This window comes from Squalius cephalus (genome assembly GCF_949319135.1).
Source record: "Squalius cephalus genome assembly, chromosome: 25".
NCBI classification, from domain to species: domain Eukaryota; kingdom Metazoa; phylum Chordata; class Actinopteri; order Cypriniformes; family Leuciscidae; genus Squalius; species Squalius cephalus.
The window spans coordinates 14,833,523-15,121,880 of record NC_137146.1 but is presented as its reverse complement, the minus strand read 5'-3'; the positions used below and the strand labels follow the sequence as shown (position 1 = coordinate 15,121,880).

General features: G+C 37.7%; 6 protein-coding genes across 11 annotated transcripts; 4 read left to right on the top strand and 2 right to left on the bottom strand.

The window, feature by feature from the left end:
* The first annotated feature begins 21,991 nt into the window (after positions 1 to 21,991).
* On the top strand, positions 21,992 to 27,158 carry pi15a (peptidase inhibitor 15a). Its single transcript, XM_079863970.1, has 6 exons — positions 21,992 to 22,114; positions 22,578 to 22,893; positions 23,589 to 23,707; positions 23,843 to 23,975; positions 24,497 to 24,612; positions 25,160 to 27,158. The coding sequence occupies exons 2-6, from the start codon at positions 22,630 to 22,632 to the stop codon at positions 25,293 to 25,295; spliced, it is 768 nt and encodes a 255-aa protein (XP_079720096.1). The 5' UTR covers positions 21,992 to 22,114; positions 22,578 to 22,629; the 3' UTR covers positions 25,296 to 27,158.
* A 29,301-nt stretch (positions 27,159 to 56,459) lies between these two features.
* crispld1a (cysteine-rich secretory protein LCCL domain containing 1a) lies at positions 56,460 to 76,858 on the top strand. Its single transcript, XM_079863969.1, has 15 exons — positions 56,460 to 56,780; positions 57,848 to 58,162; positions 67,349 to 67,467; positions 67,790 to 67,922; positions 70,671 to 70,786; positions 70,889 to 70,989; positions 71,290 to 71,436; positions 71,976 to 72,036; positions 72,192 to 72,258; positions 72,339 to 72,469; positions 72,544 to 72,587; positions 73,225 to 73,297; positions 74,044 to 74,119; positions 74,536 to 74,669; positions 75,089 to 76,858. The coding sequence occupies exons 2-15, from the start codon at positions 57,902 to 57,904 to the stop codon at positions 75,138 to 75,140; spliced, it is 1,515 nt and encodes a 504-aa protein (XP_079720095.1). The 5' UTR covers positions 56,460 to 56,780; positions 57,848 to 57,901; the 3' UTR covers positions 75,141 to 76,858.
* Positions 76,859 to 92,517: 15,659 nt separating this feature from the next.
* Positions 92,518 to 184,384, top strand: dok6 (docking protein 6). Of its 2 annotated transcripts, XM_079862616.1 has the most exons (8): positions 92,518 to 92,824; positions 125,353 to 125,460; positions 137,343 to 137,457; positions 143,949 to 144,068; positions 149,819 to 150,008; positions 150,290 to 150,428; positions 162,014 to 162,122; positions 180,565 to 184,384. In XM_079862616.1, the coding sequence occupies exons 1-8, from the start codon at positions 92,759 to 92,761 to the stop codon at positions 180,717 to 180,719; spliced, it is 1,002 nt and encodes a 333-aa protein (XP_079718742.1). In that variant the 5' UTR covers positions 92,518 to 92,758; the 3' UTR covers positions 180,720 to 184,384. The 2 variants fall into 2 exon arrangements, with proteins under 2 accessions (XP_079718742.1, XP_079718743.1); XM_079862617.1 differs by lacking the exon at positions 125,353 to 125,460 and having other exon boundaries at positions 92,527 to 92,824.
* A 117-nt stretch (positions 184,385 to 184,501) lies between these two features.
* Positions 184,502 to 195,385, bottom strand: cd226 (CD226 molecule). Of its 2 annotated transcripts, none has more exons than XM_079862614.1 (6): positions 195,200 to 195,385; positions 193,587 to 193,913; positions 191,978 to 192,334; positions 188,234 to 188,330; positions 187,651 to 187,705; positions 184,502 to 185,749 (listed from the first exon to the last, which is right to left on the bottom strand). In XM_079862614.1, exons 1-6 carry the CDS (start codon positions 195,264 to 195,266, stop codon positions 185,618 to 185,620), a joined length of 1,035 nt encoding a protein of 344 aa, XP_079718740.1. In that variant the 5' UTR covers positions 195,267 to 195,385; the 3' UTR covers positions 184,502 to 185,617. The 2 variants fall into 2 exon arrangements, with proteins under 2 accessions (XP_079718740.1, XP_079718741.1); XM_079862615.1 differs by having other exon boundaries at positions 184,643 to 185,013; positions 195,200 to 195,333.
* Positions 195,386 to 195,467: 82 nt separating this feature from the next.
* Positions 195,468 to 251,665, bottom strand: rttn (rotatin). 4 transcript variants are annotated; one of them, XM_079862612.1, is made up of 49 exons: positions 251,529 to 251,665; positions 250,869 to 251,056; positions 250,426 to 250,621; positions 250,122 to 250,199; positions 248,676 to 248,766; positions 248,467 to 248,581; positions 247,523 to 247,670; positions 245,894 to 246,059; positions 244,318 to 244,502; positions 244,081 to 244,196; positions 242,732 to 242,902; positions 242,259 to 242,471; positions 239,725 to 239,837; positions 239,482 to 239,608; positions 238,010 to 238,135; positions 237,626 to 237,742; positions 237,042 to 237,181; positions 235,380 to 235,551; positions 235,105 to 235,204; positions 234,589 to 234,677; positions 231,575 to 231,692; positions 229,888 to 229,984; positions 228,923 to 228,988; positions 228,562 to 228,753; positions 227,055 to 227,294; positions 225,791 to 225,935; positions 222,846 to 223,018; positions 220,776 to 220,995; positions 220,062 to 220,190; positions 219,543 to 219,653; positions 217,782 to 217,940; positions 215,718 to 215,795; positions 215,371 to 215,548; positions 214,990 to 215,087; positions 214,099 to 214,195; positions 213,786 to 213,981; positions 212,516 to 212,603; positions 209,846 to 209,996; positions 209,613 to 209,750; positions 208,804 to 209,012; positions 207,743 to 207,848; positions 207,159 to 207,256; positions 206,177 to 206,257; positions 204,087 to 204,213; positions 199,099 to 199,307; positions 198,658 to 198,934; positions 196,614 to 196,717; positions 196,080 to 196,149; positions 195,468 to 195,929 (listed from the first exon to the last, which is right to left on the bottom strand). In XM_079862612.1, the coding sequence occupies exons 1-49, from the start codon at positions 251,557 to 251,559 to the stop codon at positions 195,847 to 195,849; spliced, it is 6,720 nt and encodes a 2,239-aa protein (XP_079718738.1). In that variant the 5' UTR covers positions 251,560 to 251,665; the 3' UTR covers positions 195,468 to 195,846. The 4 variants fall into 4 exon arrangements, with proteins under 4 accessions (XP_079718738.1, XP_079718739.1, XP_079718736.1 ...); XM_079862613.1 differs by having other exon boundaries at positions 206,177 to 206,254; XM_079862610.1 differs by having other exon boundaries at positions 250,851 to 251,056; positions 251,529 to 251,607.
* A 6,813-nt stretch (positions 251,666 to 258,478) lies between these two features.
* Positions 258,479 to 265,681, top strand: socs6a (suppressor of cytokine signaling 6a). The gene is made up of 2 exons (XM_079862606.1): positions 258,479 to 258,876; positions 261,156 to 265,681. Exon 2 carries the CDS (start codon positions 261,273 to 261,275, stop codon positions 262,845 to 262,847), a length of 1,575 nt encoding a protein of 524 aa, XP_079718732.1. The 5' UTR covers positions 258,479 to 258,876; positions 261,156 to 261,272; the 3' UTR covers positions 262,848 to 265,681.
* The last annotated feature ends 22,677 nt before the right edge of the window (positions 265,682 to 288,358 follow it).

The following is a 288,358-nucleotide window of genomic DNA, read 5'->3' as shown; positions in this document are numbered from 1 at the left end:
TATTGACTACTCAAGGGGGTGTCATGATCATCCTCCAACCAGTTGCAGGCCAGATCCATTTACCCGTGGACCGTCCTTAGGCAGCACTATAACTTCAAAGGTATGTTTAAACCCGCTCTAATATATGATAAAGGAATTGTCATGGAAGTGCACTGATTTGGCTAGAAGCAAATTCACGGATCACAATTAATGTTTTACTGTATTTAGTTTTTTTTGTGCATTGAAGTTTTCCAGACAACAGAGAAGTGTGTAGGCTGGAAGGACAGAACAACATTGAATAATAAGCCCTGGATGACCATTTAGCTTGGCATTCACTTAGGATAGCTCGTAAATCAAACAACATCGGTCCATTTATCATTAAGATGACCTACTTGCATTTGCGAGAAAAACTCCCTAAACATCAACAGTGGGAGTGTGACCTAATTTATTACAATCAAACATTTTAACTGGGTTTTTGGAAATGTGTAAATGTCTTCAGAGAACTATTGACATTGCATCAATGGTAGTGTGATTTTCTCCAAGCTACATGTGCTGAGAGTATGTGTATTTGTGTAACTGCATGAATGAAACCAAAATTTTATGCTTCAGCCATTTTAGAGCTTAAGTCTTTGTGGCAGCTTGCGTCACTGTGCCACCAGCTCCCCTAAAATAACAGATCTGTTGCATTTTGAGATCAATGTCAATCATTACCTTTGTATTTTGGTAAATGTTTCCCTCATGAAATGATCTTAGGTATTAGTGCTTACAAAGATAAACTCATGTCCATAGACTTTGCATTCTATCACTGCTGTATATTATCTACTTCTACTATGAAAAGTAATATTAGACATTCAGAATCAGCTGTATTAGGTATCATTACAGTATGAATAAATGTAAAATGCAATATAACATATTTTGGATAAATAGTTCACAATGTCTGAATGTCATGTAACAAAAATATATTTCAAGGAGAGACCGGAAGCAATATGAGAGAAAACAGAGAAAGGACAGTGAACCAGGACTTCCAACTCATGTTGTTCAAAGTCAGTGTGCTGCCAATAATGATGCAACTTCAAGAAGTTAGCACACTATTCAAGCAAAACATTTGACATTTGAAAGGTTTGTACTGATAAAATAATAGAGAGTTTGAAATGAACACAATTAGTCTTATTTGGACACTTTCAAGTTGTCAAAGGTGAGTGGGCCATGTTCATAGTTAACTTGATATAATACACCTTTGGTTCTAAAAATCAGCAGGACATATTTAACCCTTAATTATTTTTTATATCCTGGCTGATAATTTTTTTTTATAGGTTTAAGGGTGAAACAGTGAGTGAGTGGGCCAACTAAATCAACTAAAATATTGATGGTCCAGTTGTCTCAGCTGACTTATTCTATTGAGTGCTTTTTGTCTTGCCTGGTATTTATGTATGTATATTGGTTTTATTTGTGTGTCTCTTTTATTCCTTGTAAAGCACTTTGGTCAACCTCGGTTGCGTCTTAAATGTGCTCTATAAATGATTGATTGATTGATTGATTGATTGATTGATTGATTGATTGATTGATTGATTGATTTACTTGGTATAAATATCATCTTTAACTGAAAGTAACATGGCAGCATCCTGTGTAAAAGCTGCAGAAATGTTGATATATTTTACTCTATACTGTTCAAATGTGTGAGGTCAGCAAGATATAAAAAAAAGAACTTTCTATTCATCAAAGAAAACTTAAAAAACTTAAACTTAAAAAATATATTATGCTTTCAGCAAAAGTATTAAGCAGCACAACTGTTCTTGTAATGTGTATATTCTGCTATGTTTTGTTTTGGTTATGTTTTCACTCTTTTTGCTCTGTTCTTGTTCCAAGTTAGTTTCCCTGTTTGTTGATTCATTTCCATAGTTCCTAACCTGTTCAGTTTCTCTTTGATTACTTTCCCTGTGTAGCTAAGCCCTGTGTTTCATTATGTCCATTTGTCTGTTCTCGCCTGTGTTTTGAGTGATTTTGGATTATTAATTAAAGCCTTTTTGAATAAATCTCCTTCGTCGTGCTATTTGACCAGCGTGACAATTATCAACATTGCTGATAATAATAAGAAATATTTATTGAGCACCAAAATCAGCACATTAGAATCATTTCTGAAAGATTATGTGACACTAAAGACTGAGTAATGGGCCAATTTAAAAAAAGAAAGTATATTATTAAAATAGAAAACAAAATAGTTATTTTAATTTGCAATTATATTTCACATGTTTTTACTGTATTTTTGATCGTGATCAAATAAATACAAGCATTAGAGACTTTAAAAAAAAAGAAAAAAATCTTACAGGCCCTAAATTTGTAAACGGTATACATGTAATTTACAGGGAAGATCAAATGTAGTATTTAAAAATATATATATTATTATTAAATGTTTATGTTTCTGTCGATTTAAGAATTTACCTGACACACATTAAGACTGCTAAAATCTACTGCTATGTTATGTCAGTGCAGGATTAGCTACCCTTTTGGGGCCACAGCTGGTTTTCTCATCATCTGCTACAGGGGCTCCCCGTGGGGTGAGAACAAGCCTCATAGGTACATCTTGGAGAAAACAACTTTTAATCAATGACTTTACCACAGCCACAGGAAGATTCCCAAACTGGTACATAAATAGCCTAAAAAATTATATTTTACACATATACATTTATAACAATAATCATAATGTCTATCGAATAATCTTCTTCATTTACCCCACAGCTGTTGGTCACTCATGCCAACCTGATGAAAGTGGTCTTAGAATGAATGGAATGTTGTTTCGGGAAGTTAATAGAACAGTCTTTCAGCGTTTTACGTCACTACCACCCACCGTTTTCCTCAACATATGTAACATATGGACGGTAATATGAGTGTTTCCTTGTCTGCCTCTTGATGACAAGGGTCAATTCATTGACACTCACTTCTTAAAAATCACATGACTAGACTCTCATCAATGGCGTAGCCTTGCAATAACAACACCGGACAAAAAAAAAAAAAAAAAGTATGGTTGTTGAGTTAACGTCTAGTACGTGCTAATATATTGAATTTGACCGGGCAAGGCAAAAGTTTGATTTGGCAAGGTGGAAAATTAATGATTTGGAAGAATGCAAAATACGTTACATTAGCTGTTGTACAGTGGACATATTTGACTTCTTTTCAAATTGGCTTGAATCAGAGACTATATTGGTATTTTGTCACGGCTAAAGACTGACCTTTCTATACAGGCCTATTGCAGATGTGCCCTAACATTCTTTTTCTGCTCCTGTCAGTAGAAGTAGACTGGATGGATGTGCGCTCTATGCACGATAAAAACGCGAGCCAAATTTTTGGAAATATTCAGTATTAAGAAATACTTAACGATAAATCCTCCCATACTACTCAATTTCAGTTGTTAATTGTGGGAAAAGAAGAGTAAGCTTTATTGGATAATCTGTTTTACATATGATATCCCTTGCTTTTGGAAGTAAAGCAGTCCTGCTGAGCAGATCATCAAACAAGCACAAGTCTCCATCACCAGGTGCCAGAAAAAATAAAGACTTGTCAGGCAATATAGCCTGTTAAATGCCACTAGGGCTGTAGAAGCACATTCTTATGCATTTATCTCGGAGCTAAAGCAGTACTGCATTACTTTAGGTTTTCAAAATCCAGATTTATGGTACATTGCCAGTATAGAGTTTGAATATTCTTGACTAAATCCGTGCTGCTCGTGATAATAAAAATCGAAAGATCGAAAGATTAAGCTTAAATGATTCAAATAAGTATTTTAAATTATTTATTTATATAAGGGGAACGATTTAAAAACCATCAAGGGTAGATACCTGGTTTCAGAATAGCATTGAAGAAGCTAAAATTTAAAATAGTTTTGATTGGTTATAAATTGTTTTGGCCATGTTTTCCAAAACTCCATTTGTGTTATGTCATAGTTTGTTGTTACTTCTCAGTTAGTAGATATTTTACTATTCTAAAAGATGATATTAAGTAGTGAGCTTTTTTTGAGCTTTTGTTTTTAAATATTCAGTTTTCTGTTTGAAATGTAAGTTTTAGTCATTTTATGTGCTGTAATTTTCTATTTAGTTCGAATGTATTCTTATTTCAGTTTTATTTTTTAGAAATTGTAAATGTAATACTTCAGCTTGAACTTATTTTATTTCAGTTAGTTGCCAATGCAACATTAGCTCACACTGTAACAAGTGTTTTCCTTCAATGTATCTTTGTTTTGTTTAGTATATTAAAGTTAATAGAGCTGCAAATTAGATCCCCTGTGTCGAGTGTTTAATTTGTAAATGAATAATTGCCGAATTCAAAACAGCAATTGAAAGGCGCTGTGACCGACACTGACCATACAACTTCGATTTTCCCGGAACATACAATGACGTCACTAATCATTGGTATATCTGATATATTTTTGATGGCATAAGAGCATCATTCAAGTTTCTGCACAGCCCTATCTCCAGCCTACTGTATTATTCTGTCACATATGTAGCTACGCTGAGTCCAAATATCATTCAGTTGATCGGTGATATTCTCTCTCACTGACGGCGTCGCTGCCTCTTCATTACATGATTTCTGACTGATCTAACTCCTGCTGCTCATGTCTCTCACTTTCCTGATTAGTATAAGCAGAATTGTCCAGGAGTGCAGTTCTTCAGAAACACCATCAGCTTTATTATGTATATGAAAAAAAAACACACTCGCTCTGTCTCACTTTATCTCACACGCGCATCACCATGTAATGCACTTGTTGATGCTGGATTGTTTGAAAACAAATACCAGAACAAAAAAGTCCAAAATCTATCATTTTCTAGAATAGGATCTGCCAGGATCCAGCTCAAATTAACACTGTCTGTGCCTCACCTCGGCTTATTCCTCATCTTGACTGTGACTGAACACCATTCCGAGGAAAGGATTTAATCATGGATCTAGCAGCAGTTCCACTTCACCTATCACATGGGTTAATGAGCTGATGAGTTGAATCAGGTGTGTTTGATTAGGGAGACAAAGAAAACGTGCAGTGTTGGGGGTACTCCAGGACAGATTTGAGAACCACTGACCTAGAGGATACCGTACCCCGCCTTTCGGGAGTGGGGAGTTATGTAACGTTCAGTTTGGTTTCTGTTTAGTTTTCATGAACTTCTAGTTTTTAACGCTTTGTTTCCAGTGTTTCCTTTTTTTCCTCATGGTTTCTAGAACGGCTACTTTGGTTGTCATAGCGACTCATTATTTGATTGATTTGATCCACTTGATCCTTGTTTTGTTTATTGATTTTGCTTGGTATATATTGCCCTCAGTTCTGTCTTTGTCTGGCATTGTTTGATTTAGCTCACATTGTTACGAGCGTTTGCCTTCATTGCATCTTTTGTTTTGTTTAGTATATAAAAGGTAACAGTGCTGCAAATTAGATCCTTTTTGCCTCACCTCGTCCTCTTCCTCATCCTGACTGTGACAATAGTAGGGTCACCACTTGCATGCCAAATTGCTGTCAACAGGTCTGTATGGCTGGACTGTGTGTTTTCACTGTATTGTCTTTTTTGTGATAGGAAGTGAAGAAGAGGGGTTTTCCCCACTGAGAGAAATTAATGTGTTGTCCTCCTCCAGGCAAAAAAAAAAAAAAAAAAAAAAAAAAAGAAAAGAAAAGAAAAAAGTAGCACCTAACAGCAGTCTTTTTAACATGGCAAGATATCAGAAAAAAGCAAAAACACCATTGTGAATTCAAATGATTTAAGCAGTTATTTTTAAAAGGAAATTCTTCAAAAACTATGAAACGGATTACAGTTTTCCACCCTACATGCCAATGTCATGTGCCATTTTCAACAAGACATGCTTTATAGAGAGTGATCATTGGTATATCTGATATATTGCACTTTCAACTAAATGCCCCACTAAAATTGCCTTTTTATGTTAAATGACAAATATGTGTGGATCACAACCTGGGAAAAATAGATCCGCAAAACAATGGCAAAGAAAAATATCAAAGGTACCATTACTACATGAAGTAGTATGACAAGCATGCAGTGTGTGTCTTTTATGCAACTTAGTGGCTGCAAACCTCTTTTTTATGCAAACAAGGTGCACTAAGTCATTTTTTCCCCACTTTTCCACTGAAAAAATAAAACGACTAGTACTTTCGAAAAATATGTTTACAATGACATACTCCCCCATAAATGATATAACTGGCTTAAAAAAGTCAATCTATTCTGCATAAGAGATCCCGTCAAGGTGGCTGCCATGTTGAGATCATTAGACCACACAAACACACTTTCACTTGTTGAATCAATTCATTGTTTCATTCAAATCATCAATCATTGAAATTGTGTTTCTAAAATTGAAAATTGCATTGGTAGGGTTTTTAGCACAATGCCTCCATGCCAGTAGGCGTAACTAAAAAAGTTCAAGCCAAGATCACTGCGGTATCAGTTGTTAATGTTAAGAGCCAGTAAAACAGAACTAAAGAAACTCTAAAATTCCCTACACTACTCCACTAATATAGTCAACTTTATAAATGAATGAAAGCGAGTGAGCAAATTCAGGCACTGAGTGCATCGGAAGTGCTGTAGATCTTCTAGTGAGACTAGGGAATTCATTCAGAGGTGCATCGTGGGATTGAATGAGCATGCTCGATAATGTCCACAATGGCATCATATAGTACACTATATATAAGAGGTGATTTTGGACACATTATTATTATCCCAAATAACTATAAATGGCATATGCAATAGTCAGGTCATCTCTAAATAATCAGTTTAAAGTCGGCATGAAATGGAAGTTGCAATAGTTTTTTCTTCCCTACTGTGACGTATATCTGGGTGAAACAGCTTCTCGAACAAGAAAAAATGTAGGATGGGACTTGATTTTGTCCATTTGGAATTGATTGAATCGTTTAGGTTTGCATTTTTTAGTGACAGGTTGTGTCACCCTAGAGCCAGTAAACACGTCATCAGAGAAGAGAAGAGAAGAATTTAAAAAAAAAAGAGATGTGCATGGATAAATCATTTATAATAGGTTGTTTGCATATGACATCACGTTACTGCGTTGCCATGGCGCGAAATGCAGATGGAGGGCAGGAAGTGATTTGCTACATTTAGGAAGCACTATAACAAACTCAAAATGCCTATGTTTTGCGTATTTATGGTTGCTCAAATTGATCAAACCGAGAAACCTGTAGGAATGTTTATCGTGTACCAAAAGTTGTTGTTCATAAGGGGGAAAAAATGCAAGAAATTGACCGAAAAACGCCAGAAAAAATGGCTTGCAAACCTACGTCTGCGGTCGGGAATCGGTAAATGCCCGTGTGTGCAGTGATCACTTCATCAAAGGTCAGTTAATACAACTTATGTGGCTATGTTTGTGTAACGTAACTCACACACACACACACACACACACACACACACACACACACACACACACACACACACACACACACACACACACACACACACACACAGTTACCAGTTTCCGAACTTTGTAAAGTCAAAGTAATTGTTTCTTCTTTTCTTTGAGTTTGTAAGTCACCCCTGTAACTGAAGACAAACGCGTAACATTAGCAAAGCTACCTACAAAGTGTTTTGAGGGTGCTGCCTTCAGCGCTTTAGTGGTGTTTCGGCGGACCTTTGAGAGTGGTTAACCTAATAACGTAAAGTAAACAGCCGTAAAAGTAACGTCGAGAAGCGCCGCAACGTTGAATGGTTGTTAGGGTTAACGTTACGGATTAATCCACAGGACAAAATAGAATGACAGCCTCGATGACAGGCAAATCTTTCAATTCAGTTGAAAAATCACTCCTCTTCATAACGCAAGAATATGTTTAGATTTTTTGTCTTTATCTTTCTCTTGTAATAGCATCTAAAGTAGTACAGTACAGACTTTCCTCCATCTCGTCCATTCCGCTCTTCACTTCCTGCCCTCCATTTGAATTTCGCGCGTCATCACAATCACGTGACTGCAAACCACCTATAAATACTGCAATAATCTATTAAAAAAACATGAATGGTAAATTTTGATTTTATGATGACTTAAGATTATCTATAAATTAAGGCTCTGTATGATAAATCAACCAAATCCTTTTTGATCGGCCACTATAAATTCCACAGCTGCTGATGCAATAATTGTTCATGACATTTGATGTTTTCTTCCATGGGGAAATCTTTATGTTCGTCCATTTCTAAGTTTGTTTATATAATGTTTAAGGTTTCAAGACATGGCTTTGTCCGTCTTTTTTTTTTTTTTTTTTAATGTCACCCCTAAATGTGAAAGATCATTCAACAAATCATAGGCCAGAAAGTGTTTAGTCACAGCAGAGGTTTCCCAAACTATGACAGAGTTCTCTTATCTTTGTTAACAGATAAATTGTTTTGCTTTACTACTATTTTTACCATGTTTGGAGCTTTGGAGACTGCTTTTCCTGGCTCCAAGTCCAAGTTACTACAGTTACTGAGGTTTGTTTAACGATGGGAACAAGTTCAGAGAGATCTCTCCTCAGACAGTTCTGTCTGTGTTAATGTCATTGATGGAAATGGTTTCTCCAGTGCATATAAAGTGATATTAAGAAGGTTTTCTCTCAGGTGCCCTTGCTACTAAAGTCTTTAATGTGTAGTAATCACATTTAATCACATGTAATCATAATCCACACTTCTATTAGTGTGGATTATGTTTCTCAGAATAATTACAACATCCTCATTACAACATGCGGGCCTATGACAAAACAAGACATTAACTGTGAGTTTCTTTGTGTATTCCTTTTCTTGTGGTTCCATCTGGATTTACTCTGGTACAGTGTGATGTTCAGGGTCATAGGTCAGCTAAAGGTTCGTCATTCTAACACACAAAGGGTTAAAAGGTGACCTAATAGAGACAACCAAAGAGTTAAACTTTTGAAATGTAAAACATTGGTAGAGTACAGGTATATGTCTATACTGAAAAATATTTCAATATTAAAATATTTTTAGGTAGAGTCATATTGCAAACTTTCAGATATGTGACCCTGGACCACAAAACCAGTCACATGGGTAAATTTTCTGAAATTGAGATTTATACATCATCTGAAAGCTGAATAAATAAGCTTTCAATTGGTGTGTGATATGACAATATTTGGTCGAGATACAATTATTTGAAAATCTGGAATCTGAGGGTGCAAAAAAATCTAAACATTGAGAAAATCGCCTTTAAAGTTGTCAATTTATGTTCGCGCTTTTGCTGCATCCACTCATAAAAATATATTTACAGTAGGAAATTTACAAAATATCTTCATGGAACATGATTTTTACTTAATATTCAAAAAAAAATTGCCATAAAAGAAAAATCAATAATTTTGACCTATACAATGTATTGTTGGCTATTGACACAAATTTACCCTTGCGACATGTGACTGGTTTTGTGATCCAGGGTCACATATGACCCTGACAACCAAACACTTCACATACATAGAGACCTATTCATTGTAAGACATCTAGTCAGAGAAGATACCACTGGCTCCACTGTGTATGAGAAAACAACTATAACAGAACATGCATATTTTTCACTGCTTTTTCACTGTATTCAGAAAGCATATAAGACTAGAAATATTACTGCATTGGCTATTTAGCAACATTTCAACAAGTGCAAGCAACTTTTAGTGCATTGCTGGTTCACTTGAAGGCCATGGAAAGAACAATAAGGAAGACATTCTGCATATCCTGCTTTGTGCTCCTCTTGGACACAGTGTAACTTCAGATGTAAGGCTAAAGACTGAGAGTGAGGCAATGTGTAAAGATACCAAAACAAAGCATACATTTATTTATGTGCTTACAGAAGCTCTGTTCTAGCTTCCTTATAAAGTCACCATGTAATCTTTTGATGGAATATTACAGTATTTATTATATATGATTTATCCATGTGTAACATCCTACTCGACCCGCTCTGAGCAGAATTTGAACCGGGGTCACATCTCTTACTGGCCTACGTCCATTACACACACACCCCTAAACCTTGAGCTAACAAGGACAGTAAAGGACATAACAGCTAGCATCAGCCGCTAGCATGCCTCTTGAGGCCAGGGGAGTGAGGTTTACATGCACAGCTCTTACTGGCCAAGTTACACAAGCATATCATTTTTTTTTAATTCATGTGCCCTCATAATTTTTGATCAAAATAACTTCCCCTCCCTTTTGCAGCAACATCTCTTCTCTGGTGATGCGTTTACTGGCGTGAGGGCGGGGCAACCTGTCACTCACATGACATCACAGCAATGGCAAATCACAATGATCCAACCATTCAACCAATTCCCAATGGACAAAACCAAGTCCCGTCTTACATTTTTTTCTTGTTTGAGAAGCTGTTTCACTCAGATATATCACAATAGGGAAGAAAAAAACTATTGCAACTTCCGTTCCAACTTTAAGGCTGTATTCTAACTGTCATGGGACCTCAAAAGTGACTGATTTAGAATGATTTGCAATTGATTTTAATGTGATTTGATGTTTCAATAAGCATAAAAATACAAAGCACTCACACAAATATTGGTAAAATAGTGATTTTTTTTAAACAAATGTTGTGTTGAATGACCTAAACAAGGATGCTAGTGCGTCTGTCGGGATGAGGGGAGTGAGTTTTGCCTGCACAGCTCTTACTGGCTGGCCTCCGTTACATATGGAAACAGCTGAAAAAATCAAATATATGACCCTGGACCACAAAACCAGTCACAAGGGTAAATGTTTTGAAATTGAGATTTATACATCACCTGAAAGCTGTATGGTTTGTTAGGATAGGACAATATTTGGCCGAGATACAACTATTTGAAAATCTGGAATCTGAGGGTGCAAAAAAATCGAAACATTGAGAAAATCGCCTTTAAAGTTTATGTTCACGATTTTGCTGCATCCACTCACAAAAAAATATTTGTTTACATATTTATACGGTAGGAAATTTACAAAATATCTTCATGGAACATGATCTTTACTTAATATCCTAATGATTTTTGGCATAAAAGAAAAATCGATCATTTTGACCCATGCAGTGTATTGTTGGCTATTGCCACAAATTTACCTGTGCGACATGTGACTGGTTTTGAGGTCCAGACTCCAGGGTCACATATGAGATTTGCACCAGTGAAAACACAGTGCTACTGTTTGTGGAAAACCACGTGAAGTGAAGAGGTGAAAAGATGAGCCCAGCAAGTCACTAAAAGCATGCTGGCATGATTTTCAGTGCAGTGACGCATTATTGATTTTCAGTCGAATGTAATGAAAAATGAATCTTCTGGTTAAGTGCTTTGGCGAGACCCAAACACCATGCAGATGTGGTAAAACATGATGTCATGGCTTTACTCTTCGGGATGTTGGAAGTCAAAACTTATCTGGGCCTGTAACCGCTAGACACACCTTGCATAAATTCATAAAAAGAGCTAAAAGTCATTTACATTTTCCAGCCACTTTATTTCCAGGAAACAAGCTTATGTCTGTTGCACACACACAAAAAAAGGCTTGCTATTGGAATGAAAGCCAAAGGAAAAATGGTGGGTGAAACTGACCAGCGGTAGAGCTGCAGTCAAAACAAAGACTGAGGTGATGCAGATTTGTGTGTCTGGTTGAGTTCAAACACTAAAACGTTGGATCCCTAGAGTACAACGTCAACCAGTTATATGTTAGGCTGTCCACTGACGTATTTTGCACCTGGAGTGGCTACATTTGTTTGGTCTGCTAAACGCAATGATGCTGAAATAGCAGAGTAGAAAATAAAATAATAAATGAATCGAGAAACATCAAAGTATATGATATTTGTGATAAAGCAGTGTTTTCAAAGCATGCACGACTGTTTAAATTCAGCTTTAAGATAAAGAGAGATGTGATTTACTAAAGCAGAGATGGCACAAACAAACGTACAATCTTGCCTTCTCGTAGGATGAGTTTACTTGTGCAAGTTTCTTTTCATCAACATGTGAGGTCAACGTTTGGTATACAGGGATGGGAATAATCCCTACTCCAGTCTAAAACAACATTCTCATGGTCATCTTTGGAAGAGCTTGCTAGGTTTTTTGCCAAGTTTTCATTGTCTCATTAAACAAGACAGTATCACGGCTTACTGTATGATTTGTTTGAAATTAGAGAAAGACCTCAAAGCGAACCACCCTATGCGATATTTGATAAAAGCTGATACGCCCTCGCGGAAAGCTTTTTCTAAATCAAGACCCGCTGAGCATGTACATGCAGCAGGCCAGAGGGTCGAGCGCGGTTATAATATCAAGAGAAACTGGGAGTGTGATACTCTTTGTTTTTGGAGACAATGAAGTCATGCGGCACGGTTTCACTTAAATTGATGGGTGACAGATTTAAAGACACTGAAATCGTTAAATTGTAATGGATTCTTTGTTGAATAAGCCAAACAAAAGCACAGAAATTATGATGGATTTTCAATCACCATCAACACTGCCAACATGCCTTAAAAAGTCTCTGAATAGAAAAAGCCAAAATGGTCAATTATGGGGACACGGTGTAATACTGGAAATCTTTCATTACCAGCCATTTCTTTTTGAAGGATTGAGTACAATTTATCTAAACCCTGTGGTGTACAGTTTCTTTGGCTCTGTCTTGTTGCTTTGGAAGTTAGAGAGACATAACATTTTGTATCTTTTTCATCATAGCATACAGAACCGGGACTCACTCGGATGTCACCCCTTAATCGGAAACTATATAAAACATGCCCATCTCCACCTTACGATTAACTCACTCATGTATTATCATGTACACTAAAAAAATCTACATCATCAATATTTTACATTGACATTGACTGACATTCACTAATGCATTCCTGTATTTTTTATTTACAAGATGTGTTACTCGTGCTGTAATGTTGCGCCTGGTCTACTGGCAAACAGTCTGAAAAGATCACCTCAATGATAAAGGCCCGTTTACACCAAGAACAATAACTCTATAACAATAACTGTATTAGCGTCCACACCAATGGATGACAACCGTCTGTTTATTTTAAGCGCACGCTGCAGTTTAAATGCTCAAGCTCTTTAACATCGAGTGGATTCTGAATTTCTTTTTCTGAAAGTGATTTCAGTAATATCATTACTTTATGGGCAATTCCACGCAAAACGGTCACATCCATAACGCCATCTAAATACCATGGCATTGTGTTGGTGTTATGGATGTGACAGTTTTGCACGGAATTGCCCTTGTGTCTTTATTGTTATAGTGTGTGTGGACTTCCCTATTCTCAATTAGAATGATTATTAAAACTTTATAGTTATAGTTTTCACTCTCAGTGTGACCAGGCCTTAAGTCTTCCCATACAAAAAAGACGTTTATTCAACTGTCCTGCTATTAGTAAGCTTCTTTTAAACTAAAATAAGAAAGTACACTCTCAGTCTACTTTTTATGTACTTTTCAGAAATATATTTTATGTACTTCTTAGAAATATACTTAAAATTATTTAAGGATACCTGACTTATAGGTCTACTGACAGAAAAATTCTAAGTAGGCTATATTTGGCCTATAATTGTACTCAATCTTTTGATCGAGATATACTTTAAAGTATAAATTGAGTATTCTAAGTATACTTGGCTTGTAGTTGTGTTTACTCTTTTGATTGAGCAGTCAATAAAATACTTTTTCACATAGTTTTACATACTGTCTTATAAACTTGCATTGTTTGAAAATATGTTCCTAATTCTAAGTATGAGAATTTGTGTGTATCCACTGGTAGTGTACATAAGAATTTACTTCAAATCTACTTAACTCTCTCCCCGCCATTGTCAGAATTTTCTGGAAATCCATGTTTTCACTGTTGGTAGGGGGTGCTATTGCGCATCTTCTAAAAGAGTACAGAATCTCCGGATCAAAAGACAGGCGAAGAAGCATGAAACAAGCGTTAGAAGCATTGCTTATCCACGTGTAAAATAACACAATCATCAAACATTATACAGCATATAAATCAAAACTGCATGACATTACTGAATGAAATGTCGACCCAGGGCGAGGTACAGGACTGTGAAGCTTTGAGGGTGTTGATGGACTCAATCTACTCTAACACTAAAAACACGATTTTCTCAGCTTTTTGTTCAAAATGTTCCTTTTTTTATTAAACTTACCTACTTTCATGGATGAGAAATATACTTGAACTTACTTAATAAAATGAACTTGAAGTATACTTATTTTTTGGAAGGGTTTCCTCATCCACTTGCCCTGTTGTCAGAAGCAGCACAATGGCGTTGAGTGTATCAGAAATAGGTTGAAATATCTGTCTATGGCGCTATGCAATGTGTCCAGTGTAGACTTCAGTTCTTTTTTTTGTCACTATGTACCATTCCACTCATCCTGACAATGACAGCTTAAACGAGTAGGTCATCATGAACAAGGTGGTCAGGGTTTTAGTTGAGTCAGGAAAGGGATCTTGGTGCGAGCCAACAGCTTTTGTCGCAACCATGTTTACAGTCCACTGCAGCGATAAAGTGACACTGAATTATTATCATTATTTGGTGGATTGTAATTAAAAGTTCTGTCAATGTGCTATATGGTAAATTAAAACAAAATGTAACTAGTGGGATTTAATAGATTTCAAACTGAATTGTTTGCGCCAAATTTCAAAACCCTAAACTTTTATGAAGGTACATTCTTAGACAGACACCATGTCATCAGATACAAGCCAAACCAGGAACTTTAAAACAACCCGCAAATATTCCTCTACAGTTTGTTGACTTGACAGTTTTTGCAGAAGTTACATGATGAAAAAAACAGTGGGGGAATAAATCTCCAAAAACATTTTGATTATAGGAAAAGGATTTATGATAGTTAACATTTAAAAAACACAGGCCAACTGAATGAAGAACCTGCGTATACAGTATCTGCTCTACCAATCACCATATCTTGTGATTTTCAGCTGGACTGCTTATGGCACATACAGTAACAGACATGCACAAGTTTATCCTGCTGCACGTGTCCATGTAGCTCATCTGGTAGCACTTGGCACTATAGCAACATTATATGGGTTTGAGTTCCGGAAAATTCACATACTAAAGCATGTAACTTAAATGCATTGTTCAACATAGGCTCATTGGCAAAAACGTGCCACTATGTTTGCAAAACTCAAAAAACTTACCTACCTATAAATTTATTTTACTGCAGATTCCAGCTGAAATGACTGAAATTCCAGATAAAACTCCAACAACTTATTTTTGCTTTTTCACAAAAACGTGCTTGTTAGTCCACTTGGTACAGCGTTGCACTTGCGATTTGAAGCACTTGGCTACGAGTCCTGTGAAACACAAGAGCTCAAAGACTCGTAGAAGCAAGACAAAATGGGATGGTAGCTTCAGCCAATGTATGTTTAGTTTATATTTGCTTTTGTTAACACTATCGGTTCGGTTTAGTGTTGGAGGTATGTTATTTTCAAACGTGATAGATCGCCACTCACTGGTCACTTCATTTCCGAATTGCCGTGGCACGTACATCAACCAATAAAACAAAACATTGCCAGATTCACGTTCTTCTGTTTCTGATAAAACTGAACACACTTTTAGCGCCACTCACTGAATATTTTACTTTTAAAAAGTATCACGAATCGTACAATAAGCAACACAATATCTTTTTGCAGAAATTTCGCCACAGGCGCGTTTTTCCAAACAAAAGACGTTTGCAATATGCTAAATATGCAAATACAAACTACTACGACAGAAATGTTGCTGTTTTTTCCCCACTGCTATAGTATATAGAGTAGGGTACACAGCAATAAAAGGGTGTTACATGACAGATGAAAGTGTAATAAAAAGATAATGAATTCATATTTATAGAACATTTTATCAGATGCAGTTCCCATACAGGAAAATTGGAATCTCTTTTGCAGAAAGTTTCTCTTCTTTTGTTTCACTTTGAAAAAAATCTCTCCATTTGAATCATCTCAGAGTTAAACAATACTGGGCAACTTGAATTAGAAAGTAAGTGCTGTAATCTTGACACAGACAGAAGTTTATAAAACACAATATTCCTTTCTTCATCCCCTAAATCACCCTGGACATACAACATTTTCTGCAGTCATCTCTAATATTTTTAGCCACGTGAAAAGAAACATGTACAAATAACAAAGAACGAAAGCCACACATCATTGGGGAGTGCATCTGACATACAACATTAAGTTAGAATTGCGCATATGCAGTGTGATTTGGATACATGCTCTTGAATTAGCCATGACAGGTAGAAAACCTTGGCTAGGGAACAAGGCTGAAACCGCCAGCTGCCAAAGCTGAAAGTCATCTTTCATCTGCTGTCTAGACAGCCTCAGGCCCTCTTTAGCCGCAGCCAATCGGCTTGCTCATTTTCACAACCAAGGGAGATCTGCGAGACCACGCTGACCCACACTGCACACTTTTATTCCCACCAAGGCCAGACAAGAGATGTGCTCCAAAGCGACTATAAACATGTAAAATGTCAGATCGTTCTGTCTTTTCTCCGACATTTATCTTCACACACCAACCAGAGTACAATGGCATTTCAAATCAATGGATGGTTTTTAGTTCATCTGAAAACCTAAACTGAATCTTTATGGTTTTCTTTCTTCTGTGGAATGTACAATTGATTTTTATTGTATAGACAAAAACAGCTGAAACACTCTTCAAAATATCTTTTTTTGTGACAAACATTACATTAAACAAACATTAAAAATGTAGTCTTTTTGGCAGCTAACTGAAATAGGTTTAAGTTGAAGCAGTTAATTTAATTTAAAGTTAATAAAAACTAAAACTTAAAAAAATAAATTATAATATTTAAACAAAAAACAAAACTAATAAAAATGACAAAACATATAACTCAACTGCAATGTTTTTAACTAAAATTAAAATGACAACAATAGAAGCTAATTCAAAATATAGGAACTATAATAGGCTATTACTAAAATAACTGAACTATACTCTTGGAACCGTAGTTTTTGTACATGTCTGTGATTTTGTACATGTATTTGTGCTTGATGTTGTATTAATGGACAAATTCGTTCTCAGAAGAAAAAAAAACCCTCTAAGTTTAGGCCTTGGGAGCATTTCATGTTTACTCGTCCCTGCGGCGTTTACATCAGAACCTCTTGTGAAATGTCTGAGGATGGCCACGAAGCCAACTGCCCCCGCGCTTATAAGGTCCTGGCATCAAAGATGGCCATAAATGTCTTATATATATATGAGTGAATATTTTGGCTGTGCAGGAATGTAGTATGTTAAAAATAGATATAGTAGCAGGGAGATGCATGATCATGTTCCCACACCTCAGCTTTATTTGCTGTGGACTGTTCACCCTCCTAACGTGCAGGTGTTGTTTCTTATATCTGTACAAGATGTTTAATACGTAGCTCCATGTAGTGTCTAGATTAAAGTTATTATGGGGATTCCTCTAACTGCACCAAGGTTGCAGTTAGACCTGGCTTTGTATAACACTGTTTACACTTGATCTCGGTTTAAGAGCTCACTTTTGTATGTGCACTTGTCAAACCTGACAATGAGATTCTTTGAAACCCCAGAAAGGCCCATGTGAAAGCATGTATCTAGACAACATTGTGGGAAAACATCTTTTCTGGACCACCCCCTTTTCCTCATCTGATCAGAGCGTTTGAGACTAGTTGCTTTGAATTTATGGAATTATAGTTTAAACTGAACACTATCATAAAAAAAAAACATCTTATCCTTTGAATGGCACTTTAATATTCTTCTTAAAGCCCCTTATAGTCAATCATTTTATCCCTAAAAAACTCATATTTGATCACCAAAATGACATAATTAAGCATTTTTTCTTGAAAAAAAAAAATTCTTCATGCCTTAAAATAGCTTGAATGTAACTCTACACCCTTGCCTCATTTAGTATAGCGGGTCTATGAATATGCAAATTAGCCCCGTCTCCACTCGTTGACGTGATTGGTTACAAGGTGGTTTGTGATGTCAGGAACACCAGCGATTTCAAACCGCTTTTTTGAGACTGTCTTTGGTTCACAGCAGTTTTAAGGAGAAAATTCTCAGCAATGTTGTTGACTTATGTCTATGTCACCACATAGACATATAAACAATATTAAAACCTTGATTTTCACCACAAGGGGACTTTAACAAAATTACAGGACAGTGTAAGAGAAGACATGTAACATCTAGACAAAAGTTGAGCATGGCCAGAAAACAATGTGAAACATATGGGCATTTCACAACACACGCCTATGACGTGGATAAGCCACTATGTATTGACACTCCACCTTATGTTTACATCTAAATTGATCTCAATAAGAACTGGATGTTCAAGTTTTTGAGAACAAAACTAATGATTTCCATACTGGAAAAAAATCACTGAGATAAGTCTGGTCCTTTCGATGACTACAAACAAAAACAAATGATCAGTGACTGTTCGAATCAAATCACCGCTTCAGCGTAGCTCTCAAATTCGAGCCCTGAGGGCAGATGCAGGTTTTGCTAGTCTCGAGGCAGTGGTGTTTTAGTTTCATTCACACACCGATGACTGCTAAGTGATTTTCCTAGACATGCTGTTCCCTGCCAGAGAAGAAACTAAAGCCTTGGGGTGGAGTTCACAGCTGTGAGTCTGTGTCTAAACACATGGGCCGAAAGCACACTGATGAACTCCATGATGTGTAGCCTCTTTTGCGTCTAACCCTGTTGGCATCAGTAGGGCTTCCACGAGGCCGCGGAGAGGGATCGCGAGGGGAAACTTGGAATGAGGCAATAAGAAAATAAATGTTTCGTCTGAAAAAAAGTGGCCTTCTTCAAAACAGTTCTCTACTCTCAGTCTATCCCTCACAAATGAGAAGTGATTGTTTGTTTGACTGTGTGATCATTAACCGTGGTCTAATTACCTGGGGCAGTGGTGACTGTTGATGTTGTAGATTAGCTTTTGGATTCGAGTGATCTAAAAGACCTGAAATAACATGGGGAGAACACATTTCTTGATGGCTGAGTGAAGTTCCCTTGTCAAAGAAGAATCCTCGGTCAAATAGTGAGACCACAGACATCTTTTCTGTTAAATGTGATGGCAGAAGCATGTGTGGTGTGCATTAATGAACATCTGTCCAGGAGTGTGCATCAGTAAAACCAGAGCAGGTGCAGTGAGGTCATAGTAAAGGCTGTTTATTAGTGTGTTCATACTGAATTTGGATTAGCCTGTTGATGGATGTTGATGTTTTGATGTAGGGGGAGAGTGAATTTGCTTTGACTGTGCGTTACCTGACTTGTGGCTTAATGACACAATTGACAAAGTTGCCTTAAAGCTGTGGTATATGTGGAATCATACCTGCCCCCTCAATGCCTCATGTATACCTGCATGTATGTATATGTACGTGTGTGTATATATATTTTCTTTCAGAGCGGTGTACCAGTCTTGACATATGGAGTAGATCTAACATTGTTTTCCCACAGAGAGCACAGACTGTCTCATAAAAACCAGCAGCTTTCACAACGTACTGTAGTTGTATATTGGTTTAATTTCTCACAATTGTAGCTTGTGAAGGCTATCACTTCCAAGAAAGTTTGGAAACCACTGGCGTTTGTGGAGAGGAGGGGGCTGCTTCTGCGTCACGTTGCTTTAATTTGTCCTCAGGCTGCCAAAGAAAATGATTAAACTGCTGAGGGGGTTTTGCTCTTGGCTCGCCAATTGCTGTGGCACACTATATTGGCTTGACGCTGAACAAGTGCAATCTGTACAATTTAATGAATTATTATAAATAAGACAAAGAAAATAAAGTTGAGAGCAATAGCCCTAAAGTATAAAAAACACTGGACTTCCTCCAGCCATTCTTGAATGTCCTAATTACTTGACCATTTAAGACAGTGTAAGACTATTGTTGTATTGTAAATACATACTTTATGGTGCAACCTAATACCAGTTTACAGTCTATAAAAACAAACTCAGCTTTAATATATATGCATGCTTTTGCATGGCGTATTGCATTTTGCAAAAGAAGAATAACAAGAATATATGTAATATGCAGTGCATATGGATGCTAAGCATAATAAGGTAGAAGAGACCCAGGGACTGTAACATGACTTGAGTTGTATTACACGACAGTCCTCAAATCTGATTGGTCGAGCAGCACTCCAAAAGTGAGACTTTCAGTATTTGTATCACCCCACTTGTCTGTGTTTATTCCAGAAGGACATAGTTTGTGAACTGGTGGTTTGTGAACACTTTTAGACATACACTCGTGAATCCCCACCGCCATTTTGAAGTGTGTTCAACTTCGTCAAGTGGACGTGGGAAGTTTATTTGGAGAGACGCTCGATCCCTCGATTTTGACCGAGTGAGCGAGTCAACTCAACATGTACACTTCGGGCAGAACCATAGACCCCAACACACCATGACTGTGACGTCACAGCAGATCACACTTAATTTACTCCCACCCCACACAACTCTAGTGTGGAATTTTGGAGTTATTTTGACATTTAACCGCATTAAATACTTGTAGTAACCTTAAGCTGACTGTTTTTTTACACAGTAATCCATTCCAATGTGCTACTTTTCCTTTGATTTTCTATGTAAACACATGCTAGTCGGACGTGTATGACCGTTGCGCTCACGCACATGAGTGCCGCGTTTTTCAGAAGCCGTGTCAAGTTAAAAGAATTTCAACTTTTACATGCAGTGCCGATCATCAATGTCAGTTCCAAAACAGTGAACAAATCAGAAGACCCCAGAGGCGGGGCAATCATGCAAGCTTTTGTTCACAGTAGCAAGTTAGCATGGCAACTGTTGTGTCAGAAGATGGGGTGAACCCAGTTAGATCTCTGTCTTGTCATTCGCTGAGCAACAACAGTTTTTACCAAGGTCCAGTAAGATAATTTTTTTTACCGTCAAAAATATTAGCTATCTATTCTGCTGTTTGGCTATTTCCGTTATTGCATCACGTCCAGTGTTGCCAGATGTACGATAATTATCGTATTTGTACGATAATTTTGACCTCTGTACGATGTACGATCAATAATGGAAAAAATCCTATAATGTACGATAATTTCAGAACTGTGTGACACTTCAAATTATGGTTGTTGTAATAGGACTTCTCATTGATCTAGCCGTGGATTCTACGTCTACCGGGGGAAGAACGTGTAGAGAGAGGGAGCGAGAGACCTTGCGTGTGTGTGCTAGTGTGCCTCACGAAGTGTCGTTGACTCGTGTACGATAATTTTCTTCCAAATACGATAATTTTGAGCTTCTGGTACGATACTTGGACATTTCCAATCTGGCAACACTGATCACGTCTCAAAAGCGCGTCTCGAGTCCCACTTTTTTAAAAACCATTCCTTAGCACTGCGTTTTGGACGCAAAGATGCGTTCAGTGTGAACAGCCCCTTAGGGTGTTCCATTAAACACATTGCAAGGGTTCTGCCAGTAGTGGCCATTCATGCAACGTAGGCAAGGCAGCCCTGTGGTACAAATCAGTCACTGCATAATTCACTCAAGTGATTTGTTAAAAAAAGCTGAATGATGCAATAACAAATTAAGTGATAAATAAATTCAAATAAATTCCTGATCGCCTTTTGCGATCATTTTTCCTTATTAGTTGTAGGGTGGTAAGTTGTAACAACAGCAGCTCTCTTTGTTCTTGATAAATAATTTACAATTTAGGGATACATTGTAGATTTCTAAATGACTGTAATTTGAAGTAAATGAATATGGGGCTGTCCAGCACTAACAGTTTTAGATTTTTAAACTAAATTAATTACAACACTCCCTGGTTTAATCCTCATATATTTGTAAATTTGGAGCCTTTTTATTGGCCATTGCAATGGACTAAGCTGCATTTTGGGGTCACGGGAATATTCACTTGCTTATCTTGTGTTTTCTTTTCTACTCACGCCAGCTGTGCAAACTAAAAGCAGATGTTTTGATTAAGCTTGCTTGAATCTGCCAGGAAATGGATAAAAGAAACGCAGTATTACGTCTCAGATGATGTCACGCTTCAGGTGACTGATGGGGCGGAACCCCGCGCACCTTCAAAGCCGGAATACTTCCTGAACCGGTACCTCAGCCGTATAAAAAGCCGCAGCGCTTCTGAGCAGGGAGAGGGAGAGAGAAAGAGCTCACGGACTTCACAAAGACTTAAAACAAAGCTACTACTGGACAGAATCAGTCAAATAGGCGACGTGTTTATATCCACAGGCTGCTCTAGAATCTCTGAGAAGGTAGGGACATTTGTGTTTACAAGATATCTTTTATTTAATTAGATTGTGTGTTAAATTGTTGTGTAACGTGTAGACAAATGTCCGCATGCTCAATGTTGAACGAATAGCTCATTTGAAAGCATTTTATTTATATTAGTGCAAATTTAGTGTCAAAAACTTTTTGTAAAATTAAAACAAATTAATATGAAATTGATATAATCAGCTAGCCTATATAACCCGCTTTTTTTATGATACTAGTACTAATATTGACACTGGTACTAATATTTACTTCACTTTTACAACCAATATTAATTAAATTCTGAATTCTGAAAACTAAAAAATTTGAATAGAAATTATTCTGTTAAGTTAGAAGAAAAGATGTTATATTGATGAGCATGGTTTTTTTCAGTATTGTCTCTATGGTACCGTGAAGGTTAATTGACATAATAGGTTTTAATGAATGGGAATCATTTATGTTTCACAGGCAGATTCTGCAATAGGAATAGCAACCTCTCACCACATCTCAGCCATCAATCATGAATGAAATTCGTTTAGCTATCGACATTCTGCTCTTGTGTATATCCTGTGGAGCAAGTGCACTGGCAGCCTTCAATCCCACTGCATCTTCATCTCTGCCAGCAACCAATTTCACTGATATTAAATATCTCACCGAGGCCGCAAACCTTCCCAAAACCAGACGGAAACGTTATATTTCCCAGAACGATATGGTCACTATTCTTGATTACCATAATAAAGTCAGAGGGAAAGTTTTCCCCCCAGCTTCAAACATGGAATATATGGTAAGTCACTTATAATAATTACCAATTTTAAAAATGAGTAGCCTGTGATACAATCAGGAACTATTTGAAAAAAAAAGTTTGAACTTTTGGTCTGCACCCTCACGGCAGTTCATCGGGTTCAGTTGTTTTATTTATTTAATTGTATAATTACCTGGCATTTTGCCTGGAAAGCACATTGCTGCTGTTGTAGCTGGCCACGTGAACGTTGCACATGTTACTGCACTCATCACAGGATACAGGAATGACAAACTTCTCTGTGTCCTTTTGGCACCAGCAGCTGTTGAGCAGATTTAATTGGCTCAGACCACCAGAGTAGATCCTCTCCAGCATTATCAATGTGTTAAGATACAGCCAAGCACTGAAATACTTTCAAAAGTGCACAGTCATGGGAAATGCTGTATTAGATATGTTTCAATGGATCTAAATGTTTTGTTTGAACTCATTCTCTGATTTTACCATGATTAAAGGGGTAAAGATTATGTAATGGTCAACTGTGTTAAATAGTTTAGCCACATTTTCCAGCATAAATCTGTGGTTAATGACTTAAATCACTCAGGAATCAGTCAAATGTGTTAATATTTAGGTCAATTTTGCTTTTAATTTTCATTTTATGGACAGAATTTGTACATCATGCTCTCTTTAAAAAACATTAAATAATGCAATGAATAAAAGTGAAAGTGTATTTCGTGTCTCAGGTCTGGGATGACACTCTTGCAAAAACGGCTGAGCAGTGGGCGTCTACATGCATTTGGGAGCACGGTCCTCGCAATCTTCTTAGATTTCTGGGTCAGAACCTTTCAGTTCGAACAGGAAGGTATGCATCTCCATCCTCAGTCCCAGTTTGTGATCAGTGATGTTTACTGTACCAATGGACTTAGGCTTGAAAGACCAAGCTAAGCATTTCATCACAACATAATGAGATTTAGTGGTGTGTTTGGATTGTTTACAGGTACAGATCCATTCTGCAGCTGGTGAAGCCCTGGCATGATGAAGTGAAGGACTATTCTTTTCCCTATCCTCGAGACTGCAATCCCAGATGTCCTCTTAAGTGCTTTGGGCCAATGTGCACTCATTATACACAAGTGAGTTGATTTAAGATGGTCTTTGTGTAATGAATTTCTTCAGGTATACTACCGTTCACAGTTTGGGGTCAGTAAAATGTATTTATTCTGAAAGAAATTAATACTTTTATTAAGCAAGGATGCATCAAATTGATCAAAAGTGACAGTAAAGACATTTGAAATGTAACAAAATATTTCTATTTCAAATAAATATCACGACTTCCTCAAGAATATTAAGCAGCACAACTGTTTTAAACATTGATAATAACAGAAAGTGCTTCTTGAGCACCAAATCAGCAGAATAAAATGATTTCTGAAGGATCATGTGACACTGAAGACTGGAGTAATGGCTGCTGAAAATTCAAAATATTTTTAAATGTATTTAAAAAAAGAATACGGTTATTTCATTATAATTCTGTTTTTACTGTATTTTTGATCAAATAAATGCAGCCTTAAGAGACTTCTTTTAAAAACATCTTACTGACCACAAACTTTTGAACATCCATTTGACCATTGCTCACTTGTTGCTTACGTTTTGCCAGATGGTGTGGGCAACCTCGAATAAAGTAGGATGCGCCATCCACACTTGCCATAATATGAATGTTTGGGGTTCAGTATGGAAGAGGGCAACATACTTGGTGTGCAACTATTCTCCAAAGTAAGTATATGTTTTCTGTTCTGTAGCTTAACTGCAGACTCCAGAACACTTTTCACTAACATAATTAGGCTAAGCTAGCAATTTGGCACTCCTCTGTTAAAAACATTTTTTGACATGGACATCCACGGGGCTTTCTGGTTCAAAGACTTAGACGACCTCTCACATTCCTCCCGCATGTGGAATTTTAGCAGAATTCTGCCTCTAATTCCAGAATCAAAGCGCCCATGATCTTGTGTGGCTGGCAACTTGTGACTGACATGTGACCTCGTTCTTTCAGTCTAATTGGGCAGCGCACTTGAAAAAATTCTTAAGCTAATGCAGAGCAAGTTATTTTTAAACTCTTGTAAAGACCCGACTTACTATCTGAGAACTAGTCAAAGTAGATCCGGATTGATTTAAAGCATGTCTTCTCGTGGAATCAAAATAGAAACGCAGTTAAAATGGGAATATGAAATCTAGTTGTTGTATGCTTCATGTCAAAGCTAATTTCAAACAGTTTAGTTTAATATATCTCACTGGTCAATGTTGATGCTATTGTTGTTTACAGGGGGAACTGGATTGGTGAGGCCCCGTATAAAGTAGGTGTTCCTTGTTCCACGTGCCCTCCGAGCTATGGAGGATCATGCAGTAACAACATGTGCTTTCCTGCTGTGAACTCAAATTACCTGCACTGGTTCAAATGAACACAGACAGACAGAATGCACATGCCCCATTACAGAGACACTGTCCCTCATGGGAATTTGCACAACATTCCTGCATCACCCTGTTTTTTTAATATTATGGGCCATATAGGACTATGGGTTGCAAGGCAGCAAGTTTTTAAAGACATGTACATAACTTATTTTTCAGTGTTTATACCATTATATTGTTTTGTGTATGTATCCATTTATAGGAAACTTATTTATAGTTTATTTCCTGAGAGGGACTCTACTGTGATCTGTCAAGTCAGGATTGGTGCTTACAGTACTCAACCGTAACTGTATTCAGAGATCACGAGGTGCAGTTGCCAAAATTCCCATCAGGCCTTGTTAGCAAGTCTAACATTGTGCGTTGTCTGTAGTCCCAGACTGTTCCTAAAGGGATAATGCACCCAAAAATGAACATTCTGTCATACTTTACTCACCCTCATGTCGTTTTAAACTCTGTGGAAGACAAAAGAAGACATTTTAGAAGAATGTTTCAGCTGTTTTTGTCTATTATGGAAGTCTTGGACCCAATTGACTTTTCTTGTATGGACAGAAACTGCTAAAACGTTCTTCTAAATATCATCCCACAGATGATATTCTGTTATGATTTACTCATCCTCATGTTGTTCCAAACCTGTATGACTGACTTACTTCTAAAAGAAAGGAGAAGAATGTGGGTAATGCTGAAGTTGTTTGGTTTCTGACATTCTTCAAAGTATCTTCTATGTTCAACCAAAGAAACAATGTTTGTAACAACATGGGGATGAGTAAATAATGACAGAATTGTCATTTTAGGGTGAACTATCCCTTTAAGTCATATGATGTCATGTCTATTAACCCTGGTGGTTGACTTTTGGTGCTTCAGAAGAAATGTTAAGCTAGTTTTTCTTGAACTGGGCTCAGACAATAGAACTTCACTGGTTTGAATATACTCACTGGCATCCTTAGTAATGCTTTGCTTTGGGTCTTCCCTCTTGGAAGGTTTCCACATGCTTAAAGCTTACAAGCGTGTGCTTGGGGCTTAGAAATCGTGGATTAGGCATCATTTGGAAAAACCTCTGCATTTTGCAATCCCAGAAAGAGCATTTAGTGAGATGGCTAATCATGCTGTACCCACATGAAATGTTGAGGCGGATTAACATGGAAACATGTTTGTGTAAGTGCACCTTATAATGTTTTTTAAATGTATTTGTATTGAAGACTGTCATTATTTGTGATTTTTACCAATTGTACATACATGTATTATGAATTCAGCAGTACAGTCTCTACAATGCATGCATAATAGTGGCACGTTATTGCATTGTGTTGCACTGTGTTGATTTCACTTTGTTTTTTTAACTGCATCACACAAGCACTTGGGGAAATCTATCAGGCACTGCTCTACATATGGAGGGGGGATATAAAGGGCTATTTATCCCTTCCCCTCCATAGATTCATAATGTTCAACATGACATTGTTTATAGAAATGGTATTTTCTGCTAAATTTAGTTCTGTAAAATATAATTTTTAATGATGTCATAGACTGCATATTTTCATTGTGTTAATGTGTCTTTGTAAACCTCTGAAACGTAGTTATGGTGCTGGATTAAATGACCATAATGTACATTTGTGTATTTGCACCTATTGTGGCAGTAACAATTTATTTATCATCTGAAATAAGCTGTACATAACCTTTTTTATACAAATCTCTTTTTTAATATAAATTTTGTTATTTAAACCTGTCATTTTGTGCCTCATTGCAAAGCAAAACCGTTCAAAGGTTTGGGGTCCGTACGATTTTAAGAAATTAAAAAAAAAATGTTTTTAGCATGGACACATTAAATTGATTAAACGTTGCATTAAAATTAAACTGCAAATGTTTCTTGAGCAGCAAATCAGTAATGTCGCTGAAAATTCAGCTTTGCCATCACTGGAATAAATAAAATTAAAAATATATGCAAACAGTGTTTTAAAATTGTATAATATTTCACAATATTACTGATTTATTGTGTTTTTGAGACATAAGAGACTTTTTTCAAAAATATTAAAATATCAAATAACACCCTACAACAGATTTTATGGTGAGAGTTTTGGATCAAGATTAGATGTTGAAAGAGACATCACCAGTGCTGGATGAGGGTTGAAATGATTTTGGACATTGCCCACAAGCAAAAACAAATACATTCACACCAGAAAAATCTATTATTATTTGAAGTATGTGTTTCATAGAAGTAGGCTATAAACAAAACAAGAGCTGATAGTGATTATGGGATCTTTTGAAGAACTCTTTCTCATCCGTTTCTTTTGGTGCTCCGTTTACAATTTCACAAAGCACTGTAAGTGTAAGACCTCTTCCTTGATATGAAAACTGGTTACAAGTGTATCTTAATAAGAAAACTTTGACTTTGGCTTAGCTGATACCCGTCTTCTACACAAACAATATTTATATGATCTTAGTAAGAGGGGCCCTCAGTTCTGTAAAGGAGCGAATGAAACCGATGAACTCAGTGAAAGCTACAGGCTCCACCTCATGCACTCATTTGGGAACGGGTGGGGCGAGCAGGCAGACAGACTCTCACCGCTACCAAATTCAGCAGATTTGGAAGAAGTATGCAGATATCACAGGGAAATATGATGCCATAAATGTTTTGATCTATTGGACAGACACAGCTGTTCCTGTACAGACTTCCAGCTGTAAGAAGAGGCAGAATCCTGCCAATGCCGTACAAAGAATAACAGGCCATCGTACTTAAAAAAAGAAAAAAAAAGAACGCATGGTATGCAGTAGCTGTGAAAAAAATATGCCAAAACATTAAAAAGGTAGTGTTTCACAGGAAGGATGAAGTGGGTGTACAGTAATTCTGAATGGACAGGCTATGTCAGCTTAAAAAAATTGACTCTATTTGCTACCTTTCTTACTGGTTTTATTGCACACGATTCATCTGTCCATATTATTCAAAATAAAAATGTGCTAATCTTCATAATCTTTAATCAAAATGTAATAACTTTCACTTCCTCTCAAACAACTTTCCTTTCCCACTAACGTCAATCTGACGACATGGACAGGGAAATTATCCAAATGTGTCATCCGCTTCTCTCCAACTATACCTGTCTGCAGTGACGGCAACTAGTCTGGCAAAACAGAAATGGTGGCAAAGTCCATTTTCACCCCAAAACCCTGATCCCCTTCCATACCTACACGCTGGTTGTTGCTCTTAGTATTTATTTAAAATATACAACAATGCTATTTGTTTTCAACTAATAGGTCCCTTACATGCAATCTGCATGCAGTCACATCATTACTGCATGGCACAAGCTGATTGGCCTCTGGTGATCCTGCAGCCAATAAGATTGCTTGCTCAACATTTAAAAAAAAGTCTAGTTCAGTGTTTGCTTCAGGCTTGTCCTTTCTATGAAATGCACCCTCTTAAGATAAGTGAATGGTCTTTTATTGTTCCAAATCAACAATGTTCCACTCTTGCTCAGGTGGTTGTTGGGGGTTATTTTCTCCATCTCTCTCAGCTTGCAACATTATCATTTGCTTAAGTCAATATAGTGCGTGTTCTGATTTGGTAAGTTAGAGCCATATTGACATCCAGGTACACATTGCTAAAATCAGGAGTAGGCTAAATAATTCTGGGGTTCTCTAGCCCAGATACAGACAGATCAAGTCACTAGATCTTAAGCCATTTGGCTTATGGTTCTCATGGCTCTTTGGAGCAGCAGCATACTGTATATTTTGGCGATATATCTGCTTGTGTTGAAGGGCTGTAGTGTCCTATTGTCTTATCTCTGTGTGAGGATTTATGAATGTCTAATGCAGCAGCGTGTTTTACATGCATGTGCATTGTCATTCTTCTTTGTTCCTGCTGTATGACACAATGAGAGCATTTTGTGTTTTTGCGTCAATTATGGCAAAAAAAAAACAAAAAAAGAAATTAACAAAATGCTAGCGTTCACTCTGAAAACAGCAAATGAAAAGCAAAAAATTAGGAATAATATTTAAACTTAACATCTGATGTTAAAGTTTGTTTTTAGGACATGCCACCATCTTGTAAGCGACTTCAAATGATGATGATCAATTTCACTGAAGTCAGAGTTGATCGATCTGCCCCAAGTCGGAAGTACGACTCCACATGTTTTTTTCCAAGTAGGAGGTAGGAAAAATCAGAATTTTGAGTTGTTTGGAATGCAGCATAAGACCTGACACACATGACGGATCTGACATGCATCCTATTTTCTCCCTATTCTTTACGGTGATTTACAGCTTTAACAGATTTAAGCCTGCTTTCACTAGAATACTCGCAAAACCGGGTATTTTGACAATTCTGTGTTTTGTGCATTCACACAGGTGTGAATATAAAACCTGTGCGAGTTACAAGATTCATTGTGTACTTGTTTGTATCTAACATAAATTCATAATACATTTCTACAAGAACATTGTCCATTGTAGAGCAACCTAAATTTGGGTCACAAAATTCTGATCTCAAAATGTATGCAAAACTGTCAAATTTAACTGAACTAAACAAACTACTTTTTTGAGTGTTTATATAATAGGGTCTAATAGGACAATCAGTCTGGAGATAGGATGGATTGAATGGATGGGTCTAACTGAAAATCCATTTTCACTTGGAAATACTTCACGGAAGTTAAATATATTGTGAACGGTTTGACATTGACTTAATTTAATTTATTCCATTATTTTTAACTATATAACTCGTTATTAATCAAAGGTTCTGTTGAATAAATTTCTAATCTGATTTTATACTTGCCTCATTACATACAGTACAGCTCTGTTTTGCTCTCAGGTCAAAATGACAAACAGTATGCAGTGTAATGTCCAGCTCAAGTGGTAATGTTCCATGTCTTTAAACAATGATTCATGGACCCGAGACTGTAGCTGCAATAAAAATACCCCACCTGTGTGAATTACAAGATTTACTGCGCACTTGTTTGTATCCAACTAAATTTATTTGACATTATTCATTTTAGAGCAACTCGAATTTGGGTCACAAAATTCCGATGTCAGTTATTTTTCATATCAATGCAAACCTGTGAATTTTTAAATACATTTTTTAAAAACATTTTTATGAAATACAGAAACATTATGGCTTTAACTCGGAAGATGTGAAGAGCAGGTGATTCATCAAGAGTATGTGAGCTTTCAGCAATTTCTTGCAAACATGCCCTCAAACTCTTTCAGCTAAACATCAGGTAAATGTGGCTCATGCTGACGGCAGACCAGAAGAAAGATCCAGTGTGTCTGGCTTGAGACTATGGATGACAGACCAACAACCTGCTGATGAAAACTTGGCTCCCGCTCGTTTTCTTTCATGTCTTCCGGGAGCCATCGCAGATAGCATTTTTGAATCCTTTTAATGCTTTTTCTCCTTCCCTCTCTGTCTTCGCAATTCCCTCTGAGGAACCTACAACAAATCTGTTCATTCGACCGCCGCCCCGCCTCTCCCTCTCTCTGCACCTCCTTCCTCTCATCTGAGGTGGCTAAGTTCAGACTGGCCTCCACTGTCCTTGGCCTTTCCTCTTAAACACTGTCCCCACTTTCCATGATTCTCACGAAAAAAAACAGCTGTTAATCATAATGGAGCTTTAAGCTTTCATAATGCTTGCCAAATACTGCTTGGAAGAAAGCTTGTACATTCATTTATGGATGCTATCAAAACTCACCTTTTAATTCTTGGGGGGGAAAAAACGTGGTGAAATAGAGGGTGACCGAGTCTGTGGAGTAACATCCTGCATCTGGTGCTCTCCACAGCTAGATCTGGTCTGCTGCAAAAGCAACAGAATGGACTGTAAACATCCCATGTGCAATGCCAAACCATCTCTCCAAATGCAGATGCTGCAAAGAGCTAAAGGTGTTAAAGGGACAGTTCACCAAAATATGAACATTTCTCACTCATTTCTGATTCTAAACCTGTATGATTTTACTTCTTCTTTTGAACACAAAAGATATTTTGAAAAATGACTTTTATTTTAATGACAAAAACAGTTGAAACATTCTTCTAAATATCATCTTTTAACTTACATTATTCTACATATCACATACCTATCATCAATGTTATCGTTTAAATGGTCTTTGTTACAATGATTCACTTTCAAACTAACAACAATCGATACTGTATTTAAAGTATCAAATCACTGTCTTCTGTTTGCAAATAAATATCAACTTGCCTTTTATCTTGTTGTCTCTCTCTCTGTCTGTGACATCACCACTTTGTTTAGGAAGCAGATCAAGAGATCAATAACCCCTGTAAGCTATGCATTAGCATCTCAGTGGAACTTTGTCATCTTTGCTTATGGGTGCTCAGTTCAGCAGAAATTTGGCTAAATGCGTTCAAGTTATGTCGTAAAGATCATATTTGTGAGTAACGTTCACATGAATGGCATCACAAAGTCGTAATTGAGTTGGAAACTAGATTTTCTTTGAGCCCTAACTTTCCAAGTTTGGGGTGTGTCGGTGAGAAAACATGAATGGATGCAGCATCTTGATAATAAATTTGTTGAAATTAATGAAACTATTATTTTCCCCACAATAAAACTGAGTTGCATGCACACTGTAAAATACAATAGTACAGTTTCAATAGAATATATATAACGATTCAGTTTACAACACCTTAATAAACTGATTAAAAACACATTTGATTTGCATTCTTTATTAATTTTGTAGTAGAGTAAAAGTTAAAAAGGGTTTGCGTCATCCTTAGTCCTTGCAGGAGTTGGCGCCGTCTCTTCAATGGTGTTGGGTCATCTGAAGTCTTCATAAGAGGCTGCATCCAAACTAGAGCTGACATACTCTCTACTGACCTCAGGATGGGCATCCCGAGATAAAACAGAAAAGCAAATGGAAAATAATTAGCGTAGATGCTGTTCATAACATTAAGCAAGGATAATTATATGCATTTGATCTGATATAACTGGAGTGTAAGGTTATGAGCGCAGCCGGGGGAAGACAATCCAGCGCTCTGGGCAAAATAGGAATATGCTGCCACCTATGTTCAAAATTTTAAGAGAAAAAAATGCCAGTTTATCACATATTGACCCCTACTTTTGACTTAAAGGTCCCCTATTATGCAAAATTCACTTTTGCATGCTGTTTGGACATAAATGGTTGTTGGCAGTGTGTGTACACAACCAGCCAATAGTGATAAAAATCCACTCACCCCTTTTTTATTAATCCCCATAAATCATCAGAAGTGTCTCCCAACGACCTGTTTTTAGAATGCTGTTTTAGTGACGTCACTAAGCACAGGCCCCGCCCACGAGTGTTGACAGACACTGCCGTTTCAACATAGACCCGCCCTGATCGAGTCCACAGCTGCTGCACCGACGAGAATGTCTCCCAAGCGTTGCAGGTGTTGTGTGGCTGGATGTATTAATCTACATAGCTCTCTCTGTTTACTCCCGAAATCTGAGGCAGCCAAGACGAGGTGGAATTATTTTGTTTTTAAAGAAAATGCTCTCTCAACTCAACCGAAATTCGTTTATGTACTTGCGCACTTCTTATAACTTACTGAGTTTACTAAGCTCTTACAGTGATTTTCTGAAGTAAAACTGACGCTTCATCTTTTGTGTGATGTACAATAAACTTTATTAAACTCATCAGTATACGTTTGATCATCATTCGGACCTGGTCCGAAACAGCAGACTTGTAGGCTATTAATAATGGATACATACAAGCAGATGACAAATACGTTATAACCGTAATTAAACTACTAAACTATACCTGTTCCATCTCTATACAGCACTCTGACTCTGTAGGCATTATTGTCCGACTCGAAATGAACGCCGTTACTGAGAGTTTCTGATATTATCATCATTCCGTGAGATGAAATTGTCCTGAGAGACTGTGCGTGAGCTCATGAAGCTCCGCCCCCTGTGCCGTGCAGCAGCAGCTCATTTGCATTTAAAGGGCACACACTAAAACAGCGCGTTTTTCTGAGCCCCAAAAAATGACAATTTAAACATGCTGTATAAAATGATCTGTTGGGTATTTTGAGCTAAAACTTCACATACACACTCTGGGGACATCAGAGACTTATTTTACATCTTGTGAAAAGGGGCATAATACGGGACCTTTAAGACAGGTGTAGTGAATTAATACAGTTGACTCCATTTAAAAGATGACCTTTTTGCTTTTGCTGCTGCAAACTCTTCTTGGAGTAATCCAATTTGCAACAGATTTGGCGCTCAATTGAAATTTCGGCCAATCCATTCAAACGATCTTGTGACAACTATGTTTACATGCATACTTTTTGTTTCAATCGTACTGAATTCATTCCGATAGATAAATCCGAACATAGTGTTTACATGTGCGTGTTTATGTAGGCTACAAGATTCAAATCGGAATAGATTTTTTCACACTGCACGAATATATGGTTTCCCGCTGTTTGCGCATGACTATTCTCCTACATTGGTTCTTTATTTGTTTTAAACAGCAGACTTAATATCCGCCTCTGTTCATAATATGAACTGTTGTGCCGTGCTGCTTATATTTATTACGCAGTAAAGATGCCCCTCCCCGCCCTCAAAACCGTCGTCCAGAATCCAAAACAAGGACCGGTGGGATGTTGTCCTGCTCCACTTCACAGACGCTGAGTGAAAGGAGAAATTTAGAATGACGCACATTTATATGACATGCAGGACTTTATGTCCATGCAAAGGTCATGCAGGACTTTATTCAACAGAAAGAACAGCTTGTTCAGCATGTCTTATGTCATTGCACATGCACAGTCCTTTCAGTTTCGGTTTCCAATCCGATCAAGCCCGCAGTGAAGCTTGTTTATTGAGGATGCAGGACAACCAGCTAGTAATGCATTGCAGTAATCTGGTCTAGAGGTCAGGAATGCATGAACTAACTTTTCTGCATCAGAAACAGATAGCATGTTCCATAGCTAAGCAATGTTTCTGAGGTAAAAGAAGGCTGTTTTTGTAACATATAAAATATGATTTTAGAAAGACAAGTTGCTGTCTAATATAACACACAGGTCTTTAACTGTAGAGGATGAAGTAACAGTAGATCCTTCTAAATGCAAATTGTATTCTAAGAGATTCTGTGTAAAGGTTTTTGATATCCCACTGGCCAAGGTGTGCAATGTGCACACATAGTTCAGTGCCATAACTTCACTTCATCTTTTTTTCCTAAATGTACAGATGGTTATGGGTTTTCTGGATGCAGACTACAACAGACTGTGCTATGGGCACAGAACTGGTCAGTCCCAGCCAGAGTGCTGCACCGGAGCTGAGAACTAATATAATAAAAAGGCCAAGTCACCAAAGATTTCTTATTTTAAAATAATTATATCTGGGCATTTGTTTAGCTTTGTCAGTTGAAAATGTGTTTGACTTTGTTTCATGAAACGTAACCATATTACGGATTTCATTTAGCTTATTTATTCATTTATTTATTTTATAATTGTTCGTCGTTTTTTGGCAATCTAGGGTGTGGCCTATGTCCCACCCACCACAACCTTATAGGACACACCCTAGTCCTAACTCCAAGTGTTTACTTGAGGTGAACTGCCAGCTTCGCCTATATATCCATCTGGCCAAGGTATGCAAATCGCAGAGTGTGCTCTTTGTCCATTGTGTTTGACTGTGTTTCATTACAAACATAACTATATTTCCTATTTTATGTACATTTTCTTTCAAAAAAAAAAAGTTGTTCGTCATTTTTTGGCAACCTAGGGTGTGGCCTGTCTCCCACCCACCAACACCTTACAGGACACACCCTAGTCCTAATCCTCAAAGTGTTTAGTTGGGCTGAACTGCCAGCTTCACCTATATATCCAACTGGCCAGTATGGCAAAGCATAGAGTGCGCTCTTGTTTGACTGTGTTTCATTACAAACATAACTATATTTCGGATTTTATTTACCTTTTTTTATAAAAATTTTGTTTGTTGGTTTTTGGCAATCTAGGGTGTGGCCTGTGTCCCACCCACCACAACCTTACAGGACACACCCTAGTCCTAACTGCAAGTGTTTACTTGGGTTGAACTGCCGAAGTGTCCAATTTGCCAAGGTCTGCAATGCACAGTGTGCGCTCTTTGTCCATTGCTAATTGTCCTACACATAGTTCAGCACCACAACTTCCCTATTTCCCTGACCTGAAATGGCAGCTTTTCCCTAATTGTGAAGACGGATACAGATTTCCTGGATGCAGACTACAACAGACTGTGCCATGGGCACATAACTGGTCAGTCCCACCCAGAGTGCTGCTGTAACGGTCACCAGCTGGAGTGCCCTTGAGAGCCACCAGAGGGCACTCCACAACAGACTATTATCACTCCCTCACAAACTACATTTCCCATAACTCACTGCCCGGACTCATCATCATGATTGCATTCATGATTGCATGATTGCATGATTGCATTCACCTGTGTCTCATTATCCAGTTAGTCTCAGCCTATTTATACCATGTTCACTCATTCACTCACTGTGAAGTTTTGTTTGTGTCACACTGCATCTCTGAGCATTTTCTCTGGTTTACGGTCTCTTGGTTTTAGGATTTCTTGCCTGTTCCGTGGATTACTCTCTTGGCTCTGACCCCTGCCTGTTTTGTTTTGTTTTGTTTTGTTTTGTTTTGTTTTGTTTTGTTTTGTTTTTTGTTTTGTTTTGTTTTGTTTTGTTTTTTGTTTTGTTTTGACTGCCTACCTACCTGTGTTTTGACCCATTGCCTGTACTTTGGATTACGCCTTTGGATTGCCCATAATAAAAGCTGCATTTGGATCTCACCTTAGAGTCTCGGAGCAGTTCATGACAGAAAACTTCGCCAAACATAGATCCAGCAGCCTAGTAAGACCCAGACCTACCATGGACCCAGTAATCCGTCTCTTCCGCCTCAGCCAAGGTAACCGCCCAATAGAGGAATATGTTGAAGAGTTTTGTGAGCTCTGCCATGGGGTGGACTTAAATGATGTGGACATGTTCCGATATGGGCTTGAGGACATGTTAGAGTACCTCATGCCTGACAATACCCCTCAATGGACTTTAAGTCAATATATTGACCTCGCCCTTCGGATAAGCGGTTCGTCCTTTACTGTGGGCTTTGTGGATGAGGGGTCCCACAATCTCACAGCATCCCCTCAGCCTGAGCTTCTTCACGTCAGTCCTGCCGAGCCTGCAAGCCCTCAGCAGAGATGGCCACCGCCACGCCTGAACCTGAGCCCTCAGCAGAGATGGCCGCCGCCACGCTGTCCCTGAGCCGGTTCCTGAGCCGGTTCCTGTTCCTAAGCCGGTTTCTGTTCCTGCCCATAACCCCATAAGAAGTTTTGGGGGGGGGGGGGGGGGCAGGAGGTCCCTTGATAGGACCATGGAGGCCGCGCTGCCATGGTCTCCTGAACTGTCTGGTCCGCCCTGTAGCCCTGAACCGCCAGGTCCGCCTGTTCCCCCTGAACCGCCAGGTCCGCCCTGGCCTCCTGAAGGGTCGTCTCCTCCCTGACCGTCTGCACAGCCTGCTCCTCCCTGGCCTCCTGAAGGGCCGTCTCCTCCCTGGCCTCCTGAAGGGCCGTCTCCTCCCTGGCCTCCTGAAGGGCCGTCTCCTCCCTGGCCTCCTGAAGGGCCGTCTCCTCCCTGGCCTCCTGAAGGGCCGTCTCCTCCCTGGCCGCCTGAAGGGTCGTCTCCTCCCTGACCGTCTGCACAGCCTGCTCCGCCCTGGCCGCCTGCACTGCCTGCTCCGCCCTGGCCTCCCGTCTTGCCGCAATCTCCAGGTCCTCTTCCGCTCCATGGGCCTGGCCCTCCATCCCTCCATCCCGGGGGGTGGGGGGTAACGGTAGCTGGAGTGCCCTTGAGAGCCACCAGAGGGCACTCCACAACAGACTATTATCACTCCCTCACAAACTACATTTCCCATAACTCACTGCCCAGACTAATCACTGACTGCATTCACCTGTGTCTCATTACCCAGTTAGTCTCAGCCTATTTATACCATGTTCACTCATTCACTCACTGTGAAGTTTTGTTTGTGTCACACTGCATCTCTGAGCATTTTCCCTGGTTTCCTGTCACTTGGTTTTTGGATTTCTTGCCTGTTCCGTGGATTACTCTCTTGCCTCTGACCCCTGCCTGTTTTGTTTTGTTTGGACTGCCTACCTGTGTTTTGACCCATTGCCTGTACTTTGGATTACGCCTTTGGATTGCCCATAATAAAAGCTGCATTTGGATCTCACCTTCGAGTCTCGGAGCAGTTCATGACAGCTGCACCAGAGCTAGGAACCATTATGACAAAAAGGCCAATTAACCATAGATTTTGTATTTTAAAATAATTATATCTGGGTATAAGTTGTGCTTTGTCATTTGAAAATGTGTTTGACCTTATTTCATTACAAACTTAACTATATTTCGGATTTTATTTGACCTATATATATATATATATATTAAATTGTTTGTCGTTTTTTGGCAATCTAGGGTGTGGCCTGTGTCCCACCCACCACCTTACAGGACACACCCTAGTCATAACTCCAAGTGTTTACTTGGGGTGAACTGCCAGCTTTAATGAAGTTTCCAACTTGCCAAGGTCTGCAATGCACAGTGTGCGCTCTTTGTCCATTGCTAATTGTCCCGCACATAGTTCAGCACCACAACTTCCCTATTTCCCTGACCTGAAATGGCAGCTTTTCCCTAATTGTGAAGACGGATACAGATTTCCTGGATGCAGACTACAACAGACTGTGCCATGGGCACATAACTGGTCAGTCCCACCCAGAGTGCTGCACCAGAGCTAGGAACCATTACGACAAAAAGGTCAATTCACCATAGATTTTGTATTTTTAAATAATTATATCTGGGTATTAGTTGTGCTTTGTCATTTGAAAATGTGTTTGACTTTGTTTCATTACAAACTTAACTATATTTCTGATTTTATTTGACTTTTTTTATTTTGTTTGTCGTTTTTTGGCAATCTAGGGTGTGGCCTGTGTCCCACCCACCACCTTACAGTACACAACCTAGTCCTAACTCTAAGTGTTTACTTGGGGTGAACTGCCAGCTTTAACGAAGTTTCCAAATTGCCAAGGTATGCAATGGGCACATAACTGGTCAGTCCCACCCAGAGTGCTGCACCAGAGCTAGGAACCATTACGACAAAAAGGCCAATTAACCATAGATTTTGTATTTTAAAATAATTATATCTGGGTATTAGTGGCGCTTTGTCATTTGAAAATGTGTTTGACTTTGTTTCATTATAAACGTAACTATATTTTGGATTTTATTTGACCTATTTTTTTTATTTTTTTATTTTTTATAATTGTTTGCGCTCTTTGTCCATTGCTAATTGTCCTGCATATAGTTAGTTAGTTAGTTAGTTTGTATAGCACATTTAAAAACAACATGAGTTGGCCAAAGTGCTTTCCATTAAACAATATTCCAACAGCATAAATAGCCAAAATACAAAAAAACATTAAACAAGACACCAAACCAAATACAATTTAAAAGCAAGACAACAGTAACAAGATATATTCAACTACTAGCTCAACCATAAACCTGGGCAAGCAAATGCACCCTCAACCGTGATTTAAAAACACTCAATTTAGTACAACATGTAACATCTAATATCCGAAGGCAGGTTATTCCAGAGGCGGGGTGCAGCAACTGAAAAGGCACGATCCCCTTTGGACTTCAGACGAGATTTAGGGATCTTTAAAAATGATGTTTGAGATGACCTCAATAGCCTTGTCGTCTGATAGACCTGAAGAAGATCTGAAATACATTCAGGAGCTTAAAAACAAACAGTAAAACCTTAAACTGGACCCTGCAATTAACTGGGAGCCACTGCAGTGAAGCTAGTGGTGAGGAAACACTAACTTGCTTCTTGGTCCCAGTCAATATAGTTCAGCACCACAACTTCCCTACTTCCCTGACCTGAAATGGCAGCTTTTCCCTAATTGTGAAGAAGGATACAGGTTTCCTGGATGCAGACTACAACAGACTGTGCCATGGGCACATAGCTGCTCAGTCCCACCCAGAGTGCTGTACCAGAGCTAGGAACCATTACGACAAAAAGGTCAATTTACCATAGATTTTATATTTTAAATAATTATATTTGGGTATTAGTTGTGCTTTGTCATTTGAAAATGTGTTTGACTTTGTTTCATTACAAACTTAACTATATTTCGGATTTTATTTGACCTTTTTTTTTATATATATATAGTTGTTTGTCGTTTTTTGGCAATCTAAGGTGTGGCCTTGTGTCCCACCCACCACCTTACAGTACACACCCTAGTCCTAACTCCAAGTGTTTACTTGGGGTGAAATGCCAGCTTTAACGAAGTTTCCAAATTGCCAAGGTATGTAATGTTCAGTGTGCGTTCTTTGTCCATTGCTAATTGTCCCGCACATAGTTCAGCACCACAACTCCGCCGGCTGGATGTACATCATCCCTTACTTATTATCAGGCACGTGCACATACTGTATAGACCCCAAGTGTTGTTCAAGCACCTGCCCTTTTGGTCTCTGACTGGATAAGTGCTTTTGCCCCATGAAGGTGGGCCTCTTACCCCACAAATAGGATTATGCCAGCACTTGCCACCTCATACATTTATAAGATTTTTAAACAAAACACTTTTCTGATTTATTTTCACACAAAATCTTTTGCTCCATTAAAGGATTAGTTCACTTTCACAAAAATTGCTGATAATTTACTTACCCCGATGTCATCCAAGATATCCATGTCTTTCTTTCTTCAGTCGAAAATAAATTAAGGTTTTTGAGGAAAACATTCCAGGATTTTTCTACACAGAATGGACTTCAATGGCACCCAACTATTCCAATGTTCAATGCAGCTTCAAAGTCTTTACATGATCCTAGTCGAGAAATAAGGGTCTTATCTAGAGTAACGATCGGTCATTTTCTAAAAAAAACAATAAAAAAAAACTATATATATATATATATATATAAAATATATATATATATATATATATATATACTTTTTAACCACAAATGCCCGTCTTGTACCATCTCTGAGATGCACCACGTATTACATCATCACGTTGGAAAGGTCAATAAAAAAAATAAAAAAATAATAAATTAAAACAAAGATGTCGGACGATTTTGAAGTTGGAGGAGAAAATGAGATGGAATTTTTCGCCCTTCCCTACCTTTTTGAACCGGAGTACACAGACAAATAACGTGATGCGTGACCTTTCCAACGTGATGACGCAATGCGTGGCACATCTCAGAGATGGTACATGACGAGCATTTGTGGTGAAATATACACTGCTCAAAAAAATAAAGGGAACACTTTTTAATCAGAGAATAGCATCAAGTCAGTTAAACTCCTGGGATATTGATCTGGTCAGTTAAGTAACAGAGGGGGTTGGTAATCAGTTTCAGCTGCTTTAGTGTTAATGACATTAACAGCAGGTGCACTAGATGGGCAACAGTGAGACAACCCCCAAAACAGGAATGGTTTTACAGGTGGAGGCCACTGACATTTTTTCCCTACTCATCTTTTCGGACTGTTTTTCACCAGTTTTGCATTTGGCTAGGGTCAGTGTCACTACTGGTAGCATGAGGCGATACCTGGACCCTACAGAGGTTGCGCAGGCAGACCAGCTCCTTCAGGATGGCTCATCAATACGTGCCATTGCCAGAAGGTTTGCTGTGTCTCCCAGCACAGTCTCAAGAGCATGGAGGAGATTCCAGGAAGACAGACAGCTACGCTTGGAGAGCTGGACAGGGCCGTAGAAGGTCCTTAACCCATCAGCAGGACCGGTATCTGCTCCTTTGTGCGAGGAGGAACATGATGAGCACTGCCAGAGCCCTACAAAATGACCTCCAGCAGGCCACTGGTGTGAATGTCTCTGACCAAACAATCAGAAACAGACTTCATGAGGGTGGCCTGAGGGCCCAACGTCCTCTAGTGGGCCCTGTGCTCACTGCCCAGCACCAGGGAGCTCGATTGGCATTTCCTATAGAACACCAGAATTGGCAGGTCCGCCACTGGTGCCCTGTGGTTTTCACAAATGAGAGCAGGTTCACCCTGAGCACGTGACAGACAGGAAAGGGTCTGGAGAAGCCGTGGAGAATGTTATGCTGCCTGTAACATCGTTCAGCATGACCGGTTTGGTGGTGGATCAGTGATGGTCTGGGAGGCATATCCATGGAGGGACGCACAGACCTCTGCAGGCTAGACAATGGCACCCTGACTGCCATTAGGTATCGGGATGAAATCCTTGGATCCATTGTCAGACCCTATGCTGGTGCAGTGGGTCCTGGGTTCCTCCTGGTGCACAACAATGCCCGCCCTCATGTGGCGAGAGCATGCAGGCAGGTCCTGGAGGATGAAGGAATGATACCATTGAAGGGCCACCACGCTCACCTGACCTACATCCAATAGAACACCTCTGGGACATTGTGTTTCGGTCCATCTGACATCACCTGGTTGCACCTCAGACTGTCCAGGAGCTCAGTGATGCGCTGGTCCAGATCTGGGAGGAAATACCCCAGGACACCATCCGTCGTCTCATTAGGAGCATGCCCCGACGTTGTCAGGCATGCATACAAGCACGTGGGGGCCATACAAACTACTGAGTACCATGATGAGTTGCTGCAATGAAATTTCAGCAAAATTGACAAGCCTGCTGCATCATTTTTTCACTTAGATTTCCGGGGTGTCTTTGAATTCAATCCTCTGTAGGTTGATCATTTTCATTTCCATCAAACGATGTGGCATCCTTTCGTTCATAACACATTACCCAGTCCATATTAGTATAGATATCCAGCATGATATTTTTCCCCATTGAGATCTGATGTGTTTTCAAAGTGTTCCTTTAATTTTTTTGAGCAGTGTATATATATATATATATATATATATATATTTAGAAAATGACCGATCGTTTCGCTAGATAAGACCCTTATTTCTCAACTGGGATCGGGTAGAGACTTGGAAGCTGCATTGAGAAGGACATTTGAACCTTCAAACCGTTGGTTTGCCATTGAAGTCCATTATATGGAGAAAAATCCTGGAATGTTTTCCTCAAAAACCTTAATTTCTTTCCGACTGAAGAAAGAAAGACCTGGATATCTTGGATGACATGGGTAATTTTGAGTAAATTATCAGCAAAAATTTTTTTGAAAGTGAACTAATCCTTTAATGTTCAATAAACAACATATTTTTGTTCTACAATCATACACTATGGGAGTGATAAAAAGCACACTTAGTCCCGTTTTACCCAATTATGTATAGAAAAGTATAATTTCATATTTTCAACACTTAAAATGTTACATTTAAAACACTAATTTCATAACATTATTCTAGCTGCAACTGTAATCTAAATAAGAGAAGTATAATAATAGTAATAATAAATAGTAATTTATTTCTGAATTTATTTAAATAAATAAATATTAAAGTAATTTAACCCTTAAACAGGCAAGAGTAGAAAATGATAAGCAACAAATAATTTCATGTCATTTTTTATATCATCTGGACTTAAGTAAATCATATCCAAAAGAATTTTTGAAAAATGTATGTATTTTGGATTTTATGAGTTGTGACTCCCAGATCACATTGCCTGTTTAGGGTATAAAAAAAGGACCAAATCTATAACTGTAACTGCCATTGCATGTTTAAAACAATTATATCCTATACTTCAACTCATATAATGTTGTTATATATCATTGGAAAGCTTACAAACTCAAGATTCAGCCTGTGAAAACCATTTTGAAATCGGACCTTGCGTTACCATAAAAATGGTAAAAAAAATTTTGGTAAAATGGTAAAAAAATGTTGGATTTAGGTCAGGCTGACTAATTGATCACAGATAACTTGAAGCAAATCATGTGACCAGCATACTCAAGACAGACAGGCTGTATCAGTTTAATCTGTAAATTTTATAATTTGTAAAAAAAAAAAAAAAAACTCAGAATACAAAGATTGTTACAAAAATGAATACAAAGTTAATCCCTTTTTTATACCCAAAAGTGGCAATGTGACTCGGGTGTAACATATATTTCAAAACGTGCTAAATAACAACATGAACAACATTTTTATACATTTTCTTTTTCAGCACCTTAAGACAATGTTCATAATTAATGTTAGCAGTGTTAGTATTATTTTTTCAAAAGAAAAGTAAGTTTAATATATATTTACTTATCTCAAAATCTGAATGTCCTGCACCACTGGCAGCCATGTTGGATTTAGGTCAGGCTGACTAATTAATCACAACATTTTTTAAACAAATCATGTGACCAGCATACTCAAGACAGACCAGGCTGTGATAAATGATAAAAGGATTTGATGAAAAAATCATTCTTACGCCCCAAAAAAGACGACAAAAGCTATGTCTATGTTACACCCAGATCACATTGCCAGTTTTAAGGGCCCTACACGCCGGGACGAATATCGGCGCGCGTTATTCGCCAGCGTTTTTCAACGCGTTTTTTTGTGTTCACACCCAAGCGATTTTCACTGACGATGAGCCGAGTGAACCTGCAAATTCATTCCCTGACATTAGATGGCGCTTAATGTAAAACAGAAACCACTCCATAACAGTTCTCTTTTATCAAGATTTTTGTAGTCGCTGTCGCGTTTGTCATATAGTTCTTTATGTTCCGACACCAACGAGACCAGCAGCTCTACAATCATCTTGCCTTGCATCTTCCTCGTCTTATTTTTTCCCGGCAGTGTAGACGCTGCTTGGTGTATATCTTCTTCGCCGTTACGTATGTGTGCTCGGCAAGACCGTTTTGTGTTTGAGCGCCCCTAAGTTGTGTTTTACTGTAACTTCAGAAGCTCCAGACACGTGAGCAAAAGCGCCAATCTCATTGGTCGGATAGTTTTTGATGCGGCGCGTCAAACCAAAAAAACGAACCCGAGGCGTTTTTTAAAAAATTACGCTTTTACGCGTGTCGTTTTTCGCCGCCGGTGTGCACACTCACATTGGCGCCCTTTGTTTAGTCACGAGGCGTTAAACGTCGGTAAATATCGTCCTGGTGTGAACAGGCCTTTAGGGTTAAAGGTGTTCTACAATATGTAACTACTACAGTATGTAAAAACGTAATTTTCATGTATTTTTTACATTACGTTACCGGTAATTAAGTAGGCTAATTATAAGAGGGGTGGCATTTTTTTCACCTGAGCATGTACCTGTGTCCAACAAAATGTCTGTGCACGGCCTTACTTATTATAGGTGTATCACAGTAATTCAGATTAAGACAAAAACATGATTTGGAAGATGGATTCATGATGTACTCGCTCATTATATAAATTTTGCAAATTCTGAACAAAAACGTTACATAGTGTACCTTTAAGAAACCTTTAACTAGCCTAGGCCTATAACTTATAATAAATAGTTATTTGTCACATCTTACTCGTTGGTGACTTCTTGGCATCTGTTGTAGACTCATGCCTGCTTGTCTTGTTGCTGTTGGTGAGACTCTTCTGGAATCTGTCTCATGGCTCATCATTTCACATTTTCCTGTTGCCTGAAGTCCTCATTGTGCCAGTCTGTGTGGCCAAGAAATCAAAATTTGTACAAAAAATATGTGCATAAAACGCAAGTTTTGAACACTTGTGAATGTGATCCATTTACACTGTATCAAGAGACCATCTCGACAGTGAAGAGAGAGACATTCTTATGAATTCCACTTCTGACAACAGAAACCATTAGCTGTGTGTGTGTGTGTGTGTGTGTGTGTGTGTGTGCGCGCGCACTGCACACCCCACCCCTCTCTTCAATGGGGCATGTTGACACAAGACACATAAAGTGATGCCTTGGTGGACAGTATACAAATGACTGTGAGGAAAATATGCTAATAAGGGAAATATGCTGCTAATACAGGACAGTCCGTCAGCGGTCGTGGGCGGAGCTTGAGCAATATTACATATTGCTCAGAAAATCCAAACGCTTGATTATTGAGTGTTTAGACTTTTTGAAGATTTAAAAAAAAAGTGAATGGATTTTTTTCATTGTGTGGTGGTGGTTGTGTCCACACACTGCAAAGACACATATGCAAACACCATATAGGCTATAAGTGAACTGTGCATCTGATGACCCCTTTGGAGAGTTTTTTTACTGCATCAAAAATAATTTAGCACGAATTTGGCTATATTTCTCAACATCAGCTCTCACTGTCTTTGATCACAGGCAAGATATTTCGTCCAGGAATCGTAAAATCTAAAATATTTGTGGTTCTTACCCATAGACTGTAAAAAATACAGTTCTTATACGGTTCTAGTAAAAATACGGTTTTTACCACAAACCGCAGTCATCAAATCCTGCTCTTCCACCTTCCACTCCGTGTGTTTGTTTGTGTGTGTGCGTGTGTGCGTGTTGCCTAGTAACGAACGTGCTTGCAGCTGGAACAGTAATTTACCTAGAAACAACTAATTCTAATTTCTGATTGGCTGGTAGGTGGCATTTAATTCTGTATAGTGCTGGTAAGTCCCGCCCATCCGTAAAAAAACACTGGACCTCTAGATTGAAAAATCGTCAATGCAAGTGAATGTGAGAAAATAATTATTTTCTGGTCCCGTTTGAATTTTGCCATGAATGTGAACAAATGTTGTCTGTGAATTTTTTATATAATTTTTCGTGTGAAGAATGCTACAATTTAGCTGGTAGAAGTTTGATACGGTTAGACTTTGTGTGAGAGCACTTTGTGGACTACAACTCTTCGCTGCTTTCGACGCGTTTCTGAAGAAAGAACAGCCAATTTGGTTTGAATGGTGACATTTGGAAATGTGTTATGGGGTGACGTCACATAGGCGACATGTAGTCTTTCTCGTTATGTCTTTTCCACAACTGCTAGCCAAAGAATCATACAATATACTGTCAAACTCGTAACATGAAAAATTATATAAAAAAATCACAGACAACATATGTTCACATTCATGGCACAATTCAAACGGGACCAGAAAATAATTATTTTCTCACATTCACTTGCATTGACGATTTTTCAATCTAGAGGTCCAGTGGGGTTTTACGGATGGGCGGGACTTACCAGCTCTATAACTGGAGACAGCAGCTGAACTTCCCTCAATTTGCCTGCACCTCGTCCATTAATTGTATAGCGGGACAAGTTTACTCCTCAGCATGAGAAATACGAGGCGTGTGAGCGTGTGAACTGGTTGAAATGCGTGTGTCTCAAGGTGAATGCGTGAGACTTGAGAGCCCTGGAAAAGCATGAGTAAGATCATAAGATGCGAAATATATCCAGAGACAAATGGAGTGGGCAGACATGATTTTTTTGACCACTTCATTAAGTTTGTTTTTGTAGAAAGCCTTTCTTTAAAGTTAATTTCGTTTTGTATTAATTGTATCTTAATCAATGTTTCATCCACCAATTGCCTGGATCTAATAAATAAGTAAATATAGCAGGCACTATAATCAGGACACGGAGGCGCCGGCGCGTGAACTGGAGCTTGTCTCATAAGCTACTTGCCTCACAGACCTGAGAAATATATCTCTATAGAAAGCTTGAAATGTGTACTTTTAAACAAAACAATTCAAAACTAAAGAAAACAGACTGCTCTCTGCTTATGTAATCCGTAGAAATGTGCATTTCTCTCTGGCGCGTTCACTACTGCGAAGATCGCGAGTCAGCATCGTCAACTTCATCTGCCGACACTGACACAGAAAACACTTGTTTATTAATAAACAATTGAAATGTCTCCATACTATATTTGACATATTCATAATCATTACTTTTGCCGGTTCTTTGTGACAGCTTTTAGGTGCGCACCTAACGCGCGTTATTGGCAGTGCCACATATGTTACATGAACAGGTCACCACCGTTCTTTGGTGTTCAGTTTATACAGGTTATTCAAATATTATTTAATCAAAGTATATATTTTTTCTTCTCAAAATCTCTCTTTTTTTCTCTCTCCTCCAACCAAAAGAATCTAGGTTTGTATCGAATCGTGGGTCAAAAATTGTGGTACGAACCGAATCGTGGGTTTGGTGTATCGTTACAGTGTGTGTGTGTGTGTGTGTGTGTGTGTGTGTGTGTGTGTGTGTGTACACATTTAGCTTATGGATGGTGTTTTGTGTTGTAAGTGTTTGTTGCACATTTTGATGCCAGGGGTATGGGGCTCCCACTTAAAGTATTGTGGCTCAAGGCCAGCCATTTTCACAGTCATGATGGACGATAGCGTTTCATCCAGAGTCAAACTGCTCCTAGTTTTGCCCATTTTCATGTAAAGTTTGTAACATACTTTGGTTAAAATTGCTCAATGGTTGTGTAAAACACCCTTTTTACCTCCTCAAAAACAGCTCTGTTCACAGCGAGCGAACTGCACACATAGATATCCATATAAGGCTAGATGTCTTACGGCGGAGTCTCGAACGGCATCACCGGCGGCCATCTTGTCACAGGCAGGCTTTCTGGTGGGCTCTGTGGTACCTGATGTAAGGTGAGTGATCTGCACGAACACAAATACTCTTATCTCGCTGAAATCTTGACGGATTTACAAACGGTTTGGTTTCTTACAAACATTCTTAACTTGGCTATAATTCTGGATGCTTGAACATGTTGAAATATATAATATTATAATTATTCATAAGTATGCAGTGTCATAACTACATCTCTGACATTTATAACAAACCAACCCGTTTGAAAAAAATCGGTAGAAAATTGAAACGGAAACAACTAATACTACCTGCCATTTGCCTGCACCTCATCCATTAAAGGCACACTATGCAGTTTCCGTTTTTCTCAAACAGCGACCCCTAGAGTCTCCATAGTCTATTTAACATTACTGTCGTAAATACCACTCACGCAGAGCCGTCTCTGCACTCTTCCGACTGCGCTTCGTTTTCTTCGTCAACTCTGCCATGATTCACGTCTGAAATGCGTGCTAGTGTCTTCCATAGAGGCTGCTTCATATGTTGTTGATGTATGTGACGTCGTGCCGTAAAGCAAGTTGTGATTCTCGTGAGATTTGTTGGGGCGCCACCTCTCAAACTTGCATTGCTGGTTTTGCCAGCGCCGTCATCGAAACGATTTCGAAGCTGTTATATTAAGGTACAAATTTTGCATAGTGTGCCTTTAATAGAGAGTTTTCACTACACGTCATCAATCCGGAAGTCGGCCATTTTGGAGGCACTGAACGTAAACAGAGAATGTCTAATAGGAAGAGAATTGGCACTTTCTGGTTACTTCCGGTTTCTGGACTGGCTGCAGTAACACATCTCTGTCCATGCGGGGGCGCTCGCAGGCGAGTGCAGAATGAATGGGAGTCTATGGGGTTTCACCCCCAGAATCCACTTTTCTCAGGATGTCATTTTTTGTCAAGTAATTTGAAAGTTGCATTTCAAAAGGGGGGAGGGAGGGGGGGGGGGCTAAGATAATACACTCAGCTGAAAATTGCATTTTTAAGTTCACTTATCTGTTCTAAAAATCCATTCAAAAAATGTGATGACGTCACATATTTTCATACTGCCAGAGGTGCCATTTATACCCATGTACTTTTTACAATACATATATAACGATATGAAAATAAAAGTGCCCGCAGGAAAATATAAATACAGTACACAAAAATGAACTTCAACAGAAAGTCCTCCTTAAAATAATGTTTCTGATTCTGCTTTAGCTTCAGGTGCCATCAAACGGGGTCTCTGGTCGTAATCAGTCGCAAGTCCGTCACTGACCAATCAGCATTCATTCGACTTTTGAACTATAATCTATATTGAACTTGCGGAATCAACAATAAAATCTACGTTGATTCAACGACAAGCAGGAGAAAGAGATACATTTAGCCATCTAGCACCATAGACTCCCATTCAGTCTGCGCTCGCCCGCGATCACCTCCAGTGGAATTCTAATGGAACTGCAACCAAGATCGATACAATGGGGCTAATAGGAAGTGCCAAGGCTCTCCGTAGACGGGCTCTGACGTAAACAATGCCACTGAACTGAACGGACTTGCAAATTTGGCTGATTATTGCTGCTGAAAAATGGTCGTGTTTTGGTCTGTACTAATCGGTCGCACCGAGAAAAAACATTTCGAGTTCTATAGACTGCCGAAAGTTAAAGAGAAGAGTGCAAAAAACTGATGAAAGATGGCATTTGTGGTTGAGAGAGGGACAGCATCAGCCACATGTGTAAATGAGCTCGATGGTGTTTTAAGCCCCCAATGGCTCCTTAGAGGCAGCTAACCCTACCCTCAACCTTAAACCTACCCATCCCCTCGCTGCCTGGAAGGCGCCGTTGGGGGCATAAAACACCAAAGACCTGTAAATGAAGCGTTGACTATGGCTAAAATGTTGACGTAAAGTAGTTCACTATGGCTACATTCACACTGTCAGTCCAAATCCGATTATCTTTGTATCCGATTGGAATATGATCTAAAATGATGTCTACACTGTGCATCGCAACTGTTCAGATCCGATTTGTGTGTCCACGCAGCTCTTTGACAATACGGCAATGATGTTGCGTTGATGGAGGGGTTTGCATTTGCAATAGAAATGTTGTCTTATTTAAATTTTACAACATGGAAATGTGTAGCCACCGTGCTGGACTACTGCGTCTTGAGCCTGCTGCAGAACTGTAGGAGGCTGCTATGCACAACTCTTTTTCCGCGCCGGTTTCAAAATACGTTTCAAAAATAATAATTTTCTGCTCGTCCGGCACTTTGCAACAACACAGGCTTGTTTCGGAAGCGACTTTCAGCATGTTCCCTATAACAACGTCTGATGTTTACATTTTACGTGGCGTGAGAAAGTCACATAAACCACGTGAAATCCGATCAGAGTGTTCAGACTGAAAGTCTGCGTGAACCGGAAGTTGCAAACGACTTTTCTCCAGTGTTGTGACGTATTTCAGTGTCGGTAGTATATGTAAATGAACAACGTTAATTAATTTTCCGTGTATACCTGGACTGAGTAATTCACGTTTATTTGTCAGCAAAAGTCCGGCAGTTGACGTAAAATGTGTCATCTGAACGACTTTTGACAACTCCAGGGATTATACTTCCACATTTTTGTATCCCCACCCACGGGTAGTCGGATCGACAGAGGGTTATTAACAGAACAGTGATTGTAAGGGTTTGTTTATCACTGAAAATTGTATTGTACAATGTCTACTATTTAAACAGCATTATGGTAAAAAATGAAACACTATGCAACAGATTTCTTACCTGAACCAAAGTTTATAGATAGGCTACAAAGACACTGCACTCCTATTACTTATGAATGGGAGAAACTGCAGTGCGCAATATGGCAGAATAACTTATATTAGCCTTCTGAATAAAAGAGCCAATTGGTAAAGTCATTATGTTACTGCAGCTGCTGTCTAGCCTGAAAAATAAGCTTTTTAATGCTATTTGAGCATAAGAAACAACATTTATGGGTCAGTTAGTGTCAGGTTTTGCTATTTCTGATTTAAAACATGTTATTTAATTCTGAGTTCAGCAAGCAGTTTTTGAGATTTCAGGATTCCCCCATTCAAATAGATAGGACTTGGTCTTGGATGTCCGGAATAGCTGCCCGGAGGCGTTGCAAATATGGCCACCGAGTGAACAGACCATAGACATCATGCATGGCACAGACTTTCCCTGAAAGGGACTTTGCCTGGAAGCAACAGCATTTTGCTGCGGGTGGCTGAGCAGAACTGACAGAACGGCAATTTTTTTCCCCTCCGTTTGGCCTTTAATAGTACAGTGGCCTAGTACTGGTCAACAATTTGGACACATTACTATTTTTTTTTATTTTTTTTTTAAAGAAGTCTCTTATGTGCATCAAGCCTGCATTTATTTGATCAAAAATACAGAAAAATATTATTACAATTTAAAATAATGGTTTTATATTTTAATATACTTTAAAAATCTAATTTATTTCTGTGATGTAAAGCTGGATTTTCAACAGCCATAACTCCAGTCTTCAGTGACATATGATTTTTCAGAAATCATTCTAATATGCTGATTTATTATCAATGTTAGAAACAGGTTTTTTTTTTTAACCTGTGATACTTTTTTCAGGATTCATTGATGAATAAAAAGTTAAAAATAATTTTTTTTCCTATAGGAGCATGCATGACAGCAGATCTCTGTTTGGGAATTGTACATTGCATTGTCTTATTTACTGTTTGAACATTATTGTAGAGGCATTGGCAGAACCTTCCTGGCACCACTCATCAGGGATGTGAACATAAGGGCCATTCCACTCTTTTCCCTCTGCGGATTCAGCATAAGATATCAGACTCACCAAATTAGGTAGGCCTATTTTCCTTTTTTTTTTTTTTTGCATAGTGAATGCTTTTTTTGCTGCATAGTGCATACCCGACTAATTAATCATTAAATGCATTGAGTGTTTTCAATATACAGTATTTTAGTATTTGCTCGTTGTAATCCGCTGCATTAAAATGTGTTGCACAAGGTTTTTACGTCAAAAAGATTTGCAGGATTATTAGCAGAGTGGAGCTGCGTCAGGACAAAAATTTGATAAGATTGCCATCTTCTGGTGATTCATAACACAGCCAATAAAAAGCTAATTTGAAAAAGCTTTACACTCTCCAACCATGCAAGAACGGGTTAAGTTATAGTTGAAACCTTGTGCAGCACTTCTTTGATATACTTATGACTGTAGTGTAGATTATGGTACTAAGTGTAACAATGGTAATTAAATATGCACATTCAATTTTGAAAAATTATAGTCGTGGCCAAAAGTATTGGCAGGGACCTAAATTTTGTGTTTCACAATGTTTGATCGGATTCCTAAACGACAGCCTCTGAATGTCTATTATACCTTTGATAAGTACTTTGATCACAGTGGAATATTCAGATCTGCGTTGGTGTCGCCGCTGACCCAGAGAGAGCAGTTGTCATGAAACAGCTTCACAAACATTAATTTCAACCACACAGTATCATTATAGTACATAGTATCATCATTAGTCTTACAATCATTCAAATTATAACAGAAGTACTGGGATACAAGTTTATAGTTCGGATATAAACACTGATGTCTGGTAGCAATCAAATAATGATTCTTTCTTATATGATTCGTTCAGGTGCAATATTTTCTTGGCCATTTCGATGCGAAGCCATGGCTGCGTGCCTTTCTGAGGTAACCATTGCTAACACTGGAGCAATGATTGGAAGCAATCAGTCTGCTCTTATAATCCAATCAGAATAATGGAGTGATTTCTCCTGACTAGGACTTGTTCACACTTTTCCATGTGTTGATATGGTTAGTGAAATGATGTTAGCAGGTCATTTTGGATCAGGGCCACAAAAAAATTTGTTTTGTGTTTTTGTAAAAATCATTTTTTGTCAAATCAAGCTTTATGCAATTATTGAAATATGTAATAATGGTACTACTATCAAATCAGTGAATACATTATTGTGATACACTTGAGCCTGATAGGAGTAAGAAGTTTGCTCAAGACCTGATGATCGTGTTTTGCAGCATAATTTGAAAAAGGATCCTAACGTAAGCAAGAAAATTTGACTTTTTGTACAAAGGAATTCACTTAATCAGTCACAAATATGCTTATTTAATTAGTGACCTTGTGCATAATATTAAATACTTAAGTGTTGTGTCATATTTGAATAATTAAAACATTTTTTTTTTTCAAATTACAACGTTACACCAGTACACTATGGGTACGTGCTGTTACAATGATAAAGTATGTATCATATCATTTTGAAATAGTAAGTACATTTTGTGAACAATATGTAAATGGTTATAAATGTATCAAAGCCAGAAAAAAATAGCATTATTATGGTGATACACTGATAGAAATAACAACACCATTTGAACCATAGACTGTAGATTAGAACTCCACCAAGAAAACGGTAGAGGGAGACATTGAGCTGTTTTTTGGTCTTGTATTTATGGGTTCATCCAGTTTATTGGGAAGTAAAAATAGACAGGACACTAACTTATATACGTATGTGTCTCATCAGCCTTAAAGTACATGTACACTCAGGAAGTAAGGGGGGATTTGGCTGTTTAACAGGGAGCCAAGTGCGAAAAAAGTGCAAACAGACTTCAGCTTGGAAGAACCAATAATCACCATGCTGTTCTGTCATGTTCATTTTCAATTAATAACATATCTGAATATAATGTTAAAAACATAATTTTGAAGCTATATGCAACGAAAAGTTCAGTTATTAATAAATTACAAAATGCTATAAGTGTATATAACGTATTTAAATATATTCCCCCACTTCAAACTGTATGTCTAAACGAGTCGTTTCATGTACCATGTCCAATAAACATATTTAGAATTTTATATCTGATTGAATTTTTATGTTTTGGCAGCCCATGTATTATAGTTAAACTCAGAGCTGTCACTCTATACTGAATGAATTAATGTAGTGTTTTGTGGCGGGCTCCTGCTGGCACTCAAAGCACGTTGGCATTTCTATTTCAGTTGTGGACAGTCCTGGTCTCTTCACACAGCAATCTATCCTGATGGCTGCGGTCACAGCCCCACGCCACTGACCTACACAACCAGCTGCAAACTCTGGCTCATTGCTTGTTTCAGATGTGGTAGGTCATGCTGTAGAGGCTCATTATAACATGTAAGTGCAAAGTAAAGCTGAACTCCAAAAATCACAGCTTCTGGTTTGGACAGGACAGTGAGGCTAAATATAAATTTTGAGAGTCAGCAATAAAAATGGATTGAGTTCAAATGTATACACATGAGGGATACCATAGAGCAGTGATTTGCATTAAGATAAATACAAGGTGAGCTGCAAATATAGCAAATAGGGAAAATTCATATTCTGGCAAGTTCATTTACCAAATATCTAAATATAAATGGCAGTGTTGGTTAGGTCAAAAATAATGAAGGTCATTTAATGATTTTGTATGGAAACTTTGTATGTAGCAGTTAATTATATTTCTTGTTTATTTTTAAGATCCAGTGGGGTCCAACAGTTTAAATTAAATGCAAGTAAAATCCAAGGGAAAAGCTCAATTAAAGTTTGTTCAAGATGATCGTGCTATTCAGCATAATTTCATAATCCCACTGGAAGCAAGAAAATTTACCTTTTTTTTTGTGCAAAAGAGTTAGCATGCTCAGTGTCACAAATTTGCTTGTTTGATTAGTGACATTTAATAATACAAAAAGGGACATGCCCGAAATCCTAAACACGGTAACTTTACAATAAGGTTCATTAGTTAGCATTAATTTATTCACTAACATGAACTAACAATGAGCAATTTTTTATATCTGTTATTTCTTGATAACAGACCGCTGCTAAGTATAACACACCGTTGCCATGGAAAACAGAGCGTTGCTATGGACGCAGGATTCTAACCGTAGAGACGGAACAAACTATTTTCTTTAGCGGAAGCAATACAATCGTTTTTAAATCAATAAACTCCTTTTTAAATCAATATTTTGTGTCAAATTATTGATTTATTTGATAGGTAGCAATGTAATAAGCGGGATAATGTAGAGCGAGGTGGTTGTTATAGCGAATACAACCCCGACAGGCTGATCAGGACCCCGACGTGAAGCGGAGTATGAATATATGAAATGAAATAATCCATTTCATATATATGTAAAACTGTAAAAACACTGTAAAAAGTGAACAGTTGGATCAACTTAAAAAAATTGTGGAAAAACGTGATAATTTAAGTTGAGTAAACTTAATTTTTTTAGGTGTTACCAATTGAAGTAATTTTTTTAAGTTGATCCAACTATTCACTTTTTACATTACTTAACAAATACAACCTTTGATTTTAATAATGTATCAGTAAATGTTTAAATTAATATTAACTAGATTAATTAATGCTAGAAGTATTGTTCATGCTTAGTTCATGGGTAGTTAACTAATGTACTAATTATCCTTATTGTAAAGTGTTACCCATTGTGTTCAATTGTCTTAACCACAAATTAGGTCAGGAAATTAGCAAAATTAAGCAAATGCACAACATAAAAAGTCATTGCTGTCTCAGAAAAACATCAAAGACAGAATTAAGTTTTTGGCAGGATATGGCAAGTTGTGTGTGAAATGATGAATCATAATGAAACACGAGTTGCATGGTGATGCTCCAGAGCGCTGTCTTCGAAAATCTGGCGAGAAATATAACAAGTGCATCTCTACCACAGTGGAGCATTGAGGAAGAGGAGTCATCGTGTCTCGGGAGCCTTTTTAGCTGCTCGTATTGGTGAGCTACTTTACTGTGAAAAGTCATTTAATGCTTTGGTGTACAAGAGAATATTGCAGAATGGCTTGCTTCCCACAAATGGAACGTTTTTATCTAAAGAGAAATGATCAGATGCCCAAATTGCAAAGACAACCACGAATTGGCTTGAGAACAAGTCCATCATATTTGGTCTCACATTAAACTTAAACTAACTGGGAAACATTTTTTAACTACTCATGAACTGTTTGAAGTAAAAGGCTATTCCATATGAGTTATTTTATCTACAGTATTTGTGCAATTCTTGCTAATTTCCTGAGTGATTTGTGATTTAGATGGTTAAGACCATGAAAACACCACTAAATATTTACATCTGTACACTTTTAAAGCATGCTGATAATGTCAAGATGCTCTGTTCAAATCAAAATGGGGAAGAAATGTGATCTGTGACTGATACTGAATGATTTATAGTGCCACTCATGGTTTGAGTATAAACTGCTGATCTTCTGGGATTTTCATGCACATCAGACTCTATAGATAGAGGACAGTGCAGACACAAAATAACAAGTGGTATTTTTGTGGGGGGATGCTGTATTAATGAGAGAGATGAGAGTAGAATGACCAGGCTGGTGCAATCCGACAGAAAGGCGGCAGTGTGTGAAATAGCCACATGTTACAACAGTGCTGTGCTGAAGAACATCTCTGAACACACAATGAACATTGAAGTACATTAGACGGCAGCAGAAAACCATTTCTTTCCAGGTTCCTAAAGGTAGGCTACCATTCCAGGCGGTGGGCACCTGCTGAAAACTATACTACATGATCCCTGGAATGATCTTCCACAAACAATGAGTTTGAACCCAAATGGCATCTAGACTTCAAGTAATTTTGGGATGTTTCGTAACAGATCTGATACAAATGATGCAATCATGTCAACATGGTCAGGAATTTTTCTAGCCCTTGTTAACTTCATGCCACTGAAAGTTATGCCATTCATGCCACCTTATCCATGCCACTTCATGCCACCTTATCCACTTAAGTCAGTGGATAAGGTGCATATTGATGATTCATTTTGCATTAGCCTCTCCCACACAAACGCGCACAATAATACAGTTTGAAAATATAGCCTATTCACTTGAATCCATGTTTAACGGGTGGGTCGACTGAAACGGGAGGCGTGGTTTGCAAAGAAATATGATTCTGTCAAAGAAGTTGAGTTTGGATTTAAAGAGATGTTGCAGTCTGTCCCACATATGGGAACCGAGTTTCCTCGGCACATTTATGATCGTTAAATTGTATTTATGAGCATGCTTACAGATGCTTTGGGATCTATGGATGAGCATTCGCAAAGCACTACTGTCACAAGACAAGTTCTCAGTAGTAGCCTGCTGAAACTTACCGCAAGTCTGCAGAAAAGCTGAGTGGTCGTTAATTCGGTGGATACAGTAGCTCAGGTAATCAGCATTAAAATGTTGTTTTCTCGAAAACACTTGGTTCAAAGTAATGATTGCTTTATTATTGTTCTCTGAAAGTGTCAAATCCTATCAAAGACTATAAATACATAATACCTACTTAATTTATTTTATCCAGCAGCAAAATATTTTATTCTTTTATATTTTGCAAAGCCTTAATAATGTTTTGTGTTTGTCATCGTATGTGGTGGCCTAGTCTACATCTTATAACGCGCGTTTTTTCATTATCTTGCTATTTTAGGCGCGTTGTGTTTTATACTAAAAAATAGTTTTAAACCTTTTTTTAAGTTCCGTTGCTTTCCGTTTGACACTTTTTCATAGAGGTAAGTTAGGCTATATTCGTGAACAGTTCTTTTTAGTCGAATCTTTTTAATGACTCAGATGAACCGGTTCAAAGATCCGATCCGAATCATTCGTTCGTTCACGATCGATCGAATCAACAACTCGCCGAAAACAAGTTGCTTTTAAGCCGAATATCAGAAATGTTATAAGTAAAACGTTGTGGAAATATGTTTACAACTTTTACTGAACATATGAAACATCTAAAAACTTTTGCAGCCAAGAGATGTAAATACATTTTTGTATTGTTTAACATGCAAGTAAAATATTTAGGTTTGAGTTAAACTTTTATAAGCTGAATCGTGGCTGCAACAAACTGAACATGGATACATACAAATACAACAGCCTTCAAATAAAACATAACTGAAAGAAACTTAAAAACAGCAATATTCCGTTTTAATGGAACAGCAAAATGTCAGGGACAATGTGACATCGTAATTAGCCTATAGTTATGTGAAATGAGTTTTGAATTGATTCAGTTCTTTGAAATTAAGTTTGTTTATTAGACTTTCCTTTAATAGTTTTTAAACTTAAGAAAGTGTGCTCTTTGTACACTCCGTAAAACATTATTCGGCAGAATGATGTTGAATATGTAGCCTAAACAAAGAGCTCGGTTGAATTTTCAGAAGCCCTTGCCCATCTCTTTCTCTATCTTGTACCTGTTTTATTTCTCAGCTTTATTGCCTGAAAGATCTTCCTCTTCTCAACAGTTACCTGAAGACCCTCAGACGTCATCATCACGTCATCATCAGAACTCATCCACCATGGGTCACTTAACTTCTGCTTTACTGAGGGGGATTTCTCTCCTGCTGGTGACCCAGAGTGTGTTTGCTATGGTGTTGTTTAATGCCACAGATCTTGGCATTCTCTTGGATAAGTACCTGGAAGATGATGATGGAGACAGGATGGTGGAGAGACAGCGAGGCAAGAGGGCCATCACTGCCAGTGACATGCAGGCTATCCTGGACCTTCACAATAAACTTCGGGGGCAGGTCTACCCACCAGCTTCAAATATGGAATACATGGTAAAACGTCTCTTCTCTGCTACAAATGATCAAAAATGGTGAATAACATGTATTAGGAAGAATTATCCACTCAAATTTTTCTTTAGTTTAGTGGTAAGTGTACACATAGAACTTTGCAATCTATTTTGCATTAATTTGTTTTGCAGTCAGCTGTTACCTTTGAGGTTTTGGTATTGCACAGTAACCTATAATTTCAAATTCACAGGTTCTTCATGACCTAGTCAATTTGCAAAAATGATTTTCTGCAGCCTATTCAACATATCACAAAATGGTTTGAGAATTTATTATCTTGTGATATAGAGCAACATGAAATTCCCTTTTTATTATATGTGACGAGCAAGCAGTAGATTTTAATAAGCAGTCATAATGACTTGCATTTAAGATTAAGATGCACAGTGTAGCCTGTATAATATTGTAATTGGAAAACAGTCTCCATATGCCTGCTTTTTTTAGAAAAGCCTTGAAAAAGCTGCTTAACCCTGTTAAGCCTGACATATGAAATAATAGTCTGAAAAATCTACTTTTTTAATGAAACAGTTTTGTGAACAAAATATAAAAGAAAAGCTTTTAAAAAGTCTGCATATATGTTTAATGTTTTGTATCGTAATTGATATATCATGATTTTATCTCCTAAACTAATATACAGTGTATATGATATAGTAAGAATATGGAGCTCACACTCAAGGAGGGCCAAACAGAGTAAAAACATGCCATTTTTAATTATATATGGCCAAGAAGCAGAGGTGTAAAGAGTTACCTGTAAACCATACTTGAGTAAAAGTTCAGATACCTTACTGTGAAAATGTATGACTCCATGTTACAAGTCACCAATTCCAATACCACTTGTGTAGTCTTACCCCCGGTTTCACAGACATCGCTTAAACCTAGTCCCTGTCTAAAATGCACGTTTGAGCTGTTTTAACTGAAAGAAACTTGCACTGACATATTTAAAAATATATCAGTGCCATTGTTTTGTCTAAAGATTCACACCAGTAATGTTTTTTTTCTCTAAGGCATATTTATAAAAGCTACTTAAATGTCCTAAATGAACTATGGTCTAATCCTGGCTTAATCTAAGCCATGTCTGTGAAACCAGGCCTTAGAGTATCTGATTTTAACAGTATGAGTATTTTACTTGTAGTGAATGTAGGCTCTAATATCCACTAGTGCTCAACACCTAAGAGACACACCAGTGAAAATAAGAAACTTATTTGTAAAGAGAGAAATCATAAACTGTGGGCAAGCCCCACAGTACATTCTGGACCTTTTGAAGCCCTATTCCGCTGGCCGGACTCTTCGGTCCTCTGGCCAGAACCTGCTTGTAGTCCCTAAGACTCGTTATAAGACACGAGGGGACCTGTCCTTTGAGTCTGTTGCTCCCAGATTGTGGAATGCTTTACCCCTATCCATACGCATGTCAGACTCTATTACCTCTTTTAAAATCAATCTGAAAACATGTTTATTTCGGCAAGCTTTTGGTTGATGGGTTTTCATTAGTCTCACAAAATTTTTACATATGTAAATGTTTTATATTTGTTTGTTTTACTTATGTTCTTGTACAGCACTTTGTGATTTTATCTGTGAAAAGCGCTTTATAAATAAATTTTACTTACTTACTTACTTACTTACTAAACTGAACACCTCAAAATTGCAATAAATCAAGGTCAAAACAACAGCCTCTTAAACATCTACATCACTTAACACTGAATTAATCTCAAGTGCTCAACAAGGCCATAAGTAAACCAATATCTTTCAAAAATGTCTCTTCAGTATAACAGATAAATAATATAATGTTAAGTAATTAGTCAAAGTGTACTTGCACTGGACCAGCTGGTTTTGTCCTCATCACCGACTGCAGTCATGACCTCATCTCATAAATCAAACACCTGCGATTCACAACAACCTGCAAATGCATTCTAATTCATGTAAAGTAGCCTGGTAATACCAAACTCTGCTACTTCGCTTTGCCTTGTAGACAGAGTCTGGCATGGCATAATTGAAAAGCGTTTTCTTTCTCGCGGGGGGCGCTTGTCTGAAGTTTAAAATCATTGGTTACCCGTAAGCCAATTACATAACGTTTGGTTATGGCGTGTGTTATGCGCATGCTCAGCTGCATCTAACTTCCACTGTAAACACATGTATGATGCGAAAACAAAACCATCGAGCGAAATACCGGAGTGAACATGGCTGTGAACGACTTTTGCAGATTATGTGAAGTAAATCTACGCATCCACGGTACAATCAGCGTCTACGTCACAGCTCTCAGCCCGCCCTCTGTTCGTTGATTGGCCGGCTGTTTTCAGGCCGGAAAACGGAAAGCTATTACGCTGTCTCAGACTGAGTACAGAAGCGAAATGAAATTGAGCGGAAGTAAGAAGTCTGACGTAGTCAGGCTAGTGAGAAAGGGCAAAGTTAGGTATCATGGAAAATGTAACAAGTAATTTCATTACTCAATACTTATTACAAATATATTGGAGTAAAGAGTACATATACTTATTCAAAAATGTAGTCAAGTAGAGAGTAAAAATTGCTAATATCTTTGATACTCAGTAAAACTACAAAGTAGCCAAAACGATACTTAAGTACAGTAACTAATTACATTTACTCAAATACTTCATACATCACTGCCAAAAAGTAATATGAAATTCTGATAGCTTGTAATGTAAATCAATGAGCTTTTGGAAACAGCAAACTACTTAAAACTATGCATAAAATGCATATAAATATATAAGTTGTCACTCTATATCTTCCAATAATATATTTTAGTAATATGTAGGGCTGTCAAACGATTAATCGCGATTAATCGCATCCAAAATAAAAGTTTGTGTTTACATAATATATGTGTGTGTATGGAGTATAATTATTTTCTATATATAAATACACACACATGCATATATATTTAAGAAAAAATTGTTATTTATATATAAAATATTTATATATAATATAAATTATATATAATATAAATATATATACACAGTATATACATGCAAATATTTCTTAAATATATACATGCATGTGTGTGTATTTATATATAGAAAATAATTATACACCGTACACACACATATATTATGTAAAAACAAACTTTTATTTTGGATGCGATTAATCACGATTAATCGTTTGACAGCCCTAGTAATATGATATTCAAATGCTATTTTTTATGATCAAAGCACTAAAGTTTTAATTGTAGGGTGCATAATGCAAATCAATACAATGATGATTGAGAGATGTACCTGTTAAATCATAATTGATTCTTTGTGTTTAGGTTCTGTCTTCCCTATGCCTGTCATTTTAACCAGTTTTTTTTTACAAAAAACAATTTACAGACAATTGGTGTCATTGCAGAATAGAAATAAGGTAACAAAATAAGAACATTGAAACATTAGTACAGCTTCACTGAGCTTATTGCTTTGTCTAAACTAGTAACTTATAAGTTTTTGATGTCTTTGCTCAAGCACTTCCTTTTTCAGTGAGCTGTATTAGACTAGAGGACCCCATACTTGCAGACACTCTGTAAAAGCACATATATTTTGTTCTGTCTGAAGGATCATTGTCAAGTTCGAAGATAAATTATTATTCCCATTGTTCTTCCAGTCTGTCTGTGAAACTGACAAATAACCCTTCATCAGAATGTTGACTCATATAAACCAGCTGCATGACTGGATATAAACCAGCAGAATGTCAGTATCTTAAGTGTTGTAAAACAAATGCAGTTAAATATTGTTTCAGAAGTGTTTCCTCATGCTTCTTCAGGCTGGCTTAGCACAAAACAACTCCCTTGAGGTATTAAAGAAAGAGTCGTAGTTCATTCAAAAACTAACATTTTGGCATCATTTACACCCTCATGTTGTTGGCATCTTCTTCAAAATATCTCCTTTTGTGTTCCCCAGTAGAAAGAAAAAAACGTGTTTGGAACAACATGACAGCATATTTTGTTTGGAGAAACTATCCATTTAAGGTGTGTCTAAATTTGCTCTGTTTTACGCTACTGGTCAGAAGATTAGAATTTTTTCATACTCATACTCACCAAGGCTGCATTCATTTGATAAAAAAATACAGTAATAATGTGAAATATTACAATTTAAATGAACTCTGGTTTCCATTGTAATATGTTTAAAAATGTAATTTATTCCTGTGATGGCAAAGCTGAATTTTCAGCATCATTACTCCAGTCTTCAGTGTCACCTGATCCTTCAGAAATCATTCTAATATGATGAGTTGGTGCCCAAGAAACATTTATTGTTATTATCAATGTTGAAAACACTTGTGCTGCTTAATATTTTTCCTCTCCAGGATTCTTTGATGAATAAAAAGTTCAAAAGAACAGCAGCTATTTTAAATAGTTATTTTGCAACATTTATTAATTTCATAAATGTCTTTACTGTTTTTTTTTTTAAATCAATTTCAATGTGCTTTTGCTGGATAAAAGTTAAAAAAAAAAAAACTTACCAACCCCAACCTTCTGAATGGCAGTGTATCATGATTTCCACAAAAATAAAATAAAATAAAATATTAAGATGCAAAAACTGTTTATTCAACGTTGATAATAATAAGAAATGATCTTAGAATGATTCCTGAAGGATCATATGACAATAAAGACTGGAGTAATGATGCTGAAAATGCAGCTTTGCTATTACAGGAATAAAGTAAATTTTTAATTATTGCCAGTTATAAAACAGTTATTTTAAATTGTAATAATATTTGACACTATTGCTGTTTTACAATTTGGGCCCTATCTTGCACCCAGCGCAATTGACTTTGTACACCGACGCATGTATCATTCCTATTTTGCACCCGCGCAAAGCGCGTTTTTCCCTCCACAGAAGCACGTCGCTAAACTAGGGAATGAACTTGCGCTCCCTGGGCGGTTCAGCGCAAAAAAGGAGGCGTGTTCCAGCGCAAACGTTCCTTCATGCTATTTTGCAGGTTTAGAAAACAATTGCGCCACTAACCAGGAAAAAATAGTTTAAAGTCAGTGGCGCGTTGCGCATGTTATTCATATGCTATTTTAAGGGCGCATGCTTGGCCATAATCAATGTAGCGTGTGCACAACGCGCATACACTTTGATTCTCTCATCAACACAGAAGCAGCAGTTCTCATTTTTGCAAATCATACATTATTACGATAGATAGATAGATAGATAGATAGATAGATAGATAGATAGATAGATAGATAGATAGATAGATAGATAGACAATTTATTATAAAAGCATACATCTAGCTTACACATTTACCCAAATTATCATACGCCTTTTTAACCGAAGTTAATTTGGGTGGGTTTCTCCATCCTCAACGTCCCTGACGAGAGCGTTGCTCTCCTCGGCTGTGAACCGCTCCTGGCGCGCGCCTGGCAAATCCGCCGTTATAATAGGAATCCGCTTTAGAACAAGCGCGCCTGCTCTTAAAGGGAATGTGAGATGACGCTCTGATTGGTTTATTTCACGTTACGCCCAAACCACACCTATGAATAATGAAGCTACTTCAGACCAACCCATTTTTTGATTTGCGCCTGGCGCAAGAGTCATTTATCCCGCCGGGAAAATAGCAACAGCGCCAAGACCCGCCCACAAAGTTACTTGCGCTTTGCGCTTTGACACTTGCGTTTCAGATCGTTAAAATAGGGCCCTTTGATCATATATATATATTAGGGCTGTGAAAAGATTAATCGCGATTAATCGCATCCAAAATTAAAGTTTGTCTTTACATAATAAATGTGTGTGTACTGTGTATCATTATTTTGTATATATAAATACACACACATGCATGTATTTATTTAAGAAATATTTGCATGTATATACTGTATATATTTAAATATAATTTATATTATATATAAATATAAATATTTGTATATATAAATAACACATTTTTCTTAAATATATACATGCAAGTATGTGTATTTATATATACAAAATAATGATACACAGTACACACACATTTATTATGTAAAGACAAACTTTAATTTTGGATGCGATTAATCGCGATTAATCTTTTCACAGCCCTAATATATATATATATATATATATATATATATATATATATATATATATATATATATATATATATATATATATATATAAATATATAATTTTTTTATTTATTTTATTTCTTTTATAAATGCAGCCTTGGTGAGATCAAGAGACTACTTTCAAAAAGATTTAAAAAAAATTATGATTTCAAACTTTTGACCAGTAGTGTAGAAGAACCAAACCAAAATTAGGATAGAATTTGAAGCTGGATTTCCTTGCATGCTAAAGAAAACAGGACCATGAGACTAACCCAGCTTAGACCTTTACTTCAGAAAATGAATCAATAAATAAATAGGTGCATGCAGCATGAGCAGTAAGAGAGCATTTATATTGCAGCTTTTCAGAAAGACGGGCAGCGGTTTGAGAGATTGTTAACAGGGTGTCGGGAGTGGAGTTTGGGCAGCTCAGCAGAGTGAGAGTATTAGGAAAGGTGTGATGGATATGGAGACATGGAATGTGATGATCCGCGGCTCCAGCCCTCCACAGCCTCTTACAATAACTGATTCTGAATTCTAGGCAAAACAGCAGAATTCTAGACTGCAGCAGGGAAATCCAGCAATCAGCAGACCCTCATTTCAACAGGAACCCACTCTTATTCCCACACGCTGTACAGCGGCTACATTTACTCTACGTTTCTCATTTAATACTTTCACTGAGGCTCTTTTGCCACTCAACAGAAAAAAACTGAGCTCCTGAGGGACATTGGGAATTTTTCATTTTCTTGGAATGTGACCAGATGATAAAAAAACGTGCAGCTGATGAGGTGTCAAATGATGTAAACAATGGTGTGTGAAAGAGTGTGAGTGTCTGCACTGACGGGATGTGTTATCCTTTATTGGTCCTGTCTAAGTGTGGTCGGATTCTTTGGGGCCTCCCATACCGAGAACGCTGTGTAAACAGAATCAGAGTAATATCAATTAACTACATGTACTTACTATAGGGTTAAGGATTTGGTTTAGGGTTAGTTACTTGTAATAATGCATAATTTACTGTTATTACTATAGTAACTACATGTAACGTAACTATGTCACCTTAAAATCAAAGTGTTACTGGTAGGTCTACTTACAATGAAAGTGAATGAAGCCAATCCGTAAATGTTAAGATATGCATTGTTTCAATAGTACAGACACAAGACATATACAAAATGTTTGTTAATTTTATTTTAATGTGAAAACATTGCTTAAGTGCCAAAAATGTATCTTATTACTTAAAGATGCAGTCTGTAGTTTTTCCTCTGTCGCCATCTCTGTTCGAAATCTGCAATTGCAGTTATTCGCGGAATTATCAACTTTACGTGGGTTGTGCCTCGGCACGGCACAGCGCGGATGAATCCAATGTTTTGAGGAGAATGTGCGGCTGTCAGTCACTGCGCCAGATTCTACTTTCTGGAAGTATGACCAACATAAGAACTTTGACCGGAAAATGTCATCTGAACAAGTAACATCCACTTTTGTTCTGACCAACTAAGGGGAAAAAAGCATTGCAGTAAATCACGCTGATTAAATCTCGCAGAAGCAGTCCAGGAGAAAAAAAGTTGACTCTGTCTCTGTCTTTGAATCCGAGTTCACACCACCTTTCAAAAGTCTTTTACAATGGGTGAATCTCTAGTTGTCACTGGTGATTGTCGTTTGAACCTTTCTGAATCCGCCATCAAATTGATAAGTTTAATTATATCAAGTGCTGTGAGAAAATTCTATAAATCTCCACCTCCTTCATCCTCACATGCAATATAGCCTACTAGCCGGGACACATTCTTTATGTGTACAGACGTGACGTAATGACGCAAAGACATGCTCGAATTTCCCACGGAAATCCACCAGTACCACTGGAATTAAAAACATTATTACAAGCTTACCGTTTTGAATCGAGCTAAGGCAAGCAGATAGTTTTGAACACTGGCTGGTTATGTACTTGCTCAAAAATTTATTTTGGATCATTTTTAACCCAAAAAAGTCACGAACTGCAGCTTTAAGGTTTTTAAGGTAACGCTTTATTTTGATACTTCACTTTAGACATTCTTCTAACTATAAGTAACTGTGCAACTACATGTCAACTACCAGTCATTAGATTATTAGTAGACTGTCTGCTTAATATCTGCTAACACTTTATTTAGATTTTTCCCCAACAGACATTCTACTGACTATAAGTAACTTTACAAGTACTGCATTTTTTGTATAAAAGGTGCTAGGTGTTTTTACAACTTTGTTATCGTGACAATGTAATGCCTAAAACTTAAATGAAAAGAACAACTTTACAGCTTCTTGTATTAAATGCCGAATATACCTTTAACTCTACAGTATAAAGGCCCACTTTGATGGGTGGCTTAGCAAACCAAGCTGACATCCTGTTGGCAGGTGCTCACTTCAAGGATTAATGTCTCAGGCAATTGTTTCAGCTATTTTGGGGACCTTTTTGGGCCAGATTTACCACTGGACTGTGCTTTGGGACTTCCTAGGGAAAAAGTGTAACATGAATGGGCAGTGACGGGGCAGATAACTCCCCGGTCACCCCCGCCTCAATACTGGCTCAGATTTCTCTCCAACCTTGAGTTTTTTATGCTTTCCATTCAAGGTGAAAGTGCCGTTTTGCTTTTCCATGTGGGTCAGATAGACATAAAAATGCTTTGATTGGTGAGTGATCTTGAACGGTGTAGCGTGTAACCAAATCTAGGAACAGAGCAGGAAATACAGAAGACAAAGGCATATGGAGAACATTACTGTAGTCTCAAACTTTTTTTGGTCATGCCCCCCATTTAAATCCCCTGCAGTACCTGTGTGCCTTAACCCCCAGTCAGGCGCGCCCCACACTTTGAGAGCCACGTCTGTATCCAAAAAATGATTGTGCCTTTTGAATCAGTGCACAAGAAAAATAAACCGAGAAGTGGACCAGAGAGAAACCTGGTTCTTAGTACAGCCTGCAAGCACTCATTGTATTGAAGGCCAGCTAAAGTCAACTGAATCTATACAAATTATCATACTGAATGTCATACTGACTAAAACAGCCATTGACTTTAGTAGTATTATACCATTTTTTTATGTTAACAACCTTATAACCAGGTCATAATTACAACTACGCATGCAAAATATTAGGGATTTGTTTCTGTAATGCTCTGCTTGCCACCAATTTTGTCTGAATCTCAGCCCTGTCTCTGCATTTCTTTTAGGTGTGGGACACAGAACTGGAGCGGAGCGCTGAGGAATGGGCCGAGACCTGCCTGTGGGAACATGGCCCAGCTGGTCTGCTGCCTCAGATTGGTCAGAATCTGGGAGTGCACTGGGGAAGGTCTGATTGTGCTTTGTTGCTTTATAGCCATGTGAGCTTAATAGTCAACACATTGTGATATCTAAACTACTCTATTAAAAACCCTTTAAAAACATACAAAAAAAAAAAAATTCTCTTGAATGGTAGTGTACACGTCAGTCTGACAATCTTCCTGTCTACGTGGACCGTTCTTTGCTAGAGTACATTGTGGACAACCAACCCATATGATGTTTTGTCTAAGACCTGGCTATGCATGACTATGTTTTGGTGGTTTTATTCTGCATTAGACAAAGTATGAATTTTAAGTTATTATTAATTATGCTTTTTTTAATGTTCACCCCAGGTATCGTCCACCTACTTCTCATGTACAAGCCTGGTATGATGAGGTCAAAGACTACTCGTTCCCATACCCCCAGGAATGTAACCCTCACTGTCCTTTTAGGTGCAGTGGTCCAGTCTGTACCCACTACACTCAGGTAGATATAATGACTAGAACATACCTCATAAGCATATCATGTGGGCAATTAGGTGCAGACCCATTGATGGATTTGACAGATCTGAAAACAATTCTGAAATTTTTGAGAAGGCAGTGAAGGAATTTTAATACCAATGTAATATGTGCTCTCATTCTGGTTGTCAACACTTCAGCTGCAGCCTTTTTAAATAGTTTGGAGTTTAACCAGAGCTTTTGGAGAACACCAGACAGGAGGGCATTAAAGGGTTAGTTCACCCAAAAATGAAAATTCTGTCAGTAATTACTCACCCTCATGTTGTTCCAACCCCGTAAGACCTTCATTCATCTTCGGAACACAAATTAAGATATTTTTGATTAAATCTTGAGAGCTGGCTCACTCCTCCATAGGCTTCTAAGACATTATAACTTGCTGGCCCAGAAAATGCATTAAAGACATCGTTAATATAGTCCAAGTGACTACAGTGGCTCAATCTTAAGTTTATAAAGCGAGGAGAATACTTTTTGTGCGCAAAAAAAACAAAAATAACGACTTTATTCCACTATTCATTTCCTTCTCTCTGGGCCTCGAGTTTTTTCACGTAGTGTAATTGCGTAGCGCTTCTGTGTTATATGTCACACGCATCACACACATGACCAGCGTTGGCCAATAGTGAGCCTATGTGTGACGTACAACACAGATGCGCTACGCAGTTATACTACGTGAAAAAACTCGAGGCCCAGAGAGAAGGAAATGAATAGTGGAATAAAGTCGTTATTTTTGGGTTTTTTTGCGCACAAAAAGTATTCTCCTCGCTTTATAAACTTAAGATTGAGCCACTGTAGTCACTTGGACTATATTAACGATGTCTTTAATGCATTTTCTGGGGCAGCAAGTTATAATGTCTTAGAAGCCTATGGAGGAGTGAGCCAGCTCTCAGATTTAATCAAAAATATCTTAATTTGTGTTACGAAGATGAACGAAGGTCTTACGGGGTTGAAACAACATGAGGGTGAGTAATTACTGACAGAATTTTCATTTTTGGGCGAACTAACCCTTTAAAGCGTTTCTGTCTGCAACCAGTGAACATGAGTGCCAATATCTGTGTGCCTCTTTGACAGTGATTCTTAGATGTTATAAGGCAGTTGTAGTAACTGTGAATTTTGAAGTGATATTAAAACTAGAGAAATTTTAAGATAGAACCTTGAAGAACATCACAAGTTTAGCTGAGCCGCTGTCACAGTTATCTGGACTCATTCATCTTTAGTTTCACTTTCAATACCCTTTTGTTCATTGAAACCTTTTTGAACTCTCCTTCATCCTCATCATCTTCATCGAGTGACAGAACATACAACCCAAATGGAATATGCTGCAAGATCTGGCTCGTGAAAGCCATTTTTTTTTTTTACCTTCACTGGACAATTCTGCCGTCTCCAGCCCCTTTGATGACGAGACCCTGAAGTCACTGTTCTGGATCAGGGCAAATTACCATCACCCCGTAGACCTCCCAGACACCTCTGGGCTGAACTGGAGGGACGCTATCATTGACTTCAGTGCGGAGGTATCGTCTCCCACCCTATCCCACCCCATTTCGGATTTTTCATTGCTGTTCCTAGACAGCACTATGGACTGTATGAACTTTCTTCCTGTTTCCTCTGAACCTTCATCGCTGTTTCTAGACAGCAGAGACACCTGCATGGAAAATGTATTGTTACCTTCAACCCTGTCTAGCCATCATCTGCCTCCGTCACTGCCCTGCTCAGCCAGTCCTCCAGCCCCGCCTCTGCTGGAGGTTGTCAGCCCTTCGCCATCTCCTGCAATGCCAAGATTGTCTCGCTCCGTCGACCTGTCGGCTCAACCTTGGCCCCTCCCACCCGAGGATCCACCAGACACCCTCGGCCTTACGGCCTCACCGTGTTCCTTCGTCCCACCAGCTCCTCCTTGGTCAGTCGTCACTCCTCCTCCACCACGGACTTGCGGACCTTCCGCTAAGCTCCGTTCCTCCTGAGGCTGACGTCAGCCTCCACGCCACATTGGCTCCTCCCTCCCTCATCTCCACCATGGGCTGTCGTCGCTGGGCTCTGGGTCTATGCCGTCGGATGCCCTTTAATATCACCTCCGGGAGTCTCGTCGTCCGAATAGCACCATCCCCTCATCATCACCTGTCTCCTTCACTGTGTCATCGCCTCGCCACCTCCTAAGTCCCCTCCTTGTTTTCATTTAAAGACCCTTTTGTTCATTGAAACCTTTTTGAACTCTCCTTCATCCTCATCATCTTCATTGTGTGACAACCGCGGCCAAGTGGCAACAAAACAAAAAAACAGTTAAAGCCTACCAAAACTACCAAACGATTAAAGTGTAATTTGAAGTAAAAATTCACCCAAAATTAAAAATCTGTAATTAACACTTTTTCAATAATCTTCACTCAACTCTTTTCCATACAATAACAATTAATAGCAACCATGATCCTAGTCTGTTAAACTCCAAATAGAAGAATGGACAGTAGTACAGAGTAGACAACCTAAATTCAATAATTTTCTCACACAAAGCTATCTTATGGTTTCAAAAGACTTATAGCAGGAAAAATAGCAAATCATATGGATATAAAAGCTACAGATTGCTTGAGGTTATTGTATAGACAAGAGTAACCCTTGCAAATAGATTCAAATTCATTGTGCTGAAGATAATGCCTAAGGTCATTAAATTATACCAACCAGATTACTTATAGTCTGATATAATTGATTGACTGTTTTGCTTCCTTACTTATTCCAGCTTGTTTGGGCAACTAGTAGTCGAATTGGCTGTGCGATCAATGTGTGCTACAACATGAATGTGTGGGGCCAGATTTGGGCAAAAGCCGTTTATCTTGTGTGCAACTACTCACCAAAGTGAGTTACTTATTCGTTATTCTTCATATATTATTATCTGTCATTTGTATTTTGATAGCTTGTCAATGTTGTCTCTCCTTCTCTGTGTTTTGTTCTGTGTAGAGGTAACTGGTGGGGATATGCCCCATATAAACATGGCACCCCTTGCTCTGCCTGCCCATCTAGCTATGGAGGAGTTTGCAGAGAAAACCTCTGTTATAAAGGTTTGGAGCTTATATTACTGTAGCTTCCAACTTTGCCCATACACACACTACTGTTCAAACGTTTATAGGATCAGTAAAATGTGTTAACATTTAAATTGTTACAAAAAATTGTTACTTTTCAAATAAAGGCTGTACTTTGGAAATTTCTATTAATCATTGGCCCTACATTTTGAATGGTAGTGTATATACATTGTTTAATCAATCATTTATTGATTGCTTGATGATTAGGATCAGTTTTTCAAATGTACCATAACTTGATCAAGGCAAAATGGAAGACTCATTTCTTTGTTTCATTTTCAGGTGATGGAACAAATAGACAAAGCCCACGTGAGGAAACAGACGAAAGAAATTCTATAGAACCTGAGACCCCTCATAGCCCTGGACCCCATTTACGGGCCCCAAGTCCTACCAGACGCCCAAATGCAGTTGTGAGCAAAGAGCAGATGTGTAAGCTGTAGTTCACTGATTATACTTTTTAGAGCCATGGGGGAACCACTTTCAGAAATAAAAGTTGTGCTTGAAAAACAATTTCTGTTTCATCTATAAAAAAAAATAATTCTGAAAGTGTCTGCACCTAAAAATTGCTGGCTCTTAAATGTATTTCTGTTTAACTCAGATTGTTTTGATGTTCACCAGGCATGGATCTGTCAATGAATTTTTTTCTTTTTTTTTTCAAACGTATATTTAATATTGCAAGTGCAGCAGGGAGTTTTTTTTGTTCTCATAATGGTGATCACCCTGCTGAGTATGTTTGCTTTGGGGACGATGAATACTTGTGGGTTTTAAATTGCTTCCTTTGCTGAAAGGGGGTTTGGACTGAAAGCTGAGATCTCCTGCTGTTGGCCACCATGAACTCCTGCTGGAATTCCACAGCTTGCTTTTACAGAACTGCAGGAACAGAGCTGTGCATTTCTGCAGTGCTGCTAAACTATACAGCATGTCTAAACACAAATGAACCACCTGTGTTTCTTTTCTCCTTTGTGCAGCACAGATTGTGACATGTGACACAAAGCTAAGAGACCAGTGTAAAGGCACCACATGTAATAGGTGAGATCAAATATTTAGTTTAAATATATATATATAACCTTAGAACGTCATTTAGGCCATTTTATTGGCACTAATAATAATAGTTCCTGACTACACGATCTATGTGCCATAATTCTAAACATCTGTATGCAATTTTATCTTTAATTTCTGCAAAGGTACGAGTGTCCTGCTGGTTGTTTAGATAGCATGGCAAAAGTGATTGGAACAGTGTATTATGACATGGTAAGTGTGGCATAAAGATTTTTTTTTTCTCAGTTTATCATGTCTTGTGTAGTTCATGCTGACAACATCTTCGCCCTCAGCAATCCAGTATTTGCCGGGCAGGCATTCATTACGGTGTCATTGACAATGATGGAGGCTGGATGGATGTCACAAGACAGGGCAGGAAAGACTTCTTCATCAAATCATACAAAAATGGACTTCAGTCCTTTGGGTAAGCAATCTGTTCGAGATTGAATTTCATGCACATTAGAAACAACTCCATCTAACATAATGAAAATGTTACAGGAAGTACCAGAGTGCCAATGCCTTCACAGTATCCAAAGTGCCAAGTAAGTTTTAAATTAGTTTTTCAGTTTAAAAAATAAAATAAAAATAATATATATATAATTTTGATTGGTCAGCTGCAGCATTCAGAAGTTAATTATTTCATATAATGGCTTCGGTCTTAAAATGTTTTTTTAAAATGTTTTTTCAGCATTATTACTTCACTGTCACATGATCCTTCAGAAATCATTTTAATATGCTGATTTGGTGCTCAAGAAAAGAAATATTATTATTGTCAATGTTTTAAACAGTTGTGCTGTTTAATATGTTTGTGGATATATACTTTTTTTCTCAGGATTCTTTGATGAACAACAAAGTTCAAAAGAACAGCATTTATTTGAAATAGAAATCTTTGGTTATTTTATAAATGTCTTTACTGTCACTTTCGATCAATGCATCCATGTCTAAATAAAAGTATTAACTTATTTTAAAAACAGCCTAAACTTTTAAACAGTAGTGTAAATATTTGCTAAGTAGCTGAGTAAGAAGCTCAACAATGACCAGCCAGTCAGTTATTATCGCAAAATAAACCCTGACATAAGTGATCAGGACCACAATGTGAAACGGGGGGTCTTGTATCACCCTGGAAGGGTTATATAATGTACCTTTACTAATAATTTCACAATCTTTCCTTTGTTGCAGTAAAAGTTATCACATGTGAGACTACAGTTTCTGTGCTGTGCCCTTACCACAAGCCTGCAAGACACTGTCCTAGGTAAAAATCTGTAATGAACCAAACCTCCAGCTGAAATGTTATTTTATCTTAAAGGAACACGCTGACTTTTTGGGACTTTAGCTTATTCACCATATCCTCCAGAATTAGATACGTCCATGCATACCCTTTTCATCTCCGTGCGTGCCGTAACTCTGTCTGACGCACCCACCGCTAGCCTAGCTTAGCACAAAGACTGGAGGTAAATGGCTCCAGCTAGCATACTGCTCCCAATAAGTGACAAAATAATGCCAATATTTTCCTATTTACATGTTGTGATTTGTATAGTCACAGCGTGTACAAATACCAAGGTCACATGAGACACTGCCATCTTCTAACCGTATACATACTGGGAACTATATTCTCAGAAGGCGAAGCACTATACTTCTGTGGAGTGTTTTACTCCAACTCTGAGCGAACTCTCTGCTCCTCCCCACGGGGCTTCTCAGGTGCTGTGAGCAAATCACTCCGCCCAAGTAGCAGTGCTTCGCCTAGTATGCTAGCTGGAGCCGTTTACCTCCAGTCTTTGTGCTAAGCTAGGCTAGCGGTGGGTGCGTCAGACAGAGTTACGGCACGCACGGAGATGAAAAGGGTATGGACTTATCTAACTCTGGGGGATACGGTGAATAAGCTAAAGTCCCAAAAAGTCGGCATGTTCCTTTAACAGTTTTGAAATAAAACTTGCCAATAGCATTTGAAACTTCATTTGAAAAAGTAAAACTTTCCAACCTGTGTTGTCTTCCCACAAGGATTTACTGTCCTCGCAACTGCCAGCAAGAAAATCCCCACCTTTCTCGAGTCATTGGCACCGGAATTTATTCAGATGTAAGCTTTTTTTATTTTTCAAAATCAAATTTAAAGGGATAGTTCACCCAAAAATGAAAATTCTGTCATGATTTACTCACCCTCAAGTTGATCCAAATCTGTATGAATTTATTTCTTCTGCTAAACACAAAAGAAGATATTTTGAAGAATATGGGTAACCAAACAGGCCCAGGGCCCCATTGACTTCCATAGTATGGAAAAAAAATATTATGGAAGTCAATGGGGCCTATCAACTGCTTGGTTACCGACATTCTTCAAAATATCTCCTTTTGTGTTCAGCAGAAGAAAGAAATTCATGCAGATTTGGAACAACATGAGGGTGAGTTAATGATGACCGAATTCTCGTTTTTGGGTGAATTATCCCTTTAAAGCACAAAGATTGCTGTCCCACTAAAGACTATGCATTTGTTTTTCAGAAATCTAGTATATGCAGGTCTGCAATTCATGCCGGCGTATTAAGCAACGGGTCAGGTGGTTACATTGACGTGATGCCCACAGACAACAGGAAGCTGTACATTTCCTCATACCAGAATGGCATAGTCTCAGAAAGGTAAGTTTTATCCCCAAACTGGCCCATGTGCACTTGGTGTAAGGCAGAGTATGGGGCAGCCTGTCTCTCCTTAAGCTTTTAAAATCACAGGCCTTTTTTGAGAAAGCTGATTAGGGTAGAGCTGTACCAGTGGTTCCACTCCAAGCGTGATAGAGTAAACTTTGTAAGTCACTTTGAAGGTATGCTTGCTAATGGTAGACAAAATCATGGATGAATGGGCATGTTATAATTATGTTACTTCACAATGACGTGTAATGACAAAATGAACATATCCATCCCATCAAATCAACACAAAGGATTTTTATCATAAACATCTTCTTACACTAAATAAGCTTTTCAACCAAAAGTGGTCATTATGAACACAATAATATTTAAGGGTTGGGAAGCATTGCTTATTTAACCTCTGTGTTCTCTCACAGCCTGCAGAACCCCGCGGGAGGCAAAGCATTCAGAGTATTCGCAGTTGTTTGAGCGTGTGCTGAAATCGCGGCCACTCATCAACTCGTTCTGTTGATTAGGCTGTAATAGTGGCCATTGTGAGACCTTTTCTGCTCTAACTAGCCTATACTGTATTTCCTTTCACACAAATGAACTAAGAATTTGCTGTATAGGCTGAGACCCTCTCCAATGCATCAAGCCGATTAGCCATTGTATTGCCTAAAAAGCATGTAATTAGAGGATCGTCAGGGAATATGGTGTCTGTATTGCAGAGAAAAAGCACTTAAGTTGAGTTTTAATCTTTCATTGTTTTCATAAAGAACATTTCAGAGACTATTATAGCATATCTACGATACATTTTAGATAGAAACATGTTAAGTTGTCTCTCATTTATACATTTATGTTAATTTTTCCACTGTATTTATATATGGACTGAAAGGACTGCTGATAATGTTTTAGGGTTTTTGATGATTATTTTGATGATAATAAAGAATGTGGATATAATCCTGCAGGGCAGGAGTTTACATCTAAAAACATCCAACAAAACGTTATATGAAACGTCCAGATTATTAAACACTGTAAATAGCTTGTTTTGAATAGCTTGTCTTAATAGTATTCATTGTAATGAGGTGCTGTATTCATATGTGCTATGTACTGTATTATCATTTAATTTTTTTTTATAGGTGACTAAAATCTAGCGTTTATATGATGTCCAAATTAATTTGAGGTGCTTTTTTGTTTGTAATTTTTTTTTGGAACATTTACATTTTCTCAAAGTCGACATGAAACTAAGTTGCGATAGTGGATTCTCGAACAAGAAAAAAATGTAGGGCAGGACTTGAGTTTGTCAATCGGGAATTAATTGGATCGTTGTGGTTTGTCATTGCTGTAATGTGAGTGACAGGTTGTGCCATCCTCACGCCAGTAAATTGGATTTTCATGGTGACTTTAATGCAGTGGTTCTCAACTGGTGGGTCACACCCCAAAAATTAGTTGCAGTTCTGTTCCAATGGGAAAAAAATCTAACCATATAATTGGGTGAACGTGATTTAACCAAGTACAACATGTTGCTGGATCAACATCTTTGTTGATCCTGGAACAACATTCCAATCAACCAATCAAATTTGAGGAACAAGTTTACAGTTTGTGTATAGTTTAGGCTTACAACCAGGGTTAGGTACTTCTACATCAGTGAACCTATCATTTCCCTCTGATATTAGGGACAACTTATGGGTAGGGTTAGGTTTAGGGGTAGGGATAGGGTTAGGACTATGTTCTACCAGAAAGACTCGGGAGGCAAAATAACCTGAGATGAGAAGAAATAAGATGAGAAGCTAAAAAGTGACGTAACAATTGAGTCTTCCCCGGCAGAACTTACGCTCAAGCTTTCATTTCTAGGATCAACACTTTTTTTTAAATCCAGGAACATACCTTACTTGGCAAAATCACGTGCATAGTTAGGGTAATTGTGCAAAAATGAATAAGCGTATCAACTTTTAAAACAGAAGAAAAAGTGTATATTGTTCTTAACGTCAAAAAACAGTTGTTAATTACTGTCTTAAAGTGGGGATACATTAGTGAAATTTAATGGTCAAAATGTCCTTTGTCTGATTGGCACTTTACATTGTCCTCCCCTTACAATGTCTGTTATAATGGCCTTGTATAATGTATGCATACGGTTGTACAAATTATTTGTTTTCTACCTCACGTTGTTTAAGAAACATTTTACAATAAACTTAATCAGTCTCTTTTATGCCTTTTTAACTGAAAACATAGTGTTTTCAGCACACATTGTGAATTGTTGTTGTTGTTGGTAAAACACTGGACTAGCACAATGCATGGAATAGAGAAATGATTGAGGCCATCTGTCTGTAATGAAAACCAGATGGAATAATTTTCAGTGTTTACTGCTCTCTCACCCTCAAAGTAACAGCTGAAACAAATCCCTTATGGATTATAGAATCATTTTATTGAGGAACACACTTCCACATTACTTTCATTCATTCAGGTTGATAGATGCTGTAGATCTAATTTGGTAGAAGAATTAAATGTCTTCTCTTTACCAAATTTGGGTAAATAACTACTAAACTGGGTGCTGCTTTTGAATATTAAACACCTGCAGACACCTCAAGTTTTCTTTTAAATAACTTGTTCAAGTCCACTTTGTCATTGCTACCTGACTATTTTCAGACGTGCCACAGTCGCAGCCTGCTGAGCCGTAGAAAGCCGGTATTTATGGCTAATGTCCAAAACATCATTCTCCATCCAGGTCATGTTCCACCTGAATGCCTGCAGTCCAGAAACACAACTCAAGTGTAATTACCAGCCACCACACTGACATCATAACAAAACAGAGTAATGCAGGGTGACTGCCACACTAACATATGTTTATAATATAAAGTGCCACTAACATATAATGACATGATTTCAACACCTTGATAAATAACTTTGGCTGTTTATTGGAGTTAGGTGCCTTTGGATGGAAATCACTCAAAAAAGCAATAACATAGGACATGGAAATATTAGTGTTACCACTGCTTTCTTACATCATAATCGGCAAAATGTACAAAAAAAAATAAAAAACAGATACCCACTTTATTAATGGAAAATAAAATACAGAAATACGTAAAGTTTATGCTCAATTGCTCTTTTTCAGCTAAGTGAGAACAGACAAAGAACAACTCTGTGAGCATGTCAGAATTATTATGGCCATTGGACCAAATGGAGCTATCGTTGAATGACAAGGTTTTATTCTAATCTATTAATGAATATTCATTTAAATGTAAAATTTGCTTGTAAAGTTAAATGTGTGAACAATACCATATTTATTTACAATCAAATGTTGCTCGGAAGGATTGTGAACAAACAAATGACTACTCTGCTTATTTGGTGCTATTTCTTTAAATAGGTCTTTATGCAGTTGTATTTGTGGGTTTTATTCCATGTCTATAGCTTTAAAGTCTCTATATATAATGTAGGAAAATGGGCCAAAAATATTGATGACTCATCCTGTACTTTTTGTCCAATCAAAATGTCTCTAGAATAAGAATGCCCCGCCCCCACATACCATTTACGACTCTAGAGGTCGCTGTTTGAGAAAAACGGAAACTGCATAGTGTGCCTTTAAATATTTTGTATATTTATGCATATTTTGCTATACACAATCAATATCTTTGAATCAACAGTTTAATATTTATCTGCCGTTTTTAATTTGATTTTGTCATTCAGTGTTTCATGTGATAGTAGTTCTTTCCCTCATTGAACTGTTAAGTACACAGTCTTCTTTGTCTTTTTGTCTGATTTTTAAATACTTTTTTGCTTCAAATCAAAGTTTGTAATGTTTTCATTCACCTCGTAACTGGTTGGTTTGGTTCATGGATTATAAAGCCAATCTCTGCTTTTGAAATCTTTTTAGTGTTTTTAAACTACACTGTAAAAACATACACTGTATTTTCATGATTTGTTACCACAACTTTTTATCTTTGGTCAAATCAACTTATCAGATAACATACAGTGCTATGCATAAGTTTAGACACCCATGCTAAAGTTGACTAAAAAGAGGAATAAAAAATCATTTTTTGGAAATTGAACTTAATGCCTTAATTAAAAAAAATTAGGAAAAATCCAACCTTTAAGGACACCAATTTTCTTTGTGAATGAATAATGTATCGTAAATAAATAAATGTTCTTCCTTAAAATACAGGGTGCATAAGTTTGGACACCCCTATGTTAAATTCCCATAGAGGCAGGCAGATTTTTATTTTTAAAGGCCAGTTACTTCATGGATCCAGGATACTATGCATCCTGATAAAGTTCCCTCAGCCTTTGGAATTAAAATAGCCCCACATCATCACATAGCCTTCACCATACCTAGAGATTGGCATGGTTTTATTTCAGTTAGCCTAATAGCTGGTTTGATTTGCATTGAGAGATGATCTTATGGAAAGTACTCCATGCCAATCTCTAGGTATGGTGAAGGCTATGTGATGATGTGGGGCTATTTTAATTCCAAGGGATGCATAGTATCCTGGATCCATAAAGTAACTGGCCTTTAAAAATAAAAATCTGCCTGCCTCTATGGGAATTTAACATAGGGGTGTCCAGACTTATGCACCCTGTATTTTAAGGAAGAACATTTATTTATTTACAATACATTATTCATTCACAAAGAAAATTGGTGTCCTTAAAGGTTGGATTTTTCCTAATTTTTTTAATTAAGGCATTACGTTCAATTTCCAAAAGATGATTTTTTATTCCTCTTTTTAGTCAACTTTAGCATGGGTGTCTAAACTTATGCATAGCACTGTAATATTTTGAGTTTCTATTTATTAAATCAATCTCCATTGTATTAAAGGTGAACTAAGTAACTTTTTTACCTTAACTAAACAGCTTCGGAGTCATTGGAATGGTTATATTACTTATTTCGGGTTGAATGTGGTCGTTTCGCACCGCCCTGGTGCCCGTGAGCGGAAAATACGCACTTGCAACTTTGAGCCGGCGGGTCGCCGGCCACCGCGTCAGGAAGTCTCGCGTGATATCAGGTCTCGCGATGTAAACAATTGCTTTACGGCCAAAAGAAATCTGCTAAAATGCTGTCATTATTGCGCTCCCTCACGCTGTTTGAACCCGAATGAAGAAGACGTTTTAAAGAATGTCCCATCTGCTTTGATGTCGTTGATCTACTAGCCTCTGGTGTCTGAGAATCACCAACGAGTTTTTACAACAGTGTTGTCAAATATCTATTCCGAAGCTGTGGGGGGAGCTCTAGAGAGAAACCTGCGAGCAAAAAGCGAGAATACAGCGAAGAAATCCCGAAGTTACTGAGCCCCGCTTTAACTCAAATTTTTTATTTCAATGAGCTCAGTTTTAATGCAACCAGGTAACTTACTTTTTTTAAGTTAAACCAACAATATATATTTTCACAGTAAAAATTTGTTCTTTACTTATTTACACCAAAGAAAAGGTCTTCTTTAGCTGGTAGATATATTTTTTTGTCTCACACCAAACTCAAACTTCTCCTATAAGCCCAAACAGAAGGTTGTGCAGTTAATTTGACTAAATAGAGCATAAAGGACTGCCTTTGGACAGCAAGGTATGCAGAGGTTCATGCAGGACAAATGAGGCTGGGAGTTGCCGCAACTTTCCATCGACACGTGCAGCGGTTGGCAGCAGCAGATTGAAGACTGAAGATGTTTGTGCGTATGATGAAAGACAAACCTTAAGACTTATGTTTTCTGAGAGTCATTTGAAATAACAGTCACCATTAATAACTTTCTAAGCTGCAGTTTGATGAACTGAACTGAAAGCAGCATATATTCACTGCCTGGCAAGGGAATGTTAGCCTTTTCTCTTTCAGTCTTTTGGAACATCTTCAACAATCTTACTCATTCGTTTTTCTATTTACATGTGGCATTTTCCAAAACCTTTGAAAACGATTCAGTCTGGCAACCACAAGGTTGTTGATGATGAATTGAAATATTATGGTGACCAGAGGTAATGTCTGCCTTTCTACGCCCACCTTTTCCTTGGCATCAGAATTGAATTTACAGATGAAGGAAAGCACTAAAAATATGACACACAAATTGAATACATTTTGAGTGGAAGGAGCTTTTTAGACTTCTCTTGACCTGCCAAGCGAGTCTTAAAATTAGCTATTTCAGTTCTTTAGACAAAACCCCTATATAAATATGAGAAGTGATTTTAAATACTACCTGGGCTACAGAAACACAAGCTTCTGCTTGTTTCTGCATGTTTTGGATTAATATGAATGTGAAATGCACTTGAATGAGTGATATGATTTATTACTTCAGTCACATTAACAGGTCTCACTCAGTCAGCAGTCAGCATCCCATTTGTTCATATGAAAACGACAAGTCTGTTCCCTATATGCAATTTACACAAAATTTCACATTTCAATATTTGTGGTTCTTAAAGTAACCAGTCAGAAAAACAGAAAATACTTCAAATTGCACAAAAGAGAGCAATCTGAACATTAGACAGCACTGAACATTCATTACAGCAGATGAGATGTCAGATGGATCTGGAGCATGTGCTCCAGTACAGGCAGTATTGAATAAATAAAGCTGTCTTGTTTCCACACTAATGCAGTCATTTTGTGCTGAGTGGAACTTTTCCTTTAAACATGCATTCTGTGCCATGGTTAGTTTTTGGACGACATTTTACTCAAATATACTATCACTGGTTGAAATAACAAGATTGCTATTGTTATCTTCATGCACACAAGAATTTTTGCTTGAAATTTGCACAAAAAAACGTAATTGCATGCCATTCATTGTATTACTACATGCCAAAACTCCATCAACAAAAGCCCAAGAAAAACATTTGCTCATTAGACCAATGTAACGTTCTCTTTTGAGATGTCAGGAAAAGCATAACAACATTTTTCTTCAGGTGTGTACCATATGTAGAAGGTTTTTAAAGCAAGCTCACAAGTATCAAGAACATCCAATATGCAAGATATTCCCCAGAGACTACTGGAAAACTGCTGGTACTCGTGCATTAAAAATCAAATTCAAGGAAATATTTATTTATGATTATTATTATTATTATGATTATTATTATGAACAGATTTTTATTATGGTGGAATATGCATGGTGTACTTTTCTAATATGTACGGATTATTATTATGATCCTGTAAGTCCCACTGTTTTAGTTTACTGAAACAACACCACATTTGTGAAATGAGGAAATACCTTTAAATACAGGAACCACCACAGACGTTATAGCGCTGTCTGTTTTGGCATTCCTGTGAGAAGGAATCTAGGTCAAATAGGATGATGAAGAATACTGTTATTTTTTTCTAATCAAATTTAGAAAGAATTAAGCTGAGAATGAGTGAATCCAAAATATTAATTTCTGAAGGAAATATGGGATTGTGCCAGGCAAGACAAGATACACTATATAGGCTACAATATATGTATGGTAAATATCCATGATGAAAATCTCCCATTCCCCCACATCCCAAAGGTGATCTATTGGATTGAGATTTGGTGTCTCTGGAGTCCATTTGAGTGTGAACTCATAGCCATGTTCAAGAATCCAGTTTGAAATGATTTGAGCTTTGTGACATGGCATGTTGCTTTGCTGGAAGTAGCCATCAGAAGATGGACGACCTGTGGTTATAAAGTGATGGACATGATCAGCAACATTACTCAGGTAGGCTGTGGTGTTTAAACGATGCTCACTTGGTACTAAAGGGCTCAAAGTGTGCCAAGAAAATATCCTCTACACCATTACACTACCAGCACCAACCTGAACCGTTGATACAAGGCAGGATGGATCCATGCTTTCATGCTGTTTACGCCAAATTCTGACTCTACCATCTGAATGTTGCAGCAGAAATCGAGACTCATCAGACCAGGGAGCGTTTTTCCAATATTCTTCACCAATATATTGTTCAATTTTGTTGAGCCTGTGTGAATTGTAGCCTCAGTTTCTTGATCTTAGCTGACAGGAGCGGCACCCGGTGTGTCTTCTGCTGCTGTTGCTCATCTCTGCTTCAAGATTCAACATGTTGTGAGTTCAGAGATGTTCTTCTGCAGACCTTGGTTGTAATGAGTGGTTATGTGTGTTCCTGTTGCCTTTCTATCAGCTCGAACCAGTCTGGTCATTCTCCTCTGGCCTCTGGCATCAACAAGGCATTTTTTGCCAACAGAACTGCCGCTCACTGGATATTTTCTCTTTTCTCTGTAAACCTTATAGATTCCTTATAGATGCATTGAAATCCCAGTAGATCAGCAGTTTCTGAAATACTCAGTCCAGCCGTCTGGCACCAACAATGCCATTTTCAAAATAACTTAAAACACATTTCTTCCCCGTTCTAATGCTTAATTTGAACTTCAGCAGATCATCTTGACCATGTCTACATACATACATAGTGTATACTGTATATATATATACAGTATATAGACAGACATGGTCAAGACGATCTGATCTATATATATATATATAGGCTACAGTTGTAATCGAAATTATTCAACCTCCATTTGCAAATCAGGTTTATTGGCAAAATTACAGACTTTCAGCTGTTTGCAATGAACAAAGCACACAAAAATAATTAAAATAGCTCAACACAACAAATGTTTCAAGTGGTTTCCCCAAATTCAACTGAAAATGCCACTTTTAATGACTTCTGCACTCTCAAAATTATTCAACCCCTTCATGGAAAGCATCTTTAGTAGTACTTTGTATACCCTTTTGCTGTTCTGACCTGCTGCAAACGAGATGTACAACCAGAGACCAGCTTCTGGCAGCATTTCTGAGGAATTTTAGCCCATTCCTCATGAGCAATGGGGGTTGAATAACTTCGATTACAACTATATATATATATTGCTCAGTTTATATGGTTCACATCCGTTACAGCAACATACAGGACGCAGTTAAGGTTACAAACTGTGGTGAGCACTGGGTCATCCACGTCACCACTGACCTTTCTCTGTTTATAAAATGGATTTCATTTCGCTTCTTTTTCCATGTTCACACATGAGCCGTTGTCAGTACCCACAGTGAGGTAAAAGAGTCGCTTTGTCTTAATGAAATGGCAGTGGCGGCCACACATGTTTCTGCCAAAACCAGCCAAGATTCAGAGCTCCACAAACTTCACCTGCTTTATATTAAACCTGTCAGATTAAATGAGTGAGCCGATAAACTTCTGTGAATACAGTGTGAGCCAAAATACACGCCTCTACCCCCTCACTGGCCCTATAGTGACAGCTCGTGTAATGAAATCTGGTCTGAAGTTATCAACAGTTGCTTCTTAATCAATTAATTTCCTGTCCAGTTTAATAACTTATACAGCAATAAGCAATACCGGATAATCAGTATTTAACCGAGTCTTACAATCACTTGTTGCATGCAGTAATAATAAATAGTAAATATAATTTGACGTGTTCAAAAATGTTCAAAACATTAAAGGAAGAATTCATGTTCATAAATTAAAATCATGTCATCATCTTACCATCGTGTCCTTTTAAATCCATAATTCCACAATTTTTCAATTGCTCTTTTTCATGAGATTACAGTGAATAAGGACTGAAACTGAAAATCTTGCAACTGTGACTAAAATCAGTATGTATTACAAGAACGAGTAGTTTGACAGTAGTGGCCAAAAGTGATGTCCGGCCTAAGAAAATTGACATTCAATGATCAAAATCTTCACCCTTTACTGAAATATTATAAAAACTGGTTAAAGTTGTGTTGTGCTTGAAGTCAATTGTTTTATCTGTGATAACACAATAAAACATGTCAAATTGTGCAGACATAATTTCTGTCTTACAAAAAAATGATGAACATGCAAAAAAAAAAACAAAAAAAAAACAAAAACAAAAAAAAAACACTGAACCAATGTGTGTAGTCAATGTACTATGCTTTTTCCTGTGAGATTTTTTGTTTTTCTGTGCAGTTTGTTTTGCACAGTTCCCCTCCTGACATAATTTATTGCCCACTACAACTGTACATGTTATTATAATAGTTCTAATTTAGTCACTTTCAACACATCATTATAAACTCTGAGTCTTGTTTAAAGGGGTGGTATAATGCCCTTTTCACAAGATGTAAAATAAGTCTTTGATGTCCACAGAGTGTGTATGTGAAGTTTTAGCTCAAAATACCCCACATATATTTTTATATAGCATGTTAAAATTGTCACTTGAGGGTGAGCAAAAACGCATCGTTTTTGTGTCTGTCCCTTTAAATGCAAATGAGCTGCTGCTTCCGTCACAGAAGGCGGAGCTACAACAGCTCGTGTCCTTTTCCCTCACACAGACATGCACTGAAAATTTCAAAACTTTTAGCCTTTTATGTTCAAACCGGAGCCAGACAATGATGGAGAGACTCAAGAAGAAGTGACAACATGTAGAAAGCAACAGGACATTTTTGAATGGTTAGTTGAAGAATTTATGCTGCTGATATGGAGTTAACTATCTTCTAGTCATTGATGAGCATATTCTGTCATGATAAATCGCGTTCCCGGGGGCGGGGTTTATGTAAATGTTACCTTACCATTAGTGATGTCACGGGAGGAATGTCGGGTAGTCCCAACCAGCCATAGTCCTTAAAAAGCAATTTCTTTAAAAGCAAATATATTCCTTTGCTTTGAACTTTGAGCGTTGGAACTTTGCAGATGTTGTTTATGCTCAAACAGCAATATTACACACTAACTAAAGTTAGAAATGTGAAATCATAATCAACCACCCCTTTAAAAAAAAAGGTACAAACTGAAGTCCAGACATATTCTGGTATAAACAAAATTAAGCCAAATTCATCCACTTTGGTGCACCATCCAGCCTATAAGAGAATAATTGATCAACTATATAAAAGAATTGACGTCATAAGTTCCCTGTCCTTGGCCGAAACACAGTGCGCCCTGATTGTTTGTTGAATACAAGATGAGTAGAGGATGCAGACAATTGATGAATTCTTGATTCTTGTCTGAGGCCCGTGAGGACCAAACTCTCCACAGGCTCAGCAGAACAAAACAGCCCAACATCATCCTTAACAAAGGACAGCAGAGAAACAAGATCTAGCAGTTATCCACATAACACCACCTGCAAAACGTTTGCCTGTGATGACGTCAGACACCCAAACTGAGAACAGCAGAACTTGTGTGTGATAGAGAATGATGCCGGTAAGCGGTTTTCTATAATTAGCACAGGCATTGCAGCATTAATACCCTGATGGTTTATTCTTGCATGACTTATTTTGATGACCAATTTTGAAGCCTTACTGTTTTAATTCATAATTGATTCCAGTCTTCAAACAATTCATTAGCCAGAGCATTGTTAATTGCATATAAATATTTATGACTCCAAAAAAAGCAAACAAATTGTGTCTCTGGAGAGGGTTGTTTTATTGAAATGACATTGCACTCTCTGAACACACTCTGTACTCAGTTACACTGCTCCAGTGTTACCTTTATAGAGTTTGGATTTTTATTTCAAGGTCAAACATTAATGTGCAAAGGAAACTGATGTAATCATTATTATGCTGGATTTCATCTACTAACTGTGCATGCATACAAACTGTAATTCTAGATAAAATCTGCATACACACATACTGTAATTCTACATAAAATCTGCAAACAATTCATGCAGAAATCCTGATTCATCAAAAGGTTGACATGTTGTTTTATTTTAGTGTGCATATACGCACTTGTGGAAAATGTTTGCGTGCAAAATGTCCTGTGCACATAATAAATATGCAAACTGCACGAATTATTAGTGGATGAGGCTCATTGTCACATGAACATAACTTCAGTAGTTTTTTTTTATTTCCTCTCTGATTGATGTTAGCTCTTATATTGAGATTTATTCACACAAACCCATATCATCTGAAATACTATTATTCAAAGTTTGTTTGTGTCATTTTATTAGTTATTATTTTTGTAAAAAAAATTATATAGACATTTCAATAAGTCGTTTTTCAATTTTAGTTTTAGCTATCAGTCATTTTAATGTAATTTAAGTTTAAATGACTTTTCAGGAATTTTAAGGCATGTAGTGTAACTAAAATAAAATAAGTTTATATTTTATTTCAGTTAAGGTTTATTTAATTTCAAAAAAAAAAAAAAAAAAAAAAAAAAAAAAAAAAAAAATATATATATATATATATATATATATATATATATATATATATATAGTCAGGTGATCCAAGGGAAGGACTGAAATGTTGGCAGGAGCTCAGCTCAATGACCATGTGACAAGTACTAGCATGCATGTACTAAGGCATGTACTAACTGGACCCTTAGGTTTCTTACTACATGCATCAAATGTAACATTGCCATCTAATGGACAATAGCTGCTGTGACAGCTGACAGTGCAGGTGTTTGTCATCTCAGTCATGTTTCTAGAGCACAGGAGATATTTTTATGATTTATGATATTTTGATTTAAGAATTTCTCACCAGCTAATCTTAATAGCCAAAAGCAGCAGGTATTTATTTACTGCCAAAGTTCATATTAAAGAATAATCTTTAAAGTCGATATGAAACGGAAGTGATCTGTTGTGATCTGAGTGTGATCTTCTCGAACAAGAAAAGATTTAGCGCAGGACTTGATTTTGCCCATCGGGAATTGATTGGATTGTTGTGGTTTGCTATTACTGTGATGTCATGTGAGTGACAGGTTGTCCCGCCCTCACGCCAGTGAACACATCATCAGAGAAGAGAAGAGATGTCGCTGCAAGAGGAAGAAGTTATTTTGATTAAAGATTACGAGGGCACGTTAATTAAGAAAAAATAATGATGCGAACAGATAAAATAATTAAAAACAAGAATTGCCATGGTGATTTCAAAGGGATAGCTCACCCAAAAAGGAAAATTCTGTCATCCTTTACTCACCCTCATGTTGTTCCAAACCTGTATGCATTTCTTTCTTCTGCTGAACACAAAAGAAGATATTTTGAAGAATGCAGACAGTTGACTGCAGCCATTGACTTCCATAGTATTTTTGTTTTCCATATGGAAGTCAATGGTGACCAGCAACTCCGGTTACTCCGGTTTTCTCCACAGTCCAAAGACATGCAGGTTAGGTGAATTGGACAGTCAAAAAAAAAATTGCCTGTGTGTGTGAGAGAGCCCTGTGACGGACTAGCCATCTGTCCAGGGAACTTTTCTGCCTCTGGCCTAAGAAAATGAAATAGGCTCTAGTCCTATGACTTGGAAAGGTCATATAAGGAATAGAAAGAGAGCGAACCATTCAATGGCCTTCATACACAGCAAGAAATCGTTTAATAACAAAGAAAAAAATACTAGATGCTGAATGAAAATAGTCGTCTGTTTAGAATGTGCTTTCAGCTGAGTTATCAAGCATGATCAAACATGCAGCGAGATTGTGACATTTCACATGCACAGCGTGTATTTGTGTGAATGAGTGTGACAGTTAGAAGTGTGACAAGGCACACATTTTTTGACAGTAAATCTCAATATAGCACAGCCAGCCTGTGATTAATAGTTTGGAGTTCACACTTCACACACTGCACAATGGGAATGTGTGAAGTTTATTCCAGTGGAAGGCTTTGTTCCATCTTCGAGTGAACACTTTGTCACCTTCAGTGACAGCTCTCAGACTCCTTATGCCCGGTACGCGTTGTACGATTTTGGGCTGTCCCAGACGAAAGATGACCAATCGATTTCTGTGGCTCCTAAACGGTGGTCCTCTGTCAGTGTCAGAAATGTGGCATGATCATTTTGGTGTGTTTGCTGCTACGACTTACGTCTACTAGCCTGGTTAACGTCAGACCTCTTCTCATTGAGACGTGGTCTGGGAACCACATGTTCATTTTCTCGTATTTGAGGCGTGGTTTACGAATGCCCAGAGCTGTTTATTGGGCGCTACGAATGTCTATCAAATGCGCCTGCACGTAGCTCATAGCCAATCGTTTCAATTATACCAGATGACGTATGTAGAGAAATTCGACAGAAATTCGACGAGGAAGAAGACGAAATAAACTTGCGTTCTTAGAACACTATCTAAGGCTGCATCGAAAGGTAACTTCACGTCTTATGCCATGTTGGATCCATAAACAAACTGCTTCGGTGTGTCGCATAGACGTCGTCATTGTCTTGCTGCTCCCTCCCCGTTCTGTGATTGGTTCCCTTTTTGAGGGGAAAATCTGGTCCATGGTGTCCAAGCTGCCTAGCAGCGTGAATAAAATTGTGCTGCGCGCAAGGCAGCATAGGGAAACCCAGGCTATACGTCTACTGACTAGCCAATAAAAATGCAACACAAAATGGCGTATTGATCAACGCGACATGGCGCTAAAACTTAAAACCATCTCAAGTCGTGGCCGCGTCCATATTCTCCACTTTCGCTTCCTCCTCTTTTTTCAAAACCACAACTGCCAAAGTGCGATTCATCTTGCTCTGTTTGTTTACCACTAGCGCATGCTGATGATGTTTTATTCTTCTATACTAACTTGCTTCATAGCCTACGATTTAAAAGGTGTCATCATCGTACAGTCTATACATGTCGTACCCAAGTTTATTAGATGTCGTACAGTGTGATTTGTAATGATCTTATAGGATTGCTGAAACCACAGTCTGTAGCAGGCATTATACATCAAGGGTTACATTGTGTAGAGCTTTCATTTATAAGTGAGTTATCTATGTCATCAGCAAATAGATGACTTCAAAGGCAGCTGGGCTGCTAAAGTATGTTACCTCAAAAGTGAAGGTCAAGGAAGCCCTCAAACCCTTTCCTCACTGTTATGAATAAATCATAACTATGATACCAGACTCCTCTGGGTGGACAGTGGAGATTTCTTTTTTTTATGCATTACAGTAAGTGAAAGGCTTGCAAATAAAGTTGCTGTGAAAGGTACTTCATCTAAGGGTTGCGTGTCTGTTTAAAAAAAAAGAAAGATGAAATGTTGGTTGTGATCTGAATGCAAAATGATCTGCTTTCTTACCACATGAAGTTTTGTTGAGGTCAATGTATTGTTGCTTTATTCTACCAATGTAACTCACTAGAGGTTCACCTGTTCAACTGTTGCTGATCTACTGGGATTTTCATGCACAACCATTTCTAAGATTTACAAAGAATATCCAGTGAGCGGCAGTTCTGTGGGCGAAAATGCCTTGTTGATGCCAGAGGCCAGAGGAGAATGACCAGACTGGTTCGAGCTGATAGAAAGGCAACAGTACCACACATAACCACTCATTACAACCAAGGTCTGCAGAAGAACATCTCTGAACTCACAACACGTTGAATCTTGAAGCAGAGATGAGCAACAGCAGCAGAAGACACACCGGGTGCCGCTCCTGTCAGCTAAGATCAGGAAACTGAGGCTACAATTCACACAGGCTCAACAAAATTGGAGAAAAGAAGATTTAAAAAACGTTCCCTGGTCTGATGACTGTCGAATTCTGCTGCAACATTCAGATGGTAGAGTCAGAATTTGGCATAAACAGCATGGATCCATCCTGCCTTGTATCAACGGTTCAGGTTGGTGCTGGGAGTGTAATGGTGTAGGATATTTTCTTGGCACACTTTGAGCCCTTTAGTACCAAATGAGCATCACACCACAGCCTACCTGAGTAATGTTGCTGATCATGTCTATCCCTTTAATAACCACAGTGCGTCCATCTTCTGATGGCTACTTCCAGCAAAGCAACATGCCATGTCACAAAGCTCAAATCATCTCGAAATGGTTTCATGACAACGAGTTAACTATACTCAAATGGCCTCCACAGTCATCATGGATTTGCAGCCAACAAATCTGCAGCAAATGCGTGATGCTATCATATCAATATGGACCAAAATCTCTGAGGAATGTTTCCAGCACCTTGTTGGATCTATTCCATTAAGAATTAAGGCAGTTCTGAATTTGACTGCCTCAAAAAAAAAAGTAGAAAGTAGCCTGCTAACATACTTTCCATACATGTTGGATCCATGACAGTGCACACATATTAATCATCATTCTCAATAACATTTTCATTTTTTTTAAGGTAATATATTATGCCACCTCAAAAAATGACTTCAATTCAGGAAGGTTAAGCATGTTCTTCGAGAGGTGTTTCCAAGTCATTGTATATGCATGAAATGTTTAATGTTTTATGAATGCTTAATGATTTCATTAAAAAATTATGTTTTATAATTCAATAATGGTTCAAAAAATGAGGGTCATGTCATTGTACAACTTTTATTTCACTCATTGTCTCGTAAAAACTTCGGTGCCATTGAGTATAGATTTGCAACATATTCTCTTGCTATGTTTATGTCTTTCATTTTAATGAAATGATTGAATTAATTTAATGTAATTTTCATGGTCAAGAGAAGAAACGGTGGTATAATGTTGTGCCTTTTAAATTAAACAATTTAAATTTTAAATTAAACAATTTAAATTAAACAAATGAAAAATGATAGCTCTCGAAATAACTATTGTTCTTCTTCTTTCTACTATTTTTTTCCACTCCAGTGTTAGTGGAATGGATGTATGACAAGATGATAAGAAAGACAGGGAGCCAAACTAATATATATATATATATATGTGTATATGTGTGTGTGTGTGTGTGTGTGATCACCCATGTAGATTGTGTGCCTGATCCATTTACCATTTGACTTCAGTAATGTGAGAGATGTTTATTCACGTAACATCTTTCATTGTCATGAGAGATGCAGAAAACCCTCTCACACGTGTAACTGTGTCATCAACTGTATCAAATTGGTTTTGCCATTTTTCCACAGGCAGGACGTCTCTATAAAGTAGGATTAAAGGAGGAGGCTTTTTCTGGCATTTTCAGCATTTGTGTCAGTGGAGCTTCAGCACGCTCTAATATATGAATATAACATCCCATCCATTTCTGTACTTTTTTTCCTCATTTGCTTTTGATCTGCTTTGATATTTTAATCCCAAGGATCCAATCAGCAAAACAAATCTCCCATCCACTAGTTATCTATTATAGGATAATTCTCATATGAAAGTAAAACTGTATTTTGCTAATGAATGAAAATGAATTCTCAAAATGTTTAAAGATATCACATGTAGTTAGTTAGTTAGATGTAAATCAATAGCAGCACTTTTTTATTACTTAATGTGACATGTTTGAGGCATGCTTATTATAACATGTAACCTAAAAGACTTATATTTCATACTAACATTACATTGGTTTTCTTATTTTGCTTACAGAAAATAAGGCCTGTTTTAGGACAATTAAGAATTTATGCACTGTGACATTAGTTTCAATGCAGAATTCTCCAAATGAATTAATCAATCAATCAATCAATGATTTTTGTGGAGCTTAAACATCACATAATTACATCAAAATAAAATAAAATCACAAGGATTAAGAATTAAAACATAGTAATAAATTATATGATCAATAAGTTATGACAAATGTTTTTACATTGCTTTAACTCATCAAAATAAGTTAAAAAATATTCAACTCATATTTTTAAGTCAGTGTAATGTAAATTAAGTTGAAACGACTTCAACATCCAAGTTGATTGTACTTAAAAATTGAAGGCAGCAATCTTTTAGAAAGAGGACTGTTCTTGATAATAATCATCAAAATCAATAAATTGTGGCCTAATTTTATGATTTTGTTTTTTCTTTAGTAGGCCTAAATTACTTTTTATAATATACAGGGGTTAATTCATCAAAATGAAATGTATTGTGCCTGTGTGACAGTGAAATAAAAACATTTTCTTAGCCTATATGCCTTTATTATAATATAGTCTACAACTGTTAAATTCTGATATCCACAGTAGAGAAAATTTCCTGTGTGTGAAACTGAAATTTAACATATTTCCAAAAATTCCTAATACTACTGAGTAAGTAAGTAAGTAAGTAAGTAAGTAAATAAATAAATGGTTCCATTTTACGCAAGTAGTTCACTGCATCCACCCCTCTGACAGCCCTCTCATGGTGCATTCCAGGAAGCTGCACTCTTCTTTACTGAATTAAATTATCTGACGCGCGCTGCGCGCTGTCTCCCTATTCTCGTGTGGAATGAGCCGTTCGAGCCGGTTCGGTTGCCCGAGCAGCAGCAACAGCAGCAGCGGCACTGAGGCAACGAGACACTGAGGCACTGAGACACTGAGGAACCGAGGCAGGTTGTTTGAGGACTGAATGTCGTGGTGACTTCTGAGGGGACTCGCAGCCGAGACTGGGGACGAGGACAGAGAGGCTGTTAGGATGGCTTCAAACTTCAACGATATAGTGAAGCAGGGCTACGTGAGGATTCGGAGTAAGAAATTGGGGGTGAGTATAGTCAATATCTGCTGGACGTTACAGTGTGGTCAGTAGCCTAATTTTGGGGCATCTATATTAAAAAAGGGCTTTAAGGAGCGCGCGCTTATCAAGAACATGCTATCAGTGTGCACGAGCAACTCTACTTTATGTTTTATTCTTAATGACCAGTTGTTTCCCTTTCAGCATATTTATCATTCAGTGTGTAGCCTATAGTTTAAATCCTGCTCTGATGTTATCCATCTGAACAAGAAAATTAGTACAATACTCATTCACTGATTTATTGCTTGTGCTTTGAATAATTATGGGTTGTTTTAAAAAAAACTTGTCACACTATAAACATTTGTTTTAAGCATGATTATTTATTTATTTAAATACGGTTTATTTTTAAAGTTATAATTGCATTTTCTGTTAAATAGATTAAGTTTATTACATTTTAAAGAGTTAATCAGGAATCTGCTGTCTTCAGTAGTTTCTTATATGAGAAGACACATTAGTCAAGTCTACAGATGCAGCATCATCTGTTTATTGTCCTCCTGATTCTGCAGCTGTGAATGGAGTGAGTACTGTAGGTCATCAGGTCTGTGTGATGCAGCAGGTGAAGTCATCCAACCAAGAAAGATTTCACTTTCTTATGCAATCATATGATATAATGAAAACGATGCTGATTATTGTTTTATAGCAGCGTAAGGGGTTTGAAGAGGATTTTACAGCTGAATATATATAGTATCTATTGAAGTTTATTGGCTAAAATTTATGAAATTAATTTTTTTATGTTTTGTGAATTGTTGCTATCTGTAGCAATGCAGTATACAATGCAATACAATATAAATGTCAATATACAAGACAGTGCAGTGGAGTACATTATGCACAGTATATATACATGTATATATACAATAGTGTATATATGTGTATATATTATATACACAAAATTATAAAGTATATACACACATATAATTTTAACTTGTGTGTGTGTGTATATATATATATATATATATATATATATATATATATATAAGTACACAATTAGATAATATCAATTTAGCTAAACCAATTACCAAGCAATGCTTAATTTTGTTCAGTCCGTGGTGTTAAAAGATCACATTAGCAAACAAAGAAAAAAACACTTAAGCAAAACATGGTCAGGTCAAAGTGTCTGAATAATTTTTGGTAACAATTTTTTGAAAATTTGACTGGTAGACTGTATGAAGAATTTTTGGGTATAAAATGTCAACGTTTATTTTATTTTGCTATCCTCACTTACATAAATTAACTATAGTGTCCTGCACCCACTAGTAAAAAAAATATCAAATTATATCTGGTGTCTGAATAATTTTTGGTTTTATTTATTTATTTATTTTATAGAATAAATGAAGAAATGTATATATCATTTCTGCATTTATTATTTATTTTTACTTCAAAAGAACGGTAAAGTAGTGGTAACAGTTTTTATTCTGCTACTATATTGTATAGTTTTTTATTTAATGTAATATAGTATTATACTGTAAATAAATTAACAAATAATGAACATTGTTTTTGTCTTAAGTTTGAGACATGTCTATTTTAGCAATAAAACATAAATACTTAGTTCTATTCAATATTTAGTTATATTTGATGTCTCAGGGATGTTTGACCCAAGATGGTTTGTTTTTGCCGTAGACATGGATATGAGACATGAGATAAAGTGTATTTCCACAGATATTGCTTCCATAGTGTGGGCTTACTCTAAATGCATTTTTTGAAGTGCAGCTTTTGATTTTTATTGGTCACATATAAACTTACCAGCTGCATTTCAGATTCAAATATACAGTAGTGCATGGTCACATTTCATTGAAACTAAAATAAAGGAAACTGCTCAGTATTGCTACATGCATTGTTCTTGCTTGCAGAGCATAGAATTAGCATCTAATAGTACTGTGAAGAAATATAACCCCTCTCATTATTTTTCCATTACGTGCGGTACATCTTCATGACTGCGTTTGCCATTAATTGAACAGAATTAATGTTTTTTAAAAAAGTGTGAAACCGTGTTAGGAAAGTTGCTTTGATAAAATATGAATTTACAGTTCAACGCACCTGACATTAACTGACCTTCTCACATTGACACAATGCCCTTTGAACTCACGGTCTTCTGCACCTTTGGCATTTTCCCATTTGACACACATCTGTGTAAAAACCTTTATCTATTATATAAATATTAGTATGAATGTTGATGATAACCATCTGATAGAAAACGGCAGAAATGAAGGTTTAAAATGCTTTTACTCATATTCAGAAAGCCTCTATTACTGGTCTTTATCAGCCATTTGTATCTATTTGAGTGGAATCTGATCATTGGATAAAATATGCTGATGAAACGGGCAGCTGCTCTTTTGAAGACTGCTTTAAAGGGAAGGACTACTTGTCTCATCAGTGCTGGCACAGTCTTTTTTTTTTAGTGCGAGTATCATGTTTTGAACAGCAGGATCAGCTTAGGGTTTCCCTCTGATCTCTCTCTCTCTCTGTTCCTCTTGTTTTCCCTCTCCTCTCTTTTTCAATCTTCTGAGACCTAGAAATGTAAGGCAAATTAAAAACTAAATGGGGTAAAAATGTAAAAATTAAGTCACTTTTTCAACACTTTCCACAAATAGGGTACGAAATAGGGCCTGACATATTTTTTTCTCCCTCTTTCGGGACGTGCTTAACCTCGAGAAAATGTTGATCGTACAACCACAGCAGGTCAATATTATACAAGCTGTGTTATTTTCTATTTATTTTAATCATCTAAATTAAGCTGTCACTCAGTAGGGGTGAGCTGGGACCAAATATTTGTTTGATCCGTTTTTTTAATAACACTGGTAAAAGGGTTGAATGCTTGAACTTGACGAATACAGATTTTACTGCTTGCGTGTCACAATTTAAAGTATTTTTTTACTGAGTTAATATACAATAGCATTCAAAAGTTTGGGGTCTGTAAGATGTTTTAATGTTTTTGAAATAAGTCTGTTAGGCTCACCAAGGCTGCATGTATTTGATCAAAAGTAAAAACATTAATAATGTGAAAAACTATTACCATTTAAAATAGCAGTTTTCTATTTGAATCTATTTAAAAATACGAATTTATTCCTGTGATGGCAAAGCTGAATTTTTTTTAGTCTTTAGTGTCACGTGATCCTTCAGAAATCATTTTAATATGCTGATTAGGTGCTCAAGAAATATTTTAATGATATTAATAATAATTAAACATGATCATTTTTGTTATTTTAATCAATGTTGAAAACAGTTGTTCTGCTTTATATTTCTGTGGAAACCTTCTTTGATGAATGGAAAGTTAAAAAGAACAGCATTTATTTAAAATATAACTTTATTTATTAGGAATCATCATCATCATTTATTAAGATTATGCCTAAGTTAAGTTAAATTATGCCAGATCATTAAGTTAAAATGGGTAATTTATGTAGCTTTAAATGTGTTCATCTTGAGGCAAAACAATGGCATTGACATATTTTAAGATGTGTCAGTGCAAGTTGCTTTCAGTTAAGACAGCTGTTACGACCCTTCAGAGAGAGAGAGAGAGAGAGAGAGAGAGAGAGAGAGAGAGAGAGAGAGAGAGAGAGAGAGAGAGAGAGAGAGAGAGAGAGAGAGAGAGAGAGAGAGAGAATAATTTTTTTTTTTTTTACAATCAAAATGAAAGAAAACACAGAAAACCACCAATTTATATTATACCAGACCTGGGGAGGAAAAAGGGAAAATTGGACAGTGCCAACACAAAGAACAAAAATAATATTTCTAACCCATTTCAACTAACCTATCAAATACAAAAGAAAAATGTAGAAAGAAAAGTCTTCAACATCCGAGACGTCGTATACTTTCCTACTCTACCTATCAAAACAAAAATTACAGCAAATGGCACATGCCCCCAAACCTAGTGTATCTAAACAAAATAATTCAAAACTAAGTGTGCACGATGTACGTCACGTGACATAACTTACCTATCCCCTTTTCCTCTATCCAGCCAAACACAGCGTTACTGCTCTTAAATATTCAATAATAAAGGAAATAGGACGGCAAAGTAATTTGGTTTCACATGATAATCAAAAACACACTAACAAAGCTTGATAAGTTATAACCCAAAATAAAATCAAACAAAAACAAAACAAGCATAACAGAAATTTTAGTTTGAGACTAGGTTTAAGCCTGGTCTGTGGAACCGGGCATTAATGTGTTTAAAACTTTGTGATTTTTATACCACTTATTTCTATTATTTGTATCAGTTTAATTTATCTCTGCCCAGTAGACAGTGAATGGTATTCCTTGTCCATGCAAACTCAAGTTCAAGTTCACTTTATTTATATAGCACATTTACAACAGCCACTAGGCTGACCAAAGTGCTTTACAGAAAAAACAGATAAATGATAAGAAAATAATATCTGCAGAACAACACATAAAACACAAATAAAAGCAGCAAAGCTAAGAGCAACCTTAAAACCGGAGTAGCAAAACAGTATCGGGCTCAAATATAAAATGGTAAAACAGAAGTGGCAAAGCAATATCAGACTCAAATATAGAATTGAAAAACAGAAGTGGCAAAACAGTATCAGACTCTAAATAGTAAAACCAACCTAAGAATAGAGATAAATATGCTAAAGAAAACAGGTAGGTTTTTAACAGAGACTTGAAGACAGACAGGGTAGGGGCCGTTCTAACCTCTAGAGGCAGGGTGTTCCAGAGTCGTGGCCCTGCCACCGCAAATGCACGCTCCTCTCTATGCTTGAGTCTAACGCGAGGGACTACCAGCAGAGCCTGATCGTAGGATCTTAGGTTTCTGGACGGAGTGTGAGGATGAACAAGTTCAGAGAGATAGGCAGGAGCTAAGTTATGTAGAGATTTAAAAACAAAGAGTAGAATTTTCAAATCTATTCTCTGTCGAAGTCAAGTCAAGTCAAGTCAACTTTATTTATATAGCGCTTTTCACAATGCAGATTGTATCAAAGCAGCTCCACAGTATTAAATAAAATAGTACATCAGTCGAACCGGGTAACCAGTGTAGAGATTTGAGAATCGGAGAGATGTGGTCATATTTGCGGCACTTATGAATAAGTCTGGCCGCAGCATTTTGGACTAACTGAAGACGAGCAATTTGGGAACTTGATCTAGCCGAGTAGTTATAAATGCATGAACAGCCATTTCCAGAGTTTTCGGAGTGAGAAAGCCTTTGATTTTTAGACAATAGACGAAGTTGGTAGAAACTGGAACTGATTACGGATTAAATGTGTTTGTCAAATTTTAAAAGCTGGTCAACAAGAACAGCCAAGTTCCGCACTCCTGGGGATTTAAAAGCCGATAGACTCTCTAAATCAGGGCTTATACACTGAGAATTTTCATTTGGGCCGAAAACAATCACTTCAGTCTTGTCTTCATTTAGAAAGAGGACATTTTGGGCTAGCTACGCTTTAACCTCCTCTAAGCATAGCAGAAGAGAATTTATCGCTACAGGGTTGTTTCCCTTGATAGGAATATAAATCTGGGTGTCGTCCGCGTAAAAATGAAATGATATACCATGTTTCCTTAGAATAGAGCCTATTGGTAGCATGTAGAGAGAAAATAGAGAGGGAGCCAAAATAGAGCCCTGTGGAAGACCACAGGTCAGAGGTGCCATGGAGCTAGAGAAATTACCCATCTTTACTAAAAAGAGTAAGGTGTGACTGAAACTATGTCAGAACAGAAGCTTTTAGACCCACCCAAGACTCTAGTCTAGATAAAAGAGTAGGGTGGTCAATGGTATCAAAAGCTGCTGAAAGATCTTAAGAGAACAAGAACCACAGTATCTCTGGAATCAGTGGAGAGATACATATCATTTAACACTCTCAGGAGGGCGGACTCAGTGCTGTGAGCAGTCCTAAAACCAGATTGAAAAACCTCATAGATACAATTATTTGACAAAAATTGTTGGAGTTGATCCAGCACAATTTTCTCCAATAGCTTAGAAATGAAAGGTAAGACAGAGATAGGCCAATTTCTTTTTTAAACAGAAGGATCTAGTAAAGGCTTCTTGAGCAGAGGAGTGACTGTAGCCACTTTAAGATTGGCAGGAATAGAGCCCATTTTGAAACACTCGTTGATAAGAGATACCATACCTGGCCCAACCGAATCAATGATTCATTTGAAAAATCTCGGGTGAATGATATCATTAGGACAAAATGAAGGTTAGGATCAAAAACCTCCAAAAACCAGAAGCAGGTGTCAAGATTGGGGGGACAGTTAAATTAGGGCAGACGCTAAAGGCCATTGCACACTGAGTCCGAAATTTTCGTATGCGTTTTTTCGTGTTCGTCAGCCTTAAAATTCGTCACGCACAGAAACCTTGCACACTGAGTCCGATGCGTATTTATTAAACCTTTGCGGAAAAAAACGCAAAAAATACAAAATGGATTCGTCAAGCAGTGAGGATGATTTTGTTGCCCTCTTTCTTCTTAAAAAGAGAAAAAGAAAGAGGAAATATTGGGTCCATCCAGTCTTGCGCCGAGAGGAAGGAGAGTTTCACCTCCTTATCAAGGAGTTGCGAAATTATCCTGAGCGATTCAAAATTTACCTCAGATGGAACAGTTTGATGCTTTGCTAGCGAAACTGGAGCCACATATTAAAAAGAAGACCACCAATTTCCGTGAACCAATCGATCCTGAACAGAGACTGGCAATATAGGTATGGAGTTTTTGGTATTTGGTATGGTATTTTTAAATATGGTATTTATTTGGTATGGTATTTTCTGTAAATATGGTATTTACAGTCTATGGTATGGACACACACACACACACACGGCCGGCGGAAGCGCTGGGCAGCTTGTACGGTGGCTCTGAATTATCAAAAAACCTCTCAAAATACTGGCTGTGGATGCGAAAAACGCAGAAAATCGAACCCGATCCGAACTTTTTTATTACGGACGAAAGTTTCGTAGACAGTGTGCAAGCGTGATTGACATAATGTGAGGTCGAATTTTTTTTTTAAAGTGCGAAAATTTCGGATGCGAATTTCGGACTCAGTGTGCAATGGCCTTTAGTCTTAAAGGGGTGGTATAATGCCCTTTTCACAAGATGTAAAATAAGTATTTGATGTCCCCAGAGTGTGTATGTGAAGTTTTTGCTCAAAATACCCCACAGATATTTTTATATAGCATGTTAAAGTTGTCACTTTTTGAGGGTGAGCAAAAACGCACTGTTTTGTGTCTGTTCCTTTAAATGCAAATGAGCTGCTGCTCCCAGCACAGAGGGCGGAGCTTCAAGAGCTTGTGTCATTTTACCTCATACATACATGCTCTGAAAATTTCAAAAACTTTTGGCCTTTTATGTTCAAACTGGAGTCAGATGATGTCAACTGAGTTAATGATGTAGAGCAGGTGTCACCAACCCTGCTCCTGGAGGGCTACAGTCCTGCAGATTTCAGCTCCAACCCCAATCAAACACACCTGGACCAGCTAATCAAGCTGTTCAGGGTTGCTTGATAATTACAGGCAGGTGTGTTGGAACAGGGTTGGACCTAAAGTCTGCAGGACAGTAGCCCTCCAGGAGCAGGGTTGGTGACACCTGATGTAGAGACTCGAGAAGAAGTGATAACATGTAGAATGCAACAGGACATTTCTGAATAGTTAGTTGATTAATTTAGGTAGCTTATGTGTAGTTATCTTCTAGTCACTGATTAGCATATTCTGTCATGATAATCTATAAATGCTTTCCCAGGGGCGTGGCTTATTTAAATTTTAGGGTTAGTGATGTCACTAACCCAGGAGGAATGTCGGGTAGTCCCAACCAGCCGTTTGTTGTAGTCCTTAAAAATTAATTTCTTTAAAATAAAATATCTCCCTTTGCTTTGAACTTTGAGCATTGTTACTTTGCAAATGTTGTTTATGCTCAAACAGCAATATTACACACTAACTAAAGTTAAAAAAGTGAAATCATAATCAACCTCCCCTTTAAGTTAGTGATTTTGTTTATAAAAAATCTTTGGAAGTCTTCACATAGAGCATCTGAGGCAACAGACAATGTGTTAACAGATGGATTTACAACAGACTGAATGATTGAAAACAGAACCTTTGGGTTAGAGTGATTGGAATCAATTAAGTTAGAAAAATAAGCAGCTTTCGCAGACTTAGCAGCATTCTGGTGTGATGTTAGAGAGTCTTTGAACATTTGGAATGAGACAAGTTGCCTTTCCCGTTTCCATTTGCGTTCAGCCTTTCTACAAATTTGTCGTTGGACAGTGAATGGTATTCCTTGTCCATTCAAACTCTGTCCTGAAATGCCCTTTAACCTTGGATATGTTGTCTTCGTTGTCCCTGACAGCCACGGTTTATGACAATTACAAACAGCCTTATAATGCATTGTAAATCCATAGAGAATCAACCAGGCTTACCCTGGAGCGGCCGACTTAAAGCGGCCTTCCTCTCAACACTTTCAGCAGAACTGTAATCTTATTTAAGCTGTTGTTGCAAGCCAGTACTTGACCCATATTTGACAACTGTATTTTGTCATCTGTCTCTAAACGTACAGGCAGTTTAGTAATGCCAGAGATTAATGTTTAACAGAGATCAGCCTAACACGATGTTCTGGACAATGAAAGTGTCTAGCTGTAAAGCCCATCTAATAGATATATATGGTCTCACTACATGTTAAGACATGTCATGTCAAACAGCTGACAATTTGCAATTTGATATAGGCCTACATTTCAAATATTTTTAAACTTGTAAATAACGATTATGAGAGTAAATTATTAGTGAAAATTCTTCACCAAATCTAAATTTTCAGTGTAGGAGAATTTCTCCATTTAAAAAAAGGATTATTTTAAGTCATTTATAGTGCCCAATTATTCTTTTTCAGATATTACATTTCATGAAGTGTGTAGGCCTAATATCTGTTTGTGAATGTAAAAGGTCTGCAAAGTTTCAAAGATCAAAGTGCATAATAAATGGAGTTATTGTCTTCCAAAAGAAAGAATCGATTCTGAACCGTCTGAAGCGAATCGTCAGTAATTCCAGGCTTACTTCCTGCACAAATCTAACAAATCTGCATAATGCAAGCCTATGGTTTTCATTGGCTGCACGCAAAAAAAAAAGTCTACTTTGACCCGTCCTCAAACACTGTAGTTGTGTAGCTGAAGCCTGGAAGAGTTTGGTTTGCGTTGTCAACATGTCAAGAAGATGCTGTCTTCTGCGCTGTGAAAGCAAAACCACTTTGCATGCACTTTCAAAGGATGAGGACTCAGCCTTGAATTGATACGATAAAATCGATGTCATTATTACTGTTCGTATCACTGTGTATCATGTGCTGAGGAAGCCTCTGAAGTTGAAATTCAGATATAGTTATGGACATTTATTTTCTGATACATGCTGCAACAGACTGGGCCGTCTGACCAATCAGAGCAAAGTATAGGCTCTCAGAAAGAAGGGGTTTAGAATCCTTTATCAAACCGTTTTAAAGTGTTTTTTGACCTTGGATGCATGTAAACCTATAACCTCCAAAACAAAATGAGTAACCTTTAAAATAGCATAATAGGGGCACTTTAAACGATTACAAATCATTTTCAAAGACTTAAAACTGCTGTAAATGTCACATCAGTGTCACAAATGTACTTATTTGATTAGTGACCTAGAAATAATGCAGAATCTTAAATATTTCGTAATTTGTTTAAAACATATTCAAAACACTTACATTTTATTTATTTCCTTTTTTAATTTGGACCCCATTGCAAGTGTCCAATTTCAACATAAAAAATTGTATATTTACCATTAGGTAATTAAATTGTCCACATACGCAAAACATTAGGTTTGGGTCATTTCACTATGGGACTATACCTTAAATATTCAAACCCACACTTTTGCAAATATTTTATTTCAACTATGTGCTAACTAAACCAATTCTTAAGTGACCACCACTGATGTACTGTATGGATGCTTATTATCTGACAGCAGGTTTGCATAATTTTTTCTAGTGTCTCTTGTGTGCACACAGCTACGTTTTACATGTTACTATGCCATATTACCAATGCTGTTTTCATGTTCATGCTAATACTGTTTATCCAGCTTTCATCAAATTGATTCAAACAAAGAGCGGAAGACAAATTGGAGGCTCTTATTAGGGCTGATGAATTGCCCCCCACAGCAGCAGAAGCAGCAAATGTTATTCAGAGTGAATAATGCTGCACTATTGTGCCATTTTTCTCACAGATAAATCTCCTCTCAGTCTTCACTCCAACATTTTACATCACCGATCCCTGCTGTTTTTAATTACAAAACACACTTTTGTTTTGAACAGGAGTAAACATTACTATTAGCTGTCATGGATGTGTGGTTGTGTAGGATCTTCAATGTTGAGTGAGCCAGTGCTGTTTGTGTCATTTCATGTTCTCGTTCACTCATTTTCTCATGCTCTGGATGCATTTTGTATTAGTTATTTATGTATTTCATACTGGTTTCATACTTTATACTTGTCTAGAAGTTAAATAATCTTGAAAGCGCAAAAGGGAAAAAGTGAGGAAAAGCTTTATGTTCTCCTGCTGGTGATAGTCAGAAGTCTTTCATCCAAGGTCATTTGAGAGCTGCCATTTAGCCAATCATCAGACTGAAAAGTCATGTTGAATCTGAAAAGAGCCCTTTATCTTTGATTTTCTTGATTTTTCCAACTTCTTAGCTGAGTGCAGACTACTAGACTGAAGCTTGTCATCTTTTCATGTTATAAAGAAAGAGTTCACACAGAGTTTCTGTCAATATTTACCCACCCTCATGTCATTTCAAGCTTCTTTTTTTGTAGAACACAAAAGTGAATATTTGAAGAATATCCTGGACAGTAGGATATCCAGGATATCCCATTTTCACTATAATGAATGTGAATGAGAACTGGGGATGTCAAGCTCCAAAATTACAAGAAATCCCCACCATAAAAGTACTATAAAAGGAGTCTATAAGACATTATTTTAAGTCTTCTAAAGCTATAAAGTAGCTTTATATGAGGAACATAATGAAAATGTTAAGTAAATCTCGACAATCTTAACAACTCATTGACTATTTAACAACCCACTGGAGGTGAAGGTTTTTACTGAATGATGAATTTAATTTTGGCCTGTTTTTTGCACAACTAAGATGGCAAAAAGTATTGTGTATGTTTTCAGATATACACTCACTGGCCACTTTTATTAGGTAGCCTACACTTTGCTAGTACTGGGTTGGACCCACTTTTGGACCTACCTTCATTCTTTGTGACATAGATTCAACAAGGTGCTGGAAAAATTCCTCAGATCATATTGGCATGATAGCATCACGCAGTTGCTGCAGATTTGTCGGCTGCACATCCATGATGCAAATCTCCCATTCCACCACATCTCATAGGTCCTCTGGAGGCCATTTGATTATAGTGAACTCATTGACATGCTCAAGAAACCAGTTTGAAATGATTTGAGCTTTGTGACATGGCGTGTTATCCTGCTGGAAGTAGCCATCAAGATGGACGCACTGTGGTTATAAAGGGATAGACATGATATGATATCCTCTACACCATTACACTCCCAGCACCAACCTGAACCGTTGATACACGGCAGAATGGATCCATGCTTTCATGCTGTTTGCACCAAATTCTGACCCTATATCTGAATGTTGCAGCAGAAATCGAGACTCATCAGACTAGGCAACGTTTTTCAAATCTTATATTGTCCAATTTTGTTGAGTCTGTGTGAATTGTAGCCTCAGTTTCCTGATCTTAGCTGACAGGAGCGGCACCCGGTGTGTCTTCTGCTGCTGTTGCTCATCTCTGCTTCAAGATTCAACGTGTTGTGAGTTCAGAGATGTTCTTCGGCATACCTCGGTTGTAAAGAGTTATTTGTGTTACTTTTGCCTTTCTATCAGCTCGAACCAGTCTGGCCATTCTCCTCTGACCTCTGGCATCAACAAGGCATTTTTTGCCTGCAGAACTGCCGCTCACTGGATATTTTCTCTTTTCTCTGTAAACCTTATAGATTCCTTATAGATGCATGAAAATCCCTGTAGATCAGCAGTTTCTGAAAAACTCAGACCAGCCTTTCTGGCACCAACAACCATAAGTCACTTAATTCACCTTTCTTCCCCGTTCTGATGCTCAGTTTGAACTTCCGCAGATCTTGACCATGTCTATGCCTAAATGCACGTAGTTGCTGCCATATGATTGGCTGATTAGATCATTTTTGAACATTTATCTGGCCCACAGTGATGCTATCATGTCAATATGGACCAGAATCACTGAGAAATGTTTCCAGCACATTGTTGAATCCATTCCATGAAGAATTCAGGCAGTTCTGAAGGCAAAAATAACAATTACAATTTTAACAATATTATTTCAAGTGTAGTTTATGAGATTTGTTGTATTTTGAATCCAATTTTTCTTTGTAAAAGGCATAAAGTTAATCATACTGATGTCAAAGTTAAAAATTCATTAGTTTGAATATACTTTGATTGGTGTGGTCAAACACCGGCATGGGTCCTTTATAACTCTTAGCTCGGACATTATAATCTGCTGGGTCGATGGAGACAGCCATCAGACCAAACTCTATCATAACATCTTAGTTGATAATTCAATACTTCAATACTTTATTTTTGGCAAAACATCCCATGTTTCGGTCGTGACTGCACTGTTTTGGTAGCGGCCACATCACATTACAGAATTTTAACTCGCATATACTAAAACTCTACAAAAAGTTCCTTTAAGTTACACACGTATTTTCAGACTTTTTAACACATTTACCTCAAAATGATGGGACCTACAGTATCTACTTACCATGTAGCTATGAGAGAGAGGGACACGTAAATATTTTCTGATCAAAATTGTAGGGGTGTTGTTAAAATCAGTCTCAGCCAGTGGACTAAAACATACACTGTTTCGGTAGTGACATGAAAATGCGGGACACGTTTTTTTTTTTTTTTTTTACATGAAATTTCATGATTTGCAAAGAAAATATAATTTATTTATTTTTTTCTGAACATCAGTTTTTTTATTTAAAAGATAGGGGTTAGGGTTCGGGACAGCCACCTCCCAATTGAAAGTACCCAATAAATTATGATTTTATATATATTAAGCCTACTGATATGTTAAACATTATTGTGGGTTTCAATAGACAATAAAAGGATCTTAGTAAACATCTAAGAATTGCTTAAGTTTTTTTTTTGGTTGTGGGACAGTAGTTTGCACCAATTCTGTATAATGGCCCATATATATATCATGTGAGAGGAGGATATGCCTCCATCACGCTATGATTGATTATGATTGGCTATGATTGGTTCACAAGATAAATCCCGGCTTTTGTTATCGTGCGTGTTCTGCGTCCATGAATCAGACTGAATGATTAAATGATGGTGTTAATAGGAAGACAAATTAAAAAGTAAACAACTCCCCAACTTGGATATCACCACATTGTCCCTTTAAAATAAAACTTTGCCTCCTTATTTCAGAACACTACATTTGACACACACACACGCACACACACACACACACACACACACACACACACACACACACACACACACACACACACCTTGTAATATTTTTTTGTACTTGAAGGTTTAAATTAAAAATATTTGCATTACATGAAAAGCTTTTCTAAGTAGTATGGATGGACCACATATATGATGCTTAAATTTTGCTTTTGCATCCTTTTTGTGCAAGTTGTGAGTCTTAAAATGTTGACATTCTGTCTTGGATTTAGTATTCACTAATTTCAGCTAAAAATATAAGTTAAAAAGATAAGATAAGTTAAGAACTTTGCAAATCTCTTTTATATTATTGTTTCTCACTTCCCAAGCTCTCCGTATCCAAATTTACCAGTCCTGTCACATCTGTCTTAATCTAAGAGCTAAATCATATATTCTCAGAGAATATTTCAGAGAAGGAGAGATGATAAAACGGCCAAGTCTTACTTTTTTGAGTAGCATACCCTGTAAACACAGTTGTATGGTTTCAGTCTTCAGTGACTTTTTCCATTTGTATGGAAAATATTCACCTCTGAATGAATCCACCATAGGTCCATTCACCCAGCCGCTGTCTCTTCTAATCATTTGGCACGCATTAATCATGTCTGTGTCTCCTGGGTCTTGCTAATCTCTAGTCATTCTGCTGTCTAGTGTCTCTGAGCACAGAACAGTACAGTGTGTGCTTTGGTTAAAGCAACAGCACCCAATCTGGCCAGCCCAGTCCCAGTCACACTAGCATGGCCCATTGAACACACTTTTGGGGTTTTGTTTTCTGGAGGACAATTTTACTTCACTGTTCTATCACTCTTTTTCCCACAGAACATCTCAGTTTCCTTTTTATACCCCCTCCTTCTCTCTCAAGCTGAGAAAGTTCTTGATGCTTCAGGCCTCTGAGAAATTGCTATGTGGACATGCTATCTGCTTTCCTCTGCCAGAAGCAAAAATGTGTTTTTCATGCACCCTCAGATAAACCACAATCCATAGTATAGCTTGGCTTTATTCTTTTCCTCATAATTTCGTAGACCATGTACAGTTATGTTTACTTATGACCCTAGTTTAAGGACACCATGTGCCTCTGGACTGCTTCAAAGTTTAGCCTATAATAAGTCTCTTTATTACAAGATACATTTTTTTTCCACTTCTTATTTTGACTACGTTTTCATATTTTTATGTCATGCTCATTAATTTTAGTCTGTTTTACACCTAATGAAATTTACAGACTGAAATATTTCTCTTTCACATTGAATGACTTTATCAGAGCCTGATTCATTTTTGCCAAAAGCATGTGATTTATGACATCTGAAGCTTGGTTGATCTGAGAACCCCGTGAACGCTTCAATGTCTGGTTTAAAAGGAGCGAAACCCAGTGCTGCTTTCCTTCCTCTTATTCATTGTATTTTGTTTTTGTTTTGTTTTTAACAATGAATACTGTAATTTATATATGAAGAGCTCAATGTTCAATTGATTATGGAATTACAGTTGAACTGGGCTTGGGTTATGGTTAAAAATGTAATTGTTCGTTTATTTTAATTATTTTAGTGCTAGTATTTTTTTCAACAACAAAAAAAAGAAAAGGAAAAAAAAAAAAAAAATCACCCACAGGCCACAATGTAGACTGTGCTGAAAAGCTTCGAGTAATGAACCTTTTTATGATAAAAAGGTTGAGAGGAAAGCCTGGGTGTTTGGCAAAGCTTCATTTAACCTTAAAAACGAAGCTTGTCTCTTGCCTGGAGTTGGCTGCAAGTGACTGTCTACATGAAAGTCATTAAATCGTTCAATCAACCGATTTGTTCAAAAACGCTGATTCATTCAGGAATTAAACAAATTATTCATTGAATTATTCACTCACCCCATTCATTCAAACAATGATCTTTCTGGAACGCCATTACTGTGTGTTGCACTGAGACGCATAATGGTTCTCGCTGTGGCTTTGTTTGGAACTATTCATTTGCAGACAGAAACATTGTATTGACAGGGTAACTTGCAAATACTGTATACTGCTTAAGTTACTTATTTTCTTATTTATTGAACTTATTTATTGATGTAGCGTGTAGTCAGCACACACAAAGATGAAGAAGATACAAATAGACCATCTTTATTTATAATGCAGATCACAGGAACAACATATGAGAAATGCTAACTACATAAATAAGAACCGACATGGGACTGAATATAACAAGGTGTATAAATACAAGGCGAACATAATGAAAGACAGGTGCAAATTATTAGTAACTATAGAAACAAATGAGGACATGCTCAGGAACCCAGGAAACTGAAACTAAACAGACCAGGTAAACAGGAACTAAAGGAAACAAAACAATATTAAAATAGAAGTCCATAATTGTGACAATTAAAGCATTCATGCTGTTTTCCCGTGCTGATTTTCAGGAACAACAGCCCTCTTGCTTGTTTATATTTATATATATATTTATATATATATATTTAAGTGAATTGTTGTGGATTCCATATTAAATAAGTTATATTTAACATTTTCTAATTAATTTTTTTTAAATACATAATGTTAATATACTGTATACAGTAGTTACAATTTGCACTGGCCAGCTGTAATTCTTTCTACATTTTTTTCCTTTTTACTTCTAAAAAGCATTGTTAATATCATAATGTTATTTTTTCCTGTCATATTTTTGTCAACAGTATGTTTTAATTGGTAGTTTAATTATCATCATATCGACTTTTTTTTATAACAATTAAAAAAAAAAAACACCTTCATCATTAACTGCAGAAGTCTAATATTTGTATCTTGCTCTAAGTGCAAAACTCAGTTGAGCGAAGTGTAGTTTAGCTGACCGAGTGTACAGTACGTGGGAGTTTCCATGCTCTGTTTTAATTGGAGAGCCACTCACTAAGCACCTGATCCCTGCAGTAAGTTATGCAAACAGCTTTCCAGGAATGCTGTCAGTCTTTGGTTTGAATTTTCTCTAAAGCTAAGGATTATTAGAAGTCCAAATAATCTGTGAAGTGTTGTCCGGCTATTTAAAAATTTGTTATTTACAAGCAGAAATGAGTTTTGTGATCATTTTTTTCAGATCCCACAGTGGCTTATTTTGGAGATTTGCTGCCCGCTCTGTCCTATCAAATCTAGTTTACTTAATGGTTGCCCATTCTGCTTTGTCATATCTGCAAGAATGATGAACAGTCCCTCTCACATATATGCCATAGGCATTAGGTTTTGAAATAGCAGTCACCCGCAATATAAGTGCAATAGACTATAATGAGCAAAGAGATGGCTGCTGAGCCAAATCTTTTTTTTTTGATGAATATAAAGTGTTTTATTGCACAGCAGAATGAATTCTGCCTTTTATTAGGCACAATTTTCATTTTGGCCAAAAAAAAAAAAAAAAAAAACATCCAGGGAAATATATTGCCAATGGTAGGAGATGTAGGGAAGACAAATGGCCTGGATAGTAAAGACAACATGTAATTTATGGGAACATTGCCTGGAACAAAATTATATGTCATGAATATGATGAAATATATTCCCTGGAATGGAGATTCATATAAGATTTTGAATTTGTAGGCTACTGTGGTTCTTGATAAAAGCATCCTTTCAGGTTTGCATGACCTTTCTATTCCATTAAGGGTTTTTGAACCGTACATTTCTGACCACAGTCCTCCATTTACAGCAGGGGTGGGGAATGTTGGTCCAGGAGGGCCACTGTCCTGCAGAGTTTAGCTCCAACCCTGAAAAAAACTCACCTGATTGTAGCCTTAGTGATCCTGAAGACATTGATTAGCTTGTTCAGGTGTGTTTGATTAGGTTTGAGACTAAACTTTGCAGGAGAGTGGCCCTCCAGGACCAATGTTCCCCACATCCCCCCATATCCTTTTGTCATTCACTGGTTACTTTTCAGAATGTTTCTGTAGACACTTGGCTTTGATTTCCTTTTGAAACCAGGCTGTTATGCATGAGTTCTCCTGAATCATGAATCAAATTCATTCTTTTAGAGAAAAGCGAGTATAAAAATAAGCATGCAATGACACAGAATAGATATTTTCTTTGTGCACTGGTGCATTTAAGTTCTTCGGGTCTCTGCTAATCTGTGTCACATAGGTTTCATACTAGATTAATACTTTTACCAGAAATGTATATAGACATGCACCTGACTTTCTGGAAGGACCTCAGTGATTTCTTGGAACAATCTTTAAACAATAACCCTGCATTAATCCTGCTTGTTTACCAATGCAGGTGCTTGAGTGCACGTGCTTAGCCTTGGTGATCAGTCCAAAAATAGCAAACCAACAGTGTCCTCAAACTCCACTTCATTATTCTCCACTGATCATGTTGTCATGTGGGAGATGGTTGTCACGGTGGCGTGAAGGTAAACAAGTTAAACTGACAGAAAATCAAAGCATCCTTGAGTTTTTCAACCATGTGTCTAAATAAGATAGAGCTTTTCTCATGAATAACTCACAGAGCCTTTGAAAATGCAATCAGACCCTAAACCAATTATTTGATTTTATTACAAACCGTCATTCTATTTTAATCACTATTTTATTTCAAAAACACTGACTCAAAAATGACTTGTGTATAGCGTTTTCATGTAAGAAAATATACAAAATTAAATAAATATTTGAATGTTGTTTACACAAGTGCTCAGTTCCAGGTGGGGGATGTGCAACATGATATTATTGACTAGTCAGTGTGTTTTCTGAAAGACTAGTCAACTGATTAATAGGTCTTAAACATAGGTTGTCCATGGTCATGGAAGTTTGAAATTGTGATTTTCAAGACCTAGAAAAGTCATAAAATTTGATACAGTTCCCAAAGTTTCTGTAATCTTCTGGAACAAAGGCACTTACTATAACAACCCTTTCTCTTCTGCATTTTACTTCTGCTTGTGTAACTTGAAACTTGAAACCTGACAAATTGCTGGTGATGTTCCTCATTTGTAAATCGCTTTGGATTAAAGCATCTGCTTAATCAATGAAAGTGTAGTTAACTAAATATTTAATTGGCTAGAAATGTATATTTGTGTGTGGGACATGGCGAAGAAAAAAAAAAGGGATGGGAGGAAAAATTATATTTTAGTGCTTTTGCGGTTTTTTTAATTATTTATTTATTTATTTTTTTGTGTTCCCCCAATAATACTTTTGAGTTACCCAAATAAACTTTGTATTGTCTTGCAAAACGTTTGCATGTCCCCAAGAAACTTTTCATTTGCTCTCTAATTTTTGCATTCCTCTGAGAAACTTTGTTCTTTTGCTAAACGTTTGTATACCCCCAAGAAACTTTGCGTTTGGTCACATAATTTAATGTAAATATAATGTATTTTACCATACAAACTAACTAAACCATTATGACCCAACGACAACAATACAATTTTTCTAACTACATTTTTCAGACATTGCCTGTGGGTCATTTATATTCTTTCTGTCAAAGTTTAGATGGGCTTTTATGCAATTAATTTATTTTAGAGAAATATCTTAATTTATGTCCACCCTGTCAGTGCACTACAGAACGCTTGATACGCTTCACGCTTCACGGATACGCCTTCACTTCCTCCTCAGCGACTGAACTCTTTAGCTCCTTCAAAGTGATTGTTGGCCTCTCTATGGCATCTCTCACAAATCTCCTACTTGTTCGGTTGGAGGGCTTTGACAGATGACCTTTTCTAGACAGTTTCTGTATCTTCCATTTGATAATTGACAATTCAACCAACAGTGTCCACTGAAACTGGTGAAATCCTGTATGCATCCCTGTCCCACCCTCAGGTTATTCATGCATGGTATATGCATCTCTAAAAAAAAAATTGAGGTGGCGTGTTTGTTTGTTTGATTATTCCCTTGTTGATATTTTATTATGGCATATAGATCATCCAGCTTGACAGTTCTGTGCATAGCGTAGTGTTTCCTGGTCTGTATTTGTCCCTGGGCAGATTTATGGATTGTGCAGCTTTTGTATGAGAGCCCCATAATAAGAGGCAGTGGATAAAAGAAAAGATTCCATAGGCAAGCGACCGTGCATGATTAAAAAAATGAAATTCCCCATTAGAGAGATGGGATGAGAGTATACATGGTAGTTATCCGCCTTATAGTCTCAGACAGCACACCCACAGACTGTTCATAGACTGTCTGATACATCTTGCACACAAAAATACCTAGAACTGCCTGTAATAGTCTGATTGGCTTCTATTCAGTATCAGGGTGCACAAAAGAAATGGAAACAGAGTTTCCTTTTTTTTTTTTACAAGTTCCCAGACTTCTACAGTGAATGCTTCTGAGAAAGAGCTAGTGACTGGAAAGTTTGAGAGGTTTGTGGTATTGAATCTTTGGACTCGCAAGCAAAAATGTATGCATCTTTAAATACATTTTAGCTATCCTTGGCATGTCCATTTGACGAGCAAATTGTTGAATCGGTTGGTTAGAGTTTACAAAGTGATTCCCTCTGAATGATATTTCACAAATCCAGATTTAATAATTCTTTCACAAATCAAGCTGATCTTAGGATCAACTTACTGACTTTGATTCAGTTCCAGTAGTTAACAGCCCACTGGAGTGGAAAATTATCAGTGAAATATAATTAAAGTTTTGGTGTCTCCATCATTATATTGCTATTGAGTCAAAATGACTACTTTTATGGGGTTCTGCATTCTTTTTGAAGCTTGAAAGCTCCAGTGCCCATTGTAATTGTATAAAAAACACTGTGATATGAAAAATCTCCTTTTGTGTTCTTTGTAGGAAAGAAATTCAAAAAGGTGTTTAAATAATTACAGAATATATATAAATATATTCTGTAATTATTTACACACCTTTTTATGAATCTTTAATAAGATTACCTTTTTATAATATACTATATATACTAAAAATATATAATTAATTTATTTTCTTTTTTTGGTGAGCTGTACCTTTACGGAAACATTGTGGGACTTCTGCTGTTATAGATCAGATGTTTAGGGTCAGTAAGATTTTGTTTCTTTTTTATTTTTTGACCAAAAATGTGTAGTTTTATTCAGCAAGGATGCATTAAATTAAATAAAAGTGGCAGTAAAGGCATTTATGTTACAAAAGATTTCTAACTCATATAAATACTGTTCTTACTATTAATCAAAGAATCCAAAAAAAGTATCACGGTTTCCACAAAAACATTAAAGTCCCCCTGTGATGAAAATCAAGCTTTTAATATTGTTTATATGTCTATGTGGTTTTTAAATATGCTTTATGACAAACCATGTGCAAATTCATAAGTCAACACCATTGCTGAGTATTTTCTCCTTAAAACTGCAGTGAACTAAAGACGGTCTCGAAAACGCGGTTTGAAATCGCTGGTGTTTCTGACGTCACAAACCACGTCAACGTGTGATCGTCAACGAGTGGATCTCTGAGCTGGTGTGAGTGAGTGGAGGCGGGGCTAATTTGCATATTCATAGAACTGCGTATACTAAATGAGGCAAGGGTGTAGAGTTACATTCAAGCTATTTTAAGGCATGAAGAAACGTTTAAATAAGTCGTTTTAATGATCAAAGGTGAGTTTTAATGAAAAAAATTATTGACTACAGTGGGACTTTAAGCAGCACAGCTGATTTCAACATTAATAATAATGTATCTTGAAAATTAAATGTAGCCTTGGAGCTTAAGAGACTTTCAAAAGCATTAAAAACCATTACTGACTCGTACCGACTTTTGAGCTGTAATGTACTTGAACTAAACATGCTGGTAAAACCAAAGATCTCGTACCAAACTTGAAAATGAATTAAAAAGCTTCTAACCTCAATATTTAATAACTGTAGATTTTAACGCCTCCTTATGTAGGTTTTTAGTATCCGAATGATCCCCGCTGCCACTGCTTCACTTTAAGATGAGAAAACTTGACCTACATATTGTTTCAACATTATTTTGCAGCTATTTTGGTAATGTACTAGTATATGTGCAGAGCTGAGGCAGGCAGTTAGACCTGCCTCAAACCTGACATTTTAACTAATGTTCTTCACAAAAGGTTAGAGTGACCTACATGCTCCATGTGGAGTTTCTCTCTCCCCTCCTCTTTCTCCTTGCACCTGAATGAAATGATGCCTCAAGTGTTAGAACGCATGCACAAAATAAGAAGTGTTAATTATTCAGGATTTAAATTATGCGACTGACGTTAAAGAAATAATAACTTGATGTTGATATCAACAGTATAATTAGTCTATAGAGAGAACATCTGAACTGTGTTACCGAACTTTCTGTTCCTGATACGAAACAGGGATGTGGCGGCTCCGATAACCCAAATGTTTGTGAGTCATCAGCACCTGCTGAATGTCACCTGAATTCTATTTCCTCCTGCAGCTTTCAGATCTGTTGGCTGCAGTAACGGGGAAAGAGGCATGGGTGCTCTGTTGGACCGAATTTGTGCTAGTGAAATAAGTTAATACACTGTTATGCTAATGCTATAAGCCAAGAATGTATCTCTCTGTCCCTCCTGTGCTATGCTGGACATTGGTTCTTGCTGGCAGTGTTATCATCCATGCAGATCTTTGAAAGGCTTGGCTTTGGATTAGCCCTATGCTGACACAGCTTGACCTTGTTGGGTTGTGTGTGCGTGCATCTCTTTGATATTTGAAAGTGTGTGGCTCTGTGTGAGTGTGTGCCAGCGGTGCTTTCTTCTAGGAGGTAAGGAAGGCAAAAATTGACAACAGAATGCTTAAATGTTTGGTTGGTTAGACTTCTAGTTTATTATGGACTTTTAGTATATTATATTTGCTTGTTAACGGTTTTCCAAGGCTTTAACCTGGAATTTACATTGGACTAAAAAAGGAGATTTAGCCCAGAGAAGATACTTTGCCTCCTCATTTCACAAGGCAACCACATGCCACTGGTTTGTGTGTCACTTTGCTGTATGTCATTAACTCCGTATTACATTTCTGGACTTGGGTGGAAGCCCATGGATATTTTATTAAAGAGCGTCCGTGCATGGGAAATGAGCCGGCGCTATACTGTGATTACTTGCTACTGGGGCAACGGTGTGTTTCACTTTCGGAATGCCCCAGATAGTGTAATCTATGATTAACCAGGAAGAAGTTTCACTTTCCGGAGCAGTTGTTGGCTGCGTCCAAAAACTTAGGAAGCTGACTTTGTTGCCTTTCCGCCCTATCAGGCAGTGTGACTTTGCAGGGGGCGTTTGCGCTCACAAAACTGATTTCGGACAGATTTCGAACGCAGCGTAATGGTTTAATGATCTATAGCAAAGAAGAGAGAGCTTTGGTGAAAACTAAGCTAATATTTAATTACCAGTAATAGTAATTTCTTGCTAGAAATGACATTTAAATGTGGAAAACGTTGTTTAAAAATGTACATTTACACACAAACTGAACACCAACCGCTACTTTCAGACGCCATCTTTCCTTTTTAGCTTAACTGTCACATGATTGTGAGTGAAATGCACAAGATTGTGGGATATAAAAGGCAGAGAAGAATACATCTGTGCTGCCTTCAAAATCGATCAGATGAAGGTATCTCAGTCAGGAGACAGGAAGTAAAGCTAACATTGGATTCAAATGTGCCTTGATGCCTTCCTACCTTGCAATGCATCCTGCGAAGGCAGCAATTTAAAGATTTTGGACGCAGCCCTAGTCACTGAGCAAATTAATAAATTAAATGTCTACACCTGCGATGCATCAACCTAAAGTTGGAATTGCAGCCAGTGGGAGTGAAATCTAACCCAGGGCCCAACATTAAACTTTTATACGTACTTGTTTTATAGGCAAAGTAAAACTGATGGTTTACCTGCCTAACAGCTACAGTATAAAGAGCTAGTTCACCCAAGAGTGAAAATTCTGTCATCATTTACTTAGCCCATATATATATATGAATGAATGAATGAATGAATACTTCATAATATATAAGCAATACGGGGCTTGTCCCAGACAAGTATTAATGTAAAGCCCTGATATCTCATATGCTACCAATCTGAGTGTAAGAGTTAAATAAAAGCTTGATCAGGATGCAAACAGAAGTCTGGATGTGATTGCAGTAATGATGGCCTTAGCAACCGCTTGTCCAGATAACAAATCTAATCACAGCATCCTCTACAGCTCTGTCCCAAAACAGCTTGGCAATCATGTCAAACAGCCCTTTTTTTGTTTGTATGGCAAATGGTACTCACAGTGGCAGGATATTCCCAAACAACATCAGTATTCATCATTCTTGCAGCTTCATTCTTTACGGCTTCTCAAAATCAGCAGAAATTGCTTTTTGTGTATGTATTTAGCAATTCTCTTGTAGCTTTAATGTGTATTTGTGTGTCTTTGCAGATGACCTGTAATTGCACTGGATTCATATACAGTTTACAGTTTACATTCACCGTTATTATCATATTAGCATAACGTCTGTGGTTTATGTACTTCTGCAGATGGGATTGAGATCTTTGTCATTATTAAAAAAGTGGGAGTGTCTGTTTGGCTGTATGTGGGCATTATAGAAAGTAATTGGTTTAGCACGAAACCCATTGAAATGAACAAAACGTATACAATGTACACTACTGTTTAAAAGTTTGGGATTGTTTTATTTTTAAAGAAAGTAGTATGTTTATTCAGCAAGGACACATTGCATTTACCAACAGTGACAGTAAAGACATTTATAATGTTACCAAACATTCATTTTTAAAATAAATAACTTTCAATTCATCAAAGAATCCTTAAAGCACGATTCCCATAAATTATTAAGCAGCACAAATGCTTTCAACACTGATGATAATAATAAGAAATGTTTCTTCAGGACCAAATCTGCATATTAGACTGACTTCTGAAGGATCATGTGACACTGAAGACTGGAGTAATGGCTGCTGAAAATTCAGCTTAGTCATTATAAGAATTCATCACATTAAAAAAAAAAATTTTTTTAGAAAAAAGCTATTTTGAATTGTAATATTTCACAGTAGTACTGTTTTTACTGTATTTCATCAATAAATACAGCCTTGGTGAATATAGAAAGACTTAGAAAAAAAAAAACATTTAAAATATTTTAGCAACCCCAAACTTTTAAACAGTAGTGTAGCATGTACAAAAAGCCCTCAACGGTAGTGTACCAAGTATAAAAAGATGTGTTTCACATGTTGTTTTCTTAGAGCCCCACTTCTGTCACTTTCTGTGGACCTACTATTACTGTAAATCATTTTTCTTCATCTAGATACATCTGATGACATCCTAAGGGAGTTTTCTACAAATGTTTGCATTGAAAACTGATTATCATTTGTTTACAAGTGACACAGTAGTGTGCAGTGTATTTAATCAGTGTATTCAGTCTGTTCAGATTTATCTGGGCTTACAGAGAAAGCAAGTTACGGAAGTGTTGATTCTCTGTCTTTTGCCCACTCTGGGTGCAGAGTGAGTATGATTGCTGTGTCTTATAAGTAATCATATAACTTTCTCCGCTAGCAGCGGGTGGTTTGTGGATCACAGCAGACACAGATTTTATTAGAGAGGTGAAACGTCAGACAGCGGAGCCTCCAAGGTGGCTCACATCATCTTGCTGGCACATGAAAAGGTCAGCCATCTCGCTGACTGAGCTGCATTGTCTTTTGATAAGCCAATGTCATGAACAGACATTCCTGCATGCTTAAAGGGTTATGGTAGCATTCATTTGCTTTGGATCATATCTGAATTCTCTGCCTTTAGGTGAACTCTTGATTCAGTTCATAGTTTCATATATATATATATATATATATATATATATATATATATAGATATATATAGATATATAGATATATATATATATATATATATATATAGATATATAGATATAGATAGATAGATAGATAGATAGATAGATAGATAGATAGATAGATAGATAGATAGATAGATAGTAGGGGTGGGCAAAAAAATCGATTCACATATGAATCGCGATTCAAACTTTACCGATTCAAAATCGATTCATAGAATTCCAAAAATCGATTCTTGTTTTTTTTTATTTTTTTTTATTTGAAATATATATTTTTTGGTATTGTCCTGAAATGAGTTTAGCTTGCCATTCCCATAGATGGCGCAGCATCGAATTCACACTTGCACTACGCCTGCACACTCTTGTCATAGCCAAAAGAAGAAGTGCAGCAGAAGCGGAGCAGAAGGAAGGCTGGCTGTGTGGCGTGTCTGTTTTTATTTCGGCTCCCATTAACAGGTTAGAGCTTGCACACAGCCTGCGTGACACGCGCGTCTCAGGTGTGGCCCGAGTCGTGTGGAAAACGCGTGCATGAAATAGAACCGACGCCTATTTTTCTCGCGACACGCAAGCGTGTTGGAAGCGTTTCCAGGCAAAATAGAATGTTTATATGTCATTTTGACACGAATATTCATATTAATAAATTACATTTTGATGTTTGAAAGTCTAGGTTTTGACATAAATGCAGATATAGGCTTATTGTATTTTTTTATCGATTTTCAAAAATTGCACCTGTCAATACAGAACGAAATATTCTGTAGCCTATTTTGCCGTCAATAGCCTACTCCTTAAACTACATTTAGCAGTATTGTTTGTTTGATCTGACTACAGCGCTTTAAAGCTAAATGTAAAAAAAAAAAAAAAAATATTTAAGTTTTAATTTAAACTTGAATTAAATGAATTTGAAAGCTGGCCAAAGCTTGGTACTTTGCACTGTTTAGTTGCAAAAGTTTTTATGAAGACAAAGTAATATCAAACTTCATTTAATTTGTTATTTCTTTTCTTTTAAATTGTATGTCTACTGCAATCACACAGGAAAAAGTCAACTACATTTACATACTGTGAATCGTTTTTTGAATCGAGAATCGTTTTTGAATCGAAAATCGATTTTGAATCGAATCTTGAGACTAAAAATCGGTATCGAATCGAATCGTGAAATTTTCTGAATCGTGCACCCCTAATAGATAGATAGATAGATAGATAGATAGATATAGATTCAATGACTCGCTCATTAAGACAGTCACTTGTTTTGTTTCTGGATGAATCTGTGGCTTTGAACAAATCTATTGAATGAATGATTAAATGATTCACTCATTTTAAGCCACTTTTCACCACCTATGGAATAACAATATAACCTACAGAAAGAGTTAATAAAACAGTCTGTCTAAAACTTGCAATGTAAAGTCACTGAAAAAGTGAAAATTGTGAATGCTGTTTGATGACCATAACTTAAGCTGGGCACGCACTACAAGATAATCGGGCAGATTTTGGGCCCAACATGTTGAATATTTACAATCAGAAATCCTGTAGTGTGGGGGGGATCCCCTTGGACAGACAAGCACACACTCCGTAGAGTGTCACGTGGAACGAAACAATACCCAAACAGAAAGCAAGCTGACAGAAGACTTAGTCAAACCAAAAATGTTATACCTGATATAATTTTTTATATTTTTTACTAGTGGGTGCAGGACACTATAGTTAATTTATGTGAGGATAGCAAAATAAAGTAAACTGTGACATATTATACACAAAAATGATTCATGCAGTCTAACAAATTTATAAAAATTTGTTACCAAAAATTATTCAGACACTTTGACCTGAACATGTTTTGCTTAAAGCGTAACTCTCGCCAAAATTGAACCTAGGCTCTTTTTGTTAATCTACCCGAGTCAAACTTTCGTTTAAAAGCATAATTAGAATGGAAACTCCACTTTTAAGATTGACCGTATTTTCGTTTTAGGTCAAAATGCCTTTTGAATGGGAGTGCTTGGGGCACTTCTATGATAGCATCAAAATCGCTATTTTTAAAACACTAAGAAGGCTCGACACAACATGAAGCTTTGCTCGAATTATCACCAGGGGCTCGAGCATTGAGAACATTGTTTGTGTACACACAGTTTACTAAAAAGAAAGATTTTGAACAACTCACTGTGTTTGTGTCCGCCGGCATTTTGTCAGTCAAAAATAGTTAATCTCCGAATGCAACGTAACAGGGAGGAGAGTAAAGATGGAAAGCTCCTAAAGCTTGTTTCCATATAAATCCACAGATAATTTTTAATCTAAGTTATCATGCTTTTCATTGAAATTACAAGTTCATGACATTTCCTCATATGGAGTCAGTTCATTACGTTGCATTCGGAGATCGACTACTTTTGACTGACAAAATTCCAGCCACCGGAAACACTAACTGATAAATTGAGTAGTATAAAACCTTTCTTTTTAGTAAACTTTCTGTACATGAACAATGTAGTCAATGCTCAAGTCCATGTGTCGAGCCCCTGGTGATACTTCGAGCAAAGTTTCATGTTGTGTAGAGCCTTCTTAGTGTTTTAAAAATAGCGATTTTGATGCCCCATGCACTCCCATTCAAAAAGTAAAATACGAAAATACGGTCAATCTTAAAAGTGGCGTTTCCATTCTAATTATGCTTTTAGACGAAAGTTTGACTCGGGTAGTTTAACAAAAAGAGCCGCTAAAGTTACACTTTAAGTGTTTTTTCTTTAATTGCTAATGCGACCTTTTAACACCACAGACTGAACAAAATTAGCATTGCTTGGTAAATGGTTGACCTAAATTGATATTATCTTATTGTGTACATAAATTTAACAGCTATTCAACCTTATTCATTTGTGACACGGTCTAACAGAAGGATGGCAAAAACCAGTGAAATATCAACTGATTTGATAACTCTGAGTTCTTGACATTTTTTTATTACCATTTTCTAAACTATAGTGAATAATCTGTGATAATGTGAGAAATGTTGAAGGTGTCTGAATACATTTTCGTTTGACTGTACCTCCAGCTCAATCTGTAACATGTAAAGTCTAAGTTAACGTCGTCTTCACGATTTCATTAAAACCTAAAAAAAAATCTGTAAATATTCCGTTAAAAGCAGTCCAAACACTATTATCTCCATTTCTTTTTACCCGTCGTCTGCCATGTTTGTTTACTCTGTAGTCACATTTGACCATGAGAGATTTCCCCGTGTTCACAGTCAGGACTCAGGTTGTTTGTGAATGGAATCTGTTAGTGTGTGGTGTGTTGTCTTGGTCACATCACGGCACTCCACACACTATAGGAACAAATCTGTTAAATCTATGATTTTTTTTAATTGTAATGTTTGTGGTGTCTCGTGTGTAGGCCGTCCTTAACTGTAGTAAACATTTTACATTTATTTGTATATATACATTTTACATATTTTAATAAAGAATAACCACTTTTCAACAATATTAAAAATGTAATAGGTAGAAGTACATTGACAATAACTTAAATCACAATACAATATATACATTTTACAGTGTAAAGAATGTAGAATAGTCGTAACAATTACCATTTTGGCTTATTTCAACCTTCTAGTAATTTAAGCGGTGGTTTTCATTGGAGAATCGTGTACAAGGATCTACAGTGAATTAATTGCTCTATTGAATCTTATATTGCATGCATCAATTCTAATCAAACTTTGCAGAATTTTTTCTATACACCTTTTTACGGTTGGTTCTTAATGAAGTGGCTAAATTTACCTTGCTGTGTTTCCACTGAAGAGCCCTTGTGTGTGTACATATAATTTTGACGGTTTGGAGGGTACACAGTGTCCTGATTCATAATTAAACAATCCAATTCAGAGACAGAAGACTTGTTCATTAATCAGCCTTTGAAATTTCTGTGTGCAATCAGAGAGCTCGGAGAGATACTGTCTGCCTGTAACTCCTACCGTCCATTGAGCTGCACTAAGTGATGGAGAGGGTGGCTGATTGCAAATTCATTTATGTCAGTCATAGTTAGGGTTGATGACTTTGGCCATGGTTGCATTAAAGTGAAAATTGGCTAAGAGTAGTGTGTTTATTTGGGGATAATACTGTGAAAAAATATAAATGCCATGGTCAGAATTAGCATTTATATAAAGCTATTACACACTCAAGTTGCATTTACTTACCCGTGTCAACCTTTAAAAAAAATCAGTGGGCACCTATTTAGATTGTTGCAGAAAATCAGCAGCTTTTTAGGAAAAAAAACAAAACATCAGTCAGTTTTACTGAATCATGTTTGGATAAACTTAAAGAGATAATGGCGCCAGACTTACTGACAAGTTTGGTTTGATTTCGGAACTACTTGTAATGTGACAAAACAAAGTTAGACAGACGTCAGTGCAAGCACTGCAACTGAAACAGCCACCTTTTACAGTTCCAACAGAACCAAAACAATGAGCTTATGCTGCATTCATTTCACGCCATAACTACTGTAATTTGGAAGACATGGAAACCCCTGACTTTATACTCAGAGCGGTTCGTGACTCGAATTTATATGCTTCAATGGCAACACTATCAATGGCGCAAGGAATCTGCTGCAGTCAGGTGGTACAGCTCACTGATCTTTGTTGTTTTTTGATCATTATTATTGTAACGTTATTTTTTTTTAGACCTGAGGTAGTTTAATGCCGTCTCTCGTGATGCTTGTTTGCTCTCTGCTGTACGCGTAATGTGTTTTGAAGGAGGCGTGGCTTTGGAGACGCTCTCAAGGGAGGGTGGGATCTTGTGCTTTCAAAGCTAGCTCGCTGTTGCTAGCCTCTTCGAAAATTGCACACCCTACCTTTAAGTTTAATTTACCACCATTTTTACCTATTATATAAATAAATAGTTATATAATATATAATTTACTTATATAATGCAACTATTTATTATATAAATATATAATATATAGGTCATGGTGCATCTACTTGGCTGCTTTCTAGGACTCAGCTAAAAGTCTGTCATAAAAGCAAAGTGTTGGTGTGAGAAGAATCTGAAAGTTTGCTTCTAGAAGGTCAAGAGGCAGCTGAATGTCATAATGTCGAAACAATTCATTCGAAATGAATGGTTGATGCCGGTTTCTTCTTGCTGGCTCTTCTTAGAATTGAATTCCTAGACTAAAATCAATAAAAAGATTGAGATTATAGATAGCTTATGCTGTTGCAAAACATAAATGTAAATGAATATTAGTGAAGTGTCAGAGGGTGCATGCATGTTAATATGAATAAGCAGCACCCCGTCTATCATAAGTCGCATCCCAAAAATTCAGCAAATAGCAGAGAACGTACTGAGTTTGTAAATCTCAAATTCCTATAACCACATTTGATAACAGATGGCATGCGTGCACAGTTTCATTATTTCTGATTTTCTCATTTGCAACAATGTGGATGAAATGGAGCTATTTTGCATGTAACCTTTTGGCTCGACACACATAGCAGGTATCAGAAGCAGCAGGCGTTGTACAGGAATACACCCAGATCAATTATGTTGAGTGCCAAATTAAGCATTGTTCTTTTTCCATGCACTACATCATTGGAGTAAACAAATTAATCTCGCCCATGGATATGAATCCCGACAGGATTTCACATACATCAACAAATGAATATTGGCTGCCTGAAGCAGGATATGGAGTATCCCTTCCGTAAAATTATCCTCCTAACCTCAAAAGTTGAGCAAAAAAAATATGCTGGGTCTTATGTTTTTAAGTATAATCGGGTTGCACTTCTATGTTCGGCCCGAAACAGAATGTACAGTCTAAAATGTGTTCCATTTGCTCCTGTCACTTCCTAAAGGTATTTTGTTGTGAATGAACTTACCATCAAATACAATTATTTGATTTAAACTGTTTAATGTCCAATTATATATGTAATATAAATCATTTATATAAATTAAGTAAATATATAAATAACGTTTGCTGCAAGGGAATGGAAATAATAACCATTTATTGGGTAAAATTAGCCCAGATTTTAGTCAATATGAGCAGAAGGTGTGTTAAAGTGTGCAACCTACTTTAACCCAGCTTGTGTTCTGTCCATTATTTACCCAGTGCTGGGTTGCCAGTTGGGTTGTTTTTAACCCAGCCTTTTTTAGAGTGTAGGTGAGCAGAATTTCTTTTTGAAAGCTAGACTTCGGGATACCATTAAAGTATTATATTAAGAAAATAAACACTCAATTCAATTTTCAACCCATGTTTGGGTCAAATATGGACAAACCCAACCGTTTGGTTAAAGAATTTCATTTAAAAAATGTAAACCAACTGTTGGGTTCAAACATGATTGAAACAGCCCAGCATTTTTTAGAGTGAACTTTGGCGCTGATCCAGGTGGACTCTTAAGCCTCAGTAAATATCCATTGTAAAATGTTCAACTACATTTGAAGAGAGCATGTTTTATTATGTGAATAAATCAGAGATATTAAACAGATGTGGAGGGTCCCGCTGAGAAAAGGCCATTCAAACCTCATTTGTTAATTATGGTACTGCTGGGTTATTGATTAGGCAAAGCTATGATTTTGCCCATGCCTTTTGTGGAGAGAACTGTGCCTGTTTTTGGGCAGTATGAGATAATAAACACAGGTGTCAGGGGAAACGGATTGAAATAAGTATGTGTGTGTGTTTGTGGATTCTTTTTTTAATAGAGATTGTGCACATTCTCTCACACTCTCTCTTTTCTGTTGACCTTGAAACACTGTCAGGGGAATGCGAGTGTTTAATCTGTGAAAGTCTCAGACGTTGCTTGGAGGAATGTTTCGGAGAGAATTTGAGTCCTTTATTTCTTTAAATAGTATGCAGGGGCAAACTCGGACGAATGGCCACTGAAACGAGTGCTGAAATTGATATCTAGAGGCTCTTTCATGGTTTTTATGGCTCAGCGGTACATTGTGTAACATCAGAAAGTATGGCCAGAGTGATTTATTTGTCTGAAAAAATCATTTTATGGAAATGTTTTCTATATTGTATGCATTGCGAGCGGGTAGATGCTGTCATTAATAAACTGCCTGTCATTATTTTTGTAGAATTTTTGGTTACGCTTTATTGTAAGGTGTCCTTGTTACGGTGTAATTATACATTCAAGTTCTGAGTTATAATAATTAACAACACTACTCGGATTAGTGTTAGGTAATTATGAATAATTTACTGTTATTACCATAGTAAGTACATAAACTTGAACTAACTAGTAACAAGGACACTAAAGCATACTAAAGTGTTACCAAATGTTATGTACTTATTTGAAAGAAATTTGTATAATATAATAAATATAGACAGCACACATGTATTTAAATAATACAATAATAAATGGCACACATAGTATTGTTCTTGTAATTCGGCTTATTACGTAATGCAGATTTTTTATTTAATTCGAATTCGAATTATGAATTGTTATTTTGTACATTGCAGTAAATACAAATGCATCTTTCTGTAACAGATCTTCAGAAGATGCTGGCTTGTATTCAAGAAGGCGTCCAGTAAAGGACCACGGCGATTAGAGAAATATCCAGATGAAAAAGCTGCTTACTTCAGAAGCTTTCACAAGGTAAATGTGACTTCCATGTTTCATCTTGATTGAAAACTTCATTTTGATCACGTTTACAAATCACTAAATTAAGAGCCACATTGGGTCCATTCTGTTTAACATGCACCCTCAGTTCATTTCAGTCTCAAGGATAGCTCTATTCATTACCTGCATCATTTATTTGCACAGCGTCCCTTTTGAGAAGCTCCTCTGACAGTGAAGGGCTCTGGCTCAAGGGTTCATGCCGGGAAAGAATCTCTGAGTCTAATTATTTAGTTAGCAGGGGTCATAGGCATTCCGGAGCGATCGCTGTGTGATACTTTTGGAGCTGACAGTAGCTCAGGTTAAAGGTGTAAACGTAAGCACATGTCTGTTCTCTGTTTATTTGTGTTGTGTCAGTTGATAATATGATGTGTTCTCTGTGGAGTGTTGGTCAGAGTGTTTCCATCCATCCATCCATCCATCCATCCATCCATCCATCCATCCATCCATCCATCCATCCATCCATCCATCCATCCATCCATCCATCCATCCATCCATCCATCCATCCATCCATCCATCCATCCATCCATCCATCCATCCATCCATCCATCCATCCATCCATCCATCCATCCATCCATCCATATTTGCTCTTAATGACCCTACAAGTTTGATCAAACCATCAAAATGTTAAGAAATGATAGTATATTTTTTAAATATGAGGGAAGTACATGGATGTTTTTGCATGTGTTCATTATTTCTTTGCATGGCAGCCTGGTCAAATATTATTTCCGCACAATTTGGCATCATTCCATTATCACAAATAAAACCCTTGACTCCGAGCTTAACTATGCAATATGCTTTCAAAATAAAAAAGGGTTTATAAAAGATTTTAAGGGTGATAAAGGGTGAAAGTCACTTTTCCTAGTCTGGACATCACTTACAATATTATTTAGATGACAATGCAAATATATTTATTATTTTATCAAAAAATACCGTAAAAGCATTAATATTGTTAAATATTATTACTGTTTAAAATAACTGTTTTCTAATTGAATATATTTTAAAATGTTATTTATTTCTGTGATGTAAAGCTGAATTTTCAGCATCATTACTCCAGTCTTCAGTGTCACATGATCCTTCAGAAATCATTCTGATATGCTAATATGCTTTTCAAGAGAAATTGTTGATTATTTTTTTTAAGGATTATTTGATTCGTTATTTGATCATTAGTTATTTGATCATGCCTGATAGTTTTAGACCATTTTTGTAGTCTACCTAAATTCCCATCAGAGAATTTGAGATTTAGTTTTTTTTCTAATTATCAGAATTTTTTCCCTAATTGCAGTATCAGAATTAGTTTTATAACGTATAGCCATATTAAAATCCATAAAGGGCATTTTGCAATTGCACCAGGTTTCCGCCCAGGAACCAGACCCTCTTTTAAAGTGAATAATTTCGAGCATTACATCCCTTTCCTGTCCTCAAGCCCTTTTGAAAATATTCCAATTAGGGCTCATTATCAGGGCGATGGCTGATGATCTTATGCGGCGAACATGCAGAACATTCTAGAATAATGAGCACAGATGCGGTCGTAGATTAGGGCCGTGACACCGCGGTTTGATGTCGCTGCATTGTGGGAACGTGCCTTTATCAGCTCTAACAAGCCTGCTAATAAGATTACACATTAGACATGAGGGAGATGAGTGAATGTGGTACAAAGCAACAGCCCGGCTTTTCAGTATGTGTGATGAAGACGCTGTAACAGGCAGATCTGGTGTAGGTGTAACTCTGATGTCTCTGCACTAGTTCAGATTTTTTTTGTTATTGAAGTTTAGATTTAAAGATACAATGGTTAAGCTAATTTTCTATTATACCTGATGTATACTTGACATACTTTAAGTCCCATTTAGTTCATATTTGATGTTCATGATATTCCGGTTTGAACTCGTTGATGTAGTAGCCTATGTGCTCAATTGGATTAGTGTATTATGTTTGTAAAACATTTTTAATCAATTGATAGGTATATTTATTTTTGAATAATAATAATAATAGATACATCTGATCTTAACATTAGGGATGCACAATATATCAGCCACCATATATGTTCATTTTTAATGTTATCGTTATTGGCCCGATAAGAAAATTTGGCCAATATATCAAAGCCAATAAATAATGGATTGTTTCTTTTAGGGCTGCACTATTAATCGAATTTCTACGATTACGATTACGTAATCGCAATTACGATTACTCTTCACTTGCATGCGCAAATGCGGCAGCGCGCTGTATATCGCTTCGCTATATATAAAGCGCAAAAGAAAGTACGAGCAAGCAATGTCGTTACGCTGTAAATCAGTAAGTCACAAAATAAAAGTAAAATGCCAATAAATCACGTTACTGGTACGTCATGAGAATGGTTTGCAAATTTGCATGCAGGTAGGATGTTCATTCTATTCATCAGGAGCAGTTTCCGTGTTCCATTAACAGTTCTTGTTAGTATTGTGTATTCATAACTGTTTTTTCCATAACCTTTCACTTTGGGTTATTTTGTATATTTTTAAATGACTGTGGTGGCTCATACCAACATTGTATTAATAAAAACTAGTTTGAGACTGCTATTTAATAGCTTAACCTCAGGCCTGCTGTTTATTTATCAGTATTAGTCATATTCTTACAATTTATGTGTATGTTAAGAAAAGGGGGACAGTACTTGTGTGTGTGTCAACAATTTTTGTGTAAACAAATTTATTATAATAAGCCTATATTATTCCAAATTGTAGTTATTAAAGTGGGTCACTGCTTGATGACCTTGGGGAAATGTGGGTCCCATGGCCAAACGAGATGAGAACCACTGGTATAAAGCTATTCAAAACATTATTCAATGTAAATTGTGACAATCGTAATTAATAATCGCAATTACAGTTTCACGGGAATAATCAACAATTATGATTTTTTGTCATAATCGAGCTGAGAATCTTCAGATGCGCAGTTAAGTGCAACGTGCAGAGCAAGTCTGTCATGTAGGCTACATAAAATTATAATTAGTACATTATAATTGTGTGCTTGGCTTTTAATGGTGAGACTTTTGTTTTTGTAATTAGGCTCATAAAAATGATATAAAATTTTTGATTTGGATATATCGGCCAATAAATCGGTGCATCCCTACTTAACATTAGACTGCCAGCAATTTTAAAGGAAATGTTAAATTTTGTTTTCATGTTAAATAATTTAATAGCATGAAATCACTTGTAAGGTAGTGACCTCAATAAACCAACTTTTTTTCAAAGGAAATAAACAGTTGTTATTGTTTATAACTCTTATTTGGATCCAATTTCATGTTCAGTTTTTGAGATATTGTGATCAAGTGTTGCTGTTGAACACTGTTCCAGATTTGTGCTGTTTGATAAGCTGTTGTTCAACACTATTTATCTGGTGAAAAAACTGGGTGTTTACAATCATTTGAAAATTAAGAGATTAATAAATCGAATGCAACGCAATATTCTGTATTTAAAAAATAATGGACATCATGAATATCTGCAGCTAGTGCATAACACTTTTCACTTTGTTTCTGACAAAATGTGTGGCGTCTAGGTGAGAAATTCATCTTCTGGTTAATACTCACTTCTAATATCAATAAGAAAACATGAAAAACTTGATTAATAGCAATACTTTATTTAACAGTGTTATTTTAGTATTATTTATGCACCATATCCATTTTTAATAATTTTGTGCTTTTTGCCATTTTTATTATTAATTTTTTATAGCTCTATTTAGCTGTAAATTATTTTTATTTCAGTACTTCAACTTATTTCAGCAAGTTGGCAAAGTAACATTTCTTATTTTCGCATCATGCATTCACTGTGATGCTCTCAAGCTGGAGAAGTTCTTTCAAAGCCTTGGCTTAAGCAAACCTTTCATCAGAATGAAATACCTTGAACCCACACTCAAGCACAACACAAACACAAACACATTCAGATTCAAACACCTTACCTGTTGCCACAGGCAAAGCACATACTCTCAAACCAAGAAATACCACCGGCAATGCTGAGAGGTGAGGTGTAGCGTCTGCTGTCTTGACTACATTTTAACTATTTTAACAGAGCTCGGAAGAAGTGTTGGTAAACTTCGTGTAAGGTGTTTTCTTTTTTTTTGAGGAGTGTGATACTAGAAGATGAAGTGAAATGTCCCTGAAGAGCATTTTAAATATAGACTGTGCTTATTTTGTACTGTCAGTAAGGAGGCTGCTTTTCTCTGAGGTAATAGTGTTTGTCATGGATGTGAAAATATTTTAAATCATGGATGAAAAATCGTATTCAAATTCACATCCCTGCTAGCTTAATTTATTAAAGCGCAAGCAATCACAAAACAATATCAGCATTCATTCTTTCTAATTGCAGTATGGTGACAGCTTAGTCATATCGCTAATTATCCCATTATCTTCCTTATTTAGTGTACTGGATGAAACTGATTTGCAAGAACATTTCTTATGTTTTTGTTTTTTTGTTTTCTAGATCAGTGGCTCCCATCCAAAACAATTATTCAAAGGTCCCATGATTTTCACAGTTTTTCGTGATAAGGATATGGATTTTTACAAATATTTTTACTTACACAATTTCTACCTCATAGATTATTTTAGAGCTTAGCTTGACTAAAAAAGTATATTCATTATAAAAATGCCCATCTAGTTGTAAGATATAAAAAACTACTATAATAGATACTTTAGAAATCACACTTTTAAGATTAGGCTGGTGGGTGAATTAAAATGAAGCATCTTGAGACAGGAAGTCATCTAATTTTAAGTCATCTTGAGGCCATTTTCCGATCTCTTTAAGTATAATAAAGCATTGGATGAAGAAATATGTGTCTGTGCAACCCTAATTGAGAAAGAAAGTGTCTGTGGTTACATTTTTGCAAAATTATATTACATTGCGTCTTGCATGTTTTGCAACACTTTCAAAGTCAAATGTCCAGTCAGCGGCACTAAAAGCGGGTAGGTTGTTGTACGTAACGTGTCAGTTTGGAAATGAAATGTTTAGTGAGTGGCGTTAAAAGGTTGATGCTCTATCTCTAAAATAACATTCCACCAGGGCTTGACATTAACACCCGTCAGCAGTGGCGTGTAATGCAGTCACTACTAGCCACTTTGGCAGGTTGAATTTTATATATAATAGGCTACATTTTTCAATTGTAGTCTTTTAAAAAGGCATCTGAAATAATAAACTAAGTGCAATGTAGAGTTGTCAAAAATATACATTTTTCGATACTTATCGATACATATCTGGATCGCTACCAATACTCATTTTCCGCAGAATAGATACATGATACCAGCTACACTTTCTCGCTCTTTCATCTCTCCGACAACGAGTTGAAACACAAACCTGCCTCCCTTCACTCACTCGTTTCATTTGCTCTGGATGAATATTGTTGGTGTTACAGGGCTTGAATTTCGGCGTGGGAGTGCATATCATTTTACTCATTCCTGCAGATTTGTGCTCACACATAAAGTCACCTCTAAGTACTAAATTGAGTTCTTTTTTTACTGCTTATTGCACTTAAACAGTCAAATAGACACAAAATAATGTCAAAAACCGATCTTGGCGAGTATTCACGTAAACAGTCAGTTATGTTTTAAGTGAACATATGTTGAGAAAGAAAATGCTTATGTATATCTGTGCGTCAGGACTTAAAGGGATAGTTTAAAATGAAATGAAAATTCTGTCATCATATACTCACCCTCATGTTGTTTCAAACCTGTATGAATTTCTTTCTTCTGCTGAACAGAAAGGAAGATATTTAGAAGAATGTCAGTAACCAGGCAGTTTCTGGGTCCCATTGACTTCCATGGGACCCAGAAACTGCCTGGTTACTGATATTCTTCTAAATATCTTCCTTTCTGTTCAGCAGAAGAAAGAAATTCATACAGGTTTGAAACAACATGAGGGTGAGTATATGATGACAGAATTTTCAATTTAAAGTGAACTATTCCTTTAAAGTGACAGCAGCCTAATATACATTCTGCCAAATTATGAAATTATAATTATATTATATTAAATATACAAATTATATTATAATATATATATATATATGTATGTGTTATATATATATATATATATATATATATATATATATATATATATATATATATATATATATATATATATATATATATATATATATATATACAGTGAGGAAAATAAGTATTTGAACACCCTGCAATTTTGCAAGTTCTCCCACTTGGAAATCATGGAGGGGTCTGAAATTGTCATCGTAGGTGCATGTCCACTGTGAGAGACATAATCTAAAAAAAAAAAATTCAGAAATCACAATATATGATTTTTTAACTATTTATTTGTATGATACAGCTGCAAATAAGTATTTGAACACCTGTCTATCAGCTAGAATTCTGACCCTCAAAGACCTGTTAGTCTGCCTTTAACCCTCTGGGGACCAAGCTGTTTTTGGGGTCCTTGAGATGTTCTGACATGCCTTGATATTTGTGCTTTTTTCAGTTATTTATAAACATGTTAATGGCAAAGGTGTAAATTCACTCTATATAGCACAAACAGGGCTACCATAATATGCGAGCAACGTGCATGTAGATGTTTGTATTTTTAAGAGAATGTTTATGCGTGGTTATTGGAAAAAAATAAAATGAAAGTTGCTGATTTAAGAACACAAAACACATAATAAATATGTGTCCACAAGACTTTTGACTAATTGATGTTGTCCCTTTGAGTTCTAGCTTCAAAATTATGTGAAAATCATCCTGCCTGATTGTTCACATGAAACACTACATTGATTTAAACATTGTAAAACAGTTTTTTTGTCAGAAGAGGTTTATGCGTGGGAGTGGTAATGGGTCATCAATATTAATGAGATTCAGACCAGGGGTGTGACATAGACGCTCCCCCAAGTGTTAATGGGCCATCAGTTAGGCAGCCTGAACAAAGAATGAGGAGATTCAAATGTTTTGTTTTTCAATCTGTTTTATTGTAATTTTGTAAAAACAAAAGTAAAGGCAGGTATCTCACAGTAAATGCTTATGCCCCGTTGATGCGGGCTCTAAGCAAATCAAATGTGACCATATATTACATATATGTGACCTTTTATATTAACATTACCAATCAATAATTGTTATATTGTGCATGCATAACAACACATTTGTTGCAAAGCCACACAGGCACATATAGGCTACATTTGTATCATCACTAAGTATATAAACAAAATGTAACTAACATCTGTAAAATAGTAGGTAAATATGTACTTACTCTTTTTGATTTTTGTTGCTGCGTGTCCTCGTTGCAGTGGAAGGCGAGAGTGAACAAGCTACATTCCTTTTAAAAAAAGTTACAAAACATATGTAACATCAACCAATCTCCAAAAATAAATAATAAAGTCATACAGGCTCATATTATTAACACGAAGTATAAACAAAATTGAACTAACACCTGTAAAATAGTGGGTAAATATATACTTACTCTTTCTGATTTCTGACTGTGTTGCTAAGCGCACTCCGAGTTGCAGGCGGAGGTAGTGATGAAGCTACATTCCTTTTAAAAAAGTTGAAGAATATTATTACATAAATTAAGGCTGGGCGATATATCGATATAAAAAATATATCGATATATTTTGAAATGCGATATGGAATTAGACCATATCGCATATATCGATATAGTTCAAATTTTCAAATAGTCCGCCCCTCCTTCCACTCTGCGTGCGTGTTTAGAGCATGTTATGTTATGAGAGGCGATGACTACTTCAGAAAACCCAGCACAATAGGAACTACCAGGCAGTGACATAAGTGTACGCTGAAATAAAGTTTTTCACCTCAGAAACACGGACTTTCTTGTCCTGTCAGCCGTTATACTGTGCTCGGAGCGCACCGCACACTCTTCAATTGCACGCGCAAATGCGGCAGCGCGCGCTGTGTATCGCTTCACTGTAGGCTATATAAAGTGCAAAAGAAACTACGAGCATGCAACGCCGTTACGTTGTAAATTACACGAAATAAAAGTAATGCAGGTATGATTTTCATTCTATTCACCAGGAGCAGTTTCCATGTTTCATTAACAGTTATTGTTAATATTGTGTATTCACCATGGTAACTGTCGTTCTTAACCCCAAAATGCCACTTTATTTTTCTTTGTGTTATTTTTTAGATTTTTAAATGACTGTAGTGGCTCATACCACATTGTATTAACAAAAACTAGTTTGGGACTGCTATTTAATAGCTTTAGCATAGGCCTACTGTTTATTTATTAGTAGCCTACTAGTCTTTACTAGTCATATTCTTACAATTTATGTTAAGTAAAGGGGGACAGTACTTGTCATAATCGTGCAGCCCTAAGGTGAAGAAACCTGTTTATAATTTATTCATTTGATTTTGCAACTGTTCACTGAAATAGCCAGTTTCAATAAAACTACTTGTGACATGTCATATTTGGCTTTGACTTTGACTGAACATTTGCTCTCACTTTGCGGAAAAAATATCGGGATATATATCGTATATCGATATTCAGCCTAAATATATCGGGATATGACTTTTGGTCCATATCGCCCAGCCCTAACATAAATATAACTATAGTAGCATTAGTCTATAATGAATTACTGATGTAAATAATTTTAGACGCGTGCAATAAGCCTATATGCGTGTCAATGGGCCATTACCGGAGAGGCACACCGCAAACATTAGCCTAACACATTTGTGCACTTCATTAACTGGGTATATTTACACATTTCAGCACATTTACACACATTTACAACTGATATTTGCGAGCATGCATCGTTAATGATAATGAGGCAGCATTTATATAGTCAAAATATAATCTAAACACCTACTAGGCCTACTTTCTAAAATAATTTCTAAATTCTATCTTTCATACATAATGATCTAAACATATAATTTAGGCTACACATACAAATACAAATTTCCTAACCAAGGGGTGTACCATATGTACACAAAAAAACAAACAAAAAAAAAACATTTTTAACATTGAAATGGTACGAGATATTAAATTCATGGTATAGATATGCACTTTCATTAGATCGTGTTGAATATAGGTAGATATAAAATGTCAGTACTCTGGATGGCAAGTCCACCCAGTATAATATGTAAGCTCATGTTTTGAATAGCTTGTCAACTAATGCAAGTAAGAATAAATACTTACTCATCCGAAATTCTATCCACGGCTGGATCAAGTCGCTCTTCAAAATACAAACGGTCGTCATCAGAGTAGTCGCGCTCCTCTTCTGATGAAAATCTGGACTCTTCGTCGCTAGTATCCAGGACGAACTGAAGGGCTTCCGCACCGGTGTACCGTGTCATCTTCCCAACGCGCAGGTGACGAAATGATGAAACTTGAAGCGTTTAATGCATTTGCTTGGGGGCGTTTACCTGTTTTGCATAGATGGCTTAGCACATTATCTTGTGAATAGCGCGCTCCGTAAGTAGGCGTGAACGAATTAAAGTCAATGAGCTCGTAATGAGCTCGACTGGAATCGCTCTCTTTTTATACAGATTACAGAAGCTGATAATATTTGTTTTTTATATAAATGACTTCATTTAACAGATGCGATCTCAAGCTTTATGCCCGTGGGTCTGTTTGCCTGTTTGACTGAATTTTCGCGGAGTTATAGATCATTTTCGAACGCGTTTCAAATGGGAGTTTACTGACAGAGAGAAGGCAGAAATCGCATCATGTTAAAGTTTCTTTATTTGTCAAAAAGCAAAACACTTTATTTTTATTGTGAGTATACAGAAAAAAAATAGAAACTGAACAGGATCGATTGATGTATAACACGAAAATTAAAGATCAAAATTAACAGAGCATTTTGTGTTTATTTTTCATTGCTAAAAAAAAAAACGAGCAAAACGCGCCGGCGCGTTTTTGGTCCCCAGAGGGTTAAAATGTCCACCTCCACTCCATTTATTATCCTAAATTAAATGCACCTGTTTGAGGTCGTTAGCTGCATAAAGACACCTGTCCACCCCATACAATCAGTAAGAATCCAACTACTAACATGGCCAAGACCAAAGAGCTGTCCAAAGACACTAGAGACAAAATTGTACACCTCCACAAGGCTGGAAAGGGCTACGGGGAAATTGCCAAGCAGCTTGGTGAAAAAAGGTCCACTGTTGGAGCAACCATTAGAAAATGGAAGAAGCTACACATGACTGTCAATCTCCCTCGGACTGGGGCTCCATGCAAGATCTCACCTCGTGGGGTCTCAATGATCCTAAGAAAGGTGAGAAATCAGCCCAGAACTACACGGGAGGAGCTGGTCAATGACCTGAAAAGAGCTGGGACCACCGTTTCCAAGGTTACTGTTGGTAATACACTAAGACTTCATGGTTTGAAATCATGCATGGCACGGAAGGTTCCCCTGCTTAAACCAGCACATGTCAAGGCCTGTCTTAAGTTTGCCAATGACCAGAGGAGTCATGGGAGAAAGTCATGTGGTCAGATGAGACCAAAATAGAACTTTTTGGTCATAATTCCACTAAACGTGTTTGGAGGAAGAAGAATGATGTGTACCATCCCAAGAACACCATCCCTACTGTGAAGCATGGGGGTGGTAGCATCATGCTTTGGGGGTGTTTTTCTGCACATGGGACAGGGCGACTGCACTGTATTAAGGAGAGGATGACCGGGGCCATGTATTGCGAGATTTTTGGGGAACAACCTCCTTCCCTCAGTTAGAGCATTAAAGATGGGTCGAGGCTGGGTCTTCCAACATGACAATGACCCGAAGCACACAGCCAGGATAACCAAGGAGTGGCTCTGTAAGAAGCATATCAAGGTTCTGGTGTGGCCTAGCCAGTCTCCAGACCTAAACCCAATAGAGAATCTTTGGAGGGAGCTCAAACTCCGTGTTTCTCAGCGACAGCCCAGAAACCTGACTGATCTAGAGAAGATCTGTGTGGAGGAGTGGGCCAAAATCCCTCCTGCAGTGTGTGCAAACCTGGTGAAAAACTACAGGAAAAGTTTGACCTCTGTAATTGCAAACAAAGGCTACTGTACCAAATATTAACATTGATTTTCTAAGGTGTTCAAATACTTATTTGCAGCTGTATCATACAAATAAATAGTTAAAAAATCATACATTGTGATTTCTGTATTTTTTTTTTTTAGATTATGTCTCTGACAGTGGACATGCACCTACGATGACAATTTCAGACCCCCCATTTCTAAGTGGGAGAACTTGCAAAATAGCAGGGTGTTCAAATACTTATTTTCCTCACTGTATATATATATATATATATATATGGCAGTTGTTCCCCATGGTATTGATGTCCTAATTGTGGCCAGTGAAAATGCTGAGTGGCTAGTAACTTTGGAAAACCACTAAAAAAAGTTAATGTCAAGCCCTACACACCACCTACACTAAACGCTACTGTAAACTAAACATTTGCTGATGCAACCATGCCATTTTTGCTGCTTCTAAAAGTCATTGAGCTCTTTTATGGTAAATCTTGTTTCAAGGGACTCCAATCCTAGCACTCTGCATTACAAGTGCAATGTCAAAATGTATAAATGTACAAATCATGCACTAAAGTAAGTTTTTTGAGGTCACAACCTAGTATTGTACAAGAAACCGCGGCACGTTTTCACGATGAACCAAGGTTGATGTAACCCTGTCTAAAACATACTTGAACGTATAGAAATATTATGAACATTAAGATTTATTTTAAATTTCCAATGTCCAACTGCTCTTTGGTGTTTGTCATTAGTGTGACAATAGAGAGGGCAAGCATTAACTCTCATCTCCATTGCTCCATAAATCCAGGCACAGCAGTAATTTCAAATCATTTCATTTTCAGATAACAGTGACTACATTACCTCAATGTCATCCTCCTTTCTTCGTTTCCTCCTCCTCCTGAGTTTGTTAATTTTGGTAATGAGTTTTGTCTTTTTCTTCCGCAGATTACTGAGCTCCACAACATTAAGAACATTACGCGAATGCCACGAGAGACCAAGAAACACGCAGTGGCAATTATTTTCTGTGATGAGACGTCAAAGACATTTGCCTGTGAGTCAGGTAAGCATTGTCTCCAACTATGAGAAAAGTATTTGTTGTAGTGCTGCTGGATTGTATCCAAAATGACTTCATATATTCTATATTTCAAGATGCGCAAGTATTGATTTTCACATATCAGGGATAATCGTTTATTCTTTGAGTTATTCCATTTATACCTTGAAACTGGAGAAGGTGCTGCAAAACTTTAAGGCTAGTAAGTGTTAGAAGAGCCCATTGGGATATACAGGGATTTTTTTATTTAAACTGTGTCTAGCTTGTGTCTAAGAGAATGAATATAGCCAAAGGCAACAGACAGATCAGCAGTTAGAAAACAAAACAACAAAAGTAAGACTTAAAACACAAACACGCATTTGAAATATGAATGAGCTGCTTTACTCACCATTAGCTTGGCAGCAGAAAGTGTCTTTTCCCATGTGTTTTCTCTCCTCTCACGCTGAAAATATTGTAGTGGAAAGATGGCAATGTCAAAACTGATCAAAGTGTTCTCGCAGGGGAAAAAAATACATCCAGAATACAAAGATGAGTTGGCACTAACTTGGTTGCGAAATTATTTTAAAATAGTTTTAAAATTCAGTTCTGGGGTTTACCACGATCGTCATTTTACCGGGCCGAATAAAGCATGATTATCCCTAATTAAATGTAACATTTTGTTTGTTTGAGAGAAATTTTTGAACTTCCGTTTAAAAGTTTGGGGTTGATATGACTTTTTTTTTTTTTTTAATTCAGTAAGGGCTCATTAAATTGATCAAAAGTGACAGGAAAGCCAATATTACAAATTATTTCTATTTTTAATAAATGCTGTTCTTTTGATCAGAGTTTCTTCAGAATTATTTAGCAGACAACTGTTTTCTACATTGATAATAATAAGAAATGTTCCTCGAGCAGCAAATCAGAATTCTAGATTATGATTTCTGAAGGATCATGTGACACTGAAGACTGGAGTAATTATGCTGAAAAGAGACAAGACAAGCATAAGAGACAAAACATTAAAAAAACGTGAACGATAAAAAATTTGACAAATAGCGTATAGCTCCTATGGCATTTGAAATACACATGCACTGTATGAATGAATAAATGTAAATGGATAAATATGCTTTATCCGCTTTTCCACATCATATTTTGAACTGATAACCTGCATCTAGTTTAACGTAGTACTAAATGCACAGATACAATGCTGAATAATGAGTATTTAAATTACGTCATTCACATCAGAAAACACCTCCTTTTTATGTAAATAGCTTTATTTAACCCCCTGGGGTCGGCTATCGCGCCGGCGCTCGTTTTTTTCCTTATGAGTGCAAAATTTTTGTAAAAAAAAAAAAAAAAAAATGTTTATCTTATATGCTTGTGTTATACATCAATCGATCCTGTTTAGTGTGTATTTTTTTTGTGTATGCTCAAAATAAAAACAAAGTGTTGTGCTTTTCGCCAAATAAAGAAAAATAAACATGATGCGAGTTCTGCCTACTCTCCGTCAGTGAAGTCAATTCTGAAACGCGTCCGAAAATGAACTGTAACTCAGCGAATACTCAGTCAAACAGGCATACAGACACACAGGCATGAAGCTTGAATTCTCTTCTTTTAAATATATTTATAATTTATAATGAGCCTAATTCGCACAACTCAGCACTATTGAATGGCATTTCATTGAAAAAGAGACATTTGTATAAATTTTCTTGTGATCATGGCAGCAGTTATTTATCAAATCATTGAAAAGAAGGTCATACCCAGGCATAAATCCATGGTGCAGTGTAGACAAACACGAACAGTCTTTTTTTGAGTGTGCCTGACTTTTATCATTTCTTTAGCGAGTATGTGCTGATAAACCATAATAACAGCAGGTCCAAATAATTCTTAGTGAATTCCACCCACAATAATGTGGTCACAAAGACATTATTAGACCAGAAGAAGAGAAAACTTGTCTTAATCTAGCACTGAATTTGTCCTTTGCCTTCACATTTTCCTGTCGAGCAAAATTCCCAGGTAGGATAGGAGAAGAGAGAGAAGGAAGGAGAGGCAGTGAAGTGGATGTGCACAGGGGGAGCAGCATGGTGGACCCGCTGGGATATCATTAGCACCTCTGGGGTCTTCCGCACTGCCAGGGGGAGGCGAGGAATGTTCTCCTGAATCCATTTACCACAATAACCTCCCCACCCCCAGCTCTGCCTCGACTCTCTTCCACTCCCTTCAGAGCCAGAATATTAATGGGAAATGGGTAGAGCGGGCATAGGGCATAAATGAAGAGCTGTGCGAGATATGGGCGTACACCAAGGGTTTGCCTTGAGGCCGTTTAAATGAAGTCTTCAGTCCTTCAGTGTTGCATCTGTGACACTTTCAAAGACTTTTCTGTGCTTGTTTGTTAGTAATGTGTCCTGCTGTATTAGATCACCTTGTTGTCCTTGGGAGTAAATCACCTTTGTGTCAATGTGGACCTCAGGCGCGTGTGTGAGTGTGCTAAACTCTCCTTGTGGCTCTTTTAATTTTGGCACAGGTACATGTCCACGAGCCGCCCCCTATCGAACTTCCCCTTTCCCACTAACTCCGGCCATATGGAGCTTGTGTCCCTCACATGTCCGCCACATGTAGGAACCCGACCTCCCTTGATCCTTCACTTCCACTTCCTCACCTCCCTCTGAGTCTGTCAGGTTATGCTTGTGCTGATCTGACCCTTTTCTTCTCTCTCACTTTCTCTCTGTCTGACTATGAGGGCTGTGATTTATAACTAATTTGAATAAAGATTTCACAATTTGCTCAATGTTTGCTCAGTGTTCAAATTTAATTGTTTTATAATGTATACATTTTGCACCCATAAACAAATGAGCCCTAAAATAAATGAAAATAAAATATAAAAATATATAAGTATAATAATAATAAACCGTTCAAAGATTTTGGGGTCATATGATAAAAAATAAAAAAAAATAATTCATTAAATTGATCAAAAGTGACAGTAAAGTATATTTTACATGGCTACAAAATATTTATATTTAAAATAAATGCTGTTCTTTTGAACTTCATTTAAGAATCCTAAAGACTGGAGTAATGATGCTTTGCCATTACATTTTACAAAATTACATTTTTTTTAATAAATTAAAATAGAAAACCATTTTAAGAATATGTCACAATAATACTATTGTGCAAATAAATGCAGCCTTGGTAAGCATATTAGATTTCTTTCAAAAACATTAACAAATCTTACTGACCCCAAACTTTTGAATGGTGGTGTAGATATTCCTAATATAAAAATTCAGTAGAGCATGACATTAGCAATGCCAAGGTCTTGAATTTGTTTTCAGGGAATGCATGAAAAAAAAAAAAATATATACCTTCTATAAGATGTTTGGTCACATGCATAAATGTAAATGTTAATTTAAAACTTACATTTGATGTTTAACAATGAATATTGCTTTCTTGCTTTTGCTTTTAACTTTGCTAAATGAAAATGCTCACCAGCAAAATGTAATTAAAATTTCCCCTCCCATGTAAATGCATTTTTCAGTGCTTTAAAGTGGCTTCACCTTCTCAATGCAGGGCCCAGAGACCCTACAGATGGATGAAATTCATCGATGATTATTTTCATTATCAATTTGATGTTGCCACATTAATCTATTTTCATCCATCCTGACCCGTTTTCTCTCTCCTGACTATTCATCATGTAGTTCTTCTCATTCCCTGTGCTCTGAGTGAACCATTAAGCATGTGAAGATGTTGTGCTGTAAAGTGCTGTGATTCCACCGGGCATCTTTGTGTTTGTGCACATAGCTGCCTGAGCACTTGAGAGTTTGCCATGCTGATGAAGTATTTGTTTATCCAATTATCCACTCAGTGGGCCCAAAAGTGTGTTTGAATTTAGACACACTTAAAGGTCACCGTCTCAGGAGAGAGGCCATGCAAAAACTCCAACAAAAAGCTTGTATAAAAAAGGAGACAATGTAGACAGTGATTTGTTTGTGATTGAATACATTTAGATGTAGATAATCCAAGGCATTGTGGTTTTATTTCCAGCTTTTGGATCTGTGTGCACAACTTATCTGAACTTATTTGATAGGACTTTATTGTACTATAATGCATTTGGCACTGAAACAAGTTCTAGTCATTTTTTTTTCTGATTGAATATTTTGAATGGTGCCTGCTCACATTACTCAATCAAGCAAAATTAAAATGTGAATAGACATACAGTATTCATTTTAAGCTTCAATTACTACAGCTTAAATGTACTTAGGGAAACATCAACAACCATTGTTATTCAAACAAGTTCGACCAGGTCACGAACTACTTGCCGCCAGGGGCGATTCCAGGATTTTATAAATGGGGGGGCACAGGGGGGACCAAGAACCAGTGAGGGGGGGCCCATGGGAAATCAGAAAATTCAACTGGAAAAACTTCTCCTAAAGTAGAACAGTCTTTTTTTTTTTTCAATTAATGGTTATGCAGTCTTTACTTACATACACTATTGTTTATTCTTTCAATCAGATATATTTATTTGTATTAATTAAATATAATTAATCTTTATTAAAGCTATTATTAAAGAGCAGTGAATGCTTTTCTCTTTTTATTTTGTTGTTTGAACAATATTAAGTGTACAGAAGGCATTAGGTTTATACGCACTGTCACTTTAAGACCGAGTGTGCAGATCCAATTGCACTGCTAATGCACATCCGATATTCTCACAACTGTACGTTCTGTAAAGACATAACCGACTGTGTTTATGTGAATACTCTCAAAAACGGACATTTAGACAACATGTTGTGTGTATTTGTCCTTTCAGATACGAAAGAGAGCTCAATTCAGTCCTTTGCGTGCAGCGCGCCTATGTGCAGGGCTGCAATCTTCGGGCCGCATGTGTGTGTGTGTGTTCGCACAGAAAAACATACCGAATAAAGCTCTCTTTCGCGTCGTCACTCTTATTCAGATCTATCCATATGTCTACCCTTCTCTTTCTCCCAGACGTTTACATTTTTGAACGATTGCCGCATAATTAGACAAATCTTATCTCATAATGTTGAGCTTTCAAACCCATGTCACAAGGAGAAGTGGTGTGGACGGAGCTCATTTTGTAGTTGCCGTGGTCATAATTAGTTCTCCCTTTGTGTCATTGTGCTTAAATGCAAAGGTGCTTTTGAGTGGATGTTCGCAAGGTTTACTCATTAGAATGATTCTGTGCAGAGTCTGAGAGCTTTTCAAGAACTAACTGCCAAGAAAAAAAACCAAGAAGTCACATAAATACATGCAAGTGGCTTACTCAACATGCTCAACTCCTACAGAATGCTATTTGTGTTTTTCTTTTGTGTGCACACAGGGGCCAAAATAACTATTGCAACACCTGCCAATAATGTGTAAGCTGAGAAAATGTGCCACCCATAAATATATTTTTTTTACTGTGCATTAAGCTCCTGCATTATTTATGTGTATAACTATAAATATATCACTTTATACACTAGCAGTTAACAGTTTGGAAGAATTACGATTTTTGTGTGTTTTTGAAAGAAGTCACCAAGAAGTTATGCTCACCAAGACTGCATTTTTAATAAAAAAATAAAAAAATACAGTAAAACAGTAATGTTATAAAATATTATTACAATTTAAAATAACTGTTAAAAACATGTATAATGTTACAAAAGATTTCTATTTCCATTTCAGATGTCCGTTAAAAAAAATGTATCATGGGTATCGCAAAAAATATTAAGCAGCAGAAACTATTTTAAAAATAACTAATAATAATTGAGTGCCAAATCAGCATTTTATTGAGAGCAATCTGCAAAAAAATTCAGCTTGGCCATCAAAGAAATAAATTACATGTTAAAATAAAACAGTTCATTTAAACTGCAATAATATTATACAATATTACTGTTTTTACAGTATTTTTGATCAAATAAATACAGCCTTGATGAGCATAAGAGACTTCTTTCAAAAACATTTAAAAAAATCATATTATTCCAAACTTTTGAGTATATAACATAACTATATAAAATATCCATTTATATTTGAGTGTAAGTGTAATAAATAGTAAAGTTCACCTAAAAAAAAAGAAAACCTGTCATCATTTTCCCTCATGTTGTTGCAAACCTGTATGAATTACTTTCTTTCTTCCATCATTGCACTTCCTAAAAATGTTCAGTGATTCTGTTTTCTTACTCGACAGCCGGTTTTTACTCACATTTGGCACTTGGCGAGTATTTTTAGACTGTGTCCAAACCTATAAACTTGCCTGTCACTTCTGTATGTCTGGACATGTCTACTGGCTATTTTAGTTTTAAAACACAAATCTCTTGTAACATTAAACATTCAATAAATATTCATAGAAAGGCTAAGCCGGTCGATGATGACTAGAAAAATAACATTCATCACCAATGTAGGCTTCGCAAATTGCTTGTTTTGTGCATTAGTGTAAATGCGTTTTTCTTCTACTCGTTCCCTGTTTGCTGCTGTCTCTTCAGTTGCTGCTCCTGTATGTTTGCATATAAACATGATGATATGGATGTGTGTGTCCACAGAGCTGGAGGCTGAAGAGTGGTGGAAGTTATTGTGTTTGGAGTGTCTGGGCAGCAGACTTAATGACATCAGCCTGGGAGAACCGGACTTGTTAGCAGCAGGGGTGCAGAGGGAACAGAACGGTCAGTATCCAATTAGAGCCCAGCTTTTTTGGGTGATTTTTACTCTTGTTCTCCCTAAATGATTCTATTACAAGGACCAAATGTGTTTGTTAAACACAGTCCCTCCAGGTCTGTTCTCATGTTTATAAATGATCTGCTCTGGCCAAGGATCTTTACTAAGCACTAATGGGTACCGCCGTGCATCAGAGCATCGGCCCATAATGAAGCTTGTCATAGAGATGGATGAGATTATGACGCAGAAGAAAGCTGGATGAATGCGTATCAGCACCTCTGAAAAACAAAAAACAAAAAAAAAACAATTCACTTAAGAGAACGAGTGAGAATCTTTAGTGAATTCAATTTGTTTCCTTCTAGAATGAATGGCAATGTTTTAAATTTAAAGTTACATTTTAAAGCCGTGGTTCTAAACTGGTTCTGCTTTCGGACCCAGATTTTACATTGGAGATCAAGTGACACCCAATACTGTTCACTGTACAAAAATGAACAATGTTTTAAGGAACATTACATTATTGCATGTTTCATTTGATGTTTCTTGCTCTTAGCAGCCAGCAATTCTTAGGCCCTATTTACACCTGGTATTAAGATAAAAAAAAAAAAAAGGTGTAAAACATTTTGAGCTTGTCCAGAGGTACAGTAATGGAAAATTAATTCGACCGGATTGCATATATATATATATATATATATATATATATATATATATATATATATATACATACATACATACATATACACATATATACATATACATATACATTATTAATATAATAATTATTATATAATATTTTATATATATATATATATATATATATATATATATAATTATCCATACATATATTATATATATTATATATTATTTATATATATATATATATATATAAAATAAAAAATATATATATATCAATATATGCATATACATACATATATAATAAAATAAAATAAAAAAATATATAAATATATGCAAATACATACAATAAATTACAATTACAATTTTTATCGAACTAATTACATGATATGCCGATTAATTAATATAATTAATCGCACATCACATTTGGCTGAGAAATTATCCCCAAAAGATAATTTAAACTAAAGTCATTAATGTGTTAAATGAGAAGCATGAAATAGACAAAAGTAGCTTTAGAAAGAAATATTTTTTTTTACACGTAAACTTTTAGGCTACAACGGCCATGTTTTTTTTTTTTTTTTTTTTTTTTAAGCTGCATCTGAATTGGTATCTAGATACATTTAAAGACTATTTATTGCAGTTCAGAGCTGGCATGAATGCATTTACACTGCATTGACAATTGCATAAGTAATGGGATTAGATAAAAATGAATGAAACTTCTGTCATCATTTACTAACCCTCATGTCGTTTCAAACCCGTATGACTTTCTTCTGTAGAACATAAAAGAAGATATTTTGAGAAGTGTCTATTTGTCTAATGTCTATTTTTTTCCATATAATGGAAGTCAATGGTAACCAAACCAGTTTGGTAACCAACATTCTTCAAAATATCTTCTTTTCATGTTCCACTGCTTAAAAGCAACTTCATCTCCTCTAAGATCAGACCATCTCAGTCTGAGATGTTGTGTCTGTGTTTATGTGAGTGTTTTTTTAAGCATAATTCCGAAAATCAATATCAGTTCATCTCCTAGTGCCGCTGAAGCATTGAAGCATTACGCTGCGTCAGACACCGTGCCGTGGTCATCAAATTTTTTTTCAATCAAATGACAGGCAAATATTGATTTGTTTTCATAACGAGAGCGCAATGTGTATGATTATATCAGCTGGAGGTCAGCGAAATGATCGTTTCTGCGCTATTCGACAGCTGAGGAATAACGAGCAGATAGTTTGCCATTTTGCGCTTCAATTAGACCCTCTAACGGCGGGCTGCGATAATTAAATCAGAGTTAATTTTCACAATCCCTAAAATAGACCCCACATTACATTGCCTCTTCCTCCGGAGAGACACATAGCTTATTTTGAAGCATTAGGTATAATTAGGCACTATTAATTTGGATTATGAAGTGCACCCTTGTCTTTTTGAAGCTAATTGAGATGGTGTGGTTAGTCCAGCCACGGTTGGCTCCGCTGCGGCTCTATGGCAACAATCTGTTGACCTTTGTGCACTGCAAGAGCTGCATCTGCAAGAAGGGAAAACAGTCCATTGGAAAAATAATAATCATGCTAGATGGCTCTGTTGAGATATTCTCTCGCTCTCCAGCCGTACTCTTTAATTCTCTGTCATCTTTAGGCAGAGCAGAATCTGTCAGCTGCGCAAATAAAAGCTGCATTTACCCAAGCTGTTTTAGATGTCTGTAAATATGACAGCTGAATGGATTGTACCGCCACAGTGGTTGCCCTTTTTTAAGCAAATGTAATTATTATTAAAAGAAATGTCAATCAAACAGCAGTCGGCAACCTTTTCATATCTGTTAAAGAAACTGTTTACCTTGTCATGAATTTTCTTCCACACAAATCATGATGAACTTCTATGAGTCATTTACTTAAACCACTTAGTTTTGTCGACCTGCTTAATATAAATCCCTAGGTTTGTTGGGTGAGCTTCATCTGTGCTTGTATCAAAATATATTAAACAACATTTCTGCAAAAATAGTCCGACATTTTTTTTGACAACCCCTTCAGCGTCAGCTTCATGGCTCCGTTCTGGCATATAACGCCCACTTTTAGTGATTAATCAATTCCCAATGAAAAAAATGCATTTTTTTTTTTTTTTGCATTAAATATCCTGTTTTACTTAGTAATACTAATGGAAGTAAAATGAGCTGTGAACACAATTTCGATAAATATATTACATTATATATTGTATCATATAAAATGTATAATATTATATAATACATATAATGTATTATAATCTTGTCACATTATTTGCATGTGGTTATTGCAAAATAATTAAAGCGTATATAAATCCTTTTTATAAGAGGAAATTAAGTATTATATTTAAATGGTTTTCATTTATTTTATTTTTATCAACAAACCCCCAGTCTTGTCACATTATTTGCATGCTGTTAATGCAAAATTATTAAAACGTATATAAACCCTTTTTATATGATCAAATTAAGTTTTTTTTAAGTCTAAAATTTATATTTTAATGGATTTAATTGTTTGTTTATTAATTTATTAATTTATTCAATTTATTATACATAATTTTTTATCAAATCAACAATCCCCCAGTCTTGTCAATTTAATTGCATGTTGTTAATGCAACATAATTAAAACGTATATAAATCCTTTTTATAAGATCAAAAGAAGTATTCTATTTTTAAATGGTTTTAATTGTTTATTTTATTTTATTTTATTTTATTTTTATTAAATTTGTATTTTTTTTTTTAAATTGATTTAATTTTAATTTTATTACAAATTACATTTTTGTCTAAAATGCATATTTTAATGGTTGTAATGATTTATTTTATTTTTATTTATAATCAACAATCCCCCAGTCTGGTCACATTATTTGCATGTTGTTAATGCAAGATAATTAAAACATATATATATATATATATATATATATATATATATATATATATATATATATATATATATATATATATATATATATATATATATATATATATATATATATATATATATATAAATAAGATCAAATGCATTTTTTGTTAAGTTTTTGTTTTTTTAATAAGTAAAACGTTAATTGTTTATTTCTATTTATTTATTTATTTATCAAATCAACAAACAAGAACATCCAGTCTTGTATCGTTTGATTTTAATTCTGGTTTTTAATTGTTTATTTTTAGGGGCCAAGCACCGAAGGTGCGGAGGCACCTATTGTATCTGTTCCATTTCTTCTTATTATTATTCTTCCGCCATGGGAGTCTATGGCAGCCCATAGAACCGATTGCGGGAAAGTTGTTTTGGTTTGACATTCTGATAGAGGACAGTCCCAACATTAAATACACCAATTTTGGTGTTTCTAAGTCATTCCCTCTAGCGCCACCACCTGTCCAAAATTTCACTTTTGTTTTGCTAATAACTTTTGAACCGTTCGGCCAATCAACAAAATTCTTTTTTCCTCTGATTCCTGAGCTCATGCCGATTCGATTGCATCCTATTACTTAATTTTCCGTAATAAAAATATGGCCGCCATTTTGAATCATTCGAAAAACCTACTTTTTCAAACTCGTCCTAGATGGTTTGTCCGATTTGCACGAAAATTGAACCAGATCATCTTCAGGCAGTGGTGACAAAAAGTTATGGAATTCAAATTGATTCGTCAAACCGTTTTCGATAAACGCTCGAACAAATTTTACGTAGCGCCTGCAATAACAGTCGTAAGGCTGTATCTCCGCAACGGTTTATCGTATTCAGACCAAACTTGGTACATGTCATCACAAGCATGACCTGAGGCTACATGCTGCGTTTCGGCGCAGCGCCACCTACTGGTCCGGAGATATGAAAAATGGCTATTTTTGCTTATAACTTCTGAACAATTTGTCCAAAAATAATAAAATTGGTCTTGTTAGATTCAGAGCAACATGCCGAGTCGACTGATATCCAATTTTACCATATCGGCCATTTTGACTGTCGGCCATTTTGAATTTTGTGCTAAAATGCTGTATTTTAAGAACGCATGAACGGATTGTTACGAAACTTGGTATGGGTCATCAGCACAATGTCCTGAAGGAGCTTGAGAAGTTTCGAAACAGCACCACCTAGTGGTGAATTTTTTTTTCAAACGCTTATAACTTTGGGTGTGGTCGACTTACTTTCACGAGACTCATCTAATTAGTCTCCTGAAACCTTGCCGAGTCCTACGATACCAAACATGCTAGGTTTCGCCTTACGGTTTGTGTAGCGTTGTGATTTAGCGCTTAAAAAACATTTGGCTATATCTTCGAAACCGATTGTCCGATCGAGACGAAACCACCGTCAGAAGTTTGGAAACATAGGTCGATAGCTATATGCCAATGCCCAAATGCGAAAATATTGATGTTTAGGGGTAGTAAAATTCAAACAAAGTCATGTGTCAGTCATTTTTTACGTGTTTTTTCATATAAATGTCTATAACTCTAAAGCAAATTGAGATATTTTCACCAAAACTGACACACATATGTATGGGCTCACTCTGAGGACACGTAAAAAAAATTGTGGGACTGAGCCTCTTGGTGGCGCTATAATAGAAGAAAACATGAAATTCCCATTGACTTCAATACAGTTTTGTGAGATAAAATGCTATTTTCATTCAAAATCTACTTTTTCGAACTCCTCCCACACCGTTTGTCCGATTTTCACCAAAATCGAATCGTATCATCTCCAGACTGTGCCGACTAAAAGTTATGGATTTCGTGTCAATTGACGAAACCGTTTTCGTATAGCGCAGCAGCAAAGTTGAGGCATGATGCTAAAAGCATTATTCAGGCTTTATCTCTGCAATGCCTTGACATATTGACACCAAACTTTGTATGTGTCATTGTCTCCTCACTCTGACCACATCACATCAGGTTTGTAACTGTGCCACCTATTTGTCGAAAGTGATAATCAATTAAATCATATTTTTAATTACTGTTTCTATGATTTTTCAGGCATTTTGCCTAAAATCCTCTTTAATGTCTTTAATTACTCATTGTTGCAGTTGGTCTGACACGTCTTGTCGTCTTATTCTGCTTGGCCCCGGTAATGGCTGCTTGCAGCTATATTATTTTTATTTTTTTGTTATCTCAACAAACCCCCAAACTGCAGTACTTATGACTTTTACATTTTTTTTTTTTTTTCAGAGAGATTTAATGTTTACTTGATGCCTACCCCAAACTTGGACATATATGGAGAGTGCACAATGCAGATCACCCATGAAAACATCTACCTTTGGGACGTCCATAATGCCAGAGTCAAGCTGGTCATGTGGCCGCTCAACTCCCTGAGGAGATACGGCAGAGACTCAACCTGGTTCACATTTGAGTCCGGGAGGTGTGTGAATGCCATTCGATTCTAGTTGGGTGTGCTTTTGTCTGAGAAGATGTTTTCATCCTAAATCCAATAGTCCTGATTCTGCTGCTCTGCATATTGATTTGCTGATTCATGAAGGTGCTCCACATTTAACATAAGCTTTCCCTTACAGGCTGCCCTTAAAGTGTACTCCTACTGTTCAGCCTATTACAACAAGTGTGTGAGTGTACTGAAATCTAATAGAAGCAATAATGCTTAGGGGTGGGTGTGTGTGTGTGTGCATGTGTGTTTTGCTTTTACAGGATGTGTGATACAGGGGAGGGTTTGTTCACGTTCCAGACCAGAGAAGGTGAGATGATCTATCAGAGAGTTCACTCTGCCACACTGTCCATCGCCGAGCAACATGAACGCATGATGATGGAGATGGAGAAGAGCTCACAGGTATAGTAAAACTTCACATCTCAATACTCTATAGGGCACACTGGGGCAAAAAGGCATTTCTTATTTAGTATTTTCTAACAATTTGCTTTGTGTATTATTCTGTAATATTAGTACATGCATATTTCACAAATGAGTCTTAATTGTAGTGTTCAAAATGGAGGGATTCTGGAGTTCTTTATTCATTTAGCATTGATAAAATTGCTAAAATAATAATTATACCCTCCACGTGCACAGAAAATGCAGAGTATTACTTCTTATCTTTTTAACTTTTGACAGTTACTGGAAAAACGTACTCGGTTACCCAATGTAACCTCGGTTCTCTCTAGAAGAGGGAACGAGTATTGCGTAAGTTTGCTTACGCTACAGGTAAAGTCATCTTTTCTCGAGATCTGAAGCCAAAAATTATCCTTAATTTTGTATTTATTGTCAACGCAGTGCGGCAGCCAGCAAGACCATAGCAGGCTGTATCAGCATGCTCATTGGCTGACCTGCGGCAACTGCAGCAGCCTACCGGTGAGCCCTGCGTGACGTCACGCCCAATGACGCTTCGCGCCCTCCACGTGTCACAGCCCGCCAGAATAGGTGTGGCTTAGTGTATATAAGGAAGGGCTCAACATGCTGAACTCTGGTTTTCATTGACTGAAGCGAATAAGCTCGTGGCGCGAGCACGGCAGGTTACGCAATACTCGTTCCCTCTTCTAGAGAGAAGCGAGGTTACATTAGGTAACCGAGTACGTTCTCTTACGAGAGGTTCTCTCGTATTGCGTAAGTTTGCTTACGCTACGGGAACCCCTTGTCAAGGGCGTACGCACCGAGCATCCACTGCATGAGTCCCGGGGAAGCCCGGGGAGCACAACATGAGGGAACAGGTGGCCAGCAACGCGGGCCAGCACATGCAATAAGCACTTCATTTGAATACAGAGCGGCTCTGCCGGTCTATGTATAAACATGTAGAGAAGGCGGCCAGCAGCGCGGGCCGGTACAAGTACATAAGCACATCATAGGGAAAAGAAATAGAGCGGCTCCGGCGGTCTATGTATAGAGAGTATCACCCCCTTGTGCAGCTGTAAGGAGAAAAGGCGGCCAGCAACGCGGGCCAGCACAAGTGCACAAGCATATGATAGGGAAATACAGAGCGGCTCCGCCGGTCTATGTATAGAGAATCTCATCCCTTAGTGCAGCTCAACCAGAAGAGCTAGTAGTACATGAGAGTAGCCTGCACATGACAACTGGGCAGACCATACACATCACTTAGACTGATAAAAGTTTAGCCTGCAAGGCGGGAACTTCCAGGTTATAAAACCTCACGAATGTAGAGGGGGAGGCCCAGCCTGCCGCCATACAAATGTCGTGGATAGAAATCCCGCTGGACCAAGCCCACGATGAAGCCATGCCTCTCGTGGAGTGGGCTCTGATGCCCATAGGGCACTGCTGGTGTTTGGACGCATAAGCTGCTGCGATAGCGTCCACTATCCATCTGGATAGGCTATGTTTCGAGGCGGCGAGACCCTTGGTGCGCCTGCCAAACGAAACAAAGAGCTGCTCAGAACGCCTGAAGGCGGTGGAGCGTGTGATGTAAACTCTCAGCGCCCTGACGGGGCATAGGAGGTTATCACTGTCCTCGCTATCGGATGCTGGCAGAGCCGATAGGGAGATGATCTGTGCCCTAAAGGGAGTGCCAATCGCCTTGGGGACGTAACCGTGTCTCGGTTTGAGGATGACTTTAGAGTCATTTGGTCCGAACTCAAGACATGCGGGGCTAACCACACGTTTTACTGAAGACAGGGCTATCAGAAAAACGGTCTTGAGCGAGAGGTATTTCAGGTCCATGGATTCTAACGGTTCAAAGGGAAACGCTTTCAGGGCCTCTAGGACCAAAGAAAGATCCCAAATAGTAACCGAGGGGGGCCGCAGGGGGTTTATCCTCCTGGCTTCCCTGAGGAAGCGGATGATGAGCTCGTTCCTTCCTATTGAACGGCTGCGCGTCGACTCTGCGAACGCTGCAATAGCCGCAACGTATACTTTGAGCGTGGAAGGGGACCTGCCCTTGTCCAACAGTTCTTGAAGGAAGGAAAGCACCCACGAAACCCCACACGTGCGTGGATCCAGGCTCTTTGTAGCGCACCATTTGGAGAAGACTGACCATTTAGACGCGTAGAGTCTTCTTGTAGAAGGAGCTCTAGACTGCGTGATCGTGTTCACGACCCCCTCTGGCAAAGCAACGGGTATCCGTTGATTATCCACGCATGCAGAGACCAGCGCTCTGGATGGGGATGCCAAATTGATCCACTGGCTTGGGAGAGAAGATCTTTCCTCACCGGGATCGGCAATGGGGCTACGTGCGACAGCCTCACCAGCTCTGGGAACCAGGTTTGGTTCTCCCATCGCGGGGCTATGAGGAGCACTGAGCGGCGTGTTTCCCTGATCTTCTTGACTACCTGTGGTAACAATGAGATCGGAGGGAAAGTGTACAGCGGGCAGCTTGGCCAGGTTTGGGCCAGCGCGTCCTCGCTCTTTGAGAGGAATCTCGGGCAATGAGCGTTGTCTTTTGACGCAAAAAGGTCGACTTCCGCTTTGCCGAAAAGGCGCCATAGTGACTGGACTGTCTGAGGGTGCAGAGACCATTCTCCCGGGGGAATGTTGTCTCTGGACAGTCTGTCTGGGCCGACATTCTTGTGGCCCGGTACGTGCGCGGCTCTCAGCGAGCGCAACCAGTGATGAGCCCACACGAGAAGGCGTTCTGTCAGATTGCATAGAATCCTGGATCTGACACCGCCCTGGTGGTTCACGTAGGACACCATGGACATGTTGTCCGAACTAGAACATGGTGGCCCCGTATGTGTGGGAGGAAACATTTGAGCGCGTTCTCGACCGCTATCATCTCCAAACAGTTTATATGGAGGCATTTCTCCTGGTCTGACCACAGGCCAAAGACCAGTCTGCCCTCGAAAAGAGCGCCCCAACCTAAGTTGGGGGGCGTCTGTCGAGATAACTTTTCGGTGTGAGACGGCTCCCATTGTCACTCCCCGCTGGTACCAGTCGGCCGCTAACCAGGGTCTCAGTGCTGAAACACAGCTCTGAGTCACTCTGATTCGTATGCCGCCGGACGCCCAGGCTCGGTGAGGCACTCGAGCGTTCAACCAGCGTTGCAGCGGGCGCATACGCAGTAGACTCAGCTGAAGCACTGCTGCAGCTGATGCCATACAACCCAGCATCCTCTGAAATGTTTTTAGAGGTGCGGCGCTGCCCATCTGGAAAGACGCGGCCAGGCATTGAACACGGCGTGCGCTGTGTCGACAGCCAGGCCGTCATTGCCACAGAGTCTAGTTCTAAACCCAGAAAAGAGTCTGACTGACTGGGCAGTAACGAGCTCTTGGTCCAGTTGACCGTGAGACCCAGGCTTTCCAGGTGGCTGAGAAGCACTGTTCTGTGAGAAATAAGTTCTTCCCCCGACTGTGCTAGAATCAGCCAATCATCCAAATAGTTCAGAATCCGCATGCCCTGACATCTCAGGGGAGCGAGAGCCGTGTCCATGCACTTCGTGAATGTACGGGGTGCTAAAGACAGGCCGAACGGCAGGACGGTGTATTGATATACCTGACCGTCGAAGGCGAATCTCAAGAATGGCCCGCTCAGAGAAGGAGGTACCGGTTCTATGGCCCCTTTGCACAGAAGTTTCGCTATTTCTGCACGAAGTAGGTGTGCTACTTCCTCATTCACTCTCGTCTAGGTTCGTGCTTGAAAGCGTGGGGGACGGCGAGCAAACTGCAATGAATAGCCCTGCTTTACTGTGCTCAGCACCCATTCTGACGCGCCTGGAATAGCTTCCCATGCTTTTGCATGTACGGCTAGGGGCAGAATGACCTCCGGGTTCCGATTGTCGCATTCCGCGGGCTCGAGAACCTGATTCGGAGGTGCGGGCGCAGTGCGTGCGCTCTTGGTGCTTGAATACGGCGGCTCACACACAGCGATGGCTGGCCGTTTTTACACACGATGTCCCGGTGGCTTTGGACGGGGAACGTATTGTGCGAAGAACGGGGCGCGAGAGCGGTGCCGGGGGTAAAGTGTTTTTCAGTATGTGTGAGCGCTCGTGAGCGGGCACATGACTTACATCTGCGATGTGACCGGCAGGGAGTGGCCGTTTAACAGAGCGGGCAGTGAGTAGGTGTGGGCACATGACCTACATCTAACACTCGAGCGGCTTTTGTCAGCTTTATAAGAGTGGGCTCTGTGAGAGACACGGGGGTTATAGTGCTTGTGTGTTGGGGTGAACACAGAGACGTGGGCACATTTTCTACACTTAAAACACATGCGGCGTGAGCCGGACAACCAGACATTATGCTCTTTTCGAGATTTCTCTGGGTCGCCGTGAAAAAGGCGGTTGTATGCAGGCGAGCGGGTTGTATTAACGGCTCGTTGGCTGCGTAATGCACATCTGCAGTAGCCATGACTACGGGGACTGGCAGAGTGGGAAGCTTTGACGGTGGTCCGGCCGCGGCGGGACTTAACCGTCTTTTCCTCCTTTGAGCTGCTAGGAGGACTTCGCGGGCTCGGGTTTCAGCGCGATCTTAGGCCGGGGTCCCCGCGGGGGAGGCGGCCTGTGACGGCTGGTCGAGCGCGATCTAGGGCGGCCGCCCTGTCGTCGCTGCGAAGACGGAGGCTGAGCTGGACGCTGGGTGGAGCTTCGCGCAGGCGGGTCCCGAGGGCGGCGTGCGGCTGAGCTCGAGCTTCGAGGCACGAAAAGGTTCATAGCCTGTGTGGTCTTTTGTACCTCCAAAAAGCGGTCTACGATCCCGTTAACCGCTGGGCCGAAGAGGGGAGAGCTTGGGCATTGAGGAAAACAGCCCGCTCAGACTCCCTCATGTCGGCGAGCGTCAACCAGAGGTGCCTCTCTGTGACGGTCAGCGAGGACATGCACCTTCCAAGAGCCTGGGCAGCGGATTTAGTAGCGCGAAGGGAGAGATCCATCGCGCTGCGCAAACCCGTGATGGAGGCAGGATCCGTGGACTCTCGCGGAGAATGGTGCATTCCACGATTTAGAAACCTCAGCGTGGAGCTCCGGCAGGAAGGGTGCAGTCCTGGACGTGGGTGTTCGGCGGCGGCGATGCAGAAAGCAGCCGTCGAGTCTGTTCTGCGTGGCTCTTTAGGCGGTGACCACTCGAGGCCAAGCTGGTCGACGCCCTTGGTGAGGAGGCGCAGAAGTTCCGCATCCTCGCCGGCTCGAGTACGGCCGGACTCCTGGACTGACGAGGAGGCAAAGTGGTGTGAACCGGACCAATCCTCGCTGTCAGAGGCCAGGATAGTGCAGCTGTCAGCGGCGGCATCCTCATCCACTTCATCCGCTTCGTCCCCTGAAGCGGCGGCGGCTGCGCGTCCGGGAGGGGGGGCAGAGAAGGAGAGAGAGAAGCTCGAGGGAAGGGTTCCGGCGAGCTTTTGGGCGCCACATGGGTCTCCGGTGGTCTCTGGGAGCGGCGCTTCTTCCTGCGCGGCCCGACAGAGACAGGCGGAGTGACAGCCTCATCATTAAAAGCTTCAAGTCGAGCCCTCAGGGTCGACATTGAAAGCTCCTCGCACTCAGGGCAGCCACCCGAAGAGAGCGCGGTGGCAGCGTGCTCGTGGCCCAGACAGAGAGCGCAGATCAGGTGGCGGTCTCCGGTGCTGAGCGGGGCTCGGCACGAGCCACAGGAAGAGCGAGGCATTTTGATAAAAACGCCTCGTGCTCTTTTAGATAGAGAGAGAGTGTGCGTCGCGACGGCGAACACACACAGCAGAAAAAGGATATGTCGCCGGATGGCGTAGCAGGCACGGATGGCTGAAGGCAGCGAAGGCGGCCGGCTTCCTCAGACGCTTCCTGGGCTTGCTGGTCGCTTGTTCAACGGCGGCGGCTCTCAAGATCCAGCGATGCGAAGAGCTTCGCTGAAGAAATGAAAATCAGAGTTCAGCCTGTTGAGCCCTTCCTTATATATGCTAAGCCACACCCATTCTTGCGGGCTGTGATGTGTGGAGGGCGCGAAGCGCCCTCATTGGGAGTGACGTCACGCAGGGCTCACCGGTAGGCTGCTGCAGTTGCCGCAGGTCAGCCAATGAGCACGCTGATACAGCCTGGTATGGTCTGCTGGCTGCCGCACTGCGTTGACAATAAATACAAAATTAAGGATAATTTTTGGCTTCAGATCTCGAGAAAAGATGACTTTACCCGTAGCGTAAACAAACTTACGCAATACGAGAGAACCTCTCGTAAGAGAACTATGGATTCAATCACCTAATAGAAAATGTAAAATATTTTTTTAAATACTCAAAATTAATTAATGTTCAAAATTTGGGGGTCAGTAAGATTTTGTTTTGTTTTTTAAAATAAATGAAGACTTTTATTTAGCAAGGACATATTAAATTGCTAAAAGTGACATTTTTAATGTTATAAAAGGTTTTTATTTCAAATAAATGCTGTATCACGGTTTCCAAAATAAATAAATAATAATAATAAAGCAACTGTTTTTAACATTGATAATAAGAAATGTTTCTTGAGCGCCAAATCAGCATATTAGAATGATTTCTGAAGGATCATGTGACACTGAAGACTGGAGTAATGATGCTGAAAATTCAGCTATAACAGGAATAAATTACTATATATATATATATATACCTAGAGATTGGCATGGAGTACTTTCCATAAGATCATCTCTCAATGCAAATCAAACCAGCTGTTAGGCTAACTGAAATAAAACCATGCCAATCTCTAGGTATGGTGAAGGCTATGTGATGATGTGGGGCTATTTTAATTCCAAAGGCCAAGGGAACTTTATCCGAGGGTTGTTCCATAAAACAAGATTAGAATACAAGCCAGGCTTATTTTGGTTAGTCAGACTTATTGCCGGTGGATTCTGTTTCATAAAGCAAACTTAAAATAGTTCAAACTCAGTTACCCTGGCAACTTATGATGGGAAACTAGCCTGGTCCAGGGCAGGCTAACTGTCAGGCTAAGCCTCAGCTGTTACACAGATCCTCTAACACTGACCGACAAGAACACAATGATATTACCACTGACACTCTCTCATACCATTATTGGACTTTATTAACCACTATTAGTCCAAAAATAAATACACAGTATACAGAAAATCAACTTAAATAAGGCTACAATTATAAATTAGACACTATATATATATATATATATATATATATATATATATATAGAGAGAGAGAGAGAGAGAGAGAGAGAGAGAGAGAGAGAGAGAGAGAGAGAGAGAGAGAGAGAGAGATAGATAGATAGATAGATAGATAAATACAACATATATACAACAGGTTTTCTTTTTTTACTGGCTGAATGTTTTGTGCCCAAGATTTAATTAGATTGTTTTAAAGGAGTCATGACCTAGTATTACCTTGGATACCTACTGCTGTATTATAGTCTTTCAGGCCCTTCTAAAAAAGAAAAGTGAAAAAAAAATAAACACAGAGCTCCTCAGACCCTTATTTCTGAAGGCATTATTGTCTCGCGAGATCTGATGCGATATTTTGGCTGTCGTGGACAGTCATTTTAATAATGCAAATGAGGGGCGCGTTGATTGGTGGCAGGAAGGAGGGGGTTGACACCGCAGGTGACGCTTTAGCATATCATTACAAAATGACATCATGGCGCAAATTATGAATGAACCCGACCTGGCCGCGACCGGCTTCCCGGCCAGTGTATAAGTATGAGGCGCCGTTTAGGGCTTAAATCAAACTTCATTCACGCACACATATATGAAACACGCTTGCATACATACTAAGTAGTCACACATACATGTATATGAACTCTCCACGCACATACTAATATGAGACGCGAGCACACACACACAAACTCGCGCACATACTAATATGAGACGCGAGCACACACACACACACACACACACACACACACACACACACACACACAAACTAGACGGCGCCTCATATATAAGCGTTAGGCAATCAATATACAATAGCCGAATTCATGATGATCTCAGTCATTTGTTGTTTGCAAAGTAACGTTAGCAGCCATTCCCCATGTTTACCTCGAAGCTAATACTCCCGCTAGCATACAATAGCCGCATTAGCAGTTGGCTGCAGTTTGTTACACAGAGTAGAGCAATAAAAACACATTCTTACCGTTTCAATTGCAGGCAAGTCTCTGATTGTTGAAAATGGCCCCTTTTTCCCGAGCTTCGATGCCAACTTCGCCTGATATTGCCTCAAATTTGTGAAGGATTCCGGCGTAAAATGTTTAGTTAGCACAGACACATAACGTTAAGCCAGTGGGAAGGGTTGTAGGAACCGCGTCATTAAAAATGAATTTAATCCACTGGTCCCTGACAGCTTGGTCCGTTCTTGGGAGAGAAAACACATTTACATGTTGATTCTGGCAGTCGACAACAGAGCAACTCAGTGTGCACTACGTTTCTGCTTCTTTCTCGACTGAATATGAGGGGAGGAGGGGCGCCAGGGCGCACTTCCTGCGGCAGGTCTGCGGTGTCCATATATGGTATATCCTGCCCCGTCATGACGTCAAGTCGGAGCTGAAATCAAAATCTCGTATTTGAGTGCGCGTGCACGCGCGCTGGTTTATGAACCCAGGGGTAAACAAACGCTTCACTTTTAAATATCGGCTTCCCGGCCAGTGTATAATCGTTAGGCAATCATAACATACATTGATTCTCGTGGAAAAGTGAAAATTGCAGGTCATGACTCCTTTAAAGATTTATGAATACATTTCTCTCTGGTTTTGTTTGGCAGCTGTATTGCATGTTTATGATTATTAGACGAACATTAGAACACAATCTAAAAAAAAGCTTTTTAAAGCAGAAGTTAAAATCACAAAATTAAAAATAAATAATTACAAAAGCACAGTATAAATTTTAACTGGTAAGATGAATCTGAGCTTAGTAATTGACAGTATATTAGCCTACATTTGATTTACCCCATTACAATAGTCCCTTTACAGTTATTGCTATCATAAAAATACACTTGTAGGTTTAAGATTCTAAATAAGGCACATCTAATCTCCAAATAACAAATATTTTAGCATATATATATTATGTACTTTTATTGTGGCTTTCAATTCAAACACATTTAACACAATTATACAAATGGACAGTTCCTTTAAAGACATCATATTTTCCCCCAATAAATATTCATTTATTATTTATTTTTCCCTCTACTTTTTTTTCTTTTGTGGTAATACCCACCAACACATAGCCTAAAAAACACATGATTAGAACAATAACCAAAAAGTACATAGTTAGACACTTTACATATGATTTAAGGGGGAAAAGACAAAAAACAATAAATAAATATTAATAAAAATTTATAAAAAAAAACAAACAAATAACTAGAAATAAAAGGGAGGGAGGGTTATATAAAAATGTAGTTAATGTAGGCTAATATATATTCCTTTATTTTATGGAATATTCTTTGATTTTAGAGTTGCACATATTTTTTCAAAATGTATACATTTGCTCTTAATTTCATGTTATCCTCTCCATAGTGTACTTTAGAAACTAAATCTACTTATTTAAAACTGGGGATTCTTGCTTTCTCCAAAAAAGTATTGCATTAAAAGCTGTAATTCTCAGCATTCTAAATAAGTATACATCATCTTTATTAAGTAGCATAGGTCCTATACCCAAACCTATATTTTGTATCTTTATATATTGTTTCTTAAAATAAACTTCCCTGAATTAGGCTACTTCTGTTCACTGAAGTACTTCTGTTCGCTAGAAGTTCACTGCAACTTATCCAACATCCTAAAGATAAATTATTATAATTAGAAGATATTTCTAGTGTTATAAAATATCGCATATTAATTTTCCAAGCAAAATGTATATTTTAGTCAGAATTATTGCGCTCATTTGGCGCGCATGCGCGCAGCAGCGCTCGTTCAATATGAAGATTAGCAGCAAAATGGATACATTTGCATGACTTTCTAACATTTATAAATGGAGAATATAACTGTAAAATGTAAGTTTTGCACTGAGGGGGAAAAAAAACATATCACAAACACATAAAACAGCACAAAATATACGCTGTTTGATGGTGGATCGATTTGATCCACGATCGACCTCTAGGGCTGCTTCAAAAACGCGTGCACACGCAATTATCTAGACTTGATAAACCTGGATCAAATTAGTGAGTTTGCGTGAACTTCAATTACCTTTTATGGAACCACTTTAGCCCCAACTTATTTGTTAGGCTCATTCAAGTCCGGTTTTGGAGTTTAATCCCCGCTTTTCTAAGCGTCTTTTATGGAACAACCCTCAGGATGCATGGTATCATGGATCCATGAAGTAACTGGCCTTTAAAAATAAAATTTTGCCTGCCTCTATGGGAATTTAACATAGGGGTGTCCAGACTTATGCACCCTGTATTTTAAGGAAGAACATTTATTTATTTACGATACATTATTCATTCACAAAGAAAATTGGTGTCCTTAAAGGTTGGATTTTTCCAAAAAAATTTAATTAAGGCATTAAGTTCAATTTCCAAAAGATGATTTTTTATTCCTCTTTTTAGTCAACTTTAGCATGGGTGTCTAAACTTATGCATAGCACTGTATATATATATATATAAAAAACATTAAAAGTTTACTGACCCCAAACTTTTGAATGGTATTATATATGTGATTATTTCAGAGATTCATGTATGCTACATATATCTACAACATTTAAAAAAATAAAATAAAAATACCTTAGATAAGATGTGGATCAGGATTGCATCTTGCTACTTGATTAGGATTCCTCTAAGTTTTCCCATGTCCTTGCTTGTACAGCACGCAGATCACAGAACACTGTTGGTCGAATACCTTCAAAAATGACGCGCTTATGTCTTCCAATATCTCAGCTGGTCAAGCATGACGTTATTAGCAACATCAAGGTCAAGAGGTTGATTCCCAAGAACACGCACACTGATAAAAATCAGCTGCAACTGAAGTCGCTTTGGATAAAAGCGTCTACCAAATATGTACATGTAAATGAATTAGAGACGCAAGATAACAACAGAAATAACAGCCTGAAGAGGTTTTCATCATTCAAAGCTTTCTGCATCTAAACAGTGATGCCTTGAAATGTGATCTTGCCATTATTATTGTCAGCATATCACTGAAAGCACATTTTGGATATTTCTCTGTAACCTCCTGAAGCTAGGCGAGGGTTGATGAATCGTTCAGTCGCCTGGCGCGGATGGTCTTTCCTGCACTATTTAAATCTGTCTGGCAGTGAATCTGTGCTGTCATCTCTAAGGCCTTCAGTGGAGGCTGATAAAACTTGACCATATGGCCCTCCGCTCAGATCTCGCATTCAGGACCCCTGCCAAAAAAATGCTGCTTGCTCTGAAATCTTGATCTAGAGTCCCGCCGCGAGTATTATTTGTTAGAATTTACGAAATTCTCTTAAAATGCTGCGGTAAAAGACTGTAATGACATCACACTCCACCTGTCATCTGTAATGATCAAAACAGGCTAATGCTGTTTACTGCGAGCCTCGGTCTTTGAAATCCTCTCAGTGTAGGGCCTTTCCGAGTAATTTGACTGGAAATATAAGCAATGTAACCCAATGATTTTCTGCTCTGCCTCACAGACTCTTTCAAACGAGAGCACATTAACAAAGTCGATATCTCTCCCGCGAAGCGCTTACTGGCACCACATCACGCGTCAGAACAGCGTGGGAGACATCTGCAATTACCAAGGTAAGACAGAGCTCTTTCCCACTCCACAGCTCAGTTAAAACAGCATCTTTAAATGTTCGCCGTACTTACAAGGGTGACGATTTCATCTGAAGCTCCATTTGGTACGTTTATAAATCAGTGAGCAACACTGGCCCTTTCACTTGGGTAAAGTAAATCAATCTGGCGATTGAGTAAAGCAATAATATGGCAACACATTTCCGTGCTCTTTTACATCCCGCTGCCCTTTCTCGAGTAGTGTTTTGTAAGATGGTTTGAATGTGGTGCTGCATTAGTCTAGCTGGGAATCAGACTGGTGGATTTAATTCAATACTTTAAGTGAACATAAATTAAGCATGGAAGGTTTCCATAGTGATTTTGAATTACCAGTAAAGCTGTGTTCCGCATAGGGAGCGGATTTGCATAAAGTAGCTGATGAACATGAATTCATCTTATTAAAACAATTGTGTCAGCAAAACCTTACTGTATTTGTTCATTAAAACATTTTGATGTCTCTCCTGTTATGCCAATAAATAAATTCATACTGCATTTTAAAGTGAAATATTCTTACATCACATTTATTCTTTAAAATAAACAATGCACATTAATTAACATGATGAGCACTCAAGTCCATGATGTAAGTGTGCCAGATTTAGCCATACAGGCTCATTTTCATCTGTAGTACCTGGCAGGTTAATGGTAAAGAAAAGTCCATAAAACATGAAAAATCATGTAAAAACACATTCCAGCAAACATAGCCATAACCAGATTATATTAACACAAAATTACTTTAAATATAAGGAGACAGAAACATGCCACTACTCCAAATTATGAAGGCATGTTTGATTATCCAATAACCACTGTTTGTTTTATTGATGTAGAAAAAGATGTAATATTTCTTAATTATGTAGGTATAGTATTCCAGGTATGTGCAGCTCTATAGGAAAAGGCTGACTGCCCGAAAGCACTTCTACTGTGTGTTGTTGTACAATCCCCTCTAGTAGTGGTAGATGAGTTAGGATTTTGTCTAATTAAGTGGAGGTGAGTACACAAGTAAAATATCTGCAAATATAATGATATTTTCCTAGTTTAAAAAGTCTAATATAATGATATTTTCCTAGTTTAAAAAGTCTATTATAATCATATTTTCCTAGGTTAAAAAGACTTTCCGTTGATTGCAGTGTAGTGCCACCTTGTCTGCGTCAAGCTGGTAAGGCAGTAATTCATATGTGAAAAGATCATGGCATTGGTGTAAAATTTTGAGGCCTCAGTGGTTAAATTATTTCTAATATGTACCAAATTTACCAGATTCAATTTAATTGAATTCACAAGTTTCTTAAACCTCTTAAAGGGTTTTGTGGGTGACGTCACTTCTGTTTGTGTTGCGATTTAAAAATTTTCAGTTCTTTAAGTTCTCTCCACCTTTCAAAAGCCTTCCCGATAACTATTCGTGTCTTGGAATAAACACGATGGTATTCCCTCGCCCTAATCCTCCTCCTCCTCTTGGGGATTGACTCAGCCATGTTCAGTTTCTCTTGTTCGTTGATAGACGCTGGCTTCTTCTTCAGCTCCGACTTCACGTGCAGCCGTCCACGAGCGCAAAACCAGAACCCCCTGTTGGTGATTGGTTGGAACATTATTTATTTTGGTTTTGAGTGGTTGGTGAAACCAATTGTTTTTGTGTGCAGATCTCAGAGCCTAGGCTGCCTACAGAGACGCGGTTTTTTGATGGCCTGCTTATGGGACGGGCAGCTAGCGGATCGGTAGGGAAGATTAGATGAATGTGATCATTTATGTTTGAAATTGCTGATACAACCTTTAAACTTGAAAATTGTCAATTTATTAATATGCCTAAACATTTATACTCATGGACTACTGATACTATAACATCTGGATCTGGATCTCTACAGTATTTGCTAGGGATGTCCCGATCCGATCCACGGCATCGGTATCGTGCCGATACTGGCCCAAAACGCTAGATCGGATATCGGAGGGGAGAAAAAAAAATTATCCGATACCTATGATCCGATACCCATTAGGGGTGGAACGGTACGTATTCGTACTGAACGTACGTTCAGTGCATGGATTTACACAGAGAATACACGGTATAAAAATAAAATAAGACTCGCGTGCACATTAATTAATGTAATAGCCTACGGAACTAACTGTTAGATACGCGCATATGCGGGTTCTTATAGGGGCACCTAATCTGTAGCCCCGCCTTAGCTCTGAACGCGCGTCTATATCGCTTCAAACGCTCACTTTATCATTATACGCGCGCGACGCGTCCTATTCGCTTTGGACGCGCGAATGGATTCAAACTGTTCAAGCATCGAACTAGACGCGATAGACGCAAATTTGACGTTCTATTCGCATTTGGTGTGAATGCAGCAAAATGAACAGGCTGCGATGTCAAGATTGCAATGCTGGTGTGTGTGTGTGTCAGAGAGAGAGAGGCACGGGCGCGATCGAACAGTGGAAACATAAAAACATACTCCGTCATTTTCATACAGGACATCATTAAAACTGCAAAAAGTGTTTAGCCTACTTATATTTGTGTAAAACACAACATTGTGCTTTTGTCAAACTGTAAACTCTTGTCAAACTGACTGTCACACACACACACACACACACACACACACACACACACACACACACACACACACACACACACACACACACACACACACACACACACACACACACACACACACACACACGCACACACTGTTTAAAAGCAAAAATGATCTCATCTTTTGGACATTCATCATATTGCATTGGTTTTCATTTCTTGTCCTAAAACAGAGCACTAATCTGTTTATTTTTAAGTTACACATTCTACATTGAATAAAACAGAAAATCAAATCATGTTTTTAATGGTAGTATTATTTTATACAGAAATAAATTATTTATAATTCAGATGAGAATAAAGTTAAAGTTAATTAAAATTTTAAGGAAACAAATATATTGATCTGAAATATAGCAAATTAATTTTAAATTCATTCAGGTTACCAAACAGATCTCAAGGTCTTTTGAATAAAGGCTGGCAGTCTTTCATTATCAACTGTTGTTGTGGACTATACTGGAGAAGTATTTGTTCTCCATTTGAGTGAGATGTTTTTATGTGGCTAATTGTGCAAAGTGCTTCCATATATTTTATTATTAGTAGTATTAGTTCAAGAATAAAATAAAAATATCGGATTGATATCGGTATCGGCAAATAGCCAAAGCTGCGGCATCGGTATCGGTATCGGAAGTGAAAAAGTGGTATCGGGACATCCCTAGTATTTGCAGACTTTGATAAAAACATACATGCAGTTTTACTAACATTAAGATGTAAACATGGATTTAATAACCGACTTGCTTTTTGCTTTTAGCATGCATATATATTACCTTATCATCAGCATACATGTGACAATTACCAGTAGATGCACAAACGTAAGTAGGTCATTAATATACAAACTGAATAACAAAGGACCCAATATTGAACCTTGAGGTACGCCAACAGAATTAGTAACTATTTGTGAAGTCTTATGGCCTACACGAACACACTTTACTATCAGCAAGGTATGATCTTATCCATTTAATTACCTCTCGTGAGAAATTATAATTTGATAACTTCATGATTTACTCTGTTATCAAAGTCTTTCTTTAAATCTAGTTAGACAGCTCCCACCACACCTCCTTGGTCCAATTTAGATTTTATTTTTTCTAAAGAAAACAATTTGCAGTTTCTGTAGAATGGTTTTCAGTTTTGTAGAATGACTTTCGAAACCCAAATTGCATAGGATGTAATGAGAATGGAGTACTATTCAAATGTGATAGTATCTGTTCAGAAATCAATTTTTCTGCAGGATACTAATTGGTCTATAATTGATACTAGCCATGTGATCACCTGATTTAAACACTTGTGTATTATTGCAGTTTTCCAAGCTCTTGGAAAGAGTGCCTCTGTGTAGGTTATAAAAAATATTGTATCCATCCCATATACATAATTTGCCCTTGAACTATTAATATAGGAAATAATCATGTACTTTAGAATTAGTCAGTTCTCTAAAATTCAGAATAGGAGCATTAAAAGATAAAGTCTTGATGCATGGACAAAAGGCACCATAAAATTATCATAATTCTTATCATAATAAATCATTATCATACTTTTTTCTAAGTCTTCAGAAGCTCTTTAATAGCTTTGTGTGAGGAAAAGACCACATTTAAGTTAAGATTCACTAAAACTTTGTGTATGGAAAAGAGCATCTTGGACATTTCTGCTATACAGTAAATACTCATTTTTGTTTAACTGAAAACTACCATACAGATTCAGGGAATATTTATTTTTATTTTTGAACTATTCTTTTAAACAGACATTTGTATTACTCATGTAAACCACTCACTGATGCACATTTAAATCAATGTTACAACAATACATTTTGCTATTTGGGCGCCACTGATTTTCTTTTTCCACGGCTCCTTTTTAGCTAATGCTTTTGAGAGTTGGATTGAAAGCGTGTGTATAGGTCCATGTGGTCCGGAGACATGTAGCATTAGGGAAATGATGTGTCCATCTGCTGGGAGAGAGATGAGTTAATCTGCCTGGACGCCACATGGGTTTGGTGCTTCGGTCTCTGTCAAGCTGTCAAAATCGTCCATTGTCATATGAGAATAACCTGTGTTTTTACTGTTACGCAATTTCACAAGACACAAGCTGGAAATTTGAACAGATGAACGCACACAAATAGATTATTGGCTATAATGGCAAGATATTTGCGTCCCTAATCAGTGAAAAAATGTTTTGAGGCAGCTCCAGATGCTGATGTATCTAGCTCTGAGGCAGCCAGCCTTAAAACCTCGGTCTCGTTCATCATTGTGGCATTCCCATTGTTGAGATGTTAGCCTGATATAGTGAATGTTCCCCCTCCTCATCAGCTTCCCTCAGAAATACAAATTCAGCAGAATGCTGCTTTTTTTTTTTTTCAATGAATAAATTGAGTGCATCACCATGTTGAAGGACGGTGTTTAGGTTGAAGAGTCAATGAGAGCACGCGCCTTCCGTGAGAGGAAAATGGAAAATATTATAAAGATCTCTGCCGTGCAACAGCACACTCCTTGCGAATTGTGCTGAATAGAGAACTTTGCCACCTGCGTAAGATGGCATGTACAGCATAAGATGCTTTTTTTAATCAATCAGCATGCATATGAACAACCCACCGCACTGCTGTGTACGATAGGCTAATATACAATTCATGGAATAAATCTAATCATTCACACCTGAAGAATGGATACTAAATCAACGAACAAAGATGAATGGACTACTTGCACAACTACTTCCGCGTTCTAGTTAGTACATATCGGGAGTTTCCAGTTAGAGCGTCCAGCGTACCTACATACACGAGAATGCAGATTATCACTAGGTTTTATGGCTGCCAATTGATTAAATAAGGGTTAATGCCCGACGAGGTGTCCATTGTCAGGTATTAATGGACGACGGCGAGGCGTGAACCGCCGAACTTGCCTCCGCTAAAGTCCATTAATAACTGACAATGGACACCTCGAAGGGCATTAACCCGCTTATACCATGGTCACTTGCCAAATAACACATTTTTTAAAACATTAGTTTATATTTTAATTAGTTTTACAATCGAAATCTAAAGTTTTTACAAACAATAACTTGGTTTCCCTGGTTACGTCTGACGGTTTATTTACTAGGTGTCCTCTATCACTTTTTAATGGACACCTTTCTCTTTCTGACTTTTCATACCTGTTGGGTTTTCATTCATTTTTAAATGAAATTGACTAAAAGGATTAAAAGGATTGCTTGTGTGCGCTGGTGTTTATTCCAGTCTTTTAAAATAGTTGAATGAATGAATGCTCGCGAAGTGCACGATGTTAAAAAGGCTATAGGCTATTTAATCAATAACGCACACAGAGGAGAATGACAGTCAACTACTTTGAATATTATAGCTTTTTGCGCATAAACATGTAAATAGTGAAAAGATTGACATTGAAAAATGACATAGAATGATTAAAATATTTAATCCAAATAAATAAATGTTCGTGGTTCGTACCGATGTTATTCATCTGTTCTCACACACTTCAGCGTCGCGGTCACTAGTTTAGACGAACACTGACGGCGTGTGGTGAAATAATGGCGTATTTTTAACACCCGCTGCTTTCTCAGATCGGCTTGGGCCTTGGGTTGGATTAAAACTTCATGAAAATTCTGCACACAGCAAACATCAGAATATACCTTCTCCTGTCAATAAAAACTGTCAATTTTTTTAATCTTATTGCGGAAACTCATTTTAGGTGGCGTTTGTTCAACTCATTGACCACAGTACATTGAAAGTAAACATAACCGGAAATAAGTGAGACGTACTATTTCCAAACGGAAGTGCGTCACGAAGCTCAGTGCAAGTGGTCCATTGGTGACAGCTGGTCATTAACAAACAATATGTAATGTTCAGTATGTTCATTTAACTGCTCATCAGATTTTGTACATTTAAATATTACATTGAAAAGCTTTTAAAAACGTTTCAATTTTAAAATGTGTATTAATTAAATGTTTATTGATTTTTTTTTGTGTGTGTATAGTTGTTAATTATAAAAAAAATTAACATTAGCATTAAATAAGTATTTATTAAGTAAATAATAAAAAATGTACACTACTGTTCAAGAGTTTGGGATCAGAAAAGATTTAAAAAGGATGCATTTGATCAAAAGTGACAGTAAAGACATTTATAATGTTAAAAAAAAAAATCTATTTAAAATAAATGCGGTTCTTTTGAACTTTATCAAAGAATCCTGAAACAATGTATTATGGTTTCCACAAAAATATTAAGCGAAACTGATTTTACATAATAATATGAAATGATTGGACACAAAATCAGCATATTAGAATGATTTCTGAAGGATCATGTGTCACTGAAGTAATGATGCGGAAAATTCAACTTTGCAATGAATTAATCACATTTTAAAATACTGTATATTAAAATAGATTTTAAATTAACTTTTTTGATCAAATAATTGCAGTCTTGTTCAACATATCATTTTCAAAAAATATTTTAAAATCCGGGATGGTCCAGCAACAGACATCCTACTAACTACAGTATAGTAACTTTGCAACTACATGTCAACTATCTCTCATTAGAGTATTAGTAGACTCTTAGGTTAGGGTTATTAGAATAAGTTGACATGTAGTTGCAAAGTTACTTATAGTTAGTAGAATGACTAAAGTGAACCATCAAAATAAAGTGTTGCCAAAAATCTTACTGTCCCCAGACGTTTGAACCGAAGTGTGTAAATCAGTTTAATGACATTTCTAACTATTAGAATCTACATCAATTCATTTACATTGTTCAGCCAAAAAAGAAAAATTCGGATGATATTATTAATTGGTTATTATAATGTAATGCATTATAAGACATTGAAAGAATGTGTTTCCCCCTCATTCTGATATATGAACCACAATATAAAGATGAATATCTGCTCTTTAATTGTTTACAGTAAGTTCTCCAGCTAATATCCACATCTGGCAGGAAAGAACATGACTTCATGTCACTTTGTGAATGAGAAATAATGCCTGGAAAGCGTTGTGCTGATGTTCATTCAGTCACAGCTCAGGTGAAAGATAGAAAACTGAGGCCAAACTGGCAGCGTACATTTGGTCACAAGATAAATTTTTAGTCAGCAGCTACGGATTTGCTGACTCACATAATGAGTCATACTGTATGTATTCTGTTAAAAATGGATCACCTCCTTCCGCTCCTTCCGAGATATGTAGCACAATTAATAATTAACCTGTTACAAATAGCCTTGCAGTTCTTGTATATGACTTTAACTACCTTAGAGTATGTGAAATAATAATGGCATAATAATGTCTTTGAATTTATTTGGGATTTTTCAGCATATTTTGATATGTGCAAGTACTTGATAATTTGATTGAAATGTATATATTTTCATTAATTGACAGCTCTATTTAGAGTCATACTTAGGGCCCTATGATTTTGCGACGTGGAAAACACATGAACTTCAACTCCAGAGCTGATCTGAGAGTCACTTCACCAGCATTTTACCATTTCATCTAATAAAACTATCATCATATACACAGAAACTCGCAGGTATTCACTACAACTCACCAAATTATGACAGAAATATATTACCATTGTATTAGTAGAATGTACTTTTCAATGTAATAATGATAATACTACGTATTAAAATATTATTTTACACTTTTTCATCCATGTTACAAACAGTAAAACTGTTGTGCAGCACTTTCAACAATTTTATGAATTCAGTTAATTTGACATGCTTTTTGATTGATTAAAATTTAATTAAAGCTTTAAAATGGAATTAAAATGGAAAACACAAAAAAAGGGAATTTGGAATTCTAAAAATTTGTATGCTAAAAAAAAAAAAATATATATATTTTTGTGTGTTTGTAAAAATGAAAACGTGGATGTAAAGGTATTTTTATTTTCAAGTTATTTTTTACTGCTGTGTCACATACTATATACACTATACATCAGGCATCCTCAAATACCGGACCCCGGCTTGGTTCCAACCGGACCATGGGACATAATAACAACAGCAGCACCATTTAACCTTTTCTACAGTTTAAAGTGAGCAGTAAGTCAAAATGATAGAGCGGTTTACACCACAAGTGCTCAGGGTCATTTATGGTAATGATCTTTCAGCACTATATCCTATAATATTTTTATCTAGAGCCAAATGTGCTTCATTCAAGCCATTTCCATTCCGTACGCATTGCTTCTCTCTCCCGCTAAAGACAATAAAGCGGCACATTAAATGGATAGTTTTTGGGATAGTTTCCCAAGATAGTTTCCCAGAATTTTTGCTCTGGCCAATCAACGAACAGTGTATGATTATGATTCAGGCAGCATTATAGGTCAGAAGTCAGATTGGTTTGGAACAATCAGAATAATATCCAGTTCCATCTGGTTGAGGATCGGAGTCACGCCGGTATGGAGACGGGTTTGTTGAGGATCAGTGCTGATGGCTGTCGTGTCGTTGAGAGTCTAGTTGACACAATCTCTGCTGACACTTCAGGGATGCGTTGTGGTCGTGTCTAGGTGCAGGTCCTCCATCTGGTCTGGATACGGCCCGGATCCGGCTGACTACATCATGCGTTGTGGTCGTGTCTAGGTGCAGGTCCTCCATCTGGTCTGGATACGGCCCGGATCCGGCTGACTACATCATGCGTTGTGGTCGTGTCTAGGTGCAGGTCCTCCATCTGGTCTGGATACGGCCCGGATCCGGCTGACTACATCATGCGTTGTGGTCGTGTCTACGTGCAGGTCCTCCATCTGGTCTGGATATGGCCCGGATCCGGCTGACTACATCATGCGTTGTGGTCATGTCTAGGTGCAGGTCCTCCATCTGGTCTGGATACGGCCCGGATCCGGCTGACTACATCATGCGTTGTGGTCATGTCTAGGTGCAGGTCCTCCATCTGGTCTGGATACGGCCCAGATCCGGCTGACTACAGTAAACCTCGGAATAAGCAGAAAGACTAACATTAGTGTAGATGCCATTCTAATGATGTAACAGGTACATCGGGTGTTATAGGAAGTATTCCCGGTTCCGGCTGACCTAATTTATGCAGCCTAATAATCATTTAACTGATTTGAATAATAGGAATGTATAATTTTCTATGTGTATGCCAGGTTAAAGAGATGTGATTTTAGTCTAGATTTAAACTGACAGTGTGTCTGCTTCCCGGACAATGCTTGGAAGACTGTTCCAGAGTTTAGTGCTAAATAGGAAAAGGATCTACTGCCAGCAATCGATTTTGATATTCTAGGTTATTATCAACTGGCAGAGTTTTGAGATTGCAATGAAGACATGTGAAGACATGATTTTTCTACTATACAAACTTTACATTATATCTCTTAACCTGGAACACACACACACACACTTCAGTTCCACACTTTCCCCAGGACACCTGCACTAAGCTCATGGTTGTCTGGGTTGGAGCTGAGCGAGTCCAGTCCATATACAGACTCAAAAATGCCCATCTTCGCATTCCTCGCCATCTCGCTAATCTGAAATCAATACACAACAAACCCAATCTGTGTGCCTCCCTGCCAGACAGCACGTTCCCAGCACCTCCAACCTAGCAGTGATGTTATAAAGAGGCTTTTCTGGAAGATTCAGACAAGGGTAGAACGGAGAGAGCTTTTCTTATTATATAAACATGCTCACACGCTGCGCTCAGGTCTTGGGGACGCTCTGGAGTGGTTTGATAAGCCTGATCAGTCCCATGTGTGTCCCTTTGACCAGCTGCACCTACAGCTTTTCTACTGATTGGGCCTCTTCTGATCCCTGTCATAGATTGTGCTACAGTATGTATATATGTGTGTGTGTCTGTGTTGAATCTTTCCTTCAGCAAAATATGAGTAGGCGTACTTTTGCAGAGAAGTATTGTTCTGTTGCTCTAATGGACAACAGCTACAGCTGTTCTTGTTAACTAGTATTACTTATTCCTTTTCTGATAATGGCCATACCTGTATTATCCATAGACTGATATTTCATGTAAACAATGTATAAAGCTAATGAGTTTACATACATAACTGGGTAGCTGACATTAAATTAGTATAGTGACAACAGTGTGGCATGCTATACTCCAACTAGAACTATTTTATCATTTTTATTATACATTACTCATATTAGTTGATAGATGAAATTGGATATTTGTACTTTTAAATTGGCATTTGTTGCACCACATGGTTATTTAAATAAACTGAGTAAACAAATTAATTAAATCTAAAATATGTATATCATCTAGAAGATACAAACATAAGAAATATAACATCTAGAAGTCGGGGGGAAATTCATGGACCTGTTATTTGTCAACTACCCAATTATAGACTTTTGAAAATGGAGGCTTTTGCTTAAAACCTCTTCCTCTGCCTTCATTAGTTTGGCTCATTTACTTTGGCCTTTAGGTTTGTAATCACCTTGTGGAGAGTGGTTGTCTGGTGATGGCAGGTTATATGTGAGCAGCAGATTGGGCTTGATGTAAATTTAACTTTCAGAGCAGGAAAATGGGAGTTTACTAATGCATAGAAATGCATAGTGGAAAAATGTTTTTCCCAGTCAAATTGATTTCTTTCATTCATTCATTCATTCAGTCATATGCACCCAGTAGCAGCTCCTGACAGCAAATGTGTCTTGGGTGGACTCTTGGGCTAGTTTTTGATAAACATTTTGTAAGCTTTATTTTCTAATCGCTGAACACATGCAGAACGTTATTCTGCCTGACAACCTGTTATTTTGCCTTCTCTCATGCTGATTGACAGGCTTTTAGTACACACGACACACGCATAGAACGCTATTTAAAATGACCTTAATGGCCAGAACAGAACTACATTCACATGGGCTCATTTAAACTAAAGGGTTTATACTTTCATTAATTTGATACGCTACTCCACTTAGGAAGAACAGACATGCCAACTAGTTATTGACCTGAAGCAGACTAATATACAGATATCTGAAGCAAATTGATATCGTCTTGGACTGGAGAGAGGTTTGCGTAAGGTAATGTGAAAACAAGCAAGGCGGCCTGAAATCTGTCCCAATAGACCTTATTCAGAACAGCGCCATGACAGGATAGACTTATCATGTTTTCAAAGGCATCTGCTGAAAAAGCCTGTGTAAAACTCCTAGATCACTTATAATTTTCCATGTTGTCTTAAGTTTTTTGTCTACTGACATTTCTTGGAAAGAAATTTTTAGCAGTTTTTAGTCAGCAGGTCAATCCAAAAACACATTAAATAACAGTGCAACTCTCTGAAAAGATGTATGTCTGTCCCTCATAGCCTCGCTTTCATTCCTGTTAAAGTCGCCATGAAATCAAAATTGAGACTATTTACTTTGTTAGTGCACATTACTAGTTTTATGTTGAACAATTAACCAATGCAAGTTAATACAAAGAAAAGAAAAATTGGCATGGTAATCTTTAATCAAAATCTGAAAAGTCACTCCCGCTCTGGAATGGCGTTAGCCTAGAAATCTAGACGCACCCTAGCGGCAGCAAAATTTATTTTGCAGCCAGGGTAGTCTAGCAACTCTCCGTTGACTTTCGGAGCTGTAAAAACCTAAATTGGGTCAGGCCAATCACATCGTGTATAGAGTAGGCGGGGCGGGCTTAACATAATGACGACAGAGTTGCGACGGTTCCCTGCTACTTGAAAACAAAGAATGACCGCTGCTGGCGAACAGTCTTTCGAATCGGCTTTGGCCGCGACTCTGGAGGACTTGGAGTTAAGTTTTTCTTTGAGAAAAGAGCAAAGAACGGCACTTAAGTCATTCTTAAAAAAAGGAAGTTGTGTTCGTAGTTTTGCCGGCCAGATTCAAAAGTTGTGGTTGGTTGAAGCGCTGTCCTATTGCGTGCAGAGGGAATTTGAAAGACAGCCGTTTATCCCGCCCCTCGGATTGAGCCGTGTCTATGGTGAGTTGCCAGACCTAACATCTTGATGTAGGGGTAGAATGGCGTTCCTTCTCTGGTTATGTCAGTTTGACGGCTTGGGTTGAAAACGCTTAACCCCTCTCAATCGCCAGTCTACTATGAGCGAGGGATGGAGAGGAGGTGCGCTAAAGTAAAATCCCGCCCTCTATTCAATGTTCTGTTTTCACTTGGAAATACGTCACTGAAGTCGGTTTCACCTTCTGGTTCACATGGACTTTGAAAATCAAAGATGGTGCTGCTGTGAATAAGGTCTATGGCTTTCAATTTTTCACCACAGATTTACATTGGAAAAAGTAGAGCTGGGGAACCGGGTGAACCAGGTGTGGATGTTTTGGATTACAGACGAGCTGTTAAGATCGGTTACATCTTAACATACAGCGGATTATACTATTTACATTTAGTTTGCTTTAGAGCCACTATAACATCTCATTATTCACATTATGTTCGGAGTTTGAAGGATCAAAGTCATTTAAAAGAAGCAATCGGCAGCCATTACTACTGGTCAGAGGTTTCCATAAATATCTAGTTTACATGTGAGGTTGTCTATATGTTGTAACTAAGTTAAACAGTGCAATGCACACATTGTTATTTGTTTGTGGTGTATTGGTTGCAACTCAAGTATCCATTTATGCCAGAACTACACTAAGCTGATGCAACATACCCATGAAGCAAGTGGCACTGAGATGTCATGCTGGAAGTGCAGCAGTGGCACTGCTTTCCTCTTTCACAGCTACATCTTTCTGTCCATGGAAGCTTGTTTCTGCTACAGAATAAAAAATAAAAAAGGCAATTGCGTCAGGAAGTAACAGTCAAGCAACAGGAGGTGACAGTAACTGTAAGTGTTTTTGTATCTTTTTCTAATTTGATTAGGGCAGTTGTAGTTAAAGATAGTTTGTTTACTGTTCTATAGTCACGTTGAAGTCTCGTTTGTTCAACAACAAAAAAATTACGTATACTGCATTAGACTAAACTGGGACTGGTCACAGCACTTGCATATTGTTGTCATATTGTTAGTTTAATTGCTTCTATTGCTCTCCTCATTTGTAAGTCGCTTTGGATAAAAGCGTCTGCTAAATGATTAAATGGAAATGCCTTTTTTATATTATTCTCTTGCAATTGCGAGTTTATCCTGTTTTCACAGACAAGGCTTAAGCTAGTCCCGGACTAAAATGCATGTTTGAGCTGTTTTAACTGAAAGCATCTTGCACTGACATATCTTAAAATATATCAGTGGCATTTTTTTTGTCTCAAGATTCACACCAGTAATGTTTTTTTTCTAAGGCACGTTAATAAAACCTACTGAACTAATGCCTAATCTCACAATTCTGAAGTTTATATCTTACAATTCTGCCTTTTTTTCCTCGCAGTTCCAAATTTCTCTCACAATTCTACAAAAAAAAAAAGGTCAGAATTGCGAGTTATAAAATTGGAATTGCGCAAAATAAAGTCAGAATTGAGAGATATAAAACTTTCGCAAGATTGACGAATTGCGAGAAAAAAGTCGCAACATATATTTCTTGTTTCTCGCAATTGCAAGTTTATATCTCGCAATTCTAACCATTTCTCACAATTGTAAGATACAAACTTGCAATTGCTAGCTACAAAGTATGAATTGCGGATATAAACTCACAATTCTGAGAAAAAAAACGTCAGAATTATGAGTCGCAATTACGTTTTATTCCATGGCGGAAACAAAGCTGACAGAACAATAAAACTATAATGTGAAGGATTACAAAATGTTCAAAGTATTAAAATATTACATTTACACAATGAATACAACAGGTTAAAGCAAGTACAAATCTAGACAGACTGGTGTGTTCTTCTTGCTTTAATGTCAAGCCAATGACAAATCGTCTTTGTCCCACCAGGTTAGATCAGTGTATTGCAGCCTCTTGTGCGTGTGTGTGTGTGTGTGTGTGAGAGAGAGAGAGAGAGAAAGTTATGGTCTAACCCAGAGCCCTGGCCCTGCAGGAGCTGTCTTGCACACAACAAATATGCATGTTTACCATCCCGGACGATAATTCCTTCTTCTTCTTTTTTTTGTCCTACCAAGCTGAAACAGGGCCAGAACTTTGAGCAACAGATGCAGTATAATGGCTTTTTTTTCTAAAGGCTTGTTTCAAGTGAGGTTCGAAAGGCATGTTTGGCTTCTGTCATTTCATAGGAACTAAGGAAGAAGAATCGAGAGGTTGTCACTTTGTTTTCTTCTCTGGTTGTTGTTAGTTCGAGCCCCTGCGGTGGGATCTTATGGTGTTGGCTAATTGGCTGTTTGCAGTCAAAATCTGGGAGTCAAACACAGCAGCGCTTCTGTTGATGTTGTATTAGCTAGAATAAATGTAACACCATGCCAGTGTTTGAAAATAAATCACTACACATTTTATGTGCATGTTACTCCTTTAATGACATAAATATAAGAGGAGATTGTTATTTAGTGCCTCCTCTAGTGTTTGATGTTTAAAAAGTTTAATTTTAGTTTAGCTTTTTTTTAAGCATTTCTATTTAGCCTTATTTTTATACTTCAATGATCAACTTAATTTCAGGTAGTTGCCAAGATAACATTTCTAATTTAAGATTTCTGTTTAATAACTGTATTTGACTACAATTTTAAAGTAAAAATGTATTTGAAATGAAGCTGAAATAAAATAATTTTAATAGTTAATTTTAACATAAAAACATTTTAATAGTATAGATGTTAATAATATAATATAAATGTTAACTAATAGCTAGTGGAAATGTATTGCCATTTACTGAAAATCTGCACTGGGATTTTTTTTTTTGTATTTGAAATAAAGCTGACATAAAATAAATCATTTAATTTTTATTTCAAATACAAACAAAAAAACACTTTTAATAGTTTATATTTAGGCTAGTTAATGATAACAATAGTGTCTCTTTGAATAACCGTTTTTACTAATATAAATGTTAGCGAGGGAAAATATGTTGTGATTTACAAAAAATCTGTTGGGATTATTTTCATTAAAAAATCCTATCATTTAGAAATATTTTGTAAAAAATTAACAAATATTCACAAAGACAAATAAAATACATTTGTTTAATTCATTCATTTTTTTGTAATACAATAATAATTATTAAATATATGCATGTATAATCTATAAAAATATTTGTTTTTTTTGCATGTCATATTGCTGTATTTTTGTCTGTTGAAATGACTAATGGATTCATATACTGCAGACTACAGTCACGTAGTCTGATTTTTCATTATGGTTTGACTCAGTATTTGATCAAGATATAGTTTCCTGGTTGTTCAGGTACACTGTATTGCCTTTGTTATAAGAAAGTGATACAGCTTGTAGACTCTAGACATTGCAAATATTGAGGTTTGGTGTGTGTGTTATCATCCAGCTCTGTTTATCTGGCCGTTGCTTCATTTCCTCCATCCTGTAGAGCTCACTGGCAGCTCAGATCATCACAGAACCCTGACTGCAATTTCCTAAGGTGATGGAAACACGCATGTGGATTATGTGTGTTGGCAGGTCGCTGGGGCCGCAGAGGCATAACATGTTTACCAAGCATGCAGGACAAACGGCGCTCCAACTGTCCTTGGGTTCATATGGCTCCCGCAAATCCGCTTACATCAAAAGTGTAACATCTGGATGAGAGGACACCCTCTGTGCTGTGTGAATCATGTACCAGAGCGAGAGTGTTCAGTTCTGCTGCAGGATCCCTCAACGCAGAGGCTAGATTCAACCCTTCTCGGACACACCTGGCGTGTGTTCAGGAAAACCCATTCAGATGAGGAGGGTTGGAACTAAACTGCACCTAGTTCACACAGTTGAAGATGCACACACTTCAGGCTTTAAGCAAGAGGAATTATGTCAGATTATGCAACAAATATGGACAACGGGACATGATGTCACGCTTTAGAGACAGGGTTATTATAGTTGACTAAAACTAAAACCAAAACGATAAAAAATTCAAATAAATCAAATAAACTTTTAACTTATTTTATTGCAGTTAGTTGCCAAGGCAAGATTTCCTCTTTTCATTTAGTGTAACTTGATGTACTCAAATGACTAAAACTGAAATGAAAATGAATAAAAACTATACAGACTTATAAAAAAAAAGAACTAAGAAAAATATCAAAAACATAAAGTGACTGACCATTTAACTAAATGAATCCAGAAAATATGAAAATTAAAATAGTATCTCAATGATACTTAAATAACACTATCTAGGGCTTCTGTTTTGGTAATAAACTTGTAATATTAATTAATAATAATACTAGTTTTGGGTCAGCAAGATTTTTTTTTTTTTTAATGTTTCATTAAATCTCGTATGCTCACCAAGGCTGCATTTATTTGATCAAAAGTACAGTAATATTGGGAATTATTATTATTACCATTTACATTACAATTTTCAGATTCACATGATCCTTCAGGAATCAGTCTAATATGCTGATTTGATGCTCAAGAAGCGTTTATTATTATTATCAATGTTGAGAACAGTTGTGCTGCTTAATATTTTTGTAGAATTTATTTTTTGTGATTAATAGAAGTTCAAAGAACAGCATTTATTTGTTATAGTTTTTTGTAACATTATAAATGCCTTTACTTTCACTTTTTATTAATTTAATGCATCCTTGCTGAATAAAATAATAACTTTTAAAAAACTTACTTTTCACTTTTATCTTCAAAGATTCTATTATTCATAATTAGTCAAAACTCTATAGGCCTACTGTCTATTGATCAGATCTTGGGCATAAAATCTCAAGTCATGTTAGTGATGTTTTACTTTGCTGAGCAAAGCGGACAAGTAAGATCAAGGATAATAAAATTAAGTATGATATAAAGAAAATCAATGTGTTTCACTGCATATCATCACTTAAATTAACACAGTATCCGCTGAAAATCACCATATTAACAAACACTTTGTTGTCAGTCTGGATCAGTTACACACAAAGAAATGTTCTAGCAATAGTATAAAAAGTCTTCATACATGTGTATGTTCAAATAAAACTTCTACCACGCTTTCATAGTCTTTTTGCTCGGAATTTAAAATATTTTGATCATAAAGTATAAGATAGTTTTTGGAGATGTTTGGGGTTGGTCAAATATAACAACATCTGCAACAAATTGCATATCTTTGGCTCAGTTAGGGCCTGAGGGGGTTTTGTCCTCCTTGATTTTGAGCTCCATAATCATATTTTTATAAAATAGATTAGGTGAATTTTCATTTTATGCCAACTGTGGATCCTCCCTCATAGTCCTCACCAAACAAGATAACATTCTCATGTCCTGAGTCTGACTGTTGGTCCTTTTTGCTAAATGTTGTGGGGTGATTTAGATGAAAAGCATGTATGGATCCAATGGAAATAGTAGGCATGCTGGCACTAGCACTGGAGCAGGATTCAGCACTCCTGTTTAGCTCAAAAATGCATTTGATTTCTATAAACCTCAAGAAATATTTTTACCAAAACACCCACCCACCTGTAAGATTAAGTTATGAAGTGACAGTCTTCCATGCAATACCTGTACGTTCCTCAGAAGCGGCTCGCTTGGTTTCTATATAAGGTTTGTGTCGTGCGCTCGGTGAGACTGTATTTGTTTGAGTCAGTGCTCTATATAGCCTATGTGCTCGCTGTTGTTAAGAAACAAGTTTTGTGTGATTCACCTACTTGGAGAGCAGGTATCCTCGTCTCACCCTGGGTATTATTCTACTCCTCATCCATAATTGATCACACAATCACCTCTAGAAAATCGAGTTAAGCCATCTAACTTTACCTCTCCCGCGAGCGTGCCAAACACTGATACGTGGAGAGTTGCCAAAATCTCTTTTCCCTTCTAGTTTGAGGAACTGTGTTATTAATGCACAAAAACGATCAATGCTGCGTTCAAAAAGCGCAAGTCAATCAATGCGCAGGAATGTGTTTTGCTGTACAGTTCTTATTACCTTCACTCGAATGCCTTTTCGAATCAGTGCCGTGTCAATAACATGCATAATGATCTCTCTGGCTCTTTCAAGGTACGAGTTTGACTATGACACTCATTCCACGGGCTCAGACGTTTCAAAGCTTCCTCTCCGAGAAGACTGAGCAGGAGCAGGAGCAGAACCAGGATCAAGCAACAGCGGCCTCTAGTGGCCACGATAGGAACTGCAGCGCCTCGCCGCTCCGTTGACATGCACTGTCACGGCTTGACGAAAGCCACGACTCCCGGACATTCCAAAGCTTTAGGAAGCTCATAGACACATGAACAGTATGAACTCTCTTTTTCTCTCTCTATATATATGTATGTATATGTATGACTTAATTATTTGTAGAACAGGGTGTATACTAAGAACTCTAGGAGCCTCTTTTTGTACGTTGAAGAAAAAAAAAAAACAAATGCCAAAAAGTTGTACCATAAACTTTATTTTCCTTGTGTAGTTTAAGACAAATGGACTTTCCGCAGTTATTTTTCAGATATACTGTAAATATTAAAGCGCTGTAGCGCTTGCATCCATAGTTTCTTGCATTTTTGTCTGTCTTTGTAATGGGAAACCCACTTAGCTTCTGTTAAACAAGGAACATGTTTGTGTTTAGCACCCTGCACTTTTAAATTAGAGCTTGTTTTGCACTTTTGTCGTTTTCTTTGGGTTTTATTATGCCATGATGTCTGTAGATGCGTGCTGTGTGGTGTTTTGGGGAAAACTGGAAAAAAAGCTTACTTTTAAAGGGATAGTTCACCCAAAAATGGATATTCTGTCACTGTTTATTCACTTTCCAAACTCGTACAGTATGTTTTTGTTTCTTCTGTGGAACACAAAAGAAGATATTTCAAAGACTGTGCTGGTTGCTCTTTTCCATGAAATCTGGAAAAGCTTAAAGGACTCAAAAGACTTCTTTAGACTGTCAGTCCAAATCTGTGAGTGAACAGCAACAACAACATGAAATTCGATATTTACAAATCCGTTTTGATTTCAAGTCTCATTTCTGGAAATTGGTTTCAGTCTGACCGCTCTGATTGTAGCATCTTTTTTTTTTTTTTTTTTTTTTTACTTTCTCATGCCACGTAAACGCATATCATACTATATATTAAAAATGTATAATCATATTCTATTTAATATTGCAATGCAACACTGCAAACTCCTCCATGCTGTTTTTGCCGTATGCGGACCAACCCAACCCAACGCAACATACTGTAACGCATAAACCAATGCAGATATTCCGGAAAACGAAAGTGTGCCATGGGACACACAAATCATCTGAAGAGTTTCGATACACATTGTGGACAGTCAATTTAGTTTAGATCAGATTCCAATAACGTCTAAACCATGAACAAATCATTGTTTTGAATCAGATCTTTTCAATGAATCAGTTAAGCCATAGTCACACTAAACTTTGAGCAAATTTCTACGGACATTGCAACGATCGCAATATGACGTCACACTCTGCGGTGTCTTTTTTAAGTACATAATTCAACATCTAATACATCAAATATGCAATCTTACTCCAATGTACTACATCAGTGCAGTCCTGTAGATTCAAAGTTTGCGTTCTGTTAATTCAGATAAGAGCTCACTCAGAGTTCACGTAGTCCACACGAATACATTTTCGTTTGAAAACGCATCTTTTTCTCTCCGGGTTGGCCCTCCGTCCACACCGAGATGGCATTTTTGTCCTGCAGAAACAGCTTTTTGAAAACGCTTTCCCAAGTGGATAAATTTGAAAATGCCATTTTATCATAGTGTGAACTGTGAAAACGGAGGCATTTGAAAACGCTGACGCATGTTTAGTCATGTGACTCATTAAACCGATGGATATGTATGTTTATACTGCTATTGTGCCTGTAATGCGCTATTCACTTACACACTGTTGCTAAAATATGTTACTTTGTACACTCTTCATATCACAGTCCTGCAAAGATGACGGAAAATTTACTTGAAATTGCTGTCCTGCGGCAAAACATGAGCAGTTGCGTTTTAGACCAAACATAGATAATGGTGAATGGGTGCGAACTGGACGCATTAGTGATTGGTGAGATATTTTGCTAAATACAATGATCCTGCCTGAAGAATAGCATGATAACTTTATATATTATATATAAATGCGTCCAAATTTGTGTGCTTAAGCACTATTATATGACGTTGTGTAGTATAAATAGTGCAAGTAGTGTGTTCACACTGAAAATTCCAAATAGAAAAAGTTCACTTTAAATAGGTATAGGCTACTGGGATGATGCACTTAATCAACCAAAAAAACAAAAACAATGTGGAGTGTTGGACACTTCATGCACTTAACTATCACAGACTCCCATGTTGAATGGCAAAATAACCTTATAAAATGCGTACACTACACGGTTGAGTACATAGTGTAGTCCTAGTGCGTCATTTGGGATGCAACTTTTGTCTGTTTCATCTCAGTGAGTTTTTATGAGGTTTTACATAGGCCTATATGCAGTAAGGTAAATTTAACGTTTTCCTACGTTTCAGTGTGGATGAGAAACTTTTGGATAACGCTAGAGTGGACGGAGAGCTTTTTTAAAACGAAAACCACCGTTTTCAAACGTATCCGGATAAATGTTGACGTAGCCTAAACTTGAACTTTGAAACGCAACGAAATGTGAAACTAGCGTTTCCGGACTCCACCATTCGCATGTTTATGAATAGAAGTCAATTTAATGAAAAATGTCGTGTCCCTTTAGTTGAAAAACGCAGTCTGAATGATTAATTTACTAATCCGAGTGATCTGGAGTCAATTATCTGGTCACAGCAGTCCAAATTTACAAAAAAATGAGCTCAATGTTAAAATTGACTGGAGTTCTCCTTTAAGACGACGACAGTCATACAGGTTTGGAATGACATGAGGGTGAAAAATGATCAGTTGCATTTTTGGATGAACTATTCTGTTCAATATACCCCCAAAACAACTTTATTTTCTATGAAATTAATTTCTGAAAAGTGTCTACACACTGGATGGGAGGTTCAGTTCATCTGAAGCCTCTCACACTGCAGAAGAAGTGCCTTCAGACTCTGCTAGACTGAGACTCTGGCTGGAACGCTGATTCAATTAGCATCCCTCCAACCATCCAACATGTGTAACTGAATTACGTTTATCTGTTGACACTGCATTTGTCTAAAAGCAGAACAAAATATCTGTTCTCTCCCTGCACAGGAAAACGCTTAACTCTTCTGAATGTCTTTGGGTTTTTTCAAATGGTCTTGTATAGGATGACAGACGTGTGCACAGAAACAATAATGCATTCAGTGAGACAATCAATTTACTTTACAACTTGACCATAAAATACCTTTAAATGACTGTTGATCTTTTGTCTCATTGTGGTAGAAAACCCTGATTTGACTAGAATAATAACATATGTCATGATGTGGAGCTAAATGTTTTAGAAGCACATTATGAATTGTAATTTTCCCCCCCTTTTTCCACATGTAATTATTTGCCGATACTCAGAATTCATTCTAGGCAGCGTTTAGTAGCACTTGAATGTGAATCAAACCTCTGTTTTCTTACGGTATGCATTGTACATCATTTAAAAATGTCTTTAAAAAGGGAATGTCCTTTTCTAAGGAGGTTTCTAAGGGATATTTGGTCAAACACTGTGTTGTTTAATACCATGATATTCCATTGCTCGGGAATTTCCCTTTGGGATTTTCCAGAAATCATTTCTTGGAAGATGTCTTTCTGGTTGTGTTATAGCATTTACACCAGTTTTAGTTTGTGTGTGTATGCTTATTTGTAATTGTATGTTGTTTTTAATCCATGTTTTATTTTAAGGCATTAAGTAGATTTTGTCCTGTGTGGATGTGTCAATGTTTACTGAGTAAAATAAAATGGACTTTACAGAAACCCCTGAATACTGTGTGTGTATACATTTCTTAAATACAGTGAGAACAGTAATATTGTGAAATTATATTGCTGTGATGGCAACACTGAGTTTTCAGCATCATTACTCCAGTTTTTTTTGAACAGCGTTTATTTGAAATGGCAATATTTACGGTCTCCTTGCTCGTAAAATAAAATAAATCTTACTAACCCCAAACTTTAGAAATGTAGATGTGATCTTTCCCTTCATACTTGATATAAGAAAAGCAAAAAGTCTACATTAAATGTTAATATCTTTATATAAGTCTTAAAGAACACCATCATTCAGGCATAATACAGTCTCATGAAGCCAAATCCCATGTCTTTGCAGAGTACCAAGCCTAATTTTTGATTCGTAATCAAATACAGATTGCTTTGTGAGATCAAGGATAGAATAGAAGCATCAAAATGTGATTCATTTTATTACTGTACATGTTAAGTGCCCTGTGCTCAAACACCAAATCTGAACTCTTGAATGATCTGAATCATTTAAAGTCATTATTCCTCACGATGCAAATCATATTCCGCCTGTAAGCTGAGCATTGTCAGTTCGACCTATGAGTAATGAAGCCTTCGTATCCTCGTTTTCATTCGTGAGGCTGGTACGTCCATTTCTGCAGAGAGAAAGCATTCGAGCTCAAACTGAGACACGAGACAAGGATGTGATTCTGAGAAGATTCATCCACTCAAAAGCTCTCTGAGATCCAATCATTTGATAATTAGAGTCACTCAAGCAAAAGTGTTGCTTCGGTGTCTGTTCAGAGTGACCGTGCTCAGCTTATATCTGGCTTTGATATAGTCCAGAAAGCTTCTTAAGCAGATTACCTGTCAAACAGTCTTCACCGAGGAGAAGAGAGGACATTTTTTCACAATGTGCACATGAGCAGCAAACATCCAGCACCATTATGCAATGAAATGCCATGAAATGTGGGGTCTGGGCCAGGTTTGAATGGTTAATGCACTGATGAAGATGATGATGATGATGATGATGATGATGGTGGTAGTGGTTCATCAAATGACAAATTATACGCACGGCTCCATTAATCTTCTGCAATATTAGGAATTTCCCCTCTGATCCATCCATTAGTATTCAGGTGCGAAAGCATTTCTTGGCACTGATGTTTGGTTCGTGTTTTATGATTTCTGCTCTTCAGCCAAAGCTAGTTCTTCCACGTAGATGCCAATTTATCAGTTTGAACTATTGAGTGGTATCTCATCTCATCTCTTTTGTTTTTGTTTTTTATGAGCCCTCACTATCTGGAAGTTAACATATATTTCTTTATCTCCCGCCCCACTTTTGGTCCCCTTTTTCATCCTGTCATAGACACAGCCATGATCATATGGGTTACGCTGCCACAGAAAGAAAACATTCAGTTTGAGTTATGAATAAAAGAAGCATTAGTACTACTGCAAAACATCTGTGTTAAGGGTTTTTCAGTAGTTAAGGAGAATGTGACAGCTAAGCAAAGACACGTTTAACATGACACCACTTTTCAATACAATATTATAAATAATTTAATAGAAAATATAAAGTTCAGATTTTCTCAGAACTATGTTTTGTCAAGTAAAAATGGATTCAGGAGAGATTGGATACTGATATGAGTATAAGAATTGCTATCTTTGCTTTGCCTTGTGTTTTTACAGTGGACACACTGGAATTGAGGCATGATGTGTTGTGAAAAGTGTCCCATGAACAGCTGTATGTTTATATACTGTATAATATACTGTAGCAGGGTGAATTTCATGAAATATGTCCAGGTCATACTTAAGTGTTGTTATTGTTAACTAAAAGTAAGACTATTAAAAATATTTTGTGTTCATTTAAATATATGAACAAAAAATATTTGTAATAGTTTTAGTTTATATATATGCACATACATGTATATACATATACACTCACCTAAAGGATTATTAGGAACACCATACTAATACTGTGTTTGACCCCCTTTCGCCTTCAGAACTGCCTTAATTCTACGTGGCATTGATTCAACAAGGTGCTGAAAGCATTCTTTAGAAATGTTGGCCCATATTGATAGGATAGCATCTTGCAGTTGATGGAGATTTGTGGGATGCACATCCAGGGCACGAAGCTCCCGTTCCACCACATCCCAAAGATGCTCTATTGGGTTGAGATCTGGTGACTGTGGGGGCCATTTTAGTACAGTGAACTCATTGTCATGTTCAAGAAACCAATTTGAAATGATTCAAGCTTTGTGACATGGTGCATTATCCTGCTGGAAGTAGCCATCAGAGGATGGGTACATGGTGGTCATAAAGGGATGGACATGGTCAGAAACAATGCTCAGGTAGGCCGTGGCATTTAAACGATGCCCAATTGGCACTAAGGGGCCTAAAGTGTGCCAAGAAAACATCCCCCACACCATTACACCACCACCACCACCAGCCTGCACAGTGGTAACAAGGCATGATGGATCCATGTTCTCATTCTGTTTACGCCAAATTCTGACTCTACCATCTGAATGTCTCAACAGAAATCGAGACTCATCAGACCAGGCAACATTTTTCCAGTCTTCAACTGTCCAATTTTGTTGAGCTCGTGCAAATTGTAGCCTCTTTTTCCTATTTGTAGTGGAGATGAGTGGTACCCGGTGGGGTCTTCTGCTGTTGTAGCCCATCCGCCTCAAGGTTGTGCGTGTTGTGGCTTCACAAATGCTTTGTTGCATACCTCGGTTGTAACGAGTGGTTATTTCAGTCAAAGTTGCTCTTCTATCAGCTTGAATCAGTCGGCCCATTCTCCTCTGACCTCTAGCATCAACAAGGCATTTTCGCCCACAGGACTGCCGCATACTGGATGTTTTTCCCTTTTCACACCATTCTTTGTAAACCCTAGAAATGGTTGTAGGTGAAAATCCCAGTAACTGAGCAGATTGTGAAATACTCAGACCGGCCCGTCTGGCACCAACAACCATGCCACGCTCAAAATTGCTTAAATCACCTTTCTTTCCCATTCTGACATTCAGTTTGGAGTTCAGGAGATTGTCTTGACCAGGACCACACCCCTTAATGCATTGAAGCAACTGCCATGTGATTGGTTTATTAGATAATTGCATTAATGAGAAATTGAACAGGTGTTCCTAATAATCCTTTAGGTGAGTGTATATGCACACATACATACAAAATCATAATTTTTGAACGTTTGATTTTGGAGTGAAATATGATCGTGGACATTTCTCCGCGAGATTCACGCAGCAGCAACACATGGTCAGCTGTGCGGAGCAAAACTGATTTACCTGTCTTTTGGCAGGGTGCAGTTTGATTCTGTAGTCCTCCCTCTTCCTTTTCATCCTGTGAAAACCAGTTTAGAAATTGAGTTACGGTTTACTCTAGATGACAGACATAAAAGGCCACTTAATCATTTCATTAAGGAGCAGCAAAGCAAACACTGCCGTATGGAGATAAGCTCGCTTCACTGCAAAATAACAAACTGCGCACTCAGTATAAAACTTCGTGAGGCTGGCAGGAAGTGTGCTGGACATATGGTGAAGGCAAGGAGGGGACGGGATTTCACAGCCAGTTGTCTGAGAGACCTCCTTACAAACCAGACGCTTATATCTACATACCTAATGAAAGCTATGGGAAATGCATTGTTCTTCAACCTTCAGTCTTAATTCAGTCACAACATGCACAGAACACAAGTCTGCGCTATTATACCAGCAATGAATCTGTTCATACTTCCTATTTAGTTATGTTACCTCTGATTACTTCCATACACATTTTGGCTGTGTTTATCACTTGCTAAAGCAAATCCTCACGAGGTGGATTGAACCTGAAGTGAAAAAACATCTTTATGATTAATAAAGAAAGATGACTTACCTGTTCAGCCACGTCACTAATAAAATCATCAGAAGAGCGAAACCAACCAGCCCTCCTCCAATATACACATACAGCATGTGATGAAGACCCTTAAAATCTGAAATGAGAGACAAATTTAAAGGGTCACTGAATCCTAAAACACATTTTTTGAGACGTTAACTGATATGTACAGGTTGCACGTCAATGAAAACAACAATAGCATTCATTATGGGAAAATATATATATATTTTTTAGCCATTTCATTCAGGTTTGAAAAGCAAAGTTGAACCAACGTCACGAAAAGTGAATATATAGGCCTATGCATTAATTCGAAGTGGTGATTGGCTGCTCTGGCTGGAGAGTATGCGTATCATCAGTTTCAGAGCATTTCTCTGCATTTATTCATGAGAATGAACTTTTTCATTGTGCTGTATAATGCTTGAGATCGCATTACATCAATTCAAAAGTCATAAAATGTTTTAACTGTTTTAGCGCTGTTCGTTCACACTTTCTGTTCAAGTTCGGACACACGTGTAGTGTTTGTTTCCTCAGTACTGCAACACAAAAGTGTTGTTGGCATTTTCCCCACGATGCCGTTAAAGCTTAAATTTGAGTACCAACACATGGAGAATACGACTGTAACAATATTTAATATGTAAAAACACGCAGAGCGCGCAAGAGAGATGTTTCTGCGCGGAACGGTAAGTTTAATAGCCTACTAGCAACGTGGAACACAGTTCATATCAGGCCTGGAGCAAGTGTGGTTCAAGCTTTTATGGACATATTTCATATAGCCTACTCTAGTGGTCCAAACATGAACCAGCGGTGAATACATGGTGTATGCGCACATATTTCAGCTTGACGTCTTCAAATTAATTAGGCCAATATATGTGATGAACGCAATGATGGATTATTCTCATACACTGAAAGCCGAAAATTCAAAGAATGGACAAAAAAGTAACTGGGTCATTCCTGGTATGCGGTGACATTTTGGCTTCATAAGTGTTGGGAAAAAAAGTACATGATTTTCATGTTTTTAGCATTCTACCAAAATAGTGACATGTTTAACTATAAGGAATACATATTGGTCAAGCTCAGGGACTCAAAAAATAATAATTATGGGTAGATTGTTCAGACACTGTCCATGAAAATATTCCACCCTGTTAGGGACATATATAGTTATCACAACATGTTAATAATGTAAATGTTAAACAATAATGAACTTTTCTTGGGTAGTAGGCCTATATGTCCCTTATGCCATCTTTTTTTCTTCTTGAAACAAGCAAAACAATTTTTGATGAATAGTATATGTCTTGATTATTAAAAACAGGTACTTTTATGCCCATTTTTGCAAATAGTGGTAAATAATGGTAAATAATAAAATAAAAATTGGCTCAAAAACATATATATGCTGTTTGTGCTCCTCGCCTCACAAAATAAGACAAAAGTATGCCAAACATTTAACGTTGCTGTCAAATTATTATTTAAAATGACTTGTCTAACAGGGTGGAAAGGAGCATAACAGGGTGGAACGGAATATAACAGGATGGAACACCAGTGTTAAAAGGTTCAGTGGATGAGCTTTTTGTGGAACGGAGCATAACAGGGTGGAACAGAATATAACAGGGTGGAACACCAGTGTTAAAAGGTTCAGTGGATGAGCTTTTTGTCATTGTCCTGCATGGTTTGCCATCAGTAATGTGTGGAACTGCACCTACATAATACTGTTTCAAAACAATAAAATAAAATAAAATCCAAATTTCCTTTGGGGGAGGGACACAAAAAATAGCTATGTGGTTCCTTATCACAATCAATCATGGTGGCAAAACAATTCTCTCTTCAGATGGCTAGAGAAATATTTACAAATTAGAGAAGACAGACATAATAAAATAAATTTTTATTTATTTATATTTGATTAAAAATAAAGATACTATAATTCATTTGAATTAACTAGATTAACAAACATATACAAAATTCTATTAGAATTTCCACCCTGTTAGTTTCACATTCCACCCTGTTAGGTTTATAGACCTAACAGGGTGGAAAATTCTGAGCTAAGTTAGTCATAGCTCTTTGAGTGATCAACATTTAGCTAGCTAACCTTCTATAGATGAACAGAACTTTTATAACTATGTCAGATTTTTTTTTTACATTTTTTTGATAGGACAAACATTCTCAACAACATAGCCTAACAGGGTGGAACTTTAAGGGTGGGACAAGCAGGATAACATTTCAAAAACAAAAAAAAAAGTTAGGAGTGAGAGTTGAAGCTTATCTCAGTTTGTACAGTTGAATTCCAGCGGGAAAAAGAAATGATGTCACTTCTTGAAAATGGTCTCAATGAAATTGCAGTCGGATTTGGAAGGCAGAAAAGTACATACTAAAAAGGTGGTAGATGACTTCAGGGACGCAGTAATTGAAGAAAATTTAAAGAAAAAGACCTATATTTTCACATGATTTATATGTATGATTAGAGGCAGTTTAGCCTAGTCAATAACATAATTTAAAAATATTTTGAGGTTTTTGTCATTTCATATTCGTTTATATTTCTTGCAGAACTTGATTACTGTGCACTGAGGACATGATAAAATTGAATGCATACATCAATTAAAATTGTGTAAAATACAAAACAGTATTTTTAATTCTATTATCTCTGTTTAAATGGTAAAGAATATTTAAATCTACAATTTAAGCCATTTATTATAAATATGTGACTCATTTTAGAGAAAATATGAGTAAATAAATCATTGGGACAGGAAAGTCACCGCATACCAGGAATGACCCAACTGTGTTAAACTGATGTGTGTTGTTTGTTCAGAGATTGTAGAGCTCGTAAACCTTAATGTTCCTCCTCATTTTTGATAGGTTATAGACCATGTCATATATTTATATTTTTAAAATCAAGGTGTTTTTTTTTCTTTCTCTGCTCAAATTTTAATATGAATTTGTCTGTATAAGGAGTGTGTTGTAGGTCTGTATTTTATTGGTTGTTTTTTTTCCTTCTTTCCACCCACTATACTACCACAGGATTAAGCCGCGGTCACACAATACAAATGCTGATTTACTGCTCATACGGGTCACTTTATATGATGAATTAAAATGGTTGGTTAAGGCAGCACACAATGACATGGGACGTTACACTGGTTAAAATTGCTGATTTCTCTGGATTTAAACATTATTGGAAACATTTGGGATCATGTAAGTACAAAATTCATCAAAATATTTAACATTGCTCTAGTGGTTTTTGGATATTTTAATCCAAAAATCTTACATATTGTTAGCCTGATGACGTAGAATATGAGTCTGATACTGCTCCATTGGGCTGTGATTAAGGGGCGTGTTTCAACCGAACCAGGAAAGAAAATGCCTCTGCACTCAATTGGATAGACCTACAACCAATCAGAGCAACGGAGTAAGTGACGTATGTTCTTCATTCATCTTTCCGATCGACAAATGCCTTGATCGTGATTCTCTGTTCCTCTTTTAAAATGAATGCGCTGTCGTCGATATCTTCTATAACAGACGCGATGGCGAATCTACACATCTCAATTCTTAAGCGGCAGCCAACTTCATTGTAAACGAATTCAACCCAAGCGCTCTTTGGTGACGTGGATGATTACGTTACTGTTGATCATCTGTCCATCATCGTATAAAGCCCGCCCTGACAATTTGATTGGTCCGAACAGCTCTGGCTCTCTCTCAAAAGGACGCAGTGTGGACAAAAAGGTGCGGTGCGGAAAGAAAGATTTTAAAGCCGTGTCCTACCTTGAGCAGGTAGAGTGGTCAGCAGGACTGTGGTGGACTGCACACCGGCGTCTGTGCTGAAGTTGCAGCGGTACAGTCCTCCGTCTTCTTTAATGATGTTGGTGAGGTGTAGACTGACCTCCATAGCGTCACTGCAGTTCACTCGTCCTCTACTGTCGAACTCATTCAGCTCCACTCCTTCGCTCAACATCTGACACGTTGCTATAATATTGCTACTGCCCTCCTCAGCGTTCAGTTTCTCTATGCTTACTTGTAAAACCTCACCGTTGTGGACAAGGTCACATTTAATTGTCAGGTTGTCGTTCTCTGCCACCACCAACTTAGTGTCCGGTTGAATAGAGATGGTGGTGGTGATTGCTAGAAAAAAAGTAAGAGACATGTTATTCGAGATCAATAGACCTTATGTAGCCCCGCCCCTTTTCGGCACCGCACTCGTTGTGTTCGGTCTTCCGGTTTGTATTTCCACAGCATGAAGTTAAGATTTAACAGATTTATGAATGAACTGCTCATTTTCAAATCTTCAAATCTTTTGACATCCTCTTCAAACATTACAATGCTCATAACTTTCATTAACTCTACAATAAGTAAATCCACTAAACCAGCTACAGTACATACTCTTCAACAGCGATGCCATAGAAATATACAGATCTATCGCAAAAACAGAATATCAGGGTTATACCTATTGAATTTTTGATTTTTTTCCCTCTTACTAAATTAGAAATCGGAAAATCCTTATGCAAAAAAGTGATAAAAAGTAGATCTGTAAAATTAACAGATTTATATGTTTTATAGAACGTCTTAATTCTGTAATCCTATTTGGATTCACCAAAGATTGGGGTTTGTGGAACTAAATGTTTATTAGCCTACATATTCTAAGACTTGTTTAGATGATATACATGCATATTTTCTGAATGGCGATGTTATGTGAGAAAGTATTGTAGCATTTGTTTTTTGTTTTATTACTGATAATAGAATAATAATAATATACCATTTGATTTCTTTAAAGTTACCATGAAATCAAAATGAACAATTTCAGGTTTTTTTATGGAATAGTATTTACTATAAATGATTTATCTGTGCATACAATTGTTTTAATTCATGTGCCCTCGTAATCTTTAATCAAAACAACTTCCCCTCTCTCAAACAATGACATCTCTTCTCTGATGATGTGTTTACTGGCACGAGGGCGGGGCAACCTGTCAATCACATGACATCACAGCAATAGCAAACCAAGCAATCCAACAAATTCCTGATGGATAAAATCAAATCCCACCCTACATGTTTCTTGTTCGAGTAGCCGTTTCACTCGGAAATACGTTACAGTAGGAAAGAAAAGACTATCGCAACTTGCTTCTCATGCCGAATATTCTAGATAGAACTGTTAAACAAAACTAATGAAGGCGAGAGAATGGGTGCTGCGTTCATGGCACTGTTAAAATAAAAGTATTTTTTTACACTTATTATCGGCCAAACAGAAAAAAATTGTCGTCCCGTAATTTAAAAAAATTCAAAATATCGGCCTTGGCGGTATATATTGGTTGACCACTATTAGCCCATGTGTTTTCATCTGTAATGCTGAAGATGGCAAAAGTGAAATGTTTTCAATCACCTGCTTTTTCGACAAATGTGTCTTTTGTCCATGAACCCTGAGGATATGTCTGCAGAGAGCAATGATACTGGCCGATGTCATCCTCGGTGACGTTACTTATGGAAATGCTGCCATCCATCTGGGTGGTTTTCAGAAACTCCACTCTACCGTCAAAAGATGATTCGAAGTTGGTGCCATACTGAGGATGATAAATAGCTACAGGTTTTGAAAGAGACTTTTTAGTCCAAGAGACCATAGTGAGCTGGCCAGTCCACGGACACAGGCAGTCCAATATCATTCCCTCTTGCAGTATGACTGTTGACTCTGGGGCTTTCATCTGAACAGAGCCTAGAAGACCATTGCGGAAGTGTGGGAAGGCAGACACAGATTTTTTTTAAAAAGACACAAAAGGGGGAATATTAAATAGGATTATTGTATTACTTACACCAATGCCAATAAAGTTATTGTATATTTGGAATACAAAACCAACTAAAAGGTATAATTTCACATTGTTTTTTTGTTATGCTAGATTTCAAAACTAATTTGTTAGAGATTATGCAAAGAAGTCAATGAAATATTTTTGAAATACACTACCATACAAAAGTTTGAGGTTGGCAAGAATGTTTTTGCACACACACACACACACACACACACACACACACACAAAACCTCACCCTGGCCTCATTTATTTGATCAAAGATACAGTAAAACACTGATATTGTGAAATATTATTAATTTAAATATATATTAAAATGGCACAGCTAAGTTTTCAGCAACATTACTCCAGTCTTCAGTGTCACATGATCCTTCAGAAGTCAGTCTAATATGCTGATTTGCTGCTCAAGAAATATCTTATTATCAGTGTTGAAAACAGTGCTGTGTTAATATTTTTGCGGAAACTGACTTAAAAAAACAAAAACAAAAAACAATAGAATTTTCTGTAACATTCTACAAGGACACATTAAATATTTCAAAGGTGACAGTAGACACTTATATTATTATATAAATATTACATCAATTACAGTGATTTTTTTTTTCAGATTTGTATATTTAAAATTACCATTCTAACTATATATATTTACATACACACACACACACATACATATATATATATATATATATATTTTTATACCTAAATAAAGGCGTATGTGCCCAAATACAATGTTCTCCTTTCTATCCAACCAACAAGTGTTGCTGGTTTTCACTTGTCTCCAGTTTTTTGGTGAAGTTGCAGCAGAACATCTTAAGATTTAAGTTTATTAAACTGTTATTGTTTGTTTAGTTTTATATGGGTACAAAATACAATGTAACCAACAACTACAAGTACAAATGAAAGTTACTTTCTATGCAACCACATATCCTCCTTTTTAAACTAAGCAAAATCAGTTACTTCAGCCGTTTCCTTCAATAGTCTATGAAAAACTTTTTTTTAAATTTATATTTATCATCAATAAACAGTCAATTCAACTCGTACGTAAACAGGAACACGGTTTATAATGCAAGAGAACAGCCATCCATGCTTACGCGTCCTTAAATATAGATATAAATTACCAATAAGGCACAAAAAATTGCTTATATAACAAATCATTTAACTACAACCAAAAGTTCCTACCTTTGCTAAAAAACTACATTACCTTTCAGAAAACAGAGCGGCATCATGAGTACCAAGAAGTACCAGTAATCCTTTTGTACTGCCACCATCTTGCTTCTCTGAGACAGAATGAATACAGCATTGACAGGACTGAGGCGACCACAGGCACTATCTGTGTTCAGCTGCAAGAGTCTGCAATCACCTCCTCAACCAGCGGTTAAACACTGTCACAGAGGAGGTGTTAAGTTCACCAAAATACAATGGCCACAATTCTAGCCCACACACAGGTTTTTTTTTTTTTTTTTTTTTTTCTACTGAAATTGAAAGAGCGGATTGGAAACCAATCTCTGAATTCCCCTATGATAAGAATACATCAAAATAAAAGTAAAACAAATATAATGACCACACGTGATTCATCCATAACAGGATAGTACACCCAAAAATGGTGAAATAATAAACTTTGGGTGTACTAGTCCTTTACAGTGCATGTGATAATTAAAGAGATTTCATCATCCAGTCATACCGATCTGACAGCTGGAAAATGGAGAGGCGTCTACTGTAAAACCAGTTCATTTATTGATTTGCTACAAAACAAAAATATACAAAAACTGTTTCATAGTATGTACCAAAACATAAATATACATTCACATTATTAGGCGACTTCAATGACCTCCATCACCAGTGAGGCACTTAAGAATTGAAGATGTGTGTGAGATTTCTCAGGCACTTCAGAAGATAGATGTTCAGGGGTTTGTCACTTCTGTGCTCTTCTTCTACACGAACAAAAACAAACAGACAGACGGACAGACAATTACCACACATTCACAGAAAAAAGATCCAATCCTGATGTATCTACTGCTGTAGTACCATCTGAAGAGTAAAAACGAGAGGCTCTCCTATGATCAAACTGAATATATTCGCACCTTTCCTGGCGGACACGTATGCCTCTTCAACTTTCAGTCTGATGGAAGGACACTTCAAAGTGGCCTTTGCCTTTGCAAGAGGAGACATGCAGGATGGGAAGATAAAAGGTGAGACGGATCTCCAAGTGTGAGACTCGCATGTAATTTGTGTTTATAAAAAATTATCATGAATAGTGTCTTATTTCACATCCCGCTGCCAAAGAACTGTTGCTTGAGTCTAGTACAACTATTTCATATTTTTCCCAATAATTCATTGAAGGGACAGTTCACCCAAAAGTGAAAATTCTGGCATGTCGTTTCTGTGGCTTAAAAGTGCTAGTTGCATAGGCTGTCAATGGAGGACCAGAAAGCTCTCAGATTTCATTAAAAAGATCTTCATTTGTGTTCCAAAGATGAACGAAAGACTTACGGGATTTGGAACGATATGAGGGTGAGTAAATTATGACAACATTTTCATTTTTGGGTGAACTAACCCTTTAACTGTTTGTAAAATCATTATATAACAACTGAATGCCACTGAATAAATTACGTTACCTTCTGATTGTTGTGCAATAAAGCCCAAAGTGCTGAAGCTCCTATGGTACGTATATCTGATGAGCTACTGCTCAAACAAGAGACTAATAGCTCAACAGCTTTATCTGAAATACAAAGACATGTTTATATATATGTATATGTAAATGTAAATATAACACACAAACATAAACACACACACCATATTGTACATGCATACTGTGCATAGATATATCAATGTTTAATTGTAAAAAGTAATAAAAATGACATTATTGGTAGTGTGGATTTGCTCAGTTTCACACTGTTTTATGAGTACATTCACATCATGTCAAGTCAATCATCTCATTTCCTTCGCTTTCTATAAAAAGGAATTGGGCGGAAACGTTGATGTAATGTGTAAAACTATTATCACTCCATTGCAGCTGTTGTGACAGTTTTTTTACAGTCTATGGTTGTGACACATGCGTACTTCAGTTGACATAAGTGTTTGTGTGTGGTGGATCACTATTACACAGTTAAACTCATCTTAACAGGCTGGAGTCTGTCACAAACCCCCCCATTAATTATTCATTAATAAATAAATACAAAATGAAAGTAAAGACTGCCGCCACACAGAATGAAAAAATAATTCATATATATATATATATATATATATATATATATATATTAGTGAACAAAATATTTTATAAATAATAATAAAAAAGAAAATGATTTTTTTTTTTTTTTTTGTCCGTGACATAGACTCCAGCCCACAAACACTTATGGCAACACATACACACACACATCAACACTGAAGTACAGATGTGTCACAACAGCCGCCATGGAGTGATAATAGTTTTACACATTACATCAACGTTTCTGCCCAATTTCTTTTTATAGAAAGCGAAGGAAATTAGATCATTGAATTGACATGATGTGAATGTACTCATAAAACAGTGTGAATCTGTGCATCCTCACTACCAATAATGTCATTTTTATTACTTAGAATTAATTATTGATATATGTACTGTGTGTGTGTGTGTGTGTGTGTGTGTGTGTGTGTGTGTGTGTGTGTGTGTTTGTGTGTGTGTGTGTGTGTGTGTGTGTGTGTGTGTGTGTGTGTGTGTGTGTGCGCGCGTCCCAGCATATATATATATATACACACACACACACACACACACACACACACACACACACACACACACACACACACAAAAAGGACTTGAACCAGGGACCTTCTTGCTGTGAGCTGACAGTGCTACCCACTGAGCCACCATGACGCCTTTCAACATTCACTAATACATTATTAAAATCAAAAGTTGTATCTGTTAAAGAGTTGGTTCACCCAAAAATTCTGTCATTAATTACTCACCCTAATTGTTCCAAACCTGAAAGACTTTCGTTCATCTTCAGAACACAAATGAAGATCTTTTTAGTGAAATCCGAGAGCTTTCTGTCCTATGTGAGTAAAAGCCAAAATTAAATATTTTTATCATATAAAGCGATCGAGTCTCTTCAGAAGATTTGGACTAAACCGCTTAATTCATGTGGATTAGTTTCACGATCTCTTTATTAAATTTTTGAACCATCAAATTGGAAGTTGCATAGCTGTCTATGGAGAGAGTACAGAAAGCTCTCAGATTTGATCAAAAAGATGAACAAAAGTCTTATGGGTTTGAACAACATGAGGGGGACGGCATTTTTGGGTGAACTAACCCTTTAATATTTAATGGACTTGAGCTTATATGAACAATAGACAGTATTTTTATTAACTAACATTAATAAAGATGAATAAAAACAGTAACAAATGTATTGCTCATTGTTAGTTAATGCATTAAGGTTAACTAATAACACCTTATTGTAAAGTGTTACTATTATGTTATTGTTACTTTTGGGGAAAAAAACAAGTAAAAAAAAAAAAAAAAAACCCAGATATATCAGCCAGGCCAATTATTCAGACAACATTTGGCTATTTTGTTAACCATGCCTGCTGAGCCTTATTAGAGACTGGTATTGGCATAAACCACTCAAAAAGAAACATGTTGGTCGACCATTAACATCTAAAGCTCAGTAAATCCAGCACTCATACCGTTGGCTAAGACTTTGGGCTTGTTAGCAGAGCAGAAGCAGATGTTGTGGAGAATGAGCAGGATGGTGGGTTTAGTTATGGAGTGTTTGGACTGGGCCAGTTCGACCAGCAGCTCCAAAGCCCCCCGGAGCCTGAGGATCATCTGCTGTCCGTCCTCCCCGAACGACACGTTCAGCAGCAGCCTGAGCCACAGGGACAGAGGATCCCCTGTCGAAATGCCACCTCGACCACCTGCCTTAGGCATGGGGAGAGACAGGAAGTGCTGCAGGAAGTTACTCTAGGGAAAGAACAAGGAAGAAACTTTTGTTAACACTTCTCTTTGTGAATTTCTCTATGAAACTAAAAAGTGGATGTGCAATCAAAGGTCCTCAACTATATTATTCACTGTATAGACACTCAATCCCCTGAATTGTCTTGTTTAAACATTAGCCAGTGAGTTACCTTCAGCAGTGCCCCTTTGCAGTCCCTTGAGATGGCCAGGTTTGCCAGCAATGAGAAAGCCAGACTGTGGATGCTGCTGTTGTCAGGGGCAACCTGGGAGGCCAGTTTCATCACCCCATGCATCAGTGAATTTGTGACCGCAGTCTTAGGAAGAACGGCCTGAACTGAGCCAGAGCTACAACTGCTGCTGCTACATAAAGCACTGCATGCTGAAAGAGAATGAAGGACAGACAGAGAAAGAGATAACTTGACTATGGAAAAATAGTATGTGTACAAAGACTATACAAAGAGTTACAAGAAACCAAGTAACTATCTCAGAAAGATTATATAAGGAACGTTAAGGAAACAGAACTGATCAGTGTTTCTTATCAGAAACCACCCTAAACCCTCAAATTAGGCCAAACCCTTACATAACAATACATTTTTTAGCTTTAAACACGTTGCCACACGGTCTCATATTCAGCAAGGATGCATTAATTCAGTCAAAAGTGACAGTAAAGAGTAAAGACTTTTATATTGTTACAAAAAATTATATATCTTTTGATCTTTCTATTTATCAAAGAATCCTGAAAAAAAGTATTGAGCAGCACAACGGTTTTCAACTGTTGATGATAATAAGAAATGTTTGATGAAATGTTGATGAACCAAATCAGCATATTAGAATGATTTCTAAAGGATCATGTGACACTGAAAACGGGTAAATTCAGCTTTGCCATCACAGGAATAAATGCTACAGGAAACAGTAATCTGATATAAAACCACAACCATCTTTACTGCCTCAAAATATCACCTTACAGTTGTGTAACAATGAGCTTGGAAACTCAATGGAAACTTCCATTGTATTTTAATTCTAAATATATCTAGATAAAAACGTATTTCCTCCAGGTTTAACAATGCTGCATTTAGTAGTCTCAAAACCACTAAATGTCTCACTTCTGGGTAAGTTGACAGACATATTTTTAAGAATAGCGTGACTGCGGGTGAATCATTTAACATTATTCTACTGGATTATTGAGAGAACTCAGCAAGGTTTTGCTTGCAGAATAAATCCAATATTAATCGGCCAGATGAAAGAATGAGGGTTGTGTGTAGCAGGTTAATGAATTATACAATAAAAAGTGACACAGGACAGAGTATGATGGGAAGGAAAATTGCTGGAGGGCTGATTCCATAACTGATGGACCAAGCTCGTGAACTTTAAACATCACCTGCTGTAAGCACAGACCTTGAGAAACACCACAGACCTTGAGAAACACCACACATGAAGCACACTATTGTAGCCTAGTGCTGTTAAACTATAGTGACAGTTCTAACACACACACAAATATAGGCCTAAAAACACATGCACACCCACAGACGTTAGACATATACGTACAAACTGACTATACGCCCATGCATTGCTGGCTCTTCACAGGTGTGAAGCCACATCCTGTGCTAAAGCACAGCTTTCCATGAGATCAGATATGTAACATTGTGCAATCATTGTGTTTAGGTTAACACACTCACGAACAGACACTTTGATGTACAAAAGTAGTCTCTCTCACTCTCACTCTCACTCTCTCTCACACACACACACACACTTATATTTCTTATGAGGTTGTTATAAATAAAAATGCTTCTAACTTAAGGCTAAATTCTCCATGAAATATTAAATGCTATTTTATTTTAATATTATATTTTCATAACTTTCATTAGGGGTAGTGACCATTAATTTCAGATTTTGCTTTTTAAAGAGGTCATGAATGAATGAATGACGCATTTATATAGCGCTTTTCTTAAGCGCTTTCCCAAAGTGCTTTACAATCATATAAGGGGTCTCTCCTCACCCACCATCAATGTGCAGCATCCAACTGGACAACGGTGCCAGGATGGAGCCATTTGAAACGATGCAGATTATTAAGAGTCCATGATTGATAAGGGCCGAGAGAGGGAATTTGACCAGGACACCAGGGTTACACCCCTACTGTTTACGAGAAGTGTCACAGGATTTTAAATGACCACAGAGTGTCAGGACCTCGGTTTAACATTTCATCCGAAGGACGGACCACAGGTCATAGCATGAGAAATCAAATTTGCCTTGATGTTTTGACATATAAGAGGTCTTTGTACCATTAAAACATCTTCCAAGTTTCATATCTTAAAACGTCCTCATTATAAACAAAGCATTTATTCAATCAAGCTTCAAAAACGGCTCGTTTTGATATTGCTTGATCTGTGAAGCACATTTGCATATGATTGCCTCCAGAGCAAGACATTGACGAATCATCGCACCATCATCGCAGCATAGGCCCCGCCCACTGGTATTTAGTCGCTTAATGGCTTACATTTGCCTACATTGGATGTGAGCATCGTATTACGTCGCGTTAAAAGCAAATAGTACCCACTATATCACTGACACGGTCTACACTGATACAGTAAACAAATGAGCATCTGACATTCTCTATGCACTTATTATATATATATATATATATATATATATATATAGCACACTTAGACTATAGCCCTATTCGGACAGGACTAGTTTAACATGGAGAGGTGAGGTAAAGTAATAATTACCAGAGCTTCTCTGTGATTTTAGTCCCGTCCGAATGTACCATCTCAGTAATCATTACGGACAATGTCAGTAAAGATAACACCGACTTTTACCTTCAGTAAAAAAGTCCAGAAAAATTACCTCAGGTAATACTAATCCTGTGCGAATAGACCCGCTGTAAATATTTCGTTATTTCCTGTATAAAAGTAGTTTTCCACGCTTTTTCAAGTATGGAGACACTTGAAAAAGCATTCAGTTGCGTTCAAGATGCTGGGACAAGTCTGTGGCAAAACTCAAGTGTTTTCCACATAGCATTCAGATCAGAAAGAAGATTGAAAGCACCTGTTAGAGGCACAAAACATCTTTTAGCGTTCGGTAAGTGCCTTCTACCAACACAATCCAATCATAAGTTAATTAATACATCGTTCGACCGGACAACTGTTTTATATATATACATTATATATATATATTAGGGCTGGGAGAAAAAAATCGATTCACCTGGGTATCGCAATGTCTTTTTAAAAAAAATCATTTTAAAATCGATTTTTTTTAATTACAGAAACGATATTAAAGGTGCCCTAGAATTTGAAATGAATTTATCTTGGCATAGTTAAATAACAAGAGTTCAGTGCATGGACATGACATACAGTGAGTCTCAAACACCATTGTTTTCTCCTTCTTATTTAAATCTCGTTTTTGAAAAACAACCCTGAAAAATAGGCAAGTCTCCACATAACACAGACTGTGACGCAACAGTCGGAATCATTAATATGTACGCCTCCAAACATTTGCATATGCCAGCCTATGTTCAAGGCCAGGCGGAACTGCGCAGCCGAATCATCGCCCGAATCATTTTTCTTCGAGAGACATCATGGCTTGCAAACGAGCGAAGCATGGCAGTTGCTCAGTGTTTGGATGTACAAATGAACACAAAGGTATTTTTTTAGTTCCTTCATCCGAGCCTCTGAAGAACCAGTGGGTTATGTAAATGTCTGATGTGTAATTGTTCAAGTTCAGACAGATAATACTGTTTATGCATCAGTAAATCAAGCCAGTGACTAAACGATCAACTTCACGTCGTTTCTCTTGGTAGGATGAAAATAATCTTACTTAAACAATCCCTTTACAGTTGCCCAAGCTGTCAATCACACAGCACGAGTTTATCTGGACACTTGCCAAAACTCGTTATGAAATCAATGACGCTGTTACGCTGCACAACGAAACTCTTACTGTACGTACATCATGTTTGCATTGGTGAAATCATTAGTGAGAGTGCAGAAACTGCGTTGCAATGATAAGATCTTCATTCACGTGATCAACAGGCTTACACTGAAGTCTCACAGCAGCCAATCACAGCAGTGGGCGTTTACACTGAAGTCTCACACAGACACGCCCCTTCAAACAGAGCGTTCAAATCAGAGGCTAAAATCAGGCTAGGAAAAATGCCTTTTATTTCTAAATTATAACCAATTTTGATCTAAAAAACATACTAATATTATAAGGGCACCCCAGGAAACATTCTAAAATAATAAAATAATCCATGCAATGGCACCTTTAATACAAATTAAATTGCTTTATTTTTGTCCTTGCTTATAGACGAGGTTGACCGAAGTTGGCCACTTTCGTTCCAACAGAGGATGAAATGTGTCGTTATCTTTGAGTGTTAAGTGACATAACATCCCTTTCAAAGTGGACGTGTGGAGGAGACGTGAAGAGACTGAATGCATTGAAAAGCCCTCGCGTTACTCATATGCTGAGAGAGATGAGACAATAGAGCTGCAAGATTCATCTTTAAAAGACTGTGATTTCGATTCAAACACCCACGCAATCTTCTTCCATTTCGTCTGTCTATTAAGCCTTTGACAAAATCATATCGCAACATTCAAATCTGTGTTGGTGCTGCCGTTGACCCAGAGAGAGTAGTCATGAAACAGCAGTCTTTTCAACCTCATAGTATCATTATTTATGTGATAGTTCAAATCATCATAGAAGTACTGGGATAAAAGTTTAAAGTTCAAATATAAACACTGATGTCTACGATAGCGATCAAAGAGTAAATCAGCTTTTGATTTGGCGCTTAAAATAACGCATTGATCGATTACATTGTTTCTTCTGTTTCTGCTAATTTTACTGAGACATCTTATCCCGTGCAAATTGGCCATTAATATTACAGACGTTCTGTGGTAAAATTACATTACTCCATCTACCCTTGTAAAGTTAATCCCGTGCGAATAGGGCTTATGACACAATCCTTTCTGTAGCTGTCGGAATCATATCAGCCTTACATTTGGCACACAATGGCTCCCACTGTACCGGCACATGACTCATGAGAGGGTTACAGTGAGCACAAAGCTTATACATTATCTCAGCACCCTGTCTCTTGACTTTCTAATCCTCTTTCTCTGTCATTCCCCTTTTCTCACTCTTGTTCCTCTCCACCTCTCAGAAGACTGACCAGCTGTGCAGTTAGCAGTGTAGACACAGAGCAGTTCCAGGGCTGAAGTCATGGTGAGGTCGTCCAGCAGTAACCAGGGCCACAGGGCCAACAGCACCGCTGCCAGACGTAGCTCTGTAGCCACAGCCTGTGAGGAGAAAATTATTCATTCATTAATCAACACACTGACATTTGTTGTAATCAGTCAATATAGGATATTTAATCGTTCATGCTAATTTATACTGAAAGCTAACACTCACTTAAGTTTAATCTTTAAAATCACTAAAAAGACTGTTAAATGTAATCTAGTAAATCCCTAAATTAATTTTATTCGTAAATTAATTCATATGCTATTACACACAAAAAGTCACGTTTTGGATTTAAATGGGCAAATGCTTAAAGGTGCTGTATGTAACTTTTTCTCTCTACTAAAGCATAAAAATACTATATGTTTGCAGATATTTAGGAAACATGCTGAGTTCACATACTCGTTTCTCTGAAAAACACTTCTACAACCAGTTATTTTATTTTGACAAGTACGTTCCGTGTTGGAATGTCTGCTGGGTGAACCACTGCCAGTTCACCCAACAGTATTTCGGCACCCTGGGATGCTAGTTGGCAGGAAACACAGCGTATTGCAGCAAGCAAACAAACTGGGTCAGAGATTGCAGATTCTACCCAACCTAAAAAGCCTCGGTTATCCATCTAAAAATCTCTATAAACGAAAGCATATTAAAACACGGATGAATCAACTCATCAACTTTCAGTGTGTAAAGGTGATGATACACAGGGCAACTTTTTGAGCAATGTTGCAGGGCAATCTTGCCGAGCAATTGTTGCTTGGGCACTTTCCCATTGAAAATGGCCAATACATTTCTATCTGGATAATTTAGATCGGTTGTGGGCCCTGTGTCTCACCTGGTTGCCCGTTGATGCCAACACTGCCCAGCAACTTTGCTCAAAAAGTTGCCCCGTGTATCATCACCTAAAGTCTCTTCGGCTTTCATAGTCAATTGCGCTCGTTCCTGTTGCGTGTCCTTACATCTGGCAACCTACGTGAGCGTCGAGTCTGAGGAGGAGGGGACGGGGGAAACAACGATCTCCGATATTTTTAATTTAGACTGCAGTACCTATTTCAACCACTAGCTGTCATTCTTACAGACTGCACCTTTAAGAGTATGATTCAATCTTTATTGCAGTTATTATTGTTTATATAGCATGTTATATGTTTGGCAACAGTTCTTCTAATCAAATTGATGGAGTGTGTAGCTTTTCATTTCCTAAACAACCATGTAAGAAGTATCATGGCCATATTGTAGGATGACAATGTCAAGATTCATCAGGCTCAAATTGTGAAAGAATGACTGGGAGGGAGCATGAAGAATCATTTTCACGCATGAATTTGCACCTCTGAGTCCAGACCTTAAATTCAGTGAAAGTCTTTGGGATGTGGTGGAAGAGACTTTACAGAGTGCTTGGCTCTTATTTGTCAATACAAGATCTTGACCCAAAATTGATGCACCTCTTGATGGAAATAATATCACAGCATTTATTACCATCAAGAGGTGCATCAATTTTGGGTCAAGATCTTGTATCGACAATGCAAAAGTCAAGCACTCTGGATGAAATGGAGTTACACACTCCATCAATTAGGGTTAGAAGAACTTTCCAAACTGTGCACTAACAGAGCAAATCGCACCAGGGTTTGTTTTAATCAAAACGAACATTAAGTGTGAACACACCCCTTGAGTAGAAAAAGTTAATTCCAAAAGTAGTAAAATTGTGTTTTTCGAAGGTTCATTGAAAGGCTGTAAATTAGGCTGCTAAATTGGTAAAACAGTTATCCAACGGTCTCCGGGAGATTGACTTTCCTTTGTACTTCACAGAAATGATCACGACTCATAACACGTACACAAGCATCTTGCTGGGTGTCATGCAGGTTTTCTTGTAAAGACTGCATCTCAGTCCTTACAGGAAAATCTGCATGCAAACCCACAGTGTTTCAAACCCACAAGACCCCTTTTGAGAACGTCTGCGCCTCTGCGGATACTGTACGATGAATATAACTGCTTGAATAATAATCACGGGGAACATTATTTGATATGACGTACTTTGCATTCATTATGTTGATACAGGCAATTTCGCAGTATCTCTAGAATCATCTTAAGTTCTTTCATGCTGTTCTCCACCTGCTGACATTGAAAAAAGAGAGAACGGTTAGAACAAGAGATCATGCTGATAATGTAAATTTTAATACCATCTTATTTGTAAATGCATACATTTATTTAGCATTTTCCCTGTTAGTATTAATTATAACTGTAACACGTCATAAGTTAATAAATCTTAACCTAAATTGCAGTACATAAATTCACAGAGCACACTGTTATTTACTGAAGTTTGGCATGTTCCTGGATCAGCATTTTTGTTATTTCTAGAAATACATTCATTTCAACCATCATAATGCTACCTCTAAATTTAGACCGCAGTGATTATTTAACAGTCTTGTCGTTCCAGGACCAACAAAGGATGTCGATCCAGGAATGTCCTACTTCAAACACAGATTAGTTCCCATATTTTCTAATTTAAATAATGGTAAGAGACATGATAGTAATTTTTGTCTGTATTTATACATTAAAAAACCCAAACAAAACAAAACAAAATTGCCAAGGTGGTTTAACAACCCTAAGATTGTAACAAAGAAAGTATTGTTAAAAGGGCTTAATTAAATAATATAAAAATGAAAGAATAATTTGGCATAATTACCATGATTATTTCTTAAAATAAAAATATATATAATATAAAACTTGTCACTGACCCATATATGAATCAAGTTTATATAATGAAGATCACCAATGATCTGCATTATATAAGCAATAATGATTGTTGATGTTATTAATGAAAAGTTATTATAAAGTGGAACCATGAGGAAATCAACTGGTTAAATCAACTGAACCAAAGGATTGCTTCAGTTTTGACATTTTTGTCACATCTGTGACAGCACTGGCTCCCCCTCTACCTCCCTCCTCCCTCTTAACAGGTTTTCAGTGTTTCTGATGTTGAATCTGTCTGTCATGTTGCTGGAACCCTATGTACCTTCCTCCTGTGAGTGCTCTTGCCCGTTTTCACAGACTCCAGGTGAAGCTCTGCGTAAATGTGCTTCATGCGTTCCACACAGCTGTCAATCACTCCAGCTGAAGAGGGAGTACTCATCCATCAGACAGTGACATCAGGCATTAAACACAAATATAATGTAACCTGGGACTAAAATGAATGTGTATGCAAGATTTCCTCCTAGTTGAGGTTATAGCACCTTTTTAACTGCTATGCATTAAGGAGGCCATTTTCTACACTATGTAGCACCTTTCCCACCTGAAGTTTACTTTTTATGCTAGGCAAGTAATACATAGTAATTTTATTATACATGATAATTTTCCACCCTCTTTGACTCCTAAAGAATAACACAGGATGTTTATGCTACTGTACCTTTAAGGTTAATATTAATTAATATGTGATGACATCAAAACTATGAAGATTTCTCTTTTAAACAAACAGTGTGGTTTAATTTCCATAAATGGTTTGAGTGGAATGGGGAGGGAGCTTTGCGTTGTGAACACTAGCGTATGCATATAGTTCCTCATTGTGTAATTGTGTGTTGAAAACAATGAAATGATCTTTACCTTTACATGCGTAACTCTGAGCACTGGAGCTACAGGCTAACAGAGACATTAACGTTTTGGCCATCACCTTTTTGAAGGGATCCTGGAACAGAATCTTCTCATATTGCTGTAAATTAAACAATAAATAAATAAAAATAATGAATTTTGGATACTGAAAAAGAGAAAGAATCTGGAATAGAAAAAAATCATATTCATTATTTAAAAAATTAACAAAGATACCTTAATATAACTCAAAAAAATAATTATGTTTATAAAATTTTAAAAAAGTATCATTTATTCTAATTATCGGGCGACCCGAGTTCGAGTCCCAGCACTGGGACCTTTCCAGATCCCGATTTTTTTTTATTTGTTATATCTTTTAATTAAAATAATAATGCTAAATGTTAAATAATCTTTATTTTTTATTTTCCAGAGCAACTTTGTGTACGAGTTATGTCAGGAATCATCCACAATCTCAAATGAGTCAGACTCTATAAATAGTTTTAAATAGTTACTAATCTAAAACAACTTTTACTATGCATACAAATGCAAATCTGAACAAATTATAAAGAATACATAAATGCTTGCCATCTCCGAGAGAAAAACAGAGAAATATCAGCTCTGATTTCTGAGAGGCGCACTGAGACGGCAGCTTGATTTGTGTTCATTCATTTCACACACTCATTATATTGTGTAGAGATGTATATAGCTATAATAAATATAAAATAATTAAATAGCTATAATATCATACTATCCCCTGGCTCACCTGCTATCCAGCAAACATGAGGAGTGAATAATATTTTTTCTATTATTCGGCAGAATTCGACTTCGGGCACATCCCTAATACATACACACCATTTTCAATCAGATTTGAGAACATAAATAAATTTCCCCTTTAAAAACATGAAAAACCATAAATAGACATTACAATTGCACTTGTCACATGTTTTATAGTCAGCCAATCATATTTGAGATGGCCCGTTTTGTTAAAGTGCTTGCCAATTTTGTGCGCGGACCTTGTCTATGAACAGCCAACGGAAGTTGTATCTGTGACCATTCACAACCTAAACTAAATCTGTTACCTCTAATAATAGTTCACACATGACCTCTCCAGGCTCAAAAGACAGGACCGCTGTTAGTGAAGAGCTTGGGCCCTTGCTGGTCAGATCCTCAGTGTAGCCACCTGATCTCCTCTTAGCCTCCTCTGTGAACAACACACACAGAAAGTGCAGGGTCGACGTGTAGAGAGAAGACTCCGCGCCCGATTGGTTCAAACACACTCGGATGGTATCTGTCACGAGAGAGGGCAAAGACTAAACATAAAGAATACTAATATTTAGTTTTCAGAGCTTTTCTCGAACTCAAACTTCGAGACAAGAAGATGCAAAATATACGAAACTTCACAACAAACAATCTTCACCACAAGGGAACATCTGACGTAAAGTCTCTCCAAACTCGCAGGCTTTTAAAAAGGGCTTCCAAAGCCTGGATACCTGCAGGCAAGTCAGCGAGTCTACTGCCCACCCACCTGTTTTAGGATTTTCTACCACATCCATCAGATCTAAAGCAGGCTGATTGTTCTTCCTGTCTCTGTCCCAGTCTGTCATATGCAGCAGGGACAGCCATCCACATATACAAGCATAATGAGCTGGCCTCCCACTGCATCTGTCTCCATCTCCTCATCTGTCTCCTTCATTCTCAACATCTATCCAGCACATCCTCTTCCATCTAAACTCCTCAATCTTTCTTTCCCTTCCGTCCCTATGCACTTTCATCAGGCTTGCCACCATTTTTTCTTTGTACTCTTCTGTTTCCTTCTGCCTTCCCTCTCCATTTGCCTGTCTCTACCCTTTGTAACACACTTTGGTGTGTGTATGTGTGTGTGTGTCACCTGAAAAGCACTGCCAGTGTTTCCCCAGTGCCACACCGACAGATGGGCCGACCGCAGCTTGGTTCCTGCGCAGCAGAGTAGCCAGGAGCATCAACACATCCGCCCAGGTGTTGAGCACTGCACCCTGGGCCTGCGCATCTAAGGACCAAAACAACCACACACTCATCTAAAAACACTTTTCTTTCATTTGAAGGTCTTGTTTGAAAGGTTTTGCTGAGGACGTTTTGTGTTACCCAAGTCAGTGACAGACAGCATGAGGATGGAAATTAGGTTGTTCAGCAGGGGTTTGAAGAGCTCTCGGTGGAACGGTGCATCCTCACTGTGCATCGCTGCTGACTGCAGGAGCTTACACAAACTTTGCACATAATACAAGCTACTCAGCACCTGAGGGAGAAACAAGGGGGTGATGGGAGGGAAAGACAGAGTCAGTGGTAACGAGTGCGAGTTACCTGTGAGAAAAAAACACACATGCAGCACTTTGGTTTCACAACCCTAAACGAAAACAAATAGCCGACTAATTGGCACTGTGTTGAAGACAAAGTGGAACTGAACCAGAAACCATGAGGCCTTTTTTCTAGCATGTGTGTGTACTTAAATTAAAAAGAATATGATGTATGGCGTAAAGGGTTAGTTCACCAAAAACATTTCTGTCATCACTCACCCTTGTTCCAACCCTATAAGACTTTGGTTAATCTTCAAAACACAAATTAAGATATTTTAACAAAAACTGACAAGTTTCTGCCCTTCCACTGAAGGTCAAGGTAATCAAAACTTAGAGGATCTGAAATGGTAATAAAAGCTCTATGAATAGAACAGTTTAATCTAATTCTTGTGAAGAGATTCAATCACTTTATAAACAGATTTAATTTAGGCTTTTAAAGTACATCTTAATTATTGACACGCATACATAGAGCACATTGAATATGGTAAACAGAAGCTCAAATGTTTGTGCTTGATGCACGAGAACCAATGAAGTTTATTCTAGCACGTGACACGCATGTGTTTGTGTGAATAAAAGCCTAAATTAAATCATCTTTATGACCTTTTTGGAAATGACAGAATTTTCCTTTTTTGATGAACTATCCCTTTAAGCACAAAGAATACATTGTTCAAATACCCTAGCTTAGTGTAAAAACCAGTGTGTGTGATGTAAAAAAATGTCATCAGAATAGTATGCCAGATTTTTCTAACCGCGTATCTCTGTAGGCTCACACATGTGCCGTGATTAGTTTGCCCTCTAGATGGTACAAACTGAAGAAACAAAACAACAACCTACTGAAGACCGCTAAAATACCATATTGATGATGTTAGTTTAAAGGGGTGGTATAATGCCCCTTTTTACAATATGTAAAATAAGTCTCTGTTGTCCCCAGAGTGTGTGTATGAAGTTTTAGCTCAAAATACCTCACAGATAATTTTTTACATTGTGTTAAAATTGTCCCTTTTTGTGGGTCAGTAAAAACACATCGTTTCATGTGTGTCCCTTTAAATGCAAATGAGCTGCTGCTCCCGGCACAGAGGGAGGAGCTTTAAGAGCTTGTGTGTGTGTGTGTGTGTGTGTGTGTGTGTGTGTGTGTGTGTGTGTGTGTGTGTGTGTGTGTGTGTGTTAGCAGCTCCAATTACCTCATGCAGACAAGCACTAAAATGTCAGAAACTGTTCAACCTTTTATGTTTAAACTGGAGTCGGACAATGATGGAGAGACTCAAGAAGAAGTAACAACATGTAGAAATGCAACAGGATGTTTCTGAATGGTTGGTTGATGAATTTATGTTGCTGATGTGGAGTTAACTATCTTCAATTAGCATATTCTATCATGATAATCTATAAATCGCTAGTGTGGGAACTGTTGTAAGATGCCTACAGAGTGACATGCTATTGCATTTGTGTTACGTAGTGTATTGCATGTGAAAAGACGGATGCGACAGCTTGAGCAGACTCACAAATTTGCTCTACTGCAACAACTTTTCCTCTTCTCAACATGCATGTTCCTGGGGGCGGGGTTTATGTAAATTTTAGGGAGGAATGTCATGTAGTCCCTACCAGCCATTTGTTGTAGTCATTAAATGATTTCTTTAAAAGCAAATATCTTCCTTTGCTTTGAACTTTGAGCGTTGTAACTTTGCAGATGTTGTTTATGCTCAAACAGCAAAAACAGAAAAGTGAAATCATAATCAACCACCCCTTTAAGCATTTAAGTAAGTTAAGATAGCTTTTATAAGTTAGTTAAGATATATCGCAATTCTAGTTTAAATGAGTTTAAAGACATTTTTATCAGTCATAACTTCTGAAGAAAAATATCCCAGACACTGAACAAAGATGAAACTTTCTAGTGAGCATGTGTGGACCGCCTGAGTTCAGATATACTATCAAATTGACTATACTTTGAAATATACTTTGCTGTTCACATACACTAAGAGTTTGCATCAAAATCTGCTGACTTGTTTTGCAGTTAATGTGTAGATTTTTGAAGGGGAAGGGATTTATTCATGGTAAAATGTGTGAGATACCACTAAAGACCAGCACGTCAGTTCTCAGACATTCTAATTCCGATTCAACATGTTCAATCGGAGAAAACAAGCTCCAACAGACGGCAACAGACTCTGACAGATACCACACTGATCCGACAAAACCTGATGAAGTGCCTGTTGCCATCTGTTGGGGCGATGTGAATTGACCTTAACAGTACTACATTGTTAGTTAAAAATATTAATCAAATGATCAAAAATATAAATAAAAAACCAATAAAAAAACATGCATGTTGTGGAGGACATATAGAAGTTTGTGAATGTGTTTGTGTTCCAATTTTGTGGATATTTTCCTGGCTTTCAGTGGCGTTCTGCAGGCGTACATTCCCTTATGACAGATTAGTGTTTAAGTGGAGGTAGAAAATCCCATAATGCACCTGGTTCCTAGCATCTTCCATAGCAGCTGGCAGAAGAGGTGTCCTTAACTCACTGACACATTGAGATATGGTCGCGGCATCCACCACACTGAAACAGACAGCACAAAACCAACAGGAAGTCATGCAGCTGAGCTCACAGGGTTTTTTTCCCAGTCTAAATAGATGAATACATATAGAAACAAACAAACAAACAAATAAATAAATAAATGGAATCTAACTTAAAACATGTTTTGTGTCCTTTTTTTACATTCTTTACATTCATTCTTTTTACAGTCTTTCTCTTTGACAACAGACAATTCCACCACAATTTGGCATTTAGTGATAGTGGGCAGAAGGCAGGCAGGATGTGGTTGTGTTGTCAGGTAAACCATGAGAACAAAGTAAATGTGTGAAAATAGGGTAAGAGGTGATCACAGCATTTTTATTTTAGTTTTATTAATGTTTTGAATTCGCTTTTTTATGTATATATTGTTAATTTTAGTTTCATTTTTAGTAATTTCGTTATGTGCTTTTGTCTTTTTTTTTTTTTTAAACACTGCTATTTAGGTTTAATTTATTTAGATTTCGGATTTAGTTAATTTTAGTTTTTATTTATTTCCAGTTAATAATTTTAGTGCATCAACTTAAACTTGTTTCAGTTTATTGCCAAAGCAACATTTCTAATTTTTGTTTTTCAACTAATATTTAGGTAGCACTTCATTTTACAGTCCTGTTCCCCATGTACATACTATTTGCTTATTATAGTAATTGCAATAACTGGGTAATAACTAGATACTAACCCTGAACCTACACATAAAACTAACCTTAACCCATTTAGTTACCTTATATTACCCAGTATGTTCTGTGGTAAGTACACTGTAAATGCATGTACTGAAAAATAAAGTGCAACCAATATTTATATCTTTTTTTTTTATTTCAGCTTTATTTCAATTAACAGAAATGCTTTTAATAGTTTTAGTTAATGACAATAACCCTGGTGCATGGGTCTGCATTATGTCATACATCTACATGTGCAATGACTGTGATTAACTGATGTGAATAACTGTGATTAACTGCTAATATTAACTATTTTTTTTAGTAAACATTTACATTAGTAAAAAATAAAGTCACTAATTTTACTGTGTTCTGTAGAGCTGGTTTTAATAATTTTCCTGTCTATTACTGTAAAACTGCTTTGAAACAATGCATATATAAATAAAGGTGACTTGTAATATTTAAATAATGCCAGAATTCTGCACAATATCTGTTTGTCTTCACATGTCTCTCTAACCTGGCCATGCTCTGAAGTATTTGGTTGTGCTTGAGTGCAGAGAGACTAAACTCGGGAAGCACAGCCAGCAGGTTGTCCAGTAGACCGCACACAGATAGCAACAGGTGAGGGGTTACTATAGCAACAGGCTCGGTCCTTCCCCCTGGGTGGGACTCTTGAGTGAGGGCGGAGTCTGAGCTGTCCGTGTCACTCTGACCTACAACACAAAGAATTAACAGCAGAAAGACTCAAATCACTAAAGACTGAAAGAAACATTCCTCTCAAGACTAAACTGTCAGTAAAAATCTCCCCTCCCCCCTAAAAAGAGTCATACCCTGAGCAGTGAGTCTGTTAACTGGAGTGTCCTGGATTCCAACAACACCTGAAGTCGGAACTGGAGAATGTGTCCCACTAGAGCTTCCTGAGGGAATCTGAAGAACACAAACCGGCATGATAACAATTTGAAAACAGTTGCGTATTTAATATAATATAATATAATATAATATAGTGATCAGGATATTAAATTATATCATATTATATGGGTATAACTAATAATAACTATATTATTTTACATTACATTATAACACAATATCTTAAATTAAATACACTACTGCTCAAAAGTTTTGGGTAGGTACAATTTAAAAAAAATTTTTTGAAAGAAGTCTCTTATGATCACAAAGGCAGCATTTATTTATTCAAAAATGAAAACATTTTATTATAATTAAACATAACTGTTTTATATTTATTATAATATTTGAAAATCCTATTTAGTTCTATATTTTAAAAGGCAATTTATTACTGTGATGGCAAAGCTCGATTTACAGCATCATTACTCCAGTCTTCAGTGTCGCATGATCCTTCAAAAATCATTCTAATATGCTGATTTGCTGCTCAAGAAACATTTCTTATTATCAATTTTGAAAAACAGTTGTGCAGCTTAATATTTTGTGTAACCTAATTTTTTTTTTCCAGGATACTTTGATGAATAGAAAGTACAACAAAAGCGCATTTATTTGAGAAAGAAATCTTATTAAGATAATGAATATCTTTACGGTCACTGTTGACATTAAATGCGTCCTTGTGAATAAAAGTATTAATTTCTTTCAAAAAGGCAATCTTACTGACCCCAAACTCAGTAGTGTATAATTTATGGACATTAAATCACTAGAAAAAAAACATTGGTAAAAATACCATTGGTCAACCACAAATAAAATGGTCTACTAACTAGAGTACTGGAGGTGGACATGGATCCTGAGCCATGAGTTTGGTTTAGAGGAGCAAGCATCTCTCTCCAGTGCTTTAGAGAATCATTCAGATCTGTCTCTACACGAACAGAAAGAAACACAGACTGCTTCATTTACAAATAACACAGTCATATTTACAACTAAATTATATGCACTGGAATAATTGCCGCTAACAGCGTACTAAAATTAACATTTTGTTATAACAAGAATGATAAATATAAACACCATCATCTAAAATATGCGGCACACCCGCCATGATCTCTAGTACAGAACAGTATTAATAATGTGTGTAAGCATATGGATGCCAAAGAGTCAGACATCCACTAATAGCTGGCAGTGCTCTGGGCGCGTGGACGACGTACCCTGGGTGACATTGGCTGGCGGAGGAGGGGGGCTGAGGGTGAAGGCATGTCTGCCCATGTAACAGCTCTTCACCATCTGGCCCACGCTTTCAAAAAACTGGCAGTGGTACAACAGAGCCTGCAGGGCAGGAAGCCCAACCAGACACAGTCCTGAATCCTCATCATGCACGCAGGGGCTCTGGGAGACACAAGAAAGGGACACAAGATAAAATGTTAAGAAAAGGGGGAAATTTAATACTGAGGAAACCAGAAATCACCATAGACAGATTTGTTATGTCTACAGAGCTTTTAAGACCGGCTGTGATATTGATATTCAGTTCTTAAAGTTTATTCTCATGTAAACATACCTGCCAGGCACACTCTTTGGCCTCTTCTGCATTAGCAGGCATTGGCATCACAAGGAGGTTTTGCAAAATAAACGCTGCCTATAGGGAAGGGAAACATAAAAGTCAGAAACACTGCCATCTTCTTGCAAATGAATGGAAATGCATGCTGGTTGAATTCTCAGTGGAAATCGCAGAAAGCAAGCAAATTCCTTCAAAAGAGAGAAATGCAAACACAATCCTTTTTAAACTGTGACTGAGGAATAGTTAAGATTATTTTGTGTGTAGTGCCACCGTGTATATATGGGTTTAACCTCTTTTGTCCCCTCTTCCTGGTCAAATACGCCTAGTTCGAAACCTGTACTAATAATAAAACATTCAGAAATCTATCACAGATCTGAAATAACATGACTTCCGAACCCTTTCTGACTAAGTCTAATCATCATTGCAGCTTATTCTAACCGAGAACCGCCCACTTATACAGGAAGTGGCCGTCTGATTGATTTGAAAAGATAGAATTTTGTTGAACGTGCGCAGGTTCCCAGCTCGTTCTTCCCTAAGCTTGAACTCATATTATTATGGGGGGGGGAGTGCTCAAAATCTATGGTAACATCCTAAACCAGTAGTCCACAACTGGTTTAACCATGGGACCCACATTCTCCCATAGTCATTAGGCCACAACCCAATTTCTTAGAAAATGGACCAAATTCCTAAAAAAAAATGTATGCATTTCAGTGAGGAAATGCATTTCAGTGAGGAAAGTTTTGATGCCATTATCTTATCCGTATAATGCCTCATAAAGTAGTGTTTATAAGAGCAGTTCTGCTTTGTTAACAGGGGTAACAGGGGTAAAACTTTGGTTTAGGACAGTGTTTCTCAACTTGTGGATTGAAAAACACTGTCCTAAACCAAAGTTTTGAAAAAAACTAGTTTTATAAAATAATAAACCTAACATTTCAGCCTTACATTCCAGTGTAAGCTGTGTAAAAATATGGGTCAATCTTCGCATTGGACTCTGAACAAAAACGGCAGATGCTTTGAATGAAAATGCAAATTCACTCTTTGACAGATGGCCCTTATGGAGCAGTAAAAATTTAACTGTTACCCCTGTTAACAAAGCAGAACTGCTCTTATAAACACTACTTTATTAGGCATTATACGGATAAGATAATGGCATCAAAACTTTCCTCACTGAAATGCAAAGAGTTTAAAGTAAACATTGTCTAATACATCCGAAAATTAGAGGCCAGCGTGTCTCTCGTATCACACCACAGATGTGCTCTCTCTCGTTTCATTTCAACGTATCTGGTGCCATCTTGCACCTCAGTTATCGAGTATCGACTGCATTTACTGTAAAATGAAACCAAAGGACTTCTGTATTAATAGTAGGCCAACAGTAATATTGTTGAAGCGGTCTTCTTGTGATTGTTTTGCACACTGTAAAATCTTAACGGTTTATTATCTTATAATCCATTAAAGCAGTTTCTTCTCAAATCAATATTTCATGTCCCTATCATTATTTATATGGTGAAAAGCTATATAATAAGTGACATGACTGTACATTATCCCTTAAATGTCCATTTTGTTTGAACTTGTTCATTCATCTAGGCTCAAATCTGCTTAATAAGAAATGGTTTTCTTTGAGGATTTGCATTTAATGAGGCGAGCTAATAAAATATTTCAACTCAAATCAATATTTCATGTCTACTTACTCACTTATGAGGCAAGTAGCTGTGTAATAAGCGAGATAATGTACATCCAGTTGGTTGTTATAGCAAATTAAACCCTGACATGGTGATCAGGACCCTGACACAAAGTGGAGTAACAACCGGCTGGATTTACATTAGCCCTTACTAATTTCATTATATGTGACCTAGGTAGGGTTTATCTGGAACAAATTGTGCCACAAAGAAAAATTAGCCTGTCAGTTTTGAACTGGTGATTTCAACAAGCACGAATTTGAGTCCAATATGCATCAGATGGCCAGTGAGCGGTCAGAGTGCTGGTCCCTAGACTCTCAGTCTGAGGCAGTATGGGTAAACACTCAGTTTTTTGCATTGTGTTCAAGCTGAAGCTGGATGGACTCACCTCTCGGCGCACCATACTGCACTCCTGTCTCTCCAGCAGGATGTTGAGTACCGTGGCCCACAGGCCGCCTGAAATGTTCTGGCAACTCTCTGACAGCGCCACACACCCTCTCTCCAGCGAACTCAGAGCCGCACCCACAGCCAGGCTGGCACAGCGCACCTAGAGCCAGACAAACACACACTCGTGCTCAGACCCTGCACATGTGCTTGGCAGTGCTAACTGCCATGGGCTCTTTGGCATGTAACACTGGCACAAATTTGTGTTTATCATGCCCATTATTTTCAGTGCTCAGCATCTGCTGATCTGAGGGAGGCCTGGACATGCAGGGGTACTTGGGAAAACCATCCAAAATAGAAGGCCAAGGCACACAAATTGCTAGATAAGGTTATCATCACAATTACAGACGCATATTTAATAATTTTACATAGACTATGATTGCATTCAGCGCCAGTGTACAGTGAATGTACATCTTTTAACACAACTCAAGTTCAAGAAAAAAAAAATTAAGTTTAAGAAAATCTGTGGGTAGCTGATTCAACTTTCATGTGTTTCATGTCCATGGATTAGTTCATTAGTTAATTTTAAATGGTCCCAGGGTGTAAAAAATAAATAAAAATAAAATAATCAATGTAGTCTCTCAATTAACATGTATACAGGAAAGCTGCATTCATAATGAGAATAAAATAATTAGCAAAAACTGTTTAAAACTGTTTTAGATTAAACTTAGCATGTCACAACACAGGAGATGTAAACCTACAAAAAGTATTTCATGTCAACTATTCAAAACGATACTTCATGTTGAGTACCTACTGTACAGTCCCAATGTTTATGTTAGACGTGAAGGTCTCACCTCAGGGTCTCGGTCCACCCACAGGGGAATTAACCAGGCCAAGCCAAGCTGCTCATCAGAACTTTGCTCATTCAACTTTCATGCATTTCATGTCCATGGACTTTTGTCAAAATAATTTTAGGTTTACAATTGATATAAATGTATATGGGAAAATATATCATGTTCTTTAACTGGCAGTGTTGTTTACTGAATTTAATTTAAATGATGCTGTCATAAAATAAAATAGAAATAAGCTTAAGTTATGGTACTAAAATTACTAATACTAAAACTGAAATAAAAATAAATTAAAGCTAAATAAGCCCTCTTAGTATATTCAAGGGTGTGCCCCAGGGGTCAGTGCTGGGACCACTCCTATTTATATTATACATCAACAATCTTGATCAAAATGTCTCCAACGCAAATTTTCATTTCTATGCCGATGATACTGTGATTAATCTCAATGAGTTTTTTTCTGGTTAAATAAAGGTAATAAATATGTTAAAAGTAATGATAATAATAAAAAAATTATAGAAATTAAGAATGACAAAAGCACATAAAATTACTAAAACTAAAATGAAAACTGAAAATATAAAACTAAGCTAATTCAAAATGTTAATAAATAGAAAAAAAATACAAAAACGCTAACTTCCCCATTAGTTAATTTTAAATGGTCATAGGGTGTATTAAAAAAAAATAAAAAATAATAATTATTATTTCAATGTAGTCTCTCAATTAACATTTATAAAGGAAAGCTGCATTCATAATGAGAATAAAATAATTAGCTAAAACTGTTTTAGATTAAACTTAGCATGTCACAACACAGGAGATGTAAATTTCCAAAAAGTAGTTCATGTCAACTATTCAAAACAATACTTCATGTGGAGTACCTACTATATAGTCCCCAATGTTTATTTTAGATGTGAAGGTCTCACCTCAGGGTCTCGGTCCACCCACAGGGGAATTAACCAGGCTAAGCCAAGCTGGGAGGCACTCTGCTCATCAGAACTTTGCTCACGCCCCAAAGACCACAAAGATATCCAGTCCTTAAACACACAAAGCGTGGAGCGTAAAACTGCTGTACTAATGTAACCGATACTTAATTGGTAGTATAATAATCAAACTTAGTATTAAAGGGATAGTTCATCATGTCTTCTGATTAACATAAAAGAGGAAATATTTTGAAGAATTTGGTTACCAACATTCTTCATATCTTCTTTTATGTTCATCAGAAGAAAGAAACTCGTACCGATTTGGAACAACATGAGGGGGAGTAAATGATGACAGAATTTTCATTTTTGGGTGAACTATCCTTTTAAACAGGTTTCTAGTTATAAACCAATATAATCGACCAATATCATGTTCACTAAATTGATTAGAAGAAGTGTTAGCACCCCCTTGTGTCAGTTTCAAAGCCTTCTGATATAATTTTCAATTGCAAAGGCGTTTCTGACCTCGTTTTTGGTTTCTTTCATCATCTCATGTGACAGGTGAAGCAGGCAGATAACAGCATTTTTTGTCACTCCTTTGCCCATGAAGGACATTGAGTTTCCTCCCAAATCAACGTAGAATGAAGAGATGACCTGGGAAGAGCAGTCAAACACGATCATAATTAGCTGTCTGGGAGACGAATAGGGGTCATTTGTGTTTCAATTACATATTTTCATTTGCTATTTTTTTTGACCAACCCACCTAGATGTCAAGGTATATTCAAGTATGCCAAACAGTTGGACCCCATTGGCTTCCACAGTATTTTTTTTCCTACTATGGAAGTCAATGGGGTCCATCAACTATCTGGTTACCGACATTCTTCAAAATATCTTCCTTTGTGTTCAGCAGAAGAAAGAAATTCATACAGGTTTGAAACAACTTGAGGGTGAGTAAATGATGACAAAATTTTCATTTTTAAGTGAACTATTCCTTTAAGTTAAGAGTTTAATTAGGTTATAGAGCAATATTGATGCAAAAATATGAGATCCAGCTGAGACTCGGCTGATTTGTATGAAGTGATTCATGCTCAAGTGTTTGGGAACATCTTGGACCCTGCGTGTGAGTGTGCGTTTAATGTGTTCTGTCTGGATGAGAGAAACAGGAAGTGTGTATATAATCTGCGCAAAATATATTCTAGTGTGTATCCGAGGCACTTGAGAACATGTGTGTATGCATACTTCCAAGAGGCCACTGAGGTATTTGAGGCAGAGTGTGTTTGGCTCCATGCTGGGTGCGTGTGTGCTCCAGCCGGGCAGGGCGGTCACATGGGCCATGGTCCTGAGCGTGCGCTCAAGAGAGGGCAGGCCGTAGAAGCATGGAGCGTCGGACAAGCGCAGGCACTGTAGCAGGCGCAGAGACAGCTCAGAAGCAAACGGTCCAGACAGAACCCCACACACCCTTAAAAGTAGACGAAAAATGCAAAGTGAGGAACAGAGTGATCATAATACAACCCCAAATCAAGAAAAGTTGGGACATTTTGTAAAATGCAATTAAAATCTGTAAGAATCTGTAATTTGTTAATTCTCTTTCAACTTTATTTGACTGACAAAAGTGCAAAGATTTTCAGTGTTTTCACTGAACAACTTAATTGTATTTTGTAAATATCAACAAATTTTGATTTTGATGGCTGCTACACACTCCAAAAAATGTCTTTCTGTTGTGGCTTGATTCCGTTACATTGTAGCTTGATCCGTTGTGTTCTGGTTTGATTATGTTGTCTTGTGGCTTGTTTCCATTGTGTTGGGGCTTGATTCCGCTATGTTGTTAACTTGCGTTTGCTGTATCAGTTTTGTTGTGATGTGCACTAATGGGCCACCGTAAGCACTATATGCACTACCGTTCATTAGTTTGTCAATACCATTTTTTTTATGTAACAAGGATGCATTATAATAATGACAGAAAAGACATTTTTAATGTTACAAAAGACTTTTTTTTTATTTTTTTATTCTGTTTTCAACATTGATAATATATGTAGCTTAGTAGTAGTAGTATCAGGGCCGGTAACCAAAAGGTTGCAGATTTTAAATGCCCTGATTGTGTTTTAATTTTAATGATCTATTAAAATGTTTTTTTATTTTTTTAGTTAATTAAAATAATTGATGCTTTCTATTATTTTTGCAACACGAGATCATTCCTTTCATGTTTAAACCTATAAAATACTTTTTTTTTTTTTTGCAAAGAAACATATTCATGCCATTTTAAATTACATTTCTTGTATTATGAAAAATTACAACCTAAAACGATCATAAGATATAAGGACCATAACAAGCACCCTGAACAAACGGTACATGTTAGATTGCTGCTCATAAACTGAAAATGCATGCAGGGAAATGTCTTAGTAGATCAAATTTGCATTACAGGGCCTCGATACATCAACAACTAACAGTGGGAGTTTCCAATTTACGATTCCTTATGGAGTTTTCAGAAGAGTTATTCCGTAAATAACAAGATTAAATCAAAAGCGTCATTAGATTTGTATTTCCCCCCAGATGGCAGGTAGAAGCAGAAGTCTCCTAATTAGGATAGCAAAACATTTTATGCATGTACAGGAGAGAGAAAAGGAAGAGTGTTTTAGGAATAACAAATCTGCCTTGTCGGTCTAAATGGTTTCAATGAGTGTGTTTTGGGGAGTAAACAGATGTGACAGAGTGTTTTAGCACCCTCACTAACCACAGGTGCATGTTAAACTCAATAGCTGCTACGGGTCTTGAATACATTTGAAGATTTAATTAAAATGCACAGCAGCCTGCAAACCAATAAACTTGATAGAAAAAAAAAGACCAGTGATCTTTTATCAAAAAGTGATATCTTGATTTGACTTAATAAAAACGTTTATAGAAGCTTCCTGGGGCCATGGCTTATATTACTGTTTTTTTTACTGAGCAGAAGAGACTTCTTTAAACAATAAAAATAAAATTCTTACCGATCCCTATTTTTTGACTAGTAGTGTATTAAGGCCTAACAGTCAAGGGAGATACTGAAGAACTTTAATTCCTACAGCCTTCAAACAGGAATTAGGTCCAAGACAGTACTCAGGTGCCACAGTGTGTGTGGGTTTGTTCTATAGATAGAGCGGTCTGATGGTTGACTCCATGTGTTAAAGAATATGAGTGAGTCAGTAAGTGTAGGTCTGTTGTTAAATGAGCCAAGTGAGTCATTTGGTGTGTGTGAGAGAGTGACTCATTCAGTGTCTGTGAGTCACGTGTCACCCACCACTGTGTGTGTATGTGTGTGTGTGTGTGTGTTACCTGTCAGGAGTGTGTGTCATTCGAAGCAGCAGAGTGTTGAAGAGGCCTGTCAGTTCTCTCTGTAGCCGGTGACTGAGGTGGGCCTGAAGCTTGTCCGCTTCCCCCTGTGACTGGATCTGTGTGTGTGTCTGCAGTTCAGCACTCAGCAACAAGTTCAGCAGGGTGTGTGACTCCTACACACACACAAACGAATACACAGCTACTTAATGTGATCTGTCAATTACTGCCATCTTATACCTCCTGATTCAGCTGAACACAATTTGATGACCCCATCCTTATCCTCCACAGGAACTATTACTAAAAATAGCAGCTTTATTACAAATTCCTCATTCAGCAACACTAGAAATCTTAATCCTGCATATAATTTACCTACAAATTCACACAGCAGGGACAAACTAGATTTTATACATTCTGATGAAAATGTGTGTGGAGTTCCCCATGTTAAAGCCACTGTCATAATATTAGGGTGGTTGCAGTGCTAGGGTGTTCTGTGTGATTTTTAGGGTGTTCTGGCTAGTTGCTTGTAAGGGTGCAACGGATCGCAGTTGATCTGTGATCCGTACGGACCAGGCCCCACGGTTCGTCACGCATGTGATTCGCGGATTAATTGCTAAGTTTAACCATCATCGAGTGAAAGTTTATCATTTGCACGTCTTTTCTTGACAATTTTAAACCATTCAAGCGCAAGAAGCGAAAGATAACTCAATTGTGCGCTGTTATCTGAGCGTGCAGCTGCATACACCCAATGCACGCACACACAGAAGCCTTCAGATTGATTCCTCTTTCACATCTTCTTGCGCTTGAACGGATACATACACAAAATTATGATAAAATACCTGTCTCTGCAAGTATTCTCGTAAACACTGTCATTTATGTCTAAAGTGAACATAAACAGTTGAGAAAGAAATCGAATGTGTACCATTACATTGGATCCGTTCATTGGGGCTTAAAGTGACAGCAACCTATAAATACCTGCTGCTAAGTCATTAAAGGGTTAGTTCACCCAAAAATCTTTCTTCTTTCAGCCAAACACAATCTGAGTTATATTTAAAAAATATCCTGGCTCTTCCAAGCTTTGTAATGGGAGTGCATAGTGAGATTTTGAAGCCCAAAAAAAGCACATCCATCCATCATGAAAGTAATCCATTTGGCTCCAGAGGGTTAATAAAAGCCTTCTGAAGTGAAGCAGTGTGTTTTTTAAAGAAAAATATCCATATTTATAAAATAGAATCACTGGCTTCAGTTAATGGCTGTACAAGAATAGAGTTTCGGCAGAAGAGTAACCTCTGACCTGACACATATGACATATTGACGAACGCGGAAGCGCAGAGGATAGAGCAAAACAAAACACCGGCCACAAATTAGAAGTCTAAAACGAGAATATTTTAAGAGAAATGTTGGAGGAGCTTGAGTTTGTTGCCCAGTCCTATTTTTTTGAACCGCGATAGGCGTCTACCCTCACCTAAGCTTACAATACTCCTACATCATACGTTATGTGTCGGGTCAGAGGTCACTCTTCCGCCGGAACTCTATTTTGAAAGCAAATTATTATCATTTATAAAGTTAAATATGTTTTTTTCCTAGTCATATACACCTAGAATGGCTGAGTAAATTATGAGATCATTTTAATTTTTGGTGTGAACTAACCATTTAAATGTTAATAAAACAACTAGACATTTTAACAAAGATTAATCTATATTTAATTTATACAGTGAACACTAAACTGTTAGACCTTACTTAATTTGTAACTTTGTTATATTGCATTTATCTGTGGTTGTAATTTGTGTTTTATTTTATTTTTTTTGCGGATCTGAAAAATTGTCTGATCCGTGATTAAAAAAAACGTGCTATGATCCGAACCGTGAGTTTAGTGATCCGTCGCACCACTAGTTGCTAGGGCCACTAGGAGATCGCTAGGATGTTCAGAATGGTTGTTAGTGTAAAAAAAAAGTGTAATGTGTGTGGCGGGTGTTCTGATTGGTAGTCTTGGTGGTTACTCAGGAATAGTTGGGAAGTTGCTGTTGGGTGTTCTGTGTGGTTGCTTAGGTGTTTTGGTTTGTATAGAAGAAAGGGGGTTTCTAAGGTTCCTTGTGCATCGCTAGTCATTTGCTAGGGGGTTAGAGATGGTTGCTAAAGAATTGCTAGGTAGTTGCTATGGTGTTCGGTGTGGTTTTTAAGTGGTGGCTAAGACATTATGAGTGATTGCTTTTTAACCCACCTATAATTCTCTATGATATTCCTCTCCTTTGATATTTGTGTGGCCCTTTTTCAATGCAAGTCTATGGGATTTTTTTTTTTTTTTTTTTAAAGTAATCTCTCCTCTTCAGTAAGCCACACAATTTGAGCAATCACTCATGTCCAAAGCTCTAATGATGCAGCATACCAAAATTTGGTGCAAAAGAATATTAATAAGCATGTGCTTGTCTTAGCAGGCACCACTGGAAAAAACACGGTTGTGCCTGTTTCTCATTTAGACAGCACAGATGTTTGAGAAACACTCCAGCGACTGTGGATGCTCTCTGCATTTCACCACCTCCCCCACCAGGCGTTTCATCAAACCCAGCGTTCTCTGTCAAGCGTCAAGGCAGGTTTGTTTGCATACATACACATTAATGTGAGGTAAGGCAGGAATAGACTTTTAGTAAATAAAGCCATTCTTCCCCAGTGTGAGAAACAAAAGCAATGACAGCTGAAGAACGTCTCTCCGTTACAAGCGTTAATTCAACATTAATGTATTTGTATTGCTCCGCAGTGCGATTTATTTCAGCTCCTCCTAATAAATACACCACACTGTGTTCATTTGAGGAAGGAGGGCAAACTAATTTAATTATCAAGGTACAATAAGTCTCTTTATTGTTTTTACGAGGGCTCCAAAGAGAAATAAAAGCACTCCATAAAGGATTCAACACGGCTGTGGTATGTGGCACATGTTTATTCAGAAATACCTGGTTTAGGAGTAATTCTAGGAGCCATTTTAGGTCCTGGTGATCCAATTCAGACTGATTCTGCTTGAAGAAGGTGTTAAGGAATGAGACAACGTCCACCAAGAGCCTCTCATCTTGACGGCAAGCTGGACGCACCATAATAAATCTGTCATGTTAATAAAAAAAGTTTATTATGTTGGCATTCAAAAGTTTGGTGTTGGTAAGATTTTAAAATGTTTTTGATAGAAGTTACTTACGCGCATGTCTAATGCATAATTGCATATATGTGTTTTTATGAAAAATACAGTAAGTTCATCAATATTGTAAAAAAAATGCAATTTAAAACAACTGTTTTCTTTAATATATTTTAAAATTGTACGTTATTGCTGTGATGTCAAATCTCCAGTGTCACATGATCCCTCACAAATCATTAATTGTCTAATTATTTCTTATTATTAATGTTCAAACAGTTGTGATGCTTAATATTTTTGTGAATAATTTTTTCAGAATTATTTGATGAACAGGAAATTCAAAAGAACAGCATTTTAATGAAATATAATCTTTTGTAACATTATAAATGCATTTACTGTCACTTTTAATCAACTGAATTCATCCTTGCTCAATAAGTATTGACAAAAATCGTACTGACCAGACATTTTGAATTGTAGTGTATATTTTACATTATAACTTTTTAACAGGTTAGAAACAGGTTAGGACAGGTTTAAAGGAACATTCCGTCATCATTTACTCACCCTCAAGTTGTTTCAAACTTGTATGAATTTTTTTCTTCTTTATTTTGAAGAATGTCGGTAACCAAACAGTTGATGGGCTTCATTGACTTCCATAGTTTTTTTTTTTTTTTTCTACTATGGAAGTCAATGGGGTCCATCAACTGTCTGGTCACCGACATTCTTCAAAAAAAAAAAAAAAAACATTCATACAGGTTTGAAACAACTTGAGGGTGAGTAAATGATGACAAATTTCATTTTTAAGTGAACAATTCCTTTAATCGATTGAATGCGTCTTTGCTGAATACATTTCTTTAAAAAAAAAAATCTTACTGACCCAAAACGTAGAGAGCGTAGAGTCATTTCTACGCTCTCTTTTGCCAAAGATAAAATATCGTTCTGCTTTGTGTCTGAAGGTGTCAGCTCATTCATTGTTTAAGGCTGTGTAATGCTGGCCCACTCCATCAAACTCATGCAAAGTCATGCCTGGCGATCACAAATCACATATCTGGAGGTATACGGAAAATAAATGTATAGATCACACACAGTGTGTTTACCTCTCTACAGCATTGTGCCAGCTTAGGGTTTGCAGGATGTTCTTGCTGCTCTGGGCAGTGGATTTGAGTGCAAGGCGGTCAGCGAAAAGGTACAGGTGCATTCTGGTCAAGGCAAAGGTCACGGTGCTGTGGGAGCTTGCATCACGGACCCCGTGAATGCAGTCCCCTAACCCGGACCTTATATTGCTTATTCTTAACACCACCACCTGAGATTCGGACAGCACCAGATCACCATGAAACCTTAGAGTGAGGAGGAAGCAGAAAACAAGGGGTTACGAAAAAAGTTCAGCCTTTCAGCACTCTAACCCACGTGGCATGTTGATGTCATTGAGGCCAAAATGTCACTAATTCTTGCACGTGTCGTAAGCATTTTTTTTTTATTCTGGATGCAAACATGTTAGATATGAGCCTTGGTGATGATTATTAATGAATAACTATTTTAAAAACTTAAATTGTTAGGTTCCTCACACAAAACTATCATATGGCTTCAGAAGACTCGGAACAGTGCACAAATCAACTTTTATGGCACCTTGTTGTTTTTTTGAAGTTTGACACAGATGGTCACTATGTATCAGAAGCATAAAGCTTGAAAAATAAAAACAAAAATTTTCTTCCACAGATAAATTACAGCATAGAGGTTTGGAGCGACCGTAAATAATGACATTTTTTATTTTTTCATTTATTCCTTTAGGGAGGCCAGACAAGATTACTGCCAGCAGATCAGTAATCATTTTATACTTGGTAACAAATCAACAGCTTCTGTGTATTAAAATGACGTTAAGTTCTACTGCAAAAGTTTCCGAACAGTTCAGCAATAAAAAAAACGATCTATCTTAACTCTTAAGATGATCCAGATTTACTGCCTAAAACTCCTAGTGCTCAATACAATTTGAGTGCTTGAAAACAAATAAAAGGCTTTGAGAATGTCAAAAGTGCACTTATTATGGTATTTTAAAGATTCCTATTCTTGTTTTGGAGGTCTACAACAGGTTTACATGCATCCAAGTCCAACGACACTTAAATTTTCTCATAATATACATTGAAGCATGAAGCATCACCTCTTTTCTCACAATGTCTGAAACCATTCAATCAAGAATTCGGTCCCAACATGTCAACAGCGCAAACCAAACTTTTCCAGGCTTCAGCTACAACTACAGATTTTTTTAGGGCGGGTCAAATTAGATGTTGTTCACAGGCAACCAATGAAGACCAAAGGCTGACATTATGCAAATATGTTACAAACCTATTTGGGTTCGTACAGGAAGTACAGGCTGGAATTACTGGCGGCTCATTTCAGGCCGTTCTAAATCGGTTCAGTACCTCTATTTAACATGCACTTTGATATTTGAAACTTTGCAGACATTTTACATTGGCAAACAGCTATATTACACACCACATGAAACCTAATATCTGAAAAAAAGCATAATAGGGGCACTTTAAATAAAATTTTCCCTTAAAACACTCAACACAATGAACTTATACAAGCATGCGAGTAAATTCTACTTACTCCAGTACATCACTCCTAAAACCCCTCAGATGCTCTAGCAGTCCATCAATCCCAGAATGCCATGCTGTGTTCCAGGTGATCTGCAGTGCTTCCCAGGCAGGCTTCAGACTCAGCAGGTCTGAATATGGAGGGAGAACTGAACAGTAGGGACTCACTGCATGGTGTGAAGGCGCTTGGAACGGAAGATTATACCTGTAAGAAAATATGAGATGTAATACATTTCATATAGAGTTAATCTGTCAAATAATAGTTAAATCAACATTTAATTTTCCCATGACACCTATGAAAGTCAGGTTATGGGGGAATTAAACGGCTGTTTCTTTTAATGCACAGCTAGAATGTCGTAATGGATGTGATTTACCTCCGTATAATGGCAGCAGGCAGTGAGAAGGAACACAGGCCTGTGTCTGAGCCAGCTTTGTCAGTCCTGATCATGGCACAAAGATGATAAAATGTAACGCGAGCCAAAGCATTCTGGTTTTTACCATATTTCAACTGTTTTTATCTACATTATGAAAGACATTGGAGACAAAAACAACACTGGACCCCATTGACTTTCATTTTTGGGTGAAATATCCCTTTAAGTTAAACAAAACCCTTACTCGTCTCATAATTATAAGAATGTAATCACAATTAAGCCGCCTTTCCACTTTTTATCTCCGACAAGCGACAGACAAGAAATCATTCATTTTCAATGTAGAGTAGTACGGGAGGTTCATGGAGTTCTGAACATATGCATAGCGTATGTGGAAATTTCAGATCTGATTTGAGCTTCGGATGTGATGTATTCTAAAAACTATGAATGCGAGGTGATTTCATAATTATTTCATCATTATTTATGTTGATTAGCCCCAGAAAACCCACTATGTTTTTCTTTGAGACGAATTTAGAGGTAATTTGTTTTGTTTGGGTATATTCATACATTTATTATATTCATTCAAATCCTTCATTTTACCGTGGCGAATAAGCAGAGGGTAATGGTTGCTTCACGTTTAATTTGAAAGTTCCATGTGACTGCCACTAGGGGTTGAAATGCGACAACCGTATGTAAATGTTGAAGATTTACATTACATTTACATTTATTCATTTAGCAGACGCTTTTATCAAAACATACAACAGAAGAATACAACAAGTGATTCACCTTAAAGCGACAATAAACTGCTAGTAATACAAAGTTTCACACATCAGTGATAGTGGAAAGCTGGCTTTACAGGTTTTTTTTTAACTGACAGGGTTTGATGAAACCAGCTGCAGATATTTTACATATCGACCAATGGAGTGTGAGATCATACAACAACAAAAAAAAAAAAAAAAAAAAAAACTTACCAAACGTCCATTCGTGCGATTTCATCAAACAGCAGAATGCACATCAATGAGGCAGCCTCGCTCACATCACCCTGACTCTCCTTTATCAACAGAGATGCTTAAAAAGAAAAAAGAAAATTTAAATGACCAGGGAAGCAATCATTTAAATGTACAAATGTGTCCTAGCATGAATTGTACAGCATGTATTCGCATTAAAAATGGTTAGTTGAGGCAAACAGATTTTAAGGGCCGCATCCTGGGACCGAGGTGGAATAAAACATGAAAACAAAACTATAACAAGGAAAACAACACACCTCATACATTATAGATGTGAAAGTAAAACAAAACAAATAGAGCTTGAGTCAGAAAAACTAATTTTACATCGCCGTACTCTAGCCGATCACAAACATTCCCAAACAGCTTATCGGGGAGCTCTTCACTGGACATGTTTCTAAATGTCTGGACATGAATAAATATTACATTTGCCATTTGTGCATTGTCTAGACTAGAGAACTGGAAGGGTCATGGCAATAGCTCTGAACTTCCAGCAGTAAATAAACAAAATGCAACTGCAAGCAACAATTAAGTGGCCAAACACACCAGTGGATCTTGTGACGCCGTGATCTTTTGACATTTTCTTCTTGGTTGAAAGGCTAGAAGAAGATATGTTATTTCTTGTAACAATTGACCAGTATGTGGTGCTGACTTCAGACTTTGCACATATCAACAGACCTAGAAAATAAAGCAATTAAGCCTTCACAAATATATGGTGAGAAGAATGAGTTTAACTCATTTTCCAAAACTATATTTTTTAAAAACCTTTCACCGCCATCGTCTGAAGATCACTGACAAATAAATCAGCATGATCCAAGAAATTTGAGGAAACCTATTTTGTTTTCTAAGCTGTAAAATTGTAACAATCCAAAAAGTTTGGGGTTAGTATGTTTTTTAAATACTTAATTCAGCATGGACACATTACATGAAAAATGTTTTTGATTAATTTAATTTCAGTAAATCAAATTGACCAAAAATGACAGTACAGACATGCATAATGTTAAAAAAATATTTATTTTTGAAATAAATGTTGTTCTTTTTAACTTTCTATTCTTCACAGCATTTTTTAACAAAATTATTAAGCAGCTCAACTGTTTTCAAAATTGAAAATAATAAGAAATGTTTCTTTAGCACTAAATCAGCATGTTAGAATGATTTCTGAAGGATCATGTGACACTGAAGAGAAGACTGATGTAATGGCTGCTGAAAATTCAGCTTTGCATCACAGGAATAAAATACTGTACTTATATATAAAATAGAAAACAGTTATTTTAAACTGTATCACTGTATTTTTGATCAAATGAATGCAGCCTTGGTGAGCATAAGAGACTTCTTTATTTTTTTAAAAAGAAGAAAAAAAAACATACCGACCCCAAAATCTTGAACGATACTGTACATGCTATTGCAATGAACTATGAACTGTTGGTGGCGCTAGAGGGATTGAGAGAAGGACCCCAAAACTGGCACCATGAACACTGAGGGCCTTCCCAATCAATGTGCCAAAGGGGCTGACATAAACTCCAAGAGGATGAAAAATAATAAGGAAACTAACATCTAAAAAAGGTGTCTACAAAACTTTGGTTCTTGGGACTAATTAACCAACTATCTACAGTAGGCTGAATGAAAGGTCAGAGGGATGTTTTACGTGCCGTACCTCTGAGCAGCGTGATGAGAAGAGACGTCTGCTGAGCCAGACTGTGACGCAGAGAGGGGTCTGCAAACACCAGCTTCCTCAGCATGCATATGCTGGGCTCCAACATGCAATCCATGCTCTGGATAATGAATACAAAGCCTGAATGCAAAACCTTCTAGTGTCAATAGATTCTCCCCCTGATCTCGGATCAGTTTTTATAAACTTGTAGATATTTTTAATGACACATTTGTAGAATAAAAAGGAGCAGTTACAGTTAACTTATTAGACTAATTAACCAAGCTCTCCATAAAATAAACAAAAGTCGGGTTTCCACCACAGCAACTTTCCCCAGGAACTAGGGACTTTGCGGTTGTACTCTGTGTGTTTCCACCGCAGGAACCAGGGTTTAAAGGAAGTTCTGGGTAAAAATGTCCCCCTCAGAAATTCCCTGCTTGCGAGATAGTACGTTTTCAAAGTTCAGGAACTTTCAGGGGTGCTGAACATGCTGATTGGATGAGTTAATGCCGCATTTTGATTGGTTGACTCCATGCAGCATTTCATTTCACCCACCATTTTTAAAAATGCGGTTGTGTGCAATCCTAAGTCACCGGACTAATTTGCCTAAACTTCACGATACTTTAGACAGCGGTGGAAAAGCAGGAAGCAATAGGTCTGGGAGAAAAAAAGTACCTGGGACAAATTTCCGGGTTATTTCGGTGGAAACGCGGCTAAAACAAGCCTACAATTGATTAAATTAACACATATTATACAGACACTACATATGTAATGGTATTAAATGATTTGTTAATTGCATTTAATAGATAATACACTTTCAATAAAACATCTGTAATTGGTTTGTAAAACGTGTTTTTATGCATGTTTGGGTTGAGTTTGTTGCATTTTCACTATTCTGACCAGCAAGCGTCACCAGCATTTGCCGTTTCAAAAGATAAAAAAAAAAAAAATCATCACTTTGCAAGGCAAGTGGTTCAACTGATTCAAAGATTTGAAAGGTTTTGTTTCTCCCATCTCTAGTTGACCCCAGGAAAAACCACACATCTGTGATAAACTATTGCACTGCTAAGGCTACGTTTACAAGTGGCCGGCTATTTTCATAAACGGACATTTCACCCTCTCCGTTTTCAAAAATAACATTGTGCACACCTGTCAGTTTTCGTTTGCACGAACCAGTGTATATGTGCCGTCAAGAGCAAGCCAAACATGTAGGTGGAAGTGTAACGAGAAGCTCAAGCCCACGTTAGCTAATCAGAATCCCGAAAATAGCAACAACAGCAACGAATCACTTCCTCTTTATCTTTTTAACAAAGATGGCGCCAGGATCATCATTGGTATGGACTGACCAGGGCTGCGTTCCAGTCCAAAATTGTCATGCCCTTCACTCGCTAACTTCCCTCCGTCTCGTTCACTCAGATGTACGTCATTGCTTACGATGCACGAGTGCCCACTACTGGCGGAAACTGCAATGGGCTGAATTGGAACGTACTAAGACCTTGATCACTTGGAATCAACTATAGAGTTGATTTATTATTTAATTTTTTTCCCTTTAAGAATTTGTTTAATGCAGCATCCAAATGTATATAGGTGTTAGGGCTGTCAAACGATTAATCGCGATTAATCGCATCCAAAATAAAAGTTTGTGTTTACATAATATATGTGTGTGTATGGAGTATAATTATTTTCTATATATAAATACACACACATGCATATATATTTAAGAAAAATGTGTTATTTATATATAAAATATTTATATATAATATAAATTATATATAATATAAATATATATACACAGTATATACATGCAAATATTTCTTAAATATATACATGCATGTGTGTGTATTTATATATAGAAAATAATTATACACCGTACACACACATATATTATGTAAACACAAACTTTTATTTTGGATGCGATTAATCGCGATTAATCGTTTGACAGCCCTAAGGTGTGTGTGGGTTGTTTTAAATGAAAAACATGTATAATTAATATATCATAGAGTTCTTTGTTGTGGTGGTGATTAGACGAGATTTGTGGTGACGTCACAATCGTACTGCATTGTGGGACATGTGCCTGAAGTGTACATATGAAGTAGACTCGCTCCCTCGGTCAAAATCAAGGGAACGAGGGTCTGTCCATATAAACTTCCCTCATCCACGTCACGAAGTGGAACGCACTTCAAAATGGCGGTGGGGATTCCCCCGAGGGGAAGTGCTTAGGGAAGTTTGCAAGTGCGTGTCTAAAAATGGACTGGAACGCAGCACAGGAGGTAGAGCTCCTGTTAAACATAGGTTGCACTTTAAACATAGGTCGCACTTTTGACGCAGGTGCAAGTTCTGTCGCATACTGTGACGTCGGCTGCCTGTTTTTCTCAGTTTACATGCAAACAAAGTTTTCCAAAATCTCCACTCTGGATGGAGTTTTCAGAAAGAATCGTTTTCAGAGGCGAATTCTCTGTTTGCGTGTAAACGAAGGGTACAAACGAAGGGAAATTCAAAGTCTCTAAATAACCATGTACGTGTAAACGGGGCCTAAGCTGTTTGGAGTGCGGTGTTATGCCACAGCTTTTAGAGGAAAAAGTCATAATTCATCATGATTGAGTCTAGAAGTGTTTACACAAACACAATCACAACCGCAGTCATAACATTCACTGTAAAACTACAACAACACACAAAGTTAGACAAGAAGTCAAAACAAACAGCCAAAGTAGTGACGTAATTGATGGTAACAGCACTAACTAGGCATGGCAAATGGAGGAGACGTATCAGATTCTGCTCGTGGCGTAATTGCCAGACATTTCTGTGCATAATTCTCGCTAATTAGCCATATTAGCAGGCTGGAATACTTGACAAAGCTGGCAGCTTTCAGCCTAGGGATGCTGAGATCATGCAAGAGATGCGAATTAAGACTGACTCACTCTTGACTGAAACCATTAACTCAAGCATCATGCCCAGGCACCAGTTTCCTGAATTCATTCAGGATAAAAGGCTCACTGAACAAAAGAGAATGTGAGGTTTACCGCCACATTGTTGTTGACACACTCCGTGATGAAAGATATGAGCTTGTCTGATAAGCCCAAGGCCTTCAGCACCACATGCATTGATGAATCTATAAAGAACATAATGAAAAATAAATCAAGACCGGCTTTGTTTCTAGCATATGTTGAAATATGTGTTATTTGCTTGTCAATTTATGTTTCAAAGATCAAAAGCATTCTTCAAAACACTTAAAATTGGTTTGTGAGGTGTTTCAAGAGAAATGGAGCTCACTTTTGGATAGACAACATGTTTAATTTGATGAAGTTCACTCATAAGGTTATAATTTCTAAATTAATCTAAAAGACAAAAAGAGTGTAAAAACAAATCTATTGAACATCTATAAATTAAATATGGTGTCTTCTCAGCCTGAGGTTAATTTGGAAGGATGGATACACCAGTGTTATTTTAGTATAACTGATATACTATTTTTCCATAGTTTACATTTTAATTTTAGATTTAGTAAATGATAAAAAAATGGGATGCACAGGATTCCTCACCTTGCAGAACAATAGCCAACTGATCAGCCGCAGATTTCCGCAAAACTAGATCTACCGTTTCCGACGTAAGGATATTGTACAATTTATTTACAGACTCCACCTGTTTAAAAAAAAAAAAAAAAACCTTTACTTAAGATTTTGTCAAGACCACTAAGAACAGAGGAATTGTTTTTTACATGGTGTCAATGCCAATAATAACTACTCCATACAGTGGATTCAAAGCAACACAAGAGTGTATTATTAATAGGCTGCTGAGTGAGGGAGCAGCATTTTACCTTCACGTATGACTTTTCTGAATTGCTCAACTTTATGTCCACACTTTTATTAAGAACATAGAGATTTGGTAAACATGACAATGTGGAGCTGTCCAGGGTTGGTCTGGAGTTGCCGGCTCCCTCAGCGCTGGTTAGGTGTGGTAGCAGATGTTGGACTGCTTTATTCCTCACGCTAAAAGTTGCAAACAGAACCACAGTATTTACAAACTTTGGTAAGAAGTTATTAAGCTCAATGTCAAACCTGCTCTTTTCCATTCAATGAAACTGAATGCTGATCATGACTGTCCAGCAATGTTTTCTGTGAATAACATAACTTTCAGTCTGTTAGCCTTTGTGAAAAAGTAAACTTTAGCATACTTTTAAATAGAAATAATGTTAACACTTTACAATAAGGTTTCATTAGTTAACATTAATTAACTGCATTAGTTCAAATGAACTAATAATGAACTGCATTTCTACAGCATTTATTAATCTTTGTTAATGTTAACTTTATTTACATTATTGAAATCAAGAGTTTTATTTGTTAAAATTAGTTAATGCACTGTGAACTAACATGAACAAACAATGAACAGTTTATTTGTATTAACTAACATTAACAAAGATTAAAAAATACAGTAACAAATGCATTGGGTTCATGTTAGTTAATACATCAACTAACGTTTATAAACCTTATTGTAAAGTGTTACCAAAATAATATATTTAAAAAAATAATAGTTAAGCGCCAAATTAATGTATTTTTTCTGACACTTAATTGAATGTTTACTGCAATTAAATAGTTTAACTTTATATTAAATGCAATTAGCTGAACTTGAGTGCTTTTTTGACCCACTTTCATAATTAATTCTACTGTCTTTAAAAAAAAAAAAAAATTATATATATATATATATATATATATATATATATATATATATATATATATATATATATATATATATATATATATATATATATATATATCACTGCTGAATGTACCAACAAGCATTAATGGTAAAAAAAAAATGTCCTCTAATGTCATTTTTTATTAAAACTTATATTACAGGTATTTAAATATGTTTGTAATTAAACATTTGTAATGATGAAGTTGCAATTAAATACATATAAAATATATTAACTTTAAATGTATTATCGAATACTAGTTAAAATGATCAAGTACTTTACATGTGCTTAGTATGTTAGTCAACAGGTTTTTAAAGCACGACAAAAGAATATTAAAACAATGATTACACAAAGTGCACTTTTTATAGTGTGATTAATCGTGTAAGGAAACCGTAGTAAAAGTGTAAGTTAAGTAGACTTTTGTTTCATTTTATTACATCATATTTATATTATTTTATGCAAGAACATTTTTAAGATTTGTACACTACAAGTGCACATACAATACAATGTATGGCACTTCTTTTTCACTTGGGAAAGCTACTGTATAGTTTCAGAAGACTATATCCATGTGGAACTACTTTTACAATGCTTATTAACCTTGACTTTCACAGTTCCCATTCAATTTCGCTGTAAAAGAGCAGCAATAACATTCTACAACCATCTCCTGTTGTGTTTCACAGAAGAAAATGATATTGGTGAGTAAATGAAGTCAGAATTTTCATCTTTTGGTAATTATTGCCATAAGATGGTGATAGAAATCCAAATTGATGTGCACTTTAAACTCACGTGTGATGCTTGGTGAACAGAAGCCGGAGGGCCATCCGTAGTCTAGTAGGCGGTGAACAAACCTCATCTTCCTTCTCAACAGATGCTTCACTTAACAGCAAGATACAGTTTCCCAGGGCGTCATCAGTACTGGCGTAACTCTAATATACATAAACGCACAAAGCTTTAACACAGCAGAAAATAGACTTCCAAAACCTAAATACAACCTGGAACAACAATAAATAAAAACACAATTCCAACTATTTCACCACTGCTTTATTGACAGCACAAACCAATTACTGAGAGGCTTCAGCTAAAATGAATCAAATGTGATGACCTTGACAAGATTTATGAATAATCAATGCCACTCCAACCCCACCCTTCAAAAAATGAAACGCAGCTTCTGTAGTTGAAAAGTACAAGATAACCATGTTTAAAATAGAATGCGGCGTAACATGGATATTACCATTCAGCCTCGGGCGTCTTGCAAACACGTTAATATTACATTGGAAATTATTTTTTCAGCCAAGTTTGACGGTTATATTGCTGCTATGCACTTGTGTGTGTGTGAAGAGAGATGTGGAGAAAGGAAAGAGTGTTTGCACCTGTAATATAGGAATGACCGGGTAAAGTGCCTCATTAAATCTGCTCCAACTTGCGGCTGTCATCATCAATCGTCCCTTCAGCAGATAGAGTAGAATATCCTTGGCAGCAGCGCTCACCTTTGGATAACACATAAAGTTAGTTGATGGCGCTATGATATTGCACTTACAACAAGCTACCTCATCCAAATCCACCAAACGCCACCTACAGCAGTGAGACGGGGGCATTTCCAATGTCAATCACTAGTTTAGCATGACCTCAGTAACCCATTAAACATACACCGTGGATACATTATTTATAAGTGAGCTGTGTATTGGTGTATCAAAATATTTCTTCTTTGTGCATTACTTGGGGTCTCGCTGGAAACAGGAAGATTAATTATTCACCTCTCTTGCTTGGTCTTGAAGGCCAAACACACTGATCTCATACAGGACACGGGAGTGAAGCAAGAAATGCACTCCGCTGCAGATGGATGAGGCCGGTTTGGCCACATTCTGAACTCCCAAGCACTCCTGTGGGGGTGAGAACAGCAAGTTAGGGTGGGGATATTACCGTCTACAGGGTTCAAGGGTCACCAACACCCTATGTGGAGTGTAATAGAATTGCTAGGAAGTGTAATTGCAGGGGGTAAAAGTGCATTTTAACAAAAGGAAAAGGAAGAACTCTTAACTAAAATATTTCTGGCTGGAAGTACCAGGTCATCTGGTGGTCAAGCTTGCCAACTAGTCCAAAAGATGCTTTGGAATATAAACTTTTGAATAATTTTAACTATGCACTATTGTTCAGAGGTTTGGGGTTGTTAGGTTTGTGAATGTTTTTGAAAGATGTCTCTTATGGTTATCAAGGCTGCATTTATTTATTTAAAGATGCAGTAAAAACATTTACACAAATATGTGTGCTGCTTAATGTTATTGTAGAAATTGTGTTTGATTGTGTTTTGACAGCATTTATTTGAAATATAAATATTTTGTAACATTATAAATGCATCTTTTGATTAATTTAATGCATCCTTGTCGAATAAAATTTTAGTGGAAGTTTTAGTGAACCAAAACTACAGAACTTTTTAGTACTGAAAATGTTAAATACTTACATCATTTTTTATTAGAATATGATATAATATAACAATGATATAATATATACACTGAACAAAATTATAAACGCAACACTTTTGTTTTTGCCCCCATTTTTCATGAGCTGAACTCAAAGATCTAAGACTTTTTCTATTTACACAAAAGGCCTATTTCTCTCAAATATTGTTCACAAATCTGTCTAAATCTGTGTTAGTGAGCACTTCTCCTTTGCCGAGATAATCCATCCACCTCACAGTGGCACATCAAGATACTGATTAGACAGCATGATTATTGCACAGGTGTGCCTTAGGCTGGCCACAATAAAAGGCCACTCTAAAACGTGCAGTTTTACTGTATTGTACAAAAAAAAAAACACAAGGTTGTTGATTGTGGCCTGTGGAATGTTGGTCCACTCCTCTTCAATGGCTGTGCAAAGTTGCTCGATATTGGCAGGACCTGGAACATGCATCACAAAAATCATTTGTTCCTGAATCTATAGTGACCATTCTTTTTTGAGAGTCAACACTGAACTGCGGTGCAGGAAACACTGGATTAATGGGTTAACTTTCGCCCTAGCAGGTACTAGTCCAGCAAATCAACCACAAAGAATTGAGTGAAATTAAGTTTGACCCTGTAAAAACGATATACTTCCAGCAAAAATCAGAAGATGTTTAAGCTGGAATTTTCAGTTCCAAATCTAGGTGAACTTTTTCCTTTTTCTTTTCTATCACTTATCTACAGGAAGTGGTTAAAAATAAGCTCCCTAGTTTTCACTGCACATCTTGTACCTTCAAAATGCTCAGAGTGCAGGAGTAGGTTTCCACCTTCACTTGGGACAGAGGGTGAGACAAAATCTTCAGAAATATCTTCTGACTCTCCGACTGCAGGAGCGGGCTTGCTTGTGCAAATTTCCACCTACGAAGAGACACGATTTTACAGATTTTTATACGATGACACTTCTTCCACAGTGCCAGACAAAACAGCAGATGTCAATGGTGTTTTTACGGTTTCTATAATTGTGAGAAACTTACAGGTAGGAGCAAATTTGGACGCATTCCTTCACCATCGGTAAGTGCTGATGGTACGGAAAAGCATCTATTCCTTGGTCAGCGAGCTCCAAAAGCTCATGCCAATTCTTATCCCCCTGTAAAGCAAAATTTCCACTTGAAGCACTAATTGCAATTCGACATAAGGCTGAGTAAATAATAATCTATTAGTGAGCAGGTCCTTTAAAGTTAGCATGAAATAGAAGTTGTGATACTCTTTTCTTCCTCAATGTGATATATATATACAGTGAGGAAAATAAGTATTTGAACACCCTGCTATTTTGCAAGTTCTCCCACTTGGAAATCATGGAGGGGTCTGAAATTGTCATCGTAGGTGCATGTCCACTGTGAGAGACATAATCTAAAAAAAAAAAATCCAGAAATCACAATATATGATTTTTTAACTATTTATTTGTATGATACAGCTGCAAATAAGTATTTGAACACCTGTCTATCAGCTAGAATTCTGACCCTCAAAGACCTGTTAGTCTGCCTTTAAAATGTCCACCTCCACTCCATTTATTATCCTAAATTAGATGCACCTGTTTGAGGTTGTTAGCTGCATAAAGACACCTGTCCACCCCATACAATCAGTAAGAATCCAACTACTAACATGGCCAAGACCAAAGAGCTGTCCAAAGACACTAGAGACAAAATTGTACACCTCCACAAGGCTGGAAAGGGCTACGGGTAAATTGCCAAGCAGCTTGGTGAAAAAAGGTCCACTGTTGGAGCAATCATTAGAAAATGGAAGAAGCTAAACATGACTGTCAATCTCCCTCGGACTGGGGCTCCATGCAAGATCTCAAAGAAAGGTGAGAAATCAGCCCAGAACTACATGGGAGGAGCTGGTCAATGACCTGAAAAGAGCTGGGACCACCGTTTCCAAGGTTACTGTTGGTAATACACTAAGACGTCATGGTTTGAAATCATGCATGGCACGGAAGGTTCCCCTGCTTAAACCAGCACATGTCAAGGCCCGTCTTAAGTTTGCCAATGACCATTTGGATGATCCAGAGGAGTCATGGGAGAAAGTCATGTGGTCAGATGAGACCAAAATAGAACTTTTTGGTCATAATTCCACTAAACGTGTTTGGAGGAAGAAGAATGATGAGTACCATCCCAAGAACACCATCCCTACTGTGAAGCATGGGGGGTGGTAGCATCATGCTTTGGGGGTGTTTTTCTGCACATGGGACAGGGCGACTGCACTGTATTAAGGAGAGGATGACCGGGGCCATGTATTGCGAGATTTTGGGGAACAACCTCCTTCCCTCAGTTAGAGCATTGAAGATGGGTCGAGGCTGGGTCTTCCAACATGACAATGACCCGAAGCACACAGCCAGGATAACCAAGGAGTGGCTCTGTAAGAAGCATATCAAGGTCCTGGCGTGGCCTAGCCAGTCTCCAGACCTAAACCCAATAGAGAATCTTTGGAGGGAGCTCAAACTCCGTGTTTCTCAGCGACAGCCCAGAAACCTGACTGATCTAGAGAAGATCTGTGTGGAGGAGTGGGCCAAAATCCCTCCTGCAGTGTGTGCAAACCTGGTGAAAAACTACAGGAAACGTTTGACCTCTGTAATTGCAAACAAAGGCTACTGTACCAAATATTAACATTGATTTTCTAAGGTGTTCAAATACTTATTTGCAGCTGTATCATACAAATAAATAGTTAAAAAAATCATACATTGTGATTTCTGGATTTTCTTTTTTAGATTATGTCTCTCACAGTGGACATGCACCTACGATGACAATTTCAGACCCCTCCATGATTTCTAAGTGGGAGAACTTGCAAAATAGCAGGGTGTTCAAATACTTATTTTCCTCACTGTATATATATGAGTGAAATGGCTTCTTGAACAAGTAAAAAAAATGTAGGGTGGAACTCGATTTTGTCCATTGGGAATTGAGTGAATTGTTGTGGTTTACTAATTGCTGTGATGTCATGTGAGTGACAGGTTGTCCCGCCCTCTTGGCAGTGTACATGTCATCAGAGAAGAGAAGAGATGTGGTTTCAAGAGAGAAGGGAGGTTACTTTGATTAAATGATTTCATTACTTTGATTTCATGCCCATTTACTCTATTTTCATAATTAGATATTACCTTTCACTAATAATTTAATAACACTAATAAATTAAATCTTTAGCAAATCTCAACTTGAGTCAATATTTCAAAATATTTTAGTTTTTAATTTATTTAGACAATAGGTGTAGAATTTTAAAACAGCTTCTTAAACAAGAAAAAAAATGTAGAGGTTAAGTTATTTTGATTAAAAATTACAAGGGCCGCATGAATTAAAAAAAAAGATGTGCATGGATAACTCATTTATCTGTAAATAATGCAATATTCCTTAAAAAAAAAAATAAGAATTGTTCGTTTTGGATTTCATGGTGACTCATTTAGTAAGACAATAGTGCAGAGTTGAAATATCAACTACATGCCTTAATAATGAATCCACTAGAAGAAACATATTCTTCAAGCAGATATCCTACATGTTAGTAGCTCTTGAAAATTCATTACCTCAGCCTGTGCATCCTTTAAAAAGGTGCATGTAGCCTCCATGCAGTGAGAAACACGGTATACTCTACGATACAGGCTGTATCTTTCAAAGCAAGCCTGCTCTAGGTACGCCACGGCTGACTCATGGATGAGGGGGTACGCCACACAGAAGGATGCGTCAAGACACAAGAGGAAAATGGCAGCCACTGTACTTTCCGGAAGGTTATCTTCAGCCTGTTTGCAAAGACAACACACATAAGGTAATAAACACACATATGTGCAGTAAACAAGCACACACTCTAATGAATTTGTCTATAATTACAGTGCTGTCCTTAGGTCTACAGCTTAACTGAACAATTGACCCTTTCACAGCGACTTCTGGTGTGTTTCACACTCTCATTTGTTTTAATAATGACCATGAAGGACACGGCCATATGTCCACGGTGGCACGGCTTATTAATGTCTAAGAATGGCACAGCCATATGCTCACTCACCTTCTCCACAGGTAACAAGGTTTGCAGGAGACGTATTGTGAAAATGGCAGTGCCCGTGAAGACCATTCGGTGGTGGATCACAGATGATTCTGGCTGTTCAGAGGAAGTCATGCCATGGTGGTGGCACATAACGTCTCCCAACGTCTCTATGCATGCCAGTAATTTCTCCCTCTTTTAGAGACAAAAAAAAAAAAACTAAATTACAAAGAGACTTATTGATCTCATGTCTTTTTCCAGCCAGCAGGGGGCAGCAAGAGTCCTGTGCATTTCAAAGAAAGTTTTCAGATGACAGCAGTTTTTCAAGATAAAATGCCATGAGCGTGTATTAAAGATCAATGAGGGAGAGAGGCATGCTGTGAACTATGCATAATTATATGCGGTGGGGAACGTTCTCATAGGTGTGCGCACACACACTAAGCACAATGAGTTAGTTTAAAAAGATTTCTACAGGCAATAATCATCATTGGACGAGGCAAATTTGGATATATCAGTGTAATGCGACCTACATAATCCTTTGTATGCAATGCACTGATGTAATTTTATGTAAAATACTCACACGCTGAATGAGATCAACTTTGCATAATGAGAATAGTAAAACTTTACAATAAGAACACAATTTATGTTAACATTAGTTTTTGCATTATGACCTAACATATATTTGAAAAGTGTTAATTTATGTAATGTAATATAATAATAAAATGCTGACAAAGATTGTAAGTTCATTATACCTAAATGTTGACATATAGATGGTTATTGGGAAACGCTAAAAATAAGGCTAAAAAAAACATTATCATTAGTTAATGCATTAGGTATAATGAATACAAATAAAAAATTACTTAAAAAATCTATTAATCAAGGTTAATTTATAAATATTGTATTTTTCATTTTTAATGTTCATTCATAATACAAATAATCTATACAACTTGAAATGTTAAAAATGTATTAATACATTAACATTAAGATAATAAATAATAAATAAGGTAATAAATACACAAAAATGATTGTTCATTGTTATTCCATGTTAGCTATTGCATTGCCTAATGCTGTTGAATAGAGCATTATTGAAGCGACTTACAGCATATTGTATTTTTTTTAACCAATACAAATGATATAGATTGAAAAAGCAGATGTATTCAGGGACTTCTGAACCTGGCCTAAAAAACAACGGTCGTGCCATGACTGATTTGCGCTGATAGCTTAACGTTCTACGATGAGCATCTGTCCCTCAGAGTAAGTGAAGTGGGTGAGACGGAGCGGGCGACAGGTGTGTGTTTGTATGCACTAATGCAGACATCAGCCTCATTGGCTGTGGATCTGCACCATGGAGGAGTGCTGTTGAAGACACTTGCCAGCTCTGTCGCAGTCAGGCTATGCTCGTCCCACACCTCGGGGGCTACGCTGTCTCCCAGCAGCCCCTGCGCCTCTGCCAGCAGCTCTAGCACCCGTTGGAAAACCTTCAGGCTCTCTGAGAAGGCGGGGATGGGAGAAAAAAAAAGAAGAGAGGAATATGATGAGCGATGGAAGCGCACGTGTGAGGGGAACAGCAGCAGCTGGAAGCAGGAAAGAGGGTTTAAGAGGACTCTCACCTGTCCTGATGAGAGGGAGAGCGTGCTCCACGGCCGCCACGGCGAATCTAGCCAGGCTCCACTGCTGCAGCTGCAGCTCCAGCGAGTCCTCCGCTTCCATCTCCGGGGGGAGCTCCGGGTGGGGCTGCGGGAGCGGAGACTGCTGGGATGGCCTGGGGGGAGCCCCTCTCTGACTGCTGCTACCGCTGTACCACACATATCAAAAAGAATCCTTAATTGCGAACGACGTGAATGGTTGTGAGCAATTTAAAAAAAAAAAAAAAAATGAAAAAGCTTAAGGCAGTGACGAATACTTTCGCTATGTTTAGTTCTCATCTTTTCCAACATAAACCTAAATTTAGTCATTAAAAAGTCACATTGCACACTTTTTCGGCAGCAATTACTTCAGTCTTCAGTGTCACATGATTCTTCAGAAATCATTCTAATATGGTGGTTTCCTGCTCAAGAAACATTTCTTATTATTATCAAAGATGAAAACAGTGCTGCTTAATTTTTTGTAGAAAAAACCTGAAACAAATAGGTTTGTTTGCATTCACTGATTACATTTTTTGTAACAATGTAAATGTTTTTACTGTCACTTTTGATCAATTTAATGCATCCTTGCAGAGAAAAAGTATTAATTATAAAAAAAATCTTACAGACCCCAAATAGTTGAACATTAAAGGTGCACTATAGGAATTTTTTTTTTTTTTTTTTACAGTATAGACTCATAAAAAAAGTAGCGCCTGTCAATCATTACTTATGGTCCATTAAAAGTGTGCAGTGATATTTGTATCTACAGAGACAATGCCCTGTGCCTGTACTTTCATATTTTCTTCTTAAATTCCTGTGCTCTGGACATTTCTGGGCCGCAGCCTTTGGCCAGTGGGTGCAAGAAGGAATCTAAGGCTATCCCATCTGGTCTGAGCCAACAGAAGGTCTACTGTGGCACAAGTCAAAAAATGTTTAATGATTGTCATAGGAGGAATGTGTCACAACACACAGTGCATCACACTGTGTATGTGGCTGCATAGCCGTAGACCAATCAAAAGTGCCTATATAATGACCACTGTCCACCATCAAAAGCACCTACATTGTGCACGCAAGCGTTGGAACTGAACCTTGGAGCAGTGGAAGAAGGTCGCCTGGTCGGATGAGTCCCGTTTTGTTTTACATCACGTGGACAGCCGTGTACGTCTGCGCTGATTACCTGTGAAAGTGATGGCATCAGGACGCACTATGGGACGGCAATTTGGTGGAGGGAGTGTGAAGCACTTGTTAATGTTCTGTTGGGAAACCCTGGGTATGCCATTCATGTGGACGTAAATTTGACTCCATGTTGCTTCAAGCGCATCATTCTGCGCACGGGATGCGCATAAGCGCTTTGCCACTCTATATTGCCAAGTTTGACTGTTATGTTTACAAACAGTATCTGAAAATCCTGCATAGTGCACCTATCATGTCCAGAGATTAAGCTTAGCATGACTATTTTTAACTTTGTGTTATGAACATTACATCTAACAGATCATCCTAGATCATCCAGAAAATCCTATATTCAATTTTATTTTAAAGGCAGAGAACAAAGCTTAGTAAGCACCTAGAAGAGGCAGCATCTCCGTCCTGGCCATCCCCGCGTGCCCTCTGAACGGGTCGGCCCACCACAGAGGGTCTGGGGGAACTTTCCTCAGGAGAAGAAACCCCAGACCGTTGGGTACCCCTCACCTCATGAGGGTAGGAGATAGAGGAGTTCTGAGAAACAGGGTCTAAAGGGGTTAAATAATAAGACAGATATTGATTCAGCATTTAGAAAATGATCTAAGTTAAAAATCACATTTAGAAGAACTTCTGAACAATACACTTCTGTTCAAAAGTTTGGGATCAGGAAGAATTTTTTAAAGAAATGTGTACTTTTATTCAGCAAGAATACGTTAAATGAATCAAAATGTCAGTAAAGACATTTATAACGTTACAAAAGGTTTCTATTTCAAATAAATGCTGTTCTTTTAACTTTCTATTCATGAAAAAATCATGAAAAAAATTAGAGCCGGGACTTTAACACGTTAATTAAAATTAATTAATTACACAAAAAATAATGCGTTAAACATTTTTTACGCATTTTAATCACACTTATTTTTGCACCGCGGGACGTTTCTCACTGGATGAGTTTCGGCGGACCGATTATACTGGAGCACCGACTAGCGTTCATGACTTCAGACAACAACAAACCACGAAAGAATAGGGACTGAGGTCAATCACTGGCACTTTTTTTATTTTATTTTAAATGGTACACTTTATGTTGAACTATGTATTATGTTGTTGGTGCAACTGGCACTTTATGTTGAACTCTTTATTGTTTTGGCCAAGGTTATTGAGAGTTGGACTTAGTCTGTTATGGCCTCTGAAGCAACAGAGAGATGTTTTCTAATAGTCAGGGTTTCCAATGTTCTGAATGTACTAGAAAGTATTGTGTTTTACTTAAAAAAAAAAAAAAACAGTTTACAGAAGGTCTACCTACCTATAAGCTACCAGAATTTCTGAAATGTACTATATTTCTAAATATGCTATTGCTACACTTAATGGCAAAAATTGCAGTTGTCTGCTGGACTTGGTTGAACAAAAATAAACAATATTTTGTTGGTTAAGCTTATGTATTCAGTCATTATTCAATGGTATACTAAAAATCCATTTGAAAAAAAATTACTTCTCACTGTTCTCAGGTCAAATATTTATATGCGATTAATTTCGATTAATTAATTACAAAGCCTCTAATTAATTCGATTAATTTTTTTAATCGAGTCCCGGCCCTAAAAAAAATGTATCACGATTTTCACAACAATATTAAGCAGCACAGCCGTTTTCAATTATAATAAGAAGAATAAGAAGTAGAAATCAGCACATTAGAATGATTTCTGAATGACTGGGGACTGGAGTAATGATGCTAAAAAATTCAGCTTTGCAATTTGGAATAAATTACATTTCAAACTATATTAAAATAGAAAACAGTTATTTTAAATTGTAAAATCACAGCATTACCATTTTTACTGTAAAATACCATGAGAGACTTCTTTCAAAAACATCATAAAAATAGTACCGACCCCAAAATTTCCAGTGGTATTGTATAACTGATTTTAATAATGTCAAAAGAATGTATCAGATCAGCTCATAAGAGCAAACCTTTACATTAGGACAAGTTAACACATTCATAAAAGATGGTGTTGGTGGATACCTTGCTTGGCTGAGCAAAAGCTTGGATCTCTGTAGAAACGTAGGCGACTCCTCAAGTTCCTACAAAGCTGTTCCAGACAGGCCAATGCCTGCAACGTCAGGTAACTGACATCACCATCAACATTCAGGCCGAGAAGTGACAGCAGACTCTAGAGGGGAAAACAGCAATATATGAAAACAGAAGTTGTAAACCTACCAGAACATGTGTAGAACTGTTCTAACATTACAACAAAACAACTGATCCAAATGGTGCAAGTGTTTTAAGAGCAGTGATTCGACATTCAATTAGACACTAAATAAAAGGCCACCACCTGACACTGACTTTTAAGTTGTGTAATTTGTACCGATTTAAAATTCACTACCCCTCCAGTGGTACCGAAGCTAGTACGCCGATGAATCAGGGTGATTCAATAAACCTAATTGAACTGATCACTGAGTCAGAATCAGTGGTACGTTCAATTTTTAAACAATTAGACAAAAGATCAAGAGCATTAAGAACCAAAGAGAATGCTTGCAAAACAATTCAAAGCTTTAATCTAGCACATCAGAATGATGAATAATTTTCATTGAGGGCATTGAGACTGCATGCGTATCTCCGAAAAATGATCTCAAACGCATCCATGCCAACACATTTTTGACAGAAATACAGCAATGCTTGTCACTTGGTTTTAAACGCTAGTACTAAAATGGCTAGTGTCATCTTGCCAGCTAATCATCACGGTACAGTCCTAGACATAAGACATGATTTTCCGCTGTCATTTCAATACTTTCAGGACTAGAACCTATTGTAGGACCAATCAGATTCTGTGGCATTCAATTATAGAACGGAACGGGGATTACGGAGCCCACAATATCACTTTCATCACTGTCACTCAACTTATGAAGCTCCCATCAGGGATTAAAACAACTGACAGATTGAAGACAGAAATTACATTTAAATCTTACTTGAACTGTACTCGGCCTTTGCAGGAATATTTCAGCGGGGAAGTCTTGCATGATGACGTCACGAAGCAGCTCACATGTGGTTCGTACCAAGTTGTGGTTGCCGCTTCTAAGGGAACTAAAGATTGAGCAAGCAACAGGTCATTTTGGCAATAAGACATACATTAGATGGTAACAGTGGTAAAATTACACAAAGCAGAGGGTACCAATACCTTTCATTTGATGACAAGATATGTCGATCTGTTGTGTTCAAAGACAGCCATGGAAAAACGGAGAACTTCAAGCATCTAACAGAAGTATTGACTGCGGGGTAAAGAAATAAAAGATATAAAGATTTTAAATAAGTGTAAATGCCAAATTTAAAAAAAAAGGATGTTCCAGGGCCCGTTTGAAAGAGTTTTGGGTCAGACTGTCAGGTATAGTGCATGCTTGTTAAAAACCTTTATGACTTACTTTCTTCACAAAAAAAAAATATTTTGAAGAACATTTAGGTCCAAACAAAATTGGACCCCATTGACCCTCATTGTATGGACGAATAGAGCTTTTTGCAAATTCAATGAACAAAACAATGAACATTGTTTAAAACATCTTTTGTGTCGCACAGATGAAAGAAAGTCATCCAGATTTGGAACGACATGAGGGTAAGTAAACGATGACAGAATTTACATTTTTGGTTGAAATAATATGTTTGCCGATCATGCACATACGTTTTTATGCCTGGTTCTTAAATAAAAATATACACAAATATGTCAGCAGGGTTGTATGGCTAGATAACAGATAAGGTTTTGACAGAATAGCGACAATGATTTGATATTTTTAAAAACATCAGTTAGAATGCCTGAAAATTATAAATTAATTCATGTTTTTTTTTAGATAAACTAGAATGCTTAATTAAAAATATACTACCATTCAAATTTCAAAAGGTTGAGGGGCAATACGATTTTTTAAAGAAATTAGTAGTTTTCTTCAGCAAGGATGCGTTAACTTGATTAAAATTGACAGTAACACCTTTTAAATTGTTACCAAAAAACAAGTATTTCAAATAAATGCTGTTCTTGTGAACATTCTACTCAAAGAATCCTGAAAAATTAATTATCAGTTTCCACAAAATTTTAAGCAGCACAAATGTTTTAACATTTCTTGAGCAGCAATTCAGCATATTAAAATGATTTCTGAAGGATCATATGAAACTGAAGACTGGAGTACTGGCCGCTAAAAACTCAACCTTTCCAACAAAAACTACATTTTAAAACATATTCAAATAGAAAACTGTTTTTAAATTGTATTAAATTGTAACAATTTCTCACAATAATAACTTTTGACAGTTTTTTAAATGCAGCCTTGGTGAGTATTAGAGACTTTCAAAAGCATTAAAAATCTTACCAACCCCAAACTTTTGAACAGTAGTGTATATAAAATTAGGAAATAAATTATATACATATATTTTAAAATATACATGTTTTTGACAGACATAAAGATAAATTGCTCAAAATTGCTACAACATTATTCTTCAAATCTGTACTACCGGTCCCGAGTCCTGACAATTCATACCGCTGTTTAGATTATTTAACATACATTCTACAGTGAAGATTTAATAAGTTTAAGTTCTCCCTGAAAGTTAGTTAAACAAAAAGTAATTTGATGTTGATGTCACCTACATGATACTCTGGGGGTGGGAGCATCTGTCTGCTTGGGTTTACTGCACTGGAAATATCCCCTAGCCGACGAGTCCTCTTCTGAGAACAGAAAAAGCAGCTGTAGTTGAAAAGCACATCAGAAACCAGCACTTTCAAGCTCTTCTCTGCTTTGAATCAGACGGTCTACTCATGTTCATTCCGAAGCTGCAGTCAGACAGCTATTCAAAAGGACCACGTGGCAACTTTGACATTGGTTATAATGACATCGATATCTACAGTAATCTGCAGAACAGACGGATATAAAATCGATGTAATGTTTTTATACCTGTCTGCAGCGCGGGAACAGAGTGTGGCTCGTAGGAGGTGGTGGGTGGACAACCAGGCAAGGCCTCTGGGAGGTGGAAGAGCTGATCGAAGATGCCGTCTACGGTTGTTCGGAGACGAAGATCCACATTAGGCGAGAGCTGTGTTAGGAATTCGACAGCCCCTACCTCTCGTAGCATTTGGGCTCCGGTTGGGTGCTTTGACATGACAGGGAAACCAAAATTAGATACTACTCAAAACATGCCATCACGTAGAATAATCTGCCTGGTTCTTTGTGTGGATACTGACATCCCCTTGTACTTTATTTCCTCCCGAGCTGATTGGTAATGAATAGTGCCACTGCAATAGGCCTATTAAAACATCACTTCCTGTCATTTCACTAAACACAGCCTGACAATATAAAGACACTCGAGTCATTTTACGTACATTCTGAACATTATCTACCTTGGACAGCATGCTGATCAAGTCCAGAACTTCCTCCTGCATTGGAACTTCTGGAAAATTAAACCATTCCAGAAGGAAAACAAACAGCATCTTTTCCTGGACCAGATCAGGAACAGCGATGAGATCATGATCCAGTTTACTTCTGATATTTTTAAGAGCCCGAACTCTGATTTCCACTAAGGAGTGTCCTTATGGAGAAAAAAACAATGATGTATAAATAATACTGTATCATGTAATGCAACGAATTATTATGCAAAGCATCAACGTAGCAATATCTCAGTTGACATGCATTTGCATAATGCCACAACACACAGATTGCAGATAAAACACAGATCAAGTATTCAAGTTACTAAAAAAGTGCAGTTAGATCTTATTTTCATAAACTAAACAACAAAAAGAAGTTTGACAGATTATTCGCGAGCTCATAACAAAGCTATCAAAATGCACGCGCAACATCACATTAGCCTTTATATGACTTCAACAAACTAAAGCATGACGTTTTTGCGAGATACGGCAACAATATTAACACGATGGATAATTATGCACACAAATTTATCCCAAATAACTGATCAAAACATATAGCTTCACTTGTTTAGCTTATCAAGCTACATCAAAATCAGCTGTTTGTTGTTTAACTGTCTGTTGTACTAAGCGTCTTACCGATTTTCTTTATGAGTGATGATAACTCCATAGTTTATCTCACAAGTGAAAAACAAAAAAGACAACATTTACTGGGATCAACGGCGGTTTGCGGTTAACTTAAACGTCACATCCTCGTCATCATCGCTGGCAGCAGCGCGGGTCTGTTTTCAACTAGCGCGCCACTGTCAGGCACTTCCGGTTTATGTCAGTGAGATGCTGTGCTAAACTGAGTACGCTCAAACTTCACAACTGCTTGAAACAAATGTTTTGCAAAATAAATAAGCACAACAATAATTGTATTCTGTATATAATTTATCTGAATGTCCCCTTGTGAAAAGTATTGTAAAGCTTCTGCAAAATTTGCCATAGTACCATTGCTCTACCGTTTAAATATTTCTGCTGTTGCAAGTTATAGATTACTAAATAATCTTCATGCAGTCTCTCATGTTGATCTAGCCACGACGAGGAGCATATTTAAGAGAACTAGGAGGTGTATTTAATTGATTTCTTAGGTGGCATTTGTACTGTGACTCTTTTCACCAGCTAGAAATGTCACTGTTTATTGCAACACTGATACCTTTATCAACTACACTGTGTACACACAAGAAAAATAATCTTATTTAATACAGTGGGATAAGTACAGTGATTCGTTTTTTTTCCCAAACACGAGGCATCATTGCACAATCCCCCCAACTTTCTTCCTAGCAAATTCACATTTTACCAAACATCAGAAATAGTGGATAGGCCTATATAAAGCATGCAAATACTCTAAATGTGTAGAATGATTTTGCAGGTCATATTTATGTGGTGAGTCTGTGACTGACATTTTCACACTCTGGTTGGTGATAACACAGTGGGATCCTACAAAAGTGATAATTAAAGGATTTTAAAGATGGCTCTGCAGGCACCTTTTTATTACTTAAAAATGGTCTTATAATATAAGCGGTAGGTGACAGGAGACAGTGTGTTTCAGCTGATTTTTAAAAGCTGTGAATTTAGTAATACAGACCAAGATATCCAGCACAAATATTTTTCAGGGTTTTTTTTTTTTTTTTACAAATAATAGACATGGGCAGTTACATAACAGGCAGAGCATAATTTATCTTGATCTAGATATAAAACATAGGCCTAATATACGTCAAAAGGACACGCTCAGGAAAGATAAGGAGCGCAAGACATTGCTAGTTTTTACCAGAAAACTAACAGAAAATTAAAAACTTCATGCGTTGGGGTCAAAACAAGTCATACTGAAGGCTATATTGTTAAAACATCTAATTTGAACCTGAAAATAAACACTGTTTTATCATTTGAAAATGGACAAAATGGACATTCCAGATGGACAAAATGAAGTCCCGCCCTACATTTTTTCTTGTACCAGAAGCCGTTTCACTCGGATATACATCATAGGGAAGAAAAGACTAGGCTATCATAAACTCTGTTACATGTCGACTTTAAAAAAGAAAAATACAAAATGAAAGCTTAAACTTTTGAGCCCTTTACTGTAGGCTATCTGTTATTTTAATCTATTTATAGGCCTAGCCTAATTCACTTATTTGTTTGTTATCATGTTGTCCTTACAAACATTTCCAGTGTCATCCTTTATTATATAATAAACTGAAACTGACGTTCTGTGTATCTGTTTTTCTTTATTAATAATCTTGAATCAAACCGTTCAGCACTTTCTACAGTCTGATGAGCCTACAATCCACAAAAGATTGATTATAAAACAATTTCAGTTGATTTCATAGACAGGTCTTCAGGATAGCTCTGGATGAGTTTTCTCCCCTCTTCCATCCGTCTTTATATCAGAACTAAAGGCCTGTATGTGGCGGATGAAATATGGTTTAAACACCTAAATGTTCACCATGTGCTCACTGTGATAGACCCTGCTGGTAATCAGTCTGGATCTGAGATCAGTCATTCAAAGCATTCCAGCCTGAGGAAACAGACTGCACCTTCAGATGAATGTGTCCTGGGTTCTGTATGATTCATCAACTCCTCTGGTACACCGAAGCTTCACTGTCTAAATCACTCTATTTGTCTAAAATACCACAGTGCTGCGGTCTCCTCCCTGAGCAGTCTGACCGGTTGATATGACTCTCAGCACATCCCTGACCTGGAGACCTTTGGACTGATTTCCCTGTTTTATTTTCCGCATGGCTGTCTCTTTCGGATATGCGAACCTGTGATTACGGAGAGGATCGCTCTGCGTCTTCTCCCACTGTGAGATAAAGTGCTTGGCTGATGAACCAAATCTATCGCCCTGGCTTGCACTCGTGCTCCTGCCCGGGCTCATCATGAATATTCCGCATTAAGAGTCCAATATGGAACATAACCCAAACACATTTGATATCGCAAAGACCAGGTAGAAACTTTGATTTGGTTATTTGGTTATTTTGAAACACTTTAGGCTGCCTATGACAGGTTTTTTTTTGTTGTTGTTGTTGCTTTGTTAAAGTCAAGAAATAAAAATGTACAATTATTATTTTTTTATGGGATATTTGGAGTGTTTATTATAAATAATTTATCTGTAGCCTACACATCATTATTTTTTTAAATGTGTCAAAACATTAAAATCGAAATACCCTACAGTAAAGGGCTCAAAAGTTTAAGCTTTCATTTTGTATTTTTCTTTTTTAAAGTCGACATGTAACAGAGTTTATGATAGCCTAGTCTTTTCTTCCCTATTGTGACCTATATCTGAGTGACACGGCTTCTGGAACAAGAAAAAATGTAGGGCGGGACTTCTCCATCGGGAATTGGATCATTGTGGTTTGCCATTGCTGTGATGTCATGTGAGTGACAGGTTGTCCCACCCTCGTGTCAGTAAACACATCATCAGAGAAGAGAAGAGATGCTGCTTTAAGTGGGAGGGGAAGTTATTTCGATTAAAGATTGTGAGGGGACATAAATTAAAAAAACAAATAGGCCTAAATAATGATGTGCTCGGATAAATCACTTAATACTGCAATATTCCATTAAAAAAACAAGAATTGTAATTTTTTATTTCATGATTATTTGAACTTCCCCCTCAGAGGCGGCCTTTGCAATTTAGTGACTCGTTTTAAAGAAACAATTGGAAAACTTTGGCTGTGTTCGAAATTGCTCTTATACCCTCATTCACTACCTTACTCTACTAATATAGTTCATTTGAGGGAGTGAATGAAAACGAGACTCAGTTCGGACACTGAGTGTGCCTTACTTTTGCATAGTTTGTGCTTGCTGTTTAATAATCGTTTGAAACGTAGCAAACTGGCAGCTCCAGTAATAAAATTAAAACATTTATCTTTAACTCTGTTCTAAACCTTAATTAAACAATTTAATAATCGATTTAAAGTAATTTATCCCTGTATGATATTACACTGCTGTACCCACATTGGACCAGAGGTTTGTAAAACAGTTGAGTGGATGATTCAGCTGCCGGCGCCATCTACTGGTGATGTGGGAATTCATTCACTCTCACAGTGCATTATGGGTATTCTCTAGCAGTTGGGCGGACATCAGTGGTACGGATGGCTGCTGTTTAGGAATGCAGTCATGTAAGACAGTTCTAGGAGGTAATTATACCAAACCACTTTGACAACAAAGGCATTTTCAGAATGACCAAAACAACATTTCAAATGCTATATGCAACGAGATCGGTCCGCTGGTCAATCCAGTGTTATGCTACGTTCACGCCATGTCTTAATATCGTCAATAAAGCTGTGTATGCTTTCGAATCGTTTTCACAGTACTTTGATGAAATAAACCGATCGGTCTGCACAGCGCTGCTTCAAGTCAAACACACCTTTAATCTGCAGAGGTCAGGTGGTACAGCGGTCACGTGTTTGTTGCTATCAGAAAATTACGAGTTTGCACGTTGTAATTTCAAGTTCTACAAGCACGTGAAGTCTTTTTACAGTTCAGAATCGTTACGTAATTGCAACATGGCGTGAATGCACATTAATTGGGAACGTCATCCCATCAAATCCAGCATAACATGAATGTAAAAACACAAACATTTCAACAGTTTGATGTCGATGAAGTGGGTCAATAAAGCTGGGAAAAAAAGGCTGAAGTAAAAACAGAAAGTGCATGTCAAAGTTACATAAACGACTCATGCCTCCAGCACATCATGCTTTAACATTTCACAACCAGGCCATCATTATTATAAGCACGCTTATTCAAAGAGTTCATTCCCGACACAATCCTCAGACTTCTTCAAAGCACATTAACACCCAAACAAGATAGACTCAGTTTAAAGACAATGAGCAAAACATGTTTTACAAGCTAAAGTAGGTTAAATATCGATGGTGTTTTGTTTTTTTGTTGTTTTTGAGCACATGGTGATTGCATTCAGCTCGAGTCGTACTATAGCTGACTCATTACATTCTGTGCGGCTCCAGCTGTTTCAGGTGCAATTAATGCAAACTCTCTCAGACACTTTAAGGACTCTCCATGTGGAGCGAGCAGAGGTTTTGAAGGACTAGCTCGCGGATCGCCTTTCCTGCATGCTAATGCATCCGGAGCATGCACTTGTTGACTTGAAAGGAAAGGAAGAAGGCATACGCTAAAGAGGTAAACATGATCAATCCAATAAATGACCCCGGACCGGAGTGCAAGAGCCAAGTAATCTCAGACAACAAAAACCCAAGTGGTCCCACTGGTACCATCACCGTCTGACATGTCTGTAATACACGTCTTCCGCTCCACTGCAAGTGTTGAAGATATTAGGGTGGGCACCGAGGGACCTCTGACAACCACCCCCCTAGCGAAAACAGTCAAGCTGAAGGACTAAATCAATGTGAGAGATGCTACAGACATATTGAGCAAATCATTTCTGGCTCATGCAGCTTTCATACAAAATAGGGAAAAAGCATATAGGATATGACACATGATAATCTCCTGCTTTTGAAAAACATAGAAAGCATGCAATGTGCATAAAAAAATCTGTCTTCTAAAACCACTTTATAAGCATGACTGTGCTCTTTTAACGAAACATGTTCTCTCCTCCTCTCTGGATATAATGTGGTTCAGCTTGATAAGCCTTAATTGGGGCATGAATTAGACTCTTTGCTGAGGCTGTCTCTGCATAAAGAGCTCCAGCAGGTTCACCAAGGCATTTTATTAACTTGACAGGTTAACTTAAAGGGAGGGGAAAAAACACATCTCAGAGTGTGAGGCTCAAATTAGCCCAACAGCAGTAAACACAATTACCCACTTTAAAACAATACTGACACTAATTAGGCCACCAATGAATTACTTAAAGTTCATGCTTTGTCTCTAATAACACTGCAGCATTTAGAAAAAGAAATAGCTATCTGACAAAATATTCATAAATATAGGCTAAATAAATGATACAAATAATAATATTAAAATGGTCAAACATTTAGAAACATAATCTGATTGTGTGTTTTTAAAATAACACAACACTACTGTGGATAATTCAATGAAAATGATTCTGTTTTCCATTTTTCTAATTAAAAAAATATTCTTATTAGCATTACAGTTTGAGTGAAACGTGAATTCACATGAATTTCAGAATTTCCCAAACAATTCACTCCCATAATATTATATAACAGTGTTATTAGTGTTGATGGTTAACACCATTTAGTATGTGATTAGATCTTAATTTGAATAAGATTCTGTGATTATTCTCCTGTGAACTATGTTGTAGACTTTTTTCAAATTTGCAGATGTGTAAAATGAACAAACAACCAAATACTGTCACTCTTTATAGCATATTTTACATAATACATAAATAATGAATACACAGTTTAATAATCACTTGAATATAGGTAATAAACAATCTGCTGCATAGCCTATTCAAACTAAGTCAATTATATTATTATGTGATGGTTTGATGCACAACAAATGTAAATTTACATTAAGTTGGCTATTTCACATTAAATAAATAGACAGCTAGCTAGCTAGATGGATGGATGGACGGACGGACAGAAAGACAGACAAAAAGATCAATGGTTGTTTGTGCAAGATCTCTCCACATTTGTCAACTACAAAATAAAACTCAATTGGACTAGTACTACAACCACAGATTATGTGAGTTAATGTCAAATACAAAGAGTTTAGTTGTTACAATCTATGTATCTCACTACAGGTGTGAGTTGTAACATAGATGTAAGAATGAGAGGTGCGTAAATTCTGAAAATGTGCACACAAAAAAGGATGCGCTCAAATGAGGCGGATGTTTTTTATCTGATAAGACGACATGTGTAAACCAAGATGAATTCACATTTACCACATCAATCCCAAGATGCGAAAACTCACGTGACTTTGCTTTAAAAGAGTGTGATTGATAACTGGACTCACTGGAATCATTATAAGAGGTTGGTTGTAACATTTATAATGAACTGTTACAACTATTCCCACCCCAAACAGTCATAACATAGCTAACTGTTATACTGTAGCATGTGGGTTTGAAGTTAGCATGAATGCAAAGCATCAAATTAAACTAGAGAAACAGCTTATGTAAGTCAAATAATTGCATCTATAATACAAATGCAAGGCAAACAAATAATCTTGATAAGAAATATTTATTGTCCTTTTTTTTTATCATAAAATGTACAATGTTGCTCAGTCGCATGCCACTTCTCCTGTGAGCTCAAAAAGGTGATTGTATGATATTGATGACATCACCATAGTTATTTTCTGACTTGTTAAACTGACCTCGTGTTACAGCACAACCCTGACACTCTTCCCCAGCATATTTCACATATTATATAATATCACAATTAAGATATAATAAGCACTTGAATATAAAGTAATAAATAATCTGCTGCATAGCCAATTCAAAGTGTCAAACGTTGTAAAAATCATGGTTTGTTGCACAACAAATGTGATTTACGTGTTTATGTTGGTTATTTCACAATCAACAATAAATAAATCTTAGTCCAAACCACTGATCTATATAAATGTATATAGAGAAGTGGACCAGCAGACACCCTCCTCCCTCTTGTTATCGTTTCAGAGCCTTTTCCCATAATGCAACAGTCAACAAAGGAAGAGGGAGAGGAACAGGCTGTAGCCAAAGTGGCTAGCTAGCACAAAAAGGGGAAGAAAGAAATGGAGCTGTCTTGAAAAATTAAAGGAATGTTTCTCTCATCAAACTGGCAAATACAGATGAGGAGAAAACAGCCTCGGCTCCTTACCAGCATGAAATGAAGACAGACCACGAGTAGTGGGTTTTAATGTAGTAAAGCAGCTCTTGTTCGAGTGAGGGAGCTGTTGCTGGATTAGCTTAGCAGCTAGCAGTCTATTATTAGCACGCTAATGCTAAATGCAACCCTCGTCGTCAGATCTACGGACATGTTCGACCCAGATCCATCTTTCTGAAACGAGAGAGGGGGATTAAACTCTGTTTAAAGTGGTAAGTGGACGTAATTTGTTGAATGTACGTGCATATTTGCTCTCTCTATTTGTGTCCGACACGATGAATGTCCCGTAGCCTGCTAACGTTAGCTAATTCAGCTCACTCCAGGCCTGTTTATTTTGCGAGACAAAGTTACAAAGATTTATCTGATTGTCCAAACGTATTTTTTACAAAATAAAAATTATAATTGATTAAACTAAAGCCTTTTAGTTTTTGGTTCTATGTTGCTCTATAGTTATTGAGTTAGATGCTGCTGTAACATTTAACGTTAGGCTAAGTGTGTTGATAAAGGCCTGTGTCAGTTCTGCTGTAAACTGCTGATTTTGATGAACATCAAGGATTTTATTATTTACCTTTGTTTTACCAGGAAATAATCCTGGTAAAATAATGTAAAAAAAATAATAAATCAATAAATGATATGTATGTCTGGTTTTAAATGTTGGGAAGAATGTGTAAACTGATGGTTTTATTTAAACAAATCATTTGTAACTGCCTGACTAGCCCTCATGTAGATTTGATCATAATACAGTTTAAGTAAAGCATTAAACATCTGACAGTATAACATTTTCCCCTGTTTCACCAACAAAGTTTAAGCCTAGTCCTAGACTAAAATGCATGTTTGAGCTGTCTTATTCTGAAAGCAAGTTGCACTTACATTTTAAAATAATATGGCAGAGCCATTATTTTGTCTTCAGATGTACATCAGTTATGTTTTTTTCTAAAGCATGTTTAGAAAAGCTTAAAGCTACTTAAATGTCCTAATTAAACTAAAGCCTAATTTTGGTTTAATCTAAGCCCTGTCTATGAAACCAAGCCTAAATATAATAGCTGATACCATGGTCTGTCTGAATACTCGATTCTGACTGGCTGGAAGGTGTGCATTAAGACCGTAATTCCAGTCAGTTTAATCACTGCTCTATATTAATGCACTGCTTTCATTCTGGGCTGTCACTAACAACTATTTTGGCAATTGAATAATCGGTCTATTATTTTGTTTAGTTGGATAAAATTGTTGTCATAATAAAAATAGACCTAAGCAAACAATAGCCTTTAAAATGACTTAAAATACATATATAATAACAATGAGGCAATTATTTTTGGTTTAAATAAAGTATTAAAAGCAATTAATCATATGGTTTTATAGAATAACACTATTAAAATACATAATACGTAATGTACTTAAGTTGATTGTTTATATTTTGACAAATGCCTGCAGAGGGCACCACCGGCCTGGTGTTTTTGTTGTTCCACTTTACAGCAGATCAAATCCTTGTTTAAAGTCCACGTAAACCGGAAATTGCAACCGACTTTACTTCAATGTTGTGACGTACGGTATTTCCAAGTGAAACGGAACATTTTATTGAGGGAGGGGTTTTATTTTAGCACACCTCCTCTCCATCCCTCGCTTATAGCAGACTGACGGTTGGAGGAGAGTGGTTAAGGATATTCAACCCAAGCCGTCAAACTGACGTCAATATAGACAGAACGCCATTCCAGAGCAGAAGCAACTTTTCAGATTTTGATTAAAGATTACCATGACAAACTATTTTTTTCTGTGTATTAACTTTCACGGGTTAATTGTTCACCACAAGACTAGTTATGTGCGATAAAGTTAATAGTGTCAATTTTGATTTCATGACAACTTTAATATTGGCCAAACGACATTTAATTCAAATGTTAACTTAATCTTTAATATTTGCCACTTCTTTACGATAGAAATGCTACAGCCACTATAATTTCTTGAACAAGAATATGTGGACATCAAAACATGCAAACTCAGAGCAGCGAGGGAATTCACAATAGCACTATGCTATAGTATGGTGGTTGTTAAATGGTTTCAATACATCGTGCTGCTTTAGACAACAATCCAATAATGCGGTTCATGGATTCTCGTCCACGGAATGGAAATGATTCAATTTCGATATAAATGTGAATTTTCTGAATGTCAAACTCAAAGGTAGGCTATATTAAATGGTTATAGAGTTTGCCTTTCTATTATTATACAGAACTCTTAAACAACGACCGAAAACTAATGAAGATTTAAAATGGGTGCTCATGTCATGTATCTGCGCTTTGGTGCTGGGTTCTCAGCACTGTCAAAATAAAAGTCCCGTTTACGACACTTAGCGGCCAAACTGGAAAAAAAATGCCATTTATGGGTCAACCACTTTCACAGATGACTTTAAATGTCATGATAATTTAAAAAAAAGTGAGTACTCTGCATGTTTAGTGGTTAGATCACTTTTTCATATTGTTTTTTTTCTCACCTTTTGCAGATGACAAAGGCTTGGCATTCACATGATTGACGTTCCCAAGTCACATGGCCGGACTAGGTTAGCCTTCATCGGTCAGCAGATAAGACCATCCCATGCCCTCACCTGGGGTGTACAAGGATGAAGAAGATCAGTCTGAAGACGATCAGAAAGTCACTGAACATAAAGGGCAAAGAAGATGGGGATTTCGTCATGCTCCAGCAGCCGTCTTTAGCAGCTGAGTTTGCCAAGGATGACTCTCTCTTTGGAGGCTGTTACACCAAAGGGCTGGTAGGTTGTGATCTTAATGGGGAGGATGAGAAGGGTCATAAGAACCGATCAAAGAGCGAGAGTCTTATGGGCACTCTAAAGAGGAGACTGTCTACCAAACAGAAAGCGAAAGTCAAAGGAGGTTCCACTGCGGTAGGCTCTGGAGATGATGATGACACGTTCTCTTCCTCGTCAGTCCCGATAAGCTTTAATGAAGTCAAAGCCCAGCGTCCCTTAAGATCCTCGTCCCTCCGAAGCCACCATTACAGCCCTTCTCCGTGGCCTTTCCGGCCTGTCAGCTCGGAGGAGGCTTGCATCAAGATGGAGGTGAAAGTCAAAGCTATGGTCCACTCCCCCAACCCCAGTCCCTCCCTCAATGGCATCAGAAAGGAGTTCCATGACATCCAAATAGAAGGTCTGTTCCAGGATCAGAGCCAGTCTCTGAAGGACATGGAGACTCAGAGTGGTAGCTTGCATTTGAACATTGAGGATCACGTGCCTATTGGACTCACACCTCAGGACTACATCCAGTACACAATGCCTTTAGATGAGGGAATGTACCCAAATTCGTCCCAGTCCTTCTGCTTGGATGGCCCCTCGCCAATGGAAGTGGTCGATCAGGTCGAATCTGACTCGCACGTGGACCAGTGCCCGGATGACCACAATCTCGTGCCGCCAGACATTCTCATGGAGCAGGCGGTGAACGGGCACCTTCCTGGTACTCCGTCAATGGTCCTGTCCAATTCCAGAGCAGACACACCTTTATTTTCTCCCTCACTGTCACCTCTTTCCGCCAACGATATTCCAAGAACCCTCTCTGGGTTCAGTGGTGCAGACTCTCATGTTGTCGAGAGAGTGAGGCATCACCTGAACTTTGATCCCAATTCCGCTCCTGGTGTTAGCAGGGTGTACGATTCTTTCCAAACCAGCGGACCCATGGTTGTAACAAGCCTTACGGAGGAACTTAAAAAACTGGCCAAGCAGGGTTGGTACTGGGGACCCATAACTCGATGGGAGGCAGAGGAGAAGCTCATCAACCTTCCAGATGGCTCTTTTTTGGTGAGGGACAGTTCAGACGATCGCTATCTCCTCAGTTTGAGCTTTCGGTCACAGGGAAAGACGCTTCACACCAGGATCGAACACTCGAATGGCAGATTTAGCTTTTATGAGCAGCCTGACGTAGAAGGTCACACTTCTATTGTAGATCTCATCGAGCACTCTATAAAAGACTCAGAAAATGGCGCTTTCTGTTACTCCAGATCCCGTCTGCCGGGGTCCGCCACTTACCCCGTTCGGTTGACCAATCCTGTCTCACGGTTCATGCAAGTCCGTTCGCTGCAATATCTTTGTCGCTTCGTCATTCGACAGTACACACGGATAGATCTGATTCAAAAACTGCCTTTACCAAACAAAATGAAAGATTATTTGCAGGAGAAGCACTACTGAACGGACTGTAGTGGGATATGGTAGTAAATTGCACTTTTTGTTGAGTGACGCATTCTTAAAACAGTTTACATGTATGGAGGTCAAGTGATCAGTTGCATAAGTTGATTATCCGATCTTCCCACAGAAATGAATAGTAAATTTGTTGTTGCTCAGATTCAGTGTTTTATGTTTCGCAAGGCTCTTCAGAGTGATGTCCAAAAACCAGTCAGGATTTTTGATGCCATGCTTAATACACATATTCATATTGACTGCAGTAATGCTAATACAATTATCAAAGCTTGGATTTCACCTGCAAAAATTTGCCGAACAATGGTAAATGCGATTGCACCTTTAAAAGGAACTTGCTCCTTTCTAGAAATATGATGTCAGCCACGTTTTTGTCAGGTTTTTCTTCTACAAATCGGTACTTTTAATGAAATTTGTGAATATGCTGGATGACAGAATTTTAGTGGAATACAGTTATCGTCAAATATCAGCAGACAACTTTTGTAAGAGAAAAAGTATTTATTTAGCATTAATATTCTACATTTATTGGAGGTTTACAGTAAATCATTTATTCGTCCATTAGACTTTTGTAGATCTGTGCAACAACAAATTCAGTCAGTCAGGTATGAGAAGGCCAGAAAGAAAGGACTGTGAATCACATCTAAAACAAATATTATAGAAGAATACATGCAGAATGCCACGAATCTGTGATGTTATACAAAAAGGGAGCAGGTAAGAACAAAAGAGGTTTAGTTTTTTTAATTTATATTGTATAGTGTGGTTCACACAGTATTCTGTTCTAAATCATTTTTGGCTCATTTACATGAAGTAAAGATTTGTAATGGTTCACAAACATTTTATTATTATTTTTTTTTTAAAACAGCATTTCAAGTATTTCATAATCTAGTGCTGGAATGATTGCCGTCAGTCGTTGTTGTTGTAGAAGCTCTGGTTGAGAGAAGAAAACAATGCCAAGAATTGTTCGCAACAACCTACCAAACCCAAAAGCACAGTTTTATAGAAACATTTCACCTTAAATGGCTTGTTTACACTTGTTTACCATAACCAAACATTCAATTAATCTGCAAAAATTATGCATTCATAAATTCTTGAGTGATTATGGGAGATTTTTCCCCCTCGCAGAACCGACAGCAGGCTTTCCTCACCGTCTGCCCTCCATAATAGCAGCATGTCAGCCTGTCAATATTCCATAAACACTGCTTCAAGCCAAAAATGTTGCATTCAGATATTTGAGAATTCATCTGTTGTGCATTGTTTTCCCCACACCACCTATCCTCTTTCCTGTCACCTGAAAGGGAATTATGTGTTGCTCATCTATCCTTTAATAGGGCTTCAGATAGGAGAAATCGTCAGTCATCGGAAGCTCATATTTTGTGAGAGTTAGTGGTTTATGTGCATTACTTAAATGCTGGGATAAATTTGACATGAAATGGGTTTGCATGTGCACTGTCCTCATACAAGTCGACACCGGTTGGCTTTGGACTAGATTGGGATAATCAGCAAACGGGAGCTTATAAATGTCTCTTTAGCTGGCATATTGAATGTGTGTGAATCAGCCAGATCTTTCTATTTGCGGTTTTCACACCACACATGGTCCAAGGCTTTTAAGGGCCTTTTTTTTTTTTTTTTTAAGTGCCAAGTGGCGTTCACAGAAACTGGTGAACAATGCCGCGGAAAGTATTCGTGAGACACATTGGGGAGACTTTGACGGTTAGCTGTCAAATAAACAGTTTGCCATCTTTAATATGTATTAGTGAAAACAACCCATAAAGGAAAACATTCCTTCAGCGAAAAAAATGTATGTGATGCGTATGAGGGAACAGTTTGAGACGGGAATCGCTCCTTTACACAACTGAAAGGAGCTTATTTTAAATGCTGAATCTTGCTGTATCTGTTTTTTTTGTTGTTTTTTTTGTTGTTGGATGTCAGAAGAATCACCTAAATTGTGTGTGTTTGAGAATGAGAGAGTGTGGACAAGTAAGTAACAAAAGGAGGAATGTCTTAGGCAAGGCACAAGATTTTCAAGAATGTGGAAGTCGACTAATGCAAAAAATAAATGTGAACTTGAGTGTTTGACCGCAATGTACATTGAATTTCTTTTGTTTTTCCCAGATGTGTGGCATAATTAGATAAACACTGAAAATGTTCAGTGTGTGTGAGCATGTGTTTCAAAAAAGGAAAAAAAAAAGTTGCCGGGACTCCATGTTCAATATCATTTTCATGACCTTGTCTGTACGTCGTTAGATGTCTCTTGTTCGGATTGCTGAAGTATTTTGAACCGTTGACAGTTGAGCACTTAACAAGCTTCACTGAAATATCTATTTTTCTGATCCATGTTCTGTTGTCCTTGTGCTGCGAATGAAGGTGAATGTTTACATGATGTATTTAGTACAAATTAGTTTATCTTTGTTTATATCTCTTTCTTAAACATCTTGGTACAATTTTACAAATGTATTTCTTTAATGTGTCATACACATTTGTGCTGCTTTACGATTATGATTGCCTTTTTAATTACAAAATGGGGGAGATAGAATGTCACCTAGATATAGGCCTATGTATTCACAATGACTTTGGTATAGTCTTGAGAAAGTCAGATGCAAAAATTGTAGTCAACGTTTTTAATCGGTGATGATAATGCTCTGAATTCAGTCCTTTTTGTTGAAAAGGGTCTGCTCACTCCAGTTTACATGGTCAGTTTCCCAAAGTCAGTTCTTGTTCATTTGAATCAATGAAAGTACCAATAGTGTTTTCTTGCACATTTGGATACAGTTAAAACATTTTTGTATCTGCTGGTATAAATTATGAATAAAAAACTTATTCAAATCTTTATTCTGTGCTGTATTTCATTTACGTTTACACAACAACAATGCACAAAAAATGGAAATGGTTTTCCTTTGCATTTTTTATTTTTATTTTTTTTTATTTTCACATACAGGTTACAACGTTGTCAAAACGATCCCCATTCACACACATCCACGAAAACGACCAAAAATGCTGTGTTACATTATGCCAGGCCAATGGCGATGTCACTTTGTAAAGAAACACTATAGACTGAACACGTAACATGCATGACGTCGACGTTTTCACAAATTCGCGTTTCGGCAGTAACGGTTGTATCGTTTTCAAAATCTTGCGCTTTGAAACCCGTTTGCAAAAGTTTGCGTTTTCAGGCCTCAAAAAACGCTGTTTGAACGGCCAAAACGCATAAAAAGTTTGTATCTGCTGATATATATATATATATATATATATATATATATATATATATATATATATATATAATCAGAAAAATATAGAGTATACTTAGTTCTTCAATGTGGAACAGGCACATATTTATTCTTTTTCTGGGTGCAAGATGTTTTATTCATGGTAAGGTGGTGATACTTGTCACACTAGGATGCCACCCTCATGAAATAGCACGCCCTTTTAAATGTGCCAAACCGAGTGAGCCAAACTTTCTGTGTGAAAAGAAGAGTAGGTTTGTTTTGATATTCAGCTACATATTCTGCTTCAGGATACAGTTGGTATTATGGATCTGTCATACTGTGTTTTCAAAGCCTCCGTCTGTTATCCTCGCATTGTTAGGTAAGAACTTCAACGCTGTTTAATATGCGTTTCACATACTGTTGGGTCAATTTTTATCCTGAGTACAAAAACTGATTTAACTAAAAAATATTCATGACTTGGAGTTCATTAGCTATACTATTGAGAAGCCCAAATTAAATTTGAATCGCTCCAGATTTGCTGGTGTTACGTCAGTTTCAATTAGAGAATAGAGTCGCTGTTCGGTTTGTTTTTTACTGGGAGTGTTTCTTTATCCCGTAAGTCATCAATCAAATGTCTTATTTTGTAGATTTATGACTTAGCATTGCCATCTGGTCCTCTGCATGAAGTTCCATTTGTCAGAGGATGATGAAGACAACTCAAATTACCCAGTGAACACAGCTATGGCTTTAAAATGACACGGCAGAAGGAACTTTGGTCTGAAGCATAATGATGAGACCCAAAGTGCCTGCTGGCATCAGATGTTTTTATTTGTGGGGTAGCCTATTAAAGGTTCACTTTTGAGAACAGCCTGTGATCCCATGCCAAAGGTCTAATCAATCACCACTGAAGCTAACCTGCACTCATAACTTATTTACTGAGCATAATTAATTAATCAATTAATGCCATTTTTTGTTGACAATGGCTTGGTTTTGGGTTACTGCCAGTTTGTTGTTCAATGTTTAATTGAAGAGTTCAGATGCAAAAGCCTCTAAGTGCCATCTGAAATTTTCTTCTACAATGATCATTTTTATAAAGCTCGTATATTTAAGTTCAGTAATTTCACTTAAATGGCAATGGCAAATTACCTATTAATTGTCATTTAGGTGAAATTACTGAACTTAAATATACAAGCTTTATAAAAATTATCATTGTAGAAGAAAATTTCAGATGGCACTTAGAGGCTTCTGCATCTGAACTCTTCAATTTGGTCTCTGTCAGTTTTTATTGTAGGCCTATTTGATGCTTTTAAATGGATATGTGCGGAGCCCCTAATGGTCATGGTGATGCGAGGAAAAATATTGTAACAACCGAACAAAATGCTAGGGAAGCAGAGATCAAACACACTCGGATGGTATGAAAAACGTACAAAATTCTTTATTAATTTTAAAACATGATAGGCTCTTAAAAAAACGTGTTACCCCCCTTGGGTTGCTGATTACAATGTCCCGTGAAACAATCCAGCTCACGTCCAATAAGGAGGGGCGGGTTACCGGAAATCCTCAATTCTCGACAGGTCCACGTAGACGGGCGCGCATCCAATAGATGCACACAGGAATCGAGGACCGTCCTTAAACCGACAGAATCGGCCTCTCCAGTCTCGTTAACTTGATAACAGAGTACATGTGTCCAGAGCTCTCCTAAATCCAAGCAGAGTCCCTATCTGTCTACATTTACCCCCCCACTGGCTGGCTATCTTCACCGCCGGTGGTACTAGTTACCGCGAGCGGCCGTCAAACGGGTACCCAAGTGAGAGCTCTCCCACCTCTCTCTCGAGCAGAACTCCACACCTCAATAAATAATCCTCCACTCCTCCCCCTTCACCTGTACGCATTGATTTAATTACACATCCATTCATTCATTCAGACAATGGGGGCGTGTGCTTCCATCACTTAATTTTCTCTTAATCATCACACTACCCCCTCCCAAGTGAAAAGGACTCGTCCTCGAGTCAAGCAGTCAAGTCATAGTCCAACAATCGGGCCGGTACCCTCTTGGCCCGCGACGAACGACCCTCAGCAGACCCGTTAAGACAAGCATGTAGTGCAGGCAACCGAATGGGAACAGAAGCCATCCCAGCATCCAACACAAGATCAGGATGCCGTGCTGCGTCAGCCGGTGGTCCAGGGTGCAACGCAGCGTCATGCAGGGGTCCAGGGTGCAGCGCAGCGTCATGCGGGGGTCCAGGATGCAGCGCAGCGTCATGCAGGGGTCCAGGGTGCAGCGCAGCGTCATGCGGGGGTCCAGGGTGCAGCGCAGCGTCATGCAGGGGTCCAGGGTGCAGCGCAGCGTCAGGCGGGGGTCCAGGGTGCAGAGCAGCATCAGGCAGGGGTCCCGGGTGCAGCACAGCGTCAGGCGGGGGTCCAGAGTGCAGCACAGCGTCAGGCGGGGGTCCAGGGTGCAGCGCAGCGTCACGCAGGGGTCCAGGGTGCAGCACAGCGTCAGGCGGGGGTCCAGAGTGCAGCGCAGCGTCAGGCGGGGGTCCAAGGTGCGGCGCACTCCTTTCCACAGCTACAGCCAACATTTGCTCCCTCTCAACACTCCGCAGTTCTGGCCGTTCTGCAAATAAATTAACAATATATGGCTTGAGACGGTTAAAGTGCACAACACGTTCAGGCCCTTTTTCCTGTGGAGCTATTCGATACAAAATGTCCGTAACTCGCTCAAGGACAACAAACGGCCCCACAAAACGCCTTTGTAATTTCGGACACACACCCCGCTTACGCGCCTTATTTTTCACCCACACCAATTCCCCTTCTGTGTAAAACTGATGGGAAACTTTCAAATCAAAATATTGTTTCTGCTTCCCTGATGCCTTCAGTTGATGTGCTTTCACAGCCTCCACTACCGTAGACAAACTTTCAGCTACTTTCTCCACATAATCATTAGCTGAATCAAAACGTTCTGTCTCCCCCACTCCCAACATAACATCCACAGGCAAAACAATCTCTCGTCCAAACAGAACTTTATATGGCGAGAACCCGGTAGTAGCATGTGTACTGCTCCTATAAGCCATCATAACATATGGCAGGAGCACGTCCCAATTCTGCTGGTTACTATCCACAAACAAAGTCAGCATGGAGAGTAAAGTACGATTGAACCTCTCTACCATTCCGTTCGATTGAGGATTATAGGCTGTCGTTCTTGTTTTATGCATCTGTAATAAGGCACACAACTCTGTAAATAACTTTGATTCAAAGTTTCGACCTTGGTCCGAATGGATACTGCGGGGGACCCCAAATCTGCACACCCACTCCTGCACCAAAACCTTCGCTATGGATGCTGCCTCTTGATTTGGAAGCGCAACCGCTTCCGTCCACTTCGAGAAATAATCCCCAATTACTAAGATATACTTATTCTTTTCCCCGGTTAAGGGCAGAGGACCCAAAATATCTACCGCTACCCGTTCAAAAGGTCGAGAAACCAAAGAGGGTTGCAAAGGGGCACGCACATTTAGCGCAGCTGACTTACGAGACGCACATTCTGTACATCCCCTGCACCACCTTTTTACATCCTCGAACCACCCGGGCCAATAAAACCTGTCTTTTACTTTCGCCTGTAATTTTTGCACACCTAAATGACCACCCGTTGCTGAATTATGTAACATTTTCAAAACCTCTGAAACCATCGCCTTCGGAAGGACCACCTGGACTTTTAATGCAGCATCTGTATTAAGAGGCGGTTTACGCACCAATCGCCCGCGCTCAACCTCCAGCTGGTCCCACACAGGCAGAAACCCACCCACTTCCCCTTTAGTCTGTGCTTCAGCACGCCCCTCCTCCCCCCGCAACAGCAATTGTTCTACAACTTGTAAAACAGCATCCCTCTTCTGTGCCCCCACCAGCTCATCCTCAATCTCCCCCAAAGGAGGAGTTTCACATACAGCGCACACAGAGGCACTAACCTGCAAACGGGGATCTAAAAAATCTTCACACTTGTCACCAAATGATGGCACGCGTGAAAGCGCGTCCGCATTAACGTGTTTTTTTCCCGGGCGGTGTACAATTTTATATTGGAAACTGGCCAACTGTTCGACCCATCTAGCCAGCTGTCCTTCTAGCCCCTGAAAATTATGGAGCCACCTTAAGGAGTTATGGTCAGTACGCAATATAAATTCTCTTCCAAGCAGATAATGCTTGAAATATTTAGTAAATACTACCATACTAAGCAACTCCTTTTTCGTTGTAGCATATCTACGTTCCTGTTTAGTTAGAGCTCGACTAGCATACGCCACAACCCGCTCAAGGCCGTCTACCTCCTGCGACAAAACTGCACCAATGCCAACATCACTGGCATCCGTGTCTAACAGAAATGCCTTGTGCGGGTCCGGATATGCTAGAACTGGGGTTGTCACCAGGGCCGTTTTAAGCTGTAAAAATGCCAGCTGGCAGGCCTCATCCCATTTAAATTTCCGACCTTTTTCTGTGAGGCGATGTAATGGTCGCGCAATTTCAGCGAACCCCTCAATAAATCGCCGGTAATAAGATGCCAACCCCACGAAACTACGCACCTCAGTTTGATTATTCGGTACAGGCCATTGTCTCACTGCATCTATTTTAACGGGGTCTGCTCGTATTCCATCAGCCGATATAACATGCCCCAAATAACGGACCTGAGTGGCAAACAACGTGCATTTAGATGGCTTAACCTTTAAGTTCGCATGGCGTAACTTACCGAGCACCTCATCCAGCCGTTGTAAATGTTCTCCAAATGTCCTCCCAAAAACTATAATGTCATCTAAATAAACAAGGCACGTAGTCCACTGTAAATCCGCTAACACTAAGTCCATAAGGCGCTGGAAGGTGCTCGGAGCGTTGCACAAGCCGAAACTTAGAACATTAAATTCGAATAACCCCTGTCGTGTTGTAAAGGCAGTCTTATGTTTATCTTTAGGGTCCATCTCGACCTGCCAGTATCCACTGGCCAGGTCAAGAGTGGAAAACCATTGGGCATGGGCAAGACTGTCCAACGCATCATCGATACGTGGTAAGGGATACGCATCTTTCCGTGTTACGTTGTTCAATCGCCTATAATCGACACAAAAGCGAAGGGTCCCGTCCTTCTTCCGTACCGGGACCACAGGTGCGCCCCACGGGCTACATGACGGCTGTACAATTCCATTTACCTGCATATTCTTAATGTGCTCATTCACTTCATCTTGTAAATGGAGAGGTACACGGCGCGGGGGTAATTTAATAGGTTTAACATCCCCAGTTTCGATCTGATGCGTTATTAATTTCGTCCGCCCCAAGTCTGCATCACCCATACTAAAGACTGACGAATTCTTGCTTAATAACTCGCGCACCGCGCGCGTCTCAGTCTCCCCAAAGCCCTTTTCCTGTAAATTCAACCGGTCCATAAGCGTGTCCACAGAGGATATAGGCGAATTATCTATAGCCACACCTCCTCCCTCTACCACTACATCAAAAAATAGTTTGCCTACTTTCATTCCACGCTTTAGAACATGCGTGTCATCAGTGACATTAATTACCCGAACGGGCAAAACCCCCTGCTCCACCCGACACACTACCCTGGCCACAAAAAGGTCACAATGGTTATAAAGGGAGGAAGACGGCTCTAACATACCCTGCAAACTATCAGACGCCCCATGCACTGCCCCTGTAATCAACGCTTCACTACGAGGTGGAACTGATGTATCCGCGTGGACAGTTACATCACAGGACTGTATAATATTATTATTTCCAACCAAGAGGGGGATCTGTTTTCCCATCACCCGACAGTTTTTTTGATCGAGATTAATAATAACACCATATTTTAGCAAAAAGTCCGAGCCCAGTAAAATTTCCTGAGGCTCCAAATCTGCGACAAGAAATTCTGTAATGACAGTTAGGGAGTCAAATTGGCACACCGTTTGCCAGCGACCCAAAATCGGCATCCTCCCCCCGTTGGCCACTCGAACCACGCCCTCATGATGTTCAAGGTAAGCCCCGCCATTCGTAATAGTAAGCCATCTCTGTTTCGGTATTATTGAGACCTGTGCACCGGTATCGAGTAACAACTTAACGTCACACCCACCTAATTTAGCAGCAAGGTAAACCCCAGGATTGCCTTGGACCGGTGAGGCCAACTGAAAAAAATTATCTTGCATTGGGGCAGGCATTCGGCCTATGATGCCTGCCCCCTCCCGTTTCCCTGCACATAAGGACAATCTCTCCTAATATGCCGATTACATCCACATTCCCAACAACCGCCTCCTAAAGGTTGCCCCTGCCTTCTCCCCACCCCACTTAAACTTAACGGTTCAGCACTGCTATTCCTTAATGTGGGGACTGCCTCACAAAGTTGTTGTACAGATTTCTTCAGCGTCTGAACTTCATTACGCAGCGCATCCACTACTTCTGTCAGCGCATCTACTTTACTTTCTGCCGCAGAAATGTGTAACTCACGCACTCGAGCATCAGGTGTAATCGTGCATTGTTCTAACCCCTGGATAAGTTCATATTCGCTTGCAATATTAATTGCTTCTTCCAGAGTGATAGGTTTAACACTGCGCAATCGAATACGAGTCTCCCCATTTCCCACATGCGCAATAAAATGATCTCTAGCCAACAAATCCTGTGTATCCGCTCCTACTGAAGAATACGCTTTAGTCGCCAGCCTTCGCAGCGCATTACCAAACTCGCGTAAAGTTTCGTTCGGCTTGCGCTTTCGTGTGGAGAAGCTAACGCGGTTCCATTCTGCAGTTTCACATGGTTCAAAACATTTACCTAACGCATCCTTCAATAAAACATAACTACGTTTAGCCTCTACCGAAAGGCCACTATAAATATCTCGAGCCCGCCCCGATAATAAAAGTGCCATAAATTTTAATTTCATTCCCTCATTCCAATTATTCACCACAGCTGCCATCTCAAACTGCTCCTTCCAGTCAGACCATTCTCGACCCGTGCCGGTAAAAGTCTCCGGCATAAATACTGGACGTGCAATAGACATGTTTGATAAAGCAGCTGTGGTCAGAGTCGAAGGCGCAGCAACGGCTGCTGCTGAGGTTGATGGAGTGACCGCCACATCCCGGTGCCCCTCTCCGCTACCCTGCATTGTCCGGCTGTTTTATTATTGTAAGGGATTATATCCCACCGCTGCCACCAGTGTAACAACCGAACAAAATGCTAGGGAAGCAGAGATCAAACACACTCGGATGGTATGAAAAACGTACAAAATTCTTTATTAATTTTAAAACATGATAGGCTCTTAAAAAAACGTGTTACCCCCCTTGGGTTGCTGATTACAATGTCCCGTGAAACAATCCAGCTCACGTCCAATAAGGAGGGGCGGGTTACCGGAAATCCTCAATTCTCGACAGGTCCACGTAGACGGGCGCGCATCCAATAGATGCACACAGGAATCGAGGACCGTCCTTAAACCGACAGAATCGGCCTCTCCAGTCTCGTTAACTTGATAACAGAGTACATGTGTCCAGAGCTCTCCTAAATCCAAGCAGAGTCCCTATCTGTCTACATTTACCCCCCCACTGGCTGGCTATCTTCACCGCCGGTGGTACTAGTTACCGCGAGCGGCCGTCAAACGGGTACCCAAGTGAGAGCTCTCCCACCTCTCTCTCGAGCAGAACTCCACACCTCAATAAATAATCCTCCACTCCTCCCCCTTCACCTGTACGCATTGATTTAATTACACATCCATTCATTCATTCAGACAATGGGGGCGTGTGCTTCCATCACTTAATTTTCTCTTAATCATCACACTATATTTCAAAGCTTTTGCCTTCTTTCCGGTCCCCCGGCCAAGAAACTTTGCGTTTGCTCGCAAAACTTCAGCGTTCTTTGCAATTGAACGCAATTTTTTCGGAGGAACGCAAACATTTTGCGAGCGAATGCAAAAGCATTGACATATTTTTTCTTCCCATCTCATCCCATGTCCCTTTAGGCTCTTTAGATAATGGGGTGTATATATTACAAGTACTTAACAATTATTTTTGGCCAGTTCTTTGTTATGGCCAATAACTGATAAATATTAAATCATATTAAAATTCTGTAGGCAACTATTTTCGATAAATTCAAAATAAAACTAAAATAAATCAATTATTTCAAAGTCCCCATGTGGTGAAAATCAAGGTTTTAATATTGTTTATATGTCTATGTGGTATTTTAATATGCTTTAAGACAAACCATGTGCAAATTCATAAGTCAACACCATTGCTGTATTTTTTCATTAAAACTACAGTGAACTAGCCTGACTTCGTCATACTCATATTCTAGTCAGAATGTGAGTCTGATACCGCTCCATAGAGATTTGATTATGGGGCGTGTCTCAACCGAACTAGGAAAAAAAAAAAACTCTGCACTCAATTGGATAGACTTACAACCAATCAGAGCAACGGAGTAAATGACGCATGTTCTTCATTCATATTTTCAACCAACAAAATGTCGCGGCTCTCTGTTCCTCTTTTAAAATGAATGCACTGTCGATATCTTCTATAACAGACGCGATGGCGGAATCTACACATGATGTTTCATAAACAAAGTTCGGGAGGAGCACGTACAAATAATCAATACAATATCAACTTGTCATCAAACAATACCATGTCTAACGTTACCGAGGAAGCATATTCACTCTGTCAACTTACCTAACACTCCTTGACAGTTTTTCAGCATCCCTCGGTCCCTCCACCACCCCGAATCCTCACTCTTGTCTTGTTCTCTCACAACCAGGAACACGAGTATGGGGGGAGTATGGCTACCGAGCCCACAGCCCTCTCCTCGGACAGCACGTCATATACGCATTTATTCTGTCTTACTTATTTGTGTGAACTCGTGACATCTCATATAGCCTACGCATTTATTCTATCTGACTTATTTGTAAGTGTGAACTCGTGAAATCTCAATTCTCCAGCTGCAGTCGTCTTTGTTGTAAACTAATTCAAATCAAGCGCTCTTTGGTGACGTGGGTGATTACGTAACCGCAGACCATCTGTCCATCATCGATTAAAGCCCGCCCTGGCAATTTGATTGGCTCGGCCTTCTAGGAGCCGAGCATAATTACTCCTCAATGGATCGAGTCCAGACCGAACTTCCCGACCAAAAAATGTTGTGGGCGGGGTTCGGGCTGGCACCCAGGCTAACAGTGAACCAAAGACAGTCTCAAAAACGCGGTTTGAAATCGCTGGTGTTTCTGACGTCACAAACTACCTTGTAACCAATCACGTCATTGCGATCTCTGAGCTGGGCTGCGTTCAGCCCCGACAAAACGTTGAACAACGTTTTTTAAACAGAAACAGTGATGCGTTGAACACACTGTTCTGATGACGCTAGAGTTGCAACTATGGCAGCTGAGAAGGCCATTCTTTGTGTTCTTTGTGAAGAATTTTCTGAGCCTGAAGTCGGTATAAATAGTCGGTCGAGCCTGAAGTCAGTATAAATATGTGTTTAATACTACAAAATATGCCCGATGTTACAGTTACTGCACTTGCCGCCCAGAACAAAAGAGAACATCCCAATCGAGTGAAGGGATTGCTGAAACTGAAATGGAAGCACACATCTTACCTAATTCAGACTAAAACACATCTATTTAGCCTCAAATACTGACTTTATTTGTAGTTCATACTGTTTTAATACCCTGTATTTTCTTTCTCATTTTTAGGAAAAGCACTTAATTACCATTATTTATTTCTATACCAAATGTCATACACTTGCAATGAAGCTAAAAATATAAACAACTACATCATTATGTTGATATCCTATATTTTTACAATAAAACTTACAACAAACATGTCTTCTAATATCCTCCTAATATAGTTGTTGTGTACACCGAGCTGCATCGAACACATTTGTAAATTACTTTCCTTGAACCCATTGTGCCAGTTCACTTTAATACCGCGTGCTTATATACATGTTGCTGCTGATTGGACTGCAGTTCTGACACACCCACCAAACAAGAGAAAACGTATCTCAAACCCCGTTGCACACCGGTGCACGCCGTTTCCAGGAAACATGACGTTCAACCCGGAAACCGTAGCAAAACGTTGCGCACCGTTTTGAACTTGAACGTGCCCCTGGTGTGAGTGGAGGCGGGGCTAATTTGCATATTCATAGAACCACATATACTAAATGAGGCAAATGTGTAGTTATAAGCTATTTTAAGGCATGAAGTAGGCCTAATTGTTTTGTTTTTTTCAAGGATTTTTTTTTCTATGTGTCATTTTGGTGATCAAAGATGAGTTTTAAGGTATACAATTATTGACTACAGGAGAACTTTAAATACTACAATTGAATTTAGGAATCACAACATTTTGCAAAAAAAAAAAAAAAAAAAAAAAAGGGAGAAATTATTTTGAGATTTGCTCACTACAAAAGTGTGAATTGGTGTATTAGTGTTATTCAATGTTATAATGTCAATAAGCATTAGAGGTGAAGTCAACCTAAATGGAAACATGAGAAAAAAAAATTAGCATGATCAATTAAATATTAAAAAGATATCTATCATAAATAACTCACATGAAGCCAATATATTCCGATGATTAGGACACAGATTGACATTTGCATTCAATATCTGCACAAAATGCCCCATTTTGAATGCCCCCTAACAATAATTTCAGAAAGATAATTTTGTGAAAGACTAAAAGAAACTACATTTAATGAAAAAATATAAGTGTAGCTTGCAAAAGTCACCGCCACAATCCTAGGAAGTTGTTATGTGGTTGCTAAGTGAGTTGTTTTTAGCATGTTGCTTGTTGCTAGGATGTTCTGGGTGGTTGCTCGGTGCTTGATTGCTTATCAAAAGAGTCCAAAGTCTCAAGTCTCTGGCTCGCTTCTTGTTTCAACTGCTTTTGAACATGCAGTGAAAGTCAATGGGGTTCAAAACAACATTGGACCTCACAGACATAATATAAATATTCTCTTTTGTGTTCCACAAAAGAAAGAAAGGCATGAAGGTTTTGAACATCATGAGTAAACAATTTTTGGCAGGACTATCTTTTTAAGTATGAGAAACTAAAGTCAATTCAAGCTGGAATCCCGCCAGATAGACTCCTAGAATATGGCCTTTATTGCACAAACAGTCACATCTGGTACCTGAAGGACAACAGGTGACAGAGAATAAAGAGAGAGAGGAGGCTCCAGCAGTGTTATGGTGACAATATTCCCTTCCCCCAGTGATCCGCAGATCCTCATGTGGCAAAGAGAACAGGTGGTGCCCATCAGGAAGTGGTTGGGGAGAACTCTCTGTAGCCATACTTCAAGGAAGAGCACCCCACTATTGGTCCTTTAAAATCCTAGCCATACTGTTAGAAGAGAAAGATAAAATCCTAGCAGGTGTTCCTTTGTCAAGTTAGTCTCTGATAGCGTCTCAGGAGCAGGTATCTTTGGCATATGTTCCCTTTGCACCAATCCAAAGAGTTGGTTTCTCACCACTGATGGAAGCCAAGACTGTTTTTTATTGCGCAATCACTCGTAATCTATATGAAATTCCATGTCACACCAAAAAATAAGTTGACACTACCTATCATGTGAATATTATAATGCAGTTAATAAAATCAATGTGAACAATTTAGTAGTAGTGACAAATTAATTATGTACTGAGGATTGTTCATCATTTTCTCACCCTCATGTCGTTCCAAACCTTTTTTTTTTTTTTAGTCTGTTCAGAAGACTTGGAATATAGCACACAAATCATATATATGGTCCACTTTCATGGTGCTTTTGTATCTTTCTGAAGCTTCTGTGGTTATTTATTGTAATTGCACGGAAAAGGGTGACAACACTGTAAAAAAAAAGTTGCTGCCTTAAATTTTTAAGTACAATCAACTTGGATTTTTGTCATTTCACCTTAAATTACATTAAACTGACTTAAAAAATGAGTTGAAACTTGTATAACTAAAGCAATGCAAAAACAGTTTTTAATCATATTTCAAAGACAATATGAAGGAATTCTGAATTTACATATAAATATGTACGTCTATAAATATAAAGTTCAGCTAAATGCATTTAGTATAAATGTAAACTATAATACATTTTTATTTAATTGTAATTAATGAGCAAGTCTGGAACCATTACATTTCTTTTAAAGTATCTGTAATAATAAAACTCTTCAATACACCTTTTAAAACTGTATGTTAACGTGTAATTCTTTTTCACAAGGGCAAACAGGTTTGAAACGACCTGAGCAAATGATGACAGGATTTTCATTTGTGTGTGAACTATCCCTTTAAAAGCACGTTCTTCACTTATAATATTCGATTTTTAATTCTATAACTTCAAGATCAGCTATCAAGTTTGTTCTAATTTCTCATCATAGCACTAAATAAAATCACATCTTGAAAATGCATAATTTATGACAACACTACCAAAAATCTTCTGATATAAGGTGTCCATTTGCTTTGTGCTTTAATTGCAACACCCTTTAATCGCTCACAGTTTGGTCCCACCTTGTATCCCTCACAATTGTTGCCCCTACCAATTCCTTATCAGCATGTCACACACTTAACCAACAAATACCTTCACACCACAAAGTGTGCGTGAATCCTCTAGGCAGTGTTTCTCTGTATTACCTTTCTGCATCGTTTCTGCTTTGTCTCACCAGCGTTTACATGATCTGCAAATCTCTCAATCTTTCTACCAGCAATGCGGCTCTGATTAATGATACTCTGAACCAGCAGACATTGCCCTGTTTAGCATGCTGTGCATTTACTTGTTTACTGTTCTAAAGGTGGCTTACTATTTCTCTTTACTATATGCTTTCTTGTACAGCAAATGATGACGAATTATTGTGGCACAGACATTTAGCCTCACTCAAGCCATGTAGGTCTATGTGTTGAATTAAAAAATTATGTATGTTAAACATGTCAACCCTTAGGCTAGAAAGGGCTTGATACATCATTGACTTCTATGTAAATGACATGCCTGTTTTGAGAATCCTAAAAAGCCAGAATGGGAAAGGTGGCTAAAAAAAAGGAAAAAATCTATCTTTTTAAAGGAAAGCTTGGATGATACATCTAAAGGGCGAGAGGAGGAACTAGCTTTGCTTTTAAACTTGCCTTTTTCTAGCTGTGGAAAATCCCTTGATATGGATATTTTAGAGCAAAAATAATATTCAGTGTGAGTCTTAAAGATTACACATAGACAACAAGGCACCAATTAAAATGCGTGACACTGTTCTCATGCAATGATGAACAACGTGCTGACCAAGAATGAAGGATTGCAGAATAGAAATGTCAAAAGCGATATTTTCTCAGCATTGTATAGACTTAAAGCATATTTAAAAACTATTATGAGAAGATCATTCAGTTTTCTGCTGTAGTCTTTATCCTTATCCTTCAGTTGATCTTCAGTTGAAAAACATAATTCTGGATAAACAAAGATGTGTTTCAAAGGAGATGGCAACATATGGATATGAAATACAATCGAATATACAGATGGCTCAATAGATCCAGAATCTGCTTTAGCAATGGTCTTTCCTAAATTAAAATATACAATAGTAAAAGGACAACAAATCATTTATCTTTTTACATGACAGAGATGATCACAATTAGCTATGTTGGCAATTCAGTGCGGAGGACATGAATCCTCTTAATGATCAACTAAGACTCCTATTCTGTGTTAAAAATAATAATGTATGGTAAATCAACATCCAGAGATAGATTATTTGAAATCCTACAAACAACAAGGTTACAAAATTATCTTAGTATGGGTACCATCTCATGTCGTGGTGGAAGGGAAAGAGGAAGCAGATGCTTTAGCCAAGACCTTGGAAAATGTACAAATAGGACTAAATATTTCATTAAGCAAATTTAAAATTAAATGGTTAATAAAAAAGCAATAAAAGGAATGTTGGATAAGGAGGGAAAGGGTAGACACTTGTATCATGTACAAAGGGAAGTAGGCCAGTGGAGCAGTTTGTAGAAAAAGAAGGGTAGATATGGTTATTTCTTGTCCCCGTATAGGACGTACTGCACTCAATCATTCTTTAAAATTGGGAAACATGATACAGGCCTTAGAAAATCAAATCAGGTCATTCGGTATAAACGGTTTGTCCCTTCAGAATTTATTAAGAAATCCCCTGAAAGTTTCCAAGATGTTACTATACACATAAATATATATATATATATATACACTCCAGGGATGGAAATTTACTTTTTTGTCCACCGGCCACTGTGGCTGGTGGATTTCAAAATCTACCAGCCACTCAATGTTTTTACCAGCCACTTTCTTATTTTTAACCGACAATGTGTAACTGCATGTGAAAATTAATACCACTTAAAAATGAAAATTCTGTCATCATATACTCACCCTCATGTTGTTTCAAACCTGTATGAATTTTTTTCTTCTGCTAAACAGAAAGGAAGATATTTAGAAGAATGTCAGTAACCAGACAGTTTCTGGTCTCATTGACTTCCATAGTAGGAAAAAAATATACCATGGAAGTCAATGAGACCAGAAACTGTCTGGTTACTGACATTCTTCTAAATATCTTCCTTTCTGTTCAGCAGAAGAAAGAAATTCATACAGGTTTGAAACAACATGAGGGTGAATATATGATGACAGAATTTTCATTTTAAAGTGGAGTATCCCTTTAAGCAGTTTATTTAATCTCAAGTCTCAATGAAATACTGACATTTTCTATTTCTCTCTTATACACTCTTTCTCTCTTATATATATATATATATATATATATATCTTTTTTACCTGGATGTGGCATTTGGATGATTCGTGGTATTTTATGGCTTCCAGTTTTACGTTTTTAGTCCCAACAATGAAACTATTAGGCCCTGTTTACACGAGAACGCTCGCGGGTGAAAACGTAAAAATATTTGATCAGATGTGCCTTTCGTTTAGACGGCGACGGCGTTTTTGGGGCTTAAAAACGCAAAAAAGTGAAACCACCTTTCAGAGTTGAAATCTTAAAAACGCTCCACCGTCGCGTTCCCGTCGGTGCGTATAGCGAGTCCGGCGCGAGTGATTTCAATGTTAAGTTAAGGCAAAGATGTTTTCTCTGCAGACCTCTTAACCAGCTCTTAACGCCTGCGATGTAACGCCACATTTTTTTTTTTTCTTAAAGTGTCCGCCGTCTGTGTGAAACAGTATGCTATTTTTATTTACCCGCCACGGTGGCCGGTAGGTGAAGCGAGTTTACCCGCCACAACACAAAATCACCCGCATTTGGCTGGTGGCGGGTGCTAATTTCCATCCCTGATACACTCACCTAAAGGATTATTAGGAACACCTGTTCAATTTCTCATTAATGCAATTATCTAATCAACCAATCACATGGCAGTTGCTTCAATGCATTTAGGGGTGTGGTCCTGGTCAAGACAATCTCCTGAACTCCAAACTGAATGTCAGAATGGGAAAGAAAGGTGATTTAAGCAATTTTGAGCGTGGCATGGTTGTTGGTGCCAGACGGGCCGGTCTGAGTATTTCACAATCTGCTCAGTTACTGGGATTTTCACGCACAGCCATTTCTAGGGTTTACAAAGAATGGTGTGAAAAGGGAAAAACATCCAGTATGTGGCAGTCCTGTGGGCGAAAATGCCTTGTTGATGCTAGAGGTCAGAGGAGAATGGGCCGACTGATTCAAGCTGATAGAAGAGCAACTTTGACTGAAATAACCACTCGTTACAACCGAGGTATGCAACAAAGCATTTGTGAAGCCACAACACGCACAACCTTGAGGCGGATGGGCTACAACAGCAGAAGACCCCACCGGGTACCACTCATCTCCACTACAAATAGGAAAAAGAGGCTACAATTTGCACGAGCTCACCAAAATTGGACAGTTAAAGACTGGAAAAATGTTGCCTGGTCTGATGAGTCTCGATTTCTGTTGAGACATTCAGATGGTAGAGTCAGAATTTGGCGTAAACAGAATGAGAACATGGATCCATCATGCCTTGTTACCACTGTGCAGGCTGGTGGTGGTGGTGTAATGGTGTGGGGGATGTTTTCTTGGCACAATTTAGGCCCCTTAGTGCCAATTGAGCATCGTTTAAATGCCACGGCCTACCTGAGCATTGTTTCTGACCATATCCATCCCTTTATGACCACCATGTACCCATCCTCTGATGGCTACTTCTAGCAGGATAATGCACCATGTCACAAAGCTCGAATCATTTCAAATTGGTTTCTTGAACATGACAATGAGTTCACTGTACTAAAATGGCCCCCGCAGTCACCAGATCTCAACCCAAATAGAGCATCTTTGGGATGTGGTGGAACGGGAGCTTCGTGCCCTGGATGTGCATCCCACAAATCTCCATCAACTGCAAGATGTTATCCTATCAATATGGGCCAACATTTCTAAAGAATGCTTTCAGCACCTTGTTGAATCAATGCCACGTAGAATTAAGGCAGTTCTGAAGGCGAAAGGGGGTCAAACACAGTATTAGTATGGTGTTCCTAATAATCCTTTAGGTGAGTTTATATATATATATATATATATATATATATATATATATATATATATATATCAAAAGTGGCAGTAAAAAGTTTTACATTGTCAAATTCTATTTTAAGTAAATGCTGTGTTTTTTTAACATTCTATTGATCAAAGAATCCTAAAAAAAAGTATTACAGTCTCCACAAAAACATTCAGCAGCACAATTGTTTTCAACACTGATAATAATAAGAGATGTTTCTTGAGCAGCAAATCAGCTTATTAAAATGATTTCTGAAGGATCATGTGACACTGAAGACTGGAGTAATGATGCTGAAAATTCAGCTTTACTATCGCAGAAATACATTACATTTTAAAGCATATTAAAATAGAAAACAGTTAGCCTACTTTAAATTGTAATAAATTTCTGTTTCAAACATATTTTTCATCAAATTGCATGCAGCCTTTGCGAGCATAAGATATTTCATTTTAAAACCATTTAAAAAAATCTTATCGGCCCAAAACCTTTGAACGATAGTGTATGAGATTTGTGGAGTTGATTCAAAAGTAAGCTCTGAGCAAAGCTATCAGCAAGTGTTGTGTCACATGGGATTGTTGGGGATTGCTTGCAAACAAACATAAAAAGAACATGACAAGTAACCATTGTTTTTGCAGTTCATATTTTAAATGTATCACCCTGTGAAAAAAAAAAAAATGCTGTGGGCAAACTCATGAGGGGTGAACCCATGTGAACATCATGCAACTGGTTTTATGTGAAATGTTTCTCTCCTAAACATCTCTCCTCTGGGTCTTTTCACCAGAGCGAACTACAGTAAAACGGTCGATTATTAGTTGTGTCTCATCTTTTCCCCTGACCCGTAATAGATTGCTGAGTCCCAAACCTCTCTGAAGTCTGCAGCAATACAGAAAAAAAAACATAAAAAGGAAAATATTTCTTGTTCTGCTTTGGATTTTTCCCTTGATCAGCTGTTTAAGTGCATTTATGTCTATTTCTGCCCTTTTTTTTCTCACACACCAGAATCTTTGCTATGAAATTGTCTTCCCATTAGGGCCGTAAAGCAACGGAGCACCATTCTTCAGTACAGAGACTCCGCTTAGGTTGCCCTAGATCTGTCCATTTACTTCCCTCTTAAAACAAATAGATGAGTTTAGGAAGTGCTGCTTCCTTGAATATACAATACCTCAACACGTTCATTATGTAACGTGTGCACGAAGAATGACTTTTTTTCACATCCATTATGCAAACTGCTTTTTTTTTCTAACGGCGTCCCTGGCCTTGTATTATGCTTTTCCCACAATTGTTTTTGGTTTGTAAATAATGTAATGCAGCCTTGATGAAGAGGAGTAGCCATAAGCTATGCATTAATAATGAACTTTGGGAGCTGGCTTGTGCAGAACTGAAATAATTCTGTTTGAGGATGACTGTTAAATATCTGTCTGTTAGATAAAAGAATGCATGTGATTTATTTATTCCTCAAACTGTCAGCTGCTCTGAAATCCTGGTGAGGTTTTAACGTTATTTTGAGAAGAAAGAAAACAAGATAATGGGGGGTATGTAACCATTTTTGTGCGCTGATGTTACATTACCAGCATTTATCTGAATCATTAATCCATCTGGCGGAAAAAAAAGAGCTGATGAATTCATTTTACTGTGGAATATGCACTTGAAAACAGAGGCTTCATGAGTTATGCAAAACATTTTCTTATCAAGTTAGGCTCAAAATGAGGCAATAGCTATGCTGTTCTTTGAAAAAAAAAAAAAAGAAAAAGAAAAGAAAAAGACTTTCCCCTAAACGGAGACCTCTGTTTGGCTGTTATCATTGACTCTTTATGAAACTGTTGACTGTTATTTACTATAACTCGAACCTGAGTTAAGCTGACATCTTAGTCTTTAGTCTCACTTTTGATGCTGAACCTCCTTTGTGTTTTGATTGACAGGGATTATGAGCTATGGAAGTTTCTTATGCCACACATGTGGTTGTTTCTTCAACTATGGGGTTGATTTATTATATATGTTTTTACCTTTTATTTAATAATTTTTACCTTGCTTTCATTTATTTTTTATTTTTTCAATTTTAAATGTAGAAAAACTAAGACTTTGGGTAGAGAAAACCCTGTAACACCTTTATTGTTCCTGTTCAAAAATGACCGGCCTTTTAAAAATTCTTTGTAAATCATTTGTTATGCTATATTATCACCAAATATTGTCAGCTTGTTTTCTTTTAATTAGGACAGGTTTCTTTTTGAGTGAAAAAAGCATTATTTGTGGATAATTTCATCAATATTCAACAAAATATGGAAAAAATGTGTGTGTGTGTGTGTGGGTGGATGTGCAGTAGCGCGAGTATGCATGTATCCTCGCACACATAGGTCCGAGGCCTTTATCTTTGCAAGCACGCATGTACAGGTGTGAACATGAATATGATGAACATGCTCCTGAACACTAAATGATTCTCTTATTTTCGATCTCGCCCATTCATTTCCAATGGACGGTCATTTTTGACCAATAACGTCTTGAAACTTGTGACGAGGAATGTGTATTCTCTTGGGAACGCTTGTTTTGGCTCTGCTCGCTCTCCCGCGAATCCGCATTTGAATTCTTCACACCAATGCTTTTCCTCTGGCACATTTTGTGCATGCGTATACAGTTTTTTGGATGAAGGACTTGTTCAGCCAACACATATTTTTCACTTCGACTTGATAGATTGACTGAGTAATTAAATGGGTTTGGTGAATATAAATGTTTAATTCTAAGTGAAGTTATGATTAGTACAATGCATCTTAATTTTAAATGAAGCTATGATTAGTAGAGGTGAAGAGAGGTGTTACATGCGCTCTCTTTGGCTCGTTAAAGGGGGGGTGAAATGCTATTTCATGCATACTGAGTTTTTTACACTGTTAAAGAGTTGGATTCCCATGCTAAACATGGACAAAGTTTCAAAAACTAAGTTGTACGTTTGAAGGAGTATTTTTGTTCCAAAAATACTCCTTCCGGTTTGTCACAAGTTTCGGAAAGTTTTTTTCGAGTATGGCTCTGTCTTACGTAAGATAGGGCGGAATTTCCTTATATGGGTCCTAAGGGCACTTCTCCGGTAAGATCGCGGCCGCGTGCGCACTCGTAGACTAGAGCAAGAGAGTGAAAGCAGTTCGCCATCAAAGCGCCCTGCCCGGCTTTTGGGAAGTCAATGTCACCAAAGAAGTGTGTTTTGGGTTGCCAGGGCAAGACAACCCTGCACAGATTCCCAAAGAACCCAGCGTTAAGGAACCCGTGGATGGAGTTTGTTTTCCTGAGCATAAACGGAGTTGTGTAAGACTGTTGTTCCCTGCATTTCGACGATGATTGTTTTATAAACAAAGCCCATATCGACGGATTTGCAGATCGTCTAATGCTTAAGGATCGAGCAGTCACAATGATAAAGGTTCGCGGTCGTGCGTTGGAACCGGACGGTGAGTAAAACTGTTTGTTGAACAAATGTCTCTGTGTGTTGTCACTAGCTTGGCGCGTTAGCACAGCTAAGCTTCGCCCACAGGGCCCGCCCCCAGCCGCTCGGTTTTTTCCGGAAAGACTCGGTACAGCCTATCTTTCTGTTAAAAATTTAATAAAACAAAAGACTTTTTGGAGATATGAAGGATGCAATATTACTCTATAGGTACTCAAGATTAACAGGAGATTGAGTGAAAATTAGCATTTCACCCCCCCTTTAAAGACCACGTTTGCTGCAGCATTCTGGATCATTTCCAGAAGTTTGACAGTACACGATGGAAGGCCTGCCAAGAGAGCATTACAATAGTCCAGTCTGGAAAGAACATGAGCTTGGACAATAAGTTGTGTTGCATTCTCTGATATGAAGGGCCTGGTCTTCCTAATGTTGTATAAGGTAAATCTGCAGGACCGGGCAGTTATGTGGTCTGTGAAATTTAACTATTCATCAATCACAACTCCAAGGTTCCTGGCTGGCCTGAATGGAGTTATGGTTGACGACCCCAGCTGAATGGAGAAGTTGTGATGGAGTGTTGGGTTGGCTGAGACCAGCGCTGTGCAATGTAAAAAGTATTCAGTAATAAAGTATTTACAAATCCTTTACAAACTATTAGTTTATAGGTAATTAATAGCTTATAAACTGTAGTTAATACATTAATATACTATATACAAACAATGAGTTTTTCGTTCATTGTCACTGTAATTAGCAAATTATTATAGTTTAAAGGGGAACTTGGCAACTCTAGCCATTTCTTCGCTGATTTTCCCTTTTGTTGTCACGTATTTTCTCAACGAGCTCCCCCTACAGCTGTGGGACGTATATTTCACAACACTGTCATAAAAAAACTCACTTGTGGCACCCTCCTCCCCCTTTCTACCGCTGCTCATGTGCATTTGTTATTATCGGAGCCGGCCAACTTTATCGTGTGGAGCTTATGTCTACCGAGGTGGGTAATACATCATACACAGCATCATATGGCGTGTGTGTTTATATCGAATTGCCGTAAAGCAGTTCGTGTTTCTCGCTCGTTCTCGCTTCTCACGAGACTCCCTATTTCCAAATTACCGGGACTTTTGTCCCCATGTTGCAAGGTTGGTTTTCCGCCTGGGAACGAGGGAAAGTCACTTAAGTCATTTAACCATCCAAATGACTTCTAAACGGTTTTATTTAGTTGAAATGGTTGCCAAGTTCCCCTTTAATTAGCTCATGTATAAAAAGTTAGATAATGCTTTAACAGCTTATTAACTGTAAATAGTTCTCACTTTAGATTAGGTCACGGAATATTGGGAAATGTACTTTCAAACCAACCTTTCGTATTCGTATTAAGAGCCCCTTTTAAAGGGATAGTTCACTTTGAAATTAAATTTTGGTATGTTTTAGCTTACCTCAAGGGCATCCAAGATATAGGTGTCTTTTTTTCTGCAGTAGTTTCAATTTTGATATTTTTAGGTCAAACCGTTCTTGTCTGTCAGTCATATAATGCAGGTCTGTGGTCACTGTCTCAAAGATCATGCACAGAGTCCAAATTAAAACAATTCCCCATCGTCCAAATTAAACAATTCCCCATCGTAAGTACACATTGATGGCCTAAGACACGAAACGAGCGGTTTGTGTGAGAAAACGAACAGTATTTATATCATTTTTACCTCTTGTAACACAGCCACGTCCAAGTGATCTGAGGGCGTGCGCGCATCCTGCTGTGTGAGGGGGGGGCAGACTAGTGCATAGATATATACACTAGATGTCGCCTTGGCTACGGCATTCGTTAAGAACTGCCGTAGCCAAGGCGACATCTAGAGTATATATCTATGCACCAGTCTGCATACAGATCACTTGGACGTGGCTGTGTTACAAGAGGTAAAAACAATATAAATACTGTTCGTTTATCTATGCAGCCTAACATTGAATTATAGAAGTTGATAATGAGTTATGTGTATGCTAGGCCAAAGAGATGTGTTTTTAGTCTAGATTTAAAACTGAAGGTGATACACAGGGCAACTTTTTGAGCAATGTTGCTGGGCAATCTTGCCGACCGATTGTTGCTTGGGCACTTTCCCATTGAAAATGGACAATGCATTTCTATCTGGATAATTAAGTTCGGTCGTGGGCCCTGTGTCTCATCTGGTTGCCTTTTGATGGCAACATTGCCCAGCAACATTGCTCAAAAAGTTGCCCTGTGTATCATCACCTTGACAGAGGCTGTGTTTACACTTGGCATTAACATGCAACCTGTATCCGGATGTTGTCCACATACACACTGAAAAGACAAGTCGAGGACGCATTGTGATCGGATCTCAGTGTAATGTAAATGCATCCAGCCATCGTGTCTGCATTCACAGGTGGAAGTCACACAAAACCCCGCCCTCTGTCATTATTCCCCCTCCTCTCTCCAGGAAT

What these genes read in the sequence shown, in the direction of transcription:
- pi15a (XM_079863970.1), top strand. Translation starts at nt 22,630, where the DNA reads ATGAATGAAATTCGTTTAGCTATCGACATTCTGCTCTTGTGTATATCC. An exon ending in CTTTCAGTTCGAACAGGAAG is followed by an intron (nt 23,708 to 23,842) that starts GTATGCATCTCC and finishes GATTGTTTACAG; the next exon opens with GTACAGATCCATTCTGCAGC. An exon ending in GTGTGCAACTATTCTCCAAA is followed by an intron (nt 24,613 to 25,159) that starts GTAAGTATATGT and finishes TGTTGTTTACAG; the next exon opens with GGGGAACTGGATTGGTGAGG.
- crispld1a (XM_079863969.1), top strand. Translation starts at nt 57,902, where the DNA reads ATGGGTCACTTAACTTCTGCTTTACTGAGGGGGATTTCTCTCCTGCTG. An exon ending in TCTGTACCCACTACACTCAG is followed by an intron (nt 67,923 to 70,670) that starts GTAGATATAATG and finishes TACTTATTCCAG; the next exon opens with CTTGTTTGGGCAACTAGTAG. An exon ending in AATGGCATAGTCTCAGAAAG is followed by an intron (nt 74,670 to 75,088) that starts GTAAGTTTTATC and finishes GTTCTCTCACAG; the next exon opens with CCTGCAGAACCCCGCGGGAG.
- dok6 (XM_079862616.1), top strand. Translation starts at nt 92,759, where the DNA reads ATGGCTTCAAACTTCAACGATATAGTGAAGCAGGGCTACGTGAGGATT. An exon ending in GACATTTGCCTGTGAGTCAG is followed by an intron (nt 137,458 to 143,948) that starts GTAAGCATTGTC and finishes GTGTGTCCACAG; the next exon opens with AGCTGGAGGCTGAAGAGTGG. An exon ending in AGATGGAGAAGAGCTCACAG is followed by an intron (nt 150,429 to 162,013) that starts GTATAGTAAAAC and finishes TCTGCCTCACAG; the next exon opens with ACTCTTTCAAACGAGAGCAC.
- cd226 (XM_079862614.1), bottom strand. Translation starts at nt 195,266, where the DNA reads ATGGTGGCAGTACAAAAGGATTACTGGTACTTCTTGGTACTCATGATG. An exon ending in GCCGCTCTGTTTTCTGAAAG is followed by an intron (nt 193,914 to 195,199) that starts GTAATGTAGTTT and finishes ATGGTCTTCTAG; the next exon opens with GCTCTGTTCAGATGAAAGCC. An exon ending in TGCACCCTGCCAAAAGACAG is followed by an intron (nt 185,750 to 187,650) that starts GTAAATCAGTTT and finishes TTTCTGTGGCAG; the next exon opens with CGTAACCCATATGATCATGG.
- rttn (XM_079862610.1), bottom strand. Translation starts at nt 251,559, where the DNA reads ATGGAGTTATCATCACTCATAAAGAAAATCG. An exon ending in GCCTGACTGCGACAGAGCTG is followed by an intron (nt 242,903 to 244,080) that starts GCAAGTGTCTTC and finishes TGTCTCTAAAAG; the next exon opens with AGGGAGAAATTACTGGCATG. An exon ending in TTCAAGACCAAGCAAGAGAG is followed by an intron (nt 237,743 to 238,009) that starts GTGAATAATTAA and finishes TGTTATCCAAAG; the next exon opens with GTGAGCGCTGCTGCCAAGGA.
- socs6a (XM_079862606.1), top strand. Translation starts at nt 261,273, where the DNA reads ATGAAGAAGATCAGTCTGAAGACGATCAGAAAGTCACTGAACATAAAG.